The sequence below is a fragment of the Pinus tabuliformis genome, chromosome 5_2, assembly GCF_031772625.1.
Source record: "Pinus tabuliformis cultivar Carrire ecotype Pingquan chromosome 5_2, CPIR1, whole genome shotgun sequence".
Lineage (NCBI taxonomy): Eukaryota > Viridiplantae > Streptophyta > Pinopsida > Pinales > Pinaceae > Pinus > Pinus tabuliformis.
The window spans coordinates 355,791,281-356,079,638 of record NC_142306.1 but is presented as its reverse complement, the minus strand read 5'-3'; positions in this window follow the sequence as shown (position 1 = coordinate 356,079,638).

Here is a 288,358-nt window from a genome sequence, read left to right as displayed (position 1 = left end):
AATGGGATTTTTTTGCGAATTTTGAAACGTCACAGAAAAAAAGTTATAGCGAAAATGCCACGATGACCTGTTTGGAGCAGTGAAACCCTAGAATCGAAAGCTCTGATACCAAATGTTATGAAACCAGCTCAAGAAAAGATAGAAAAGATAGATCAACGCCTTAGAATTCAGCATCTTCGAGGGGGAAACCTCCTTTATATTACATAAATGAACAATTCTTCGATGATACAAATGAAAATACCTCCTTTCTATATATAGGAGTCTAAGGGGTCATAGCATAATCAGAGCCAACATAACAATAATAATGTAAGGGCACAATAATAACAATAGTGGGCTTCTATGGGGCACAAGAGTAACAATATGGGCACTACATGGGTACATCAATATAATAAGTGGGTTGTACTAATAACAATAAGGGGTTACACTAGTATTATAGGGGCCTAACATTCACCCCGAGAAATCTTGTTCAAATTGGAAGTAGGTTCTTAGCTCTGTTTGCAGTCATACACTTGATGTGGAAGGCAATATGTAGGAGCAGCTAGAAGACACTAATGACAATGAAGAGGTTGCACCTGATGAAACACCAAGTTCTAGACATATGGTGAATTCATATCAGTGCTCGCAAGTAATCTTAAAGACGAACACTGAGAAGCAGCGCCAAAAGCACAATGATCGTTACCATCTTAGGAGTAAAGGGGTGTTGAAATGTGGCAACAAGAATATTCCAATTTAATTTGTCCTTGAATTAAATTGAGAATTAAAATTGAATTTAGTCTTAACAGCTACTTGGAAATAATTAATTAATTTGTTTCAAATTAATTAGTTGGAGAAATTCAAGTTAGAAGTCTTTCTGAAGTCATGCAAGAGTTATCCATAAAATTTAGGGGATAAGAGAGTTATATTTGAGTTGTAATTAGTTGACTCAGTTTACTGAGTTAAGTCCAGTTAAATTAGTTCCAAACTGTTTGAGGAACTAATAGAGAGTTTACAGTCAGTTGATGCATGCATGCATTCAACTAGTGTACTCCAGTTAACTGAAGATTCCCTCATTAGAAACTCATGCATGTCTATTCTGAGAAAGACCCAATTAAGATTAAATTCAAGGAAAGTGTACTATCAGTTGCATGTGTTTTCTTATAAAGAAAACTTATGCATGCATTCAAGGCATAATTCCTTGAGGATTGCGCAGTTCTGACAGTGTGTGAGAGCAGTGTTCTACTTGGTGAGGTGAAGATCATCCACTAGGAACAACACAAGGCAATAGGAGCTTGGAGGGCAGAGAGGAAGGCTTGTGAGAGGCCAAGATTGCCTGTGAGAATCTATGAGGATTGTACTGAGAGCTAGCTAGCTATGAGAGCTAAGGATTTGTATAATTCCTATGTATTTCCACCTTGTATGATAATACAGATAGTGGGGTTTTTAGCTTAGGCTTTCCCCAAAGTATTTTCATGTGCATGATTCATTGATTCTTCTTCTTCTGGTTATATGTGCTCATCTCGATCTTTAAGATTCTACAAATTAATAGTAGAAGTAGGTTATAGTATTATTCTTTGGTTATATTGCATTATTGGGTTAATCTATAGTCAGATTTTCTACATGGTCTCAGAGGAGCAATATTTGTAGAGAATTTCTACATGGTATCGAAGTTGTGAACAATATACTGAGGATAATTCAAAGTTTGAAGTTTGGGGTTGCAGGTGGAAATTGAATTCATATCATACATCAAGGTTGGCCAATGGCGTTCTATGGCTTGAGACTCGAGTATGCCTTGGAAGGTAGCTCGATTTACATAGCATGGAAAGATAGAATGGAGGTTGTTTTAGAAGACAATGGCTTGAAGTATTTAATTGATCAAGAAATCCCAAAGCCAGCTTCAACTAATGCAAAAGAGTTGGCTGAGTGGAAGAAGTGTGTGGTGAAGGTGAGAGGGATCATCCTTGAAGGAGTTTGAGATCATATTGTCTCAAGTCTCCATGGGAAGGATACTCCATTTTCAATGTGGAAGATATTGAAGGACCTCTACCAAAACAGTAGTGACGAGAGGAAATTAGCACTCAAGGATAAGCTTCAGAGAATCAAGATGGAGAAGGGTGATACTATTTCCACATATCTGAACAAGCTCACCACTTGCAAAGATGAGCTTAGTAGTGTCGGAATAACTACTGTCGATGATGATATGGTGAGCCTCGCTCTCCTTGGCCTTCCAAAGAGTTGGAATAACTACCAGGACTCTGTGAATGGAAGGGAGAAACTACCGGATTGGGAACGACTATGGTTGGATCTCATGCAGGAGGAGATCAGGAGGAGCACATGGGATGGTTCTTCATCCAAGGATGATGATGAAGAAAATCCGGCCTTAGCAAGTAAGGCAAGGAAAGGGAAGGGGAAGGCTTCCCATTCCAAATCAAATTATTCTCATGGAGGGAATAAGGGTGACAAGTCTAAAGTAAGATGCTTTAATTGTCACGAGATGGGACATTATGTGACTAATTTCCCATCAAGGAAGTCCAAGAAGGGATCCTCAGAAGGATCGGAAGGTGAGGCATTAGCCTCTTAGTTCGAAATGGACTTTACCCTCATCACATGCATGGTGTCATCGATGATGGGTTGTGTCTGGTATCTTGACAATGGAGCCTCATTCCACATGACCGACGATAAAAGTTTATTTAGTACCTTGGAGGAGAAATGCCTCAAGATGTGCATAGAGATGGTTGATGACCGAAGGTAGAGTGTTTCAGGAGTGGGCATGGTTGCTTTTCAGAGGGAGAATGGAGCTCCTATCACCTTGATAGATGTGAAGTATGTGTCTGGACTGAAGAAGAACTTGGTATCGGTCGCAATGTTGGAGGACAAAGGCTATGATGTTGTCTTCACTAAAGCATAAGGAATTCCTAAGACACATAGCCATGGGTCAGACCAAGAGGATAGGGATTCGGGTGAAGAATCTCTATAAACTAGAGGTAGATGATTGTGCAATATTGAGTATGAAAGTAGAATTGGTGCAAATCCAAGACATTGGCAAGTTGTGGCACAGGTGGTTGGGCCATTTGCATCATGGGGCTTTGAAGATAATGCAACAGATATCTACAGGACTTCCCGAAGGTAAACTTGAGCAAGTTAACACATGCCAAGGCTGTACCTTGTGAAAGTACACCAAGTCTTCCTTTCATGATCGAGACAGTCGAGCAGAGGCTATCTTAGAGCAAGTTCATACTAATGTGTGTGGACCGTTCTTGACGGCACCTCATAACCCACAGTAGAATGGGATGGCCGAGAGGAAGAACTAAACTATTATAGGGGTAGCATGTGCAATGCTACATGACCAAGGCCTACCACTTCACTTGTGGGATGAGGCATGCAACACAACAATCTATTTGTAGAATAGAAGCCGGCATTGCATACTTGGGATGAAGACACCAGAGGAAGCTCTCTCTCGCAAGAGACTAGATGTCAGTCACTTCAGGATCTTTGGCTCATCAATATATTGCCATGTGACAAAGGATGCATAGAAGAAGCTTGAGCCAATAGTAGAGTTGGGGATACTTTTGGGGTACACTGATACACCTCACAACTATCGGGTGTACTTGCCTACCAGTTGGAGGACAGTGGTTCGCAGAGATCTCAAGTTTGATGAGATGAAGGCCATGCGAGTTTCCCTTGAGGGGGAGCTCCAACTATAGGCTGTGGAGGAACTATTGGTTCATAAGGAGGATGAGCCTCAGACTAATGCGGAGTATCCACATGAAAAGTTTCTAGGAGTGGAGACATCCACTCAAGCAGAGTCTTCCAAAGATGGATGGAAGCACACAAGAGAAGCTGACATATTGTTGAAGGATGTGAGAGAGAATGTGGGAGCACCATCTTCTCAGTGCAGACAGAGGAGGTCACCTGAGAGGTACACTAGATACATGGCCCTTGTTGGGGAATGTGTTGAGACCGAGCCGTCTTCCTTTGAGGAAGCAGTGCAACATCCGATTTGGGTTTATTCTATGGTGGAGGAGTATGATTCCATAGTTCATAACAGTGTTTGGGATGTGGTTCCAAGATCGGAGGACAAGTCAGTTGTGAGTCCCCATTGGCTTTACAAGGTAAATCAAGCTGCTGATGGAAGGGTGGAGAAGCATAAGGTAAGATTTTTTTCCCGTGGCTTTTCACAGATCGAGGAGGATCATGTTGTTGCAGTGTATATTTCAACATAGGAGCAAGATGCTAACATTTTGACAAAGGCATTGTCAAAGTGTAAATTCGAGTTCCATAGAGACAAGATTGGGGTGGCAGATAATCCCTTTCTTGTTGAGAGGGAGTGTTGAAATGTGGCAACAAGAATATTCGAATTTAATTTGTCCTTGAATTAAATTGAGAATTAAAATCGAATTTAGTTGTAACAACTACTTGGAAATAATTAATTAATTTGTTTCAAATTGATTAGTTGGAGAAATTCAAGTTAGAAGTCTTTCTGAAGTTATGCAAGAGTATCCCTAAAATTTAGGAGATAAGAGTGTGTTATATTTGAGCTGTAATTATTTGACTCAGTTTACTGAATTAAGTCTAGTTAAATTAGTTCCAAACTGTTTGAGGAACTTGTAGAAATTTTGAATAATATGACACATATTCACAAAGATTATCATGATTATACACTTACAAGTGGAACATGAATAATACATAACCTCCTCTACACTGATCATCAATTTACAGAAGCAGAAACATTCACAGGCGCACATAGAAACATCAATCAAACTCATTAACACAGTATGTATCCTGGGGAAAGCATCTCGCTAAAAACCCAAACTATCTGTATATTATAGTGATTGAATCATGTAACAATACAAAGTACAATGCTTATCACAAGAAATCTAGTACCAACTCCACCTGTTACACACAATACAGCTAAGATCTGATCTCCAAATCTATTCCACTGCTTGCCTGCCTCCACTGCTCAATAACTGCTCAAGAATGACTGAGAATTGTTTACCAAACTCGTATTTAACCTCCAAAGAATCACTCACACTAGGAAAGACGTGAGCAGAGGCTATAATACTTGGTATTGGCCAATTCTTTGGCATACTCAATCCCTTTGATTGTGCAAATCCTCATGCACAACTATAGTCACAACTGATAGCAATCTGATCCTCTAACACATGTCCCTGTTGAACTGAACATGCACTGACATGCAACTGAGTTAACTGATGTATTCTATAGTTGCATTATGAGTTAATAATTAGTTTAACAACTCATCATTATTCTATTTGCAGTTAGACTAATTACAACTAGTTTAACCAAGTCAAACTGAACACAACTCCATCAACTCTACAATCAACTCCACCACACTCAACTGATTGAGTTCTAACTGAAGTCATGCATGCAACAACTCAACTGACCCACAAAGAAAGCGTACTTCCTTCTGACAGCTGCATGTGCCACCTCTATAGCTCAAACTGAAGTGCTCCAAGAGAATAATATCAAGTTTATAGTCCAAATATTATTATGAGACAATAAAATTTGACTTTTCTATTTTTGACAGCCAGTCTAAAAATAGACTTTGATCACTCCTGCTGTGATCACTCCTGCTGTGATCACTTCTGATATGATCACTCCTGCTGTGGTCACTCCTGCTGTGATCATCCCTGCTGTGGTCACTCCTGCTGTGATCATCCCTGCTGTGGTCACTCCTGCTGTGATCATCCCTGCTGGGATCCAAAAATAGAACTTGCGCCATAATTTGCCTGCGGGACCACTTAGTGAAGGCGACTCTTTTCACTAAGATCCATCATCTTGTTGCATTCTCAACAAGCATTTCTTGTTGCACACTTTTCAAAAAACTAATAGAGAGTTTACAGTCAGTTGATCCATGCATGCACTCAACTAGTGTACTCCAGTTAACTGAAGATTCCCTCATTAGAAACTCATGCATGTCTATTTTGAGAAAGACCCAGTTGAGATTAAAGTCAAGGACAGTGTACTATCATTTGCATGTTTTTTCTTATAAATAAAACTCATGCATGCATTCAAGGCATAATTCCTTAAGGATTGCGCAGTTCTGACAGTGTGTGAGAGCAATGTTCCACTTGGTGAGGTGAAGGTCATCCACTAGGAACAACACAAGGAAATAGGAGCTTGGAGGGTAGAGAGGAAGGCTTGTGAGAGGCCAAGATTTCCTATGAGCATCTGTGAGGATTGTACTGAGAGCTGGCTAGCTGTGAGAGCTAAGGCTTTGTATAATTCCTATGTATTTCCACCTTGTATGATAATACATATAGTGGGGTTTTGAGCTGAGGTTTTCCCCAAACTATTTTCATGTGCATGGTTCATTGATTCTTCTTCTTCTGGTTATATGTGTTCAACTCAATCTTTAAGCTTCCACAAATTGATAGTAGAAGTAGGTTATAGTATTCCTTTTTGGTTATATTGCATTATCGGGTTAACCTACAGTTAGATTTTCTACATGGTCTCATAGGAGCGAGATTTGTAGAAAATTTCTACAAGGGACTCACACTAAACTTGGGGAAATGCAAGAGAACATAAGGTAGCTAATAAATAAGGTCAATCCACCAGCTGCCTCAAAGCAACAAACACAAAGCAAGTCCGAGAAGACAGTGGTGGACAAGAGTACAACCATGAGCAGCGAGTTGCAGAACACTCCACTTGAAAACACGAACATTCGTACCACCCTAGACACCTCAGTGAGTATACCACCTCTGGACTCCAACATAGTTGATGATATAAAGAAGACGTTAGCAAACATTAGTTTGTTTGAGTTAGCTAAAGTCTAGAATCAGTGAGATATCCTACTGCGTGTGTTGGGATAGACAGAAACAAACAACGTAGCCTATACCAACAAGGGAGAATGCACACCTCCCGGATCACTGTCCATAATGCTCAATACACTATGGATGGAAGAAGAAAACTCAAGTTGCTCCCCATTCCTGCGTTCATTTGAATTTTTCAACTACAATGTTCACAATTGCTCGGTTGATTCTAGTGCGGCAGCCAACGTCATGCCACGCTCCATTGCTAAGAAGATCAATGCATAATGGAGCGAAACATCCACAAGAATCATCCAAATTGACTGAACATTAGTACCGGCCATTAGTGAACTACCAGACGTGATCATCTGATTATCTCATTACAGTTGAGTCCATCAATGCATCAACATAGTTGTTGTGGACATACCAGAAGCATATGGCCTACTACTCAGCAGATACTGGTCCAACAAGCTAGATGGATGTTTTGCTACAGACTGATCTCACATGTGGCTTATGTACAAGGGAAAATGCAACCAAATCTAGGTGTTATCTGAGAGGTACATGAAACACAATGTCACTCCCCTTAATGGGGAGAATGAACTGTTGGCCTTCACAGAATTCATGTTTGGAAACTACCTCCTGGAAAAGACATTGGAGTGCTATCCTGCATGGCCAACTCCAACCTCATCAGACATGCAGTTAGGACTCCTTCCTTGCCCAACTGATGGTAATGAAACTTGTACAATTTATTTTGCCAATAGTAGCAGCAACAGTAGCAGCAGTAGTACTAGCATGCCAAACGGTCTGTGTATAGACGAGTTGTGGGCCATGAGTCTTGATGAATCAGAAATACATGATAGCTCAAGGACCGAGTGTACCTTAGTCATCCAAAACAAAAGACAATGCATGATTTCGAGTTGTGTGAAGTTTGAAGGCACAAAAAATGATTTTGAGTATGAAGCACTCATGTTAAATGCACAAAGAACCAACACTACAGAAAAGTGGAGGATCTTGGGAACTTATCATGATTCGGAGATGGCCAACCTCGGTGCAAACTACACACCACAGTAGCAACAAATATTTGGCCGCTTGACCAAACAATACCAAGATGGGTCTGCACGAGTAGATGATGACCTGAGTACGCACTACATGCGAGCAATCCAACATGAGATTCCAGGTAAAGGAGGAGACAAGCTATTACATCAAAGACCAGGTAACATATAAATGATGTTTGCACTCCTTTTACAGAAAAAATTGACTAACTTTTTAAGTGATTGGACTAGTTTCAAATTTTGTCACCATACTTGCTTTTCTAATTTAAATCTTTCACGTAAGAAATATGGGAAAATCTGCTTATGCATTGACTTTAGAAACTTGAACCCTTCCGAGAATAAAAACAACTATCTCGTGCCATCATTTGAGCCCATGTTGCACGCAGTACCTAAAACAATGATGTTGCCTTCAATTGAAGATCTTCTAGAATGCCACTAGGTTCTAGTAGTGGAACTCGGTGGACTGGCACTGGTCAACAAGAAGCTTGGCCCACTCACGTATCATTTGCAGTCACTTGGAAGGAGGATGGAGAACCTCCCTGCCAACAGCCAAGATCTCAAACATTGTTTTTACTAGGTTGGGCTACACCTGTGCCTTGTACATACTCTGCTTGTTGTTTGTTGTTTTCATCATGTTTGCTTTGCTTATTATCTTTGTTTTTGCTTTGTTTGATTCTTCCTAATATTTTTTTCACGTTTGTTTTGTTTGTTTGATATATTACTATTTTTATTTCTAGAAATAAGTTATGCCGACTACTACGTTTCGACTTTTGAATAGAGTATGTGGCTGAAATTGGAAGAAACTTGTGACACTACAACACTTGGCTTGTCTTGTGTCTACCTTCTCTTTGCTTGGTTGTAACCCATCGGCCAATGAAGTCTTGATGGAAAATACGAACCATCTCCAAGGGAAGTTTTGGTCCAGCCGTGAACCTATGTCCACACTAGGAAGCCCCATGCTTGTACTCAGCCTTCTGATCTGTGTGTTCAAGCTCATCCAACTAGTAGAAACGAAGAATGGGAAAATATAAACTAGAAAACCTATGTCAGAGGTCTTACATGCTTCTATGAAGGAACAACCTATTCTGATCTCAATAAGTCAGGATCCCTCTTTCGTCCCGAAAATAAATAAGTTCCTATGCATAGTTCTCTTGAAAAATACAAAGGTGAAAGAAGAGAAAGGTTTCCTGTGCAGAGAGGTGAAGCATGCAACTCCACCATGGTACTAACCAAGCTCGCTTGTAGTGGAGCAATGTGTGTGTTCCTACGTGACTCCACCAGGGTACTATCCAGGCCTACTCGCAGCAGAGCAACACCAAAGATGAAAACTTATACTCTAAACATCTTCAACTCGTGAGCTAAACTACCCTTACCGAATTTAAACACTGAGATCTAAGCTGAATTTTTGATTGTGTGTGACTGAGTTGGAAAAGGGTGAACCACATATGTCCATGGGGTAAGTGGGTAAACTGAAGTAACCTGCATAATGATTCAATATGCCCTGAAAGGCCAAGGCCTTGTGTTAAAAATGAGCCGAAATAGAGAAGCTAGAGTTCTACCAATGTGTCGCCAAGTGTTGTAGCGGCTACAACCACCCTCCAAAATTTTGGCCTGCACCAATTTCAGAGCTTACCTTGAGAGTTTCACTCGATGATTGCACACACTCGGGTTCACTCTGTGAGCTCGTGTGAGTCTTTGCATCCGCCTTGCTTGCTCTTTTCGTTCAAGTTTTTGCATGCTGGTGTCTAAGTCATGCTTGAAACCATGTTTTGCAAGCATCGTCTCGATCAAGGAACGGTCGATCACAAGTGTTTCACTTGTCACTTGCACCATCGGTCAGTCATGTTGAGCATGTGTGTCTAGATGGTTTGGGTCATTTTGTCGTCGAGTCATGTGAGTGTATGTTCATATAATCACCTATGCGTATTTCAATCATTCACACACTTAGTCATTTTTGCTAAAGTTCTGATGACCAGACTCCCCTCTAACAGCCGGACTATCACCCCGCTTTTGACTTGATCTACTGTCAACCTAGAAATTGATCGACTATTCATCCTAGAAATTGTGCAATTTTCATGAGCAGGCATTCCACTACCCATCAGTTAGCTCAACTTGGAAATTGTGCAGAGATGATCTGTAGGTTGGTCTCCTAGCCTCAGTGCATTTTTCCTTGCCAGCAGCCCCAGTAGCAGACTGCCAATTCCCTCCAGGAATTGCATAGTTTCTGCTGCCAGTGACTCCAGCAACCAATTGGCAGTTCCCTCTGGGAATTGTGCAATTTTGGCTGCCATTGACCCTAGCAGCCAACTGGAAATTCCCTTTGGGAATTGCACAGTTTTGGCTACCATTCTCTCGAGTAGTTCCCCCAAAAAACTATGCAATATTTGCCTACTGACCCTTCATGCAGCCCAACCCCTTCCTATAGAAAATTGCACAAATATGGCTGTCCAGCCCCCACTGCCTGTTCGTTCTGAAAAATACGTAGAGCATGTCTACCTTTCCTTCCAACAGCCTAGATTGTCCCTTTGAAAATTTCCGCAATTTTGCCTCCCAGCCGAGCCAAACCTCGCAGGTAGTCACCGTCAACTCATTTCCCATCTTCATCACTCAGTGACTCTTCCATAGTTTTCAATAGAAGTGCCTGGAGCCATCATCCCGCTTCACAACCTTGCTACCTCTCCCAGTCACCTGCATCTGAAATGATCATGCGTCATGGTAGACTAGGAGGTTTTGGATTTGATGTCATCTCGCCATGAGTGACTACAGGTATAGGTACACTAACAAACATGGTAAGGTGACGAACATGATGAACAAAGGGAGAACATGTATAAGGATAGGTTCACCAATGAACGAACGAATGATGCATGAAAATGGATGAATGCAACTAACATGCACCTTCGTGGACAAATGAGCCTATCAATCCTTCCAACATGCAAGCAAGGAATAACATGTTAAAGCTTCATCAAGTGAACCAAGGACCATCAAAGACTCTGTTCACTTCGCCATGCAGAGGTGAAGCTATGATACACCATGAAGACATCCATCACCCAACAACAACATGAATGTACCAGTATTGTCATGTCAAGTCATATCGAGTCACATCATGAGTCATGTCACCCACATCTCCATTATGGGCTTGTTGTCAATCAATGTGATGTAATGTGGAAGTCCAAGAGACCCACTTGTTGAAAAAAGAGTCATGTAAGTCAAAAATTCATTGAAGTCAAATGGTTATGAGGGTAGTTGAATAGCCACAAGGGTTAGTTTAACCCTTGACTATAAATACCCCCTCATTTGTACATGTAAATGACTTTTCACCTCAGCTCCTCCCACATAGCCAAGAGAGCTTGTAATATTTTCTTTGAGGAGTAAGTAGTGGCTCCAACGCCCCACACTCGGGGTTAGTGATGTATGGTATAACGATGTGTCTTGGAACTTTCGCTTAATTCAGAAGCCTGCTAACAGGCCAACACATTTTCACACATGTATTGTATCTATTGTAAGATTGATCTTTAACACTTGTAAAGCATGTTTCTTTAACCCGCGTTCTACATTTGAACTTCTTCATTTGTTGTAATGCATAATCTATTAATGGAAATGTGTTGTATATGTTGTTAATGTTGTCTCGCCCATGTAGACTACTCTCTTAGACATCAGACAGACCTTTCACATAAAGCTTGCTGTAATAATTGTTGCACTCGTTCGAACTGATCCTTTGAGTGTTGTACGTGTTATCGTACCTTGTATTTTGTGACTTCTACACCCATATGGAATCCTCCTTTAGAAGCTATGCATGTCCTGTCATGTTGTGTGTTCCTAGCAGTGTTGGGAATGCTCCCAATCGACCTAGAACTCACTCTCACCCTCTCCCTTGACAGTGAAAGAACCATTGACATAAGTGACACTTACACTCACCAGGCACATGAACCTCACTTCTTGAAGACAAAGCAAATCACTCTCCTATGCTGATAAGCAAGAGTTGAGGCAAATCCTTAAGAAAATGGCAATTGAGCCATCATACTAGATGGGACTCCCACACCAAACAGTGTGAGGTCTAGTTGGGACTTCATACCTGGGTGATCCCCTGAATGTTGGTGGGTCCAGCACCATCAGCAGAGCCATAACTCAAGTCTGTCATAAAACATGCTTATATCCAACAAATAACCAGAGAAATATTAATGATGAAACAACCATTCAAGCCACATAATGAAAAGCACATTTACTCATATAATACCAAAGGAAAAGGAACTTATATTAACATAAGAAATCCAACCAAGTCAAGGACTTGCACGTGTCACCTGAACATAGATTGGTCTAAAACAAATCTCTCTTTCAACCAATGACCCTCGTGCCATATTCCATGCATGAATGTGGGATCTCATGAAATAAACCAAGAAAACCAAACCAGGGCTTCCAAAGGAAAAACCACCTCAACCCTCAACCAATGATTCCACCTCACGATCGAACATCACTAACCATCACCAGGTCAGTCTCTACACAAGTTGTCCAGCGCTCCAGTGCATTTTTTCCAACCAAGGATTCTAAGACTAGTAACTCAACCCAAAACTTCTACCAGGATCCATAGCGTTTATCCAACTAGATCTTCTTGGATTAGTCACTCAACCCACCAAGGGCTCCAGATTAGTTTTCCATCCAAGTCTTCCAAGACTAATAACTCAACCCAGGCTATTATAGTTATTCTAGATAATTTGTCCAACCAAGGCTCCAACAACTAGTAACTCAACCCACAACTAAAGGAACATGAGCATCAACCAGAAAAAAAAAAGATAAAACCAACAACACCATGGCTATCTAAGGAATGTCAAGGCTAGCAAAAACCACTATCAGTCTAGGAAATCCTCCATGCCAATGACATATCATAACTAACAAACCACATGCATGTGACATGCATGCCAAAAATAACAAGGAAATCATACATTCAATTTGGTACCTGTTGGCTTGTGGGGGCCTGACCTAGGTTTAGAAGTGTTTTAGCCAAACAAATCTTGAAACTACCAGCCCTTTCAGCAACAGTCCATGGAGCGCGGACTGAGGTCTCACCCGAGGTAGTATGGGAGGGTGATGGAACTAGGTTTTCGCACCCTAGGGATGTTTTGATGAGGTTTGGAAAGGTCATGAACCAATCCTGCGCGCTTGTGCTGCTCTGTGTAGCTATTTGACCTTCACGTAGCTCTGTACAAAGCGCGAAGAGGCACTGCCTAGATCCTTTACCCTTACGGTGTTATTATTATATATCTTAAATTAATTTTGTGGGCCTAGTATTCTTATTAATCTTTCAATATTCATAACCAGTGCACACAATCATAAACTGTAAGGAGATGCATAAACATATAACAGAAGCATAAACATACAGATCTACGAATAGAAGCACAATAGTTCCAAATAAACTTAGCTTTTATTAAACTTCTATTCCATTACAATCCCAACTCCACCTTGTGCACTCAGCTGCAGGGGTCCGCGTACACAACTACGGACTCTACCAGGCCTCTGTGCACATAGCTGCAAAGCCTCTTCGTACTCCTACAACCCAAGACGCAGACTTACAGACTCAGAGCGAATATCACATTCAAAAACCCATATCACTTGAGATCAAGACTAACCAAAGCTACTTTCTACCCTTAGAGCCTCGCTCTATTTATACATTCCCATGGTTCATGGACCATGGGTAGGCCAACACACTCTATATTAAATTACAATATTTTAGGGTGGAAAACCCTAGACTCTCTTGCTCTGCACCCACATTTTGTGGGATCTTTACATTTCATTGACCAAACTCAGGCTCTAAGCCCCAAAAATCCGCTTATGGGGGGATCTGCTACCCAACAGGCCCCCAACACAATCAATGTGACTTGTCCCGAGTCACTCGACTGGTGTGGTGATCTTTGCATGAAGTCCATCTAGCTATGCCTATGCTACGCGAAGGTCCGCAATGCCCCATACTGCCGTCCTTTGGATCTGCTCCATCTCTTCCTCTGAATCATCTGCGTCTAACTTGATTCTCTACTTTGATGTTGGCTTCTAGTACCTGTGTTTATAGTCCCGCAACTCTGTTTGGCTCCTCGAGTCGCGAAGACTGTACTTTGGTTGGTTAGTCAGACAGCTGGCCCACCCATGTAGAGCTTTAGGCGACTACCATTTACTCTTCCTAGGAAAGGTTCTCCATTAAGTTTGACTAGTTGGACCGCACCCCCATCTATAACTTCTTTGACCACATATGGTCCTAACCAATGCATTTTGAGTTTCCCTAGAAATTTTCAAACTTTATGTCATACAGCAACACTAAATTGTTTACCTTGAATGTGCGCATCTTGATGTGGCACTCGTGCAGGCTTTCTCGCGTTGTTTCTGTACTTGCTAATGGAATCCCACCAGAAACCTTTCTTCCTCAAGTTCTTACAGCTGCACGAGCCTCTCTTCCAATTCTTTGCGGTCTAACATGCCTGTCATGGCTGCTATCTGCAAACTGGGTACGATATATTCCATTGGCATGACTGCTTCTGTGCCATAGACTAACCTGAAAGGAGCCTAACCCATCAATTTCTTGCATGTGGTTATCTATGCCCATAATACAGCAAGTATGCGCAAGTCCCAATCATTTTGTTGCATGTTACATACTTTGGTCAACGCAGTCTCCAGAATCTTGTTGAATGCTTCTACTGTCCCATTAGCTTGTAGATGGTACGACATACTTTGCTGATGATACACCTGGAACTCCTCAGTGAGTGCGCTGATAGTTTCATTTAGGAAGTGCATTCCATGGTTACTCATTAAAATTTTTGGGCAACCAAATCGTGTCAACACATGATTAATCAAAAATTTCGTAACTGTCGTAGCCATGCAGTCCATAATCAGTTGTGCTTCCGCCCATCAAGTCAGGTATTTTGTCACGATGATGATGTAGTGCGCACCCATCTTGCCCTAAGGTTTGATTGGTCCTGCAAAGTTGATGCCCATTTTTCGAATGGCTACAGTGTCATTTGTGGATTGAGTGTCATCTCGTCCCTTCGCGATGGTTTCCCAGTCCTTTGACATACGTCACAGGCCCGACAGTGTGCTTTCAAATCTTGATGTAGGGTTGGCCACCATAGCCCAGAGTGAAGAATCTTTTGTGTCGTCGCGCATCCTACATAATGTCCTCCTGCAGCCCCTCCATGTGCTTCCGCGAGGATCTATCGTCTTTCAAATTCAGGTACATATCTTCGTAATATCTCATTAATTCCCATTTTGTAGATGTGCCCCGCGATGAAAGAAAAATCTGTTGATGCATAGCACCAATTCCTTCTTCTGCTGGACTGAAGATCCCTGTGGCCCAGTTCCTATGGTTAAAAAATGAATTATATCTTTGAAGTGGCCGTCCACGACGTGCGCCGTAAAGAGTTGTGCATCAGGTAGTCCTCCTTCCAAATTTGTTGGCTCCTCTCCTGTCTCAATTCCTGATAAGTGATCTGGTCCTACATTTAGGTGTCCTGTCTTTACGATGACCTCAAAGTCATATTATTGAAACAGTAGCAGCGATCTGCATATGCACCCCCCCAACATAGGCTTGTTCACCAGGTATTTCAATGCAGAATGATTGGTATACATCTTGAAGTGCCCGCGAAGTAAATAGTGTCGATATTTCTGGAGCGTGTATACCATTTCCAACCCCTCACACTCAGCAGTAGAGTATTTCTTTTTCAGCTTTGGAAAGTCTTCGAATCACGAGCGCAATCGGGTGATCCACGCCTTCTGTGCCTTCTTGCATAAGCACAACTCCTAGTGCGATACACAACGCATCAACATGTACATGAAATTCTATGTCCCATTTTGGAATGACCAAGATGGGAGCGGATGCCATTTCCTCCTTGAGAACATCCAAACTTTTTGCACAATCATCATTCCAGCAATATGTAGCATCTTTTTTCAATAGCTTCTCCATCGGTGCCGTTATTTGTGCATAGCTCTTGATAAACTTCCTATAGTAACTAGTGTGCTCCAACATAGCGCATATTTGTTTGACACTTCGTGGTGCTTCTAGATTGAGAATCACAACAATCTTCACAGGGTCCACCATCAGACCTTGTTTACAGACCACGTGGCCGAGCAGGTTTCCAAAGGGGACGAGGAAGGTGCACTTTTTCAGATTCAACGCAATCTGGTGTTGTCGGCAAGTATCTAACATCAAGTGTAAGCTTGCTATATGGTGTTTAACTAACTCGAACATAGTCCAATTGTCCAGATAAACCTCCAAGAACTTGTGAATGTATTCCTTGAACGTAGCCACCACTACGCGCGAAAATATCGCTAGCGCGTTCTTTAGTCCAAAGGGCATAACAGTGTATTGAAAACAACCCCATTCGGTTGCGAAGGTTGTCTTGCTCCTATCTTCCGGTGCGATCTTAATTTGATGGTACCCTGAGAAACCATCCATGAATGAGTAATCTTCCTATCCACCAAAATTCTCCAATACTTCATCTGTAAACGGGGTCAAGAATGGATCGTGAACACACGCATCATTAAGCTTTCTGAGGTCCATGCAGATTCTAATTTCGCCCTTCTGTTTTTTCTCCTGTACTACCATAGGACTTACCTATTCTGATTCTTCCATTGGTTCAATAATTCTGGCTTCAAGCATTTTGTCTAATTCTTCGCAGATCTTTTCTTTATACTTCGGATTCAACTAATAAGGTCATTGTTTAACTAGCTTTGTGTCCGGTTTCAGAGTGATCTTCATCATCCCTAATTCGCCACTGATCCCCTTTAAGTCCGTGATTTTGGTTGGGAACAAATCTTGATATTCATGGAGTAGCTCGGCGATGTTATCCACCATAGCATCGTCCCAATAGTCCCCAAGTGTCGCGTACTTCGGCTCCACATCTGTACCAATGTTTACCTTCTTTGTCTTTAGCGGCACAATGATGTCGGGGTCCTCAATTGATGGTCATCAAACTTCGCGACACCCTTCAATTTCTAGAATATTAATATTTCGGGGGTCGTCATCATCCTCCTCTACTTGAATGTTATAACATTCTAGGGCACAGCTTAACTGGGTTTCCCATGCTGGAAGAACTTCTTCCTGTGGTTCCTGTGGTATTCTGAAGATGGCGGCTTTCACAACTTGCAGCGTGTCGTCACCAGTATCAGGCCACCGATCTTCAAATGTGAATGTTAACAAAAATCCCTCATGCAAAACATCCCACTCACCCATACCATGTCAGAGTTCTGTCTCGGTATACCAATTCGTGGGTATGACATCTAGGGTATGATAGAATAAGTGTACCCATTCAGGCTGAGGCTCTTCTCCATAGGCCTTGGTCCATTTTGCAAGGTGCATGTACGGGTCATCGCGTCCATTGTATTTATTTGTTAGCCATAGTTCTAGTCTCCCAAATCGTAGCCACATCATCCTCCTGCAGCCGCGCCAGTTCTCAAATTTCCTTGATGTGTTCCCCACCAATGTGTAGGTTTCGCATGCAACACCCACTTTAATGCATCGAACCGCTGTTGCTCCGGTACTGCACTTTCAAACTTGCTCAAGAATTAATCCACTGCTATTAATCCATCATATGTTGGTAGATCTTGGGTCTGGGATGTTACGCAACACAGTGATCTATTCATCATGTTGCAGCTCAGCATTGTCACTTCGTTCAATTGATTATGCTAGCATTCGTCTTCTTCGTCTGAATCTGAGGTGTAGGAACCTGCACGCTCCTATGGGATTCTTCCATCTGCAGTCAGATTCACCCAATCCTGATTTCGTGAAATTATCTTGTAGATACAATCCAACTCATCATCACTTCCATCATCACGTACAGGTTCATTGTAGCGTGCTCCTTCTGCTGGATCTAGCGGAACTACTATGCGTAACGACTTTTTTTCAAATATCATCTTCCACTTCTTCAGGTTGATGACTCCATTCATATCAATGGCCTAGTCTGTTCCTAGCAATGTGGCATAAGGGTTGTTGTCATCAACAATCTCTATTACTTCAAAGTCTGTCTGCGTGCTCATGCCTTCGATGTCCATTGTTACCCCTTATAACCTTCCCATGGGAAAGATCTTTTGTTGGTTCGCCATCCATAGTTGAATAGGGGACCACTGTAATGTGGGCTTGCCCATGTGTTCCCATGTCTACTTTGGTAACATATTCACGTTCGAACCTAGGTCTAGAATTACCTGATCCATTTCATATTCGCTAATCTGCGTCGTCAATCACATTTCCCTCCTAGTGCACAATGCATGCTTTCCCAATTTCTGGACCACGCACGATTCCCCGGATCTCGTGCACCTGGTGATCAACTCTTGTAGTCCTTTAACTACCCTATTATTGTGTAGCAGTTTCATTGTATGTCTCTAAAAGGGTAGTAAGCATAGAAGGATCCATTCCTGGCTCTGGTTGATCCTTACTACCTGAAGTAGAGGCCTTCATGAAGCTCTTCTTAGCTTCCATAAATATCTCCTTTGCACGTTCCAAGTCAAACTCAGGTTCCTTTATAGGAGCCTTGCAAACCCATGTATCTTCTTTAGGCTACTCCCCTTATCTTCCCCTGTGGTCGCACCTCTTCTGAGTACCATATTCACTTTGGGGTCTTCTTCGTGCGGTTCTTACCTCACCATTTGAATATTCTACATTAGAATAAGCTGAAGTACCCCTTTCTTGCACATCTGCGTGATCAACGTAGGACAATCTACCATTTCATGTTCAGACTGAGAACAATATGAACAAGATAGTTTCATTGGGTTGGTACAATCGTGAGAATAGTGCCCTGGTCCTTCATAATTGTAACAGATTAATTGTTCTCAGCCCCTTCCTGGTCCCATTCCTCCTCATCCTCGACCTCGCCCTTAAAATCCAGCGTGTGACATCCTCGCAGTTGGGTCAAGGCCTCGCATTTCTGTCTGCATTCTATAGGTGGGGGTCCACTCCATCATCAACTCGTAGCTGCGATAAGTACGCTCATCGTGGCCCACTGATTTACATAAATTACAAAACAACTACTACGGAGTCTGGGTATACTTCTGCAACAAATGACAGTTGTCCGTCATGTGCTTTCCTCCGACCTGACAGATCGTAGACCAGAGCACAGGTACCGCACTTGGCCCTGCCTGTGCCTCTAGTCTCAATGGCATTGGGCCCCCTCCTTCCAAGTAATTCGCGAATACCAGACAGTGATACTTATCGTGGCCCTGGCCTTTGCATTTTATACACCACACTTCCTCGCACGCCTCTGGCCGTGGTGCTCTATCCTGCTTCAAGCTTTGCATTTCCAAGCAGAGATTCTGTATATGTGCATGAATCTATTGAACTCCCAATCCCAGATCCTGTATTGGTGTTTAATGCAACCTCATCGCCATTTCTAGCGCTTCGGCCTGGGTTGAAAGCTTCTACTGCAAAAACGCCTTCCTCAGGTGAGGTGTTAAAGATGCCACGAACCACGCACGGTGCTGCGCATCTGTCAGCATCATATTAGCCTCACATATCATACTCTTTAGCCTCTGATCCAGATCCCAGGGTGTCTCGCATGGAAGCATCGCGATCTCCTTAAATCCAATGATTGACTGCGTCTCTGATTTTGGCCGACTGAATTCTTTGTTCAACACAATCTGGATCTCCGCTATTCCTGCATTTAGGTGATCATTTGAGTGCTTGATATACCACATCAACGTGAGATCTTGCAACGTGCTTACCAATGTAGCCTACTTAATGTTATCGTCTGTAACTGCTTGTGCTTCCCACACTGGTCTTACCAAAAATTGGAACTGATCTGGGTCCTCATTTCCTACTCCTCTGAATACGGGTAGCTTAATCACGCTCACCATGCTAAACTACTGGTTTGGTGGAGGTGGAGTGGGTGAAGATGGAGGTGAAGGAGGTGATGCGAGTGGTGGCGTAAGTGGAGATGGTAATTTCGGAATGCGCTGCCTTATTAAACTGACCGCACTTCTTGGAGAAACTAGAGCGCACTCTTCCTCTCTCTCTTGCGTAGGTGAAATTAAAGGACTATTTCCTAATCCCTCAGTGCCTTTGTAGATTCTTCTGCTCTGTGTCGTTCCAAACATCAATGTATTCGCATCACCTGTTTTTCACATAACAACATATTAATCCAAGTATTCAAAGATTTGATGTACTTACCTCACCGTCCCATGAGAAAACATCTTTCTGCCTCACTGTAGCTCACAGTTGTGTCTATCGGAAATTTAGTGATAAACCCTCCTATTACCTGGTCGAGCCAATGATCCATGGCCCGCGTGATTTTATCTTCTGATGCCTCTAGCCTACGAACTAACTTCGGAGTCCACACTATCAGTTGATCAAGCTTATACCTTCCCTGGCTGTCGGCTAACCTCGTGATCCAATCATACAGGTCTGAAGAGAAGGATGCGAAGAAGATCTTGTGAATTTCCATATATACGTAGTGATCCAGTCACCTCTTCTCGGATATCTACGAAGTTCTGTTTTCGTGTGTCACGAACTCGTGAAGCTTCTGAGAAAACCAATCTTCAATTTCCTTATTCGTAGGATTCTAGTGTTCTGACATCAGACATCCCTTAGGCAGATCCTAGTCTCGGCAACGGAACCATTTGTTGGTTTGTGGGGGTCTGACCTAGGTTCAGAAGTGTTTTAGCCAAACAAATCCCGAAACTACCAGCCCTTTCGGTAATAGTCCTAGGTTTCCACACCCTAGAGATGTCTTGATGACGTCTGGAAAGGTCACGACCCATTCTTGCGCGCTTACGCTGCTCTGTGCAGTTGTTTGACCTTTGCGTAGCTCTATACAAAGCGCAAAGAGGTGTTGCCTAGATCATTTACCCTTACGGTGTTATTATTATAGATCTTAACTTAATTTTGTGGGCCCAGTATTCTTATTAATCTTTCAATATTCATAACCAGTGCGCGCAATCATAAAATGTAAGGAGATGCATAAACATATAACAGAAGCATAAACATACAAATTTACGAACAGATGCACAATAGTTCCAAATCAACTTAGCTTTTATTAAACGTATGTTTAGTTACAATCCCAACCCCACTCTATGCACTCAGCTGCAGGGGTCTGCGCACACAACTGCAGACTCTACCAGGCCTCTGCACACACAGCTGCAGAGCCTCTTCCTACTCCTACAACTGAAGGCTCGGACTTATAGACTTAGAGTGAATATCACATTCAAAAACCCATATCACTTAAGATCAAGACTAACCAAAGCTACTTTCTACCCTTAGAGCCTTACTCTATTTATACATTCCCATGGTCTACGGACCATGGGTAGGCCAACACACTCTATATTAAATTACAATATTTTAGGGTAGACAACCCTAGACTCTCGTGCTCCACGCCCACATTTTGCGGGATCTTTACATTTCATTGACCACACTCGGGCTCTAAGCCCCAAAAATCTGCTTATGGGGGGATCCACTGCCCAACAGTACTTGCAAAGATAACATGTTGTATTTGTTGATCCTACTGTCCTCTTGCACTTTCCTTATTTTTCTTTGCCTTATTACTCCAAATCCCAAGTATGCCATACCCCTCCAAGAGTGCTCCAAGAAAAATCTGTGCCCAGGAGTATGCGTGAGAGAGAATAGAATGAGAGTGCCAAAGAATGAAATAAAAAAAGTTTTTGAACTAATCCTCAGAAGCCTTTTGATCATTGAGGCTTCTATTTTCTTCATTTTCCTCTATTTTTCCTTCAATTTCCTCATGCAAATATGCGACTCTACATTTTCCTTTTCTCCTATTTTCCTTTATTTTCATAAATAAAATGTCAATTAATGCCTCATGCTTTTCCAAAGCTTTTTCCATTTCCTTTTCCAATTTCCATATCCATTAATTAATCACAAGTGATCCCCATCACTATGTTTTTTCCCAACATTAAACTTGGAATACTGTCCCATGATATTGGTTATTATTTTTCCTTTATTAACTTTATTACATGGATTTTTGACCAGACCTGTTACATAACCCTCCCCCTTGGGGGAACATTGTCCTCGCCGTTCAATGCCACCTATAACTAGCAAGACCATTGAAAAGCGAAACATACTACCCATGGAGATTTATAATCTAGCTCATTGTAGTGTTTACAATGAACAACCTATTAAAAAACAAACCATCATGACAAACATAACAACATGACAACCATATCACTTATTGAACTTTATAACATAACTCATGGCAGTATTTACATCTTGTTGTACTACTCAACAACACCCCCATTATGGTTAATAATAGAACTAATAAAATATGGGGGACCCTTTTTAATTTAGGATAAAATCCTTTAAGTTCTAATAAAATAAGATAATTTTAGTTTCATTTTTCCAAAAACTTGACTAAAATGATAAATCTTCCTTATTGGAACCTTTATCGAATCTTAGGTCCATCACGCGTATTCACAAACATTGGATTTTGTTTTAAATCCCTTATCAACAAAACTTTATCGGGGTTTTTCAAATATGGTAACATGTCCTCTTTAAAAAATTTGCGAATTAAAATTTCTTCGAATGAGTTTTCAAATGTTTAAGCCTAAAAGTAATAAAAGCGCTCATTTGTGAATTTAATAACAAAAGCCCAACCCCACAACATTTCCATGTAGGATATCGGAGATTCCAATATTGGCATTTTAAAAACGATACTCATGTCATTGATCTCCAAAGCTTCGATCGCCGATCCCCGATATCCTCTGACTTTTGATCCCACCCATATGTCACTCCGCTGATATTGCGATATGTCAATCCCACATATTTTTCGATATCCTTAATGTCCTCCACTCATATATCTGGATTCGATATGTGTTTTAATGTTGATTAATAAGACTTTCACATCTGCCTGTCTAATCAAAACTTTTGAATGAAACCTCTGATATCACATCGCCAAAACAAAGCTCCGATATCCAGATCCGATATAGTTATTAAAACGAATTCAACAATGTAAACTTTGAAACGGGAACTGATATTGTTACCCGTTTCGTAGAGATAACAAAAAAGTGACCTGATTTTGAAAAGGGGTGACACAGAACACATGTTTTTTTTATAGCATAGTTTTTGGCACTTTATTTTTTTTTATGTATATTGCGTCTTAGAATGGTAGTGATTTTCATGCTGATTTAAAAAAGTGGTAATTTCGCATCAGACCTTTTTTTTAAAAGACCTATTTTTTGACATTAAATTTTCTAATGTACGAAATGTAAATAATTATTTTATAAATTTAATAATTTTTGAAGTGGTTGTTTTCTTCATATTTTCTTGTTTTTATTTTAATTTTAATTTTTTTGTAGCGAGGCTTTTATTGTTTTACATTTTTAAATTAGAAGGTTGATATTTTGAATTTTCGATATTCTACATATTTATACATCCTTAATTAATTTTTCAATCCACATGAAATAATTGTTTCTAAAAAACAATATTTTTTAACAATGGACATAAAAATAACCATTTTTAACATAAATATAACTAAAAAACTACACATTTTGATAATTTTTTCTAGAATTGACATGTCAAAATCACAATTTTTATAGAAAAATTTTAACTAAAAAATTTTAAATAAAATTATTTTTTATGAATTTCATGTCAAAATAATAATAATAATCATTTTTTTTCAAAAAATAATGATTAACTTAAAAATTAATGTGAAAATCACATATTACAAATATTGAACACATAACAGTATCAATCCCCGTAATCGGAATTGAATAACCACTGCCCGACTGCCCATGGGGGTGGCTATTTGATTCTCGGAATCGGATAGCCACCGCCCGACCATCCCCACGGGTCGCCGAATAGTGGCCATCTTCTCGGAATCAGATAGCCATCCCTCGGCCACCCCCACAGGTGGCTGGGCGGTGGCTATCTGATTCCGAGAATCGGATAGCCACCCCATGGGCAACCGAGTGATGGCTATTAGATTCCGAGAATTGGATAGCCACCCCCACATGCATCTGGGCGATGGCTATTCGATTTCGAGAATCGGATAGCCACCCCCACGGCCAGTCGAGCAATGGCTATTCGATTCCAAGAATTAGATAACTACCCCCACCAGCGGTCAGGCGGTGGTTATCCGATTCTCAGAATCAGATAACCACCCCCTGACTACCCTTGAGGTGGATATCCGATTCTCAGAACCAGATAACCATCGCTCGGCCATCCCCACAGGTGGCCAAGTGGTGGCTATCTGATTCTGAGAATCAGATAACCACCACCCGACCACCCCCACAATTCGCTGACTGGTGGTTATCCGATTCCAAGAATCGGATAGCCACTGCCCAACCGCCCGTGGGGGTCTCCAGGAAGTGGCTATTCGATTACGTGGGGGCGGTGGCCGATAAATTTGTTTTTTTAAATAAAAAATAAATTTTGTTTTATATATATATATATATATATATATATTAAATGTTTTTTTTTTAATTTTATATATATTTGTAAAATATATATATATATTTTAAATATTTTAAATGTTATTTTAAAAAATATCAAAAATATATTTAGCTTTCTTTAATTTTAATGTTTTTTTTGAAAATTATGTTTAATTTGAAAATATGTATTTTTTTTAAAATTTTAATTGTTTTTCGGGTTTTTATTTTATTTTTAATTTCAACATATTTTTGTTTTTTAGGGTTTTTTGAAAATGTTTTTAATCTTAATTTTTGTAGTTTTTATTTTTTATTTTTTCGTTTTTTTTTGTTATTTTTTTATTTTTATTTTTATTTTTTAATCTAGTTTGTTTTTAATTTAATTTAACATTTTTAGTCTTTCTTAATGCTTTTCTAAAATTTCCTATTTTTACTTAATTTTATAATTTTATTTTATTTTTTTCCAAATTTTTTATGGTTTACCACATTAATTTTTTTTTTTTTTTTTTAAATATGTTTTTCTTATTATTTATTTCTTTAAATTTTTTTAATTTTTTAATTCTTATATTTTACAGGTTATTTTTATTTTTTATTTTTTTTTACATTTTTATGATTGATTCTTTTTAAAATTTTATGTTTTGTTTTTAATATATATTTTTATTTACGTTTTGGTATTTTTTTAAAACTTTTTTCTTGTGTTTTTTTTCATTGTTTTTATTTTTGTTTTTACTTTTAATTTTATGTTTTCATTATTTTTTTGAAATTTTAATGTTTTTCATAGTCATAACAAAATATTTTACACCATTATTTCAAAATGTTGAAAATTTACCAAAAAAAAATAAGTGTTATTCAAGCATCAACACTTTTCATTTTGAGGGTGTTTTTTGCAATATTTTTGCACATAAAAATTCGGTTTTATTGGCATTTTTTTAAAATGTTGAAAATTAACCCTAAAAAAAATCCATCATTCCATTATTAGCACTTTTCATTTTTAGGCTTGTTTTTGCACAACTTTTGCACAAAAAATTCGTCCTCACTGCCATTTTTTAAACATGTTTAAAATTGACCCTAAAAAAAAAACCATCATTCTAGTATACACACTTTTCGTTTTTAGCACTGTTTTCATGTTTTTTCAAGGTTTTTTGGGTAGAGTTCTCATTTTGAGTTTATAGTTCCCGTTTCAAAGTTTACATTGTTATTCATTATGGTTTCACATCCACTCCATATTGGAGCTACCCAATATCACAAGTTTTTCATCTTGTCTCATTTTAAAAGTTTTAATGAGCCTTTCTCCATTACCATACATATATTTCCACTTGTCACTTCCATATGGTGCCACTATTACAATAATTAAAAAGTCTATTTTCAATGGTTGTGCGGGAAGTTTTTTTTGTTTAGTTTTTAATTTGGTTTTTGGTTAAGTTTAATAATATAACTAATAAGCTCTGTTTCGCTGAAACAGGGAAGAACCCAGGGTCGATAAGGAGGAAGTAACAGTTCGATGTGAGATTTCGAAATAATCCCTGCCACGTATCACTTCTGCTTTGGGAAACACTTGGGCTGAATCGAATAGATCATTTGATCAACAACCACTCAACCACGTGTCGAGATCCAAATCAAAATAGACAGAAGAAGTTAAAGAAAAAATAAAGAGTAATAACGTGAAGAATGTGATCTTGTCAGGAAATCTGCTTAGTGGTTATCAACATAAATTAAATTGAACTCAAGAGAAAGCTAAACTAGGGACTTTATCAAACAGAAGAAATCTACATTTGGCTTGTGATTCAACAAGAAACATATACCTAATTTAATTTATTTTATTATTATCTCAGTTGTTGAGAGATACATGGAGATGTTGTTATTTTCATGATTTCTCCTTAAGCTCTGTATAAATACAATCTCCTGGATAGGAACAAAGGATTTGAATCATGGAAAATACCTTCTCTACTCTGCAATTCATGATTTTAAAAGAAATACTGTAATATGGATTTAGGGTTGTAGAGGAGAGGAGAGTTTAATCTTAGATCTGAAGAATAAAGAGATTTATCTTTTACTATCTAAACTGTGTATGCTGAGAAGAGCTTGCACTATTGTAGCTCCTGTTTCATTAGAAGAGTTTATGAGTTGTAGAGGACTGTTGGAGATGAGAGCAAGAGAATTGGAATTAATAAATTGGTATTTAAGATATTATTGTTTTAATACAAGTTTTATTTTATAATAGCACAGACTTATGATTTTCAGTCATGTTTGTGCACTATTGTCTATGTAAGTGAGTTATTGCAATTATATGTTTTTTTATCTCTACTCTTATTGATGAACTCTGATTTCTGAGTAACTACTTACTTAGAGATCTGTTAGAGTCCTATAATAATAGGGTTCATAATTTTGAATTGAATATGGTTAGTCTTGTAATATTGTACATACTTTTGCTTTCTGCAAAATGTTTTCCCATATTAAAATAAAAATTGTAAAGAGGGTAAGTCTTAAAAGAAAAATCAAAAGAATAAAAGAAAATGATCAAAAAGAAAATAAAATATGAACCCCACCAAAAAGAGATAAAAACTAGATTCTGAAAGTGATGCAAATTCAAATGCCACTACCTTTTACTCTGCCTTGCCAAAATAAGATTGTGTGCAGCGTGTCAAAAATGCCACAATTCATGATGGTCAAATAGTTTAATCTTCATTTATTCATGCTTTAAATTTCATGCTGATAGATAGAGAATAATGATCTAGCCAAACTGTTTAATCTTGGCAGATCAGTAGTTAGGTAGAGAATAATAATGAGCTCAACGGTTAAACTGAGCCATTGGAAGTTATAAGATTAGAATTAGATATTTTTCTTATCAAAGAAAAAGAAATAAAGGGTTAGCAAGCTCAAATGCACCCAATTAATGAAGAGAAAATGCTAAGGTAAATAAAGGGTAGGTAAAAGAGGTTTTGGAATGCATAAGGTTGCTAGCTCAAATGCACCTTCACCATGCTTAATTCTGTATTTCATTTGCAAGAAGAATTATTAAAGAAAGAGGACATTCAAAAAACGTTGTATATTACTTTGGGAATTTACCCTAAAATTTCTATATAATTTTAGGCCTGAATACTAAATCTCATTCACTAATTTCCTCTCATTTCACTAAACCCCTTACATATCTAGTTTATTAATTTCCTTTCATTACCCCTTCATTACTTTTCATTCTTACGAGCACGGCACCAACCAATCCGATAAAGCAGGCACCTGCTTCACCGAGTCATGAATCTGTCTCCTTCGGACCAACACATTCAGAGGTCTGGCCCGCATTCAGAGGGGCAAGAGAAAGAGATAGGAAAGGAATCAAAAAGGAATAAGTTGGGTCGGAGATTCATGGTCCAAAGAATTGATTCATTTCCGTCCAGAAAGGAGATAGATGATCCTAATATTTTTCCCCTTCTTGATTCGACAGGAACCTTTCCTATTCTTTTCCCCTTGTGAAAATATATCTTCCCCTTCATTTTAACCCTTTTTTCCTTTATTTCACTCCTTTCCCTAGACATTTCACTTTAAAAATCATTCTCCCATGATCAATTTCCATTTCCATTTAAACCCAGTAAAGCCCCCTTATCCTAAGTTTAGATAATGCATCGGGCCCCATTAAAAAACCCTCCCCGATACCCTTTTAACTCATGTCCATAGTATATTTATTCTTGGGTCCCACATTTTATTAACATATCGCATATATTACTTGCCTTTACATTTTAATTAAAACCCAGCCCCACACCTTGACTTAGCCCTCGCAACTCTGCCACGCGATAACCCTTCGATCACCCACCTCTAGATCCAAGGGCCCATACCCATATTGCACGCTCTGATCATCTGATTTTTAATATCTCAAAAGCATGCAAGATTTGCGGTTTTTCACGATCATCTTTTTGCTATGTGGAGGCCCCACGTTATATCGTGTCCTCAGAAAAAATACTACCCTACACTGAAAAGAGGTGCGATAAGCCATAATACCGCCTCCACGCATGAGATGAAACCACCCATTGTTCAAACTAAACTCCGCGCCCAAAGGTTAACCACTGTTGGTTAAAAACCAAAAAATTTCCCTTTCTATCCTTTTCAATGTTATTCTGTTGCCAAGAACCTCTACCGACCAATTCTAAACCCCAGAAAACTTTCCTCAATTATTTTAAACCCATTTATGACCAGAAGATGTTGTAGACTCCAATTTGAAGTAGCATAAAGACTATTGAAGCCTCAGAAAGCCTCTGCTTCCCCCAGAGAACCTGTCTACATACCAAACCTTCGTTTTCTAGGCATTCCTAAAAGTACGAAAAAAACCATGCACTTAAAAGCTCTGCACAATATTTATAATAGGTTAAATCAATTGAACTAATTAAAAACCTCACCAAACTAAGGAAACCCACTGTGCATCCAAAAAACCATTTTCTGCACACTGTATTCACCATTCACACTATTCCAGAGGTCCTAATTGTATTCCTTAAGCCAGATAGGAATGGATTCAATAAAATAAACAAAATTATGGCTTCTGAGAGCATTTTGAATGCAAAACCACTACAAACTCCTAACCTAGACATTGACCACCTCCCATTGGTCAACAAAGATTTCCAAATCAAAGACACAGCTTCCCCTAGCCATCTATTGAAGCTCCACTGCTAGAGTAAAGACAAATTCCTCAACCACAGTGATGATATTCAGTTATGGGAGTCTAACTTAACCAAATACTTGTTCCCACAGGTATACCAGTTCCATGAAATCATCCACCTTTGCCAAATCTGCTATATCCCAAGTCAAAGAGCCATAGTCTCTCCTAACTAGCAGGTTTTATTCACAATCATTACAGAGTCAATAAATGAGATGTTACATGTCCAGCCAAAGCCAAACGAACCCCATTTTCTATTGAAAACCTACTTGAGTTGTACTTAAAGCTGGAACTTCCCATGAGATCTCAAATGTTTCAGACTTTCATTCTAGAAGAGGCTCATATTCCTACAGACAATCCTCCATACTCTGCCACCGTTTTCTCTGAGAGGGCCAGACAGATTGTAACCATGTTTTCTTTTATTCTAGGATATACCACTGATGAGCATGTAGATGCGCCTATACTTGCTTTCCTTTCTATTTTTTGCCTAGGGAAGCTCGCAACTACAGTTTTCAATATTGCCCAGTGCTTAGCAGATAGAATCTATGATCAATTGATCAGATTTCCAGATGAAAGAATATTCAAATACTCTTCAGTATTGTTCCATATGTTTCTATATTTCCAATCAGACAGGTTTCCAGTTAACATCCAAAAGTTGGACACTAAGGGAAATCCTAGGTCTATTATCTTTTGGACACCCTTAATCCAAAAATAATCCACTATTTTCAGCTACAAAGAGTTCTTTGATTCATTTTTTCACCCAGTGGTAAACATGCTAAGCAGTAGAAATCAACCCAGGATCAGTGATGAGATAAAGAAAGTTTTACAATTGTCCAAACACAGTAGAATAGAATACTAGTATTTATACCAGAACCACATTGAAATAAGGGTGTTTGGATGCTAGCTCACTCCCTATAAGCTGCCCAAATATCTCCCCATGAGGATATTTGCATTAGAGTATATCAGGAAGATTATAAATTTAGATGATGTGAATTTTATATAAGCTAGGAAGAAAGCACATTTCAAAATAAAAAACCAGTTTGGTCCTTTTATCTACAATAATAGGGAGGCTGGAGAAGAAGCAGAAAAATGTTTGCATGAAATGAAGTTTAGTAATAGTTTCAAACAGCAGTATGATCCTTTAGGAGTCATAAACAAACTAAGACTCAAGTTTAAATTGAGCCCTTTTATGCATGAGTCCAGGCCAGACATTGAAAAATATGCCAACCAGTCAGAGTGGTTGGAAAACACCTTGATAGCTATGGAGAAATAGATGGATACTAGTTCCATTCTACATACTCCAGCCCTACATGAAAGAAATGCAAAAAGGACTAGGGAAGAAGGTTCTTGCTCAAAAAAGGATACAACAGATGACATATTTGAAATCATGTGCAGGAAGAAGCCCAAGCTAAATCCTGTAAATGAGCAACAAGAGTCAATTGAGACAATTGAGATAGATCAAATCATTGATACAAATATAGTGGACAGAGAAAGTACAACTCCAGCATTTTCCGAGGAAACTCATTAGCCTTCAACTTCTAATACTCAAATTATTCACAAACAACTTAGTATTGAGGTCTCTTCATCCAACAAACCACTAGATAAAGAAAACGATATAAAGGAGAAGTATAAAGAAATCAAATTTAGATATGAAGCATTAAAAGATGAAACCTATGCCCAATATGTCAAAAAGACTCCTAATAATCAAAATAGGTTGCTTTTAGCTTTTGACATTAAAACAGGGAAAATGCAAATGACCTTTTTTAGCCTACAATACAACAGCCTAAGCCATCATCACATTACAATAAGACAGAATTTGAAGTTTGGCCAAGAATGTTCATCCTATATATTAGATTGAATTTCGTAAGCAAGAAGGAGAAATGATATACTCAACAATGACCAACAAAGCTATGAGTCTACAAAAACTTCAAAATTCTCTAGAGAATATTATAACACAGTTTAAGCTAGAAAAGGCATCCTCACAAGAAAAGGATAACAGAATTAAATCACTAGAAGAATTGGTTATTGAGATTGGATATAATCCAAATGACATCAAGGTAGCAGAAAAGCTCATAAAAAATAGAAATGAAGACATTGTTGCATTGAAGAAGCAGCTAAAATTGCCTCCTTTTGAACATCCACAGACCAAGGAGGTTCTAAAGAATCAAAGCTAGAAAGATGATATGATGGACCTCATTCTTCAGTTAAATGCTCAATTAAAAGAAATGGAAAATGAGATGGATAAGTTAGTATAGGAGAAACAAGTCAGCATTGAAGCATCTACTATGTTATAGCTCCAAATATTACTCTTATGGTTTGTGATGCTGCACTCATGGCCTAGGGCAACCCCTCCTTCCAAACCTGGTCCTAAAATTTAAAAAACACTGTTTTATCCCTTATACGCAACATTGCCTTGAGTTAAACACGTGTATACGTGGGTCTGTGTATACCCAACCTGCGTATATGTATTAAAGCACTTTAAAAAATATAAAACTCCTTATTTTCGGGCGAAGATCGCAGGTTTTACCTGTTGATCACCTGTTAGTGCCCGTGGACCAACTGTTTCCAACCAACTCCCAACTAAAAAACTACTTTGGGAGAGGTATAAAAAGACTTCAAAGGGAAGGCCTAAGGGAGGAGAGAAGAGAGAGAAAGGTTATTATGCTGAGATTTTTCCCCTGACCAGGTCTGAAGTCCCTTGTGCCTTCTGCACTTCCCCCATTTGTATAGGAAACCATTGTTTCCTTGTGTGTTGATGTTCATCCACCATTTATGACATCATGGAGTGAGTCATGGAAGGAGTTTGTTAAAGGCTTGAGGCTAGAACGGATCCGGAAGGAAGCTTTGCTTGGAGCCTACTGAAGGTGACTCAGGTGAAATTATTCCTTTTTATGTACTTTATTTGTCTATAATAAAAGAAACACATGTCTTGGTTCCCGATATAAATCTTCTTTATGTTTATGATATTCATGTTTAGAATTCATATGTAAATGGTTGTTTGGATTTCATAACTAACTACCTTTATTTATAACATGAAGATGGTTTCTTTATAAGGTTTTGTCCATATACTGCTATGTTCTTTGGAATTGGTTGTTTTGCAGGACAAAAGAGAAGAAGGGAACTCCAAGAAGGGTTTGGACCCTAAGGGCCTTCTCAAACGTAGGACCTAAGGTACGTCCCCTTTACAATAGAATTTGCTTATAATAGCATAATGGCTATGTGAATGTTTGTTCCTTTGAATAGATAACTTTCAGTCTACTAGGGTTTCAACCCAAAAAACCCTAGGGGAACATTTCCCTCCAACAAAATTGGCGACTCTGCTGGGGACAACACTCTTGTTGTTCCTAGTTTGGGTGTTTTCAAGCCAATCAGGGCTCAGCTGCCTTGTCTGCTTGCTGTTACTGTCTGGTTTGTTCTTGAATTTGAAGTTTTGACGGTTTCTTTAGTTTGTTTTTTATTTTTCTAGAAACCTTTTATATACGCTGTTTTTCTTAGTTACAGAGGCGTATGTACGCATGTTTCTTTAAGTGAACCCGGGTATACGCAGGTTTCCTTAGTTACAGTAGCATATACACGCAATCTGTACATAAGTACAGTCGCATATATCTTGCAATTTTCAAGACTTGTAAATCTTTTTGCCTCTGAAGGTCTGTCTGGTAGTTTGAGTCAGTCTGAAACAGTCACTTTGCAGTATCAGTTTTTGTTTTTACAGCAAGCATCTTGTTCCAAATTCTCTCTTATTATAAGGAGTATTAGTCTTGTTTTTGTTATTGCAAGCGTCATCTTTTCTTGTTCAAGCACACAAGATTTCTTGTTTGGAATCTTGGCTGCTCTGATTCATCAGGGTAGGGAGATTGATCTCAATCTTCGTGTCAAATTTTGCTTTTGGTGACTTTTTGTTTGCTTGACAAAACCGCTTTTGTGACCATCTGCTTCTTTGTTTCATGAAAGTTATTGATTGACACCTTCTTGAAATTTGTCTTTTTGATCTTTTTGGTTATTGTTGCCAAAGCTTTCATTGTTTCTTTTGATTGTTAAGAGCATCCTTAAACACATCTCTTTTTGTTGAGTTTTCATCCATTGTGTGGTGTCAATTTTCAAAAGTGTTTGTTGCCTATTCTTCAATCACAAGCTTCAGTGTTGTTGAGAGCAATTTTGAAAAGACTTTTTTGTTGTTGCGTTTGAAGAAAATCTTTTTGAAAAACATAGTTTTGCTTTCTTGAACTTGGTTTTCATTTGGTTTCCTTTTAGAGAATGAAAGTGCTTAATGTTTGTCTTAGAACTTGTTTTTAGTGTTTAGACGAAATGAATGGTAGCATCTCATATTCCATCTAGACATTTTAAGTGGCAAGATAAAGATTGATAAGCAAGAAACTTTCATTTTTTGTTTTTTGAGTAGTTTCGAATCTTGCATCGGCATATATTTGTTGCATTAGGATAGATTTGCATACCTTTTTAGGCATACATATCTTTGTTAACTTTTGTGGGTGTGAAGTGTGAATTAATGAAAAGAAAAGAAAAATTTGTTTTATTAGAAGTTCCTATGAACCCTATAGAAATTTCTCTTCATCGAAACACGAAAAAGTGCATGTGCATGTAGTTAAGTTTTTATTAATTTCTTTTGCATCAAAAAACACCACTAGTTTCACTTCCGTTACCTTGTGACTTAAAGAACAACCTATTTTAAAATCAAGCGCTAACTAAAATTCACTAGAACTTTTTGTTTAAGTCAGTTACACCAACAAGTTTAGGATTTTAGGGCCCTGGATTAGGCGAGTGGAGAGTTAACTCTCCAAGGCCATATAAACGTCAAACATAGGAGTCTGAATAGCGAGAGAAAATCCAATAGCGTTAGGAGACCAGGAAAGCTCTGGATCTGGGAGTTAAGCACGAGGGTCTGTGAAGATGGGGAAGAGAGATACCCCCCCACTACTTGTCCGAACTTACCTCACGACTGTTTCGCCTGGCTTCTGCGACGAGTTGGTATCCATATTTGCTACTCCTAGGGATCTACACAGGTGGATGCGGAGGGGAATCCCGTGGCACCTGAGGTCGACGTTGCATCAGTCTCGATAGTACTACTGGAGGGCACCCTTGCGAAGCTTGGGGGCTTGCACCGATGCAGGCTGTTAGGAGGTCAGCGTAACTTCCTCTAATACCTTCGCTAATAGGATTGGGACCTCATCATCCCAGACTATCTTCGGAAGGCCCCTTAATTCACTTTCTTGTATTTTGGTGTCCGGTCCTAATCACCCGGAGCGGAAATACTTGGAAGTTGTTTGACTGGCTGTTATCTTTAGGAACTTTATAGTGTGTGCTCTATGCTCTTAGTTGGCCTAGATTTCAATTTTTTGAGTCTTTAGTTAGATCATAACAAAAAATTCAAAGTGGCTGACCGATCTCCCAGACGGTCTCGAAGACTTCGTGGTCTTTCACCACTAAGTTTAGAGCCTTCTCCTAGAAGGCGCAGAGGTAATACTACTAGTGGGTTTCGTCCCACGGAAGTTTACGCATCCGGGATTGATCCTCCTCTCGGGGGCATTAGTGTTCAAGCAAGGCCTGGCACTTCCGAAAAAGAGAGGGACACTCCAGTCCTTTCTCGAGTTCTCTTTCAAGCAGAGAATAAAATAGAGGTAGAAGAACTCTCAGAGTCGTTAGCGGCTCCGAATTCTCCACTACCATCTAGTCATCCAGATGTATTACAATACGTTGGGACTCCGATGCATAGATCGTCAAGTCCAGGTTACGCTACGCGCGTACCATCGATGACCACTACTGGAAGCATGGATTCTACAAGTGCTACGACTATGCAAACTCCAACATCGGTGCAATGGGGAGGAACGATTTCCATCTCCTCTGCTTCCTTGTTTGGATCTTTTGCTAGCACATCTTTAGTTGGGTCTACCTCCATTCCGTCCACGAGTGGAAATGCCCAAACCAATGCTTTTGGTACTAGATTCTTCCCATTTCGCACCCACTCACAGGGTATTCCATCGGTTCCGTTTAGTGCCGCTATGTCCATGATGGGCGGATCGGCTTCATTCCAAGGTTTTCCTTTCAGAAGTGGTCATATACCACATTCCAACCTGACGATAGGATCCATGCCTTTTTCTTCTGTAGAACAAAGCAGTAATCCTTTCCAAGGTTGGACTAACCCTAGGGTTAGCGGCACGAGAACTGGGAATCCATTTATCAGCCAACAAGGGAATAGGCCGTACTCCACGGTTAGTTCGTTTCAAAGTATTCCTCCCTTAGCTTCGGCTTGGAATCCGTATCATGGGTTATCAACTCCTTATAATCCTTTAGGAGGAAACTTTGCTGGTTATGGAGGCTTTGCGGCCAGAGTTGGTCAAAATCTGAATTTTGTTGGATCACAAGGCTTGCCTTTTGGTTCAGCCGGTTCTATTGGTTACTTCGGGTAGCCTGGTGCCTTCCAAAATCCAGGCCAATCTTTTCAGAACTTTGGGAGTTCCGCCTAGTCTGGGTGGAATCCCCAAGGTCCTCCTAAGCTTCCGTTTCTGGCAACGTTGAACTTGCTAGATCTCACCAAGTTAACAAACGATCCAATCAAGTACAATCCAACCTGGCCTCTGGTCCCAACCAAACTCCCTTCGGACATTCCAAAATTCGAAGGGAAGAGTGGTGAGGACCCAGGCGACCATGTAACCACATTCCATTTGTGGTGCTCATCTAACTCCCTTATCGATGACTCGATCAGGTTGAGACTTTTTCAACGCACCTTGACTGGTAATGCGGCCAAATGGTATATAGAGTTGCCAGGGGGCAACTTTACATCTTTCGCTGACTTAGCCAATATTTTCTTAAATCATTTCCAGTTGCCTGTCCGTTATGATGCTGGAACTGAACTTCTGGCCACTTTTCGTCAGGATAAGGCAACTCACATTTCTGACCATATTCAGGAATGGAGATGGAGAAAGAGGCTCATTAAAGCCGAAATCCCTCCGGAGTACCGTCTCGAATGGTTTTTGAAATCTTTACAACCCGAGATCTCCAAGGATGTCTCCATGTCTGGAGTCTATTCTGAGGAGCAAGCCATTTTTAGGGCCCAACAATTAGAACTGATCTACTCTCAGTCTGGGATCCTACAAAAGTACTTGCCAGATGCTCCTGGGTCTAAGGTTGACATAGCTAAGTCGAAGCCAGGTCCCCAGGCGGATGGTATCGTTGGGTCGGTAGACATAACTACCGTGAACTTGTTAAACCAATTGCAGCAGTTGTCCTTACAAACTGCTTCTAACAACCAAGTCACATCGTCTAATCACCCGGCTTCCCAAACTTCTTCACTTAATTCCGTCCAATCTGATAACCCCAAAGGAAATAGAAATTCCAATGGGAAAAAGAAAGGATGAGGTAAGAAAAAGAACTAGGATGGGAAGCCTGATGCAAATAAGTCTGGCAACAATGCTGGTGGTGGTAGAAATGAGTCTAGAAAGAAAGTCAAGTTTCCATGCAAGTTGTGCAGTGGAGACCATTTAACTCATCTCTGCCCTAAGATTGAAGATGCTCAACGCTTGTTAGGACAGCAAGGGACTTCTAGTTCGCAGGCTGTGTTAACAAACCCTTTTCCCCAAGGGCAACAACTTCTTGCTGGCGCGAGTTCAAATCCTGGTACCTCCGCAGGGGGCAACCAGGAAGGGGAAAAATCATCGAATGTTTTCATGATGGGTTCTAACGTCCATGTGACTACTCGGTCACGTGATTATGGTGAAGCCGAAACTTCCAAGGACAAGACTGTTCCCGAAAATACCGACCTTCACATTGAGCGACCCCCTATTGAGACTATACCACGGATACCGAAAGGTTCCGCTAAACGCGTGACTATTAATCCTAATGCCAGGGCCACCCAGAATTACTCCATTTTGGAGGATCTGGCTCAGATTCCATGCGCCATGTCTGCTTTAGAGGTTCTCCTGTCGTGTCCAGCTCAGCGAAGTGCTTTACTTTCCGCGATTGGAGCAGTCGATCCAACTAATTCTTTAGTGCTCACTTTTGACATGTTAAATGTCAAAAAGCGACTACCTCATCATATGGATTTCCAAATAAAGTCTACATACGAGAAAATAAACATTTTTCGTATCGTTATAGATGAAGGAGCTTCCACGTGCGTCATGTCGATGTCATGCTGGAAGGCTATTGGATCGCCTTCGGCTGTTCCTTCACCCACCGTCTTGACTGCATTTGATGGTCATTCTCATAAGCCGCATGGGATTATCCTGGCCTTTCCTATATGTGTTGGGGGGAAGGTCGTCAATATTGAAGTTGAAGTAATAGATGCTAACCTAGACTATAATCTCCTATTAGGAAGGAACTGGGTATACGAAATGGATGCCGTTGTTTCGGCTCTGTTTCATGTCATTTGCTTTCCTCATGAGGGGAAAATCGTTAAGGTTGATCAAATGGATTATTGTCCAGTTGATCCTCAAGCAATCTCTGACTCTACTGTTCCTTTAGTGGATAACCCTCGCTCGGCTACTGAGAATTTAGGAGTGGGAATGTATTCCTCATTGATGGGTACCTTTGATATTCCCTCTCCTTTCGCTAAAATCAATGCCATTTCATCATCTAAGGAGTCTCCTCGAGAAGAGCTCTTCCGAACTCGTTATTTTTCAGACCCTTGGACCTTGCTTTCACCTACGACCACATTAGTTGAAGGACAAGTAAATGGAATGACATTCCCTATATCTGTAGCTGAGCTTAGATATCAGTCTATCGTAGACTCTGCAGACAACAACTCTGCTCCTTTTTCCGAAGAGGAGTTAGATGGTGATGTGGCCCCGGCTTGGAGCCTTGATTCTACCTCTGCCTTGGACTACTTAGATTCAGTTTTACCTTCTGAAGAAGCAATCCTCGAAGCAATGATGGGTATAGATCGACCTTGGGAAGACTTACACCATCGTTCATACTTTCTTCCTCCATTGCAGGAAGTAGAATCTAGATTCTCCGAGCTCTTCACTAGTGATGTTTGTACGGTGTCAAACCCTTTGGCTCCAGCACATGTTCGTGCCGAAGGTAATATGTTGGTGATTTCAAAAACGATACCTATAAACATCTCTAGAGACCCTAACGTGATCGAGAATCTCTTCATCAGAATTGAATGTTCCCCTGAAGAAATTCAAATTTACACCGACCTATTTAAGGAATTTCGAGATGTATTTGCTTGGTCTTATCAGGAAATGCCTGGAATTGATCCTTCTATAGTTCAACATGAGATCAAGACGTATGAGAACGCCAAACCGGTTCGTCAAAGGCTTCGGCTGGTTAACCCTAGGAAAGCAGCAGCTATCAAAGCTAAAGTTGAGAAGCTGCTAAAGGCGGGTTTCATATACCCTGTTCCTCTTACTGATTGGGTTTGTAATCCAGTCCCTGTGGATAAAAAGCAAGGAACAATCCGAGTATGCATCGATTTTAGGGACTTAAACAAGGCTTGTCCGAAAGATAATTACCCCACGCCATTCATTGATCAGATTATCGATGAGTGTGTGGGTAATGAGATTTTTTCCTTCATGGATGGTTTTTCGGGTTATAATCAAATTTCTATCCATCTTGAAGATCAACATAAGACAAATTTATATGTCCCTGGGGTACCTTTGCATATAGAAAGATTCCTTTTGGTCTTAAAAATGTTGGAGCCACTTTTCAGCGGGCCATGTCATATGCTTTCCACAACATCAAACATGTCATCGAGGCATACTTGGATGATCTCGCTGCTCGTTCTCGAAAGAGAACTGATCACCCTAGTCATCTTCGATTGGTTTTCGAGCGATGTCGTTTTTATAAAATCCGGTTGAATCCCAACAAATGCATTTTCGCGGTTACGTCCGGTCGGTTGTTAGGGTTCATCGTGTCCAATGAAGGGATTCGGGTTGATCCCTTCAAGGTTGAGGCAATAGTTCAGTTGCCTCCCCTGTCCTCGATTCGACAACTTCAAAGTCTTCAAGGGAAGGCTAATTTCTTAAGACGGTTTATAGCAAACTATGCCGAGATCACTAAAGGGTTCATGCGTTTGCTACGGAAAGGAGTTCCATTTGTATGGGATGACTTTGCATAGCGATCGTTTGATGCTTTGAAAAAGGCATTAGTCTCTACCCTGCTTTTGAGTCCACCAGATTATGGTAGAGACTTCCTTTTATATATCGCTGCAGCAGAATCAACCATTGGTATGGTTCTCGTTCAGGAGGATGATGCTCTCACCGAGCATGTGATTTATTATTTGAGCCAAGGCTTAATAGGTCCTGAACTTCGCTATTCTCCGGTTGAGAAGTTGGCCTTGGTAGCTATCCATGCTGTCCAGCGGCTTCGTCATTATATCCTGCTACGCAAAACTTTTGTCTTAGCGGCAGTCAATCCATTTCAATTTGTCCTCAGTAGGCGAGTTATTGGGGGAAAATATAATTGATGGATAGTCATCTTGCAAGAATTTGATCTCGAGTTCTTGTCTGCAACGTCTAAGAAATCCATGGTTTTCGCGGAGCTAATTTCTGAGCTACCTTGTGGAGAGGATACTGTTTATGAGGAAAGTTTTCCCGATGAACATTTATTCCTCATCTCTTCACTCTACCCTTAACATGGAGATATCATCGTCTATCTCCAGACTTCGAAGTTTTCCTCTACTTTCTCCAAGGATGAACGTCGAAAATTACGTCACCTGGATAAAAACTATGTTATCATTGGTGACACATTATACCGTCGAGGGGTTGATTCAATCCTTCGACGGTGTTTAACCTTAGAGGAAGCAGAGTCAGTGCTCAATGACTGCCACAGTGGAGCTTGTGGTGGTCATCTATCAGGGCTTGCTACAACCCAGTGCATCTTACGTGCCGGTTATTTTTGGCCTTCACTCTTTAAAGACTGTGTGGAAGTGGTCAAATGCTGTCACCCATGTCAAATTTTTACTCGCCTTCAGCGGCGAATCACAGGTACATTATCGTGGCTGTAGACTACTTTACGAAGTGGGCTAAGGCCATGCCTACTTATAAGAACGATAGTGACACGACAACATTGTTTCTTTTCAGTCAGGTTATCTCAAGATTCGGTATCCCGAGAGAGATTTTCACTGATCATGGCAGTCATTTCCAGAATCAACTGATGTCTGAATTGGCTCTCAAATTAGGTTTCAGGTAGGAGCATTCGTCTCCTTATTATCCTCAGGCCAATGGACAGGTCCAGGCATTCAATAAAACTCTTAAGACGATTCTCCAATGGACAATCGACAAAAATCGATCCAATTGGCACGTTATGTTGTATTCGGCTCTTTGGGCATACCGAACCTCCGTGAAAATGGCTACTAGTTTTACACCTTTTCAGTTAGTTTATGGGATGGAATTTATATTTCCGGTTGAATGTGAAATTCCATCTCTTAAATTAGCTGTTGAGCTCCTTCCAGAGACTTCGAGTCTTGAAGAGCGCCTACTTCACTTGGAACATCTCGATGAGCAGCGTCGAGATGCCGCCACGGTGAATGAGGCTCATAAGAAAAGGGTTAAAACGCAGTATGATAAATCTGTCCGTCCTCGAGTCTTTTCTGAAGGTGACCTTGTCCTGGTCTATGAACAAGATAAAGACACCTTAGGGGTAGGCAAGTTTAAGCCTATGTGGTACGGTCCTTTCATTATTAAATGAGTTTTAGAAAAAGGGTCGTATGAGTTAATCGATTTTGAGGGAAACAAGTTGGCGGAGCCCCGAAACGGGCTCTACTTAAAGAAGTACTTTGCTTAGTTTTGGCCAGGCAATGGCTTCTTTGTACTTTATGTATATTTGTACATATATCATCGAGAGTTTTTTGATATCAGCACTTTTTGGTCTGCTGTGGCAGGTGTTGATGGATGACTTGGTCTATTTTGGGTTCGTCGATGGTGCTAGTCAGCACACTCGGAATCTTGCTTCCGCAGCTTGGGTACTCTATTATCCAACTGGTCAATTGATGGTATCAAGAGGCGTATGCATCGGTCCTACTTCAAACAATATGGCTGAGTATACTGCCGTTATTAATTTATTATCTGAGGCAATCTCTCATGGGATCGACTCGTTGGTAGTGTATCTTGATTCTCAATTGATAGTGTCTCAATTAAATAACATTTATCGGGTAAGGGATCCATCTTTATATCGCCAGTATTTAAGGGTGAGGTTGTTGCAAAGATCATTTACTTATATTAATTATTTGCACATTCCAAGATCTCATAATTGGTTAGCTGATTCTATCGCTAATCAGGCATTAGACTGGCAGATCAATCATTCATCACAATAAAATCAAGCATCAAAAATTCAAACTGTATATATATATATATATATATATATATATATATATATATCATCTCGAGTGTACATATGTGTGTCCAAAATATAAAAAATTGGGACTCAAATGCCCATAATCATGTTCGGCATATCTAATGCCCCAGCTCAGGATGAGCGGCTAAGTATGTAACTATCGCATTGGCCACACGCCGAAAAGTGTGAACCTAGTCACGTGGCATGCCAACCACATGATGCTGCATATCCTCAGGAAGGTCCTCTATGGCAGCCATCGGTACTCGGCAACTCTGTCTCGCCAAGTGTCGCTGGACGTTGTTTAGAGTCCGTTCTATATCAGTAGTCGTCTCTTTGGCTCCTCGGCCACGCTGTCCATGCCACGGGAACCCATCTGGTCGTACCAGCCCAATGTCTGGAACACGATCTTCATATCAGTCATTTGAATCTCATCAAAAATATTTTTCAAAATTCATCATTATATTTGAAAAATCCAAAAAAAAAAAAAATCATAAAATTAAAAAATTCTTACCAATCTGACCCCATGCTGCGTTCGGTGGTAACGCTAGATCAGGATCTCCTCGAAAATCCAGCCCAAAATAGGGGTAGTCATCCACGGCGATGATCTGCTGATCCCACCAGGTGAAGAAGTCATCATCGAAGGCAGCCCTTGGGACTTCCCCACCCCCTAGACGTTTCATCATATCAACCCACCGGCCCATGCGTGGATCGTGTGGGGTGTTGATGGAAAATGCTACCCTGGGGCGGAGTGCGGGAACCTTCTCAAAAAACAAAGTGCACAGGATAGTCCCATATCCAAAGTTTTTGGTCTGTCCCCTCCTGATAGAAGTGAGCTGGCTCTTCATGTTGGCCAGAAGAGGAGTACACCAGTCGAACACAGTAGTGAGATAGTCAACTACCACGCTCATAGTCAGCCATGATGCCTGATGCAGAGAGGAAGATCCGTTCACTCGAGCTATGGTGAACAGGATTATCCTCAGCGATAAACTCGCCACATGTGTGATGGAAATCTGGCTCCCAAACTTCTTGGGATGTCCCGGGCAATATATCTGTACATAGTCCTCTATCGTGAGACTACTCCGTGTCTTGCCCCGGGAATTTACTACCTCTCCCCTTCGGGAAAGGCCCGTGATGAAATAGATATCCTCCACTTCTACCCCGAGTGGAATCTGATCAATCATAAAGGCTTCCTCCTCGACGTCCCAATAATCAATGAGCATCTCAAGCAGACGTGTGTTTGCTTTCATATTTGGCAATTTGAAGAATTTAAGCAAACCACATCCCTGTAGGGCATCTAAAGCTTATGGACTATTCATAACTTCATTATCCATCGCTGCGTGATCTCTTTCACGCCATGTGACAGGCATTCTGAGAAAAAAATGATTTGTAACCATCAGTTTTTGTTTAAAAATTGTTCGCGGCGTATACGCGGGTTCCTGTGCACACAATTGCTAATAGGGCCCGCATGTACGTGGGTTTCATATTACCAACCCGTGTATACGCCACAGAGAAATTTTGGGCAAAAAATTCAACGGTGAAACATTAATCAAAAATCTTAAAACCAGTCACAATCAATTGCAAGCTAAGTATAAGAGTTACCTAGAGGTTTTTGATGAATTTGAAAGTTTGAATCTGGCTATGGGAAGTTTGCTCCTTTTGCTCCAAATCCTTTGCTCTCAAACTCAAATGGTAAAAATGGTGAGTCCAAAATCTCTTTTATAAGTTTTGAAAATGCAAATTTTTTTCAAAAGTTTATTTTGTTTGGCCTCATGTCACTTTTAACCTGGGAGCTTGGAATGTCGAGATTGGTTTGTTTTTCAGGACATTTTGGACGATTTTCAGTTTTGAGATGGTTCCATGACTGCTGACCTGTCATGGCAGGTATCGTTTTCTCACTGGCATATAGGTTAGGGACACCATTTTTCCGTTGCATTATGCATACTAGCCTCCATTTGCTGATACATCTGCCATAGGGTCGACCCTATCGTGTTATGGTTCGTAAGCCATATTCACTTGCCGATTATTTAAATCATGACACGATGGTAGAGCCATCCTTTACATGGGCATCGTAGTTAGCACCTCACTGACATTTGTTGCCCATGCTGCTCCGATTTGAGTAGGCTCGGGAGTCCTCTGTAGTCCTGCCATGACTTATGCGTTGAAGACTCATTCGTCTTTGCTTCTTCACTTCGTTCTGGCCTTATACCCTAGAGGCTCCTTTGTGTTGAGTTGTACTACTGCATTATATGTTGACCACTTGCACCTTTTGGCCTAGAGCCGGCTTCACTTGGACTCGTGTTTAAGCCAAATTTTGACCATGACGACCGCAAAATCAACCTTGCATACCTTTGACTTCTGCAACTTGACACACCTTGACCCGTGGAAGGAACACACCTTTGAGTGTCACTGACCAGTTTTCACCTCCCTACATTGAGCATAGGAACGTTCCATTCCCAGGAACTAGATCATCTATTTCACCGACACTCGTTCTTTCCACTATACCATAGCATTCTTTTATTCCTTTTCAAGCTTAACAGAAAAAGACAAAAAAATTAAATATTCCGAAAAGAGTGGGAAAGGGACATTATTTCCATTTATTGTTGGCAGCTAGAGTCAGTCGTGTCGCCCTTGAACAAAGCACTCAAAACAAAGTCTCCTCCGTTTGGGCGGGATTTAGTTTGACTTAGGTACGCCTTAACCTTGTTATTGAGTCAGTTCTCCCCCGATTGGTTATCTCTTCCAATCATATGGAGGGTTCGTTCGTGCCTCCTGCATGACGAACTTATACAGAGTCATCATATGCTGCCACATAGTCACATTGAGTCGTGCTTTTGTTCAAGGGAAGTTAGCCTGAGTCGGCCTTTCTGTGGTGTCTATTGACTCATTTTTTAGTCGGCCATCCCTGGTTGTCAGTATCATGTCTATCATCACATCAGCTATATTGGTCCTTTACTCGTGCCGGTTTGAGAAGGTCCCCATTGATTTCTTGCTGGCAGGTCTTGTCCTTATCGACGACAACACCTTGCTCTGAGGACAGGCCTAGAGCTGCACCCTGGCTCTATTTTCATTATTGATAGGTCACCTTGTGCTCAGCATCGATCAGTATCATGGGTCTTTGACTGAGTGGTTTCCCTTGTGTTCGACATCATCTTACATTATCACACATTGGGATTCGTGCAGTACCTTGGTTTCCATTTGACCCTATTGGTGGATACCTTGCCTCTGTGTCAACTTTCATTATTGGTTGGTTCAGAGGGTTTCTGTCATGCGCTAGCCACATCTTGTGTACACCGGAAACGTACTTCGGTTTGGTTATTACATCTCTTTCGTCTGATTCCTTCCACATTATTGGCCTACAGGTTACACTCGCGCTAGATTGATGAAGGATGCCTTAATGCCTTCCTTCTAGTGGATCTTTCCCTATCGACTCCGACTCATTGCTCTGGGGCAAAGATCTAGAGTCCATTTGGCAGTACCTTGGGGTTTGCAGTCATTAGTAGCAGATCCTTTGCTATCGACAGTGGGAAACCATCATTGTCTCTTGATCGATAGATTCTCACAGGTGTTCGACTCCAGCTCATATATTCACACTTGTTAGATTGTACTGGGTACCTTGACGCTCATTATCATTATCGGTGAGTAGTCTCGCATTTGTTAATGGTATACATCAATGACCGGTAATCAAACGATTTCTCACATGGCCGACTTCAGATCATTTATTCCCATGGTGTAGAAATGTACCACGGTGGTCGGTGAAGACCTCAGGTTGTATCAGCATTCATTGGTTCACTTGATAGTTGCTTCTGTTGCTGCTAGTTGATACCAATCCACCTTATATGTTGTAGTCAGTCATGGTGACATTCTATATGTTGGCACCTGATTTTGCAGTGTAGTACCATCCTATTCCATCACGTTCAGTTGGTACCTTTTGGGATCAGTCTTTGATATCAGTGATCCGTTGCATCTTTCAGCATCATTGACAGTCTTATATGTGATATTCAGACATGTACTTGTTCATCATGATCAGATGATCCATTATGTATTTTCCAGTCATTTATACTTGTATACTTAGTGGATCCGCTTGTACTTTATATGCGGACATGCTTTACTTTTTCTGAGCATGGGTATGCCCGCCTTAGACAGTGTTTCTTTCTGATCTCCTTTGGTGGCTTGGCAGGCTGAATTCTGGTGAAGTCCTCCTCAGTTTTTGACAGATTTCCTTTCCATGTACTTGCATAATACATTTCGACCATCATGTACCCCTTCTGACCTCATATATTAGGGGGCATCTGTTATAGCTCCAAATCTCACTCTTATGGTTTGTGATGCTGCACTCATGGCCTAGGGCAACCCCTCCTTCCAGACCTGGTCCTAAAATTTAAAAAACAGTGTTTTATCCCTTATACGTGACATTGCCCTGAGTTAAACGTGTGTATACATGGGTCTGTGTATACCCAACTCGCGTATATGTATTAAAACACTTAAAAAAATATAAAACTCCTTATTTTCGGGCGGAGATCGTGGGTTTTACCTGCTGATCACCTGTTAGTGCCCGTGGCCCAACTGTTCCCAACCAAATCCCAACTAAAAAACTACTTTGGGAGAGGTATAAAAGGACCTCAAAGGGAAGGCCTAAGGGAGGAGAGAAGAGAGAGAAAGGTTATTACGTTGAGATTTTTCCCCTGACCAGGTCTGAAGTCCCTTGTGCCTTCTGTAGTTCCCCCATTTGTACAGGAAACCCTTGTTTCCTTGTGTGTTGATGTTCATCCACCATTTATGACATCATGGAGTGAGTCATGGAAGGAGTTTGTTAAAGGCTTGAGGCTGGAACGGATCCGGAAGGAAGCTTTGCTTGGAGCCTGCTAAAGGTGACTCAGAAGAAATTATTCCTTTTTATGTACTTTATTTGTCTATAATAAAAGAAACACATGTCTTGGTTCCCGATATAAATCTTCTTTATGTTTATGATATTCATGTTTAGAATTCATATGTAAATGGTTGTTTGGATTTCATAACTAACTACCTTTATTTATAACATGAAGATGGGTTCTTTATAAGGTTTTGTCCATATACTGCTATGTTCTTTGGAAATGGTTGTTTTGCAGGACAAAAGAGAAGAAGGGAACTCCAAGAAGGGTTTGGACCCTAAGGGCCTTCTCAAACGTAGGACCTAAGATATGTCCCCTTTACAATAAAATTTGCTTATAATAGCATAATGGCTGTGTGAATGTGTGTTCCTTTGAATAGATAACTTTCAGTCTGCTAGGGTTTCAACCCAAAAAGCCCTAGGGGAACATTTCCCTCCAACATACTGCCACTACTATTCCTATAATTACTACAACAGTTCCTTCTACTTTGGCAGCCTCACTAGCCACAATAGCTCCAGTAGCTACATCACTCCCTACTGCATCAACAACTACATTAGCAACAAGTTCAACAACAGCAGCAACTCATCCTAGTGATAAAGCAAGTAAACTAATCAAAGCCATGGAAGATATGTCCATCAAGACAAATGAAATAAATAGGATTAAAGAACAAATAAAAAGTCTAGCGGATGAAAAGAAATTGGCTCAAATCATGCATAAGAATAAAACACAAAAATAAAACAGGTTGAATGAAAGGATACATAAGTTAAAGAAGGAATTGACACTGAAAGAGCCACTAGCCCAAGCAAAACAACTTTTATGGGCCAATATCATTGACTTCATCAATGACATTTGGCCATCTATAAAGGTGATATTTGAACATAATGATTTGGTCAAAGAAGCTGTTGAGGCGATTTAAAGGGTTAGAGCCAAACTTCGGATTAAGCCAGAAGAAGCATCAAGAATAATCCAGTTCCTTAACTTAAAGAACAAGTATGAATTGCAGGATCTTGGAATAGCTAACAGAAATGAGACCATACTAGAGGTAAATAAGGTAATCAATAAGAGGAACCTGATGATACAACTTGAGGAGAAGTGCCAAACAGTGGAGCTAGAAATAGCTAGGTTTATGGTGAAATTTGATGCTTTGAGGCAGAAAGGTCTACGTAATCCATTGGTGATTAATGACAGGTTGATGCCGCATGAAGACTATGATAAGATAATCAAAGAAGTGGCAAAGGAACAAGCCAACAGTTCCTCCATGAAAGGGATCCCTATAAGAAAAGTGCTCTATCAAACTTTTGAGAACCTCTTTTACCTCCAGCATGGGTTAAAACATCTCTTTATAAACAAGCCTACCTTTGCATAATTCACAGAAACTAATGAAATCTACATAAGAATGGTAGATATTAAATTACCAAATGCAATATCTTGGGAAAAGTTGAATGATGTACTATGAAGATGAAAGGTAAAACAGAGTAATCAAGGGAAGCCAAGTTAAAATAGTAGATACTAACAGATCGGATAAGTCAAAGAGTATCAGGTAAAAGATAGAGTTTAAAAGTCAAAGGTAGAGTAAAGGGTCAACCAGTGTAGAGCAACAACCAAAGAGAGAAAGCAACAAAAGATCAAAACAACAAACAATAAAAGAGGGACAACTTGCATTAGTTATATATCTGTCTTTGTCTTCTTGCATGAAGATATTTATTTTTCCATGAATAGTTCCTAAAATATTTTAGGATGTTTTGTAATAATTTTTTTGTATAAATTCTTCATAATTTGAAGTATTAGAGTGTGAATTGTTGAACATTTCTATAGTTCTATTGATCTAAAGCTTGAGGGTTTATTGTAACATTTTCAAGTCAGCAGACTGGACTGAGTAATAAAGGCATTGCATTACAGGTTTCATGTGTTGGGCCGCTTCAGTGAAGTATCTTTCATTTGTTAAATTTTTATTTTCTTAAGTATTTCACATACATACATGTTTTCCAATTTGAATGAAATAACTAGAATGTTACTACAAAATTTGTTTTAAGTACACTCTGTCTTGAACAGTTATTCATTTTGATGTTTTCTTCTGATATCCAAAGTAGGGAATTCTTCATTGCTCCATAGTTTCAATTGACCTCTTTCATTTCCCTCATTATCCGGTTTGAAGAATACTTAACTGCTCCTTGACCCCAATTGAAAAACAACTTCACCATCCAGCCTAAAAGATCTAAATTTACTCAGCTACCTTGACCTGTGAACACTATCTTTAGAACTTGATTCAGTCCTGTTTTCTTGACATTTAGACTCCATGTCCCAATGGTAAAAAGACACTTATCTATCCATTTGAATAAGTGATTCCACCACCAAATCAAATCAAAACCCAATCAAGCTTAAATAACTAGCCTAAAATCAATTAACTCAACAAAGCTAAATAATTAAGAGAGAGCCCTCTCTGAGCATTAGGAAGGCTAGATCCTGATCTCAAAAGTAGGTTTGTGGTTACCTCTATCATTTTTTTAAACACAACATGACAACCCTAGGGAAATTTTAGAGTGATAACATAGTGGTGACCATACTGGGGAAATTAGTCCTTAGTTTAATAAACCTTAAAGGAAATCCTAAATCTCATCTTTGCACCTTAAGGCCATTTTAGGGTTGTCAAAGGTTTCATTAAAAAATTAAGAAAAATTAAAATTCTGGCTTCCAAAAGAACATATTATACCAGGGCACATCCAGATCCAAACCCTGCTATAATTGTTGATAATCCAGACAAAATCTTAAGAAAAAACAATAAAGTATAAAGTCAAGAAAGCATTAATCAATTAACCAAAGCAAATTCACTCCATAAAGAGTTATCAAACTTAGAGGATCTTCAATTTGATTTATCATTTGAGCATTCATTGTTTTGTACCAAATCTGAAACTTCAGTCGATGGTACTGTAATAGACCCTACTTTTACTCAATTTATTGAATCAAATAAGAATACTATACATCTTGATTTAGATCAACATTTTCTAGACACTTTTGACAAACTTGATGCTCTAACGTCAAATTTGATAAGACATATAGATGAAGCCTATTTTCAACAATCAGTTGAATTAGCTACCCTAATTGTTGCTACTACTAAGCCTTCTACCATTCCTTCAGAGTTTGTAAATTCATCTGTACTTAGTACCACCTCATCTATTATTTCCATTACACTTCATTCCATAGAATCATTCATCCCAAATCCTCCTCTTCAACCCATAGTTTTATTTCCATTTCCAAATACTTCATGTTCATCTTCTAGCACTTTAGTTACATTTTCTAGCACTTCAAGCTCATCTTTAAGCCCTTCAAGTTCATTTTCAAACACTACCACTCTACCTCCTAGCCAAGCTAGAATTTTAGCCATGGCTGCCAAATATGCTCCTTTGACCTTACCAGCTCAAGTACATCCCATGCCCCAAGACTACCAGAGTAAAATCTTTCAGTTTGATGGTACTGGTCAATATACTGCATAACAACATGTAAATAAAATGAATGATTATTTTGAATTACATGAAATTGATGAAGAAGATGTGTAGATGAGATTATTTGCACAAACACTAGCAGGAGATGTCAAGAAATGGTTTAAAGGTTTACTTGTTGGTCATATTGCTGATTTACCTGCTTTCCATAGATTGTTTATCAATAGATGGGAAAGGAAGAAAAATCCTTTACAAATATGTTTTGAATATGAAAACATTAGAAGAGCTCCTAATGAATATGTTCAGGACTATTGTACTAGGTTTAATAGTATTTATAATGCAATCCCTGCAAATATCAAAACTCCACCAGACTTAGCACTCATCAAATTTCCTGATGGTTTTGACATGGATATGTCTTACCAATTGAGAGAAATAAATCCTCCAACTTTAGAATCGATGCAAAGTGATGTAGTTAGTGTAGAAACTAACTTGTTGGCTAAAAGAGCTAGAATGAGAAATGAGAGGAGAGTTACCATTAAGGAAGAACCATCTACTTCAGATGTTAACATAGATACTTTGGCTAAAAGTTCATAAAATTTAGTGAATATATTAGAAATTATGGAAAGAAAACCACAATGGGATAATCAACAACAAGGTCCTCAAATAAGAAATCCACACTTTAGGAAGAATCCTAACACTGGTAAACCTAGAGAAGGGCCACTTGATCAATAGATTAGACCACCTTTCCAAGAAAACTATGCTGAAAGTTCTCACCAAAATGAAGAAGATGAAGACACTTAGATTAAACTAATGGGAATAAATGATGGTAATACTATTTTTCTTACCAAAGAAGAACAAGAATTATGCATGTTACAACAATTATAGTTGCAATCTGGAGAGTCCTTTGATAATAAACAAGGTTATGAATTTGCTATTAATGAAGTTCATAAGCGATATAACCTTAGGAGTAAGAAAAAAACAGAAGCACCTCCTAATAAAACTGTCCAAACTTAGACAAAGAAAATAGTGGGAGCTCCTCCAACCAAAGTGCTGCAAATTCTCTCTAGAGAAACCCAAAAAACTTTCACTCCAAAGATTGCAGCCAGTCCAAAAATTGTAGACATTATAGACACTGCTATTAAAACTTTAGCTGATATTCAAAAATCAACTTCTATTAAAACTTCAAAAGATGTCCAAAAATCAACTGATACTCAAGCTTCAAATGCTATTCAGATTTCAACTGCTTCCCAAACTATTCCAAATCAAAAAATTGAAAATAGTAAAATAGTGGATACCCAAACAGAAACTGAATTACCAACTGAAAATAAGAAAGAAAAGACTACACAAACTCCAATTGCCAAGGAGGAAATTATTTAGTTAGGTAAAACACAGACTCCATTTAATATCCAAACTAAAATTACCAAATTGAAAATATCAGTTCCTTTAACAGAATTGATAAGAAATGATTCCTACAAAGCCCAAATCACTGAAACATTGAATATAGATGAAGGAGAAGACTCTATTAATCTAAATGATGACCAACCAGAGCTAATATTTTGTGTTGAGGTAAATCGAAAACATGAACAAAGTGGTGTTCCTCCATTGTACATTAGCTTGACTATTCATGATCAAATCTTACACAATGCTATTTTAGATTCAGGAGCATCTCACAATTTAATGCCTAAAGCAATCATGGAAACATTGGATTTAGATATAACTAGACCATACAAAGATCTTTTCTCTTTTGATTCTAGTAAAGTTAAATGTCTGGGCCTAATAAAATACTTGTGTGTCACTCTAGTTCAATACCCAGGTAAGAGTATTATCATGGATATTGTAGTTGTTGATATCCCTCCAAAGTATGGAATGCTATTGTCTCACTCATGGGGATCAAAATTGCAGGGATCTATACAGTTAGACATGTCTTATGCCACAATTTCAGTATTTGGTCAGCCTAAAAAGCTTTATAGAGAAACTTTAATGAAGTACATGGTCAGTAGTACAGATAAACCATAGAACTATCCTATTTATTCTATACATTTTGATATGGATTCTTTCATTTTATGTAATTCAGACACTGAAAAAGACAATAACGCAGTTGTAAAACAAGAACATAAAGAACCTGATAGTGATAATATATTTCATGAATCTAGGTGGCACTTAGACTTTGATGGTTTGGTGATTATATTAGGAGTAGGTGCAAGAGTTTGGATTCATAATATGGAAAATAATCATTCTGAATGTCATGCCTTTAGATTAAACTTTAAATGCACAAATAACATGGCAGGGTATGAAGCTTTGATCTTAGGATTACAAATTGTAAGAAACCTTGGAGCCAAGAGAGCTTCTATCATGGGAGAATCAGAATTGATCATAAAACAAATTAAAGGAGAGTATTCTGTGAATAATCCTAGACTTAGCCAATACAGAGAAACTATTCTAGATTTGATTAAAGAACTTCTTGAAATTGATTTTGATGTTATTCCTAGGATACAGAACATGCAAGCTCACAGTTTGGCTACTTTTTCTAGCACTTGCAGATTACCTTTTTAGCCCAATCACCAGTACACTGCAAAGGTAAGGCACAGACCTGTCATACTTGATAATCTAAAGTATTGGCAGATTTTTTCACAAGATTCTCAAATCTATGATTTTATGAATACTGAGGGAGAATTCCAAAACTATAACATAGATACTGATTGTAAGGTAAATGACATCATAGATAGTGAGATAGATATAAATGTTGTAGATATAAATAAACCCACTAAATGCACTAAAGTGGAAGTAGATAACTTAGAAAAAGTAGAAACAGGAGAAATAGTCAATGATGATTCTGAGATTTTAAACCTTAAAAATAACTTTTTGCCTAAGGGATTAGTCCCATTAGAAGATTTGTTTGATTCAAATGATGTAGCTAGAAAACCAAAAATGGAACCTTTGAGATCAGACATAGAAGAATGTAACCTAGGAACAGAAGAAAAACCTAAGCTTATTAAGTTATCCAAAGCATTACCTCCAGCTAAAAAGCTGAAATACATAAGTCCGTTTAAATAATTTCAAGATGTCTCTGCCTGGAGTTATGAAGACCTCAAGACTTATGACACCAACATTATTCAACACAAAATACCCATCAAATAAGATTAGAAACCCTTCAAACAAAAACTTAGGATGATTAATCCAGTTCTTATGCCATTGATAGAAAAAGAATTAAAAAGGATATATCAGGCACAAATCATAACACCTAGTAGATATTTAGATTGGGTCTCTAATTTAGTCACCACTAGAAAGAAAACATGAGAAATCAGACTCTGTGTTGATTTTAGAAACTTGAACAAAGTATCATTGAAGGATAACTATCCCCTCCCTAAAATGGACCACATTCTCCAGAGGGTAATAGGGTCATCCATAATTTCATTACTTGATGAATTATCTAGATACAACCAAATCTTAGTTCAACTAGAGGATCAATCAAACACTGCATTTACTACTCCCTGGGGTACTTTCATGTATTTGAAAATTCCTTTTGGATGGATGAATGCTGGAGCAACATTCCAAAGAGAAATGGACATAGCCTTTGCAAAATAAATCCATGACCTTTTAGTTGTTTACCAAGATGATATCACAATGTTTTCCAAATCAGATAATGAACATCTAGATCATTTGAGAAGAGTTTTTATCAAATGTAGAAAACTTGGCATTTCTTTGAATCCCAAAAAGACACTCCTTGGGCTAGAAGAAGGTAAACTCTTAGGACACATAATTTCAAAAGAGGGCATTAGAATTGATCCAGCTAGAATAGAGGCAATCCTAAATATCAGTCACCCTAGGAACATTAAATAATTGCAATCATTCTTAAGTAAAATATTTTTTCTTAGAAGATTCATTTCTAACTTAGCAGAACTAATTAGAGAATTGAATAACATGTTAAAAAAATATTCAACACTTAAGTGGACAGTAGAGGCTAAGAAGTCTTTTGAGGCAATCAAAGAAGCCCTCACTAAAACACTTGTCCTCATAAGTCCTAATTTCAAATTTTATAATTTTTTCTTTTGCTTCAGAACACACTATTGCAGTAGCCTTGTTGCAAAGGAATGATCAGAGTTATGAGCAGCCTATTGCATTTTTCAGCAAATCTTTGAGAGATGCTACACTAAAGTACAACATAATGGAAAAATAGGAACTTGCTTTAGTGAAGGCTATTAAAGATTTAAGAGTCTACATTTTATACTCACACATCATTGCATATGTTCCAAATTCAATAGTAAAGGACATTCTAACATAGAATGGGCCTGAAGGAAATAGAGGTAAATGGATTTCCACTATTTTGGAATATGATATTGAAATAAAACCCACAAAACTAATCAAAGGCCAAGGTTTAGATAAACTCATGGCTGAATCAAACTGTCAGGCCTTAGATATAAATTTCATTAGTGCTCTAGATGATTAGGAAGAGATGGAAACTCCACAGATCAGTGAAATGTTTTTAGATTCACCTTGGTATATGTTACACTAAAAAATGTCACCATGACTATTTACAGTTAGGATGGCTCTATCAACAGTCATGCTACCCTCTTAGGCAAGTCTTATGCCTCTGCTCTCCATGTCAAACTCCAAAAAAGAGAGAAAGTCTTTCTAAATGTATTTATCTCTCGGGACGCAGGTTCTCTAAACCTTGCCTGCGGGTACGCACCCAATGTTCACAAAAGCTGCGTCTTTGGACGCTCTGTATGTAAAGGGGCAGGTGCGTCCCCCTGTAAAGGTTAAAATGCACAAGTTTCATCTTTAAAAAGTCACTTGTGGTCATTTCTAGAGCATTCTAGAAGGTTGTTCGACGTGTATTGAGCGCCTCCAGATGGTTCATGCACTCCTACCAAAGAGGAACTTATCCCATCAATAAGGGAGCTATCCCATCCAAAGAGGGGATTATCCCATTGATGGTGGACCTGATTAACTTCCTCTTGAGCACTATAAATATAGCCATTGGGCCAGAAGGAGAGGAGGTTGAAAGCTATACATTTCTAAGGGTAAATGCTGCAGGAATTAGGACTCCCATTTAGAAGCTTGTGAGGAGAGATTGCCATCTTTGCTTGTTCTATTTGGAAGTGGGTGAGCTTTGTCAAAGTAAAAGAGAACTCTTGATGGACCCTGGGAGGGACTTGCACAACACCAAGGCTCAGGTTGTATTTGTTCCTTTTGTTACCTATTAATGCAAATGAGTCCATTCTTCTCAATAACTTGTTATTTATGAGTTGTTTCATGTACTCCTTGGTCTATGTGTTAAATATGTTTTATTCTATGAGATTATCAAGTGCTATTTAATCATTTGATTGTTAGTGTGTGAAGGTTTCAAAGTGAAGGAGGAGCTCATCCGGATCAGTGGAGTTGGACTGCTACAACAGCGTTGGATTACAGGTAGGATCTAAACACTTGATTTCCCGTATAGTAAATGCATGTTTAGAGAAGGATTGCTCTTGTTTGTCTTGTTTGTCACTAGAGAGTCTTAGGCTCCTAGGGAGGTTGGTTGTGTCCGCATAATCGACTCTTTCCGCCTGACAAATTGGCGACTCCACTGGGGACTCCATTGATGTGAAAAGTCTTTTCCTTTGTATGAACTTTGCTCTGAGAAAATTGGTTTATTTTTCTGGTTTTGGCTCTGTGACTTTGTCTTTGGGTGGGTTAGCTTAGGGTTAGATTCATTTTGATTTTTCTTGAGTTTTTCAGTAGGACGCACCCTCTGAGTGTTGCACAGTGCGTCCCTGGACGCACTGTCGCTGTGTGCACAAAGCGGGCCCGCACCTGTTCTAACGGGTCGCCTGCGTCCCCTGCTAAAATTTGAGAAAATTCCATTTTTTGCATTTTTGCTCTTAGATTTTGCTTTTTCTTAGTTTTTACTGCCCAGATTCATTAGTCCCTTGTCAAAGATCTTCACCTGAACTTGTTTCGATAGCATTGAGTGTTTTAGTGGATTTCATGGAAGTTTAAGCCCTAGGGCTTGATTTTTTGAGTAGGTCTTGTAGTGACTTTGGCGGTAGAAGTTTTCAAGCCTTAGATCTCTCTGGTTTTGTCAGCATTCTAAGAAGTCAGACCTGTCATAAAGTCTATCTGTGAGAGCAACTTACCATTGAGTTGCCTCTTTGGGCAAATTTCGAAGTGCTTGTTGATTAAGTCTTGAATTCCATTTTACAAAAAGAACAAAAAGATTTGAGTTTTGTTTTGACTAGTCTTTTGATTCTGCATTAGCTGGTCCTTGATTTGATTTTGGTCAAGTAAAACAACCTAGAATCATCTTTGTGAGCTTTTGCCTTGTTAGGTTTGCTTAGAGTAATTTCCCTTTTGATTTGCTTGTGAGTCAAGTTTTCATAGATTTTATAGCTTTTGAGATTGTTTTTTGTTAAGATAGGTTTATATGCTTAATTAAAAAGAGAAAATACAAAAACATCTCCTTTGAAAAGTTTTGTTTCAAGTAGCTTTGAAAAGTTTTGAAAGAAAAAGAGTTTTTTCGTGCACGTAAGGAGTGGTCATGTTTCTATGCTTGAAAAGATAAAGAGAATTGTTTCTTTGATTGTCTTTTCTAAGGAAGTGGTTTTCTATAAAATTTGCATCTCTCAACTCTCTTAGTTAAGAATTTCATTGAAAAAGGAAAGTAGCGTAAATCATCTTAGGTGCATCTTTGTAGTGGTTTGAGTCGAGTCTACACACCATTGGTTTCACTTCCGCTACCTTTTGTCTTTAAGAAAAACCATAAAATTAACGCTTAAAGTAAAATTGACGTAGTAACTTTTATTTACTAGGGCTCTGAAACACCAATTTAGATCAGGCTAGTGTCTTGGAGTAGGTGAGTAATTAACTCTCCAAGACAACAAAACCAAACAAGTAGCTTATCTTGTGATAGAATAAATCCAATTGTCTCATTTGTACTCTGGGAAAGCTCCTCTTAAAGGAGAAGCACGAGCTCGTGTCCGAACCAGTGAGGGGATCAATCCCCCCTCGTTGGGAACGACGCCAGACACGCACGTATTACAAACGGTAAACCTCGGATTAACCATTGTCGAGGAGCCAGGGGTCACTTGTCGGTAAACCTTGGATTATTGTCAAGGAGCCGGCAAGGGGATTGAGCTTGCTACTCTGCCCTTGCGTGCTGTCGGAGTTTAGACTGTTCCCCCAGGTGCATTTGTTACGATTGGTAACCTTAGTGACCATTATATTTAGGATTCTACCGAGGTGACGGTGGAGGGAAGGTCCCACTGTACCTGGAGCAGACGTCGGCTAGACTCACTTGGATTTTCTGGGGGGTTCACTTCACTCGAGACGGTTAAAGTGGAGGAACTTGGTCCAGTCTATGCATTAAGCAGGTTGTCGGGGTAACTGTTCCACCCGCCACTTCTGTATTGAATCCAGCGATGTTGGGCTTCATCACCAACTAGCGCTTTCGGTCTGGAAGGCTACTGTTTGTGCTTGGTTTGACGCCCTAGATTCTTTAGGCGTGTGATTCAAATTTGTTTGGTTCTTTAGAGGCTTTAGGTGGTTTGATTTGAAATTTTATTTTGTTTTCGTGTGTAGTAGTTAAAAGTTTTTAGCTGTGGCGGAATTACCGAGACAGTCCCGTAGACTTCGGGGCCAGTCTCCTGAAGTTGTTTCTGTGGCCGAATTGTTGAGAAGATCCTGTAGGCTTAGGGGATCGCCTCCTCGAGACGACCCGGGTAATCTAGAAGGTTTAAAGGTCCTTGTAACTCCTCCTAGTGGCAGTAGAGTAGGTTCACCTGAAGAAGGAGAATCTTCCTTGGTAGTCCATTCAGATTACCAAGGCTTAGAGACAGGGTATAATCCCGAAGCTGTTACAGTTTCTGAGCTTGTTGGTAGTTTTTCGTCTGCTAGTGATACAGGCAAAGAACCAGAAATATCTGAACCTGTTACTCCGACTTCTAGTGTTCCTGATTCACCGAGAATAGAAAGAATTATCACCGAAAATCTTCCTACTGGTTTGATTGCTATTGAAGAACTTGCTCCAGAGGAAGAAATAGGCGTCTCTAATCTTGAAGATCAACTTACTATTGATCTGAGGGAGCGTGAATCTATCTTTTACAGTCCTCCTAGAAGTACTACTTGGTACCTTTTGTTAACCAATTATTTAGACAACTTTGGGGTAGGTTTTTCTACACCTCGTACTCCTTTTCCACCTGGAGGTATTCATACTCCTGTCAATATGGCTGGTCCGTCGTCCGTGTTTACTCAAAGTCCTGAATCTTTCTTACATGGCGGTCCTTCTGTTCCCACTGGGTATCAATCTCTTTCTGGTACCTTTGCGGGGGCATCTCCTCAACCCGTTGATCATGGGTTATTAGTTGGAAACAGTGGGAATATACCATTGGGTGTAGGAGACATTTACATGATGTCAGGTTCAGTTCCCGTTTCCCAACCTCAAGGTGGCCAATTACCGCCTGGGGGGCAGCCTCAGTTAACGCCTGGGGGGCAACCTCAAGGTACATCATTTGTGTCTGGGGGGCAACCTCAAGGTCATTACGCACCTATGGTGCAATACATACCTCAAGGTCAACCCCAGCCTCAATATGTACCCCAGGGTCAACCTCAGTATCAATATCAACCTCAAGGATGGCAACCCCAAGGGTATCAACCTCAAGGGTATCAACCTCAAGGGTACCAACCTCAAGGTCAAGGTCAACCCCAGTATCCGTATTTACCTCAAGGTCAATACTCAGGTCAAGGTTATCAACCACCTCAAGGTCAATCATATGGTCAAAATATGGGAACTACACCTTACAATTATCAATCCTATCCTCAATCCAGTTATGGATCTCAGTATCCTCAACCTATTACGGGTCAATACCCTGGAATGTTAGTGTGGGATCCGTCACAGGGTCAACAGGTGTTGCAGCCAAGTATACAGTTGGTACCTCAAGCTGGACAACCCGTAGTTTCTGGTCCACCCCAGCAACCGCAACCTGTCCAGTCAAATGTTCAAACTTCTGTAACTTCGGTAGTTACTCAACCGCCAATTGCACCTAGTACTCCATCTCAAACGGCTGCTGCAACTACCGCCACATCTACCATACTTACTTCTGGAGTATCGACGGCTCCGGTTTCTACTGTCTCTGTAACCACTCCTCAGACATCTTTACCGTTGTCTGGATCTACGATTCAAACCACGGTCCAGATGCCTGCAGGTCAGCCTGGTATAAGTACGGTTGTCACTACTCAACCTCAATTTGTTCACCAACCGTACCAGGGATAGTACCAACCTGGGCAAGCTGTCCAACAACCGGTTTACCAGTATCAACCGTATCCTGGGTACACTTATCAACAACCTCAACAACCCCAGTACGGTTCGGTTAATCCTGGTTTTCCAGGAGGATATAATATCCCAAATGCGACTCCTGTTCCTAGTTATCCTGGATATCCTCCTCCTGGGGCTGGTATTGTGACCCAGAGTTTTAGAGATCCTAACCGGCAGTTACCATTTATCGCAACTTTGGATTTACCAGACTTGACGCACCTAACGAACGATCCAATTCAATATCTTCCGTTCTGGCCGTCAATGCCAAATAAGTTGCCCAGCGATATACCCAAGTTCGAAGGTAAGTCTGGAGAAGATCCGTCCAATCACGTGATGACTTACCACCTCTGGTGTGCTTCAAATTCTATCTCGGATGATTCGATCCGCTTACGTCTTTTCCAGCGTACTCTCATTGGTCTCGCGGCCAAGTGGTACATTGAGTTACCACGGGCCTCTTTTTACAATTTTAGCCAGTTAGCTACCTCGTTCTTAACTCACTTTCAGTTGCCGGTCAGATACGATAACGGCACGGAGTTATTAACTTCACTAAAACAATCAACGTCCACGTATATTTCTGATCACATTCATGAGTGGAGACGTCGAAGAAGGCTAGTGAAAGTTTTTATCCCGGACCAAATCTTAGCTGAATGGTTTGTTAAATCATTATTACCAAAGATTACTGAAGATGTAGCTAAGGCCGGAGTAGTCATTGAGGAGCAAGTCATTGCTCAGGCGCAATACCTTGACTTAGTTTACACTCAGTCGGGTACGTTACACGAGAAGATTCCGGATCTTCCAAAGTCGAATCAAATCGCTGCTGCTCCTTCGGGATCTCATGCCGCTGACGGTATGATTGGTATCGTGAATACAAAGAGCAAGAAGAAGTCTTCCAAGGCTTCAACTACTCCTATTATCACTTTGCCTGATTCCCCGACAGGAGAGTCTTCTCCTGAACTTACTGCCGATATTCACGCTGTAGAGTCATCTACGGCCAAATCAAAAAACGACGGAAAGAAGAAAGGAAAGAAGAAGGCTAAAGCAGACAAGACTCCGAAGGAGAAAACAGAAAAGTCGGAAACCAATGACAAAAAGCGCAAACCTCGATATCCTTGTCTTATTTGTGAAGAGAATCATTTTACGAGAGATTGCCCTCATCGGGCCGAGGTTGTGAAAATAGTCAAAGGTTCTCCCACTCCTGCTGTGTTAAAAAATCCATTTCCGGAGCAGGAGAATAAGATGATAGGTTCTTCCTCGAATGCCAGTGAAGAACCCATTTTGATGATGTCTCATGTGAGGATTGCGACTCGATCGCAAGATTATGGTAGTAAGAATCCTGTTGATGGTAAGGAAGCAGAATATTCTCACTCTAACCCATCAACCTCAGCTCCTGGTTCCGATCCACTACAGATCGAGAAACCTAACCCGGACTTAGTAATTAAACCGCCTGCCAAGGGTGTACTTCGAAGGTCTGCTTTCAATCCACATGCGAGAGCAGCCCAGAATTACAACATTGTTGAGGACTTAGCTGTTTCACCCTCAGCAATGTCGGCGTTAGAAGTGCTGCAATCATGCCCAGCACAACGAAAATTACTTTTGTCGGCTATCGGAGCTGTTGATATTCAGGACCCGAATCTAATAATCTTCGATCTAGAAAATAGTACACCGCGTCTCCCCCATCAAATGGCTTTCCAAATTCCAGTGATAGTAAAAAACAGGCCTATTCATAGGACTGTGATTGATGAGGGAGCTTCTACGTGTATTATGTCGATTCAATGTTGGAGATCCCTTGGTTCTCCTTCGTTGAACCAATCCCCCACCATCCTTAAGGCCTTTGATGGCCGTGGGTTCCATCCGTTTGGTATTCTACAGGAATTGCCTATAGGGGTAGAAGGTAAAACTGTTAGTCTGGATGTGGAAGTGGTTGATGCCCCTCTAGACTACAACCTTCTTTTGGGTCGAAGTTGGTCATATGCTATGACGGCGGTCGTTTCATCGGTCTTCAGAGTAATTAAGTTTCCACATAACGGTAAGATCGTGACTATTGATCAGCTGACATACTTTTCATCCGACCCAGCCTCTTCAGAGAGTATCTAGCATGTCGGTAAGACGACAATCCCTTATAGGGACGTTGGTGTAGGTTTAGTTAAGGATTCCGGTTTACTTGGAACTTTTCCTCTCCCTCCACTCAACGTAGAACCTTCATTTGCAACAATTCATATGATTACATCAGAAAACATTATTTATGATGATCCTTGGATTGTCCCATCTGACTCTGAGATAGACTCATTCGGTGATGCTATGCCTTTGAGTCCATATGAAATTGCTTATGAAGCTGTCATGTCTTTTACCGACTCTCGTTCAACCGAGATCGACCAAATGAATGTGGTCAGTGAAGAATCACTTTTCACCTCAACCTTAGAACGGATAGCGTTTCCCGAAGTCGTGTCATCTGACGAACAACTTCGCGAAATCCTAAGTGTAGACGATCTACCATGGGAAGATCTTCATCACAGATCTTCGTTTTTACCTAAGGATGATGTATTTGAAAATGATTTTTCATCTATCTTTACCGCTGAATATGTCAAAGACGCTCAGGATCCAACGAAACATTCTGATTCAGAGTTGAAATTAGGGAATATTTCTCGTACTATTCCCATTGATATTTCAGTGAAGCCCGGAATTGAGGAGAACATTCATATAGGTGCCGCATGTACAGAAGATGAAATCCACACTTACAAGGCCCTATTCCAAGAATTCCACGATGTGTTTGCCTGGTCTTACGAGGAAATGCCGGGAATCGATCCTGCCATTGTTGTTCATGAAATAAAGACCTACCCAGATGCTAAACCCGTCCGGCAACGGTTGCGTCAGATTCACCCTCGAAAAGCGGCTGCCATTAAAGCAGAAGTCGAAAAACTGTTGAAAGCAGGTTTCATTTATCCGATCCCGTTAACGGATTGGGTATCGAATATTGTTCCGGTCAACAAGAAACAAGGAACAATAAGAATCTGTATCGACTATAGGGATATCAATCGAGCTTGTCCAAAAGACAACTATCCTACGCCTTATATCGATCAAATTATTGATGATTGTGCCGGAAGTGAAATGTTTTCCTTCATGGATGGTTTTTCGGGCTATAATCAAATCAATATTCTACCTGCCGACCAACCAAAAACGTCATTCATTTGTCCATGGGGGACATTTGCTTATTGCAAATTACCTTTTGGGCTTAAGAATGTCGGGGCCACTTTTCAACGGGCAATGTCTTACGCATTTCATGATATCAAGCACATTGTGCAACCGTATCTCGATGATTTGCCTGCTCATTCATTCCATCGAGCTGATCACCTTGTCCACTTACGAGCAATCTTTATGAGGTGTAGGCATTATCGAATTCGGTTGAATCCCCACAAATGTGTTTTCTGTATAGAAACAGGTCGATTGCTGGGATTTGTTGTTTCAAAAGCCGGCATTCGCGTCGATCCCTCGAAAGTCGAAGCTATCATCAAATTGCCTCCTCCTTCGAGTTTGCACCAACTCCAAAGTTTGCAAGGGAAAGCGAACTTTTTACGCCGATTCATCCCAAACTACGCCGAGGTCACTAAAGGTTTTACACGGTTGTTGAAACAGAACGCTCAATTCTTTTGGGACGAGATTGCCCAACAATCTTTTGATGCATTTAAACACGCGTTGACCCATGCACCGTTGTTGCATCCTCCCAACTACAACCAGGACTACTTCTTATACCTCGCAGCTTCGCATTCCACCATTGGAATGGTGTTAGTTCAAGAAGATGAATTCGGAGCGGAACATGTGATATATTATCTCAGTAGGACCTTAAATCCCACTGAGCTAAAATATTCGCATGTGGAGAAATTGGCCCTGGCAGCCGTTCAAGCTGTCCAGCGTTTTCGTCACTACATTCTTCTCCGTAAAACTACAGTTATTTCGGATTGCAACCCTATGATTTACATTTTGACAAAACAACTGCTAGGGGGCAAGTACTCTAAATGGATCGTTATCCTGCAAGAGTTCGACTTGGAGTTCGAGAAGTCCAAGTCTAAGAAATCCTTAGTTTTTGCGGAATTGATGTGTGATTTCCCGCGTGCTGACACAGAGACTGTGGCAGAGGAGTCCATTGCGGATGAATCTTTGTTTCTTATCAGTACTTTAGATCCGTGGTACGGGGATATAATCATCTATCTCCAAACCCAAACCTTTCGGCCTGAAGTTTCAAAGGCGGAACGTCGAAAAATTCGGTTTCAATCCCAGCAATACAAAATTATTGGAGATACACTTTATCGCCGGGGGGCAGACTTAGTTTTTCGACGTTGTTTAACTCACGAAGAGGCTGAGAGGGTTTTGAATGATTGTCACTCTAGAGCATGTGGCGGTCATATGTCTGGGTATGCCACAGCTCAGAAGGTGTTGCGCGCTGGTTACTTCTGGCCATCTATGTTTAAAGATTGTATCATTGCAGTCCGGAAGTGCCACAACTGCCAAGTGTTTGATCGAAAGATGCGCGCACCACCTGCTCCTCTCCACCCTATAATTGCCGTTGGTCCATTCGCCAAATGGGGTATCGACTTTATTACTTGTAACCCTCACTCGGCCGGGGGGCATGCGTATATCATCCTCGCGGTTGATTATTTCACTAAATGGGCCGAGGCGATGCCTACATTCGACGCAAGCGGCAAAACAGCTGCAGTTTTCGTATTCAATCATATTATAACTAGGTTTGGTGTCCCACAAGCAATCATTACTGACCATGGGAGCCATTTTCAAAACATCATGATGACTGAGCTTACAAGCCAGCTTGGTTTGCGCCACGATAGCTCTACTCCTTATTATCCGCAAGCCAACGGTTTGGTTGAGTCTATCAACAAAGTTCTGGTTATCATGATCCGACGAACCATTGGTATTCATCAGTCGAATTGGCACAACATGTTATTTTCAGCGCTATGGGCATACCGAACCTCAGTGAAAACTTCAACAGGGTTCACTCCTTTCCAGCTAGTTTATGGCTTGGAAGCTGTGTTACCCATTGAATGCGAAATCCCATCACTTCAAATGGCTGTCGAATTACTCCCAGCTACTTCTGAAGAGGAGAAACATTTATTGTACTTAGCTAAATTAGATGAGACTCAACGTGACGCTGCATTGGCAATCGAGACTCACGCGAAGCGAATGAAAGCTCAGTATGATAGAAATGTGCCCCCTCGAAGTTTTTCGGAGGGAGACCTAGTGCTATTATATGATCAAGCTAACGATAAGCTAGGTGCTGGAAAATTCGTTCCTATATGGCATGGACCCTATATTGTAAAGCGAAAGCTAGCAAAAGGGGCTTATGAGCTGGTAGATTTTGATGGGGACTCTTTGGGTAAACCCAGAAATGGACTTTACCTAAAGAGGTATTATGCTTAAATGGTGGGTATGGAGAATTTTTTAGTTAGGTTAGGTTTTCTTTCTAGCTAGTATGTTTGTTAGTTAGTCAGTGTGCTTAGCTTAGCGAGTGTGTTTTTCGTCGTTATTCTGGCTTATCTTGGTTTTACTCTTGATATTGCAGATGTCGACGCCTCTCCAAACATACATTGGATTTGCTGATGGTGCTTGTCGTAGTACACAGAATATCTCTTCCGCAGCTTGGGTTATCTATTCACCCTCTGACGAGTTAGTTTCTATGCATGGGGTAAGCCTCGGTCAAACAACGAACAACATTGCAGAATACAGTGCAGTGGTTGAATTATTATCCGAATCTATTTCATTTGGAATTCGACGTTTGATAGTGAGGTTAGATTCTGAACTTGTTGTATTACGGCTTAATAGAGTTTATGCCATTAGAAATCCTGTGTTATTAAGGTTGTTTTTGAGAGTGCGTCTCTTGGAACGTGAATTTGATTACATTGAATATCAGCATATTCCAAGGTCTTTAAATACATTAGCAGATGCAATTGCTTCTCGAGTGTTGGACAGACATTTACGATAAATCATGCAAGTAAATTTAAAAACATTTCATCACATATGTTAAACAAGATAAGCCGGTAATAGTGATATATATATAGATAGGAGTGTGTCAAAAAATATACATCGTCTTCGATCATAGGTTGAAAAACACCTTATGATCGGCAAAAATGATAAAGTACAAAAAGTCAAAAATGTCACATGTGTCTACAAAGTGACTAGCCAATCACTGGTGGTGCTCCCTATACGACACCACTGCACGGGCTACCTTACGCAAAAATCTCCTAAACGGTCCAGGGACTGCGACTACATAGCGCTGAAGTCTGATAGGAATATCATCCATGGTAGTCTCAGGCATATCTGCCGTCAGACGCTCTAGATCATGCTCCAACTCAGCTAGTGTCTCTGCAGCCGCGTCCTGTGGGGCCGGTACCGGTGCAACTGGATGTCTCCTCTCAAAAGGCCGGAGGTTGGCTGGGCGCTGTGGACCAACATCTGCATTTTGAAAATTTTTACTGTCAGTTTTGAGACGATATATATAAAAAACAAAAAAATACATAATTTGAAAACTTGTGAAAAATAAAGTACCTCTGTCATCCCATTGTTCTCCCTGTGGAAGAACCGTGTCCGGATCACCTCGAAAATCTACTCCGGCGTACGGAAAGTCCTGGATCGAAAAAACCTGGTCCTCTAACCAGTGAAAATAACTATCAGTGAATCGAACAACCACCGCGCCCTCGTTAGGATGCTGGGCCATCACCGCAACCCATCGTACCAGCTTTGGCTCCCGAGGACCCAAGATATCAACAGTGAGTTGCTGAGGGATCAGCATCGGAACTCTCTCTAAGGCAAAGCTCACGACTAAAGGCCCATATCCAAAGGTTTTCAGTCGTCCGTTCTTTGCCTTAGTCAGTTGGCTCTTCATATTAGCCGACACAGCATCACACCAGTTGAAAATGGTGCCTTGGTAACAGTCAATCGCCATCCGCATTTGGGACCCGGAAGCGATATGTAAAGCGGCTGCGCCGCAAATTCTGGTAACCGTGAAAGCTATAACTTTGAGTTCACGCAGAGAGATGTGTTTGATTTCCACGCCTTTCGCATGGTGTGCATTGGGTGTGCACCAATCTGCCCGGAGACTAGCAAGGGGTTGGCCGCCCGGCCTAGTCCCGGCTAGATTGAGTTGCTCGCCTCTATTTGGCAAGCCAGTGAGAAAGTATACATCAGAGGGATCTATCTCGAGCTGGTGCCCTCCTATGTAAAAGCATTGCTCTTGAACGTTCCGTCTCTCAACCAGCAATTCTAAGAATCTTTCCTGAGACCTCATGCCAGGTATGGCCCAGTATTTATATAGCCCGCATGCTTTTAGGGCATCAATGGAAGGTTGATGTTCAATTGCAGCTAAATCAACGTCCTCGTGCTCTCTTTCTCTCCAATCCAACATGGTGAGTGCCCTACACACCAAGAAACAATGATTAGAATTAATTTGGGGAAATTTGAATGGTTGTTTGTGAGGATTGGGGTTTCAAATTCCGCATTCCACGGAGGATGCACCCCGCGTTTAGAACACAGGGCGTCGGGACGCAGCTGGCCTGAAGGTGGGCTGCGTCCCCCGACCATTTTCCTATATAGGAAAAAGTCGGGGGACGCAGGTCACCTGAAGGGCACCTGCGTCCACCGCAGAGCGCATTTTGAAACCTAAACCCCCCCAAAAAACAAAACTAAAACCTAAAATACAATTTTAATTGGATGAAATTGAAGAGTAGGATGTTGTAAAATACCTGGAAGAGACGGCGTTCGATTCTGACGGTCGGATTTTCCGCAGCGACCACGGGAATTTTCTTGCCAAAAGCCCTTTTTTCAACCTCAACAGTAAAATGGTAAAAATGACATGGTAAAAAGTCTTTTTATAGGTTTTTTGGATGAATTTGTTCATTTTTCACCATGGAAGGATGTTTTCGATGTATTTTTGCCTATCTTAAATAGGTATGAGTAATGTGTTGTTTTTGTGCAGGACAAAAGGGCTTAGAGGGAAAATTGTCATTTTTCACGAACCAAAATATCAGAGTCATCTTTTAAGCCCTTTTCTGACTCCTAAAAAATGAAAAGATTGCCGAGCGTTTCTTTTACACTCGTTAAAACGGAATTAAAAGACGGTCCCCTTATAGCTCTTTTCTGACCGTAGAATCAAGAAAAGATTGCCGGGTTTTTGTCGTTTCAAACTCGATACGGAAATAAAACGACGTGTCCTTGATCGCTTTTTACTTTTCAGGTCAGTGACACTAATTATGAAAGTACTCCTTGGTCGCAAGATCAAGCAGTTCCCCCAGGTATTATTTTATACTTTTTCGGGCTTGAGGGACACAAATCTACGAAAAAGTTCAACTTGGAGTCTTCTTAAGTTTTTCAGACTCTCTAAAATTGAAAAACGCCGAGTTTCTCCTATACTGGGCTCGTTAAACATTTCACAGTAAAGGACCTGTTCAATTACAAACAGGAACGAACCACTCCTTCCTAGGGTTCGAATCAAAACTAGGTTGGACTCATCCGAAGGATGAGCTTATAATCAAGCATATGTTATCCTCCTCAAGCTTGTTAAAAATAAAGAGGTACTTGCCAGAAATGGTGGGGGAAAAGAGAGAAGAATGAGCCTATTTGTTACCTTTTGTCTCAGAAGAAACTTTATTACCACTCTTGAACACGACACTTTTTCATTCACCTGGGTTGGGAAATCCTTTACCTCACAGTTGATCAAACCACTTTGAAAGTCTTCAGCCGGGTTCCGGGGATTAACTTTGAGTCGTTTATCACCAAGCCATCTGTCGTGTCGTTATGTGTTCAAGAAGTCTGTAAGCAAAACTTTCATCTGCAAAATACTTGTCATCCATTTGACCATCCCTGAGTCAGTCCTTACAGCAACATTTCTTCAACTTGAACAATGATTTCGTGTTGTGGGCTTGCCTGCAACGGGTCACTTTCTATCGACATCAACACATTATCTAGAGAGATGACTTAGAAATCGTCAGTACCTTGAAGTCTGTATGCATCAATGGCAGGTTTCTCGCCTTTGACGTCAGTTTACATCATTGACTTTCGATCGAAGGATTCCGTGAAATGTTCGACATCAACTCATTCATTCACATCTCATGGATTGTACTGGGTACTTTGAGAACCATTGACATTACTGGTGGTCTCTCTCACGCTTGTTAACAGTTTACATCATCGACTGGTAATCAAGTGGTTTCTACCATGTTCGACATCAACTCATTTATTCGCATGGCTAGAATCGTACCAATTCGGGAAGTAGAAATGAAGACCCTGGATCTAGTTTCCACCATCCAGGCTGCGAGGAGTTTTGTATTCATTATCTAAGTAGACTAATCATAAACAGATGGCTGCGCCCATACTGTGTCTACAAAAGTCTATGATTATGATGTACTGCAAGATCATTCCTGTATCAGAGTAGTTAGTCTGTTAGTTAAAGTTTTAATCTGAGTATGGGAATGCCTACCTCAGTGATGATATAATCTTATACATGTATTTTGTGTTGAAAATTGCAGGTTCTGACCAGGCTCTCCACGAGATAATCCTTGAAATGATAAAGCGCTTCACCCTTCCTAGATAATACAAAACCCTAATCTATTTCAGGCTTTGCACTTTAGGGGGCAATCTGTTACACTAAAAAATGTCACCATGACTATTTACAGTTAGGATGGCTCTATCAACAGTCATGCTACCCTCTTAGGCAAGTCTTATGCCTCTGCTCTCCATGTCAAACTCCAAAAAAGAGAGAAAGTCTTTCTAAATGTATTTATCTCTGGGGACGCAGGTTCTCTCAACCTTACCTGCGGGTACGCACCCAATGTTCACAAAAGCTGCGTCTTTGGACGCTCTGTATGTAAAGGGGCAGGTGCGTCCCCCTGTAAAGGTTAAAATGCGCAAGTTTCATCTTTAAAAAGTCACTTGTGGTCATTTCTAGAGCATTCTAGAAGGTTGTTCGACGTGTATTGAGCGCCTCCAGATGGTTCATGCACTCCTACCAAAGAGGAACTTATCCCACCAATAAGGGAGCTATCCCATCCAAAGAGGGGATTATCCCATTGATGGTGGACCTGATTAACTTCCTCTTGAGCACTATAAATACAGCCATTGGGCCAGAAGGAGAGGAGGTTGAAAGCTATACATTTCTAAGGGTAAATGCTGCAGGAATTAGGACTCCCATTTAGAAGCTTGTGAGGAGAGATTGCCATCTTTGCTTGTTCTATTTGGAAGTGGGTGAGCTTTGTCAAAGTAAAGGAGAACTCTTGATGGACCCTGGGAGGGACTTGCACAACACCAAGGCTCAGGTTGTATTTGTTCCTTTTGTTACCTATTAATGCAAATGAGTCCATTCTTCTCAATAACTTGTTATTTATGAGTTGTTTCATGTACTCCTTGGTCTATGTGTTAAATATGTTTTATTCTATGAGATTATCAAGTGCTATTTAATCGTTTGATTGTTAGTGTGTGCAGGTTTCAAAGTGAAGGAGGAGCTCATCCGGATCAGTGGAGCTGGACTGCTACAACAACGTTGGATTACATGTAGGATCTAAACACTTGATTTCCCGTATAGTAAATGCATGTTTAGAGAAGGATTGCTCTTGTTTGTCTTGTTTGTCACTAGAGAGTCTTAGGCTCCTAGGGAGGTTGGTTGTGTCCGCATAATCGACTCTTTCCGCCTGACAGTATATAGATATCATATTTGTTTTCCTAAACTTACAAGCTCCTCCTCCTTTATATAGAGATAAAGGTAGATTTTTGAAAATGAAATCAATGAAATATTGTATCATAGACAATGCTTTATTTTGGAAATATAATGGTGGCATTTCATTAAATTGTTTATTAAAAGATGAAGTTGACAAAGTCATGCAAAAATTTCATGCAGGAGATTGTGGAGGACACCTATATTGGAAAAAAACTATTGATAAGATTTTAAGGGCAGGTTTTTACTGGCCCACCCTTTTTGCAGATGTCAGAAAATATGTGACCTCCTATCATAAGTGCCAAATATTTGAAGGCAAAAAGAAACTCTTACCATTGCCCCTCAAACCCATCTCCATAGAAATTCCATTTCAGCAATGGGGTGTAGAATTCATTGGTGAAATTCACCCATCCTCCTCAGCCCAACATAAATGGATTTTGACAGCCGCTGATTACATTACTAAATGGATAGAAGCTATCCCTTCTAGACAAGCCACAGATTCTGTCATCATTTCATTCCTTGAAAACAACATCCTTTTTAGATTTGGATGCCCAAAAAAGCTCATCACTGATAATGTTGTTTCCATCAAATCCAAGAAAATGGTAGAATTTTGTAATAGATATCACATTACCCTTGGCCATTCCACTGCCTATTACCCTCAAGGAAATGGGATTGCAGAAGCCTCAAACAAAAGCCTTGTTAATATCATCAAGAAACTATTGGAAGACAATAAGAAGACCTGGAACAAAAAGTTGGTTAATGCCTTATGGGCAGAGAGACTCACTACAAAAAATTCCATTGGTACATCTCCTTATCAACAAGTATATGGAATGGATGTTGTTTTTCCATCCTCTTTAGGAGTACTAGTTATGAAGATGATCCAGAAACTGTAGGTAGAATCCAATGATATCCAAAGGAGTATAAATTAGACAATACATTTGTAGCAAACCAGAGAAGAAGTTTATGTCAAATCCCAAGTGATCCAAGATAAAATCAAAAAGATTTTTGATAATAAAACCAAATCTAATGATTTTTACATAGGTGACAAAGTAATCAAATGGGATTCCAAAAGAGAAGAAAAGGGTAAGCATGGAAAATTTGATTTCCTATGGCAAGGCCCTTACATCATTTATGGTTACAGAGGTAACAATGCATTTTTCTTGAAGCGGGTAGATGGAATAGATATATCAGGTGGACTAGCCAATGGTAGAATGTTGAAGCATTACTTGTCCCCAGATTAACATTATTTCATTTGTTTACTTTTTTCATTGTACGTAACATTGCAAAGTTTAGATTGGATTGGATGATTACCTTTTGAGGTTGAAGCTCGAAGAGAAGGCCCTAAGCTCTGAAACGTGCACCATCATATGTATGAATAAAGCAGATCATAGAGAAGCAGTTACAAGGTAGGCACAGTCAAAGTTTCAAAGGCTACTAATCTGAAAGTTCTTGACATTTCACCAAGAAATGCCATCCCCATGTGGAGCCACTGTTAGAGTCATATAATAATAGGATTCATCATTTTGAATTGACTATGATTAGTCTTGTAATATTTTACATACTTTTTCTTTCTGCAAAATGTTTTCGCATATTAAAATAAAAAATGTAAAGAGGGTAAGTCCTAAAAGAACAACCAAAGGACTAAAAGAAAAGGATCAAAAGCAAAATAAAATATGAACCCCACAAAAAAGAGATAGAAAATATATTCTGAAAGTGATGCAAATTCAAATACCACTACTTTTTACTTTTCCTTGCAAAAATAAGATTGTGTGCATCTTGTCAAAAATGGCACAATCCATGATGGTCAAATAGTTTAATCTTCATTCATTCATGCTTTAAATTTCATGCTGATAGATAGAGAATAATGATCCAACCAAACTGTTTAATCTTGGCAGATTAGTAGTTAGGTAGAGAATAATAATGATCACAATAGTTTAAACTGAGCCATTGGAAGTTATAAGATTAGAATTAGCTAGTTTTCTTATAAAAAAAAAGAAATAAAGGGTCATCAAGCTCAAATTCACCCAATTAATGAAGAGAAAATGCTAGGGTAAATAAAGGGTAGCTAAAAGAGGTTTTGGAATGCATAAGGTTGCTAGCTTAAATGCACCTTCACCATGCTTAATTTTGTGTTTCATGTGCAGGAAGAATTATCAAAGAAAGAGGGCATTCACAAAAGGTTATATATTACTTTGGGAATTTACCCTAAAAGTTATATATAATTTTAGGCCTGAATACTAAAGCTCATTCACTAATTTCCTCTCATTTCACTAAACCCCTTACATATCTAGTTTATTAATTTCCATTCATTACCCCTTCATTACTTTTCATTCCCTGATATTTTTCCCCTTCTTGATTCCACAAGACCCTTCCCTATTCTTTTCCCCTTGTAAAAATATCTCTTCCCCTTCATTTTAACCCTTTTATCCTTTATTTCACTCCTTTCCCTAGACATTTCCCTTTAAAAATCATTCTCCCCTTATCAATCTCCCTTTTCCATTTAAACCCACTAAAGGCCCCTTATATTGAGTTTAAATATTGCATCAAGCCCCATTAGAAAACCCTCCCCGATACCCTTTTAACTCATATCCCTAGTATATTTCTTCCCTTGGTCCCGCATTTTATTAACCCATCGCATATATTACTTCCCTTTAAATTTTAATTAAAACCTGACCCCACACCCTGAATCAGCCCTCGCAACTCTGCTAGACGATAACCCTTTGATCACCCACCTCTGGATCCAACGGCCCATACCCATATCGCACGCTCCAATCGTCTAACTGTTAATATCTCAAAAGCATGTAAGATTCGAGGTTTTTCCAGATCACCTTTTTGCTACATGGCAGCCCCATGTTATATCGCATCCTTAGAAAAATACCACCCTACGCTCAAAAGCGATGCGATAAGCCATAATACTGCCTCCCCATGTGATATGAAACCACTCACTATTCAAACTAAACCCCACACCCAAAGGTTAACCATTGTTGGTTAAAAACCACAAAACCACCTTCTCTATCCTTTTCACTGTTATTCTATTGTCAAGAATCTTTGTTGGCCAATTCGAAACCCCACAAAGCTTTGCTCAACTATTTTAACCCCATTTATGACCAGAAGACACTGCAGACTCCAATTTGAAGTAGCATAAAGACTATTGAAGCCTCAGAAAGCCTCTGTTGCCCCAGAGAACCTGTTTACATACCAAACCTTCGTTTTCTAGGTATTCCTGAAAGTACCATAAAAACCCTATACTTAAAAGCTCTGTACAATATTTATAATAGGTTAATCAATTGAACTAATTAAAAACCTTGCCAAACTAAAGAAACCCACTATGCATCCAAAAAACCCTTTTCTGCAGACTGTATTCACCTTTCACACTATTCCAGAGGTCCTAAGCTTACTCCTTAAGCCAGATAGTAATTAATTCAATAAAATAAAAAAAAATATGGTTTCCAAGAGCATTTTGAATGCAAAACTCCTACAAACCCCTTGCCTGGACATTGACCACCTCCCATTGGCCGATAGAGATTTCCAAATCAAAGACACAGCCTCCCCTAGCCTATTGAACTCCACTGTTGGATTAAAGACAAATTCCTCAACCACAGTGATGATATTCAGTTATCGGAGTCTAATTTACCCAAATACGTGTTCCCACAGGTATACCAGTTCCCTGAAATCATCCACCTATGCCAACTCTGCTAGATCCCAAGTCAAAGAGCCATAGTCTCTCCTAACCAGCAGATTTTGTTCACAATCACTGATCCAGCCAAAGCCAAATGAAACCCCATTTTCTATTGAAAACCTACTTGAGCTGTACTTAAAGCTGGACCTTCCAAAGAGATCTCACATTTTTCAAACTTTCATCCTAGAAGATGCTCATATTCTGACAGACGGTCCTCCATACTCTGCCATCATTTTCTCTGAGAGGGCCAGATAGATTGTAACCATTATTTCTTGTATTCTAGGATATAACACTGATGAGCATGCAGATAAGCCTATACTTTCTTTCATTTCTATTTTTTGCTCGAGCAAGCCTCCATCTGTAGTTTTTGATTTTGCCCAGTTCTTAGCAGATAGAAGCCATGATCAATTGATTAGATTGCTAGATGAAAGAGCATTCAAACACTCTTTAGTATTGTTCCATATGTTTCTATATTTCCAATTAGACAGGTTTCTAGTTAACATCCAAAAGTTGGACACTAAGGGAAATCCTAGGTCTATTATCTTTTGGACACCCTTAATCCAAAAATATTCCACTATTTTCAGCTACAAGGAGTTCATTGATTCATTTTTTCACCCAGTGGTTAACATGCTAAGCAGTAGCAATCAACCCAGGATCAGTGATGAGATAAAGAAAGTTTTATAGTTGTCCAAACACAGTAGAATAGGAGATTGGTATTTATACTAGAACCACACTGAAATAAGGGTGTATGGATGCCAACTCACTCCCTATAAGCTTCCCAAATATCTCCCCATGAGGATATTTGCATTAAAGTATATCAAGTAGATTATAAATTCAGATGATGTGAATTTCTATCAGCTAGGAAGAAAACACAATTCAAAATAAAAAACCAGCTTGGTCCTTTTATCTGCAATAATAGGGAGGCTGGAGAAGAAGCAAAAAAATGTTTACAGGAATTGAAGTTCAGTAATAGTTTCAAATGGTAGTATGATCCTTTAGGAGTCATAAACAAACTAAGAATCAAGTTTAAATTGAGCCCTTTTATGCATGAGTCTAGGTTATACATTGAAAAATATGCCAATGAGTTAGAGTGGTTCGAAAACACCTTCATAGATATGGAGAAACAGATGGATAGTAGTTCCATTATGCATACTCTAGCCGGACAAGACAGAAATGAAAAAAGGACTAGGGAAGAATGTTCTTGCTCAAACAGGATACAACATATGACAAATTTGAAATCATGTACGGGAAGAAGCCGAAGCTAAATCTTGTAAATGAGCAACAAGAGACAATTGAGACAGTTCAAATCATTGATACAGATATAATGGTTAGAGAAAGTACAACTCCAACATTTTCTGAGGAAACTCATCAGCCTTCAACTTCTAATAGTCAGATTATTCACAAACAACTTAGTATTGAAGTCTCTTCATCCAACAAACCAGTTGATAAAGAAAAAGATATAAAGGAGAAGTATAAAGAAGTCAAATTGAGAAATGAAGCATTAAAAGTTGAAACCTATGCCCAATATTTCAAACAGACTCCCAGTATCAGAATATGTTGCTTTCAGCTTTTGACATTAAAACAGGAAAAATGTAAATGACCTTTTTGCAACCTATAGTACAACAACCTAAGTCATTATCCGATTAAAACAACACATAATTTGAAGTTTTGGCGAAGAATGTTCATCCTATATATCAGATTGAATTTCATAAGCAAGCAGGAGAAATGATATACTCAACAATGAAGAACAAAGCTATGAGTCTACAAAAACTTCAAATTTCTCTAGAGAATATTACAACACAACTTAAACTAGAGAAGGCATCCTCACAAGCAAAGGATAAAATAATTAAATCACTAGAAGAATTGGTTATTGAGATTGGATATAATCCAAATGACATCAAGGCAACAAAAAAGCTCATAAAAAAGAAAAATGAAGACATTGTTGCATTGAAGAAGCAGCTAAAATTGCCTCCTTTTGAACATCCACAAACCAAGGAAGTTTTGAGAATCAAAGGCAGAAAGATGAGATGATGGACCTCATTCTTCAGTTAAATTCTCAATTAAAAGAAATGGAGAATGAGATGGATAAGTTAGTATAGGAGAAACAGTCCAGCATTGAAGTAGCTACTGCCACTACTATTCCTACAGTTACTACAGTAGTTCCTTCTACATTGGTAGCCTCACTGGCCACAACAGCTCCAGTAGCTATATCACTTCCCACTGCATTAGCAACTACATCAGCAATAGGTTCAACAACAATAGTAGCTCATCCTAGTGATGAAGCAAGTAAACTGATCAGATCCATGGAAGGTATGTCCATCGAGACAAATGAAATAAATAGACTTAAAGAACAAATAAAAGGTCTAAAGGATGAAAAGAAATTGGCTCAAATCATGCATAAGAATGAAACACAAAAATCAAACAGGTTGAATGAAAGGATACAAAAGTTAGAGAAGAAAATGACATTGAACAAGCCACTAGCCCAAGAAAAACAACTTTTATGGGCCAATATCATTGACTCAGTCAATGCCATTTGGCCATCTATATAGGTGATACTTGAACAGAATTATTTGGTCAAAGAGGCTGGTGAGGTAATTCAAAGGGTTAGAGCCGAACTTGGGAATAAGACAAAAGAAGCCTCAAGAATAATCCAATTCCTTAATTCAAAGAACAAGTATGAATTGTCGAAGCTTGGAATAGTTGACAAAAATGAGACCATACTAGAGGTAAAGAAGTTAATCACCAAGAGGAACCTGATGATATAGCTTGAGGAGAAGTTCCAAACAATGGAGCTAGCAGTAGCTAGGTTTATGGTGAAATTTGATGCTTTGAGGCGGAAAGGTCTACCTAATCCATTGGTGATTAATGACAGGTTGATGCCGCATGAAGGCTATGATAAGAGAATCAGATAAGTGGTAAAGGAAAAAGCCATCAATTCCTCCATGAAAGGGATTCCTACAGGAAAAGTTCTCTATCAGACTTTTGAGAACCTATTTTACCTCGAGCATGAGGTAAAACATCTCTTTATAAACAAACCTACCTTTACAAAATACACAAAAAATGCTGAAATCTACAGAAGAATGGTAAATATTAAATTACTAGATGTAGCGTCTTGGGAAAAGTTGAATGATTTACTATGAAGACGAAAGGTAAAATAGAGCAATCAAGGGAAGCCAAGGTAAAACAACAGAGACTAATAGATCAGCTAAGTCAAAGAGTATCAGGTAAAAGACAGAGTTTAAAAGGCAAAGTCAGAGTAAAGGGATAACTAGCATAAAGAAACAACCAAAGAGAGAAAGCAACAAAAGATCAAAACAGAAAATAATAAAAGAGGGACAACTTGCATCAGTTACAAATCTGTCTCTATCTTCTTGCATGATGATATTTCTTTTTCCTTGAATAATTCCTAAAAAAGTTTAGGATATTTTGTAATAAGTTTTTTGTATAAATACTTCATAATTTGAAGTATTAAAGTGTGGATTGTTGAACATTTCTATAGTTATATTGATCTAAAACCTGAGGGTTTATTGTAACATTTTCAAGTCAGCAGACTGGACTGAGTAATAAAGGCATTGCATTACAGGATTCATGTGTTGGGCCACTTCAGTGAAGTATCTTTCATTTGTTAAATTGTTATTTTCTTAAGTATTTCACATACATACATGTTTTCCAATTTGAATGAAATAACTGGAATGTTACTACAAAATTTGTTTAAGTACAATCCATCTTGAACAATTATTCATTTTCATTTTTTCTTCTGATATCCAGAGTAGGAATTCTTTGTTGCTACCTAGTTTTGATTGACCTCTTTCATTTCCCTCATTATTTGGTTTAAGGAATCCTTAACTGGTCCTTGACCCTAATTGAAAAACCACTTCACCATCCAGCCTAAAAGATCTAAATTTACTCAGCTACCTTTCCCTGTGAACACTATCTTTAGAACTTGATTCAGTCCTGTTTTCTTGACATTTGGACTCCATGGCCCTATGGTAAAAAGACACTTATCTATCCATCTGAATCAATGATTCCACCACCAAATCAAATAAAAACCCAATCAAGCCTAAATAACTAGCCTAAAATAAATTAACTCAACGAAGTTAAATCATTAAGAGAGAACGCTCTCTGAGCATTAGGAAGGCTAGGTCCTGATCTCAAAAGTAGGTTTGTGGTTACCTCTATCATTTCTTTAAACACAACATGACAAACCTAGGGAAATTTTAGAGTGATAACAAGATCAACCTTTTAATTCTGCCTTAACAAACAATAATATTATGTGAATTATTTGCTTATATTATTGTTTAATCATTTGAGTTATTGATTTAATGATCATCATCATTTTGTGAACTAGTTCCTAAATGTTGTCGATTAATTATATCATTTAATAAATCTATGAACATAATGTGTTTTGGTATTCATAACATTAGCTAATCATACTACTTCATTAGCTTGATATTCATTATAAGCCAGACATATTTAAATCTCAATCATTTAATTACTTTTCTCTTGGTTGGGTTAGATATGCATCTTTCTAATCAAGATAGGCTTAGGATATTTTCCTTTTCCTTGCATTTAATTAACATTTATATTTAATTCTACATTTGTAGAAGTCCTCTTATCAAAGAGGCAAACTTTAGTTGTGGTTTGGTTGAGCCCTAGATTAGCTTACGGATCACTTTCTTGCGTGATCAACAAGTGGGATGATTTGATGTCTCTTATCTATTGATAGGTGAAAGTCCTATTTTAAGCATGTGGAGATAGAGATAAGGTAACTTGACCTAGCTTAAACGGTCGAAACCACCATTTGAACGGAAAAGAAGTTGCTCTAAGTTCCAGATCGGGTGGTCTCCCTTATAACGTTGTAGGCATATATTTTCGAGCCTTCAACATTTTTGGTGCTAAGGAGGGTGATATATCGTAGTTCGTAGATTAGCAGAGTGATATGTCGGCATATTGGAGCAGAGGCCTTGATGGATATTAGTGATCAGAGGGAAGTAACATATCACATATTGGAGATCGAAGGTTTTGAGTGATGACACATAACAAAGCTCCGATAGGGGATTCTCTGATATAAGGGAGCAGAGTAAGGTTACGAGATATGTGGGTATTCCTTCCAATAAACTACAACCACGTTTATAATGATTGAACTTTGGTTGTATGATATGTTTGAATTACCACTTCGAAGTCTTATAAAATGGTTTGCCACATTATTATGAATTAGGGTTTTGACATCGGGGAATTATAAAAAGGTTCCTATGATGTCAAAGCTCTGATATCTCTTGTATACAATAGGCACTTGTTTAATGATTAAGGCCTAAAGCCTATGCACACTTCTTGGTCTCGGGGGCTATGTTCTAATATTTTTAAGACAAAAACTTATTTACAAAGTTTATTAACAAACAAAATTTAATCAAACTTAGGAAAACTATAAAAATAAAAAAAGTGTAAATAAAAGGTAAATTAGACTTGAAATGAAGTAAACACACTCAAATCCTACATGCAATGCAAAAAGGGTCCCCATAATTTTATTATATGACTAAAATAAAAATTTAAATGGGGGTTTGTTGAGTACTACAACAATTGGCGACACACTGGGCGAAGTAGTTATCTTTGGGAAAATACTAAGGAATTTCAAAGAAAAAGGAATAAAGATAAGATGCTAGGACTCAACTATTCCTTTTAAAAACATCTCTCCAAAAACCATTTAGAATTCAACATCTGCATAAAATATCTTTTATTAGATATAAGAGTATAATCATATTTTAGACAACTATGTATATATGTTAACTTGAACTAAAAGAAAACAAAGTTATTTATGGGTTTAGCTTAAATATATACTCAAATGTCATAGGTGGTGCCACTGCTGCCAACATGCAACCATAACCTTGACAGGGTCACCTTTTAACTGTTGGAAGTATCAGTATCCCATCCATTGGTTTCTATTTTAAAGGAACAAGTAATAGTTATTTTATTTCTTTATAGTTACTTTGAAAGCCACTATCCTGGCTTGGTGACCAGATATTGACAATGCCATACACCAATATTAATAATAGTGAACATGCCAGCTTGTGATGAGACCTCCTGCCTTATAACTATTTAGCTACATGACATTATCCTGGCTTTGTAACCAATTGTGATAATGTGACCACTATTAATGCCTGTGATCATGGTAGGCTAGCTCTTGGTGAGACCCCCTATATTTCAAGTCTTTTATTATTTTTGAATTACACTCTAAAAATATTTTATTAATGGATGGAGAGACAAATCCAATCCTTAAGAGATGGGGATGACAAGAAGAGTCACAAGATGCTAAACTTTTATTGATGAACTTTTCTACTTAAGCAGCTAAATATGTTATAGATTATCATATGATAGAATTAACCCTTAAAGTGTTAAGTTCAGAGATCATTTAGCAGAATGATGATTAAGTAGTCAGAGATTATAGTGAAGTGAAAATCTGAAAGATAGCATAATGATGTTTCTTTTAATAATCTTCCTTTTGGAATGAACTTCATTGGATCACACAGATGGAAATATAGCCCAAGTATAAAACCAAAATAAATGGTACTTCAACAAACAAAAAACACTCTGGTATATACATATGATTATGTGAAAATGAAATAAAAAGGCAAGCAACAAATGTTAGCAAATCAACAGGGAAGCCAATAGGGAGAATGAGCTCTGCATAAATATTTTACAAGATCTAAAATGTATGTCAACATTAGAGATTTTATCTTATAAATAAATTTGCTAATTGAGGCTAATTAAATGATAACTCATTGATTTACATTTATGGGGACTTTCTCCTTTTACAAATCCTCTTCTAGAAATTTAAATTGCAAGTCTTTAAATATTGTTCTATTTTAAGAAAAAAAAACATCAATCATAATGAAAATTAGAAACAAGAAAGGGAAAAGGAAACTTCCTTAAACTCCTTGATTTTTCATCCTATATGATTTTACTAAAAGAAAAATGAACCCTCAAACCAATGTAAACCTGCAAAATAGAGGAGACAAGGATAAGGGAATATAACTAGAAGAGAAAATAGAAGCAAGGAAAAAGGAAAAAATGCAGAAAATAAAAGGATGAAAATGGGCATATGAAACTTACCACTGGAGAATTTTGTTTGATCTTACCTGAGATTTTTTTTTTTTTTTTTCCATCCAAATTAACCTCTTATTTTAATTGGAAGTAAGAGCATGAAGAAGTGACTTTGAATGTAATTTTCATTGGCCCAAAATCATAATTTATTCAATTTAAAATGCTGAATAATGAACTATTAATCATATCCACTTCAAATTTCCATTGGAGGATCAAAGTGATAAAATAAGCCTTTAGAGATACTTGTGAATCCAATATTTCCAAGTCATAATAATTCTTTGAAACTTCTTGATACATGTTTTCATTACAAAAATAATGCAATGAATTTTTGCAAAAGTCATGCAATTAAGCACATCAAAAGTGTGTATGATTTGAATATATAAGAAATCTGACATGTTCCAAGACATTTTGCTAAAAAATTGAAAGGAGATTCCAATAAAAACTTGGATTCATTACTTTATTATTGAAAATCTAAAATAATGAAATAAATGAAAACATAAAAGGAATCTAATCTGAATTAATCTATTCCTATTGCTAAGTGAATGGAAGGAAAATGTTACTAGGTATTGTCATACTTCCAATGTAACCATTTTCTCATTTTAATTCCTGCATGTATGTACAGGTCAAACAAGATGAGTAAAACTGAAACTAAATTATAAAAATAAAATTTCAACCTATTGTGCAAAATTAATAAATTTGGTGAAATAAATTTATTTACAAAATTCTTACCTTGAAATTCTTCCAACCAAATGTTTACATGATCATAAAAAATAGCATGAATTTTAGTGAATGATTGGAAGAAGTTCGAAGGAAGAGTAAACATCATGCCAGGCTTGAATGGTACATTTTTAATTATTGAATCCTTCCGAACACTAGCAAAGTCAGAAATATTCCTGCGCATTAGGACTTCTAGATATTTTTCAAATGGGTGAGTGTTTAATGATGACAGTGACATATTTAGTTTTCTAACATCTGAAGGGTCTTACTCTTATTAGATTATCAATGAAGATGAACATGTCAAATAGTTGAATAAATCTTCTGAGGAAAATTATTTACCTAAACCTCTAGTTAAACTGGAATATTTGTACCATCTGAAATATAGATTCAAAAGGGTAACTAATTGCAAGCTTCAAAGTTCGACTCAGAGATTTGAATTGGTTAACTTAGGATCTTATCATAAGCCTCGGAACATAAATTTGGGCCTTAGGCTTTCACCAAATGAAAGATCTGCTTTCATTCATTTGTTGAAAAGATACAAGGATATATTTGCATGGAATTATGATGATATGAAAACCTATGACAAATCCATCATTCAAGACACTATTCATATGCTTTCAAATGTCAATCCAATCCCAAAAGCTTAGGAAAATCCACCCTAACTTGGACACTTAGATTAAAACTAAACTGAATGAGATTCTTAAAGCTAAAATCACTTTCCAGTCAGACATTCCAAGTGGGTCTCAAATCTTGTTCCTGTTAGAAAGAAAAATGGGTATTTGTATTTGTATAGATTTTAGAAATTTGAACAAAGCTCGTGAAAACGATAACTTTCCTTTGCCCACAATAGAACAAATTTTACAATCTGTTGCTGGTTTTGAACTAATTTCTATTTTATATGGATTTTCAGGTTTCAATCAGGTTCTTGTACATCTAGATGATAGACTGAAAACCACATTCAGGACTAAGTGGGAGACCTACACTTATCAAAAAAATCCTTTTAGATCGATTAATGTTGGAGCTACTTTCCAAAGAGCTACGGATATCACTTTCATAGGTTTGATCAATAAGATAGTTGTTGTGTATCTAGATGAAATTACAAAATATTCCAAACAAAGAGGTAATCATTTACATGATTTAAAACAGATCTTTGAATGATGTAGAAAGTTTGGAATCTTCCTAAATCCTAAAATGTCATTTTTTTCTCTTGACGAAGGAAAAATTCTAGGCTTCATAGTGTCTAAATAAGGAATCTGCATAGATCTAGATAGAATTCAAGCGATATTTGAAATCCCCTTACCACACAACAAAACATCCATGCAATCCTTCCTTGGAAAAATCAATTTTGTTAAAATATTTTATCCATACTTCTCTCAAATTGTACTTCCTTTGCAGGCGATGATAAAGAAGAAGTCATTCTTCAAATGGGGATTGATCGAAAGAAAAGCATTCGAATCAATAAAACAAGAAATCATTGATGCCCCTTCATAATCAACCCCTAATTTTGCCAAACAATTCATTATTTATACTTTTTCTTCTAAAAAACCCTATGCAGCAGTCTTGTCTCAACCTAATGTGTAGGAAATTGAAGCTCTAATTTCTTTCTTTAGTTTCAATTGACAGGAAGTCGAGCTAAATTATTCAGAGGTTGAAAAGAAGTATTTTACAGTCTTCAAATACATTAAAAATTTTAGGCCTTTTCTCCTAAAAACACTTACAAAAGTAATTCTTTCTTTCCTTGCTGTCAGATAATACTTATCTAGAAAGAATTGGGAGAGAAAAGGAAAAGTTGTGTTATTTTCCTGCAAGAATATGACCTAGACATCAAACCAGATAAAATAGTAAGGGGTCAACTTTTTTGCAGGCTAATTACAGGAGCTTATGACAATTCAATTGATGAGGATTCAAGTAATAATGTCCAAATCATAGAGGTATGTCCCATCGATATTGAGTCTCAATATGCTGATCTTATATTTTACTTGAAAATTGGTTATGCTCCATTAGAACTCAATTACAAGAAGAAAATACATCTTAGAATTAAATCTAATCAATATCATCTTGTCAATGATGTCTTATTTTAAATGAATTATGATTCTGTTTTGCTAGCATGTCTAGAAAAGTATGAAGCTGAAAAGGTCTTGCAGGAGCTACATGTGGATCAGTTGGTAGACATTATGGCTGAGACACCACTTGTTATGAAACCAGCTCACAAAAAGATAGAAACGATAGATCAACGCCTTATAAGTAAGCCTCTTCAAGGGGGAAACCTCCTTTACATTACACAAATGAACAATTCTTGGATGATACAAATGACACGACCTCCTTTCTATATATAGGAGTCTAAGGGGCCATAATATAATCAGAGCTGACATAACAATAATAATGTAAGGGCACAAAAATAAGAATATTGAGTTTCTATGGGGCACAATAATAACAATATGGGAACTACATGGGCACAACAATATAATAAGGGGGTTGTACTAATAACAATAATGGATTACATTAGTAGCATAGGGACCTAACATGCCCCTCCCATTCAAAAAGTGTTGTCCTCAACGCTTGAGTAGTTCTTGATGCTTCTGTATAAAATTCTTGTCCTCCCATGTGGAACCTTTAGTGGGTAAGTTCTTCCACTTGATGAGATACTTTGAAATTGATCGATTTCGTAGATGTTGGGTTCTTGTTTCTATGATTGCTCTAGGTTCCAATATGATTTTTCCCTCCTCGTCAAGTTCTTGCAATATTGTTTGAACTGGGATCTTATGCAACTATTGAATGAGTGGCCACACTTCTTCATCCTTCTTCCATTCATCGCTTGCTTCGTTTATCCAATTTGGTTGAATAATAGAAATAGCATAAAAAAATGCTTCCACATCCTCATCCTTTCTGAGAGTGCATTTGCAACAACATTTTGCTTCCCTTTTTTGTAGATGATTTCAAAGTCATAACCCAACATATTTGTGACCCATTTTTTCTATTCTTCTAAAGATAATCTTTGTTCTAAGAAGTATTTAAGACTATCATGATCCATTTTTACCTTGAAGTGTCTTCCCATTATGTAAGGTCACCGTTTCTTAAGTTCATGTAGTTTTGCCAACATTTCCTTCTTATAAATAGCTTTCTTGAGATGTAGCCATAAAAATAACCAATTGCCTACATCAAAACTTCTTTCACTGCAATTTTGATATGCTTGTTGTTTCATTTGATTCTGCACCAAACTGGCATTATCCTTTAAAATTTGGAGAACTTGTTGTTGATGCTCGATGTGATCTTTCACTGCTTGAATATTTTTCTTCTTGATATGTCCTTCTATCTTGAGAGTTTGAGGAGTTGTAATTTCTTCCAATGCATTACAAGATATGTCCATATTCATTTCTTGTTGCTCGATGTGATGCTTCAATTCTCGAACATTTTTCTTCTTGATATGTCCTTCTATCTTGAGAGTTTGAGGAGTGGTAATTTCTTCCAATGCATTACAAGATATGGTCGGATTCATTTCTTGATGCTCGATGTGATCTTTCCACTTCTTGAACATTTTCCTTCTTGATATGTCCTTCTATCTTGATAGTTTGAGGAGTGGTAATTTTGGCCAATGCATTACAAGATATGGTAGGATTCATTTCTTCTTTCTCGATGTGATCTTTCACTTCTTGAACCGTTTTCTTCTTGATATGTCCTTCTATATTGAGAGTTTGAGGAGTGGTAATTCTTGCCAATGCTTTACAAGATATGGTCGGATTCATTTATTCTTTCTCTAGGGTTGGTTCCTAGTGTATATCCTCTTCTTTTGACATTTCTTGATCCTTTTCTTCCTCCTCTTCACAATCAATGTAAAATAATTTCTTCTCAGCACACTTATGACCTTTAACGTATTTGTTATTACAATTTTAACAAAGTCCTTTTGCTCTTTTTTCTTTCAATTGTTGTGTTGTCAACCTTGTAGGTTGTGGAAGAATAGGAGAAACAACACTTCCATCTTTATAGTTGTGAGGGGTAGACTTCCTTGTTGCCATAATTATTCTTTCCACTTTTCTTTCCAACTTGAATTCCTTTTCCAATGAATTAGGTTCCCAAAGATGAAGCTCATGTTGAATGTTATCCTTTAAAGTCCTTATGGAGAAATCAATCCTCTACTTCTCCAGAATATCATTTTCCCTTATATTCAATTTTTGAAATTCCTCAATGTGCTCTGCCATTGAAAAATTTTGTTTGAGATTTTTAAATTGGCTAAAGAAGGTGCTTCTCTCTGTATCCTCATAATGTGCTATCATTTCCTCTATGAAAATTGACCACGTAACAAGTGGTTTATGAGAACAAAGCCCTTTATACCATAAAAATTGATCTGGTTCTAAATATGAAGATGCAATACATACCTTTTGTAATAATTTCACCTCATGTAGATCAAAATATTGCTCCATCTGTAGTATCCAATTTACCGGATCCTTACCATCAAACTTCCTCATGTCACCTTTTCTTGATTTTAGGAGCTTGATCTTGAAACGACTGTAACTCTGTAATTTTGGGTCTTCCAATTCTGAAATTGCGACCTACAGTAGCCCTCTGCGTCCTCTTTCCAATGCCACCAGTCTAATCGAAATTGGATTCTCCAAGAAATCATTATGCACAATCTTCCAAGATGAACTGATTATATACATTTTTAGAAGAGCGAACTTGTATGAAGTACCACGTGTCACTATTTTGACCTTTGGATATGAAAAATATATAAAAAACTATAGTCTGTCCTATTTCTTTAACTTCTTATGAAATTTCAATCTGATGCTCAGAGAGACAGTTATGACAATTTTCCTCAGGTCACCTGTTTGGGATGTAATTCAGGAGCCTGCAGAAACCCTAAATGTCTTGGGCTGTATCTCCAAAAATATAGAAAAACAAGATCTGAAATTCAGGCCCAGGATTCCCCACTATTTCGGTTCAAATGGGTTTTCATTGTATAGTCTGAGTCTTCGTATAAAACAAATTAATGTGAAAATTCCAGGATGACCTGTTTGAGATGAAATTATGGATCTTGCAAAAACCCTAACGTCCTCAGATCATATCTCCAAAAATATAGTGAGAAAATATCTGAATTCAGACCTGACATGTAGACCGATTGATTCTCAAATGGGTTTTTTTTTTTAGCTTTTGAAAATTCGTAGGAAAAAAGTTATAGTGAAAATTCCACGATAACTTGTTTGGAGCAGCGAAACCTTAGAGTCCAAAGCTCTGATACCAAATGTTATGAAACCAGCTCACAAAAATACAAAAAAGATATATCAACACCTTAGAAATAAGCCTCTTCGAGGGGAAACCTCATTTACATTATACAAATGAACAATTCTTGGATGATACTAATGACAAGGCCTCCTTTCTATATATAGGAGTCCAAGGGGTCATAATATAATCAGAGCCAACATAACAATAATAATGTAAGGGCACAATAATAACAATAGTGGGACTACGTGGGCACAATAATATAATAAGGGGGTTGTACTAATAACAATAAGGGGTTACACTAGTAGTATAGGGACCTAACACCACTGCTAATAAAATTCTGCATGTTGGATACTATTGGCCAAGTTTATTTAGGGACACTCATGCATATGTCAGAAAATTTGAAGTCTTTCAGAATGCTTTAGGAAGACAAAAGAAACCAGCCTTACCTTTTTAACCTGTTAACATTGAACAACCTTTTGAACAATGGGGACTCGACATAATAGGTGAGATTGTTTCTAACTCTTCCAAGCAACATAAATACATCTTAATTGCTATGAACTACTTCACCAAATGGGTGGAAGAAATACCCCTCAAGGTGGCCAATCCTGAAAACATTATTGAATTTATTGATCAATTCATCGTTACAAAGGAAAATTTTAAGGATTGAATTTTATCTTAAAGTTTAGAAACTTTGGCGAATCTTAATAGTCTGTAATATATGAATTTTAAATTGTTTGATGATAATTGTATTAAAAAAATTATATTTATAACTCTTTCATATTTTTCTACGTAAATTTTGGCGATTTCTAACATAAGATAATTTTAGACTATAAAATTTGGGCAAATCATCTTTAGAAAAAATGGAAATTGACGAATATTTTTTTTAGAAAAAACATTGAAAATTAACCCACCTGCAAATATTAGCCCCTAAAATTTTCCCTAAGATTTATTACCAGGTTTCGTTTTCCCCATGCCCTTGTTTTTCATAATGCATCTTATTTTTCAAGAAATTCCATCTCTGAATTTGCTCTTAAAATTGTTTTTAAACTTAAGTATTCTACAAATTATTACCCTCAAGGAAACGACTTAGAATAATCTACTAATAAAAATCTCATCAGAATAATCAAAAGAATAGTTGACTAAAATCAAAGAAATTGGCACAAAACTCTAGTTTTTTGCTTTATGGGCTGATAGAATCACTCACAAGGTCTCTATAGGTACTTCTCCTTTTCAATTAGTGTATGGAAAGGAATTTATTCTACCTCCTAATCTAGCTATTCCATCACTAGCCCTAGTCCAATCAATTGCAGAAAAACCTTCCTGTGATTTACAACTAAGAATGTCCCAAACTTTTAAGCTAGAGGAAGAAAGGGATAAAGAAAGACAATTTCATACCCATAATCAATTGTTGGCATTATGATATAGGTGTTGTCCTTGATGGAAACTCACTCACTGGTTAGTTTAGATTTGATAAAGGGAAACTCACATTGTAACAAGTCAATTCAGAGGTAAAAAGGTAATGGTACAAAAGAAAAGGAATTTAGAACAAAGGACTACTGATTAGAATAAAGAAGCTGAAGAAAAAGGATGTTTTAAGTTAGTTTAAGCTATATACGTAGGTTCACCTTGTCAAAGCAGCTTATACACACAGGGTCACATAACAAAATGGGCATATACGTATGCACGCACTTTCACAAGAGGAAAAGCACATATGGGATGGAAAATTAAGTAAATTAAGTTGAAAGAAGACCAAGGGTCCATACCATGGTATTAGCCCACAATATTGAGTGGAGTAATGGTTATTTGACCCCGTCCAAGAATACCACAGGTTCTAAGTGTTGTTTTGGTCTGAGGTATTGAAAAAACCTAAAAACTATATAAGGAGGAGAAGATTGAAGGGCCAAGTGTTCAAGTGAAAAGGTTTCTTAGGAATACTTCTATCTGAAGTATGTTTTATGTTGCAGGGGCTATGATTATGATATGATCTGAAATATTTTGTGCACCTTGGATACAATGTTGGATTAGGATCACGAGACCTGAAATGACTTATCATTGTATGATCTGATATTGGTTGGGCTAGATCTGATTGCTTACACATGTTTTATTCTTTAAATTTTATGACTTGGGTATGTCTGAAGTATGGAATAACATCGAAGTTGTAAGTTAGTATTTGCAGATCTATATGCTGGTTCGCCTTGGTGAAGGCGTGTATACATGCAGGTTCAACTCTTCCAAGTAGCATATTCAAAAGAAAAGCCTGCTGTTTAGAAATGACTGATCTATTTGATCGTTGCTGTTGTTTTACTATTGTCTGTCAATGATGTCTTCTTAGATATGAAAGTAGAACTAAATGCATAAGGAGATTGAGTTTGATTGATTGATTGATTAAGTGAGAAGGGTGATCTTTGTTTCTATTTGTTTATATCTCTATAATTTGATAGTAGATCTTCAGAATGTTATTGGTTGATACAGTTTTCATTCAGAGGTTTTTATGATTTAGTAACTTTGGAGGTATATGCAGGTTTGGTTAAAGGAAGTAGCGTATACACAGAGTTTGGCTTCACTAAAGTAGCGTATACATTTTGACATATGATTTTTTAGGTTACAGTTGGTTTTGGTTGATGATGCAAGTTTTTGGGTTTAGCATAGCATTTTGGTGACAATGATCTAACTATTCAGATTGAATAATTGTTGGTAGATGCAGTTATTGCAGTGGTGATTAATTTGTATTGATGCGTACCAGGAGTATCCAGTCTGAAAATTTATGAAGCGTGGTCCCTGGAGGAAGAGAGAAGGTCATAGTCTTCTATAGGCAGGTGCCTAGGTACTGGTAAAAATATCGACTAGTACACAAGCTAGGGGGTTGTAGCTCCCTTCCAATAGAAGCTGGAGAATAGGAGAAGGTTGTAGCCTTTTGTAGGTGGGTGCCTGCGTATTGGTATGAGTCTGCACCAGTACAAGATTGTAAACAAATTTTCTTTATATTAAAAGAAGATAGAGATGACATCATCAGATGGTTCTTCTCCCGCATTGGTTTTCCACCTTAAGTCTTGGTGTTCATGTGTGATGATTTATTTATGTTATTACTACACATAGATACTATTTAATAAAGTACTGATGCACTAATTAAAGATCAACACATGATTAACTAATTGAATCATAAGTTCGCTGGATATATGTTGGCTTCCTTAACAATAGTTTCATGCACATGCGAATTCAATTGACTGAAGTGGCATATATAAGTATAATTATGAAATGAAAAGTTATTGAATTGTAAATACTAATTCATCCCCCCCTCTCAGTGTTATTTCCAACAATTGGTTTTAAAGCAACTCCTTCAAAAGAATCTTGATCGCTTAAAGGGATATCTTCCAAGATGAACAATCACGAAGGCATGGGATCTATTAGACCACCAATCTTCAATGGAAACAACTTAGTATATTGGAAGATAAAAACCAGAGCATATATTCAATCACTTGGAGTTGATGTTTGGGAAATTGTGGAAGGAGGATACCAATTTAGAGCAGCAATACCCATGGATATGATAGGAAAGAAGCAACATGAAACCAATGCCAAAGCCATCAATACTTTATTGGGAAGTCTATAAGAATTAGAATTCATCAAAGTCATGCAGCTCAAGATAGCCAAAGAAACATGGGACAAAATCATTCAGAGCTATGAAGGAGACTCCCAGGCAAAACGTGTTAACCTCCAAACTCTCAAAATTCAGTATGAAACTCTTAAGATGCATAGTGATGAAAGTATTGCTAGTTAATTTTTACGTGTAGATGAGATTGTTAATTTTATGAAGAATATGGGTGAAGAAATAAAGGATGCTACTTTAGTAGAGAAAATTTTGAGATCTTTGTCTTCTAAATTTGAGTCAAAAGTATCTGCCATAGAATAAAAGCAAGATCTTCAATCTATTATTGTTGTTCAATTTCATGGAATTCTAACTGCCTTTGAAATGAGGAAAGGAGGTCCATCAGATATTAGAGAAGCCGCTTTTAAAGCTTCAAAAAAGGGAAAATAAAAGGAAGATCTCAAGGAATCAGGATATATTTTAGAAGAAGATGAGGTAAACTTTGTAAAGAAGCTTCAACGGGAATCTGAAAGATTCAGAGGTAAGATACAATTCAAATGTTTTTCTTGTGGTAGAATTGGACATTATGTTGCTAAATGTCCTCATAAATATAATCATGAAAAGGGAAAGGAGTCTACAAAGGGTAATAGAAAATGGTTTATCCATAGAAAAAATTATTATACTCATGAACATATTGATGGCATGCCTAATAGTGATGAAGATGAATTTGAACAAGATTTTAAACTGCTCATGGCTTATGATAATGATGATTTTATGGATGCTTTATAAGAGGAAGATTTTATTGAAGAAATCACTCAACTTAAAATCTGTTTGGAAGAAAAGAATATGTTCACAGACACTTTGACACATCAACTCATTGAAAGAGAAAAGCACAATGAAAAAATAGAATTTGAAGTAGTGGGTCTAAGAAAAGAACTTGAGAAGACAAAGTCTCTTAATATTAGATTTGCTAACAGATCAGAAATTTTAGATGAAATCATCAACGTTCATTGTTCCCCTCTTATAAAGATCGGTCTTGGATATACTGGAGAAACATCCTAATCACAAAGTCTATCATCCATCACCAGAATCTATCTTGATGAAGCAAAGACTAGTGAATAGTGCGTCAATCTTTAGCAAAAGACTAAAAGTACTCCTTAGGTAAATCATGCTCATTTTACTCCAAGGGTGAACATCAATAGAAGCATCAACCAAAAGGTAAACAATACCAAAAGATCTTATGATCAAAAAAACTTCTTTAATGGACAATGTTTTTCATGCCATAACTTTGGTCATAAGGCTACTCAATGTGTTGCATACAAAACTATCATGATTAGAGAAGCACGAAAACAAAGGAGCATGACAGGAATCAAGAAAAGTTCTTATAATAAATTTTATCCTCTTGAAGATGAAATTGAATTTTCATTTTGCAATAACTTTGGTCATGAAGAATCTGAATGCAAGAGAAAATTTCAGCCAACAATTCAAAAGGAGAAAACATCATCAAATTCCAAGGTATGGAGAAAGAAAGACTTTCAATTAGAAATATGTGGCATAGCTCTGTTTGTAGAAGGACAAGAAAATTAGTGGTACATTGATAGCGGATGCTCTAAACACATGACAGGTGATACAAATAAACTCCTTTCATATAATGCTCTAGAAAAAGAAAAGAATGTATCTATTGGAAATGACACGCCAACTATCATTAAGGGTAAAGGTTATATTTATTTGAAAGAAAAGGTTAAAGCTGGAAATATTATGTATGTTGATGGTTTAAAGCATAACTGGTTGAGTGTCAGTCAAATGTGTGATCAAGGAAATGAAGTTGTGTTTCGATCAAACAAATGTGTGGTTGGTGAGCTTGATACAGGAAAGACAATAATCAAGGTACAAGAACTCCAAGCAATCTATATATAGTAAAAGGAGGTCAAGACCAATGCTATCTAAGAAAAATAGAAGAGAACTAGTTATGGCATAGAAGATTGAGGCATCTAAAATTTTCTCAAATAAGAAAAGCATGCAGACTCAAGGCAATTTGTGATCTTCCAGATATCAGCATCCTAGAAAATACCATCTATAAACCATGTCAATTCAGTAAGAAAACCAGAGTTAATTTCAATGAGAAAGAAGGATAAAAAAGTAAGCCTCTTGAACTCAGTCATACTGATCTATGTGGGCCAATAAGGAAAAAGTCACCTCATGGAGAAGAATACTTCATTTTATTCAATGATGATTTTTCTAGAATGTGTTGGATTGGTTTACTAAAGCATAAATACGAAGAATTTAAAAATTTTAAAGCATTCAAAGCTTTAGTTGAAAATGAATCATATCGAGAAATCAAATGTCTTAGATTTGTTCAAGGAGGAGAATTCATATCAGATGAATTCTTTGAATTTTGTGAACAACATGGAATAAAAAGGCAGTTCTCTGTTGCCAGAACTCCTCGACAAAATGACATGGTGGAAAGAATGAATAGAATAGTTCAACAAAGGGCTCAAGCTATGCTTGATGAATCTAGAATTCCTGCCACCTTCTGGGGTGAAGCTACATATAATGCCATGAATTTTCTCAACAAAGCTAATGTTCAGGTAAATAGTGATCAAACTCCCTATGAACTTTGGTATGGTAAGCCTCCTACTATAAAACACTTCAGAGTTTTTGGAAGCAATTGTTTCATCAAAAGGACTGATGAAAAAATTGGTAAGTTTGAACCCAGATTAGATGAAGGAATTATTCTTGGTTATTCATATAGAAGTAAAGGATACAAATAATATAATAAGAGACCTTGAAAAATTGTTGAATGCATTGATGTCGTAATTAATGAATCATGCAGAAATCATGAACAAATGAAATCAACAAAGGAAGATGACAATGAGAAAGACAGTGAATGCTTTCCCATATCAAATCGAAATGATATAGAAGAAGAAACCAATGAAGCATTAGAATAAGATACAACTAACAGGGAAAAGACTCCATCCAGGTATGTTCAAAAGAATCATCCAGAATCTCAAATTCTAGGAGAAAAAGGGTCTAGAGTACAGACAAGAAGAACTCTTGCAGGAACTTCCAGTTATCTAGCATTACTATCCTCCATAGAACCACATAATGTTAATGAAGCTAGCAAAGATGAATGTTGGGTTAAGGACATGGATGAATAAGTTGACCAAATTGAAAATAATGATACTTGGCAATTAGTTCCCAGACTGCATGATAAAAATGTTATAGGAACAAAATGGACATTCAAGAATAAGTTGAATGAAAATGGAGAGGTTATTAGAAACAAAGAAAGAATTTGTTTTAAAGGGTATGCTCAACAAGAAGGTGTTAGGTCCCTATAATACTATTGATTTCCCCATTACTATTGTCATTATATCCCTTATTGTTATTATTGTGCCCCATAGAATCCCACTATTGTTATTTTTGTGCCTTTATATTATTATTGTTAGGTCAGCTTGGTTATATTGTGACCCCTTAGACTCCTATATATAGTAAGGAGGTTTTTTCATTTGTATCATCCAAGAATTGTTCATTTTTGTAATGTAAAGGAGGTTTCCCCCTCGAAGAGGCTGAATTCTAGGGTATTGATCTATCTTTCCTATCCTTTTGTGAGTTGGTTTCATAACATTTGGTATCAAAGCTTTGGATTCTAGGGCTTCGCTGCTCCAAATAGGACATCATGGAATTTTCACTATAACTTTTTTTCCGCGACATTTCAGAAGCGTAAAAAAAAAAAATTTTGAGACGAAATATTTCTGAACCTCGGGCCAAAATATCATATCTTGTCTCGCTATATTTTCGGAGATATGATATGAAGAAGATAGGGTTTTTGCAAGCTTCATAATTTCATCTAAAACAAGTCATCATGGAATTTTCACTATAACGCTTTCTCTATGAAGTTTCAGAAGCTAAAAACAAAACCCATTTGAGAAGAAATCGGTCTAAACCTCAGCTCAAAATTTCAGATCCTGTCTCGCTATATGTTTGGAGATATAATCTAAGGAAGTTAGGGTTTTTGCAAACCTCCGAATTACATTCCAAACTGGTCACCTTGGGAAAATCATCATAACTTTCTCTCTGAGCATCAGATTGAATTTTCGTAAGAATTTACAGAAAGAGGACAGACTATAGTTGTTTGGGTACCATTTTCAGAACCTAAGGTTGAAACAGTGACCCACGGCACATCATACAAGTGCTCTCTATTGAACAAGTCTATACTCAGGTCATCGTGGGAGATTTGGCATAATTCTTCATTGGAGAATCCAATCTTGATCAGACTTGCAGAGTTAGAAATATTACTTAGAGGGTTACCACAGGAAGAAATTTTAGACCTTGGAGATCCAAAATTACAGAAATACATTAGATTAAATATCAAGCTCCTATAAAGTGAAAAAAAAGGTGTGTAGTTTTTTTAAAATTTTTGCATAAGCTTGGTTTGAAAAATTAGTTTGAAGGAATTCAAAGTGCATAGTGAAGCATTATTATCGGTAATTGATGTGCTGAAGAAAGAAAATGGAAACACCTAGTAAGAAACCTGAAATCTCTAGCATGACTCATGAAGAAGAGGAAGAAATGCAACATGATATATCAAAATTACGAGACCAAGTGCAACAAATGTCACTTGCACAAAAAGTAACAGAATCTAAGGTGGATGGTTTAAAGAAAGATGTAGAAGCTAAGATGTATGGCATGGAAGCTAAGATGAATGGCTTAAAGAAAGGCGTAGAAGTGAAGATGAATGACGTGGAAGATAAGATGGATGGCGTGGAAGCTAAGATGGACGATTTGAGGACATATTTGAAGACATATTTGAAGTCAAGCATGGAAGATTTGAAGACAGATTTGAATATAGATTTGACAAAGTTTCTACAAGAAATGCTTAATAATGACGAAAGGGTAGTAAAGGAAACTCATGATGAGAACAAAATAATTGTAGATCATGATTTCATAGACTCTAACGTTGGATCAAAAAACCACCATGTTCCAAAGATCGATATGAGGAAGTTTGATGGCAAGGATCCTAGGACATGGATACTACAAATGGAGCAATTTTTCGATCTCCATAATGTGCAAAACACACAAAAGGTACGCATTGCAACTTTATATTTGGAACCAAATTAGTTTGTATGGTATCGATGGCTTTGCTCTCACAAACAAATTGTCACTTGGGCTATTTTTACAGATGAAATGATAGCACATTATGAGGATACAAAAAGAAACACTTTTTTTAGCCAATTGATCAATCTCAAACAAAAGGGTTCAATGATGGAGCACATTGAGGACTTCCAAAAATTGAATATAAGGATTAAATATATTCCAGAGGAGCATAGGATTGATGTGTTCATAGGGACTTTAAAAGATAACATCCAACATGAGGTTCGCTTTTGGGACCAGATTCATTGGAGAATGCATTCAAGTTGGCAAGAAAAATGGAAAGAAGAATTATGGCAATAAGGAAGCCTACCACTCACAATCATAAAGATGGAAGTGTTGCTGCCCCTAGCTATCCACAACCTACAAGGTTGACACCACAACGATTGGAAGAAAAAATAGAAAAATGGCTTTGTTACAGTTGTGATAGCAGATACACTAAAGGTCATAAGTGTGCCGAGAAAAAATTATTTTACATGGATTGTGAAGAGGAGGAAGAAAAAGAACAAGAAATGTTGAAAGAAGAGGATATACACCAGAAAAAACCCTTAGAAAAAGAAGAAATGAATCTGACCATATCTTGTAATGCATTGGCTAGAATTACCACTCCTCAAACTATCAAGATAGAAGAGCATATCAAGAAGAAAAAGGTAAGAGTGTTGATTTATTCGAGAAGTACCCATAATTTTATTCATTGTAAGATAGCCAAGGAATTGAATTTCTTGGTATATCCAGCACCAAAGTGTCAAGTGATGGTTGCAAGTGGAGGAACCATAAATTGCTCAGGAAAGTGCCATAATATCAATCTATCCATGGGAGAATTTGTATTGAATAGCCAAATGCTTTCCTTTCCAATGGATGGTGCTGATGTTGTACTAGGAGTTTAATGGCTACAATCCTTGGATACAATAGCTTTTAATTTTCAAGAAATTTTCATGAAATTCTCTACAGAAGGAAAGGAAGTTGAATTAATGGGGATCGCAGGGAAACCAAGAAAGATAATCAACTCTAACGAAATGAAAAAGCTTCTAAAGAGAGAACAACGAGGCATAATTGCAAAATTATGTTCACTAGAGGTTCCCACATCAAAATCATCCATTTCTCCAGATCTCCAAAAAGTCTTGGACAATCGTTCCAAGGTATTTAAGACTCCCAAAGGCCTCCCACCTATTCGTGATCATGATCATGCTATCAATTTGATTCCAGGAAGTGTTCCTCCAAACATCAGGCCTTACAGATATCCCTATGTCCAAAAGAGTGAAATTGAATGCATGGTTGCAGAATGATAGAGGCTAGTACAATTCAACCTAGTCAAAGTTCTTTCTCTGCTCTAGTAGTATTGGTTCACAAGAAGGATGGATCATGGTGCATGTGTCCAGATTATAGGGAGCTCAACAAGCTCACTATTAAAGATAAATTTCCCATTCCTGTCATTGATGAATTATTGGATGAATTTCATGGATGAATTTACTTCACCAAGTTGGATCTTCGTTGAGGATATCATCAAATCCGAATGAAGACTGAATACATTCCAAAAATAGCATTTAGAACTCATGAGGTTCATTATGAATTTTTGGTCATGCCTTTTGGCCTTACTAATCCACCTTCTACATTTCAAGGTTTGATTAATTCCATTTTCAAACCCTTGCTTAGAAAATTTTTGTTAGTATTTTTTGATGATATACTAATCTACAACAAGTATTGGAAGGGTCATGTCCAACATGTTGACATCGTGTTCAAACTATTAGAGGAGAAACAATTATATGCAAAAATCTCCAAATGTTTCTTTGGAGTGCAAGAGGTGGAATATCTGGGTCATATTGTATCTCATGAAGGTGTTAAGGTAGACCCTAGCAAAATTAAAACCATTAGGGAATGGAAAATCCCCACATTCATAAAGCATCTACAAGGATTTCTCGGGTTGATAGGGTATTATCGCAAGTTTGTTAAGAATTATGGGAGAATAACAGTACCTCTAACAACATTATTGAAGAAAGATGCATTCTCATGGACTCCAGAAGCAACAAAGGCCTTTGAACATCTTAAAGAGGCAATGGGCCAAGCACCAGTCTTAGCTACACTGGAATTCACAAAAACCTTCATTTTGGAATATGATGCCTTAGGAAACAGAATTGGTGTTATTTTAATGCAAGAAGAAAGACCCATTGCTTTCAAAAGTCCTCCAATCAAAGGAAAGTATTTACACAAAGCTATTTATAAGAAGGAAATGCTGGCAATACTACATGCACTTAAGAAATGGCGACCCTACCTAATGGGAAGACACCTCAAGGTAAAAACAGATCATGATAGTCTTAAATACTTTTTAGAACAGAGATGATCTTCAGAAGATAAGAAAAAATGGGTCACAAAGATGTTGGGCTATGACTTTGAAATCATATACAAAAAAGGGAAGCAAAATGTTGTGGCAGATGCACTGTTGAGAAAGGATGAGGATGTGGAAGCATTTCTTTGTGCCATTTCTATTATCCAACCAGATTGGATAAACGAAGCAAGGGATGAATGGAAGAATGGTGAGCAAGTGTGGGAACTCATTCAAAAGATACAACAACATCCCAGTACATCTGATACATTTAGCTAGAAAAATGATTCGTTATGGTACAAGGATCAGTTATACCTATGTAAGAATTCCCAACTCAAACAAAAGATTCTTAGGGAATTGCACACCTCTCCCTTAGGAGGGAACTCAGGAATTCTAAAAACCTACCATAGGGTTAATAAGGATTTTTTTTGGGATGGCCTTAAATCGGATATTTAAAAGTTTGTGGCAGAATGTTTGGTTTGCCAACAAAATAAAGTTGAAACAATTAAGACTCCAGGATTATTCAACCTTTATTGATTCCAAGCCAACATTGGGAGGAGGTTTCAATGGATTTTATCACAGGTTTACCCAAGTTCAAAGGAAAGAGTGTTATCATGGTGGTAGTTAAAAGAATTACCAAGTATGCACACTTTTGTGCATTATCTCATCCATTTAATGTGAGTACAGTTTCTATTGCATTTATCGAAACAATTCAAAAGCTACATGGAAACCCAAAGATTATTGTAAGTGACAGAGATCCCATTTTCACTAGAAATTTTTGGACATAATTATTTTCTTGTATTGGTACTCAGTCAACTCATAGCTCATCTTATCATCCTCAATCTGATGGGAAAACTGAGATAATAAACAAATGTTTGGAAGGATATCTTCGTTTCTTCGTATATGATAAATAGACATAATGGGTCAAATGGTTTCCTCTGGATGAATGGTGGTATAACACTTCCTTCCATACTACAACAAAAATGACCCCATTTATGGAACTTTATGCATATCATCCACCATCTATCACGTCATCTTTAAGAGAAAATTCTAAGGTTCAAGCAGTGGAAGATCACATCGAGCATCAACAAGAAGTTCTTCAACTCTTAAAGGATAACCTCACCTTGGCGCAAAATATAATAAAATAGCAGGCAGATCAACATCGTAGTGAAAGAAGTTTTGATGTAGGTGATTGGGTATTCCTACGGCTACAACCATATAAAAAAATTTCCCTCAAGAAAGCTAAGAAGGATAGTAAATTATCACCAAATTATTATGGTTCGTACAAGGTGTTGCAAAAGATAGGTACTATGGCATACAAATTGAAGCTTCCTGCAGCTTCCTCAGTGCACTTAGTTTTCCATGTTTCATGATTAAAGAAGGTTATAGATGAAAATATTCTAGTTTAAACAATATTTCCAGAACTTGATGAGGAAGGAAAAATCATATTGGAACCTGAAGCAGTCAAAGAAAAAGGAACTTAGCAGCTACGAAATTGATCAACTTCAGAGTATCTCATCAAGTGGAAGAACTTACTTGTTGAAGATTCCACATTGGAGGATGAGAATTTATATAGAAGCATCCAAAACTACTCAAGCATTAATGACAACACTTTTTTGAAGGAGAGGGGCATGTTAGGTCCCTATAATACTAGTGATTCCCCCATTATTATTGTCTTTGTATCCTTTATTGTTATTATTGTGCCCCATATAATCCCACTATTGTTATTTTTGTGCCTTTATATTATTATGGTTAGGTCGGCTTGGTTATATTGTGACCCCTTAGACTACTATATATAGTAAGCAGGTTTTTTCATTTGTATCATCCAAGAATTTTTCATTTGTGTAATGTAAAGGAGGTTGCCCCCTCGAAGAGACTAAATTCTAAGGCGTTGATCTATCTTTTCTATCTTTTTGTGAGTTGGTTTCATAACAAAAAGTATAACTTTGAAGAAACTTTTTCACCTGTTGCCAGACTTGAAGCCATAAGAATTTTTGTTGCTCTTTCAAGTTTTCGAAAATTGAAGGTGTATCAAATGGATGTAAAATCTTCATTTCTTAGTGGAGATTTAGAAGAAGAAGTTTATATTGAAAAACCAGAAGGATTCATTCTATGAAATGATGCAAAACTTGTATGCAATCTCAAAAAGGATCTATATGGATTGAAACAAGCTCCAAGGGCCTACTATTATTGTCTTGAAAAACATCAACAAAAAAAAGGTTTCAAAAAAGGATATGTAGACAACAACTTATACACAAAGATTGAGAATGATAAACTGCTAATTATTGTTGTTTATGTTGATGATATCATCTTTGGTAGAAATGAAGCATCTATGAGTCAGAACTTTGCTTTGGTTATGCAGAAAGAATTTGAAATGTCCTTACATGGTGAACTAACTTATTTTCTTGGTCTACAAGTACAATAAACAAAATATGGTATTTTTCTTTCACAAAATAAATATCTCAAGCAGATTCTAAAGAAGTACAGAGTGGAAGATTGTAAACCAGTATGTACTCCAATGGTAATGGGATGTAGTCTTAGTTCTAATGATGAATCACCTACAGTAAATCAAGCATCATACAAATCCATGATTGGAAGTATACTTTATCTAATGGGTACTAAACCTGATATCATGCATGCAGTAGGAATTGTTTGAAGGTTCCAAGCAAATCCAAAGAAATCACGTCTCTAGGCTGTAAAAAGAATATTCAAATATCTCCAAGGAACTCAAGACTTTGGTGTATGGTATCCTAAAGATGCATATCTCACTCTTCATGCATATACAGATGTGGATTGGGCAGGAAATGTGGATGATCGAAAAAGCACTAGTGGAGGTTCATTCTATATGGGGTCACGGATAGTGTCTTGGTTCAGCAAGAAACAAAGTTTGGTTGGCTTATCTACAGCTAAAGAAGAGTATGTGGCTACTGCATCTTGCCGAACACAACTACTTTGGATGATGCAAACACTATAAGACATTCAAATAAGATGTTCTCCTCCCATCTCCATTCTATGTGATAATACAAGTGCCATTAGTATTTTGCAAAATCCTATCATGCACTCCAAAGAACAGGTTGTTGATATATTTACCAAGCCTCTTCCCATAGAAACATTTGAATATCTCAGACAAAATTTCGGAGTAGTTTTTGCATCATCCTATTGTTAAATACAATTCTTAGAAGAATGTTTCGTATACGTGGGTTTCATGAAGATGAATAGTGTATATACATGAGTTTTTATGTCCATAGGAGCATATGTGTTTTTTTGATAGAAAAAAGTGGGTCAGACTCAAAATATGTTTCTCACATCGGTGTTGAGTCTGATATTGATGATTATAGTATGTTGATATGCTTTGTTCATTGTTGTTTATTTGACTAATAAAGATGCATTGATGAATGAATTTTTGACAATGCACAGGTAGCACAGGTTCAGGGGGAGAATTAGCCTTCAAAATAATTATGCATTGTTGGCATCATGGTTGTTCAATTCAGCTATGGTTTCAGATATTCATATCATTTGTTGTAAAGGGCATGTAAAGGCCTATGATGTAATAATATGTCCCCTTCTGTCATAGTCTATTAATGAGTCCTTTTGGACATATGATGTAATTTGTACTCCCACTATTCATGGGAAGGATGATGTAATAATTGCAATTATTCAGTCATGTATGAACTTTTGGTATATCCCCACTTGGTTGGGTGATTGACGTATGTATGAGTCATTGGTGATAGCGAGGTCATACTCACTTAATTGAGTTATAGAGTCATTTTATTCCTTTGAAAAATATCTCTATAGACTCTGCATGTACTCAGGGGGAGAATATCTTGGTCCGCCCTTTGCCTTTGATGTCAAAGGGGGAGAGTATTTTGGTGTTGCGATGTTGCTTGATATCTCTAATAGTTTCTATAGCTTGAAGTAATCAACACCAATATGGTTGCCATGAAGTCCAAAAGGGGATATTGTTGGCATTATGATACAGGTGTTGTCCTTGATGGTAACTCACTCAAAGGTCAGTTCATATTTGATAAAGGGAAACTCACATTGTAACAGGTCAATTCAGAGGTAACAGGGAAATAGTACATAAGAACAGGAAGTTGGAACAAAGGAATATTGATCAGAATCAAGAAGTTGAATAAAAGGGATGTTTTAAGTTAGTTTAAGCTATATACGTAGGTTCACCTTGTCAAAGCAGTGTATACACATGGGTTCACAGAACAAAAAGGGCATATACGTATACATGCACTTTCATAAGAGGAAAAGTGCATATGGGATGGAAAATTAAGGAAATTAAGGTGAAAGAATACCAAGGGTCCATACCATGGTATTAACCCACAATATTGAGCAGAGTAATGGTTATTTGATCCCGTCCAAGAATAACATAGGTTCTAAGTGTTTTTTTGGTCTGAGGTATTGAGAAAGGCCAAAAACTCTATAAGGAGGAGAAGATCAAAGGGTCAAGTGTGCAAGTGAAAGGGTTTCTCAAGAATACTTCTATCTAAAGTATGTTTTATGTTGCAAGGGCTATGATTATGATATGATCTGAAATATTTTGTGCACCTTGGATACAATGTTGGATCAGGATCAAGAGACCTGAAATGAATTATCATTGTATGATCTGATATTGGTTGGGCTAGATCTGACTTCTTACTCATGTTTTATTCTTTAAATGTTATGATCTGGGTATGTCTGAAGTCTGGATTAACAATGAAGTTGTAAGTTAGTATTTGCAGATTCGTTGGTTCACCTTGGTGAAGGCGCGTATACACGTAGGTTCGACACTTCCAAGTACTGTATAGAAAAGAAAATCCTGTTGTTCAGAAATGATTGATCTATCTGATTGTTGTTGATGTTTTATTGTTGTTTGTCAATGATGTCTTCTTAGATCTGAAAGTAGAACTGAATGCATAAGGAGATTGAGTTTGATTGATTGATTGATTAAGTGAGAAGGGTGATATTTGTTGCTATTTGTTTATATCTCTGTAATTTGATAGTAGATATTCAGAATTTTACTAGTTGATACAAATTTGATTCAGAATTTTTTATGATTCAATAATTTGGAGGTATACACAGGTTTTGTTAAAGGAAGCAGCATATACACGTAGGTTGGTTTCATTGAAGTAGCGTATACATTATGATATATTATTTTTGAGGTTAGAGTTGGTTCTAGTTGATGATGCAAGTTTCTAGGTTCAACACAGTGTTCTGGTGACAGTGATCTGACTATTCAGATTGATTAATTGTTAGTAGATTTAGTTATTGTAGTGGTGATTAATTGTATTGATGTGTACCAGAAGTATCCAGTCTGAAAATTTATGAAACGTGGTCCCTGGAGGAAGAGAGAAGGTCGTAGACTTCTATAGGCATGCACCTATGTATTGGTAAACATATTGGCTAGTACAAGAACTAGGGGGTTGTAGCTCCCTTCTAGTAGAATATGGAGAATGAGAGAAGGTTGTAGCCTTCTGTAGGTGGGTGCCTACATACTGGTATGAGTCTACACAAGTACAAGATTGTACACATATTTTATTTATATTAAAAGAAGACAGAGACGACAACAACAGGTGGTTTTTCTCCTGCATTGGGTTTCCACCTTAAAGCTTGGTGTTCATGTGTGTTGCTTATGTGTGATGGTTTATTTCTGTTATTATTGCACATAGCTAATGTTTAATAAAGTACTAATGCAATGATTAAATATAAACACATGTTGAACTCACTGAATCATAAGTTCACAGGATATACATTGGTTTTCTTAACAACAATTGCGTGCACACGCGAGTTCAATTCACTAAAGTAGCGTATATAAATCAGATTATGAAATGAAAAATTATTGAATTGTAAATAATGATTCAGCCCCCTCTCAGTATTATTTCCAACATGGTTAAATATTCTTTTGATACAAGTTCAGTTAACAATAATTTTTTTGAAATTAGCGATCTAGTTCTGAAATGTGACAAAGTTCATGAGGAAAAGGTAAACACACTAAGTTTCAGAAATTATGGCTAGGTCCATTTCAGACCATTGAAAAAATTGCCCCAACAGCCTTCATCTTCCAATGACTACATGGAAAGAGGTATGATCTTCCTGTTAATGGGCTAGTTTTAAAAAATAATTTTCTTGAGGATACCTATCCTTCTGTAAATATGTAAATAAACACTTGTATATACCAATGTATTTAGTCCTAGTTATGTTAGGTAAAACACTTTTGTCTTAAAATTGGGGTCTCTCATTATTTACATGAAATTTTAATAATTAGAGAAGAGATATTAGCAAGAATGACTATAAATTTGAAATTTTGCATCTATTACAAAACTCTGAAATCTTTATATCCATTAAATTGTGAATGTTTCATAACTTGAAAACTTCATAAACTCTGGTTATCCTATGATCTGTCATGAAAATGTTTTTATTTAAAATGTAAGGGCTATTTTGAAGTTTTAGCATCTTTCGGCTTCAATTGTCATCCATTACTCTTAAGGAGTGAATATACCTCCCCATCCACAAATTTTTAAATTTTTAGGGTGTAATTCAAAAATATATAAAACTTGAAAGATAGGAGGTCTCGTCATGAACCGGCTTACCATGCTCATGGGAAACCAATGTTAATAACATTATCAATATTGGCCACCAAACCAGGATAATGGATTATGGTTATATAACCATAAGACAAGAGGTCTCATCACGAGACAGCTTGTTCAATGTCATTATAAATTGTGAATGGCATTGTCATAATCTGGTTACCAAGCCATGACAATGGATTTCAAGCAAACTTTAAAACAAAATTTTAAAAGAAAAGAATAAAAAATAAAAAGTCCTAAGAATTTTACTATAAGTGGATGGGATACTGGTATATCCGTGGTTAAATGGTAACCCTGCCGAGGCTATGGATGCCTACTGGTAGAAATGGCTCTACCAATGACAAATGGTCTATCTTAAAAGATAAGCTTCCATAGTTCTTAACTTTATCTTTATAACTAATTAAATGACGAGCATGGATAATACAAATTTTCATCAATAAACAAGTTATGAGATAATTCACAATATTATGAGTTCTTTTATTCAGAGTAATTTTATCAATCAAAACTTCAAGATTTTTACCTTTCTAAGTCTTCTTGTTTAGTTTTTTAAAGCTTCATTTATTTTAAAGAGAGATAACTGTTTCATCTAGTATGTCGTCTATTATTGTACTACTCAACAACCCCCCCATTATGGTTAATAATATAATTAATAAAATATGGGGGACCCTTTTTAATTTAGGATAAACTCCTAAAAGTTCCAATAAAATAAGATAATTTTAGTTTCATTTTTCCAAAAACTTGACTAAAATGATAAATCTACCTTATCGGAACCTTTATCAAAGCTTAGGTCCATCATGTGTACTCGCAAACATTGTATTTTGTTTTAAACCCCTTATTGACAAAACTTTATTGGGGTTTTTCAAATATGGTAGCATGTCCTCTTTAAAAAAGTTGCGAATTAAACTTTCTTCGAATGAGTTTTCAAACATTTAAGCCTGAAAGTAATAAAATCACTCATTTGTGAATTTAATAACAAAAGTGCGACCCCACAGGATTGCCACGTAGGATAACAGAGATTCCAATATCGAAATTTTTAAAATGATGCTCATGTCACTTGTCTCCAAAGCTTTGATCGTCGATCTCCGATATCCTCTGACTTTCGATCTCGTTCATATGTCACTCCACCGATATTGCGACATGCCAAACCCGCAGATTTTCTAATATACTTAAAGTCCTCCACTCCAGTATCTGGATGCAATATCTTTTTTGATGTTGATTAATAAGAATTTGATGTCCGCCTGTCTCATAGAAACTTTTAAATGAAACCTTCGATATTACATCGCCGAAACAAAGCTATTATATCCAGATCTAATATAGTTATTAAAACAAATTCATTATGGTTTCACATCCGCTCCATATCAGAGTTACCCAATATCACAAGTTTTTAATGTTGTCTCATTTTAAAAGTTGTCATGATCCTTTCTCAATACCATACGATTCTTTCCATTTGTCACTTCCATATGGGGCCATTGTTATAATAATTAAAAATGATATTTTCAATGGTTTTGCTTGAATTTTGTTTTGTTTAGTTTTTAATTTAGTTTTCAATGAAGTTTGCTAATAGAATTAATTAGCTTTGTTTGGATGAAATAGGGATGAAGCCAAGGTCGATAAGGAGGAAGTAACAGTTTGATCTAGGATTTCCAAACACTCCCTTCCACGTATCACTCTTTCTCTGGGAAACTCTTGGGACAAATCAAATAGATCATTCAATCAATAGCTACTCAACCATGTGTAGAGGTCCAAATAAAAATAGACAGAAGAAGTTAAAGAAAAATGAAGATTAAGGTCGTGAAGAATGTGATCTTGTTGGGTAATCTGCTTAGTGGTTATAAACAGAAAATAAATCGAACTCAAGAGAAAGATAAACTGGACACTTGAACAAACAGAGGCGATCTACATTTGGCTTGTGATTCAACAAGAAGAAAACACCTAATTTAATTTTTTTATTATTATCTTGGTTGTTGAGAGATACATGGAGCTGCTATTATTTTCATGATTTCACCTTAAGTTCTGTATAAATACAATCTCCCAAATAGGAAGAAAGGATCGTATCATGGAAAAATACTTTCTCTACTCTGCAATTCATGATTCTAAAAAAACTACTGTAATATGGATTTAGGGTTGTAGAGGAGAGGAGAGGAGAGTTTAATCTCATATCTGAGGAATAGAGGAAGATAGCCTTAGGATATTTTCCTTTTGCTTGCATTATAGGATTAATTAACATTTATATTTATTTTTACATTCGTATAAGTCCTCTTATCAAAGAGGAAAACTTTAGTTGTGGTTTGGATGAGCCCTTTATTAGCTTAATAATTACTTTATTGCCTGATCAGTAAGATGGCTGATCTAACGTCTCTTCTCTATTGGTAGGTGAAAGTCTTATTTTAAGCCAGTGGAGATAGAGAGAAGGTAACCGGACCTAGTTTAATCAGTCAGAACCACCATTTCATTGGAAAAGGAGTTTCTCTAAGTTCTTGACCCGGTGGTCTCCCTTCTAATGTTGTAGGCAGATATTTTCAAGCCTTTAGCACATCCATATACATATATACATATACCAAAATTGTGTTTCCTTAACTGACAAAAAATGAAGGATACATAGCCCACATATAATCAACCATCTCCCATGTATCTTCATCGGCCTCAAAGTTCTTCCACTACACTTTAACCTATTGTTGACGGTGCTGGACCCACCAACATGTCAGGGGATCTCCCCGGTAGGAAGTCCCAACTAGACCTCAGACTGTTTGGAGTAGGAGTCCCAGTAGTGGGTAGTAAATCTATGCCTTGACTGTGATAACGCGTAGAGGTAAGTAAGAAATCCTTGTTGGAAGAAAGTGTGCGACCTTGTAGCAAGTCAAGGGAGATGCATGGGGAGGTGCTAAAACATGGAAGGAGAAAATAAGTGTGTCCCTTAGAGCTTGTAATAGTACTAAGCCTGAAAGGAACACGCGAGATGAATGAAACCACAAATTGGAGAGAAGAATAGTCGACAATCCAAAGTGATGAGTTAAACCAACAACACACTTCAATAAGATTCATACAATCACATATGGAATAGTCCATACATTAATGCATAAGTAAAACTAAATACATTTCTAAAGTAACCAGAATAGTTGAAATACAATAACAACATATGCATGAAATGTGTTTTCTCTGTTATATTATATAAAGTGAAAGTTCCATCCATACATACAACCATGATAGCCATTAGCCCCAATTATGGAATGTTACAGTCAACACCACCTGCTCCTCCAAAGACATGTTCTCACTCTGCACTGTGGAGAAGCCAAAGCTCGTCACAATACTCTCCAAGCCCTCTCTAAGAAATTCCTAGCAAAAGCTTGGCTGCCAAAAGACCCTTCTATGAGTTATGAGGTTCTATTTATAACAAAGGGTGGGGTGACCCTTGACATTCCCCTTTGTGAATCTTGGACTACCCTCATGACGCTTTACATTAAAAATGACACTTCTTTGTTGGAAATAATACTGAGAGGGGGGTGAATCAATATTATCAGATCAATAATTTTTATTTTTCACAATCAGATTTATATATGCTACTTAGAGAGGGGAACTAGCGTGTACACACAAATGTCTTTAAGGAAACCAGTGTTTATGCAATAAACTTATGATTCAGTTAATTCATCATATGTTGATCTTTAATCAGTGCATCAGTACTTCATCAATCATTAAACAATAACTATGTGCAGTATAAACATAATAAAAAATTACACATAAGCAACACACATGAACATCGAGATTTAAGGTGGAAACTCAATGTGGGTGAAAACCACCTGCTCCTATCTTCTCTGTCTTCTTTTAATAATAAGAAAATCTATTTACAATCTTGTACTGGTGCAGACTCATACTAGTATGCAAGCTTTTACCTGCAGAAGGTTACAACCTTCTCTCATTCTCCAGCTTCTACTGGAAGGAAGATACAACCCCCTAGCCCTTGTACTAGCCACTGTGTTTACTAGTATGTAGGTGCCAGCCTACAGAAAACTCCACTCTTCCACCAGGGACCACGTTTCATGAATTTTCAGACTAGATGATCCTAGCACATATCAAGACATATGAAGACCTTCACCCATCAATAACCCATTAGAAATTTATAAACTCAAAATTCATCAACCAACATGTAGTTAATCTAAAACAATCAGATCACTATCATTAGAACATTGTGTTGAACCCAGAAACGTGTATCAACATTTAGAACCAACTAAAACCTCAAAAATTCATGTGTCAGACTGTATACGCTACTTCAATGAAGAAAACCTGCGTGTATACGCTACCTCATTTAGCCCAACCTGCGTATACCTCTAAATATTCTGAATCATAAAAACTCTGAATCACAAACTATACCAACCAGCAGTGTATTGAACATCTACTATCAACTTACAAAAATTTACACAGGCAGGCAATAGAAAACACTTATTCTGACACTTGTACAATCAATCAAATATCAACCTCCTTATGCATTCAGATTTACATTAAGATCTAATAAGGCTTCATTAACAGACAATAGTAAAATAACAGCAGCAATAAATTAGCAATACTGATTTGATAGATCAGTCATCTCTAAACATGAAGCCTTTCTTTTGTATACGCTACTTGAAAGAACAAAAGCTGCATGTATATGCTCTTTTGCCAAGATGAACCTGTGTATAGATCTGCAAATATTGACTTAGAACTTTTATGCAATTCCAGACTTTAGACAAACCCAAATCATGATAAATAACGAATAAAACAGATGAAAAACAACAGATCTAGCCTCAACCAATATCAGATCTTTCAAGAATAATTCATTTAAGGTCTCATGATCTTGATCCAATATCAAACTAAAGGTGCACATAAATATTTTAGATCTAGTCCCAAACATAACCTTGCAACATAAAATATACTTCAGATAGAAGTATTCCTTAGAATCTTATTCACTTGCACATATGGCCTTATGATCCTCTCTTCTTTATATAGTTTTTTGCCTTTCTCAATACCATGGACCGAATCCCCTTAGGACCAATACCTTGGATCAAATACCGCGGACCAAATACCTTGGACTAAATACCTAGGGTCAATATCATGGTCCAAAGATACCTTGGACCAAATACTGCAGACCAAAACCATGGTTCTGAACATGTACGCACTTTTCCTTCTGTGGGAGTGCGTGTGTTCATTATACGCTATTTCTGTTCTGAGTACCTGCGTGTATACGATCTCTGGACTAAGTGAACCCACACGTATTTCTTAAACTGCTCTTACATCATCTTCTTCCTTCAACTTCTTTATTCTGATCAATATACCTTAGTTCTATCTTCCTGATCCTCTATACCACTGCCCTATTGCCTCTAAATATTCCTGTTAGCCTCTTATCAAAACTGATTTGACCTGTAGAGTTGCCATCAAGGACAATACTTGTATCATAATGCCAACAATCTCCCCCTTTGGACTTGATGGCAACCATGATGGTGTTGACTACTACAAACTATAAAGACTATTAGAGATACCATACAACACCAAAATACCAAGATACTCTCCCCTTTTGACATCAAGGGCAAAGGGCAGACCACTCTACTCTCCTCCTTTGCATGATGCTATCCATACTCCCCCTGAGTACATGCCGAGTCTGTAGAGAGATGATTCAATATAATAACATGACACTATAACTCAACAAAGTGAGTATGACCTTCCTATTACCATGAACTCATACATACATCAATCACCCAACCAAGAGGGGATACACCATATTTGACTCATCTACCCAACCAAGTGGGGATATACCAAAGTTTATACATGATAAAAATACACCAATTATTACATCATCCATCCCAAGGATATTGGGGAAATAAATTACATCATATGACCAATAGAACTCATTGAAGTATAAACCATGATAGAAGAAGATATATCACACTAATGACTAATGCAACTAAGAAATAGTTGAGTCCAACAACCATAATGCCAACAATGTGGAATGTGAACGCTCCCCCTGAACCTATGCGACCATTGTTTTTTTTTGTTAGAAAAACATATATGCGTTTTCAACCAAGGAAACCCACTTGTACCCGTGCATATACTACATGAAACCAGCGTGTAGTAAACTTCCTCTAAAAAACTGGATTTAATAGTAGGATGATGCAACAACAACTCCTATCTTTTGTCTGAGATATTCAAATGTTTCTCTGGGAAGTGGTTTAGTGAATATATCAACAATCTGTTCTTTGGAGGGGACATACTCCAATTTGACCTTTTGTTCAAGCACTTGTTCTCGTAGAAAATGGTACTTGATGGGTATGTGCTTGGTCTTGGAGTGCATGTCTGGATTCTTTGAAATACTGATGGCACTTGTATTATCACATAGAATGGAGATGGGTGGAGTACATGTGATCTGAATGTCTTGAAAAGTTTGCATCATCCAAAGTAGTTGTGTGTAGCAAGATGCATCGGCTACATATTCTTCTTCAGCTGTAGATAAAGCAATTGAACTTTGTTTCTTGCTGAACCGAGACACTAACCTGGAACCCATATAGAATGCATCACCACTAGTGCTTTTTCTATCATCTTCCTGTCCAATCTGCATCTGTATATGCATGAAGAGTAAGATCTGCATCTCTAGGATACCATAGTCCAAAGTCCTGAGTTCCTTGAAGATATTTGAAAATTCTTTTGACTGCTTGAAGGTGTGATTCCTTTGGATTTGCTTGGAATCTTCCAAATATTCCTACTGCATGCATGATGTGAGGTTGAGTACCTGTCAGAAAGTAGACTGCCAATCATGGATCTGTAAGTTGGTTGATGTACTGTTGCTGATTCATCATTTGAGCTGAGACTGCATCCATCTTTAGTTTGTTGAACTTGTAGACAAAGAAAATAGGTAAGTTCACCAAGCAAGGACATTTCAAATTCTTGTTGCATTACTGAAGCAAAATTCTGACTCATGGATTCTTCATTGCTACCAAAAATTATATCATCAACATAAACAATAATAATTAGAAATTTATCATTTTCAATATTTGTATATAAATTGCTATCTGCAAAACCTTTTGTAAAACCTTGTTGGTGTAGATATTTGTCAAGGCGGTAATACTAAGCCCTCGGAGCCTGTTTCAGACCATAGAGAGCCTTTTTGAGTCTGCATGTAAGTTTTCCATCATTTCCAAGAATGAATCCTTCTGGTTGTTCAATATAAACTTCTTCTTCTAAATATCCATTAAGGAAGGCTGATTTTACATCCATTTGGTATACTTTGAATTTCTGAAAACTAGAAAGAGCAAGAAACATTCTTATGGCTTCAAGTCTGGCAACAGGTGCAAAAATTTCTTCAAAATCTATACCTTCTTATTGGGCATACCCTTTACAAACAAGTCTGGCCTTGTTTCTAATGACTTCTCCATTTTCATTCGGCTTGTTCTTGAATATCCATTTAGTTCCTATAATATTTTTATCATGAGGTCTAGGAACTAATTCCCAAGTGTCATTCTTTTCAATTTGCTCAAGTTCTTCATCCATGGCCTTGAACCAACATTCATATTTGCATGCTTCATTTACATTTTGAGGTTCAGTGGAGGATAATAATGCTAGATAGCTTGAGGTCCCTATAATAGTTCTTCTTGTCTGTACACCAACCTCCCTTTCTCCTAAAATTTGAGTTTCTGGATGATTTTTCTAAACATTCTTCTACCGTTATATCTTCTTTTGGTGCTTCATTGGTTTCTTCTTCAATATAATTTTAATGTGATGTGGGAAATTAATCCCCATGTTCCTCATTGTCATAATCTTCTGTTGATGATATCTATTTTGGATTTCTGCATGTTTCATCAACTACAACATCAATGCTTTCAACAATTTTCCCAAGTCTTTTATTATAACATTTATATCCTTTACTTCTAGAAGAATAACCAAGAAGATTCCCTTCGTCTGCTTTGGGTTCAAACTTACCAAGTTTTTCATTAGTCCTTTTGATAAAACATTTTCTTCGAAAAACTTTAAAGTATTTTACAGTAGGAGTCTTACCATACCAAAGTTCATGTGGAGTTTGAGTTCTATTTACCCAAACATTTGCTTTGTTGAGAATATTCATGATAGAAAATGCAGGTTCACGCGAGAAGGTTGCAGGAGTTCCAAATTCATCTAGCATGGCTTGAGCCATTTGTTGAACTATTTTGTTCATCATTTCTACTACACCATTTTGCTGAGGTGTTCTTGCAGTGGGGAATTCCCTTTTAATTCCATGTTGTTCACAATAGTCAAAGAATTCATCCTATATAAATTCCCCTCCTCGATCAGATCTGAGGCATTTGATTTTTTGATCTGATTCATTTTCAACCAAAGCTTTGAAGGCTTGGAACTTTTCAAATGCTTCATCTTAATGCCTTAGAAAACCTATCCAACACATTTTGGAAAAATCATCAATGAAAAAAATAAAGTATTCTTCTTGATGAGGTGACGTTTACCTTGTTGGTCCACATAAATTAGTATGGACAAGTTCAAGAGGCTTACTAGCTGACACTTATTTTTCCAGAAGTGAAATCTGGTTTGCTTACTGATTTGACATGGTTTGCATATTGTATTTTCTGGGATGATGATATCTAGAAGGTCATGAACATCCTTGAGTTTGCATGCTTTTCTTATTTGAGAAAAGCTTAGATGTCCCAATCTTCTATGCCACAATCATTTTTCATCATTTTTGCTTAGATAGCACTGTTCTTGTCCTCCTTGAGTATGCATAAGTTGTTTGGAGTTCTTGTACCTTTGATCATGGTCTCTCCTATATCAAGCTCACAAACAACACATCCCTTTGATTGAAACACCACTTCATTTCCTTGATCACACATTTGACTGACACTCAACAGGTTATGCTTTAAACCATCTACATGCATAACATTTCCAGCTTTAACCTTTTCTTTCAAGAAAATAGAACCTTTACCTTTTATGACAGCTGGAGTGTCATTTCCAAATGAGACATTCTTTTCCTTTTCTAAGGCATTATTTGAGTGAAGTTTCTCTTTGTCACCTATCATATGTTTGGAACATCCACTGTCGATGTACCACTGATTTTCTTGTCCTTCTACATACAAGGCTATACCACATGTTTCCGTTTGAGATTATTTCCTTCTCCATATCTTTGGATTTAATGGAGTTTGATCCTTTTCAGGTGTTTGTCGAAATTTGCTCCTGCATTCAGATTCTTCATGACCAATGTTGTTACAAATTGAGCATTCTATTTCATTTTCAAGAGGAGAAAATTTATTATAGGAATCTCTCTTGATCCATGTTATATTCCTTTGATTTCATGCTTCTCTAGTCATGATGGTTTTTTAAGTAATGCATTGAGTAGCTTTGTGCCTAAAATTATGACATGAAAAGCATTTCCCATTAAAGAAGTTTCAACAACTATTGAATCTATTTACCTGTTGATTGTAGTTTCTATTGATATTCATCTTTGGAGCAAATTGAGTATGATGTTCCTGAGGTTGGTTATGGCTTCTATTGATATTCATCCTTGGAGAAAATTGAGTATGATTTACCTAGTGATCAACTTTATGCCTTTGCTGATGATTGTCGTACTATTCACTGGTATTTTCTGCATCAAGATATGTTTTGGTGGAGGTTGATGACTTATGTGATTGAGATGCTTCTTCAATATATCCAATACCTGTCTTTATTAGAGGAGAATGTTGAACTTTGATAATTTAATTTAAAGTTTCTGATCCTTTAGCAAATCTAAAATTGAGAGATTTTGTTTTATCAAGATCTTTTCTTAGACCCACAATTTCACATTCTAGTTTTTCATTGTGTTTTTCTTTTTCAGCAAGTTGGTATGTCAAGGTATCTATGTCAAGGTATATTCTTTTCTTCTAAACATATTTTATTTTAGAGATTTCTTCATGAAATTTTTTCTCTTCTAAAGCATCCCAAAAATCATCATTGTCATAAGCCATGAGAAGTTTATAATCATCACTATGAGATAAACCATCACTATCCTCTTCTAAACTATCTCAAAAATCATCGCTATCATAAGCCATGAGAAGTCTGTAATCTTGACCAGTTTCATCTTCGTCACTATTAGATAAACCATCGCTATCTTCATGAGTATAGTAACTCCTTCTATTCACATCTTGTTTCGTATTCCCTTTTGCATATTCCTTTCCTTTTTCATATTTATCTTTATGAGGAAATCTAGTAGCATAATGACCGACTCTACCACAAGCAAAGCATTTGAAAGGTAGCTTACCTCTGAACCTTCCAGAACCCCGTTGAAGCTTCTTAACAAAATTTATTTCATATTCTTCTTCTAAAATGTGTCCTGATTCATTGTGTTATTCGTTTTCTTTTCCTTTTGCTGAAGCTTTAAATGTAGCTTCTCTCATATCTGATGGACCTCGTTTTCTCTTCTCAAAAGTAGTTAGGATTCTGTGAAGCTATGTCATAGTGATATTCTGCAGATCCTCTTTTTCTTCTATGGTAGACACTTTTGATTCAAATTTATCAGACAAGGATCTCAAAATTTTCTCAACTAAGGTAACTTCCTTTATTTCTTCACCCATATTCTTCATACAATTAACAACCTCATCTATATGTAAGAAGTAACTAGCTATATTCTCATCATTATGCATCTTAAGAGTTTCATACTAAATTCTAAGAGTTTGAAGCTTAGCACGTTTTACCTGAGAGTCTCCTTCATAGCTCTGAATGATTTTTTCCCATATCCTTTTGGCTAATTTGAGCTGCATGACTTTGACAAACTATGATTGTGACAAAATTCATAATAAAGTATTGACAACTTTGACATTGGTTTCATATTTCTTTTTACTTGCTGTGTCTTTAGGAATTGCTGTTGGAAATTTATATCCTCCTTCTACAATTTCCCAGAAATCTGTTCCAATAGATTTTAGATAGGCTGTGGTTCTTATTTTCCAATAAAAAAAGTTGCGCCCATCGAAGATTGGCGGTCTAATGGATCCCATGCTTTCGTAATTATTCATCTTGATGGATCTTCCTTCAAGCGATCAAGATTATTCTGAAGAACTTGGCTATGATACCAATTGTTGGAAATAATACTGAGAGGGGGGGTGAATCATTATTATCAGATCAAGAATTTTTCTTTTTCATAACTAGATTTATATATGCTACTTTAGAGAGGGGAACTAGCATGTACACACATCTGTCTTTAAGGCATCCAATGTTTATGCAGTAAACTTATGATTCAGTTAATTCATCATATGTTGATATTTAATTAGTGCATCAGTACTTCATTAATCATTAAATAGTAACCATGTGAAGTATAAACATAATAAACCATTACACATAATCAACACACATGAACACCAAGATTTAAGGTGGAAACCCAATGTGGGTGAAAACCACCTACTGCTGTCATCTTTGTCTTCTTTTAATAATAAGAAAATCTGTTTACAATCTTGTACTAGTGCAGACTCATACCAGTACGTAGGCTTCTACCTGTAGAAGGTTACAACCTTCTCTCATTCTCCAGCTTCTACTGGAAGGGAGCTACAACCCCGTAGCTCTTGTACTAGCTAATATGTTTACTAGTATGTAGGTGCTAGCCTACAGAAAACTCCACTCTTCCACCAGGGACCACATTTCATGAATTTTCAGACTGGACGCTCTTGGCACATATCAAGACATTTGAAGACCTTGAATCATCAATAACCCATCAGAAATTTAGAAACTCAAACTTCATCAACCAACATGCAGTTAATCTGAAACAATCAGTTCACTATCATTAGAACATTGTGTTGAACCCAAAAACATGTATCAACATTCAGAACCAACTGAAACCTCAAAAATTCATGTGTCAGACTGTATACGGTACCTCAATGAAGAAAACCTACATTTATACGCTACTTCCTTCAGCCCAACTTGCATATACCTCTAAAGATTCTGAATCATAAAATCTCTGAATCACAAATTGTACCAACGAGCAATGTAATGAACATCTACTATCAAATTATATAACTTTACATAGGCAGGCAACAGAAAACACTTCTTCTCACTTATACAACCAATCAAATATAAACCTCCTTATGCATTCAAATTTACATTCATATCTAAGAAGACTTCATTGACAGACAACAGTAAAATAGCAGCAGCAATAAATCAGCAATACGGATCTGATAGATCAGTCATCTCTAAACATCAAGCCTTTCTTTTGTATATGCTACTTGAAAGAACAAAACCTCCGTGTATACACTTTTTTTGCTGAGACAAACCTGTGTACAGATCTACAAATATTGACTCAGAACTTTACTGCAATTCCAAACTTTAGAAAAACCCAGATCATGATAGATAACAAATAAAATTGATGCAAAACATTAGATCTAGCCTAAACCAATATCAGGTCATTTAAGAATAAGTCATTTCAGGTTTCATGATCCTGATCCAATATTGAACTCAAGGTGCATAAATATTTCATATCTAGTCACAAACATAACCCTGCAACATAAAATATACTTTAGATAGAAGTATTCCTTAGAATCTCATTCACTTGCACATATGGCCTTATGATCCTATCTTCTTTATATAGTTTTTGGCCTTTCTCAATACCATGGACTAAATCCACTTAGAACCAATACCTTGGATCAAATACCACAGACTGAATACCCCGAACTAAATACCTAGGGTCAATATCATGGTCCAAAGATACCTTGGACCAAAACCATTGTTTTCAACATGTACATGCTTTTCCTTCTGTGGGAGTGCGTGTGTACCTTTTGAGTACCTGCATGTATGCGCTGCTTGGACTAAGTGAACCTATGTGTATCTCTTAAACTGCTCTTACATCATCTTCTTCCTTCAACTTCTTTATTCTAATCAATATACCTTATTTCCATCTCCCTAATCCTCTGTACCACTGCCCTTTTGCCTCTGAATATTCTTGTTAGGCTCTTATTAAAACTGATATGACTTGTAGAGTTTCCATCAAGGACAATACTTGTATCATAATGCCAACATTCGTATGCCACTAGTGACACTTGGAATTTGACTTTACATCACGTTTACAAAAATGATACATTTTCCACATATACCCAATGGGACAAAATTGGCTTGAGTTAGCCAGACAAGACAACACTAGGACTGATATGGTTGTGGAAAAACCAGATCATTAACCTTCTCTTCGTGATCCTCAGTGACGAACTGATGCCATGATTGATAATGTGAAATTGTGTCTACGTCCTCTTTGATGATATCCTTATGGAAATGAACTCTTGCCTCCAATACTTCCAAGTACATAGATTTGGAACCTTTCTCCAACTCAACATGTAACATGTGTAGCTTAGTGCTGAGCAAGGTCAGATCGACGTTGTACATCCACATATTATCTATGTTGACTTGAAAATCTATGCTAGTGGCCATGAGCATCAATTGATCAAAGTATGCATCGAGCTCCAGGTCTGATTTGGTTCTTCTCTTTGGCCTCGATGAGCGTACCAATTGACGGGATGTCATAATTTCTCACCATAACATCCAAACTGTTGTATAACCATACATATGAAACCTCCACACTGGTGATGAGCAACGAGTTCCTCGTAGCTCTAGATCTGACTTTGGATGCGTTTTTTGTCCAAATCCACTTATGGCTTCATCATCTTGTGCAAGTGAAGCGGGGCTCCCTTTTACCTCATTGTTCATGTATGTACATGATAAACTGCGGCATTTATCTTTGTTAGTGTTCATGCTATCTTGATGTAGTGCTGCTGATGACCATGTAGGTGGACCACTGCTTTGTGCACAGTGACGAACCTATCATATAGTCTCCGCATGACTGTCTTAAGAGCTGATACTTCACCAAGTATGGCCATATTCATCTTTTCTCTAGCGGATCTTGTTTATTGTTCCTCTCTCTGCTTGGCTACTTGCAACTCCTTAGCCATGCATTCATTTTTTGCTGTCAAGAACCTAACACTCAAGCTCATTGCTTCGGAATAAGCCTTTGTAGCATCGGCCAAGGTGGTTGGACGTCTCCGTACATCTAACACAATCACCTATTCTTCCAAGTGCGTAGTCGATGTATGCTCATCTGAGGTGCATTCTCTACATGCTTGTACAACCCTATGATGTGACACATCAAAAGCTATGTTGTCCACCTCTATTCCCGTATGGTCCCCAAGGAGAATGGTATCGCCTTGGTCACTCGGGATTTACTCTACTGTTGGAGCTAGTGAAGCTTGTGGAGTGACCTCGGTTTTTTTTGGCATGAGGTCGGTATCCTTATCTTGTTTCGGTTGCTCCATCTCCATATCGATCTGTTCTACTATCTGTTCATCTTGAAAAGAAAGTTCTTGTTCCTAAGACTGCTCACCTTGTTCCTCATCTGCTACTGGTTTAGATTCTTCAACCTGTATTGGTGTAGTTTGATCTATCTGTGTGCCTTGCACTTGTTCTTGTTCCTATTCCTTAAACTTTGAGCTTTTCTCCATCTTTGTGCTTTCAGAAATCTTCCTCTTGCCTTTGTCTTGCATAGGTTTGTTGCTTGCTACTATTGTTGTTGCTTCTCCCTATGGTGCTGCGACCTTGAGTGTTGCTAGCCACTCCACTGTAATGCTGACCAATTCATTGAGCCTAGAGGATCTATAAAATTATCTCCATGGGTCTTCCTCTAGCCAATGACATGCCCCGTGGATCCATGGATAGTATACTCTCACAATGATCCCTGCATAAACCATGTGGGTCATACAGGTTGAAACTCATGGTGCTAAACTTAAAATTCTTGAAATCTACCACCTCGGAATCTGCTTCATTCAAACTCTTGGTCCCGTACAACCCAATTCGTGGCCATGGTACCTTCCTCTTCCCATGCAATCCAGCTGACAACCTTGTCGAGATGTTGTATGAAACCTTCTGCATGACCAACTTGTCTGTGGCAAACCTTGGTAACACATGAAAAGCTTTCTTCGCATTGTACATCCTGATGAAGGTTCCCTTGAGTGAGGTGTACCAATCTACAAATTCTACCAGTGCCTCCATTGCTTCCTGGGACATGCAGGTCAGATCTTGTTCAAAGATCATCGTGTACGGGGGGGGCGATGAAATGGTCACATATTCTAGCCATGACTCCTTGGTAGTTGTAATTTGAGAGAAACTTGCAATATACGTTCACAACACTCTCTAAAGGTGTCCATGCCCAACCCATGGTAGGAAACTATTGACGGGTACAAATTGCATCGAGTAAGTATGCAAACATGAAGAACTTTTCTTGCTGATCCTTGGGTGGACTTCGAGCATTAGATAGATGCACTTTCAATTAGAGATCTAACTTGTCGGGCTAGTTGAATTGTTTTCCTTCACCTTCTAGCTGATCCAACATAGCAACCCAACTCTGCAGGAAGGTTTCTATACTCCCTTTTCCATACAAGCGACATGTGAAGATAACCAAGAACTTATATGCCTCCCTGAGTGTCTTCATCATGTATATCTGGTTGAGTGCCATCCTGAACTTTGTTGGCTCCTTTACCCAATGCTTCAACATGTCTCTTGTGTTCGTGTTGTCATTGGGGGTGTAGAATGGTGCATCCATTGAGTCACTTGGAATGGAAAATGATATATCTCTTGATAATCCTCTATCCTAAAGGAAGAAAACCTTGCTCCACTGACACTGCTCAGTATCATTGTCTTGGGATTGATGTGTGACACAATCCAATGGATCACATATGCGCAAGGGAACATGGGAAACCTACATGCAACCTTGTATAATCTTGACTTATGGGTGTTCACATAAACCTGTCGATCCTCTAGATTCTCCTCGAAGCTACCTGGGACAGTAGTGTTGATGTCATTCCATGTGATCTTGATGTCCTTCTTGATGAACAAGTGTGTGTCTATGTACATGGGAAAGCTCATAGACCCCTACTCAACCACGTCCCCAGTACTTCTTTCAACTATGTATTTTGATCCAGCTCTCTTGGAGGCCATGATACCTATACTGCTGAGAAGATGCTCAAAGACCCATGGTACCTAGAAATAGAGAATACACTCATGGCAAGGCAATGTCAGCTAAAAACATCAAACAATTTGAGAAACATTACGGGAACAAACTGGTGATTGCTGGGAAAGATTGCGTAGCACTAACCTTGGGAAGCTAGGAGATTGTCAACTGGAACTCCACATTGCACAGGCCCAGATACCAGTGAGGCTGACTACTGGCTAGATCTACATAATGCACAGTCTAGAGAGGTAAACTGCTGACTAAAACTGCGCAATCTGCATAACAATTAGGTCGGGCTGCTAGCTGGAACTGCGTATTGTGCAGTTCTAGTGGGAAGGGCTAGCCACTACCTCCTAGGATTGCGTAAATCATAGGCTGGTGATAGTGTGGGCAGCCTCTGCACAATTCTTGGAGGCAAGGTAGAGTCTTGACTGCCACGAATGCACATATTTTGGTTGGAGGCATAAGATCGGGGCCGAGACAATGCGGATTTGCCTAATGGCAACCCGAAAACATGGAGTGAATGTGTCTATGAAGCTAGTGTAGATCTAAGTGAAATTAACATGCATGCAATTCAAACGAGTGTAGCAATCACTTAAAAGACAAAATCAAGAAGCTCATGAAGCGAGTTGCTGAAACGATGACTGTGAGTGCAGAAACAATGTTATGCGTAAGACACTAAGGAAAGGTAATGAAAAAATTGAAATAGAACTTATACAATCTAAAATACATTGAAACATCAGTGACCATTTAATAAAACCAAGGAAACAATACTCATACAAGCTGAAAACTAAAAAGTGACAGAAAAAGCGGCAAACGAAATGAAAATAAAAAATTACTTGGAAAAGTTGCGCTGACTGTGTTGAAGGTTCCTAGATGCCTCGGGAATGAAAAATATCCAACATCGAATGTGAAGAATGAAATATGATGCATTGTTTAAATAGATTTGGTGAAATTATGGTTTATGATGCGCATGCAACAAATCTAGGAAAAAGCAACACTTGGGGGGGAAGTTTCTAAAAAGGGTTTTGCATGTAACTCATGCTACTAAAAATAGATCCTTAAAATCTAGGGATTCCTTTTCTCTTTTTCTTCTTTTTTTTTCTTTTTCAAGAAATTCTGCCTAGAAAGCAAGGAAGGATTGCATAGTTCTGGAGGGAACTAGAAATTCCTATCAGTACATGTCAATGAAGGATAACTACTACACTATTTCTAGATTGAGAGGCCCTGGCTAAGTGGCCAGCTCTACGCACTTTTCCAGAGCAATGATGTTGGGCTACTCTGTGCATTTCTCAAGAGTAGTGTAGCTGGGCCAATTTCTACACAATTTCGAAGAACAGTGTAGCTGAGCTAGGCTGCTTTGTACATTTCTGGATGTGAGTGCAACTAGTCTAGTTTCTACACAATTCTGGATGACAATACAACTGGCTAAAACTACAGAATTTTATAGAGTAGTTCCAGCTAGCCTACTCTGCGTAATTTCCAAAGCAAGGCTACCTAACCTACTCTGTGAAATTTCTGAGCGCAGGGTAGCTGCTGGGTTGCTCTGCGCATTTCTGGAGGGGAAGACAAGCTACCCTCTAGAGTTGTGCAATTGTTCTTGATAGTCAGTTGATTGGATGTGAACCAAGTGGTAGATGTGCTTGTGGTTGACCGACGGGACAAGTGAGTAGAACAAAAGCTGTGAAATTATAGATGAAATCTAATAAACACAATTACCTAATCAGTGCAGCATATCAGCGATGATTTCAAGGAGAGAAGCTCCAAAATGAAGCGAAGGAAAAATTTTGAAGGGTGGTTGTAACCACTACAACATTGGCGACACACTAGTAGATCATCATGGTTTTAGCACTAAGCTTGAGTTAAAGATATAGTCCCTTACCCTTGTCTTGATCAATCAACACACATTCCAAGCCAAGTCAGTTAAAGATATAGTCCCTTACCCTTGTCTTGATCAATCAACACACATTCCAAGCCAAGTCAAGTCAGTTATTTTGATTCGGGATCAGGGTTATATTGGTACACAAGTAATAAAGATGTCAGAGTCTTATTTTCATCTCTGGTGTTGCTCTGCTGCTAGTAGGTCTGGACAGTACCCCGATGGAGTCACGCAGGAACAAAAGCATCTCTCCACTACTAGTGAGCCTGGTCAGTACCTTGATGGAGTTACTTGCATCACATCTTTGCGTAGGAAGCCTTTCTCTTCTTTCGCCTTATTTATTTTTCATTTTCATTTTATATTTTTCAAAGAACTATGCATAGGCACTTATTTATTTCAGAGGAAAAAGAGCGATCCCGAATTATTGAGAGTAGAAGAGGTTGTCCCTTTAGAGAATTATTTATGTATACCTTTGACACTACTTGTTAATGTTTTCCCCCTCACCTTACTCTACTTGATTGAGTTGACAAGGGTTAACCCAAAAGGACAAATTAGATTAGGTGGTACTAGTTAAAGTGAAAGATTTGTGTTTTCACCAAGACTCACTCTAAATAGAACATATTTTCTATCAAGGTATCATCGAATGAAGAAAACAAGCTCTTTCATAAATAGAGAGGACAACAGATAACTAGGTGTTGATAGTTTTACAAGTCCTCATGTAATTTACCTCACTTGTATCGAGAGCCACACACAGTTTCATGTGAAACTAAACCTATGGGTGAAAAACAAGGAAACAAATAGAAGCAAAGGATGTAAGCAAAACAAGACGACAAAGTAAGAAAACAAGAAATGAAAACAATGTAAACAAAGAAATCATGCAAACAAAGAAAAACAAGAAAGAAAACACTACTCCTACTCTTAAGCTAAACAGTGCATGAGCCAGCTGACATGAAGTGATATTTCCAATGCATCTATTGGCGCATTGGTTGACCCATGTTGGTGAAGGCATGGTTTACAAGAATGATAAACATGTAAACCAACAAACATGAAAGATATAACAGTGAAGACCAACATGCTCTGAGTTCAAAAATATCCACAGAAAAGAAAAGAATAAAGGCACAAGACAAGCATTTTGCAAACATATCATGGTAATGCTTCACACTGTGTGTGGATGACAAACATGTACACTCTTTTGATCATGACAAACAAGTAAATATGAGAAAGAAATACAACTTATGCTTAGCAAGAGTGCCCGTTTTCTATGATTCCTCCAATGCCTGAGCGATGGGATCGTGTGATTCAGGTGGAGGATGTGAATTTTGTAAACTAGATTGATCTTCAATGTAAAGAGGAGAGTGATGAGAATCCTTGGGAGTTTCAGCAGATTTTTGATTTGGAGTGGAATCAGCCTCAAGACAGTGAGGACCTGACATAACCATCAACTCGAGTTGAAGTGCCTCGACAGCTTGAGGGGTTTCCCCTTCATCAATAGGTAGATCATCAAAGACAGGTGGCCTAGAGAGATCAACAGTGAATGGATCATTATCGTGATCGAATGATGGAGAAAAGAGGTCATGAAAACCATGATCAGAAAATTCTATATGTTCATTAGCAACCTTATGGTCTAATGAATCGTACAGAGGGGTTTATGAGAAACAAGATGCTCACCCTCTACATTTTTGGAAAAGATAGATGCAATATTGAGTGGATTTTCCAACACAGACGTGTCCTCTCCACTATGCAATGATAGACTTACATTCACTGTATTTTGTGAATGATCAGAAATAGATGCATCCGAGAATGTATTCTCACACGAAGCATGCGCAATGGAAGAATCATCAAAGATGTTAGGGAAAAGTAGATGAGGTGCAGACAAAAGGAGGTTATCCTTGACCACGGGTTCTTCTTCAAATTCCCAGACACACTCATCATAAATGATAGCGCATGTTGGCTGCTCAACACCAACTCCGTCGACAACTTGATCCTTGTGAACAACAAGTGTGGAGTATGGAATAGGAGAAATAAACATAATACAATCTGGAGGATCAACAGAATGCGGGGATGGACGTTGAGGAAACAAGTCCACGTGACAACCAACAGTCTTGCTGGAAAAATTTGCATAGAGATCAAGTGTAGGTGGGGTGGGAGGATGTGGGAGTTCAATATATAGATCTACACCTTCTCCCACCTCACACTGCGAGGCCAGAGCTATTTGATGAGATGAGGATGGATAGTCACTTGTGACAGTGACCGTGTCCACCTTGGATTTAGCAGCTCTAACACGGAGATAAGCTAGGGTCATTTTGAATGATTCCAAGATATGCAGATTCACAGATACATTAAGAAGATACTAAAATATTTCATTGAGAAATTCCCAATCAATTTCACCCTTCGGGAATTGAAATGCAAGATTACGAAAGTGATACCACAATTGTGCTAAGGATTCATCAGGGGATTTTTATAATTCTAGAATTTTTTTATTAAGTTTCGATGGTCAACATTATGGAAAGCATGACATACCTCTAAAACAAAGTTACCAAATGGGTGAATAGATTTTTTGGGCAGTGTGACAAGCCATTGCAATGGGTGCCCACAAAGCGCGAATGCGAACAACATACAGATCACATAATCCTCATGAGATTCAATGTTTTCACATAGATTGGAAAAAACAAGACTATGCCTCTCCTAAGTTGTTCCGCCTTCACCTTCATATGTTTTATGTGACAAGAGATTCCAGAAATCCTCTGAGATTTCAAAGTCATCTCCATAAGACAAACATCTCATAGGACAAAGAGTAACATAATACATGCTAGATGTGTGAAGGATAGATTTTGAGGAATTTACTTGTCATCTGGACCTCCTTCTAGAGCCAAAAATGTTGATAGTATTGGACCCACCAACATGTTAGGGGATCTCCCCAGTAAGAAGTCCCAACCAGACCTCAGATCGTTTGGAGTAGGATTCCCAGCAGTGGGTAGTAAAGTTATGCCTTGATTGCGATAATGCGCAAAGGTAAGTAAGATAGCCTTGTCAGAAGCAAGTGTTTGACCTTGCAACAAGTCAAGGGAGATGCATGGGGAGGTTATAACACATAGCAGGGGAAAAGAAGTGTGTCCCTTAGAATCCTAAATAGTACACAGCCTGAAAGGAACACATGATCTGAATGACATGACAAACTAGAGAGCATAATAGTCGACAATCGAAAGTGATGAGTTAAACAAACAACATGCTTCAATAAGATTCATACAATCACATATAGAATAGTCCATACACTAATGTGTAAGTAAAAATAAATACATTGCAAAAGTAACCAGAATAGTCAAGCTATAATAACAACATATGCATGAAATGTGTCGGCTTTGTTATATATAAAGTGAAAGTTCCATCCATACATACAACCAAGACATCCACTAGCCCCAATAGTGGAATGTTACAGTCAACACCAAATGCTCCTCCAAAGAGATGTGCTCATTCTGCATTTTGGATAAGTCAAGGCTCATCACAATACTCTCCAATTCCTCTCTAAGAAATGCCTAGCCAAATCTTGGCTCCTAAAAGCCCCTTCTATGAGTTATGAGGTTCTATTTATAAGAAAGGGTGGGGTGACCCTTGACATTTCCGTTTGTGACTCTTAGACTACCCTCATGACTCTTTACATTACATATTATTGTTCGTATCCCACTAATGACACTTGGAATTTTAATTTACATCATGTTTACAAAAATGATACATGTTCCACATATACCCATGTGCGACAAAATTGGCTTGACCCAACCATACAAGACAACACTAGGAATCAAACGGTTGTGGAAAGACCAGCTCATCAACCTTCTCTCCATGATCATCGGTGGCAAAATGATTCCATGCTCAATAGTGTGCAATGGTGTTTGCGTACTCTTTGATGATGTCCTAATGGAAATGAACTCTTGCCTCCATTACTTCTGGGAACACTGATTTGGAACCTCAGTCCAACTCATCATGTAACATGTGAAAATTAGTCCTAAGAAAGGTCGGACCAGTGATGTACATCCGCATGTTATCTACACTGACTTGCAAATCTGCGTTGGTGGCCATGAGCATCAACTAATCAAAGTATGCATCGACACATCAAGCTCGAGTCTGACTTGGTTCTTCTCTTTGGCCTCGGTGAGTGTACCAATTGACGGGGTGCCATAATTTCTCACCACGATATCCAAACTCCTTTACAACCGTGCATACGAAATCTCCACATTGGTGATGAGCAACAGGAGTTCCTCATAGTTCTGGATCTCACTCCGGATGTGTGCTTTGTCCAACTCCACATGCAACTTCATAATATTGTGCAAGTGAAGTAGGGTTCCCTTATACCTCATTGTCCATATCTATACATGATCAACTATGACATGTATGTCTACGAGTGTTCATGCTATCTTGGTGCACCGCTACTGATGACCATGTAGGTGGACAACTACCTTTTGCACGATGACGAACCTATCATAAATTTTCCGCATGAGCGTCTCAAGAGGTGACATTTCAGAAAGCATAACCATCTTCATCTCTTCTCTGGTGTATCTTATTGATTGTTCCTCTCTCTACTTGGCTACTTGCAACTGCTTATCCATGCGCTTGTTCTCTACTATTAATAACCAACACTCAAGCCTGTGGCTTCAAAATAAGCCTTTGTAGCATCAGCCAAGGTGGTTGGATGTCTTTGTACATCTGACATAATCACCCATTCTTCCATGTCCGTAGGTGATGCATGCTCATCATGGGGGCGTGCTCGACATGTTTGTACAACCTTGTGTTGTGACTCATCAAAGGCTATGTTGTACACCTCTGTTACCAGATGGTCCCTAAGGGAAATGGTATCCCATTGTTCACTCGGGACTTGCTCTGATGTTGGAGCTAGTGAAGCCTGTGGAGTGACCTTGGTTGCTTTTGGCATGAGGTCAGTAGCCTAATCCTGTTCTGGCTGCTCCATCTCCCAATCCATCTGTTCTACTATCTATTCATCATGCAGAGCAAGTTCTTATTCCTGTGACTACTCACCATGTACCTCATCTGCTGATAGTTCTGAGTCTTCAACCTGTATTAGTGGAGTTTGTGTAGTTTGTGTGCCTGGCACCTCTTCTTGTTTCTATTCTTGTTCATCCTCATGCTATGGTTCCTTCTCTCTTTTGCACAACTCTTGTTCTTCCTTGAGATTCTGTTGGATTTCCTACAACATCCTCTCTGTATCTTCCAACCTCTGCTTCTCTCTCTCTTTCTTTGCGCTATCCTCCTGTTGTGTTGTTGTCTCTTCATATCTATCTCCAAATCTACCTTTTCCACAAGTGGGTCTTCCTTAAACTTGTAGCTTTGCTTCATCTCTGTGCTTTCAACAATATTCCTCTTGCCTTTATCTTGCAAAGGTTTGTTGCTTGCAGTTGTTGTTCTTGCCACTCCTTGCAATGTTGCTACCTTGAGTGCTTCTAGCCACTCCACTATAATGTTGATCGGTTCATTGAGCCTAGAGGAGCTATAATAATATCTCCATGGGTCTTCCTCTAGCCAATGACATGCCCCGTGGATCCAAGGATAGTACACTCTCGCACAGTGGTCCCTGCATAAACCATGTGGGTGATATGGGTTGAAACTCCTACTGCCGAACTTAAACTTCTTGAAATCTACCACCTCGGCATCCACTTCTTTCAAAGTCCCAATCATGTACAACCTAATTCGTATAAGAAGCATGGGTCATGGTGCCTTCTTCTTCCTGTACAATCCAACTGACAACCATATTGAGATGTGGTATGTAACCTCCTGCATGACCAACTTGTCCGTGGAAAACCTCAGTAACACATGTAGAGCTTTCTCTGCATTGTACATCCTGATGGAGGTTCCCTCGAGTGAGGCATACCAATCTATAATGTTTACTAGCGCCTCCATTGCTTCCTTGGACATGTAGGGCAGATCTTGTTCAAATATCATCGTGTACAAGGGGGTGATGAAATGGTCAAATATTCTAGCCATGACTCCTCGGTAGCTCCAATCTAAGAGAAACTTGCAATATACATTTACAACACTCTCTAAAGGTGTCCATGCCCAACCTGTGCCAGGAAACTATTGACAGGCATAGATTGCATCAAGTAACTAAGCAAAAATGAGGAATTTTTCTTGTTGATCCTTGGGCAGACTCTGAGCATTGGATAAACGCACTTTCAACTTGAGAGCCAACATGTCGGACCAATTGAATGGTTTTCCTTCACTTTCTAGTTGATCCAACATAGAAACTCAACTCTAAGGGAAGGTTTTTGTACTCCCTTGGCCATACAAGTGACATGAAAAGATGACCAAGAACTTATATGCATTCCTGAGTGCTTTCGTCTTGTATATCTAGTTGGGTGTCATCTTGAACTTTGCTGGATCCTTTACCTAATGCTTCAAGAGGTCTCTTGTATTCATGTTGCTGTTGGGAGTGTAGAATGGTGCATCCATCCTGCTCATTGGGAATGGAAAATGATATATCTCCTAATAATCCTCCATCCTAAAGGAAGCAAGCCTTACTCCACTGACCCTGATCAATATCATTGTCTCAGGATTAGTGTGTGATACAATCCAGTGGATCACATCTGTGCAAGGCAACACGGGAAACATACATGCAAACTTGTACAATCCTGACTTATGGATGTTCACATAGACTTGTTGATCCTCCAGATTATCCTTGAAGCTTCCTCAAAAAGTCATATTTATGTCTTTCCATGTGATATTGATTTCCTTCTTGATAAACAGGTGTGTGTTTGTGTACAAGTGAAATCTCATAGACCCCTGTTCAACCACGTCCCCAGTAGTGCTTTCAACTCTGTCTTTTGAGCCAAATCTCTTCAAGACCATGATACTTGTACTAATGAGAAGCTGCTCAAAGACCTGTGTTACCTGGAGATAGAGAAGACACTAATGGATTGACAATGTCAGCTAAAAACCTCAAACAACTTTGAGAAATATTCTGACAACAAACTAGTGATTTCTATACAAGATTGCACATCACTAACCTTGGGAAGCTATGAGACTGTCAACTGGAACTATGCATTGCACAGTCCCAACTACTAATGAGGTTGATTGTTGGCTGGATCTATGCAATGCACAATCTATAGAGGCATCTTGTTGACAAAAACTGCGCAATGCGTAGAACAGTCAAGTCAGGTTGCTAGCTGGAACTGCGCACTCCGCAGTTCTAGTGGGCAAAACTAGGCACTGCCCCCTAGGATTGTGTAGATGCTAGATTGGGGACAATGTGGGTAGCCTATGTGCAATTCTTGGAGGTAAGGCAGAGCCCTGACCTCTAGGAATGTGTAGAACTTGCTGGGAGGCACATGATCAGGACTGAGACAGCCTAGATCTACCCAATGGCAACCCAAAAACATGAAGGAGTGAATGTGTTAGAAAATATGGTGTAGATATAAGTGAAATAAAAATGCATGCAATTCAAGTGAGTGCATAAATTATTTAAAAGAAAAAAATAATAATCTCATGAAGCAAGTCGCCGAAACTGTGACTATGAGTGAAAAAACAATGTTATGCATGCGACACTAAGGAAAGGTAATGCAAAACTTGAAACAATAGTTCTACAAGATAAAATAAATTTAAATTCCAGTGGCCATTCAATAAAACTAAGGAAAGAACAAGCATACAAGAATAAATCTAAAAATCGATAGAAAAAGTGCCAAAATGCATAAAACACAAAACTTACCCAGAAAAGTTGCACTGAGTATGCCGAAGGTTCCTAGATAGCTTAAAAATGCCAGAGTTGCAAGACCAAATGTGAAGAATATGCTTTGCGGTGTCATTTAAATATATTTTACGAAACTAGTGTTTATAATATGCCACAAATATAGGAAAAAATTGAAACTTGGCATGAAGTTTCTGAAAACAGTTTTGCATGTAACTTATGCTGCTAAAAATAGATCCCTAAAATCTAGGGATGTTTTTTTCACTTTTTTTTCTTTTTTCTTTTTCAGGAAAATATGCCTGGCATTCAAGGAAGGATTGCATAGTTCTGAAGGGAATCATTCAGCCTACCATCACATATGAAAGACAGTCAGTGAGGGAGAACTTATGCGCTATTTCTGGACTGAGAGGCCTTGGTTGACTGGCCAGCTTTGGGAAATTTTCCAGAGCTGTGATGCTGAGCTTCTCTACATATTTCTCAAGAGAAGTGTGTTGATGGTGTTGGAACTGCCAACATTTAAGGGATCACCCTAGTATGAAGTCCCAACTAGACCTCACACCGTTTGGTGTGGGAGTCCCATCTGATACCATTATCTTAAAGATCTGTCGCGACTCTTACTTGTTAGCACAGGAGAGTGGTATTCTGTGTCTTTTGAGAAATGACGTTTGCATGCCTGGTGATTGTAAGTGTCACTTGTGTCAATGGTTCTTTCACTGTAGAAGGAGAGGGTGGAAGTGAGACCCAAGTCAGTTTGGAGTAGTCCCAACTCTACTAGGAACACACAGCACAATAGGACATGCACAAATTTCGGCGGAACAATCCACATGGATGCGTCAGTCACAACACACAAGGTAAGATAACACATATAACACTCTGCGGATTAGTCCTTGCAAGTGCAATAGTTGTTATAGCAAAGTTTTCTTTGAAAGGTCTATCTAATGTCTGAGAGAGTAATCAACATAGACGAGACAACATTAATAGCATATACAACACATTTTCATTAACATACATGTATTACAACAAGTGAATTAGTTCAAGTGTTAAACATAGGTTAAAGCAACATGCATTAAAAGTGCTTAATATTAGTCTTATAATAGCTACAATACATGTGTGAAAACGTGTTGGCCTGATAACAGGCTTCTGAATTAAGTGAAAGTTCCAAGACACATCATTACACCATACATCACTAACGCCACATGTGGGGCATTGTAGCCACTACTTACTCCTCAAATAAAATATTACAGACTCTCAAGGATATGTGGGAGGAGATGTGGTGAAAAGTCCTTTGCATGTATAAATGAGTGGGTATTTATAGCCAAGGGTGAAACTGACCCTTGTGGCTATTCGACTACCCTCATGACTATTTGAGTTCCATGACCTTTTGACTTTACATGACTCTCCATACAACAAGTGGGTCTCTTGGAATTCCATGTTACATTACATTGATTGACAGTATGGCCCAAGTAGAGATGTGGATGACATGACTCATGACACGACTCAACATGATAGTGCTGGTACATTCATGCTATTGTTGGTGTGAATGTCGAGCTATAGTGCTGTTCGGTGATGGATTTCCTCATGGTGTGTCATAGCTTCACCTATGCATGGAAAAGTGCGTGGAATCTTCAATGGTAATTCGTTCACTTGATGTTGCATTCACACATTTCTCCTTGCTTGTATGTTGGTAAGCTTGACAGGTTCGCCTGTTCACGAAAGGTGCATCTTTGCCCGTCCGTCCGTCCGTGAGAACATATTGCATGTTTGCTCATTCATCCATACGTGAACACGTCTTTGCATGATCATCCATTCGTGAGCATTGCATGCATCATCAATTCATCCGTTGGTGAACTTGTCCTTCTGCATGTGCTCCCTTCGTTCATGCCATCCTTCGTTGTGCCATGTTCATTTGTGTACCTGTATCTGTAATCACTCATGATGAGATGACATCAAATCCAAAAACCTCATAGTCTACCATGATGCAAGATCATTTTGGATGTAGGTGACTGGGAGAGGTGACAAGGTTGCGAGCAGGATGGAGGCTCAGGCACTATTGATGAAAACTACGCAAGAGTCACTGGGTGATGAAGATGGGTAGTTCGGGTCAATAGTGGCTGTCTATTGGGTCTAGCTTAGATGGAGGATAAAACTGCACAATTTTTTTGGAGGAATAGTTCGGGCTGTAGGAAGGCTAGGCAGGCAAAATTTGCGCAATTTCCAGAATGAGCGGGTAATGGGAGTTTGGCAGCAAAAACTGCGCAATTCCTGGAGGAAAATGGTAGTTGGCTGCCGGGACATTGGAAGCAAAAAATGTACAATTCCTAGAGGGAACTGGTAGTCAACTACTGGGTCACTAGCAGTAAAAACTACACAATTCATGATGGGAATTGGCAGTCAGCTATTGGAGCTTGGCAGCAAAAATTGCAGAATTCCTAGAGGGAACTGGAAGTTAGTTGTCGGGAGTTGCTAGTGGGAAAAACTGCACTGATGTTGAGAGGCTGGCCTACTGATCACCTCTGCACATATTTTGAGCTGAGCAGACTGCTGGGTAGCAAAGGAATTGCTCATGAAAACTGTGCAATTTTCTTGGTGAGCAACTGGTCGACTATTTGGAGGACTCACTGGAAAAACTGCACATTTTTTTGAGGGAGACAGGGACATGCACTGAGTGTCTGCCAGGCATGTCTACACAATTTTCTCAGCCAGTGAAGCAAGCAAGGTCTGTAGCCTTTATACAATTTTTAAGGGGAGTCGATCTCAAGGTGGCTACTGGGTCAAACTCTCTGGTTGACTAGCATGAAGGCCGATTGACTTGCTTGCAGGCAATGCAACTTGAAATGACATGGTTGGTGCTTCTACGCTGTTCTAGTTGAAAATCAATCGAGTTGATGGCAAAGTGATGGTCTAGCTGTCAGAGGGGAGTTCGTTCGTCAAAACTTCAGCAAAATGACTAAGTGTGTGAAGAAGTGAAAGATGCATATGTGATCCTACAAATACACACCTACATGACTTGACAACGAGATGACTCAAACCATCCAGACACACATGCTCAACATGACTAACCAACAGTGTGAGAGACAAGAGTGAAAGTTGTGATTGATCATTGGTCGATCGCGATGACACTTGCGCGATAGTGAATGTCACTCTATGTGTGAGTGCGACAGATGTTTACATAGCGAACACAACAAGTACACACGAAGCGAATACGTTAAGTATTACCAAAACATGGTCGCAAGCATGACATTGACATCAACATGCAAAAGCTTGGGTGAAATGATCAAGCAAGGTGGGTGTGAAGACTCACACGAGCTCATAGAGTGAACACGAATGTGTGTGGTCATCTAGTGAAACTCTCAAGGGAAGCTCTGAAATTGGGTGTAGGCCAAAATTTTGAAGGGTGGTTGTAGCCGCTACAACATAGTGCAATTGGGCTAGTTTCTGTGCAATTCCGGAGAATAGTCCAACTATCCTAGGATGCTTTGTGCATTTCTAGATGGCAGTGCAGTTGGGCCAGTTTCTGCGCAATTCTGGATGGTAGTACAACTGTCTGAAATTGTGCAATTTTCGAGAGCAGTGTCGGTTGACCTGCTCTATACAATTTCTAGAGCAAGGCTGCATGGCCTGCTCTACGCAATTTCTAAGTGCAGGGAATCTGGTAGGTTGTTTTGCACATTTTTTGAGGGGAAGACAAGCTTCCCTCCATATTTTCACTATTTTTATTGACAGTCGGTTGATCGGATGTGAACCAAGTGATGGGTGTGCTTGTGGTTGACCAATAGGACAAGTGAGTTGAACATGAGTTGTGAAACGATATATGAACTCTAATAAATACAAGTAGCTGATCAATGCAGGATAAATGTGATTATTTCGAGGGGGGAGGCTCCAAAATGAAGCAAAGGAAAAATTTTGGAGGGTGGTTTAGCTGCTACAACACCTGCTCGATTTCGCGGTTCTAGAGCATGAGCATCTTTCTCTGCAAAATTCACTAAGGTTCTGGATGGAATTCTCCTTTTGGCTCCACCTACAATACAAACTAGTCAATCAAATGATAAACATATTTAACATACTTCTTAAGAAATGACACATGACAAACATCTTGGAATTTCATTGTCAGAGGTAGTGCAAGTCGGTAGGCTATTGGTCCAATCCTCTCAATAATATTGAAAGGTCCACAATACCAAAGTTCCAACTTGGCACATGATCCAATCCTCAAGGATCTCTTCTTGGGATTAATGCGCAAGTACACCTATTCCCCAACCTGGAACTCCTTAAACATCATGTTCTGATATGAATAAATCTTCTGTGTATTTGGGGTTTCCTTTAGATTCTTCTTGATTACCTACATTTCTTCTTCCATCTCTGCCAACATGTCCAGTCCAATCAACACCCTATTCATCGGATCACACTAACTAATGGGAGTATTAAAACTCCACCCATAGAGTGCCTCAAGCAAACTCATCCTCAAAGACTCTTGATACCCATTTTTGTAAGTGAATTGAACTAGTGGAAGATACTCTTCCCACTTTCGCTATTGATTCATGATGTACATTCTCAACATGTCCTCCAAAATCCCGTTCAACCTCATTTTTTGTCCATTGGTCTGTGGATGATAAGTTATACTGAAGGCCAAATCTATACCCAAACCTACAAATAACTCTTTCTAGAACCTAAAGCTTAACGTGGCATCCTAGTATGACACAATCTTATTCAAAAAACCATGCAATCTTACTACATGTATGATGAAGACCTAAGCTACATCATTAGTTGATTAAGTAGACTTCACTAGCATGAAGTGTGCTACATTTGTCAACCTATCCACCACATCCATGATAGAATCATGCTATCTAGATGTCCTTGGTAAACCTGTAATGAAATCCATGGAAATGACCTCCCATTTCCATTATGGAATTAGAATTGGCTGTAGTAATCTACCTGGATTCTTACACTCTGCTTTTAATTTTTGGAAATCCAAGCACCTAGCCACAAATTCTACCACTTCCTTCTTCAAATTCAGCTAATAGTAGAACTTCTTCACTGTTTTTAGTGTCTTCTAATATCTTGGGTGACCTAAATATTGCTTAGCATGAAATTACCTCAAGATAAGATTCTTGAGCTCATTGTTGTCTAACACATAGATCATGTCCCTAAATCTAACCAAACCATATACTGTGAGACTATAGTCCACATCCTAATCACCTGTATCCTGCTGTAGCCTATGCCTAAGATCCCTGTACCTATCATAATTTTGACCTTCCTGTAAGATCTGATCCTGTAAATCTATCCCATAAGAACTCATAGTTGTTATAACACCATTTATCACCCTTGATATTCGTGATGCTTGGTTTATGGCCTAGGGCAACCCCTCCTTCCAGACTTGGTCCAAATATTTAAAAAAACCGTGTTTTATTCTTGACTAAGATATAGTTATTATACTAAGATTATCCCTGACTAAGTCTGATGTATCCCTGTGCCTCATGTAGTTCCCCAAGCTTCAGGAAACCCTTGTTTCCTTGATTATAGATATTCTCCCTCTTGCTTGAGATATCATGGTGTTGGTTATGGAAGAAGATTGTTGAAGGCTGGGATAGTACAGATCCGGAAGATGGTTCCTCTTGGACCCAGAAGAAGAAGACTTAGGTGAATTCTCTCCATGTTATTTATAGCTTACTGCAATAAAATAAATGTTTTCTTGTTTCTGAAAATAACTTTGTTTATGCATCAAATCATTGTAATTCATGTATGAATATTATTTTTATGTATAACTTATCATTAATTTATATGATCTAAAGTTAAATTTCATGAATATGATTTACCTCTATACTACTATGTATGTTCGAATTGAATGATTTTCAGGTCTGAAGAACATTGGGAGTTGCATAGGGTCTAAACCCTGCGGGACCTACTCAAACGAAGGAAATCTGGGTATGGTCACTCTTGCATAGTTTGTTTATGTAAGAATTTTTCCTGAGTTGTATGAGTTTTCTTGTTGTAGTGTGCTTCTGCTCTGTTGGGGTCTTACCATAGAAGTCTCTTTATACTTCTCCCAATTAGTTTTTTAGTTGGGAAATAGTTGGGCCATGGGAAATAGGAGGTAATCAAAAGGTAAAAACCGTGAACACCACCCATAATTAAGGAAATTTATTTTTTTTAAGTGTTTTAACACATATACGCAGGTTGGGTATTGACTAACCCACATGTACACACTTTTATCTCAGGGCAAAGTAGTGTACAAGGAACAAAACACTATTTTTTAAAATATTTGGACCAAGTTTGGAAGGAGGGGTTGCCCTAGGCCATAAACCAAGCATCACAAATATCAATGGTGATAAATGGTGCTATAACAATAGTTGCAATGTGATTTACTTGTACTCTCCTACTAAGAGAATCTGCAACCCTCTTCTTTTTACCTTTAATGTACCTAATCTCAAATTTGAACTCACTAATCATGGCCAACCATCTAGATTATATGACATTCAGGTTCTGTTGGTCAAATAGATATCTCAATTCACTATGATCGATCATCAATAAAAACCTCCTACCAAGAAGATAATGTCTCCACTTCTTCAATGCATAGACGATCACTGGCAACTCAAGACCTCATGTCACATAATTTTTCTCCTGCTCAATCAATTTCCTTGATTCATAACATACCACCTGTCCTTGTTGTATCAATAATCCACCAAGTCCTCGCTTGAAATAATTTATACACCATACAAACTCTTTATCTTAATCTGTAATCTTTAGAAATGGAGCATTTGTTACTAATTGCTTCAACTACTCAAAACTAGCTACACATTCCTCTATCCATTCAAATTTCTTACCTTTCCTCTACAATGACGTAATGGGATAGGAAATCTAAGAGAATTTCTTGATGAACCTCCTAAAATAACTTGCTAGCCCCATGAATGATCTTACCTCATCCACATTTCTAGGAGTTTCCCATTCCATGTTAGCTCTTATCCTTTCTAGATCCACTCTTATACCTTCCTTGGAAACCACATGTCCCAAATAATGTACCTATGTTTGAAAGAAACTACATTTGCTAAGCTTGGCATACAACTTATAATCTCTTAGCGATCTCAACATTGCTGCTAAATGTTCGGAAAGTTATTCCTCATTCTTATAATATATCAATAAACAAAATAAAAAACTTGTCCAAATAAGGATGCAACACACTATTCATCAAGCACATAAAAGTAGCTAAACAATTAGTTAAACCAAATGGAACTACACAAACTCATAATGCCCATATTGTATGGAAAGAAGTCTTGTAGATGTCCTCTTCATTAATGTGTACCTGATCGTATCCTGATCTTAGATCAATCTTCTAGAATACTGCTGCTCCCTTGAACTAGTCAAACAAATCATCATTCCTTGGCAATGGATACCATTTCTTGATAGTTACCTTATTCAATTGTCTGTAGTAAATGCATAATATGATAGAAACATCCTTCTTCTTCACAAACAACACTAGTGCACCCCAAGGTGATACACTTGGTATGATGTATCCCTTGTCAAGCATTTCCTTCAACTGCAACTTCAATTCCACTAACTATGGTGTCCTCATCCTATATGGTGCCTTTGATGCCGGTGTTTCCCTTGGTACCAACTCAATAGAAAAGTCCACTTCCTTGTGAGGTGATAAATCTGGAATATCTACGTGAAGTACATCCTAAAACTGTTGTATAAATAAGCATCTCTTCAAAAATTATACATCCTCAACATCCTTACCTTTATCACTAGAAATATGTATTGCAAATAACACACACCCTTTCGTACAACTGCGCTTTTCTTGCATAGTTTTCACCATTCTAATTGATGTTTCCTTCTTCTTACCCTGCAAGATCCTATGTTCTACATTGTCATCGAATCACTTGATAACCTTGTCATAACAATTCACCTTCGTCCAATGAAGATTCAACCAACCCATACCCAACAACATACTATATGATCCCATTGCAAGCACATTCAAATGCGTTGATGTAGGCATACCATTCAAGTAAAATACACAAGCTCTTACCTAGTAATGAACTCTCTTCTTTGTACCTGTAGCCAACTACACTAACTAAGATTCTTCTTGTACTTCTTTATTCAAACCACACTTATCCACCAAGTTAGGATTAACATAACTATAATTAGATCCAGGTGCTGGTGTTCATATATGAATTATAGAATTCACCCTTCCCCACATTAATTGTCAATTCGAGGCTCGTTTGGTTATTTCAAGGCTATTGCGCATAGTCTATGCATGCCACAATTTCCCTAGCCATCATTGAGCATACAATCAACAATATAACAACGTATAACAAAAAGCAATAATAGTAACAATAATTAGAGTAACAACAAATTAGGATTCACAGAAACACAAACTTAATGAACCATTACAACGATAGAGAAATAATCATAAAATAAATAAATCTACACGCACCACTAATCCAATAACACCTTATCAAGAGAGTGGGCCCAACTCTCCGATCAAGGATGTGGTGAAATATCGAATATGGTTAATACTCAGAAGATCAAGATTGCATTAATTAAAAAGGAAAATACAAAAGTCTGTTATTACATGCTCAGGACTCTCGTGTCTCTCCCTAGCTCCCTTTTCTACCTCCGTAACCTTACTTATACATTTCAATATTACAAGAATTGTATCAGTGGTTTCTAGAGATTATGGCAGGTGTCTTCCTCAAAATACATAATGATTATTTGAGACAGAAACAAAATATGAAAATAGAAAATGCATTGGTCCAACAAACTCTCATTGGTTGAACATTGTTACAGCCAACATCCTGAGATTAGTGTTGCCAACTCATTGATAAGCATACACTGAATTGTATCTTGATGATCATCATCCTTTCAAATATGCAAAGAAACCTAGGTTAGAAGGTCACATAAGCAATGTTCCCCTAGGAATACGCTTCAAAGATTAATATTTCACAAAGAAATGATGAATATATATACCTATGTTCTCGAGATATAAATTAACCTCGTAAAGACATGAAATAGGTGAAGGAAAGGGATAAAAAGGAGGGTAAAAGGTAGGAAAATTTAGGAACCGACATCTCCCCCTAACTGGCTTTCCTGCATGTCTTCATGAAAAACAATTTATGTGCAAGTCTAGGTTGGAACCTCTGTGATTGGCATGAAGTTGTGAAATGTCGTATCTCACAGCCATATCTCTCCTGGAGAGTTTGAAACCATCGCTACAAATGATGTCCTTCCACCAGTCTTATGTTGTCACATAGGCTAGTGTGTACTGCTTAGAAGGAAACCAAATAAAGGGAAACTAAAATTTCAAACCTATCCACTAGGTTCCATAGTGTCGGATGTACACAATATATCGCGGGATTCACTCCAAAGCCCAAGCAAAATTAGGGGCCCCAAAAGGTTCATGCACTTGCACTGTTGATGGTGACAACAACGATATTTCTGACATGTGTCCTGGGCTTCCTCCTCACAAGTAAGGATCTACCTCATACACATGTCAACACACCATTTCTGTGGTTTCAACATTTGTTCCTTTCATTCTTCCAGCTACAGAAATGTTTGATGTTTGTTATAAATATCCATTGATTGATAATGTTCCATTCTGATCACAAGTGGTTGATTTGCTTGATTCTCTTCGAACATGTCAAATTCTTTCTTCTATTTAACTTGATTAATCATGAAGGAAGTAAACGCTATCAGCTGAATGCATCCCACATATGGTACTGGATGGATTGAATGGTGATTCTAAAGGATGTAATTATGCATATAAAGTTCACACATCAAGTGTTGTTTTAGTAGATTGTGAGCTCTTAGGATACGCATGAACTGCATAGGGTCTTCTATATCATGGCTAATTTCTCGGTTGATACTTTACAAACATAGAAACAAATAATTCTCATGAAGAAACAAAGAATAGTAGTTACAAGAAGGTCAGAATTCCATTACCTATTTTGTTAGGGTGAACATTTCATCCTTGTCAGCCTTCAGTAGTTAAACTTGCCCTTATAATTATTCAATCTTTTTCTATTCTTTTTCTTGTTTCTCCTTAGCTTTTTCTATCTGGGTGACATTATCAACCACCACTTTTTCTTATTGTTCTCAAATTCCTTTCTCTTCTTACCGGTGATCTTCCAAAGAGATAGATCCCTCCTTAAGACGAGAAACAGTGGTTTTCCATTTATGAATTTCTGCGGTCCACAGAAACTCTCGAGACTCAATCAAATGAAAACATGACTCGGTCTATGTAGCTGTCAAGGTGGTCTGCCTATCTTTAGTCTTTACTGCTTCCAAAGTTGTTTCAGCTTTGGGAGTCACGGTAGCTTGACCGACGTTCCTATTTTTCCTTCTCACTCATCCCACAAGCGTAATACTTGTCTCTTCAACTTACTAATTTCCATTTTTAATTGCATGTTATCCCTAAACATTGATCAGTACTGGTCCTAGATAGGGGCCTTCCATTTTTCACATTGTTCAATGAGTTATTGTTTAATAATGACATCCTCCATTGGTCTCACAGCAGTGTTGCGTTTGGCGAATTGACATCAGTGAACTCTTCAACCAGTTCCTCTTTTACTCTTATTTCTTCCACTTATTCAACAAATCGGGGGGGCAGCTAAAGTGCCTGCTTTTGAAGGTCCTAGTATCTCCACATTTCCTCCAAATGGCTCAAGAGCCACTATAGGTTCCTGAAGATTAGTATCATCAACATTTTCTTCATGTGATTGTTCTGTTGCCCTATTTTCTCCTTCCACTTGCTCAGGAATTGATTCTGGTTCTTGCGGGTGAGTACCAATAGCCATGCCTCTTTCCAACTACTCGAGGGTTGACACTAGTTCTTGTGGAGTAGTTTCAAAAATACCCCTTTCTTCCATTCGCTCACCAGTCAACGCTGGTCCTTGTGTAACAGTGTCAAAAAAAATTCTTCAATTTTCTCACTAGTCCACACTGGTTCTTATGTGACAGTGTTGACATTACTTTCTTCAATTTTCTCACCAGTCAACATTGATTCTTGTGTAGTAGTGTCAAGGGTAGCTTCCTCTCCCATTGGCTCAACAATTGACACTATTTCTTATGGAGTAGTGTCAACAATGGTGCTTTCTCCTATAATTACTCCTACAAACTTTAATACTGGAGGAGAGATTCTTTCTCTTACTGTGTGGGTAGGAGAGCGGAATTTCGTTGCCTATTTTGGTAGGGAAGCGGGGAGCAGAGAACAAGGAGTAACCTCCTCAATTCCCATTCTTCCAATCCCTTCTGCCTCAGTTTCTCCAATTCCATCTCTATCCCCGGTATTAGCTGGATATTATGTCATTTTTTCCTCCCTTCCTTCCTTTGCTTCTTCTGTTTCCTATTCCCCCATTTCCCCCAATTGGTCGGTAGTTGACGATGGTTCTTGTGGAACAGTGTCAACTGCAGCTCCTTCCTCTACCAAAAATTCTTCCTCAACCCTTGTTGGCATCATAGTCGCAAACTCTTCTTCTGCTAGTTCAACAAATTGTGGCCAAGTTACAGGGGTCTGTAACAGGTCATGCACCACCAACAACCTGACAAGTCCATGTTTTTTGAGGACTACCAATGCTTGGTGTGACTACCGTGCAGACCATGCCATTATTTGAATATTGTTCCAAAGGAAAAATGGAATATCTAGAGAATGTAATCAATGAAACCAAAGACATGCTAGAAGCTTAAAATGATATTTAAACATAGTAGAAAATCAACCTTCACATGTAATGCATTGCATGACGAAGTATGGAACCTCATCCCATGGATGTGGAAATTATTTTCGGTCATATTCTCTCCCCTTCTGAACCACAGTTTCTCTTGCTTGCAAGAACAATTCTAGAAATTCTAGCAAGGGTGTTTTTCGGGGAATCCATTTCTTCCCTCCTTCTGGCAATCCGCTAAGAGTTGAGACAATCTCTTATGTTAAAGGAATTTCTAGTCCACCAACTTTGGAATAATTCCATTCCAAATTCAATGCAAACTCGATTGTTATGCCTTCGTCAAACCCCTACAACCTCTCAAAGAATATGTTCCATTCAACACCCTCAAAAATCTGTCATACATTCGGGTGACACCGAACCTACACTATATCTTCCAGCTCATGTCTAATAGCTTGAACACCCATTCTGCTAGTTGTATTGTAGCAACAGTTAGAGTATAAGAAAATAGTTGAGTGGGTTGTTAGCTGGTAAAGTTTGTGGTGATAGGGATTGTGATAACAAGGAATGTGGTGACGGGGAAATCCAGAGAAGGATTATGGGAAAATTGATGGTAAATTCATGATAATTATAGTAATTAATTCTATGCATTTGAAAAGTCCAAAAATTAATGTCGTCATACATGATTCAAGTTTCAATGTGCATGGATAAGTGTTCATGGTATGGTGGGGATTAAGGATTGATACAGATTACGGTGGTAATAATCATGGGATGTATCAGTTGACGCGAGGTTTAATAACAATAATGGCATGATGTCAATGCTATTAAATACAATAACTTTGCTATTAAATGCGATACCTCCCCCCAAGTAAGGTATGATTGTCCTCAGTCATGGTTGGTCATGTCATAAGTGAAATACCAATCAAAACCACGAAGTCGGTCGAGGACGTACCTGGCGACTTACCTTGGTGGAGTATCAACATGGGTGGAGTAACAACACGAGTGAAGTAATAGCATCAATGAAGTATCAACACCAATGGACTAACAACATCGGCGGAGTAACAACACCTGCAAGAAAAGGAGTACTGATAGAGTAGAAACAACATTTTATTATATATATATATATATATATATATATATATATATATATATATATATATATATATATATATATATAATGTTTTTTTTTTTAAATAAGAGGTATAGAGGAAGAGTTCTCTGCACAAACAATTTCAAAACCAGATTTATCAGAGAATTGCTTAATAAAGGAGTCCCTAGAAGCTTGACAATGATACATTCTGAGGCGATGTCCGTTTACAAACAAAGGAGTATGTGCCTCATTGATTGTACAAGTTTAACAGTCCCATTATCAAACACTGTGTCAACTTCATATGGTCCCATACATCTAGAACAGAGACTTCCCTTAAAGTTCTTGAACTGAGAGTCATAGGGTAACGCCCAATCTTCTTTTTGAAACACCTTTTTATAGATGAATTTATCGTGCCACTTGGTTCATTGTTTCTGAATTGTAGAAATATTATATACAACTACCAAATGAATTTCATCTAACTCATTTATCTGTTCCATTCAGTGTTTTTGGACTGTAGAAATATTCAAACCTACTTCAAGAGTTGTCCTGAGCATTGCTATTTCGAATTCCACCAAAAACAAAGGAGATTTTCCATACACAAGCTCATATGGTGAAAATCCTGTTGTATTCTACCATATCGTTCTATATGCCCAAAGTGCTTTAGGAAGTTTTTTGGCCCAGTTTTGGTGATGGCTCACTATAGTATTTGTGAGGATATTCTCCAATTCCTTAATTGTGCACTCGAATTGACCATTCGCCTAGGGATGATATGGATAAGTCACCCTATGTTTGATTCCATACTTTTTCATGAGTGTTGTTATGTGATGTAAAATGCGCCCCTCCATTTGAAACTACCTCTCTAGGAGCTCCATACTATATGATGATTTATTCAAATAAAAACTCTGATACAACCTGTTCAGTGGCATTTGCAAAAAAAAAATTCTTTTACCCATTTTGTCACGTAGTCTGTGCAGACAAGAATATGAACTTTCTAATGTTAAGGAGGATTGAATGACCCAACGAAATCGATAGCCCATTTCTCAAATGGCTCAAGAACTAATTGAGGCTATAAAGTCATCAAATCTAACTGACCAGGCTGACCCATCCATTGAAAACTATCGCACCCTTGAACATATTTCCTAGCATCACAAAAAATAGAGGGCCAATAGTATCCCATCTACAACACCTTATGACTTTTCTTCTTGTCCGCAAAATGCCCTCCACAAGGGCCATACTGGGAATTTTTTAGAACATAATAGATTTCATTCTCACCTACATAGTGCCATATTTGTTGATCAAGTCCTATATAGAAGAGGTATCCCTCTATCCATGAGTAATGGGCACTTTGATGGATGATTTTCCATTATTCCCTATATGGAAAATAATGAGGTACTTTTCCTGTAGTAGGATAGTTAGAAATATACACGTACCATGGGGTGTGAGTAGAAATTGAAAAAATATGTTCATCTGGAAAGCTATCCTCTATAGGTGTATCTTCATCATTAGTATTAGGCCTAGACAAATATCTTCTACCACATTATCTTTTCTTGGTTTATCTACAATGGTAATATCAAATTATTGTATCAACGATAACCATCTTGTAACTCATCTAGGTGTTAGGGTTTGTTCATTAGATACCTAATGGTTAAATGACTGACGCGAAAGAAGGTGGGATACCCTATAATATCATGCATAAATTTATTAATAGCATAAATAACAACCAAAAACTATTTTTCAGTTACCATATAATTAAGTTCAGCAGGAGTTAAGTTCTTGATGACATAGTAAATCACATATAGTTTCCTGTCCTCCTGTTGTCCCAAGACTGCCCCCACTACTATATGAGAAGCATCTGTGGAGATGTTGTTGGCATTATGATACATATGTTGTACTTGATGGAAACCCACTCATCTCAGATAATAAATTATATTGTAGAGAAAAGTTCACGCACTTATATGCAGAGAAAATTTTATTTCATGTAGAGAAACGTTCACGCACTTTTATGCAGAGAAAAGTTTATTTCATGTGGAGAAAAGTTCACGCACTTTTATGCAGAGAAAAGTTTATTTCATGTAGAGAAAAATTTCACGCACTTTCATGCAAGGAAAAGCACGTATATGTTGGAGAACTTACCTTTGGTCCATGGTAGTTAGTCCTTGGTATTTGAACCTATGAGGAAAAGCGCGTATATGTTGGAGAACTTACCTTTGGTCCATGGTAGTTAGTCCTTGGAATTTGAACCTATGCTTTTGGACCATGGTACTTCGTCAAAAGTGTTGATCTCACGTACTTTCATGGTTGGTTCATGGTATTAGTCCAACATTTTTTTGATCCTATGGTTTTGGCCCGTGGTATTGTGAAAGGCCTAAGCCTATATAAAGCAAAGGAGATCACTTGGCTAATTTATTCTTGCAAATCGAATATCTTAAGATCTGAAATATTGGGTTATTGTTTTAAAAGTTTGATCTATGAAAGGGAAGTTGAAAGCGAATCTACGAAGGGTGATCTCTCGAGCGCTGCAGCTGCGGAAGTGCGGAGGCGCCACAGAAGGTGCAGTGCGGAGATGCCACAGAGGCGCCACAGAAGGCGCAGTGCGGAGGCGCCATAGAAGGCGTAGTGCGGAGACACCACAGAGGCACCACAGAAGGCGCAGTGCGGAGGTGCCACAGAAGGCGCAGTGCGGAGGCGCCACAGAAGGCGCAGTGCGGAGGCGCCACAGAAGGCGTAGTGCGGAGGTGCCACAGAAGGCGCAGTGCGGAGACGCCACAGAGGTGCCACAAAAGGCGTAGTGTGGAGGCGCCACAGAAGGTGCAGTGCGGAGGCGCCACAGAAGGCGTAGTGCGGAGACGCCACAGAGGCGCCACAGAAGGCACAGTGCGGAGGCACCACAGAAGGCGCAATGCAGACGTGCCACAGAAGGCGCAGTGCGGAGGCGCCACAGAAGGCGCAGGTGCGGTGGTCGGGGCGCCACAGAAGGCGCAGTTTGAAAATTTATGAAAAGTGGTCCTTCAAAGAAAAGAAGTAGGGGGTTGTAGCTCCCTTCCAGGAGAGACTGGAAAACAAGAGAGAGAGTTGTAGCTCTCTGCAGGTTGCAGCCTGCGTACTGGTAAAGGACTGCACCTGTACAAAACCATTGTAAAAGGAGTTTCTAATTTGAAAGAAGATAGAGACATATTGCAGCAGGTGGTTTTCACCCACATTGAGTTTCCACCTTACATCTTGTGTTCTTTGGTGTGACTATCTGTTTTCTTTGTTCATGCTCATTATTTTATGGTACTGACATGCAAAAATAATTCAAAGAATAAATAAGGAAGATTTATTAAAAGAACTTGATAATACTGATTCACCCCCCCTCTCAGTATTATTTCCAACAATTGGTATCAGAGCAGGTCCTTTGATAGAAGCTTGATCGCTTGAAGGAGATTCGTGGAATAATGGGAAAGAAGCTTAAGAAGAAAGCACCTAAGAAAAAGAAGTCATCTCAGAAGAACTATGACAGTGGGAGAATCGATTGGGGATTAGGTATAAGAAGCTCTTCAGATTCAGAATCATTATCAGGTATGAATATGTTATCCTCTGATGTTCCAGCTATCTTTCCTTTTGGAAGAGATGAAAGTGATAGCGCAACTACTGAATTTGCTCTTATGGGTGAACAAGAAAAATATCAAATAGAGGCAGAATTTAAAAGGCTGACAGAAAAAATTAGAGATCAACAAGATCTATTGAACAAAAGGGAATGTGATTTCAAAGAAGAAGCTACCAAACTAAAGGCCCAACTAGAAGAAGGAAATAAGGTAAGAAAGCTACTCAAGGACAAGGAAGACCAATGTCAAAAATTGCAGCATGAAGTGACATCATTAATTAAAGAAGTCAACGAAAGAAGCACAACCATCAAGAAACTCAAAGATAGATCCAGCTACTATGAAAATCTTGAAGCTACAATCCTCTCACTAAAAGGAGATCTTGAAGAATCAAAGAAGCAGAATACAGATCTACTCCAAGCTATTGCAAAACAAGAAAACGAAGTCACCAGCTTAAAATCTCAACTAGAATGTGCCTTCCGAGTTCGTCAAATGCAGCAGGATTTGAATGAAGAACAAGAAAAGGAGATTCTCAAACTAAGGGAACAAATGGAAGAAGGAAGGAAAGCTAAAGAAGATTTGAAAAAGCAATCTCTTGAAAAGGAAGAACAGCTTCAGGTTGAGGTAAATATCTTGAAAGGTAAACTAGAAGAAAAGGATAAGCTTTTACGATTTCAAGATAGTTCTAAAGTCTTGGATGATATTCTTAGTAGTCAAAGTTCTCCTGCTATAAAGACTGGTCTTGGTTTCCATGAATCTGTTGAAGGTGAATCTAGTTCACAAGGTGAGGCAAGGAACTCTAAAGAGAAATCTAAAGTGATCAACGAAGAAATGAAAGATCAATCTCATCATCAACCAAGAAAAGAGATTCCTCGAAGAAAATCCTTTACTCCTCCTATGAATAATGTTGAATGTTATGTATGTCATAATCTTGGACATGTTGCAGCTAGATGTAGAAGAAGAAGGGTTAAAGACCATTATGCAGAAAGATCATCACATTCAAGGTACTTTTATGGATATTTCTTTGCTTGCAATATGTTTGGTCACAAAGCTGCTGATTGTTACAGGAGGAATATGAAACATGTAAGATGTTATGCATGTAACAAGCTTGGACATATAGCTAAGGAATGCAGGAACAAAGTGTGGGCACCATATCAAAAGGAGAAAATGTCATCATCACCCTTGAAGATATGGAGGAAAAAGGAAGTACAGTCAGAAAAAGGCGCACTGCACAACGTACAGACATACCAGAATCAGAGGGAGCTGAAAGTACAAAACTTCAGTGTCCTGAATCTCATATGCAAACTCCATAAAGGAAAGTTGCATATATACGTGAGTTAGTTACTGCACAGTCGCGTATATGATTGTTTGAAGAAAGGCAGTAGGGACAGATTCAAGAGAAGGATCAGTTTTGCTCTAGTTAATAATAATGATGTGTGGATATGATGGTTAGAAGTGTTTTGGTTCTAGCTTGATATTGATGATGTCTTGATACTTCTTATTGATATGCATGATCAGACAGATGGCACAGGTTTAGAGGGAGCATATGGACTTAATGCATTATTGGCATTATCGTTAATAGTCCTTGGTGATGATACTTATATGGATAAATGATTCATCTTGCTATGGTTATGAGTTGTTCACATGGTTCTTGGATCAGATTTATGGTTGATTCTCTAATGATGCTTGCATGGGAAGCACTTAGCTTGAATTCACATCTTCTTGATGTTGAGTCACTCATATGCTGCTGTTGTCATATGCATAAAGATCATATATTACAGTTATGATTCCTTTCATTCTTGGCACAAATGGATGAGGATTGTTGGCTGGATACAGGGATGATTATTCAAAGTTGCATTGTTGGAAACATGATGATAATGAGCTATTATCTATATGATGATAGGATTGTTTCATACATATGTTGATTAATGCATATATTCCCAATTGATGATACTTGATTCATGTAGATCTGGATGGCTATGATATTTCTCACATAGAATGTGAAATTCTGTTGATGCAGACATACCTTGATGATTCATGCACTAATACAAGTTGCTGGTCTAGTTGCTGTCGACAGATACTATGGAGCAGATCATAAAGTGTTGTTGCTGATGTTCATCTTATTTAGACCTTGCTTACAGTTAGGGGGAGCCTGAGCATGAACAACACTATATAGCAGAGCAGACATTTCAGATTGTTCTCAGAAAGAGCATGATCAGATTGGTGCACCATGAGATATACAAAGGGGGAGCTCATTCAGAGATTTCAACAGGTACTCACGGGGAGCTTATAATCAATTGTTGGCATTATGGAGGACGTATAGAAGGAGATCTTGGATGCTGGTCTGATTATTGCTGCAATCTATCTCTTTCATGGTCATTTATGGTGTTTGGTGGATTATGTTTCTTCTTTACAGATCTGGTTCATATTCAGGGGGAGCATGCTCTTAGGGGGAGCATAACCCTTTGCCCTTGATGTCAAAGGGGGAGAGTGATTGGTTGTTGTTGCCATCAAGTCCAAAGGGGGAGATTGTTGGCATTATGATACATATGTTGTACTTGATGGCAACCCACTCATCTCAGATAATAAATTATAGTGTAGAGAAAAGTTCACGCACTTATATGCAGAGAAAAGTTTATTTCATGTAGAGAAAAGTTCAAGCACTTTTATGCAGAGAAAAGTTTATTTCATGTAGAGAAAAGTTCACGCACTTTTATGAAGAGAAAAGTTTATTTCATGTAGAGAAAAAATTCACGCACTTTCATGCAAGGAAAAGCGCGTATATGTTGGAGAACTTACCTTTGGTCCATGGTAGTTAGTCCTTAGTATTTGAACCTATGAGGAAAAGCGCGTATATGTTGGGGAACTTACCTTTGGTCCATGGTAGTTAGTCCTTGGTATTTGAACCTATGAGGAAAAGCGCGTATATGTTGGAGAACCTACCTTTGATCCATGGTAGTTAGTCCTTGGTATTTGAACCTATGGTTTTGGACCATGGTACTTCGTCAAAAGTGTTGATCTCACATACTTTCATGGTTGGTTCATGGTATTAGTCCAACAGTTTTTTGATCCTATGGTTTTGGTCCATGGTATTGTGAAAGGCCTAAGCCTATATAAAGCAAAGGAGATCACTTAGCTAATTTATTCTTGCAAATCGAATATCTTAAGACCTGAAATATTGGGTTATTGTTTTAAAAGTTTGATCTATGAAAGGGAAGTTGAAAGAGAATCTGTGAAGGGTGATCTCTCGAGCGCTGCAGCTGCGAAAGTGCAGAGGCGCCACAGAAGGCGCAGTGCGGAGACGCCACAGAGGCGCCACAGAAGGCGCAGTGCGGAGGCTCCATAGAAGGCGCAGTGCGGAGACGCCACAGAGGCGCCACAGAAGGCGCAGTGCGGAGGTGCCACAGAAGGCGCAGTGCGGAGGCGCCACAGAAGGCGCAGTGCGTAAGCGCCACAGAAGGCGCAGTGCGGAGACGCCGCAAAGGCGCCACAGAAGGCGCAGTGCGGAGACGCCACAGAAGGCGCAGTGCGGAGGCGCCACAGAAGGCGCAGTGCAGAGGCGCCACAGAAGGCGCAGTGCGGAGACGCCACAGAAGGCGCAGTGTGGAGGCGCCACAGAAGGCGCAGTGCGGAGGCACCACAGAAGGCGCAGTGCGGAGACGCCACAGAGGCGCCACAGAAGGCACAGTGCGGAGGCGCCACAGAAGGCGCAGGTGCGGTGGTCGGGGCACCACAGAAGGCGCAGTTTGAAAATTTATGAAAAGTGGTCCTTGAAAGAAAAGAAGTAGGGGGTTGTAGCTCCCTTCCAGGAGAGACTGGAAAACGAGAGAGAGAGTTGTAGCTCTCTGCAGGTTGCAACCTGCGTACTGGTAAAGGACTGCACCAGTACAAAACCATTGTAAAAGGAGTTTCTAATTTGAAAGAAGATAGAGACATATTGCAGCAGGTGGTTTTCACCCACATTGAGTTTCCACCTTACATCTTGTGTTCTTTGGTGTGACTATCTGTTTTCTTTGTTCATGCTCATTATTTTATGGTACTGACATGCAAAAATAATTCAAAGAATAAATAAGGAAGATTTATTAAAAGAACTTGATAATACTGATTCACCCCCCCTCTAAGTATTATTTCCAACAGATGTTGGGAGCGGGATCCCCCAAGGACAGTTTTGGGGCTAAAAGCCATGTTTGAGTTAAATTTTGTAATAAAATGGTAAAGTCTCTGCATTTTGTCATCACGGACCGCAAAGGTCTTATGTGTCATAAAGGGTAGTCCACCCTTAGTTTTGTAAAGTAAAGTCGGCTGTAAGAGACCTACCCATGGTCCACAGACCATGGGATTGTATAAAAAGAGCTAAGCTCTAATTAGTTTTAGAGACATAGAATGATGAATAATGTAAGAGATTCGTAGCACTGAATTAAGAATTTTGAGTCTTGGGTCATAGCGTAGGTAGAGGCTCTGCAGCTGGGTGTGCAGAGGCCTAGGGTAGAAGTCCACAGCTGAGTGCGCGGACCCCTGCAAGTGTGTACGCGGGGTGGAAAGAGTTTGTAAACACTTGGAAGATATTAATAAAGAAATATATTTTGCAATTTCTGTGTCTTTATTCTGTTGATGCATCTAGATATTTTATGTATGAATTTCCTTTATTGTGATTATATGATGCGCGAATGACCGCAATTACATTGAATAATTGAACGTAATTATGAATATCTTTTTACGCAGTGTTAACTATAATTGTTTGATAATATAAGAAAGACACTTAGATTAATTGTGGAATTTGTACGGCTCACTGCCATAGCAGCGAGAAAGTACTTGACCAGTAGGCTAAGGTTGTGCGAAGGTTGATTGTACCCTTTTGCGGAGGTACTAAAGGCTGGAATAGAGGGCTCGTCTCGCAAGCCCTAGAGTGAAGCAACCTACACGATGGTAGGAATAGAGGGAATTAAACAACATCACAACCATCTCAGGGTCTAGAAATGTGGTTCCAGCATCACCCCATACTTCATCGGGTGAGTCTTCGATTCGAGCTCCACAAGCTGATTCTGAAAGGGCTAGTAGTGTAGGGATTTGTTTGGCTATTTAATGCTGAACCTGGGTTAGGCCCCCACAAGCCAAAAATTGGTTTTGTTTCCGGGTTCACAAAGCTCCAGCAAAGGAGGCTGAGCTCGATTTGGAGCGCTCATGTGGAACCTTCATGGAAACTAAGAAGAGCTTCATTGAGGCCTCCACCTCAGGAAACAAGGATAAGCCTGAGTAGGAGATGGACCCCTCTATGCTCACAAATTTCCTGGAGACCTGTATGAAGTTACTACACAATAGTAAGGCTATGAAAGGGTTACAAGAGCTCATCAATATATGTGCTGGAACCACACTAGGTGAGCCGCGCGTAGTATGAAATATTGACAAGCATAAAACAAGGATGGGATGGGAGATGAGACTGACCGCGCAGATAGAAGAGTATGAGATGGATCAGGTTATTTTGGACTTGGGGTCAGACACGAACATCCTACTGAGGCAAACTTAGGAATGAATGGGGAGACACACGCTACAATGGCCTCTGATTAAGCTAAGGATGACCAATCAGCAAAAGATCATCCCCATGGGGCAGCTGCAGGGGGTGTCCATGGATATTGAGAGAGCGAGCACACTGGCTGATCTTGAAGTAATAGAGATAGTGGATGACAATAATCCTTATCATGTGCTCCTAGGAATTGATTGGGCCACCGGTATAAAAGGGGTAATCAATATGAAGAAGCGGAAGATGATCTTTAAGAAGAAATCGCTATACGTAATAGTACCTCTAGACCCTACTGAGGGATCCTGTTATACGGAGTTAGTCCACGATTATGAGAGTGATGACGATTTGGACTGTATCTATAAGATAATGGTGCGAAATAAATATTGGGTGAATCCCACTATAGATGGACAAATTACATGGGATCGTGAGAGTTCCTACACTTCGGACTCGAATGAAGAGTTAGAACGCTGGTAGAACCAGTTACATGAAGTGACTATGATGAATTGCAACATGATGACCTGATCGTTGCATTGTGTGTCCTCGGAGGTAAAAAGTTTGCCTACTTATGATGGCTTGAATGAGGTAGATATCTTTTTGGATGCATTTGAAAGGGAGGTACTAGAAAAGCAGTTCTTCCAGGCGTTCGACTGGGCACTGTGTGCTATGCCCTCAAGATGGTGGGGTGCACAAAAGGGAAGCTTTGATGATTGGTGTTGTTAGAGTCGGTCTGGTCAGTCCTCCGTCAGAGATCAAAACTCTTTATGCATTTCATTTTTAGGTGTCCCGCTCCATTCACTCAGCTGCATTCCGCTAGGAGCATGCCATTATCTGACGGAGAAGGTCATGCTAGTCATTTCCCATCATGTCTGGTTCCTGCTAGCTTGGGTCTTTTGTAAATAATCACTAAAGTCCATGACAGTCAAGGTCTGGTCCTTTACCGGACAAAAGTCATTTTTGGTCATTAGGTCTACGGATTGATCAATTTGATCTTTAAATATGTCCAGTAAAGCCATGTAGGCCAGAGTGATGTTCTTGCAAAGTAATGATCCACAGAGTTTCATCATCATATTGATAAACTTCGACTGTTTTTCAAAACTCTGTTTTGAAGAAAAGTCAAATAGTGTCATTTGTGACAAAATTTTCAAAATGGGTCTACAGTTGATTTCTTCAAGTGCAGTCATGGTTTCCGTGGCCAAATGCTCTGTCATGCAATCCCTGCAAAAAGTGTCGAAAATTTCATCGTTTGAGCCAAAATTTCAGAGGAAAAGTGAAAGTCAGGGTTGTTTTAAAGTCAGTGAAAAAGTGCCAAACATGACATTAGAAAGGTGGGTTTTTTGAAAAAGTAAATTTAAAACATGACCTCCAAGCCTATATACATAAGTTTCCATCATAAATCCAAGTTATTGTGGAATCAAAGAGCTTAGAGAAGCATTGCAAGGTCGTGGAGTGTGAAATCGCGCAAATTGGAGTAGTTGGAGGAAGTTTCAGGGTGCGCGGCGCACACAGACAAGGGCACGGCGCACACACAGGGCACGACGCACACAGAGCCCACTCGCAGTGTTAATTTCTAACCAACACGGTGCACACACATCACGCATCACACTGGGCTTTGCGCGCGGTGCATAGAGACAAAGCGCCCAGAACGTGCCAAAACTCCCTCAAATCTTTGGTGAAGCCCCTCTAATTGCAAGGTAGGCTCTCAAACTCACTTTTTCATCAAATTGGATAAAGATATGGTGGTTTTTATGCCCATGGTTGAAATGAAACAAAACTCTTAAAGAAACCATAAAAAGACACCAAGAAACCATCGTGCTAGGGTTGTGTAACAATGTTATTGCTGCCAAGGCTTATTTTTCCTACCCTACCCCTGTTCCTTATTCCCCTATGCCATTTTCCTACTATCACTACCCTAACACTACCAAACTCATATTCCCTTACCTCTCCTCCCATTACTCAATACAAACCCTAAAACCCTACCTTGCCAAAAACCCAAACCCTACCCTATCAAAAATACCCAAACCCCCTACATGTCCCTAAACAAAATTCGCCCTATAACCCCTGTTCCCATTATATTATTCCCCTCCTAATATTCCTCTGTTTCATTGTCCCCTTGGTGGCAGATTATCAAAACAACCTAGCTTTTACCATCATCAAAAGGGCAGCCTACATACAGTTTATAAACAGCAGCCATCGCATCCGAGGTTTCATCAGAGTATGAGGTGGAGATCCACAGTGATACAGCTTCAGGAGAACAGGCCCCCAGGAGACATCACCGGAGTAGCAAACATGTTAGAGATGAGCCAAACACCCTTACTGAGTTGCAGGCATGCCCTCTTCCTATGTCATGTTTCCATCACCTATTATGTTTTGAATATCGTCAAAGGGTGGCAAATGCCGGAGTTCCTCATGAGTTGGCCCGTCTTCTTGCACTTCACCTACATGGAGGTCAGTCTATCTTGGCTGGGGTTGTTATATACCTAGGGGGGATAATATAGGGTACCAAAGGAGGTACCCAAGGTAATAATGTAATAGTGAGATGGGCCATAGTAATAAATAAGGTGGTTAACCCATGTCATGTAAGGGACCACAAGTAGTTAATAATAATGTAATGGGCCCATGGTATTAGTTGATGGTATGAGGAAACCATGGTAATGATCCATGGTATTGTATGTATGAGGCCTATATAGAGGCTAGAGACTCCACATGGAGAGTGTCAAGAAATAGTGAAGGATTATTGTATGAACAGGCATATGGCTTGTGGAGTGTTCTCCTTCCTTAAGGAGTGAATGTATGGTGTTGCCCTACCTTAAGGGTTTTGAGATTAATAAAGAAGAATTTATCTATATTTGATCTTGTTATTCTTGGGTTTATTTATATTATCATATATGTCTGGGTTAGATCTACAACAGGGGTCACTTTCACATTGACACCCAAAACCATATGTCCTGGTGCAATATCTACAAAATCTAATTATATATCTGGATTATTTGCGAAAAAATACCCAAATTCAAAAAAACAATCAGTCGAATCGGAGTCCGGATGAGGGAGATATCGCTGATTTAAAATCAGCTCTTTTTTGCAGAAATTTTGATGACGGCGGGAGAGTTGCAGCACAGATATGAAATTCTAGTGTCTGGATCAACATTTCTATCGTATGGGAAGATGCAGAATGATTTTTCCATTTCTGGAAACAGGTTATAATAGGGATTCTGAGCAATATTGACGGAATTGTGACCATTTCAAATTTTCGCCAATTTTTTTGTGATGGTGCGCCTAGATCTGAATTTGAGGGACTTGTATCCATTTGATGGTTGTCATCCAGCCAAATGGATAGCACAAATGGAAAAATGTTTTAGATTGAATTACATCATGGATGATGAGACTCAGCTGAGTGTGGGAACAATGTACTTGGACATTGAAAGATTGCAATGGTGGCAAGGGCATCAACGTTGCTATCGAAGGCCCTTGACTTGGGACAAATTCACAAAAGCTCTTATGGACTACTTTGACCGTAAAGATAATCTTGTGGCTACGCTCACACAGACAGACACACAGCCTAGCAAAGATTTCCTTTTTACAGGAAAGAAGGAAACCAAGGAACCTAAAGGGTTATTTTTTCTGGTATCTCCTTATTGCAGGTTCATGGATTGATTCAGAAGGAGAAAATCATTAGTAGAGTTTAGGCTTCTGTGATCCATATCAAGTTTACAAAAAATATTTTTCGGCGAAGATCACATGAGACATCATTTGTTGACGCGTTTCGAACCAACCAGTATGGTTCATCGTCAGGACAAGTTGAAGAAACAGATCTAGCTTAGCATGTTAAATAGACCGAGCAGAGCCTCCAATGGCTAATTTGACCAACCGCTAATATTGACTATTGGACCGGGATCAAAACTTTTTTAATAATAAAAAAAAAGAGATAAGTTATACAGGGGACCAATCCCTTAATAAATAAATAAAATAATTTAAATTAGTGATAATAGTTAGTTAAAAGTTATTAAAAATAGTTAAAAATTATAGGTTAATTATTATTTAAAATGAAATTAGTTGTAAAGGACCTCGCCTATGAATAAATTAATTGTGAATACAAGTTAATATATATATATATCTATCTATCTATATATATATATATATATATATATATATATATATATATATATATATATATATATATATATATATATATATAAATAAAAATAAAAATAAATAATAATAATAATAATAATAAAAATAATAATAAATAAATAAATAAATAAATAAAATAATAATAATAATAATAATAATAAATAAATAATAAACAATAAACAATAAATAAATAAATAAATAAATAAATTATTATTATTATTTTTATTATTATTATTTATTTATTTATTTATATTGTTATTTAATTTATTTTAATTATTATTATTATTATTAAAAATGAGTAAAAAAATTTTAAATGAATTAAAAAAAAAAAAAAAAAACGAGGATTAGGACGAGAGTGCTGGGACCCAACATCGACTGATTTTCCAGCCATCATCTCTATTGAGATTACACGGCCTCTTTTCAATCTCAAGCGCCTCCCTAAATTTCCGATGATGGAAGTGCGAAACTTTAGCAATAACACTAGCTTCCTCAATACAAACACGATGATTGGTTTTCTTGGCGTGCTCAGCCAAAGCGGAAGACTTAGTACGCCTATGCTTAAGATCAGCAACATGCTCACTAATCCTCTGGTTAATGGAGCGACTAGTTTCCCCAATGTAGGGGGTCCCACAAGAACAGGGGATCAAGTACACACCTTTCATATCTTTAGGGTCAATAGGATCCTTTGCTAATCTGAGGGACATGCGAATGGTGTTCAGGGGCCTAAAGGTCACAGGAACATCATGCGACCTGAGAAAATCATTGTTTCTATAAATCCTAGTTGCAAGCATAATTTCATCAATGTTAATTTGGCAAACAAATTGCAAGTTCTAGCAAAACAAATTGAAAATACACAGGTTGATGCTGAGGATGTTAAAATTTATAAGGATTTGAAGCTTTCTATGGATAAGTATGTGTTGCATGGTGATTTTTATACTTCAGAGATGGATAATATGGATGTTGTTTTGGGATATCCTTGGATGGAATATGCGGGTACTATCAATATTAATGTGCAGAAGAAATTCCTGAAGCTCTGGTATAAAAAGAAGAAAATTACATTACAGGATATTTCCATTAATAAATAGGTAGAGTCCAAGGACACTGAAGGAGAAGATGTCCCAGGGTCTAACATATTAGATGATGAGCCAGTGATGATAGACAATCAAACACAAACAGAGGCTGAAGCAGAAAAGGTTAGAGGTGCTGATACATCAGAGGAGGGCTCAGTGGTTGAAGTCATATTGGAAAAGAAGACACCACAACAGGCACCACAGCAGGGTGAATTAAAGAAAAAGACACCGTGGGTTAAAACTTCAACATATCATCACCCACATCACCCCGCAAGAAAACAACCAACAAGATGGCAACCAATTAGCCACAAGGACAACAACCCCTGTATGACGGATAGCGAGGAGCGAAGATCCACCTACTACACATCAACACAGAAGAGCTGCCATGGTCAACTTCCATCTCAAGCGAGCGAGGCACCAGCGAGATCGAGGGTTCACCTTTCTCTTGGATGGCTAGATGCACGTGCATGGTACCAGTGGACTACTCTTTTGAGTAGATCTTATTATTTTTGTTCTTCCCATGTTTCAGGGACGAAACATGCTAAGGGGGGTGGAGTGTTATATACCTAGGGGGGGATAATATGGGGTACCAAGGGAGGTACCCAAGGTAATAATGTAATAATGGGATGGGCCATAGTAATAAATAAGGTGGTTAACCCATATCATGTAAGGGACCACAAGTAGTTAATAATAATGTAATGGGCCCATGGTATTAGTTGATGGTATGAGGGAACCATGGTAATGACCCATGGTATTGTATGTATGAGGCCTATATAGAGGCTAGAGACTCAACATGGAGAGAGTCAAGGAAAAGTGAAGGATTATTGTATGAACAGGCATATGGCTTGTGGAGTGTTCTCCTTCCTTAAGGAGTGAATGTATGGTGTTGCCCTACCTTAAGGGTTTTGAGATTAATAAAGAAGAATTTATCTATATTTGATCTTGTTATTCTTGGGTTTATTTATATTATCATATATGTCTGGGTTAGATCTACAACAGGGGTCACTTTCACATTGACACCCAAAACCATATCAGTGGCAACAGGCATACCAAATGTTGGAGAATAGTGGCATAAGAAGAAGAAGGTGGAGAGGCATCATTATGAGCCTTACATTAAGGCCAGTTGTTTGAGTCAGCTCACGAGAGTTTTCCCATTCAGATTTTTGAGAGAGGAGTATGCTTCTTTCATGAAATTGATCATGAAGTACTTCAGGTGTGAGGGGAGGTTTTCTCACCTTTATGCCTATCACATTAGGTTGCTCATGCACTTTACCAGGGTGTGGATGATGAACCTCCCATTTTTCATTTGCGAGAACATAGAGAGGATGAAAAATTTCATGCAGCATAAGACCCCTCAGCAGTAGCTAAACTATGTTTATCACTTTTCTCTCGTCCACATTTTGGTGGATGATCAGTTGGGATTGCAGGGTATTGCTTGGGAGGACTTCATCTCCCGTGACTTCTTTAGCACTCCACAGGTAGTGTGAAAGGAAGAGCATGAGATAGGTGGTCCTTCACATCAGTATGAGCACCACGAGACTGCTACTATGCTAGTATTCATCACCTATCACAGAGGCAGTAGACATTTGTTTGTAGCAGCAAAGCGAGTGTTATCTCCACCCGGGGTGGAAGGGGCCTCGCTTCCGACATCAGCATCACAGGAGCAGGGAAAGGGTAAGGATCCAGTGTAGGACGAAGGGCCATTAGGTGAACGAGAGACCGAATTCATTCTCCTCCATGATGATGAGACAGATACAGAACCAACAAATGCAGAGCTTACAGAGATCATCCAGGAGTAGCAATCAGTGATTGAGGCCTTATCCCTTGACTTGGAGAGGGCCAAGTGGAACATGAAGTACCTGGAGTAGAGAAACAAATAGCTAGAGGATTGGCAGGTGATCATGGAGCTGCAAAACATTCGTGAGCATCGCCAAGCTACTCAAAGGACAAGAGTTGAGCTCACATCATTGGAGCAAGAAATCAATGAGGATCGGGAGGCCCATCTCGATAGCGTGAACATGCACTTGGAGAGGCTTCTGGACAAGGCTAATCAGGACCTTGCCTTGCTGAGACACTTGGATTATCATTACAGGACACGAAATATGAGTGCAAGGGCCCAGATAAGGAGTTTGAAGGCGAAATTGAGGAAAGCAACAAGAAAGGAAAAAGAGGCAAAAGAGCAAGATCAGCTTCAAATCTTGGCTGAGGCTTCCTTGGTCCATAATAGCACCCCATAGAGAACCTCCAGCCCAAATTTCAAGAAATTTGGGGAATTTTTGGTCACATGACAAATTTTTGGGCAAAACACAGGGGTTTTCTCCGACGCTAAAAATATAGAGCTCCAAATGAGGAATGGTTTGTATTTTTGGATTCAACATGGAAATTCATGAGTACTGGTGCCCAGACAAGAAATTTGGGCAAGATCTGAGTCTCCAAAAGGTCAAAAAACACCCAAAAATGGCCTCTTTGCCCCTTTTTTGACACACAGGAAGCAGTCTTGGGAGAATGGATATTTGGAGGGGAAAATGAGCACCAAATTCAAAAACTTTAGTGGGGTTAGAAAGTACATAGGACAGGCTTTCCAACAAGCCCACTTGGGCACATTTTGGACACCTTCAAGTGCCCCAAAACAGGCCCCAAATAGCGCGGCGCATAGAGAAAATGGTGTGGTGCACAAAGGAAAAATTGCCAAATTTGCTTCCGTTTCGTGAATTTTCGATTCGCGACTTCTCCAAGTGGGCCCGCTCATCTACACTTCGGTTTTTTGGCACGAAAGGTGGCATTTAAAGCATTTTCTTTCCATATGGACTTCTATCCAAGTGGCGAAGGAAGGCAAACGGTCACCCAAGCCAAATGTCATGTTTGTAGCGCTGCACCTGTAGCTGATGGTTGGCTCTTCATCTCCATTTTGTAATGATTCGAGTAACTCCCCAACCCTTGGGCGTTCTATCTCTTCATGGCACATTCTATATATTGTATGTAAGCTATTTGCAAAGGGTTGGTTAGTTTGTAACTTCTGGGAGACTGTGGGAAAGAAACTCTGTTTCTTCACTGTGTATTTTTGATAGAGAATTAATGAAAGGTAGTGACTCTGTTTCATGAGATTCTTGTGGTTGCGAGTGTAGAAAATGTGTCTCTTATGTTTTCATATGTATTTCGTTATGTTTCATAATTCAATTCATGTTCATTTCCAGTGAAATTTTCTGAGTGAGATTAGGTAGAATTCAATTTTATTGCTCTACCTGTGGGAAAATTTCATGTTCAGTGTTCTTCTTCTGTTGAAAAGGATTCATGTTCCCATGCCCTTTTCACACTCCTCAGCAATCTCTCCATTCCACGTTATTCCAAACTAAATTGCTACACTTTCTGCCTGCCTTGCCTCATGAAGTAATCTGTGCCTCTGTATTAAATTCTCTGTTCTTTGCTGACTGTTGGTACCATACCATCCCAGAAGCTCAGTAATTCATAAAAATTGTTTCTTGTATCCATTTTCACTTACTAGCCTAAGATCAATATTTCATTGTAAGTCATCTCAGACCATTTTTTGCTTATCTATTCACTGAGCGTGACTCGGAGAGAGCCCTCTCCTGTTCTGGTAGGGCTAGCTACCAGACTGAGCGTGGTTTGTGGTTACCCTAAATTTTGCCTTCCTTCAGCCTAGGGCAGATTTAGGTGCTAACATAGTGGCGACTCCACTGGGGAACAAAACTGAAATCAAATCCCCTTGTTTCATAATAATTATGAGCTTCTAGATGATGAGCTTAGGATTGGATAGGCTGAGTAAGTTGGTTGTGTCCTGTGATTTTCCTCAATAGCATGTTGGCTTCGGGACGATATACCAGAGGCAATCCATACCTGGATCCTCCTCATATCTACGAAAATCCCAATTTGATTCCCAAACTCCTTCGTCAAGAAAGCACCATAACTCTCGTGTTCAAGTTTCATTCATGTCCTGATATTTTTGAGTATCTTGAAGAGCTTGAGTTTGACGAGCGGTTTGAAATATCGTTGTTTGAGTCTAAATCCGAAAGGGCTGTGGATTATACTATCCTCAATCCTCAATTTCTTGTGACTTAGATATCGAAAGAGCTAATCATTTAATTGATAATTATATTTCAACACAGCCCCAAACTCCAATTTCCAGCCCCTTACAAACTGCACACTCCTCCAACACCTCCAAGGCCGAATCCACTAAGAGCGATGGCTGCCCGTTTTTCACCCCTGGTTCTACCTCAAGTTCTAGATGACATGCCCATAGATTATCAAAGAAAAATCCCATTTTTTGATGGCACTCCTAACAGCATTACTGCCCAGCAACATGTGGACAAAATGGCAGACTTCTATGAACTTCATGAGATCGATGCGGATAACGTGGCAATGAGACTCTTTGTACAAACAGTTGTAGGTGATGTGAGGAAATGGTTCAGAGGTTTGCCCGCAGCAAGTATCACTACCTTGCCCGAACTACAAAGACAATTTTTAAATCGATGGGAAGTGAAAAAGAATCCCCTTCAAATTCTAGCTGAATATGAACAAATCAAATGAAACGCTGGTGAGTCAGTCCAAGATTATTGTGTTAGATTCAATACAGTTTATAACGAGATTCCAGATCATATAAAGCCACCTGTGGGACTGGCTATGATGAAATTTCCGGATGGTTTTGACATTGATACGGCCTACCAATTAAGAGAGAGAGAACCAGCCACAATGGAAGACATGCAGAAAATTGCGGTCAGCGTTGAAGCAAATCTGCTGTCCAAGAGAGCTAGAGTGAAAGCAGAAAAGAAAGTCACGGTTAAGGAAGAGTCTTCTTCAATGGATCAATTACTCAAAAAGGTAGAGCAGATGCTTGAAAGGGTGAAGCTCGATAAGCCCGAGTCACAAGTTAGGAATCTTAACTTTCGTGGCTAGCAGCAGCCACAATATAGAATATAAGAGAGAGATCAGTAAACCTAAAAGCAGGCAACACAACAGCCAGTACAGACACCTTTGCAGCAAAATTTTGTGCATGGACTGGATTCAAATGAGGACGGGAATGTAATAGGTGAAGAGAACCACCTATTTACTCCAGATGAGCTGCCTACTTACATTACCGAAGAAGAGGAGTGTGCGGTGAGTTCAGCTGCACAGAAAGACACGGATTTCATTCTGGCTAGTGACACTGTTTTAGAAGAAGAATCAGAGGAATATCAAAGGGGATATATGAATGCTCTGTCTGCACAGCAGCAACGATATTCACTTAGAAACAGAGATGTGCCGGCCAAGCCAATTTAGAAAAAGAAGGAGGTTGAAGCAGCAAAGAATGGTTCATCAGCTACACAAAAAAAAGGAAAGGAGGCAGTTGGTCTAGAGAGCAGCAAATCAAAATCAGCAGAACAATCACAGCAGCAAGCTGCATCAAAATAAAAACAAAGGAAAGAGATCCCAGTCAAAGAGGTAGAAAAGACTCCCGCTTTTAGCTTAGAGAATGAGATTTCTAAGTTAAAAGTATCCATCCCCTTGACTGAAATAATGAAGAACAACAACTATAGAGGACAAGTATCTAAGATGTTGAATTTGGACCCAATGTCCGACATGGTGAATGTTGAAGACGATAAACCTGAAATGATTTTTGGACCAACATTGAATGGTGAGTCTCCTGATAGTGATGTGCTTCCCTTTTATATCAGTTTAAGATTGCATGATTTTGTGTTACATAATGCCATGTTCGATTCTGGAGCCTCTCACAATCTCTTGCCCAAGGCTATCATGGATAAGCTTGGTTTGGACATCACTCGGCAATACCATGATCTCTATTCATTTGATTCTAGTAGAGTGAGATGTATAGGACTCATGAAAGACTTGGTTGTGAGTCTGGATTAGCTCCCAATGAAAAATGTTTTGATGGATGTGGTGGTAGCAGATATTCCTCCAAGGTTTGGCATGCTTCTTTCCAGGTCTTGGGTAGCGAAATTGAAAGGGACACTACAACTAGATTTCTCCTATGCAACGATTCTGGTGTTTGGACAAATGAGGAAATTATATCGGGAACAAAAAATGAAATATATGATCACCAGCAAGGAGAAACCAATAGATCATCCAATTAACTATGTACATACAGATTTAGAGTCTTTTGTTCTGTATTCAGATAGTTTAAATGATATAGATAGTCAGGTAGTAGAAGCAGATGATATTCCAGAAATAACAGAAAATTTCAGAGAAATTTTAAAGAAAGAAGTACAAGAACAGCATAACAATGTTGGGCAATCAGCTGAAAGTAATGGACAACAAGCAGACAAGGCACAACAAACAGATTTCCAGCACTTACAACAGGAGGAATAAGGTTTGTGGACCATGGATTTTGATGGAGCAGTGGGAAATGATGGCATTGGAATTGGAATTTGGGTACGCAGTCCTTTCTCCGCCCCAAACAAAGTGCCTTGTAACGTGAGGGTTTTCTCTTACAAGTTGGTTTTTGAGTGTTTAAACAATGAAGCTGAGTATGAAGCTCTAATTGCTGGCCTAAAGATCCTAAGGAAGCTTAATGCTAAGAGGATTTCGGTATATGGCGACTCTGAATTGGTAATAAAGCAGGTCAGAGGCGAGTATCAAGCAAAGCATCCTAGGATGCAGGCCTATCGTAATGCAGTTTTAGACATCTTAAAATTATTTTCAGAATACACCTTGACATGTGTACCTCGTATACAAAATAGCATTGCTGACGCTCTTGCCAAGGCAGCAAGTAGTTTGAAAATCCCAATGAATTCTAGCAATAAATTTGAAATTCATGTCAAGCGTCATCCAACCATTCCAGACAATCAGAGATATTGGCAAGTGTTTCAAGATGATGAGGAGATTAATTATTTTCTGCAAAATAAAGGCAAGTTCAAAGAAACCTCAATTGATGTAGAAAACGACGATGGTAAAGGGAATGGTACAGATGAAGCACAGATCAATGAAATGGACGTGTTGCAGCTGAAGAATAACATTATTCCTAAAGGCCTGATACCTCTAGAAGAACTTTTTGATCAAGATGATGTAGCCCGCAAGCCAACATTGCAGCCAATAGAGAAGGGTGTAGAAGAGGTCAACATAGGAACAACTGCCAATCCTAAGTTGGTAAAATTGTCCAAAGCATTGTCACCAAAGATCAAGGACAAATATATCAGTTTGATGGTTTCATTTGCAGATGTGTTTGCTTGGGATTATTCTGACTTAAAGACCTATGATACCAATATAATTCAGCACACTATACCCATCAAGCCCAATCAAAAACCATTTAGACAGAAGCTGAGAAGGATAAATCCAAAGTTGCTGCCATCTATTGAAAAGGAGGTAAACAGGTTGTACAAGTCAAGTATCATTGTGCCCATCAGATTTTCAGATTGGATCTCTAACTTGGTGCCTGTACGAAAGAAGACAGGTGAGATCCACTTACGCATTGATTTCAGAAATCTCAATAAAGTTTCATTGAAGGACAACTATCCACTGCCCAAGATGGACCATATACTTCAGCAAGTAGTGGGGGCTCATATGTCACTACTTGATGGTTATTCTGGATATAACCAAATTTCTATCCATGAGGATGACTGAGACAAGACAATATTCACCACTCCATGGGGAACCTTTCATTACGCCAAAATGCCTTTCGGTTTAAAGAATGCAGGCGCCACATTTCAGTGTGCAATGGACTTGGCTTTTGCAAATGAGAAGGATTTGTTTTTGGTGGTGTACCTGGATGATTTGACAGTGTTTTCTAGATCTGATGAAGAACACATGCACCATCTAAAAACTGTCTTTCAAAAGTTCAGAAAATATGGTTTATTGCTGAATCCTAAGAAGAGGCGTGATACCTCTAGAAGAACTTTTTGATCAAGATGATGTAGCCTGCAAGCCAACATTGCAGCCAAAAGAGAAGGGTGTAGAAGAGGTCAACATAGGAACAGCTGCCAATCCTAAGTTGGTAAAACTGTCTAAAGCATTGCCGCCAAAGATCAAGGACAAATATATCAGTTTGATGGTTTCATTTGCAGATGTGTTTGCTTGGGATTATTCTGACTTAAAGACCTATGATACCAATATAATTCAGCACACTATACCCATCAAGCCCAATCAAAAACCATTCAGACAAAAGCTGAGAAGGATAAATCCAAAGTTGCTGCCATCTATTGAAAAGGAGGTAAATAGGTTGTACAAGTCAAGTATCATTGCGCCCATCAGATTTTCAGATTGGATCTCTAACTTGGTGCCCGTACGAAAGAAGACAGGTGAGATCCGTTTATGCCTTGATTTCAGAAATCTCAATAAAGTTTCATGAAGGACAACTATCCACTGCCCAAGATGGACCATATACTTCAGCGAGTAGTGGGGGCATCTTGTATGTCACTACTTGATGGTTATTCCGGATATAACCAAATTTCTATCCATGAGGATGACCGAGACAAGACAGCATTCACCACTCCATGGGGAACCTTTCATTACGCCAAAATGCCTTTTGGTTTAAAGAATGCAGGCGCCACATTTCAACGTGCAATGGACTTGGCTTTTGCAAATGAGAAGGATGTTCTTTTGGTGGTGTACCTGGATGATTTGACAGTGTTTTCTAGATCTGATGAAGAACACATGCACCATCTAAAAACTGTCTTTCAAAAGTGCAGAAAATATGGTTTATCGCCGAATCCTAAGAAGATCTTGTTCACCATGGAGGAAGGAAAATTGCTCGGGCACATTATTTAAAAGGATGGAATTTGTATTGACCCAATATGTGTGCAAGCAATTCAGTGAATCAATCTACCCCGGAATAAAAAAGAGATACAATCGTTCAATGGTAAGATGAATTTTTTGCGTTGCTTTGTGCCTAATCTTGATGAACACTTAAGAGAGATGACCAACATGCTCAAGAAGGATAGCCAAGTGAAATGGACAGAGGAGGCTGTAAAATATTTCAATTTGGTTAAATTGGCCCTTTCTTCAGCTCTAGTTCTAGTCAGCCTGAACTGCACTCAGGATTTCATATTGTTTTCATTTGCTTTGAAGCACACTATGGCAACATTATTATTGCAGAAAAGAGATGATCATGAAAGACCCATTGCATTCTTCAGCAGATCCATAAGAGATGCAGCTTTAAAGTACAAGATCATTGAGAAGCAAGCCCTGGCACTGGTGAAGGCATTAAAGGATTTCCGGGTATATATTCTACATTCTCATATTTTGGCCTACGTTCCTAACGCTGCTATAAAATATGTTTTAGTGCAGACCGATCCGGAAGGAAGAAGAGGCAAATGGATTGTAGCCTTTCTGGAATATGATGTGGAAATAAAGCTCACAAAGCTGGTCAAAGGACAGGGGTTGGCGAAGTTAATGGCCGAATCAAACTTGCATGCCTTGGACATAAATCTGATCGCTGCTATGTCTGATGAGAACGAGGAAATATCATCCATTCAGGTATCTAAAATGTTTGCTCTATCCCCATGGTATTCAGATATAATATATGTGCTAAAAAATCTATCACCACCGCCCGGCATGACTATAAATAAAGAGAGAACACTCAAGTTGAAGGCTGCCAAGTTTTTCATTCTAAATTTTGCGCTGTATTGGAAGGATCCCGGTGGCGTTTTGTTGAATTGTTTGGTGGAAGAGGAGGCAAAGAAAGTCATGGAGGATTTCCACAGAGGATAGTGTGGTGGTCACCTTTTTTGGAAGTCAACAACAAATAAAATTTTGAGAGTAGGGTACTATTGGCCTACATTGTTTGCTGATGTGTACAAGATGGTCAATCGCTATCATAAATGTCAGATTTTCGAAGGAAAACAACAATTACAGCCTTTGCCACTTAATCCCATTGAGGTGAGCGCTCCTTTCCAACAGTGGGGGTTGGATTTCATTGGGGAAATTCATCCTGCTTCTTCCGGTCAGCATAGATGGATCCTCACAGCGACAAATTATTTCCCAAAATGGATTGAGGCAACTCCCACTAGACAAGCTACAGATACAGTAATCATTCATTTCTCAAAAATAACATCTTGTCTCGCTTTGGTTGTCTGAATAAGTTAATCACCGATAATGCAACAGCTTTCAAATCAAAGAGGATGGTATATTTTTTTCATAAATATCACATCATTTTGGGTCACTCAACTGCCTATCATCCGTAAGGCAATGGATTGGTGGAATATTCAAATAAATCATTGGTCAACATCATCAAGAAGCTGCTGGAAATAAATAAAAAGAGCTGGAATAAGAGGTTGGTCCATGCACTTTGGGCAGATCAGATCAATTAGAAAAAATCCATTGATATGTCACCGTTTGAGCTTGTTTATGGAGTTGACACAGTATTTCCCACCTCTCTTGCTGCCCCGGTAGTTAGACTTCTTCAGGAGGTAGGAAGTGAAGAAGATCCCATGTAGAGAAGGTTGAATGAAATGGTCCACTTGTAGTAGACAAGAGAAAAAGTTTTCAAGAACACATCCAAATTGCAGGAGAAAATAAAGAAAATCTATGACAGAAAAGCAAAGGCCGATAGATTTAAGTTGGACGATGTGGTACTGAAGTGGGATGCAAGGAATGAAGAGAAAGGTAAGCACAGAAAGTTCATGAATCTTTGGAAAGGTCCTTTCATGATTGCAGCATATAGGGGTCAGAATGCCTTTCTTCTGAAGGAAGTGAACGGGGAATATTGTCCAGGTGGGTCGATCAATGGTCGGCTGCTCAAGTGGTACAATTGCTGATTTATTAACGCTGCTTCCACTGTCATTGTAAATACCATTTTTATTTTAGTTTGGTTTCAGTCTGTCAAGTTAGTTTTTGAGTCATTTCAATGTCAAGTTTGAGTCAATTTCTTGGTCATTTCAGTTTCATAAATAAGTCAGAGTCCTGTGTTGTAGTCGAAATGATGACTCCATAGCCTAATGGACAAAGGGCACTGTCTAGCTCCTCCAGAGATCTACTGTTCTTGGCACCTACAAGGAGATACCATCCCCCATTGGAGCCAATGTTAGAGTCAGTCTGGTCAGTCCTCTGTCAGAGATCAAAACTCTTTATGCATTTCATTTCTAGGTGTCCCACTCCATTCGCTCAGCTGCATTCCACTAGAGGCATGCCATAATCTGACAGAGAAGGTCATGCTAGTCATTTCCCATCATGTCTGGTTCCTGCTGGCTTGGGTCTTTTGTAAATAATCACTAAAGTCCATGACAGTCAAGGTCTGATCCTTTAATGGACAAATGTCATTTTTGGTCATTAGGTCTAGGGATTGATCAATTTGATCTTTAAATATGTCCAGTAAAGCCATGCAGGCCAGAGTGATGTTCTTGCAAAGTAATGATCCACAGAGTTTCATCATCATATTGATAAACTTCGACTGTTCTTCAAAACTCTGTTTTGAAGAAAAGTCAAATAGTGTCATTTGTGACAAAATTTTCAAAAGGGGTATACAGTTGATTTCTTCAGGTGTAGTCATGGTTTCCATGGCCAAATGCTATGTCATGCAATCCCTGCAAAAAGTGTCGAAAATTTCATCGTTTGAGCCAAAATTTCAGAGGAAAAGTGAAAATCAGGGTTGTTTTAAAGTCAGTGAAAAAGTGCCAAACATGACATTAGAAAGGTGGGTTTTTTGAAAAAGTAAATTTGAAACATGACGTCCAAGCCTATATACATAAGTTTCCATCATAAATCCAAGTCATTTTGCAATCAAAGAGCTTAGAGAAGCATTGCAAGGTCGTGGAGTGTGAAATCGCGCGATTTGGAGCAGTTGGAGGAAGTTTCAGGGTGCACCCCGCACACAAGCAAGGGCACGGTGCACACACAGGGCACGGCGCACACAGAGCCCGCTTGCAGTGTTAATTTCTAACCAGCATGACGCACACACAGCGTGCGGCACACTGGGCTTTGCGTGCAACGCATAGAGACAAAGCGCCCAGAACGTGCCAAAACTCCCTCAAATCTTTGGTGAAGCCCCTCTAATTGCAAGGTACACTCTCAAACTCACTTGTTCATCAAATTGGATAAAGATATGGTGGTTTTTATGCCCATGGTTGAAATGAAACAAAACTCTTAAAGCAACCATAAAAAGACACCAGGAAACCATCTTGCTAGGGTTGTGTAACAGTGTTATTGCTGCCAAGGCTTATTTTTCCTACCCTACCCCTGTTCCTTATTCCCCTATGCCATTTTTCCTACTATCACTACCCTAACACTACCAAACTTATATTCCCTTACCCCTCCTCCCAGTACTCAATACAAACCCTGAAACCCTACCTTGCCAAAAACCCAAACCATACCCTATCAAAAATACCCAAACCCCCTACATGTCCCTAAACAAAATTTTCCCTATAATCCCTGTTCCCATTATATTATTCCCCTCCTAATATTCCCCCGTTTCATTGTCCCGTTGGTGGCAGATTATCAAAACAACCTAGCTTTCACCATCATCAAAAGGGCAGCCTACATAGAGTTTATAAACAGCAGCCATGGCATCCAATCTTTTATCAGAGTATGAGGTGGGGACCCACAGTGATACAGCTTTAGGAGAACAGGCCCCCAGGAGACATCACCGGAGTGGAAAAAATGTTAGAGATGAGCCAAAAACCCTCACTGAGTTGCAGGCATGCCCTCTTGCTATGTCATGTTTCTAGCACCTAGCATGTTTTGAATTTTTTCAAAGGGTGGCAAATGTCAGAGTTCATCATGAGTTGCCCCGTCTTTTTGCACTTCACCTACATGGAGGTCAGTCTATCTTGGTTGGGGTCAATTTCACATTGACGCCCGAAACCATATCAGTGGCAACAGGCATACCAAATGTTGGAGAACAGTGGCATAAGAAGAAGAAGGTGGAGAGCCATCATTATGAGCCTTACATTAAGGCCAGTTGTTTGAGTCAGCTCACAAGAGTTTTCCCATTCAGATTTATGAGAGAGGAGTATGCTCCACTCATGAAATTGATCATGAAGTACTTCAGTTGTGAGGGGAGGTTTTCTCGCCTTTATGCCTATCACATTAGGTTTCTCATGAAATTTACCAGGGTGTGGATGATGAACCTCCCATTTGTCATTTTCGGGAACATAGAGAGGATGAAAAATTTCATGCAGCATAAGACTGCTCGACAGCAGCTCAACAGTGTTTATCACTTTGCTCTCATCCAGATTTTGGTGGATGATCAGTTGGGATTGCAGGGTATTGCTTGGGAGGACTTCATCTCCCGTGACTTCTTCAGCACTCCACAGGTAGTATCAGAGGCAGAGGATGAGATAGGTGGTCCTTCACATCAGTATGAGCACCACGAGACTGCTACCGTGCTAGTATTCATCACCCATCAAAGAGGCAGTAGACATTTGTTTGCAGCGGCAAAGCGAGTGTTATCTCCACCCGGGGTGGAAGGGGCCTCGCTTCTGACATCAGCATCACAGGAGAAGGGCAAGGGTAAGGAGCCAGTGTAGGAGGAAGGGCCATCAGGTGAACGAGAGACCAAATTCGTTCTCCTCCATGATGATGAGACATATACAGAACCAACAAATGCAGAGCTTACAGAGATCATCCAGGAGCAGCAATCAGTGATTGAGGCCTTATCACTTGACTTGGAGAGGGCCAAGTGGAACATGAAGTACCTGGAGCAGAGAAACAAACAGCTAGAGGATCAGCAGGCGATTATGGAGCTACAAAACATTCGTGAGCATCGCCAAGCTGCTCAAAGGAGAAGAGTTGAGCTCACATCATTGGAGAAAGAAATCAATGAGGATCGGGAGGCCCATCTCGATAGCGTGAAAATGTACTTGGAGAGGCTGTTGGACAAGGCCAATCAGGACCTTGCCTTGCTAAGACACATGGCTTATCATTACAGGACACGAAATATGAGTGCAAGGGCCCGGATAAGGAGTTTGAAGGAGAAATTGAGGAAAGCAACAAGAAAGGAAAAAGAGGAAAAAGAGAAAGATTGGCTTTGGATCTTGGCTGAAGCTTCCTTGGCCCATCATAAGACCGCATAGAGAACCTCCAGCCAAATTTCAAGAAATTTGGGGAATTTTTGGTCACACGACAAATTTTTGGGCAAAACACAGGGTTTTTCTCCCTGTGGCACGACGCTAAAAATCTAGAGCTCCAAATGAGGAATGGTTTGCATTTTTGGATTCAGCATGGAAAATCACAACTACTGGTGCCCGAAAAAGAAATTTGGGCAAGATCTGAGTCTCCAAAAGGTCAAAAAACACCCAAAAATGGCCTCTTTGCCCCTTTTTTGACACACGGGAAGCAGTCTTGGGAGAATGGAGATTTGGAGGGGCAAATGAACACCAAATTTAAAAATTCCAGTGGGGTTAGAAAGTAGACAGGACAGCATTTCCAAAAATCCCACTTGGGCACATTTTGGACACCTACAAGTGCCCCAAAATAGGCCCCAGAGTAGCACGACACATAGAGAAAATGGCGCAGCGCACAGAGGAAAAATTGCCAAATTTTCTTCCGTTTCGCGAATTTTCGATTCGCGACTTCTCCAAGTGGGCCCGCTCATCTACACTTCGGTTTTTTGGCACCAAAGGTGGCATTTAAAGCATTTTCTTTCCAGATGGACTTCTATCCAAGTGGCAAAGGTAGGCAAACGGTCACCCAAGCCAAATGTCATGTTTGTAGCGCTGCACCTGTAGCTAATGGTTGGCTCTTCATCTCCATTTTGTAATGATTCGAGTAACTCCCCAACCCTTGGGTGTTTTATCTCTTCATGGCACATTCTATATATTGTATGTAAGCTATTTGCAAAGGGTTGGCTAGTTTTTAACTTCTGGGAGACTGTGGGAAAGAAACTATGTTTCTTCACTGTGTATTTTTGACAGAGAATTAATGAAAGGCAGCGACTCTGTTTCATGAGAATCTTGTGGTTGTGAGTGTAGCAAATGTGTCTCTTATGTTTTCATATGTATTTCGTTATGTTTCATAATTCAATTCATGTTCATTTCCAGTGAAATTTTCTGTGTGAGATTAGGTAGAATTCAATTTTATTGCTCCGCCTGTGGGAAAATTTAATGTTCAGTGTTCTTCTTCTGTTGAAAAGGATTCATGTTCCCATGCCCTTTTCACACTCCTCAACAATCTCTCTGTTCTGCGTTATTCCAAACTAAATTGCTACACTTTCCGCCTGCCTTGCCTCATGAAGTAATCTGTGCCTTTGTATTAAATTCTCTGTTCTTTGCTGACCATTGGTCCCATACCATCCCAGAAGCTCGGTCATTCATATTTTTTTTTTCTTGTATCCATTTTCACTTACTAGCCTAAGATCAATATTTCATTGTAAGTCATCTCAGACCGTTTTTTGCTTATCTATTTATTGAGCATGACTCGGAGAGAGCCCTCTCCTGTTCTGGTAGGGCTAGCTACCAGACTGAGTGTGGTTTGTGGTTACCTGTTGTGGGGAAAAATGCCTATGCAGGACGATCCTATCCACCTAAGGTGTGACAGTGCCTTAGCAACAAATAGAGACAGCTATTCTAGTATTCTTCCTTTATGAATTAAGAATGAAGAGAGATGGATGGACTAACCGGTGTCTTCCGTTTGTCCCTCGATCCGGTTTCTCTTCTCTTTGAGAGTTCCCAGCTACTTGTCTTCTCGCTCGCCCAGCTTCAAGAGGTTTTTGCAATATCACAAGAAGAGAACACTACACAAAGACATGGATTCATATTCATAACTAGTTCAGGATTAGAAATAAACTAAACATACTAATGAAATCATACATCAAAGATACACCAGTATATAGGAGAAACCAAGATAGCTTTATTGATGAATAACAAGGTTCAGGAAGAGATACAACCCAGAGGGCTCCAATCCAGCATCTCCTTCCCAGCAAATGAAATTCCTATCTTCACCTTCCTTCAAAGCACTAAGCACCCAATGATTACAATCTCAAACCAACAACAATTCTTTGCAATAACAAAATTCCAGCCTCTAGATCTCATGGAGGAGAGATCCATATATAGATGTTTGGAGAGAGGATGAGTCAGCTTGAGATCTGACTAGTGTCCTCTCCCTCTGTCAGTTCTTGCTTCCACTTGGAGGTTCTTGCTTCCACTTGGAGATTGAGAACCTCTTACTCATCACTAGTCGAATTCACTGAGGCAAGTGTCATTGAGGAAGATTCTGGAAGCTTCCAGGGTCTTGACACCTTGTTGAATGAACTTGCCATTTGTCAATTCCCACTCAGCGCACCCTGGTAGTGCTTCTACCTGCGTTGCAGTGCAGGTAGCCAGTGCAGACTTTGCATTTAAGCGCAGACAGCTAGTGGAGCCTCTGAATTGATCCTGAATTGACTTGTTTTTGAGCAGTTTCTGGTGGAGAACTTCTGTGAATTGCTGTGGTTTGTTAGCCTTGTTCCTCTAGGGGTAGGAACAACATGTTTAGGGACTTTGGATCCCTTAGATTATGGACATTTCATGCTCAATGCTGTAAGGCAGAAAAATGTCTATAACAGTTGCCCCCTAAAGTATGAGGTCGTTTATCGGGTGAAATGCTTTATCAGGAGGATCCGAAGTTCATTCATCGCTGGGAGGAGACCTGTAATAAGATACAATACAATACATTATTTTTCATACTGCTTTCATGATATAGCTGAGGCGGGCATTCCCATGCTCAGCTTTATAAATTCATTTTTCTGTACATAGAACAGACAATCGTCTGATGGTAGACTGATAATTTTGATGAAATTATCATCCTTTGTGTAGGATGATTATCTGCTGCAATGATGTATATGTCTTTATTTTTCCTGAATATATATCACAGCCCGGATGGATGAAACTAGATCCGGGGTCTTCAAACTCATTCGATCTTCACTCTAAGTACAAGTCGATCCATGTGAGAATTGTTCTGAAGTCGAACATGGAAAGACATCGCTTGATTACCGGTCAATGAGGTAAACCGTTAACAAGCGCGAGAGGAATCACCGATAATGACAATGACCCTCAAGGTACTGCAGTACAATTCGCGTGGTGTGAATAAAGGACTTGGCGTCGAACACCATGCAAAATATTTCGGTCGAAGGTCATTGATGTATACCTGTCGCCGGAAGTGAGAAACTTGCCATTGAGGCATGCAAGCTTCAAAGTACTGAAGGGGTTGTTCCTAGATCAACTTCTTGGATAATGAGCTGATGTCGACAAGAAGCGATCCGTCAAAGGAGGGCCTTAATGAATCCCACATCACTGACACAGAATGGAGCAAATGATTTTGATGGAGGTGAAAACGATCTGATGACATATGATTCAGGGTGGCGGTCATGAAAGGATGAAGGATAATGTATGGCAGTGGATGGGACACGGTTGACTTATCTGAACAACTTCTCTTGAACATATGGCGACACTTATGTGATGGATCGGTAGCATTACCCCAAATATGGATTGTATGGCGAGACCATGGTGATGTGACCGGTGAATGAAACAACCCAACCCGATTGTGGTACGGAGGAAAAGTGTCATGTTCAAGAGCGACTTGCTACCATCAAAGTTTTCTCGAGGTTCTCCCAATTTTTCCCCAGTCATTGCTGACCAGTACCTCTTTATTTTTGTCAAGCTTGAGGAGGATAACATATGCTTGTTCTATAACTTGTCCTTCGGGCAAGCCCATCGATATGTTTTAACGAGCCTAGCGATAGTGAAACTCGTTCTCGTCTAAAGACAAGTTTGTCGCTATTTAATGCATTTAACGAGTCTAACGACAAGGATAACTCGGTCCTTTTCATTTTTAGAGAGTCTGAAAAGGTACGTAAAGTCAACTCCGGAAGTCCTTTTTCGTCATCTAATCCCTTAAGTCCGAAAAAGTATAAAACAATACAGAAGGGATGAGTTTTCGGTAGTTTTAACGAGCCGAACAAAACAAGCGCTCGATCTTTTTGTGCAATAATCCCTCAGGTCCAAAAGGATTAAAATCTAGAGGAGGGATAGCACTTCCGGTCACTTTAACAAGCTGGAAGGCCAAAACTCGGCAATCTTTTCATATTTTACGAGTCAGATGAAAAGAGCTTAAAGAAGACTCGTCTTTTGAGGAACGAGTGATAAAACGGGTTAGCAGCTGATTCCAGGTACGGGTTGGAATTTCCAATCACGACAGTGTCACAAGGATGGCTAGGTGAAATCACTCTTCGCAGCTGTTCCTCAAAATGGGTAAACAATCAAATGGAGGTGAATGATCGGCCAAATGAAAAGTGGAGGTGACTGTGCAAACACGACCAAGGCTTTAATGGCTGATAATTTACGTTCGCAGTGGTTATTTACCGGGTAGTTCATTTTTTAACGAGCTTAAACGCGGATTGAAACACTTGCTCGATCTTATGTTTATTTTTTAACGAGCATGAACTATGTGCTAAAACTGCTCGGATCTTGCATTTATTTTTTAACGAGCATGAACTGTGTGCTAAAACTGCTCGATTAACCCAGTCATATGATAAGAATGTCTCATTAAGATTCTATTTTTTATGGAGCTTCATCTTACAAAGCTTTGCTCCGGATCCTTTCGTTATGCAAGTTCGGAAACGACTAATCCTACGAGTTTAAAGGGTTAGACCTACAAGTTTAAAGGGAGGACCTAAAAATTTAAAAAATAAATAGCCGCCCCTTGCTTGCATTCCAAAAGCTTTGCATGCCCCCAGGCATAAAGTATGATTTCAAGGTTACCCTTACTTTGTCCGCCAAAACATTTGTTTAAGCAGGAAAGGCCTACCTCTTTCAGGTTACCCAAAGATTGTTCTATTAATCTTTCAAACAAAACACTTCTTCGGCGGTGTCTACCGAGATAGACAAAGGTGAATGACCTCAGTGCCAAACACGTAAATTTGACAAGAGAATCTTATTCTAGAATAACCCCTCTCCAGCAAGGGTGGGGTACAGACTAGTCACATTCTCCCGCGGAAACCTTCTCTATACCCAAAGTTTTCCTGCCGAAGCAGACCAGGACGCATGCCCCCTGGGTTCCAGTCATATCCTCCCAGATTACTCGCGCTCATCAGGAGGACAGACCGTGGGTTGAGACATTTCTTGCGTGAAGAGACCATTTAGGGATGGTATATGACTATTTGCGATGCGTGATCCAGGAAATGAAAGCTGGTCTATGAGCTTGAGCACTCTTCCTTCGTGCGGAAAACACATTACTCTAAAGAGTGAGGAGACGATGGCTCCCATGCAATATATATAGTCTCGTCCAAGGAGTAGGTTATAATCCAAGGGTCCTTGAACGACCATCACGTTCATTTGAATGGTCTTCCCTTTCAATGTGATAGGCACATTGGGGAGGATCCCTAAAGGTCGACTGGTTCCTTTATCAAAGCCTGTCAGATTTCTCATTTCAGGCAAAAGCACTGGTGAACCAAGCGCTTTCCAAGCAATAGAGGAAAGGATACTCACAAATGCCCCTTCATCAATGATGGTGCCATCCATTACCATCCTGTATATTTGAACGATAATCCTGAATGGTATGCTTGTTGGTAAACGGGGTCTGCCTAGTTGGTTCCAGTTGAACGAGACAACTAGGTTGCTTGGTGGTGGGACCGAATAGACGGCCGGGTATGACTCTGACGAAGTTCCTTCCTGCGATAAAGGAATGGGCAAATTGCCCCCTTGTTCGTCGGAGTCTGTGTTGATGAAGAGAATTTGGACGGTGTCGTCTTTATTCTCCTCTGTGATGGTATCATTTGAAGATAGAGCCTCTGAAGGCAAAACCGAGTCAACTGCCGCCTCAACCTTTTGACTTTCGTCAGGTATGGATTCAGACGGTTCATCATCAATGATAGGTGCTTCGGCTGACCACCTGAGCGGGCCAGCCGGGTTCTCAACTCGTGAAGGACTTGGCAGTAGTTTTTGATATCCAGGAGGAAGTTGTGCTCGTAAAATCGGGCGATCTTCCAAAACTCTTTTAGCCTCGTCTAAGAAGGGACAACGGTGGATGGCATGGTCGCCTTCACACAGTTTGCAGGGAAATCTAGCTTTCCCTCTCTGTCCTGTGACTTCACTTTCACTAGTTGACGGTGAGCTATCAACATGGCTATTAGAGGTTGACGCCACCGAATTGTGCAAACGGGGAGACCAGTCCCTTAGTATCCGAGGGATGCAGGTACAATCTCTGTGGAAGTGGTCTCCCTTGCATATGACACATGGTGATTTAGGCCTAGTCAGTGCGGTGTGTGGATTTCTGTCAGACGACACTTGTTTGCCCCCAGTCGCTTTTGGCTCCTTCTTCTTCTTCTCTTTCTTCTTCTTTTCCTTCTTCTCCTTAGGAACTTGGTTTTTTGTTTTACCAGCTCCGTCAAGCGAAGAGGAAGGAGGAGAGGAAGAATTAGATGAAGTAGAAGGCTGGTGGGCAACTCTGGTCTGGTCTAACTGTTGATTCGACTGTTCAGGAATAGTGGTGTTCTCAATGACATTGGTTGAGAAGAGCCAGACCGGCAAGCCAATCGTCAGTCCTGGAAGCGACAATGTGGCCATATGGGGCGCACCAACATCTCCCCGAGAGGAGAAGGGACTAGGATTTCCACCAAGGAGAATTCCTTGGTTGGTGTGCTCCATTTTCTCAACCTAAAGATCAACGCAGGAAGAAGGGGTGATTGTTCCGTTTAAAATAAATTTTAACGACGCTTTAGACACAACTTGCTTTTTCAATTTTAAAGAGTCGAGAAAAAGCTAAAGATGACTCTAGTCTCCTTCGATGTTTTAACGAGCCCGAAGTGACAAATGCTCGGATGGAATTTTTCCGTTATAGAGTCTGAAAAAGGCCAAAAGGAACTGCTCTGGAGTTCTAGGTAGAGGGTGTGCCAAACTTTTCGCAAAACCGCAGAATACTTTTTAAGGTACGGGCGGTCGATCTTCCTGAATGCTGTGTTCAGTGCATTGCGATCAGTAGGGCGGCCGACACGGCTTCCTAAGGATAAAGTTTTTATGCCTATAGGGGTCTCCCAATATATACTCGACGGTACGTGGGAGCACAATCCATACTGGCGCTATCGTCCCTGAGGAGGAATCACCCACCATTAGCGAGATCGACAGTCACCAGGCTTTACGACGCCGGAACACGTCTCTAGCCTAGACCTCTATGTTGTGCGTTAAGTTACAAAGCGTTGTTAAGTTAATTCAATTTATTTTAGGTTGATCTTTTTAGAAGTTTGCCTTTTGAGGTTCACCACGAGATGTATGATACAATTCCTAAATGCAGTCTAAAGATGATAAGCAAGCTTTTTATATCTTTTCAACTATGAAAATCCTAGCTACAAAGGGAAAAGAAAGACACCATCTTTTCTCAAAGAGCAATCAGCACACTCTAATGCACTTTTCCTAAATCAAGCATGCAAACTATCAAGATGCAAATGCATAATGCAGGTGTTTGTTTTCCACTTTCTTAATATTGATGCCTACAAAGAAAGCTTTTTGTACAACTTTGAATTTGCTTTTAATTGACAAATACAAACAAGTTTACTTTTTCGAAACCAGAAAGGGTAGAAGAGATTACAACACTTAATGATTTTCGAAATGAACACTTGTTTCGACACTTAAAAGAGACAAACTCAAACCAAAAGCAAAAATGAATGTATAACCAACTGTGAACAGCCAATGAACTCTCTCCTAAGATCACAATCAACAGATCTGAATCAAGGGCTACAGGATGACTATTTCACTCTTGCAAAGGAAAACTGTAAATGACGCCACAAACACATAAAAACACTCACAGCCTTTTTGTACAAAAGGAGGCGGAATTTAAGTAGAGAAAAGGAGTTATCAGACAGGTACCTATGTTGGTTACAGGCTGCAAAAAACAGAGATCAAAACAAGGCAAAACAGAGCAGAGAACCCCAGCTGCACAAGGCTTAACTGGATCAGCGCACCCTCAACACAGAGGTTTTGACATTCAGTGCAGGTAGCCTTCACGGGACCTGTGTTGAAATGCAGAACCTCTTCACAGTGTCTACGCTGAAGGAGAAACGAGAGTTCGTCACTGGGTTCTGGGTCACAGTTTGCTATTTAATCTACAGTTTCAGGCCAAATCAAATCAACAAGCAAGGTACAATCAAAGGGATGCTTTGAGGAAGGGCTAAGATCTATCACAAAGGATCATCAAATCATTTGTGAGTCCATTGTTCAGATCACGGACAAATCCAGTGATTGGATCAAAGCAACAGCTGTCTACTTTGCATCTGAGAATAGCAGATGCAGTTCGATTGTTGCTATTGAGTCTATGAAACAAACAATGATAGAAACACAAATAAAATGACTAAACAGATTTCCCCAGAGGAGTCACCAATTTGTTGTGGGGAAAAATGCCTATGCAGGACGATCCTATCCACCTAAGGTGTGACAGTGCCTTAGCAACAAACGGAGACAGCTATTCTAGTATTCTTCCTTTATGAATTAAGAGTGAAGAGAGATGGATGGACTAACCGATGTCTTCCGTTTGTCGCTCGATCCGGTTTCTCTTCTCTTTGAGAGTTCCCAGCTACTTGTCTTCTCGCTCGCCCAGCTTCAAGAGGTTTCTGCAAGATCACAAGAAGAGAACACTACACAAAGACATGGATTCATATTCATAACTAGTTCAGGATTAGAAATAAACTAAACATACTAATGCAATCATACATCAAAGATACACCAGTATATAGGAGAAACCAAGATAGCTTTATTGATGAATAACAAGGTTCAGGAAGAGATACAACCCAGAGGGCTCCAATCCAGCATCTCCTTCCCAGCAAATGAAATTCCTATCTTCACCTTCCTTCAAAGCATTAAGCACCCAATGATTACAATCTCAAACCAACATCAATTCTTTGCAATAACAAAATTCCAGCCTCTAGATCTCATGGAGGAGAGATCCATATATAGATTTTTGGAGAGAGGATGAGTCAGCTTGAGATCTGACTAATGTCCTCTCCCTCTGTCAGTTTTTGCTTCCACTTGGAGTTTCTTGCTTCCACTTGGAGATTGAGAACCTCTTACTCATCACTAGTCGAATTCACTGAGGCAAGTGTCATTGAGGAAGATTCTAGAAGCTTCCAGGGTCTTGACACCTTGTTGAATGAACTTGCCATTTGTCAATTCCCGCTCAGCGCACCCTGGTAGTGCTTCTACCTGCGTTGCAGTGCAGACTTTGCATTTCAGCGTAGACAGCTAGTGGAGCCTCTGAATTGATCCTGAATTGACTTGTTTTTGAGCAATTTCTGGTGGAGAACTTCTGTGAATTGCTGTGGTTTGTTAGCCTTGTTCCTCTAGGGGTAGGAACAACATGTTTAGGGACTTTAGATCCCTTAGATTATGGACATTTCATGCTCAATGCTGTAAGGCACAAAAATGTCTATAACATTACCCTGAATTTTGCCTTCCTTCAGCCTAGGGCAGATTTAGGTGCTAATAGGTGTGAATGCAGGAGAATGATTAAAACTCACTTTAGGAAGCTGAAAGTGTGAATGGCAGACAAGTATGATGGGTAGGATGATCTGCGTGCGCATTTGGCCAAATGGACCTAGGCTTATCTGGAAAAGCCCCAACCTGAGTGGGCGCACTTATTCTGTCATACCCAGGATGTTGCCCAATGAATTTGTACATAGAAACAAAGCTCCACTATGGTACAGGTGAATGGGATGTTCTGCGTGAGAGCATTGTGATGACCTTCAGTTTTGAAGATGGATTTGACTGCATTTATGAGGCACTATAAGAAGTGAAAGCAGCTATCTTCTGGATACCAAAAGATCATTTGGACCTAGTTAAGCCTGAATGGGATACTCAACTAAGTCACGCGCTGGAATGCTATAATGCAATCGTTGAAGAAGAAGATGAGGATCCATGGAAAATTAACATTTCGAAAACATAAGGTCGTCATGAGGTTAAAGGACCACAGATTGAGAACCTTGATATAACCACACTGTTGAAAATGAAACAAGTGAACATTGGTACGGAGGAAAAACCCGAATTCGCAAACATTGGAGACTACTGGGATGACGCGATGGTGGATAAGGTCACTGAATTGTTCTGTGAATATCAAGATTTATTGGCTACCAATTTTACAGATCTAAAGGGGATAATTGGGGACCTAGGAATGATGAAGATTACATTGAAACCTAATGCAAAGCCAATTAAGCAAAGGCCTTACCATCTCAATTTGAAATATAAGGAAAATGTCTGCTTAGAGCTGGACAAGATGCTCGCGCTAGGCATCATTGAGCTTGTGGAAGAATCTGATTGGGTAAGTCCAATGGTGGTACATGAAAATAAGCATAAGGATGAAATAAGTATGTTTGTGGATCTTAGAAAGTTGAATGACGCTTGTGTACATGATCCTTTCCCGACTCCATTCACTGATGAAGTGTTGGACAATGTGGGTGGCCAAGAAGCATACTCCTTCACTTATGGGTTCTATGGGTACCTCTAGATCAAAATTGAGCTAGAGGATAGGAGCAAGAAAACCTTCGCAACTGAGTGGGGTTGTTTTGAGTACACTTCGATTGAAGAATGCGCCTGCGATCTTCTCATGCGTAGTTGTTGATATGTTCAAGGAATTTATTCATCAGTTCCTGGAGGTATATTTTGATGACTGGGCTATGTTTGGGCTGGTTAAATGCCATGTAGCAAGCTTGCGCCTAATGCTAGATACCTATCGAAAATACTAGATCGCACTCAATCTCAAGAAGTCTTTGTTTTGTGTTCCTTTTGGGAACTTGTTGGGGCATGTGCTTTGCAGACAGGTACTGATGGTCGACCCCGCAAAGATAGCAGTGATATTGAATTTGGAAGCACCAAGGAGTGTGAAACAACTACGCACTACTATGGGACATACGAGATATTACAGAAAGTTTATCAAATGTTATGCCTAGATCACTGCGCCTATGGGGAAATTTTTGAAGAAGGATGTCACATTCTATTTTAACGATGATTATAAGAAGATCTTGGATATATTGAAAGAAAATATGGTCACCGCACTCATTCTAGTCTTCCTGAATTGGAAGAAAGAGTTTCATATGTACATATCGACATGTCATGTATAGCACTGGGAGCAGTACTGACATAGGCTGGCGGAGAAGGCTTAGATCATCCTATCATGTTTGCAAGCCGAAGATTATCCAAAGCGGAGAAGAACTATTCCACCACTGAGTGTGAAGGGCTAGCCATGGTGTATGCACTCCAGATGTATAGGCACTACTTGTTGGGAGGCCATTTTAAGATTATACAGATCACTCCGTGCTGAAGTACTTGGTCAATAAGCCTGTGTTGGGGGAGAGAATCTATAGGTGGCTCTTATTGTTCTAGGAGTATGATTTTGAAATTTTTATGAAGCTTGGACGATTGAATGCGGGATCAGACCATCTATCACGCATCGAAACAGGGGAGGAACCCATTAACTTGGAAGAAGGATTGCCTGACGCGCAGCTATTTGTAGTGCATTTTGCGGATGGTCATTTTGTGGATATAGTACATTTACTAATGATTGGAATTGCACCGGAAGTATACACAGTCCAATAGGATAAGGAATTAGTGGTGCATGTGGCTGATTTCTTTATAATTGCTGGGCATCTATACAAGATGGGGACTGATGAGATATTACGATGGTATGTACCTGAGTTTGAAAGAAGCAACATCCTTATGGATGCTCATGGGGGTGCCGCGGGAGGACATTATGCAGGGAGAGAAACTGTGTAGAGGATTCTATGTGCAGGGTTGTGTTGGCCAACCCTCCAATAGGACACAAAAGCATATTGCAAGGCATGTGATGTGTGTCAAAGGACTAGTAGGCCATCGTGAAGCGATGAAATGCCTTTGAATCCACAAATGATGTTGCAACCCTTTGAGAAGTGGGCGATAGATTTTATAGGACCCATTCAGCCACAAGGAAAGACAAGAGCAAGGTAAATTATCACCGCGATGGAGTATTTGACTCGTTGGGTAGAGGTGCAGCCAGTGAAGGATTACATGGGCGCGATTGCCACAAAGTTCCTATTTGAGCATGCACTGACACGATTTGGTTGTCTAAATATCTTGATGAGTGATCGTGGTACACACATCCTGAATGAGAAAATCAAAGCGCTAACAGAGGAATTTTAGGTATATCACCAGAAGAGTATGCCTTATCACCTACAGGCTAATGGGACAGTGGAAGCGTTCAACAAAGTGCTCGAAAATGTGTTGACCAAAGTTTGCAATTCTCAGCGCAGTGATTGGGACCTATGCATACATGCAGTCTTATGGGCTTATCAAATGACATGCAAGAATTTGATTAGAAGAACCCCCTTTAGACTCGTCTATGGGGTTGAAGCGGTAATGCCTATGGAGTATATTGTGCCTAGTCTGTGCATAACAGCACTCATAGGTATGATAGATCGCAGAGCCCTAGAGGAAAGGCTCGAACAACTAGATGAACTAAAGGGAAGAGAGGTTTTTAGCTGGATTTAACCAACAGGTCCAAAAGCATCATGAAAAGGTATGGCATAATCGACACATTAAGCTACACTCATTTAAGGTAAATGACCTGGTTTTGTTATATGATAGTAATTTTGATAAATTTCTAGGGAAGTTCAAGATGCACTGGTTAGGGCCTTATGTTATTAAGGAGATTACCGAAAGAGGAGCAGTATAGCTGGTCAACTTGAATGGAGAACCCTTCCCCGGAAAGGTGAATGGCAGTCACTTGAAGCCATACACCGGTGGTCTAGCCATGTGACTAAATGAAGGTAGCATAGTATTAGCACTCTAGGAAACTGAAAGGAGGCACAGGACTATGAACTACATTGCTTGGGTTGGGGAGTTGGTGTGAAGCAAGGGAGTATCGTTGGGTCCACAACAGCATGGAGGGAGTTGCACTACCCAGGGAGAAATCATGCAGGATGGCCAAAAAGTGACTATTACAGTCATTGTTTATGAAAATACAGCAGAAGTCAGGCGAAATGGAGCAGGCAACCAACATTTAATATGAAATTTATGGCTTAGATCCTTGAAAATCTGACGCAAATCCAGCATTAATGAAACGATTTTGGGGGGAACGGTCAAATTTGAATTCAAAATGCCCTATAAATTACAAATGGTCATCCAACAAGAAACACTTGGCATTTTGAGTATTGAGTTGTTGAGCTCTCAGGCACCTATGGACCTAGAGTTTATCGAGGCTCTCAAATAGACTCCTACCTTTGCGAACTTGCCCAAGACATCGAGAGGAATAATAGAGAGTGTTATGTCAACACACCCAGGAATTATCAATATAGAGAAAGTTGTAGAAGAGTCGGCACAAGAAATGGAAACACAGGAAGAAGTAGCTGCCCTTGACGTAGCTACTCCAGAAGTAGCTGAGGTATTGGCAGAGGTCCCTAAGTCACATAGAATGCCAAGAACAAAGCCAACCTGAACCAAAGAGACTGTGAAGGAAAAGAAGGGCAAGCAGCTTTCCATACTGGTGCGTGCCTCACCAAGGAGAAACCCACCAAAGCCCATTGCACAGGAGAAAGGAAAGGCTGTAAACCTAGAAGCAGAGGAGGAGGATATTGAAGACATCTCGATGGATGATGAGGATGTGGGAATGGAAGTAAAGGAGGTTGAAACCTAGGGTGTGAACCCTATTATGTGGTTGCCGGAGTATGTCCCTCCACGCAAGCCTAAATCCAAGGTCCCAAAGGACATTGATGAGAGTAAGGATCCCCTACAAACCCCTCTGCTTCTAGATGAGATTTCTTTCAACAGTCTGCGTTTGGCATGGGTGTCGATACTAAAGCTTGAAGGCTAGGACTTGGCGGACTACGAGAAGTTCCCACACCTGGTGACCGAGCAGTTGATGTGCTGAATCATAGACACAAATACAGGAATGACCGCGTTGGAGCCGCGGAGGTGGTTCAAGGGAGTAGAGAAGGCAGGATTGCTCAACCTGCTCTGGGTGCCGCACTATAACTGCACCCTAGTGATAGTTTTGGTAATCAAGTAGCTGTTGTGCTTGGTGCATGATGGGTATCCATGGCTGGAGGAGCAGATACCCATCATAGATATGTTAATTCACCGAATAACGTGCCTACTGTATACAGGTGAGAATCTAGTGATGATCTTCTGCATAAGGGTAGTGAGCAAGCTCTCGCAGAGTCAACGAAGGAAAAATTCAAGCTGGTGAAGAAGTCGCACGGGTATGCTATCTGTAGAATCTGTGACCTCACTATGAAGGTAGCAACGCAGATCCTTGTAGGGAAGGTGATGCAAAAGTGTCGCGTCGATGAGGTGCCGACGCCTATCGTTGCACTTGCACAGCAGGCAAGAAAGGAGGAAGGAAAATAGACAGGTGGCATAGAGCAGGGCTCTAACAAAGTCGCTCAGTCTCCTTCACCTGATACCAAAGAGGAAGACATAGAACAACATGGCGCAGACCCTCAGGAGACGTTTTCCTACATTAAGTGCCCAAGAGAGCTGGAGAAGGGAGTGTCCAGAAAGAAATCCAAGGCGACCAAGACCTCACTAGATGCTATCACATTGACAGAGGGTGACTTACATAATATAGTGACACAATCAAAGATGTCACCGCGGAGGCCCTACAACAATTTGAACATTAGCAATAGATCATACTAGGGGCTATCGAGAACGGGTTGCAGAAGTTGCAGACCAGTGCATCGCAGGCTAGTACGGTGTCTACCAGCTTCGCCATCGGCAATTCAAAGGCTGCTGATATGCTGTACACGAAGCCTTCTAGTCTGATAGTGATGCCAGATGGTGCACTGACGGCAGATAATGAGGCTAGCAGGCCCACTGTCATCACCTTGAAGGGAGTCAGACTGAACCTAGCAACGCTTCTGTGTGAAGCACTCCACCTCTTGCAGGATGCAGTAATTGCATAAATGAGGGCTTGAGAGCACTGCGCCATCCAGGTGGTCAGCGAACAACGGATCAATAATGAACAGATGACCCTGCAGAGAAATGTTGTCATCGCCGTTGAGACCAGGTTGACCAACCAGAGCAAGAAAATCATGCAGGTCGTTGAGGAGGCATGCAGAATGGTCCCATAGTTGGCCATTCTGGAGGAAGAGCCAGTCGAGGTACACATCCGTAAGTTAGCCACAGGGGTGCGTGACACGTGGACTGAGATTGCACGGGTTCACCTGGAGTTGAACCTGTAAATTACCAAGTTACAGTTGATGGCCTAGCCCTCCACACTGCCATAAGTAAAGGAACACTAGGTGACCGTTGTCACAAAGGCAGTCACAATGGTGGAAATTGCAGTAGCAGACTGCACATAGTTGTTCGAGCAATCATTTGAGGACCTGCCAAGCTTGCAAGAGGACCCAAATGTACAGAGGTTGGAGATAGAAGCGCATGAGCTACAAAAATGCTACGATGAAGTTAAGGTCATAGTGCGAACCGTCATGTTGACACAGAGGCTATCTAAGCTATAGGAGGCCAAGCAACTGAAGGAAATGGTGGATGTGGGTGCACAAGGAATTAGTGCTAAAGGCGCAACTAAAGCCCTGGCTAGGGGAATCTTATGTAGTCACAGGAAATATTGAAGAAAAGCTTACAACTCTGCAAGCGATGCAACAAAAGCTTTAGGCTAACAATGTAGGAGCAGTGACTGAGAAGATAGTGGAAGATGCAAAGCAGGCGGCCGCTCAGTGAATGGCTGAGGTAGCGGTCATACGGGTTGAGCTGCATGGGCTTTGTGCAAAGATCTTCGTGCCTACCAAGTGACTCGAAGGTGAGTGATGATGTTTGTGTTGGGGGCCTTTTGGGACTGGGATCCCCCAAGGATAGTTTTGGGGCTACAAGCCCATGTTTGAGTTAAATTTTGTAATAAAAAGGTAAAGTCACCACATTTTGTGGTCACATAGCGCAAAGGTGTTATGTGTCATAAAGGGTAGTCTACCCTTAGTTTTGTAAAGTAAAGTCGACTATAAGAGATCTACCCATCGTCCACGAACCATGGAATTGTATAAAAAGAGTTAAGCTCTAAGTAGTTTTAGAGACATAAAATGATGAATAATGTAAGAGAGTCATAGCTCTAAAGTAAGAACTCTGAGTCTTTGGTCGTAGCGTAGGTAGAGGCTCTCCAGCTCAGTGCACAGAGGCTTAGGGTAGAAGTCCGCAGCTAAGTGCGTGGACCCCTGCAGCTATGTGCGCAGGGTGGATAGAGTTTGTAAACACTTGGAAGATAGTAATAAAGAAAGATATTCTGCAATTTCTGTGTCTTTTTTTCTGTTGATGCATCTAGATATTTTATGTATGAATTTCCTTTATTGTGATTATATGATGCACGAATGACTGCAATTACATTGAATAATTAAACACAATTACAAATATTTGTTTGCGTAGTGTTAACTATAATTGTTTGATAAGATAAGAAAGACACTTAGATTAATTGGGGAATTTGTACAGTTTTCTACCATAGCAGCGTGAAAATACCTAAGCAGTAAGCTAGGGTTGTGCAAAGGTTGATCGTACCCTTTTGTGGAGGTATTGAAGGCTAGAATAGAGGGCTCATCTCGCAAGCCCTAGAGTGAAACAACCTGTGCGATGATAGGAATAGAGGGAATTAAATGACATCACAACCATCTCAGGGTGCGGAAACTTGGTTCCAACATCCCCCCATATTGCTTCAAATGATACTTCAGTCTGCGCTCCGTGGGCTGATACCGAAAGGGCGAGTAGTGTAGGGATTTGTTTGGTTATTTAACGTTAAACCTAGGCCAGGCCCCCACAAGCCAACATGAGATATGAAATGGGAGTTTCCATCCAGGACCATGTAATATCAGAGATTTACAAACTAGTTCTTTGATTTCCGAGAAAGTTGCCTCACATGCATCTGCCCACACAAATTCTGCATATCTAGGTAATAATTGGAAAAGTGGAAATGCTATTTTAGAAAAATTGTCTATAAAATGTTGATAACATCCAGTGTAACCAATAAGTCTAAGTACCTCCATTGGTGTCTTTGGTGTAGGAAAATTTTATATTACCTCAATCTTGGTAGGATTAACCTGTATTCCTGCAGTTGAAAGTATGTGTCCCAAAATTCCTTCTTCCATCATCATATGACATTTTATTATACTAAGAGAAGCATGTGTCTATTGCATCGTTTAAATTATTTCTCTGAATTCTCCAGAACTTCTTTGAAAGGATCCCCATATGGGGTAAATTCATCGATGTATATTTCAATGTTGTCATTAACTAGATCTGAAAAATTCCCAATATTGCTGTTCAAAGGTAGAGGGCACATTATAGAGGCCATATGGAAGGAATAGGTATGAAAATGTTCCCCAAGGGAAAGTAAAAGAAGTTTTATCCTCATCCTCAAGAGTTATTTGGATCTAGTTATATCCACTAAATCTATCCAGAAAGGAGAAGAACTTCTTCTCGACTAATGTGTCGAGGACCTGGTCAATAAAAGGTAAGGGAAAGTAGCCTTTTTTAGTTGCTTTATTCAATTCCTTTTAATCAACAAAGATCCACCACTTTCCATTTTTATTTGGAACAATGACTAGTGGGGATACCCATTGACTATCTGAGATTGGATAAATAAACCAAACATCTAGTAGCTTTTGCAATTCTTCTTTGACAATGTTCTTCAAGGCAGGATTCATCCTTCTTTTTGGTTGTCTAACAAGTCGAAATTCATATTTTATGTATATATGATGGGTACATATATCAGAAGGGATCCCTTTCATATCTATATATTCCCAAGCAAATACTTCCTTATGATCGCGAAGGACTTTAAGAAATTGTTGAACCTGGGAAGGTGAAGGATTAGGATTAACTTTCAGCATTTTCCCTGGATTTATTTCTACATGAATACTATTATAGCGTACAATGAAAATAATGTTTTCAACTTCGATTTCTGGTTCAATGGTTTCTTGGGTGGTGCAACTCATAATAAAATAGATTCTAATAACTGGCAGGTTGAATTAGAAATAAAGTTGGGACCACTGATAAATGTGTTAATAACATCATCTTCCATTCCATCCTTAAAACAGTGAGCTTCACTGATAGTAAGAATTGGTCTAATATCTTCATTTCCAAGTTTAGGCCCATCTGAGGGTGGAAGTTTTTGTGTTAAGGTATACCCTGGTTTTATTGATAGGCTTGGTTTTGTTGGTGGGTAAAGAACAAGGTTCTTTGTGATTTTCCAATTGGATATCACCATATTTATTGATCAACACCCAATGTAAGCATCTACTAGCAAGCCAAGGCCTACACAAAATCAAAGGATGCCCCCCGACTGGAGATTTAGTATGCAACACCAGAAGATTGACAGGGTAGTGCCATTAGTCTATAGAAATAGTCACATCTTCCAATTTCCCTACTAGTCTTACAGTGGATTGGTTTTCAATTTCTAGGACTGTAGGAGTTGGTTTAAGATCAATCAGGCACAAGGTGAGTACAATTTCAAAAGTTATAATGTTAATTGTAGCTCCTAGGTCTACTAGCACATTTGGGATGTCAACTCCATTAATTTGTACTGTAGAAGCAAGTTTCCTGGATCACCATATTTGATGGTTGTAGTTTTTCCCAAAATTATGTTTGATAATTTTCCCATGACATGAATAGTGGGTGGGTCTTTCAGTTCTCTTCCAGGATTTTTGAAGAAAAATTCCTTAATTGTTTTAGCATATATCAGCGCATCTTTCATAGCTTATAGTAATGGGATTTTGACAAATAAGTTTTGCAATTCCCCCAAGTGATCAAATTTAGGTTGGGGAATTTGCTTTCTCAAGGATAACCTCTCAAGGTATGGTGGGCCTGTTAGAGTAAGGAGTTACTCCTAGACTGCAAAAGGAGTAAGCCTTACACATCATGATTTCATTTCAAAATTTACAAGGTTTTTTTGAGTGGTGGGATGGGTTCTGAAGGAGTTTTGAAATGATTGTGTTCCTCTTTAAATTTTGTACATTTGGCAAGCATAAATTATATGGTTAAGTGAGTAGTATAGGGGAGAAGAGGAAGGAGAAAATGTAGCTGATACTTATCCTAAGAAAACTGAGTATCCTAAAACAGTCACCTCAACTACATAAATCCTTATAACAAACTCCATTTTTCCATAATGAGAATAACAGATAGAAAGTAGGAAAAAGTATAAAGTATTTCACAAGTCCTTTGTGAAACCTTCACTAACAATTTGTACTTAAACTGATATTATGATTTACAGCAAACTGGATAGTAGATAAGTCATCAGTAGATCCTCTTAATGATTCTCACTCATACTATACTAACTGCTGTAATTTACCATTTAAAATATTAAAACAGGCTTGACAAGGAAAACAACAATTAGGAAGTAAAATTAGGTATAAAATATCTCAAAAATCCTTTGTGAAACCTTCACTAGCAAGTTCTACTTGAACACTTATTATAATTTACAGAAAACTGGATAGTAGATAAGTCATCATTAGATCCTCTTAATGATTATCACTCATACTATACTAGCTACTGCAAATTTATAATTCAGAAAGCTGAAAATAGGAGATAGACAAACCACACATTAGATATGAATTGAATCACAAAATCCTCCAGCATGAAGTGTAGAAAAAGCTATTTTATTAAGCCGAGTCTTTAGGTGAACCAAAATCCATCCTTGAAGTGATATTTACAAAAGCTATATATAGGGAGAGAGGCACCAACTCCAACTCTCCTAAATTGTTGGTTCCACTCTATTCTTTTTACATGAGTGTATTTTAGACATTAAGATCATCTCCCATGGAATTAGAATATAAAGTATAGGTGTATATGACAAGAATGGGAAGAATGACACTTTGCTGCTAGAAAACTAACTTGCTGCCCCTTTTTCTACTGAATTTTCTCGTTATGGTCTTGCCTATTGAATGGCCATATGTCTTCATTAAACATAACCTTCAACAACCTCACAATTGTCTCATATCCATCATCTTTCTTATCCCTATCATTATGAGTTGTTGTCTTCCAAAACTATCCCAGAGGTTTGCTGCTGACAGCTGTATATTTCTATTGTGACAGGTGCTACCTGAAATTCCAGTAATACTTGTAATGGCGAAAAAACTAGAAACAGTTCAAAACTTTCGGTAGGATAATGTTTCCACTTAAAAATTTCAACAAAAAAGCTTCAAAATACCCTTTCATCCCATGTGAGCTACAACCTCTGCAAGCTTATCCAAGTTGGTTTTAATTCTAGAAAATTTAGACCTTGTGATTTTTGTTGTGTCTTCTTTGATGATGGCCTCTCTCTTTTCTGCTTCTTTTTGGATCTTCTTTCTTTTGGAATAATCTAATGGCTGGTCAATGGGAGCTTTGTCTCTTTGTTTCTTCAAGAATATTCTGATTTCTATAATTGAGGGATCCTCATTCTGCAGCTCTGTAGGTTGTTCTTCTATAACTATTACTTTAGTTAGAAAACTAGGGTTATTTAGGGCCTTTGATTTCAGTCTGTATTTGTTATTTTCCCTCGTATGGCTCCTCCTAGTTATAGCAACTAGTTTTAGCTCTTCCCTATTGTTTTTATTGGTTCTTGTATACCCTGCTTCCTTCAATATTTCCTCATTAGAATCAAGAGGTTGGACTTCTTGTTGCTGTTCATGTGCTTTTGGGATTTCAAGAAAGACTTGCGCTTTAGATTGCTCTTCAACTACAAGTTTCCTTCTCCTATTTCTTATGTAAACCTTAGGAAAAGGTCTAATAGGAGGAACCATTTTTGAGCTTTCAATCTTCTAGGTAGAAGAGCTTTCTCCTTGCTCCATTTTCTTTTCAGTTTTAGTAGCAGAAGGCTTATTTTTGCTACTTTTGGAACCTTTGCTCACACCATCCCTTCTTGTCTTTCTTTTGGAGTTCCCTTCAGTTGATGCAGTTGTTTTCCTCCTTGTCTGAACCCGTGTTGAAGAAGGCTTATCAGTTTCTCAGGGTTTTGGTGCAGGTTGGCCTGCTCTATAAAACAAGAAATGGTCCCAAGTTTGGTTCCTCTTTTTCAATTCTTCTTCAACCATAACCTTGATAATTGCCTGATGATATAGGTTGTACTCTGATGCTTCCTGATGTGTTTGAATATTGGCTGCCATTTTGGTTAGGCTCTTCAATATAAAATAAAGTATATTAAGAGCCCTCATACCTGCAAAATGAAAGAGAAACCTCATATGGTAAAGAGAAACTACTGTATATCTTCTCTCACATGTGAGGAAGATCTTAACTAGTTGGACTGTTTCTTCCCATTACTTATTCAGATAACTGTTGGGAATTCTTTTGGCCCATTCGGGATCTCGGTATTCATTTCTGATAAACGAATTGAGATCTCCTCCTGTGATAAGCTGTCCTTTGAACCACTTTTATCCTTATTGGGGAAGGTTAAAAGCCTCCGCAATAGATTGTTTTGAAACTTGCAATTGAAAACCAAAAATGATAACTTCCTGTCCATTGAAAGTCTGAGTAAATTCATGGGCTATCCGTGATGTGAGTCTCCTAACCTCATGCAGAGTGGATACCAGCTTGCCTAAATGAACAACCTTCTTACCTTTGGATTAGCATCGACTAACTTAGCTCCTTGGGGTTCAATTCTCTTGAGCTTTCCACCTTTCCTAGAATTTGGTGCCATAGAATATCTGCTTGTTGATTATGAAGAATAGGTGTCAAAGTGTTTGAATCCTTACCCAACAGCTGTTGCAACTATCTTGAGTTAGGCTACCTGGAAATTTGGGATATGTTCTTTAACTCCTTCATCAGTGTCTCCTTAGTTGCTCTTTAGAAATTCGAAATGGTGACATTTCTTTCACTTTTGAATATTTGAGATGAAGCCATGGTTCAATCTCCCATGCATATAATCCTTCCTGATTACACAAGATTTCATGTCATGATAGACAACATGTTGTTGTAATGATGAAGTCAAGTTTCCTTGGAGAGTCCAGTTGATATACTATAGGTGGTTGTACGAGAATATTACAAATCTGGCTATTTTCCTACATTAATTCACACTAGCCAGAAATTTCGATCATGCATTACGTGAAATAGAAAGAATGCCCATTCAAACAACTGGCTGAGACTGACGCTACAGACACGCTTAAAATTTTTGGAAACATGAGTTATTTAAGATGGGTGGGGTAGGCAATGGCTATGACTGACACCTAGCAAACACAATCAACCCAAATGATTGACCACTACCACTTGACTTGACTTGGAGTTTGATACCTATCCAATCACAAAACCTCATGATTTGGATTAGATTTTTTGCCAATATGACATGTGGACAATCGAAAACGGTTGCGTTTTTAGATTTATTTTAAAAACGGAAAACACTACCTTAAATTCTAGTAGCGCATCAATTTGTTTTTTGAAATTTACAAAATTAATCCTAAAAAATAAAAATTCCAAAACCTACTCATGACTTAGCCTAGAACTGTGCTAACAGGGGCAGTTTGGCATCCTCGAGTGGCCATTTTTTCAGTAGGGGGGTGTTTTTCCATGGTAATCCATGTAAAATCACCCACGGTCCTTCTAGAGGAGTTCCTATGTTCTAGTGCTGAGGCTTCATCGTCAGTAACTTCAACAATTATCGGTGAAGTCTTAGTATTTACCACCTGACCGAACCGAAGGTTCAATTCATTTCATTCTGCAAAGGAAATACTATATGAAGGAAGGTTGAGTGTCTCAACCTGTTGGGCTCCCATATTATTTAGGTTCAGGTTGGATTGAACAGGCAATTTTGGATGAAGAGGAGGATTTTTGGTGGAGTCATTAGAGGGAAGTTGGAACTGTTGTTGCGGCATAGGCTGAGAGAATTGACCTATAGGAAGAGGAGGTACACATCAGATCTGGGACCATGAAGGGGTTGGACCAGGTTGGGGAGGCCATGATTGCTAGGTGTTGATAGTTCTAGACCTGCCAAAATGTCAGGGGATCTCCCCGTTAAGAAGTCCTAACTAGACCTTAGACCATTTGGTGTAGGAGTCCCAACAGTGGGTCATGTAATATCACCTTGACCGCGATGGTACAAAGAGGCAAATGAGATGTCCCTGTTGGTAATAAGGGTGTTCCATATGCAATAAGTGAAGGAAGGTGCATGAGAAGTTATAACACATGGGGGGTGATGTGAGTGTGCCCCTTAGAAACCTGTGAAAGGACAAAGTTAAGAAGGGAACACACGAAAAAAGATGCATCAAAAACTAGAAATCAAGTGAGCCAGCAATCCAAAGTGATGGTTAAACCAGCAAAACATTTAAGTAAGATTCATACATACTTATATAGAAAAGCCATACATGCATGCATAAGAAAACATATACATATATTATTAGAGTAGACAAGTTCGCTGACATAGAATAACAACATATGCATGAAATGTGTTGGCTCCGTTATATTAAGAAGTGAAAGTTCTAGTCATACAATACAACCATGACCAACCACTAGTTCCGATAGTGGAACATTACAGTCACTGTCACCTACTCCTCCAAAGAGATATACTAGCTCTATAGAATGGAGAAGCCAAGGCTCATTACAATATTATCCAAGCTTTCTCTAAGATACTCCTATTGGAGGCTTGGCTGAACAAAAGCCTCTATAATGAGTTATGAGGGACTATTTATAGCAAAGTGTGGGGTGACCCTTGACATTCCCATTTGTGACCACTCATCTATCCTCATGACTCTTCAACTACTCTATGACTGCTACATTCAACTATCGAAACTTGAACTTACACTTGACAAGACGTTACATACAATATGCACATGTACCCATGTGAGAAAAAATGGCTTGAGCAAGCCATGCTCGGACCGTTGTGGTGAGGCCAGATCTTTGACATCCTTGTGATGGTTGATGGTGGTGAACTGATGCCAAGATTGGTCATCTGTGATGGTGTCTGTGCGCTCAATGGTGACATCCTACTGAAAGCGAACTCTTGCCTCCGTTGCATACAGGTACACTGATATGGTCCCTCTATCCAACTCATTCGATAGCATGCGCATCATCATCTTGAGTGTGGCTGGACCAGAAACATAGTGATGCATAATGTCTGTGTTGATCTCCAAGTGTTTGCTGGTGACCATGCGTATCAACTTGTCAAAGTACATGTTCAGTTCCAGTCGGACTTTCTTCTTGTCTTCACCTTAGTGAGTGTGCGAAATGGGTGGTATCACATGCGTGTGCATAATGACATGCATGCTATTGAATTCCCTTGCATGCAATCAACAATAGTACTCACCTTGTCTGCTCAGTGCCAACTGCTGGGATGGATCTATAGCTTGTGCAGGCACAGTTTCATCAGTCTGTGCATGTTGTGCCCCCTGCTGTACCTGTTCTTGCTGCAAATCATTCTATTGTCTGTGTAGCTCATGTTTTTCCTTGAGTTTTCACTTCAGAACATGCAACTCCTTCTCTATTTCTTTCTCTACGTTCATGGGATCTTTGTCTCATGCCATCACCTCATAGCCTCAGTATCCAAAGTTGCTTTCATCACAAGTGGATCTACTTGAGCTTGGAACTTTGTTATGCCTCTATGTTTTCAAAAACCTTCCTCTTACATTCGCTGCATGCAAGTGTGTTGCCTTCTGCTACTGCTGATGGTGATTCTTGATGTGATTCTGCTGCCATATTATCTTGATGTACTTGTCTACGAACAACTTGATGTCTTCATAGGTAGGAAATCTCATAGACACTTGCTTGGTTTCAAACCCCATTGTCCTCTCAACAGTGTCCTTTGACTCAGCTCTCCTGAAGACCATTATACTTGTGCTGCTGAGAGACAGATGAACACCTGTGATGCCTGGAGTCATAGAAACACTTAGACAAAGAAATCTATTAGTCAAAAACCAAAATAAACTCAAGGACTGACTTGCAACATACCTGTGTGATTGATCTTGAAGGTTGCGTAGTTTCCACCAGGAGGTCAGGAGACTAACTGCCAAAACTGCACAAGGCATAGTCTAGGATGTTAGGAGGCTGAATGACTACTGGAACTATGCAACGCATAGTCCATCCTGACATGTTGATGTAATGTTCCAATTTTGTTTTCAATAAATTGAACATTAAATTTTGTCTAAACTCATTTAGGAGATGAATAATTGGGAAAGGATGCCCAAAGATAATAAAAACATAAATAAAATCCCTCTAGTATGAAAAGGGATCAGCGATGGAACTATATTCCACGCCCTCATGTGTGAAACGAGATACTTGCAAATAGGTTTGACCAAGTCAACCAGCGCAGGGTATGAGTTGGAAAGCACTACATGACAACATAGGAGGGAAGCTTCTAGAGGAAGGGCCTATTAGGAGTCTCCAATTGCTATATAAATGGAGGGTGGGAGAGCTATTTCCATTCATGCATATGTTTATGATATTGAGTTGGTCATTTCGACTTCTTGAGCACGCTGGTTGTTTAACTAGTCTGCAGCACTGTTTAGTGCACCGAGTGTCTCCATTCAGAGATCTCACCCTCAGCCCTGGGGGACTTCGAGTGCCTGCTTGGGTGAGGTTGTCCCATCATTATTTTGGCTCGAGATGGAAGCATCATCCTCCAGGATAGCGTTATTGCTGCAACAGCATAATACTGTGTTGTAGGGTGTTGACGTGGAGACTCCACAACACCACTTCCATTGCATGTTTTTCAGAGGGAGAGTCTTTCTTTCCTTTGGAGGATCAGAGTGGAAGAAATTGGATCTGATTTGTAGATCTTGGCATCAGGCCAATGTGTCCTTCATGGTATATTGCATAGTTCTTTCCCCAGATCTGCGTTATTTCTAAAGGAGCAGCATTCTAGGATTTTTGGCATCATTTTGGAGCTAGATCTTTGATGTGAAGGAAGCCTCCTTGCATCAAGGGTGATCCTTGGATTGGCCAACCAATCCAAGTATATTTCTGATCTGATACATTTACTGAAGTTTTTGCTTCAGAAATTCTAAATCATTCTATAGATCTGTTGTAGTAAAACTCAGATCTGCTCCGACATTTTCATGTATTGCTAAAACCCCCAAGGGGAATGTAATAAAGAGCCCTTTGGGAATTTGGTTTCATTATAGATCTCCGTTTTCATGTATTTATCAGTTGAATATCTATAATATAATAAAAATGAGCTCCAGGCTCCTGGAAATAACGTTGAAGGGTTTCTGGGTCATTCTCTTGTCTTGCAACACCTCAATCTTGACGGATTTTCTATGTAAAACTGTTGTTTAACCTTTCTTAATGCCTATTCCATGTTCCTAAACTCATTCTATGATTTTTCATACTATTTTACATCTTATCCCTTTAGAAAATACACTTCCCTTGCTTCAGTAAATTTCTGCATACTCAAAGTCATGGGAAATCAGGGTTTTTCTTGACTAGTCGGGAAGGAGGAACTGTTTAACTTAGTAAAACGCCTTTTTTTATGCTTAAATTCAACATGCATTTCCCTCTTGACCTAATATAACATATTCCATAACCTTGACCCTTCATTTTACGCATATTTTCTTATACAGTCATTTTAGGGCCAAAATCCTCACTTTTCCCCACCTTTTTGCCCATAAAAGCTGAGTAAAGGTTGATGTAGTGTTTGGAGTGGGTTTATGAGTGTTTTTAAACACTTTTTATGATATATGAAGCCAACTTTCCTAAAAAATTCGTTTTTCAGGCATGATTTGCTGAGAAATCCATTTTCGGGATATTACAGTGGTATCAGAGCATAGTTCTGGCTCAGCCTATGGAGCTAGTTATCTACAAAAAATATGGGGATCTCAAAATAGTGTGAAAAGAATGCACTAGCCTTCATTAGGCCAACCAAGATCACAATGCATTCTTACTAACAGTACTGAATGAGGAAGGGAGGCAGCATGATCATATACCCTTTGGAGACTATTTCCGTAAATGGCAGTCCATGGGGGAAGAATTCAGAGAAAATTTTCCTTTCAAAGATTACTGTCAGCTCAGGAGGATGAAATTCAATGGAACAATGGGGGATCTAGCATGCAGAGTTCAAAGTTGCAGCATACCACTGGGAGGTCACCTTTTCACATGTATGAGGGATCCACTGATCCCTGTGAGTCTAAGCCAAAGAAGATCAGAACATTGAAAAATATGAGTTTATTCTCATCTATTTTCATATCCAGAGAAGATGCATCCACCTTTGAGGAGGTCAAGAAGATTGAAGAAAAAGAAGAGGGAGTACCATGCACTTCCTATTCTCATCCAGAAGAAGATATTGAGCATGGATGATATTTGGATCATGAGATTCTCAGTGATTACCTTTTTGAGTATAGATCTCAACTTAGAGACTTCAGGGAGACTCTAGATTTTCCTCATTTCATCCAGCTGAAGGAAGAGAAGAGGCCATGCTGCAGAAAAGAAATCAAAGGCAATAGAATTTTGTTGTCTACCTTTGATGGGTCATCTAATGCAAGAACTTGGGTGAGAAAGTTGGAGGCATTTTTCCTACTACATCCTGTAGTAGGGAAAGAAGCTGTTGAAATCTCAGTACTACACTTGGAGGGTGAAGCCTATGATTGGTGGTGCAGCCACTTGAGCCATGCAAGGGTGAAGACTTTTGCAGAGTTCACTCAAATTTTGATCCAAACCTTTGATGGAGAAAGAACAAAGAAAGAAGAGATCACATCACCTCTTGAGGAGGCTTGTGATAACGCTGTCACACTCAGGGAAGAGCAGCCACATGCATCAACAGTTGGGGCAGCCAACACTTTTGAGGAAGGGACTCTTGTAGCCCTACAAGAAGTTCCAAATGCACATCAAGGTATGAAAAGATTTCCACATTCCATTGTTGCAACAAATTCTTTTGGAGATTTACTTTTGCATGACCAAGAGTCAAATCTCATTGCTACTATAGAGCAGCTTGGTTGCACTGCATTGTGCAACATGGAAACACTCAAGAAGGAATCAAGCCATCATTCTCATGAGCCATTGTTGGATTGTACATCACATTGGAGGTTGGGGTTTGAAGCCTTGAAGATTGATGGTAGACATCTTGGAGTAAGAAACCTTTTCTCCCTTCAAGATGACACTTTCTCAATGAGCTCTTCTCAGCTCAAAGAGGAACTTCCACTTTCATATCCAAGACCTCATTGGTTTTGGAAGACTATGGTTGAAAGGGAGGTCTCAAGGAGAGATCTCATTGGAGATGCACTTTGACACACCATGGAATGCAATGCTTTTCTTCCCTTCTCACAAGAGCAGATAGAAGATGGAGGACATCTTAGGATGGATAAGATATCTCATGCTTGTGTTGGACATCCCTTGAGCCATACACATCATTATGGGAGGTTTTTGCCTACCAGCTATTTGATTCTTGATAGGGTCTCATTGATCCTTGATAAGCTTACATTTCAAACTCCCATAAAGTGCAAAGACACAAATTTGATTTGGGAGGATGGTAACCCTCATGGGAGGAGTACCAGGATAAGGAGAAGAAGGAGGCATCCACAGGTGATTGAGTGGATGTGGTTGATGAGCAAGGAACTAGGAGGCTACTTACAAATCTATGATATAGGGCAGCAGGAGGCTTGGCTACGTTGGTTACTCTTGAAAGAGTTTGGCCATCACTTGGAAAACACTCTTCCTAAGAATGGGAGGATGGAGAAAAGATGGTAGGATAATTGCATCATTGAGCAGCATAGAGAATGGATGCATGATGTTGATGTGTCTTCATCACATGAGATGTATGATGGAAGTATGAGGAGGCAGCAAAATACTTTGTTTCTTTGCTTGGGAGAGCGAGGGAAAGTTTGCTAGCACACTTTGTATGATGTTGCAGGAGTAGGGGATGGAACTATCTCCTTAATCTTTGATGATGATTGGGAAGCACTTACATCTTGGGAAGTATTCCACATTTGTTGCACCATTATTGGAAGAATCCTTGACAAGGAGCATGTCAAAGAACATAGTTGTATATTGACAGGAGCTTATTTTCATAAGCTCATAGCGTTGTCACCTTGGAGTAAAGACTTATGGATGAAGTGTGACCAACAGAGATATGGTGGATCCATAACCCATAGGTCCCAGGATCACTTCATATTTGTTGCACTTGATGAACAAAGACGAGGTAATGATGATAGAGACATCTATGACATATTCTTCTTGACTTGGGTTTTCAAGCATAAGGAGGATTATATTTTTGCAGCAAATGGTTCATTCTTCTTCATAGCATGCCAAAACACTATGAAGGACTCATGTATGGACCCATGTACCATCTTACTTCCAGCATATGGTGAGAAGCTTGTTTATACGTTCATTGATTTGCACACTCTTACCATTCTTATGCAGTGCATTGCTTCACAAGAGGGCAAGCTCATCAAATTGCTCCATGAATTGTATTGGGCCAATCTACATGATGGAGGCAACCATATCTTTTTCAGCCTTGGGAAAATGTTTTATCACCACACATATGTTCATTTGCTGACATGCATGATTAACCATGTAAAAAGAAACATTTTTCCATGTACTTTTATCAAGCAACAACTTGCAAAACTGCGCTGTCACTATGGGGAAAGCTATTGGTACCTTCTTGCATCACTTGTAACCTTCAGAATTTTCTTTATTTTGTTGTTGATCATGTCTTCATTTGCTGATATAGATCAGATTTGTATGGGAGACTTGATTATGAGGGAGACACATGAGCTGGATGTGTCCGTGAGTGGGAAAAATTCTCACAATTTCTGCACTACATGTTCTAATGGGAGCATGAGAGGAGATATGGCTAGCACAACCAAATGTTTGTTCTCTTTTGAGGTGGGCCATAAGAGTGATATTCATACATTATGTAGCCATGGGAAAGCGCTTGATCATGTATTATTGTTGTTACACTCAGCCATTTACTATCCTTTAGTAGATGTGATGAATCATGGACATTGCTTTCCATGTAATTTTTTGAAGTTGTAGAGGATGAGACTGTGTTGTATCCTTGTGAGAAATTGTTTGCATCATGTATCATCATGTAAAAACTTCAGCAAACCTCTCATTAGGATGTCCCATGATGACCCTATCCTATTCTTTATGGAGGGATTGTTTTGGGCCAGCTTGTTCTTCATTGTTGGAGGAGCCTTCTTTGGAGGATTGTTCTTCACTTTGCCATTGGAGGGCAATAATTTTGCAGCCCAGGATCAACATACACTCTACACTTGTCATGAGTGGAGATAAGGACAACATGGGGTAATATATGATGCTTTCCAAGTTTATATTTTCATCCCACCTTCATTACCGGAGCTTGAGGTGGAAGGAGATTTTTAGGAGTTGCCTTGTTGGGAGGTGGCTAATTTTGTTTGGATGATTGCTTGGGGATGGAGGATCCACATAAGGGAGATGTTCCTCATTATATTCCAGACTCCATGCCTTGAGTGGTGATTCTTCAGTTCTATCCTTGCAGTTGCTTGGGGAAAAGCAACATTTGGGAGGGGAGGACTCTAATGTTCCAAATTTTTCTTCAATAAATTGAAACATTAAATTTTGTCTAAACTCATTTAAGAGATGAATAATTGGGTAAGGAGGCCCAAAGATAATAAAAACATAAATAAAATCCCTCTAGTATGAAAAGGGATCAGCCATGGAACCAGATTTCACACCCTCATGTGTGAAAGGAGATATTTGCAAAGAGGTTTGACCAAGTCAACCAACGTAGGGTATGAGTTGGAAAGCACTACATGACAATATAGGAGGGAAGCTTCTAGAGGAAGGGCCCATGAGGAGTCTCCAATTGCTATATAAATGGAGGGGAGGAGAGATATTGCCATTCATGCATATGTTTATGATATTGAGTTGGTCATTTTGACTTCTTGAGCATACTGGTTGTTTAACTAGTCTACAACATTGTTTAGTGCACCGAGTGTCTCCATTCGAAGATCTCACCCTCAGCTCCGGGGGACTTTGAGTGCCTACTCAGGTGAGGTTGTCCCATCGTTATTTTGGCTCGAGATGGAAGAATCCTCCAGGATAGTGTTATTGCTGCAATAGCATAATACTGTGTTGTAGGGTGTTGCCGTGGAGATTCCACAAAACCATTTCCATTGCTTGTTTTTCAGAGGGAGAGTCTTTCTTTCCTTTGGAGGATCAGAGTGGAAGACATTGGATCTGATTTGTAGATCTTGGCATCAGGCCAATGTGTCCTTCATGGTATATTGCGCAGTTCTTTCCCCAGATCTGCGTTATTTCTGAAGGAGCAACGTTCCAAGGTTTTTGGCATCATTTTGGAGCTAGATCTCTGATGTGAAGGAAACCTCTTTGCATCAAGGGTGATCCTTGGATTTGCCAACCAATCCAAGTATATTTCTGATATGATACATTTACTGAAGTTTTTACTTCAGAAATTCTAAATCATTCTATAGATCTACTGTAGTAAAACTCAGATCTGCTCCGACATTTTCATGTATTGCTAAAACCCCTAAGGGGAATGTAATAAAGAGCCCTTTGGGCATTTGGTTTCATTATAGATCTTTGTTTTCATGTATTTATCAGTTGCAGATCTGTAATATAATAAAAATAAGCTTCAGCCTCCTGGAAATAACACTGAAGGGTTTCTGGGTCATTCTCTTGTCTTGCAGCACCTCAATCTTGAGGGATTTTCTATGTAAAACTATTGTTTAACCTTGCTTAATGCCTATTCCATGTTCCTAAACTCATTCTATGATTTTTAATACTTTTTTACATCTTATACCTTTAGAAAATACGCTTCCCTTGCTTCAGTAAATTTCTGCATACTCAAAGTCATGGGAAATCAGGGTTTTTCTTGGTTAGTCGGCAAGGACGAACTGTTTAACTTAGTAAAATGCCTTTTTTTTTGCCTAAATTCGACATGAATATCCCTCTTGACCTGATATAACATATTATAAAACCTTGATCCTTCATTTTACGCATATTTTCTTATACACTCATTTTAGGGCCAAAATCCTCACTTTTCCCCACTTTTTTGCCCATACAAGCTAAGTAAAGGTTTTTGCAGTATTCGGAGTGGGTTTATGAGTGTTTTTAAACAATTTCTATGATAGCTGAAGCCCACTTTCCTAAAAAATTCATTTTTCAGGCATGACTTGCTGAGAAATCCATTTTCGGGATATTATAGTTGAGGACTGAAACTATGTAATTTCAGTCAGCAGTGACATGCAACCAGAAAACTGCATTGTGTACTTTCTGTGGCTAGCATAACATTGCCTCCAAGAATTTCAGAATGCAAGTCTAGAGGTTACTGCTGGGCTAGACTTGCGCAATTTCTAAAGGGGAGGCAAAGCCTTCGCTTCCAGGAATGTGCAATGCTAGCCAGGAAAGGCACGATCTAGCCAAGGTAGCCTAGATCAGTTGATGGTTGACTAAAAACATGAGAAATTTGAATGCATGATGAGATGAGTGCGAACAAGAGCGAATGATCATACATGCAAACAACAAGTGTAGGATTCAGAAAACAAGAAAGCATGCATGTGTGTGAAGCGAGTCGCCAGAACAACAACTGCCCAGGAAAAAATAATGTCATGCATGCGAGAGTAGTGAGATGCGAACGAAAACTGAAATGGTTCTTCTACAAGATAACATACATCGAAATGACAACAAACGCTCATTGAAATCAAGCAAACAACACTCACACGAAGAAAAACACAAAAAGCGACAGAAACGTAGCATGAGAAATGAAAAGTAGGCTTACCCTGAAACAACTGAGATGAATGTGCTAACTACTCCTAGATGTAATGTGGGATGTCAGAGTTACAAGGTTGAGGTGAGGAATGAGTTCTACAGTGTCTGCTTGATGACATTTGATAAGATCATGTTTGTGACGTGCATGCCACAAATCTAGGAAAAGCGACACTTGGTAGGATGTTTTTGAAATGACCCTTGCATGTAACCTCCAAATACTAAAATGGGATCCCTAAATCAAGGTATTCCTTTGCATGCTACCTTGGGAGAAGTAGTCCATGCATGCAAATCTATTTTTCTCGGTCTCGAGGCGAACCAGTCAACTTGAAGGCACATGCAATGGTCTGCAAGCCTGGGATGAAAATCTGCACAGTTTTTTGGCTGAGAAGAGATGGTTGTCCCAGAGGGATTGTGTAATTTCTTGGAGGAACAGGTGACTGTCTCCAACGATTATGCAATTTCTGGGTTGAGAATCTGTCCTAGGTTGAAATATCCTCTATTATATTGTTCTCCGCTTTGATCACCTTTGCTCTAATACCATGTCGAACATTTTCTACAAAACCTCGCTCTGATACCGTGTAGAAATTCCCACTATAGATCACTTGATAATGCAATATACTAAAGTAAAATACTAGATCTACTTCTACAATCAAACTTTGCGGAAGCTTAATCAATTTGAGCTAGATCAATTAGAACACATATAACAGAGAAGAAGAAATCATACACATAAAACATAGAAGAATACTCTGGGGAAAGCCTCAGCTAAAAACCTTGATCTCTGTATTATTATACAAGTGGAAATATGTTCAAATTACACAAAGCATTAACTCACAAGCTATCCTGCTCTCAGTACAATCCTTCTGTTGCTCATAGACAGTCAAAGGCTTCTCATAAACCTTCTCCTCTACCCTCCAAGCCTCGTATTTCCTTGCGCATTTTTCCTTGGGGTCCAGTGCTTCCACCTGTGTGAATTGGCCTCTTCACACACTCACTAACCTCTAATCTAACTGCGCAATCCTAAAGGAGATGATTCCTTCTGCATGGATGAGTTTCCTATATAGGAAAAATCCTCCAAGTGATAGTACATTGTCCCTTCCTTTGATCTCAACTGGGTCTCTGACTGAACTGATATGCATGAGTTATTTATGAGAGAATATTTAGTTATCTGGAAAGCAACAGTTACATGCATGCAAGCATTAACTAACTGAACTCACAATTAATTCAACAAACTATTTGAACTAATCTAACTAGACTTAACTCAGTTAACTGAGCTAATTAATTACAACTCAAATTACAACTCATCCTTATCTCTTTAACTAATGGATAAATTCCTCAATCAATGGGGAAATTGTTTCATGTCCCCACATAGACTTCATGTTTGATTTTCTCCACCTAAATAAGTCAAGACGAATTAATTAATTATTTTACAAATAGCTTCTAAGATTAAATTCGAATTTTACTTCTTAATTTTAGTTCAAGGACTAACTAAAATAGGAATCCATCACGAAACACTATTTATAGCAATGTTATTTTTAACACTTCCATTCTTCATTCCTTGTTGCTATGTCCAACACTGGTACCTGAAATGCTATTTATAACATTTCTAGTTTTAGCATTTCTTGTTGCTATTTTCAACACTCCCTCTCAGCAAGAAAGGCATTCAACTCGAACCTGATCCTGAACCTTTGGAATGTTCTACATGCAATGCTTCTCCCAAGTGTTGTTGCTCCAGCAACTCTAGAAACAAAAAATCTCCCAATTGACCTCCCTGTTGGGCTAGAAACACCCTCTAATGTTGAAGCTCCCTGTACCGCTGAAAATTGCTCCCTCTGTGACCTTTGAGTTGCTACAACACTCCATGCATCTCACATTGTTACACACCTCTATGTGCCATCCCACACTAGTGCAACACTCATGTGCCTCTCACATTGTTGCAGCCTGCTAGCTCTGCACTATCTTGGGATTCCTACACTGTAGCTCTCTCTGCCACTCCATTCACATCTATCTCTACCCACTCATCCAATCCTACTACTCCTCATTAGGGCTCGCGTAGCAAGGCCTAATCAAAGAGGTTGGGTACCTCAATGATCCTGCCCCTATTCTAGCCTTTTTGGGACTATCACGTCACATCGCCCCACCTCACACTGGAGGTATGGATGCATGTGATCCCTCTACCCACTTGGCCCGAAATTTCCCCCTACTGGAGGTCTCTGCATGAGGGGATGCCTCCACTCAATCTCCTCTTGGCTTCTCCAGTTGTGGCTGCTCCACAACCTCTTGAAGCTGCTTCACCAATTGTGGCTCCACAATTTTTTGAGACTTCTTCTGGCACTGCATGTTGAGAGGTAATTTACTCTCCCTCTCAACCACCAAGCATCTAACATTTTCCTTGCTCCTCAAGGATTTGCATGCATCTTGTACCTCAAGTGCATACAGGTTCTTGGCTAGCACACCAATGTATTTCATCTTTCCCGCCATCATGAAATTTTCTAGAAAAAGAGCCGATTTTAAATCAGTGACATCTCCCTCATCCGAACTCTGATTCAGGCGATTTTTTTTTTGAATTTGGGTATTTTTCCTCAAGGAATCCATACCTATTTTTTCTGAAAATATTGCACAAAAATTTTCAGATCTTATCTGAAAACTCGTGGCCCAAAACTCAAAACTTCAAAATCTCCTCTAGTATATTGTTCTCTGCTTTGATCACCTTTGCTCTGATACCATGTAGAAATTTTTCTACAAAACCTTGCTCTGATACCATGTAGAAATTCCCACTGTAGATCACTTGATAATGCAATATACTAAAGAAAAATACTAGATCTACTTCTACAATCAAACTTTGCGAAAGCTTAATCAATTTGAGCTAGATCAATCAGAACCCATATAACGGAGAAGAAGAAATCATACACATGAAACGTAGAAGAATACTCCGGGGAAAGCCTCAGCTAAAAACCATGATCTCTGTATTATCATACAAGAGAAAATATGTCCAGATTACACAAAGCATTATCTCACAAGCTATCCTGCTCTCAGTACAATCCCTCTGCTACTCATAGACAGTCAAAGGCTTCTAGAAAACCTTCTCCTCTGCCCTCCAAACCTCCTATTTCCTTTGTAGTTTTCCTTTGGGTCCAGTGCTACCACCTATGTGAATTGACCTCTTCACACACTCACTAACCTCTAATCTAACTATGCAAAGGAGATAATTCCTTCTGCATGGATGAGTTTCTTATATAGGAAAAATCCTCCAACTAATAGTACACTGTCCCTTCCTCTGATCTCAACTAGGTCTCTGACTGAACTGACATGCATGAGTTATTTATGAGAGAATATTCAGCTATCTGGAGAGTAGCAGTTACATGAATGAAAGCATTAACTAACTAAACTCACAATTAGTTCAACAAACTATTTGAACTAATCTAATTGGACTTAACTCAGTTAACCGAGCTAACTAATTACAACTCAAATTACAACTCATCATTATCTCTTTAACTAATGGATAAATTCCTCAATCAATGGAGAAACTGTTGCATATCCCCACATATACTTCATGTTTGATTTTCTCCAACTAATTAACTCAAGATGAATTACTTAATTATTTTACAAACAACTGCTAAGAACAAATTTGAATTTTACTTCTCAATTTTAGTTCAGGGACTAACTAAATTTGGAATCTATCCCGAAATGCTATTTTTAGTACTTCCATTTTTCATTCCTTGTTGCTATTTATAACATTTCTATTTTTAGAATTTCTTGTTGCTATTTTCAACATTGAGACAGAAAAAAAATATGAAGATAAGAAATGTATTGATCCAACAGACTCTCATTGGTTGAACAACGTTACAACTAGCATCCTGAGATTAGCATTGCCAACTCATCGATAACCATATGCTCAATTGTAGCCTCCTGATCATCATCCTTTCGAATATGCAAAGAAACTTGGGTTAGCATGTCACGTAAGTAACTTTCCCCTAGGACTACACTTCATATATTAGAATTTCACAAAGACATGATGAATAGATATACCTTTGTTGCTCAAGATAAAAATTAACGTCGCAAATACATGAAATAGGTGAAGGAAAGGGATAAAAATGTGGTTAGAAAGTATGCTAATTTAGCAACCAAACACCAGGGTCAATCAAAATAGAAACAACTTGATCACAAAGCTTACCTTCCATCTCGATAATAGGTTCCTAGTGATATGCCTACCTGTTATCAAATATGTGGAATACTCTGTCCAACATTCCCCACTATTTGTGCCTCCTGAGCATTGTAAATTTGCAGTCTTCCACCATGATGCTATCGACAATCTCTCCTATGATGATCCTTGCCACAAGTCCAACATTATAAATGCTTCTTTCCCTCACCCTTTTTCTTCTCCTCAAATTGTAATACCTTCCCTCTGTCATATGCATTGAACTTCTTAGGCAGTGCAACATTCTATTTGTTACCTATGTACTGCATCCTTGTTTGCTTCTTATCCCATTTCCCTTTATTCCTCTCATTACCTTTCCAATCATGCTTAGTCACAGTTATGTGCTTCAATTGCTCATAACAATGATTTAGCTTTCTGATGGCTTCATCTAGCAATCTAGGCTTATCAAACTCGATTTTGTCCTTGAATGCTACCAATAACCCACTGATAAATATTTGAATATTCTCTTTCTCCTCCTTCATATAAGGCATATACCTCAGCAACTCCAAGAATATTTGTTAGGTCCCTATACTACTAGTGTAACCCCTTATTGTTATTAGTACAACCCCCTTATTATATTGTTGTGCCCATGTAGTTCACATATTTTTATTATTTTGCCCCATAGAAGCCCACTATTGTTATTGTTGTGCCCTTACATTATTATTGTTATGTCAGCTTTGATTATATTATGACCCCTCAAACTCCTATATATAGAAAGGAGGTCTTGTCATTTGTATCATCCAAGAATTGTTCATTTTTGTAATGTAAAGGAGGATGCCCCCTCGAAGAGGCTTATTTCTAAGGCGTTCATCTATCTTTTCTATCCTTTTGTTAGCTGATTTCATACAATTTGGTATTAGAGCTTTGGATTCTAGGGTTTCGCTGCTCCAAATAGGTCATCGTGGAATTTTCGCTATAAATTTTTCTCTAAGAAGTTTCAGAAGCTAAAAAAAAAAACATATTTGAGAAGAAATTAGTTTAAACCTTTGGTCTGAATGTTAGATCTTGCATCGCTATATTTTCAAAGATATTAACTAAGGAAGTTAAGGTTTGTGCAAGCTCCAGAATTTCATCTCGAACAAGTCATCATGGAATTGTCGCTATAATATTTGTTCTACGCAGTTTCAAACTCTGAAATTAACACCCATTTGAGCTAAACTCTTGGTGAAGCTTGGGTCCGAATTTCAGATCTCACTACAATTTTGGAGATATAATCTGAGGAAGTTAGGGTTTTTCAAACTCCTGAATTACATTCTAAATAGTTGACTTGGGGAAAATCATCATAGCTATCTCTTTGAGAATCAGATTGAAATTGCATAAGAAGTTACAGAAAGAGGACGGACTGTAGTTTTCTGTGTATCTTTTACAAATCTGATGGTTGAAACAATGACACGTGGCACTTCGTACAAGTTTTCTATTCTGAAAAGTACTATAATCAAGTCATCGTTGGAGATTTCACCTAATATTTGACCTAACTCTTCCTTGCAAAATCCAATCTTGATCAGATTTCCAGGGTTAGAAAGAGGACTCAGAAGGCTATTGCAAGACACAATTTTAGAACTTTAAGATTTGAAATTACAAAGTTATAGTAGTTTCAAGATCGAGATTCTAAAATGAAGAAAAGACGATATGAGGAAGTTTGATGGCAAGCATATGGTAAATTAGATATTATAGATGGAGCAATATTTTGATCTACATGAGGTGCAACTGTTACAAAAAGCATGTATTGCATCTTCATATTTAGAACCAGATTAATTTTTACGGTATAAAGGGCTTTGTTCTTGTAAACCACTTGTTACATGGTCAATTTTCATGGAGGAAATGACAACACATTATGAGGATACAAAGAGCAACACCTTCTTTAGCCAATTGATAAATCTCAAACAAAAGTGTTTAATGGTGAAGCACATTGAGGACTTTCAAAAAATAAATATAAGGGAAAATGATATTCCCGAGAAGCAGAGGATTGATGTCTCCATAGGGAATTTAAAGGATAACATTCATCATGAGGTTTGTCTTTGGGAACCTGACTCATTGGAGAAGGCATTCAGGTTGGCAAGAAAAGTAGAAAGCAAAATTATGGAAACAAGGAAGTATACCCCTCACAACTATAAAGATTAAAGTGTTTTTGTCCTAGCCTTCCACGACCTACAAGGTTGACATGACAACAATTGGAAGAAAAAGGAGAAAAAGGGATTTGTTACAATTGTGATAGAAAATACACTAAAGGTCATAAGTGTGCTAAGAAGAAATTATTTTACATAGATAATGAAGAGGAGGAAGAAAAGGATCAAGAAACATCAAAAGAGGAGGATATACACTAGGAACCAACCCTTGAGAAAGAAGAAATGAATCCTACCATATCTTGTAATGCATTGGCTGAAATTACCACTCCTCAAACTCTCAAGATAGAAGGACATATCAAGAAGAAAAATGTTCAAGAAGTGAAAGATCACATCGAGAAAGAAGAAATGAATGTCACCATATCTTGTAATGCATTGGCCAGAATTACCACTCAAACTATTAAGATAGAAGGACATATCAAGAAGAAAAATGTTCAAGAAGTGAAAGATCACATCGAGCATCAAGAAATGAATCCAACCATATCTTGTAATGCATTGGAAGAAATTACCACTCCTCAAAATCTCACGATATAAGTACATATCAAGAATAAAAATATTCAAGCAGTGAAAGATCACATCGAGCATCAACAACAAGTTCTCCAACTTTTAAAGGATAACGCCACTTTGGTGCAGAATTGAATGAAACAATAGGCAGATCAACATCGCAGCGAAAGAAGTTTTGATGTAGGCTATTGGGTATTTTTATGGCTACATCTCAAGCAAGTGATTTATGAGAAAGAAATGTTGTCAATACTACATGCACTTAAGAGATGGTGACCTTACTTAATGGGAAGACACTTCAAGGTAAAAACGGATCATGATAGTATTAAATACTTTTGAGAACAAAGATTATCTTTAGAATAATAGAAAAAGTGAGTCGCAAATATGTTGGGTTATGACTTTGAAATCATCTACAAAAAAGGAAAGAAAAATGTTGTTGTAGATGCACTCTCAAGAAAGGGTGAGGACATGGAAGCATGGTTTTGTGCTATTTCTATTATCTAGCCAGATTGGATAAACGATGTAAAGGATGAATGGAAGAAGGATGAAGAAGTGTGGCCACTCATTCAAAAGTTGCAGAAGATCCCAGTTCAAACAATATTTCCAGAACTTGACGAGGAAGGAAAAATCATATTGGAACCTGGAGCAATCATAGAAACAAGAGCCTGATAGCTACGAAATCGATCAATTTCAGAGTATCTCATCAAGTGGAAGAACTTACTTGCTGAAGTTTCCACATGGGAGGATGAGAATTTTATACAAAATCATCTAGAACTACTCAAGCGTTGAGGACAACACTTTTTGAAGGAGAGGGGCATGTTAGGTCCCTATACTACTAGTGTAACCCCTTATTATATTGTTGTGTCCATGTAGTCCCCATATTGTTATTATTGTGCCCCATAGAAGCCCACTATTGTTATTGTTGTGCCCTTACATTATTATTGTTATGTCGGCGATGATTATATTATGACCCCTTAGACTCCTATATATAGAAAGGAGGTCTTGTCATTTGTATCATCCAAGAGTTGTTCATTTTTGTGATGTAAAGGAGGATGCCCCCTCGAAGAGGATTATTTCTAAGGTGTTCATCTATCTTTTCTATGTTTTTGTGAGCTGGTTTCATAAAAATATTCTAGTGTACTCCTCATTGGTCATGGATCCCATATTCAACTCATAAAATTATTTTTCCCTTTCATCATAGTATATCTCATATAGATACTTCTTCCTGGAAAGTCTCTCGAACTCACTCCAAGTCATCTCTTCTTCATGAATACATCTGACATTCTTTACATATTTCCATCAAATTTATGCATTACCTTTAATATTGAACATAACTATTTTTTCCTTCATGTTCTTTGAGTAATCATGCAATCTGAAGATCTTATTCATCCCAAGAAACCATGCTTCTACATCTTATGACTTCTTCATTTATCCATCAAATGTAGGTTGTTTTTCTTTCTTGAACTCATCCAGAAAATATCCCATATCACTCTTCTTGTAGGAATGAGAATCATTATGAACATGGTACTTATCTAAACTAAAACTAGATTAAATTCCATGTTCACTGCCTTATCTATCTGGTGTATCCAAGAACCTGCCATCTCTAACCATGCTATCTCGATCTAACCTATGCCCGCCATGATACCTTCTACCATATGCTCCATTAATCTTGTCCTCCTATCTATGAATGATCCTAAGTGGTCCTTGTCTCCGTAAGTCTAAAAACCTATCAAGGATGACTAAATTAACATCTGCTTGTTTCTCCTGCACCCTGGCAAGTCTCTCTTTTGATTGAATGATTCAATCCTTATCTTATTTGCAACTCCTTATCCCTACCTTCAAAATTCTCAGAGTGTCTTCTATATGAGGGGAGTACACATCACCATGCTACTCATATGATCTATAGGGAGAATCTAGTGAACTATAGTCTACCATCTTGCTAGTCATTTTTTATATTCTCTTCCTCTAAGGCATATCATGTCATCTAAACCAAATTATAAACAAAGCAATGTACCTCAGTATAGTTCAAGAGATGATATCTCATCTGCAAGATCAACTAGATTAGCACAATGCATGTATAATCATAATCATAACAGTGTATAGACATCATCTCAATAATTATCCTATTTACCATGCATAATGCCACAATTATAACATTTACTAGGTACTATGCATAAAAAACATATGGATGACACATATGTATAAATGATACATATAAACACTGACATACATTCATAGAAAACACATCCCAACTACTGTACCTTAAGAAACCAATTTCCTGGATGTATAGAAATTGTGCTTAAGACATTAATTATTACAAAGATTGTCACTTCTTTGTCACTCAATTATATATTGTGTTCTCAAAGGAAGGACCTGGGAAATTTGGTTCTTGATCCTCAATACTTACGTGACATGATAACATCAGAATGCCATTTGATTATTCAATATAAATGATGAATGAGGAAATATTGAATAAGTCATAGACAATATGTTGTTTAACACAGGATCTACTATCTATGACACTAGGAGAAGTTATAGATAATATGCTATTTTATACAGAAACTACTATCTATAACTTAGAAGAATTGCAGAGATTGGAACTTCAAGTATAGGAGCGCTCTTTAAGGAATTTAACTTTATTTACATAGGTAAATAAAGACTTGTAGCTTCAATTACTATACTCAAAGGAAGAAAACATAAGATGACACATAATAGAGAAGACACAAAATCATACCCAAAAACATATGGAAAAATTTTGATTCTTCATTAATCAACTATTATATCAGGAATTTAGTAGCTTAGTCTCCAGGTTCTCAAAAATTCGAACCCCTTATTTCTAAATTTACCTCTTTTTATACATTACAAGACATTTGGTGATCGCCAAAACTGTGAAACAACTTAATTATTTTCCTAACTGTCTAGAGTAAAAACTATTACAAAACATTACACAAAGGGTAAAAGGCACCTCCTTCTAAATAATATAGAATAATAGGAAGTAATGGAAGTTAGACAATAATGATAACTGCTAGCTTTTTGGCTCTGTTGTTTAGCTGTTGAGTTTCTCTATAGAATCTTTAATAATGATTAAACCATTTTAATTATAATAAACTTTGACAAAACCCCATGCGTGAACCTGGGCTTACGTATGTATCGGTCACATTTTGATTGGCCAAAACATAAGAAAACCCCCACCAATCACCTTCCTTTGAGGTTTTAGTCATCCACCACTAATTCTAATTGTCTCACTTAAACAATGGAATTGGCTATTTTACGCGAAACATTAATTTGCCATGGAACTGAAAAGATTTAACAATTTGATCTACAAACCCGTCAGGTCCACCTCAGCTGTGCGTGAGTTGTTCGATCATTCGTTCAATTAACAGTTTGATCCTCTGAAACCCATAAGATTTTAAACTCGTTTGAAATAAATATTATCAAGTCTGCATGTTCAACGCACTGTTGACTCCCATACAGACCTGATGGGAAATATATATCACCAGTTAATAATCTATTGGGCCCGAATTTAGCGCTAAAACCCGATCATTTCTTCAGCCAATATCCGTTCTATCCTGTCTTTTTGGATGGATGGCTGAGATTAACCTGGACTTCAGCAAGCTTGAACTACATTTGATATATTTTCGCATCCGATAAGTTGTCACCCGATTTCCATTGGATCTGTGGCTTGTCAATTAACAACCCAGATCTTCTTTCAAGCATACCATCACATCGAATTTCTGAAACAAAACCATTCTAGCTAACTTGTGCGATTGCCATTGGATTTGTGGCTTGTCGATCAGTAGCCCAGATCTTCTCATAGGTACACCATCACATTGGATTTCCGAAACAAAACCCGTTCAAGTTAACTTGTATGAAATCAGACAAAATACTTCAATTGTCTTAGACATTGCGAGGGTAAAGCATATAAGGGAACTACATTGATAACGAGCCCCTGCAATGATTCTATGCCACACGTTGTGGTCAACCATGCTCATGTCGCGGTCAATTGTGGGGTTGAGCCTTAATTAACCTTTAGACTTATTTTTTCCTGCAAAACACCTAATCATACTCATCAAGCTGTTGCTTGATCACACCTCTTAAACCTGCATGGCCTTTAAACAAAGGTTTGATTTTTCTTCTCTTTTGATTTTTATTTCTTTTTGTGGTAAAACTGAAAATAAGAAAAAAATAACAATGGAAGCTACAACATCTGGCTCCACCTGGGGATAGTGCTTTTGCCGCAGAAGCACTAAGAACCACATATCAATGCCTTCACCTTGACCATGGAGTCATATATTGCAACCAATTCAACTTCTATGGCATTTGTACACTGAATGCACTTTGAAATTTATAATGCTAAAATGCTTATGATTTAGAACTGGAAGAAATGCTTGAGGTATTTCCCATTGATAGGCAGCTATAGAGTTTGTCCATCAAGATTCTCATGAAGGAAAGTGTTATTGGACCTTGCTTCAACAATTCTAAAAGGACCATACCAGAGAGGATCAAACTTTCCATGCTTACCTTTATCTTCTCTTCTGGTATCCCATCTTAGTACTAGATCTGCAACTTTAAAATCAATCTCCTTGGATTTTCTATCAAAAATACTTTTCATCTTCGATTGATACATAATCAAGTTGTCTCTTACCTTGTCTTTATTCTCACTTAGCTCCATTACTTTATTCATTCTTCTTATCAAAGCATTGGGTTATTCTTTCACCTCCTGAATCATTACAATCAAAGGCTTCACAAGTTGACTTGGAAATAGAGCCTGAGTTGCATATACTAATCCAAAAGGTCATTTGCCTGTAAATATTCTTGCAGTCACTGTATCAGCCCATAGAGAAAACTTTAACTTAGAATCCCAGTCTTTTTGGTTCTCTGCAATAGTTTTATTAAGGATCTTCATCAAAGTTTTGTTAGTGGATTTAGCTAATCCATTTCCCCATGGATGATAAGATGTTGAATGAGACCAAATAACATTATACTTTTGAAAAAAAGAAATAAAATTACTTGAATTAAAGGCTTGAGAATTATTTGTTATGATTTTGATGGGGCATCCAAATCTGCTGAAAATGTTCTCCTCTAAGAATTTCATCACCACCTGATCATTTTCCATCTTAGTAGGCATAGCTTCTACCAACTTAGTGAAGTAATCAGTAGTTGTGAGAACCCACTTGTGTTGTCCACTTGAAGGTGGGTTAATCTCTCCAAAAAAGTCCAATCCCCATTGTTTGAATGGTTCCTCTATGAATATTGGGATTAGAGGCAAGGGAGCTAACCTCTTCTTCTCAGTACAAAGCCAAAACTTTTGATAGCTTCTGACAAACTTGAATGTATCACTGAATAAAGTAGGCCAATAAAATCCCGCCTGAAGGATTTTATGTGTAGTAACTTTTCAACTGTAATGTCCTCCACATAGCCCTTCATGATGATCTTTGATTTCCTCTGTAAACTCATCCTCTATTAAACATAGCAACAACATTCCTACAGGATCCTTCCTGTATAATCTGCCTTCCACAATCACATATGGTTGTTCTTTGATCTTTAATGCTATATACTTTGTTCTATCCAAGGATTGGGGATAGGAGAGATAACACAAATAATGAATTATATGCTTGTACCATTCTAAACATAAAAATTTATATATGATCTTCATACCTAGATCTGGCTTTTCTTCATTTTCTTCAGTTGTTCCTTCAACCACAGGTGTTAGCAAGTTGATACCCAATGCCTAAAAGTTCAACTTTGTCATCATTTTTTCCAATCCTTGCCCTTTCACCAACTTTGTGGGTTTTATGTCCAAGTCATACTCTTGGATCTTGGCTATCCACTTTCCTCTTTTGCCTTCTACATCTCCCTGTACTAGTACATCTTTTACTATAGCATTTGGCACATAGGTAAGGATCTGTGACTGCACCACATAAGTTCTAAATAATTTTAGGGATTTTACCAAAGCGTACACCTACTTCTCAAGAATATTATACTTTAGCTCAGCATCCCTAAGAATCTTACTAAAGAATGCAATAGGCTGCTCCTTCTCTTCATCATTCTTCTGCAGTAAGACAACAACTATTGAAGTCGGTGATGTGAATGAAAAAACTTGGAAAGGCTTTTGATAATTAAGACTAATTAGGACTGGAGCTGCCTGTAATGCTTCTTTAATCCTGGAAAATGATTCTCTAGCCTCCTTGGTCCAATGCACTTCATTCTCTTTCTTGAACATATTAGTAATTTCTTTTACAATTTCTGTATAATTGGAAACAAATCTCCTTAAGAAGTTTATTTTTCCCAGGAACTTTTGAATATCCTTTTTACTCCTTGGTAGTGGTATTTTTTGCACAGCTTGTACTCTTGCTGGGTCTATCTTCACTCCATCTCTAGAAACAATATGCCCCAATAGTTTTCCCTCTTCTAGAGCAAAGATGGATTTCTTGGGATTTAAGGAAAGCCCAAATCTTCTACATTTTTCAAAATTCTTTTTCAGATGGTCCAAATGTTCTTCATCAGACTTTGAGAAAATAGTAATATCATCCAAATATATTACTACAAACTTATCTCCCACAAAAGCAATGTCCATAGCCCTCTGAAATGTAGCACCTGCGTTCATCAACCCAAAAGGCATTTTGGCATACATAAAGGTCCCCCAGGGAGTTGTGAATGTTGTCTTCTTCTGATCTTCTCTATCCACAACCACCTGATTATACCCAGAGAATCCATCCAGCATTGACATTCTAAAAGATATTGTTACCTTCTGTAGCACATGATCCATCTTAGGCAATGGATAATTATCCTTTAAGGAAGCCCTGTTGAGATTTCTTAAGTCCACACATAACCTTACCTCTCCATTTTTATTTCTTAAAGGCACTAAATTAGCCACCCAATTAGTGTACCTGAGTGGAACTATTATTTTGGCATCAAGAAATTTTTTTACCTCTTTTTCAATTGATGGTAGAAGCATGGGATTTATCTGTCTAAACTTAGTTCTAAAGGGATTAATTCCATCCTTTAAGGGGATCTTGTGATGAATAATATTTACATCATATGTTTTGAGATCCTCATAGGACCATGAAAAGACATCAACATAGTCCTTGAAAAGTTTAATATATCTCTCCTGATAATTAGGTGAAACTCCACTGAATAATTTCACTAACCTAGGTTTCTCCTGAGTTCCAATATTATGATCCTGAATGTGTTCATCCTATGAAATTTTTCTTGACTCAACAGCCACATCATTAGGGTTATAAAGCCTTTCAAGAGGGACAAGCCCCTTTGGCAGAATATTATCTTTCAATTGAAAAACTTGTCGATTAGCTATTGAATATTTTAAACCACTAACTTCTGCAACTTCTGCTATTTCATTTTCATCTCGATCAATTTCTATGCCCTGAAACTCCTCAACCATAGTCAAAAATTCTTTTATCTGCTGATCATCTTCAAAAACTTGCCAATGTTTAATATTATCATGAACAGAAGGTCTGTGCCTCATTTCTACCTCATATCTTAGTTTTGGATTAATAGGAGGCCTGAAAGTACTAGCAACCATGACCAATGAATCTGCTAATATGTTCCCATCCCTTGGAATGAATTGAATATTAAAAGCTTTGAAAAAAATTCTCAACCAAATCCCAGACTTCATTCTTGTATAGCCTAAGCCTAGGGTGTTTTGTTTGACAATGATTTTTTATTTGTTTGATAATCAGCTCCGAATATCCAATAGCAGAAATTGACTTAATTCCCATATGTTTAGCTATTTGTAGAGAAATAATCAAGGACTTATATTCTACCACATTGTTTGTTTCTTCGAACTCTAGTTTAAAGGGAAAAGGGAACATATTACCTCTAGGTGCAATTAGAAGAAAACCAACACCTATTCCTTCATTGGAATAGGCTCCATCAAAGAAGCATTTCCACATTCCTTTAGTTTGTAGCTCTATATTTACACAGGCTGAACTAAGTTGCCTCTATTTATTTTCAGCCAACTCTGCATTATCATGCAGCATGAAGCAAGCAAAGTCATCTTTCTCTTGGCTATATACAGGTAAATTACTTTCTCCATTTTTTGTAATTGTTTCTACAAATCCAGTTTCTCTTTACAATCTCCTCTCATCCCCACCAAAAGTCGGTATAAAAACATATGTAAAATCTAGTTTCAGGACACCACCCAATTTAGCCCCCCATGACCTAGATAGTAGCATTCCAAATCTAGTAGGGATATCTACTACTACTACATCCATGACCAAGCTTCTATCTATAATGTGGGCTAGTGACACTACCAAATCCTCAATAACCCCCAGACACTTGACTTTGTTTGAATCAAAAGAGTATAGGTCTCTATAGGGTTTGGTAACTTGTAGATTTAGTTGCTTCATCACTCACAATGGCATAAGATTGTGTGAAGCTCCTGAATCAAACATACAATTATGTAGGAGGAAATCATGGATCAATAAAGAAATATAAAAAGGGGGTGTTGAAGAATCTACTTCCTCCACATGTGGGCCAAAAACCATTATTGGTTTATCTTCTTGAAAATTTACACTGTCATTAATATTCAAATATTCTTTTAAGTTAATAAACTCGGTAATCTCCTTCTGATAAGCTGGTGTTTTTGCTAATTCAGTAAGGGGAACTTGAATTCTTACCTTCTCCAACTCTTTAGTAAGACTGAACAAATGACCCTGTTTAGCATTCTTTTCATTTTCATCTTCTCCTTTCTTCATGACTGAAATTACTTAGCGAATTGAAGCAAGCTTCTCCAAAGGAATTTTTTCACTTTAGTATTGAGAAGACTCACCTTGAATTATTTGTGTCTTACCATTTGGATTTTGCTGTTGCTTTCCTTTATTTACTGGTTTTGCAGGCTAGGATTCTTGTGGAGTCACCTTTGGTGAGAAAGCTGGAACTTTCTACTCACCTTCATTTTCTTGACTTCTTGATCTTTTCCTTGATCTCATGTCATATTTATTGTGTAGTTCTACTTGCATAAAATCAGAGAATTTCTTCCAATATTCATCAATTTCATTTTCATCATAAATAGCATCTGTTCAACATATTCATGCTTTTCTCCTTGAACACCAAGCTCATCTTCATCTACTGCATATAACGTAGAAATTTGATCTTCGTGGTCCCTAGGGTGCTTAAGTACTTCACCATTATCTTACTCTATATACAATGGTTCTTGAATCCGATCCTGATCTTTTCTCTCCTTTTGCAAGATTTGCAAAGGATGTCTTCTATATTGGGGATTAATGTTCTTATTATACTATGTTTGTCTCTGAGAATTATTATTTTCCAACTTTAACTTATTCAATTTATCTGACAAAGTTTTAATTAAATTACTCATATCCTCTAGTGTTTGACTTTGAGAGGATTCTATCTTTGCCTTTCCCTTGTCTTGGATAGGCTGTGTCTCCTGTGTTTTGCCTACAGCCACCAGATTTGCTTCGATATCTAATGCATCTGTTTGGATCTGATCAAGGGATGGGGATCTCCTTTCTCTCAATGTAAATCCAAAACCTAACTCAAAATCCTGTGCAAAAGTTATTTTGGCAACAGTAGGAGGGGGCTTAATCTCCACTAGAAGACTATTGTACAATTTATTAAATCTTTTGATAAATTCAACTACAGTTTCATCAGACTTCTTCTTTATAGCATTAAACTATGTTAATGAATACCCATGGTCTCTTTTTTCTCCCCATCTTTGGGTGAATAGGTGCTCCATCTCTTCCCAAGAAGGAATAGAGTTATTAGGAAGCCCTTTAAACCATTTTCTCACTTCTCCATCCAAGGATTGAACAAAAAGTCTTAGAACAACATCCAAATGTTCAACATTTAGGTTTTCTGCAAAGTTACAAAATACTGATACATAATTCTTCATTGTTTGTTCATCTTCCCCTGTAAAGTGGGAAGAATCTTGAGGTATTCTTGTGGCATTTGATTCAATGGTTGTGGCTGTTCAAGAGATGCATATCTATTCATCAAGAATGCAGGAGTTTCCATGTTTTCTCCCAAATTTACTGAACCTTGATTACCAGCAGATGTGGAAACTGACTGAGGAGTAAATGGAGTGTGCAAAGGTGGTAATGCAATTATAGGTTCAGGTTGAATAACTATAGCAGATACTGAAAAAGAAACAGACTCTAAAGACTGTTCTTGACAGTTGGGCTCTTGAAATGAATTGGATGTAAAAGGTGACTCTTGGTCAATAAAAAGACGAATATCAAAGATGTGATGAACCACTGCCTGGTGAAGACAGTGTAGGACTTGGTGTAAGTGGAGTTTTAGGCCTTCTAACCCTCTTGGAAGCTAGCCTTTCAGGGTTTGAAAGGGCTTTAACTTTCTGCTGTGAGGTATTTGACCTTGTAGGGGGCCTCCTTGGAGCAAGAGTTATTTATTTTGTTCAAGACAATCAAAGGAAAATATTGAAAACCCAAGGAAAATTACTCTTGTCCTCTCTCCCAAGCAATGGCGCGAATTAATGTTGTACCTTAAGAAACCAATTTCCTAGCTGTATAGAAATTGTGCTTAAGGCCACTTGTTTGTCACTTGTTTGTCACTCAATTATATATTATGTTCTCAAAGGAAGGACCCGGGAAATTTGGTTCTTGATCCTCAATACTTAGGTGACATGATAACATCAGAATGACATTTGATTGTTGAATATAAATGATGAATGAAGAAAGATTGAATAAGTCATAGACAATATACTATTTAACATAGGATCTACTATCTGTGACACTAGGAGAAGTTATAGATAATATGCTATTTTATATAGAAAGTACTATCTTCAACTTAGAAGAATTGAAGAGATGGGAACTTAAAGTATAAGAGCGCTCTTTAAGGAATTTAACTTTATTTACATAGGAAAATAAAGACCTGCAACTTCAATTACTATACTCAAAGGAAGAAAACATAAGATGAAACATAACAAAGAAAACACAAAATCATACCCAACAACATATGGAAAAATTTTGATTCTTCATTAATCACTATTGTATCAGGAATTCAGTAGCTTAGTCTCCACGTTCTCCAAAATTTGAACCCCTTCTTTCTAAATTTACCTCTTTTTATACATACAAGACAGTTGGTGATCACCAAAACTGTCAAACTGCTTAATTATTTTCCTAACTATCCAGAGTAAAAATTATTACAAAACATTACACAGAGGGTAAAAGACACCTCCTTCTAATGAATATAGAATAACAGGAAGTAACGGAAGTTAGACAATAATGATAACTGCTAACTTTTTTGGATCTGTTGTTCGGCTGCTGAGTTTCTTTATAAAAGCTTTAATAATGATTAAACCATTTTAATTATAATAAACTTTAAGAAAACCCCGTTCGTGAACCTAGGATTATGTATGTATCGGGTGCATTTTGATTGGCCAAAACACAAGAAAACCAACCAATCACCTTCCTTTGAAGTTTTAGCAATCCACCGCTAATTCAGATTATCTCACTTAAACAATGGAATTGGCTATTTTATGCGAAACATTAGTTTGCCACAGAACTGAAAATATTTAACAGTTTGATTCATAAACCCGTCAGGTCTGCCTTAGTTGTGCATGAGTCATCCAATCATTCGTTCAATCAACGGTCTAATCCTCTGGTACCCACGAGATTTTAAACTCGTTTGAAATAAATCCTATCGAGTCTGCCTGTTCAACGCTCCATAGACTCCCATATGGACCCGATGGGAAATATATATTACCAGTTAATAATCTATCGGGTTCGACTTTAGCACTAAAACTCGATCATTTCTTTGCCCGATATCCATTAGATCCCGTCTTTTCGGATGGATGGCTGAGATTAACCTAGACTTCAACAAGCTTGAACTGCATTTGATATATCGTCGCGTCTGATAAGTTGTTGCTCGATTGCCATTGGATCTGTGGCTTGTCAATCAATGGCCCAGATCTTCTCGCAAGCATACCATTGTATCGAATTTCTGAAACAAAACCATTCTAACTAACTTGTATGATTACCGTTGGATCTGTGGCTTGTCGATCAACAACCTAAATCTTCTCGTAGGTACACCGTCGCATCGGATTTCCAAAACAAAACCCATTCAAGTTAACTTGTGCGAAATCAAACAAAATACTTCAATTCTCTTAGACTTTGCAGGGGTAAAGCATATAAGGGAACTACATTGAGAACAAACCCCCACAATGATTCTAGGCCACACGTTGTGGTCAACCATGCTCACGTTGCGGTCAACTGCAGGGTTGAGCCTTAATTAATCTTCAGAATTATTGTTTTCCTATAGCACACCTAATCATACTCATCAAGCTATCACTTGATCACACCTCTTAAACCTGCATGGCCTTTAAACAAAGGTTTGATTTTTCTTCTCTTTTCACTTTTATATCTTTTTGTGTTAAAACTGAAAATAAGGAGAAAATAACAATGGAAGCTACAACACCAACAACAACCTCATCAACTTATGCATGACAATACAACAACAATAATGTCCCTTACCATGCATACATGATAAACACATAGACCACAAGCATAATGAACTTATATGCAACTGACATGTACACATGATAACATATGCATCCAAAGAGAAAATGGAAACCGGACATCACCCAAGGAGAACATAACCATGCTCTAGTACCACTCTATAACACCCTCCTCCCACATTCACCTAATCTAACTAATCCACCAGGGTAAACATATGAAGAAGAGTTACTATGATATGATTCAACTCCCCATGTATAGTTAAGGAAGTGGAACCTACAAGACAATACCAATATAGCCTTCCTTAGGAGCTACAAAATCTTCAAAAGACAACCAACCCTTCTAGGTGCCCAACCCCTAAGACAACTTCATGTTTTTCTGAACTAGACCCCTAATCACTGCCATGACAAACCTTCCATGTGACTAAGACCCTTCATTTTGTCCAACAAGAAGGCATCCATGCGACTGTGGCATTTTTCAGGTAATTTTATGCTAGCGACCTTGAATTCTGAGCCACTTTTTGAGGGATATCACTTAGGCCTCTACCCAAAACTTCATGAAACTTCTAGAAATGATAAATAACATTAACACAAGGCTACTAGTACAAAAACTTGAACAAGGACTTGACCTGACCCCTACTAGCCACAATAGGCATTCCGTCAAACATATCATGAACATGTAATCTACAGGTCATAAGAGCATATATGAACATAGGGACCTTATACTTATCTGAGAATCATCATACTTATCTGAGAATCATCAAGAAGGAATGATGCCTCCTCATAATAGCTAAAATATAATCTATTAGGTCACACATTCATGAACATTTCATCTACTAATAAAAACATGATGAGAGCCATAACTCAAGTCTATCATAAAACATGCTTATAACCAGCAAATAACCTGAGAAATATTAATGATGAAACAACCATTCAAGCCACATAATTAGAAGCACATTTACTCATATAATACCAAAGGGAAATAAGCTTATATTAACATATGAAATCCAACCAAGTAAGGGACTTCCACATACCACCTGACCATAAATTGGGTTGAACCAAATCTCTCTTTCAACCAATCACCCCAACATCATATTCCAAACATGAATGTGGATCACATGGAATAAACCAAGAACACCAAACGAGGTCTTCCAGAGGCCAAACCACCTTAAACCTCAACTAGTGATTCCACCTCATGGTCAGACATCACTAACTATCACCAGATTGGTCTTTACCCAAGTTTTCCAGAGCTCCAAAGTGTTTTTTCCAACGAAGGCTTCTAGTACTAGTAACTCAACCCACAACAACTATCGTGATCCAGAGAATTTGTCCAACTAGAGCTTCTATGCAGGGTGTTATATGGGGCGAGGTAGGTAGGTGTTTTAGCACTTAAAATTGAGTGAGATGGTAGGTCTAGGGCTAGTGAGGAGCTGAGGGGGGATTCAAAACTCATGAGTCCTCTTCAAATAGTGGAAAACATCAAAAACTAAATGGATTCCCAAGGCAGAGCACTGTAACCAATGTATTCTACCTATCTATCTTGATTTCATTTAGTTAGAAGAATGAATAATATTGTGGCACACATAACACATGAGAAAAGCTAATAACAGAAGAAGAAACTATGCATAAACACTTTACCACAAGTATCCCACAAAAATAGCTACAAATCTTGGTTTATTTCCTCTCCAAACTATAGTAAAGATGTACAATGTAGCTCAGAGCATCCAAGAGAGTCCAACCTTTTATAATGATTGAAAATGTACATAATACAGTCAATCAAACCACCTATGCTAGCCATTAGGGGTCGAATCCAAGAGACAAGGAACTGTTACAACCAATTCCAAACAAGGAACATGAATATAGGCAGTGGAACAACTTGCCTCTAAAACCATGGAAACTGATTCATTTACCCCCAAAGCACCTCAAAATGATGAATCTACCTTCTAAGGTCATTTTACAATTAAATTTACATAGAATAACAACTTTTAAAATCATAAATTCATCCATGATCAGAGAAAAAGTTAGCTTGTAGAAAAACTAGGCAGAAACTGGATTATTGAGCAAACTGGCTCTATGCGTAGCGCCACTAGCCAGGTGCATAGTGCCACTTCACAGCTACTTTTGGAGGACTTCCCCTTAGCCAAATTGAGCCCAAGATAGCTTATTGGAAAGGCCTTCCTATCTATCATTTGTAACATCATGAATTTTTGCATTTAGAGGTCAGTTGCCCCCTAAAAAGTGAAATATCCCAAGGCTGCTTCTATGTGTTGAAAAAGAGGCAGAGAGGTCGTTTTTTTTTTTTTTTATAGTTTTTTGACCTTTTGGTGACAAAAGTTTGCTCCAAAATTGTTGAGATTTTCTGGGTTTGATGCTCTCATCATGCTGAATCCAAATATACAAGACATTTCTTCAAAAATTCCTCCAGTGATAAGCATAGCATCGGTGGCGCTACGCACCTAGGGAAAATTTCTGTGTTGCAAAATTTCAAAAATTGAAAATGACCAAAATTTGTCAAAACTTGCCCAGATTTGGCATAAGGAACTATCATTAATTGCTTTGATGGGTTAGTGAGGCTTTAGCCAAGATTTTCAACTTGTATTGATCCTTTTTTCTCCTTAAGGCCTTCCTCAACCTCACCATAAGCTTCATCATTCTTATGTTGTAGATTTTGTTCCGGGTCATGTAGTGGTAGGCCATGTGGTGAAGCATTTTCTTGTCTCTATTGGCCTTCTCAATTAGCCCCTCAAGGTGTATATTAACCCTCTCAAGCCAAGTTTCCTGTTCATTCTCAATCTCTTGCTCAATGGTGGTAAACTTGACCTTTGCCTTCTTAGCCTTTTGCCTGTTCTCCATGATCATTTACAACTCCATGAGGACTTTCTTGTCGATCAATTGTTTGTCTTCTTGCTCTAGATATTTGATGACCCACATAGCCCTCTCTAAATTGACTGACAAAGATTGTATCTCAACCTCTTGTTCTTTTATGATCATGTCTTTGATAGTCCTCAGATCTTGAGCATCTAAGTCAATGACATCAACTCCTTGTGCCTCCTCATGATCAACAAGGACAAAATCTCTCTCTTGCCCATCACTAGGATCATTCTAATGCATATTTTTCTTGCCTTTACCTTTACCCTTGTGTTGCTGCCCAACCTATACCTATTTAGTTGAAGAAGAAGGTAAAGCTCCTTCCACTCCTTATGGAGATAGAATTTGCCTATGGCCTGAAGATGAAGGCGAGACGCCTTCCACTCCTTGTGGAGATAATACTTGCCTGATAGCTGCAAAAATTTTCCTAGTGCCCCTCGCATATGTCACAAATACTGGCACTCCACAGTTTCAGTCTCTTGGACCTTTTCATGACCTGAAGGTCCACCTTCTTCATGTGGAACTGATGAAAAGACTTAAGGGCCTTTCAACATTTCATGAGAAATGAAAGTTTCCCATGGCATGTTGAGAAGGTTCAGCTGATGTAAAACAATGATTTTAATCAAAGAGTAGTGGTAGATGCTAGTTAACTGCTGGGGGTATGATTTCTTCTTTACAGTGAGTGCCATTTTCTCAATGTTTCTAAACATGAAGTAGGGTATATTCATCATTCTCACCCTAGTGAAATGCATCAGTAGTCTAATGTGGTAGGCATACAAGCAGGATAACCTACCTTCACAAGTAAAGTACTTGATGATGATATTCATCAATGAAGTAAACCTGTCCTCCAAGAATTTAAAGGGAAATATTCTCTTGAGTTTGTTATGGTATTTAGCCTTGATGTAAGGCTCATAGTACTCCCTGTCAATGCCCTGACCTTTGTTCCACTTTTCACGAACATTTGGAATACCTGTAGCCTCTAAAATAATAGCTGGTGACAAAGTGAATGTAACTCTAGCAAGGTTTATTTCATTTTTGTCCAAATGTGTCACAAACAACCTTGCTAATTCTTGATGAGATTTAACCCTTTCCACCATTTCATAGAAACTGAAACATGACTGATGTCTAAAACAAGAAATGGCAAAAGGGCAGGCTTGTAGCTCCCTCAAACCGGTGGGCTCCTCTTTGATATGTTTTCATCCCTTATGAGGCTTCATACCTTGTGTGTCTCTCTCCCTGGAACTGTCACTAAGGGTTTCATCTTCTAATTCATACTCACTATCCTTCTCCATTGTTGTATAGTTGTTTCTCTTGTGGTGAATGAAGTGTGGTGAATGAAGAGATAGGGTGAAGGGATATAATATGGGTATGAAGAGATTTTATAGGTAAATAGGTGAGGGTGAACAGGAGTGGGAATTGGATTTAGGGAGTGAGTAGGGTTTGGGAATAGTGTAGGGTTTGGGGTATATGTATATGGTTTGGGGATTGGGGAAAAGTTTAGGGAGTGATGTCTAGGGAATTATATATGAGGGGATGGATTTTAGGGAACCACAAATAGATGATATAGGACAATAGTAATGAATGAGCTTTTTTTTTTAAATATATGAGACAATTTAGTGACAATTAGGCTTTGAGTTTTTTAGAGTCAAAACCACCCAAGACTGATGCAATGACTTCTTTTCAACAGGAATGATGGCGTTACATACTTGCAAAATGAAATGGAGACGTTTTGAAGTGATTTGAGGCAATTTGGAATGATCTGGAACTTCACTGATAGGTGCGTAGTGCACTCACCTAGGTGCGTAGCACCAGTTTGGTGCATAGTGCTAGTTCAGTTTTACACTGCAAAAAAAACCCAGGTGCGTAGCACCGGACTTTGGTATGTAGCGCCAGGCAAATTTTTCCACAAACACAGTGATTTCACCCCCTTTGCTCAATAACACTTCAAAATCGTGTTTTTAGCTCAGCTCATGGACTTCAACTAAAAAAATGAAATGACTTAAGAGAGGGATGACCTTTATATGGCTTGGCAACTTTTGATTTTTTAATTTTCAAAACCCACTTTATAATGTCTATTTGCTTTTCAAATACTCTATTTTTTGGATGCTTGATCTTTTGCTTGAATAGCAAAACTGATGCTTTGATTTGTTTGACTTTTGTAGTGGCATGTTCTTGGAAATATCAATAGGTGATCGGGAGTAGCATGAAACTATTAATTACATATGAGAAATAATAAAATTACATGAAATTTACAAATAATATACCAATGCTCTGTTTTCACCTCAAACTGGTTTTGAGGTGAAAACTTTATGAAGTTTACAAATTATGAGATTAAAAATTTTCTGATGATTATTGTCATCCTCATGTGTCTGCTGACCATTATTAATCAATAGTTACTGAAAATTTGACCATGGTAAAAACCTAATACCGAATGAAATTGAAACCCTAAGACCTAATACCAAATTGATGAAATGAACTGAAAATAAACATGAATCATGGACATAAAAGTATGAAAGGAGGTCAGCAGATATATGTCATGAGGGAAAAAACTGAAATGAACCCTACCATAAGTTGATCCATGACCTAATGGAATGAAACTCATCGGAATGGGACACCTAGTATGAAATGTAAAAGAGTGAATTTTGATCACTGATGGTAGTGTGAAGACACTGACACTAACACACAGCTTAATGTGTCAATCATGCCATGCCGTTTTGTGCTACTTTTGGACTTGTTGGTGAAACCCAACTAAAAATATTTCTTCCTCCATCTCATCCAGTTGTACGAGCATCTCCGCCAAGGCTCCACAGTCCATCATACCTATGAGCGTTGTTATGCGCAGGCTAGGCACAATATATTCCATGGCCATCACCGCTTCAACCCCATAAACAAGCCTAAAGGGGGTTTGTCCAGTCAACTTCTTACATGTCGTTTAATAAGCCCATAATACTGCAGGTATGCATAGGTCCCAATCACTTCATTTAGCATTGCAAACCTTGGTTAGCACATTTTCAAGCACTTTGTTGAACGCTTCCACCATCGTGTTAGCCTGCAGTTGATAGGGCGTACCCTTTTGGTGGTATACCTGAAATTCCTCCAGTAGTGCACTGATCATCTCATTCAGGAAGTGTTTACCATGATCACTCATCAAGATCTTTGGCCAGCCAAATCAAGTTAGTACATGCTCAAATAGGAACTTCACGGGAGTCGCACCCATGCAATCCTTCACTGGCTACGCTTCTGCCCAACGAGTCAAATACTCCGTTGCGGTGATAATGTACCTTGCTCCTGTCTTTCCTTGTGGTTGAATGGGTCCTACAAAATCTATCACCCACTTCTTGAAGGGTTGCAACGTCATTTATGGATTCAAAGCCATCTCATCCCTCCGCAATGGTCTGCCAGTCCTTTGACACACATCACATGCCTTGCAATATGCTTTTGAGTCTTGATGAAGGGTTGGCCACCACAACCCTACGCGTATAATCTTCTGTACAGTTGCTCTCCCTGCATAATGGCCTCCCGTGGTGCCCCCATGAGCATCCATGAGGATGCTGCTTCTTTCAAACTTAGGTACATACTGTCACAATATCTCGTCAGTCCCCATCTTGTACAGATGCCCAGTAATGACAGAGAAATCCGCCACATGCACCACTAATTCCTTCTTTTGCTAGATAGTGTATCCTTCCAGTGCAGTTCCTATTGTTAGGAAGTGTATTATATCCTCGAAATGACCATCCGCAATGCACACTACAAATAGCTATGCATCAGGCAATCCTTCTTCCAAGTTAGTAGGCTCCTCCCTATTTCAATGCATGACAAATGGTCTGGTCCCGCGTTCAATCGTCTATGTTTCACAACAACTTCAAAATCATACTCTTGGAACAATAAGAGCCACCTACAAATTCTCCCCCCCAACATAGGCTTATTGACTAGGTACTTTAGCACGGAGTGATCCATACACATCTTAAAATGGCCTCCCAACAAGTAGTGCCTATAATTCTAGAGCACATACACCATAGCTAGCCCCTCGCGCTTGGTGGTGGAATAGTTCTTCTCCTCTTTGGCCAAATGCATGCGTAGATTGCCTTGCCCATCATACTTGTCTATCATTTGCATTTTAGGCTTTCCAAATCATCTTCTCATCATCCTCTTACATTCGCGCCAGTCATCAATGCTTCCTTTATGCGTACCCCACCATATTGTGGGAGTAGCGTGCAGTGCCCAGTCCAATGCCTGGAAGCGTTGCATTTCTGGTACCTTCCTTTCAAATGCATTCAAAAAGATATCTACCTCATTTAGGCCATCATAAGTAGGTAGGTTTCTTACCTCTGAGGACACATAGTGCAGCAATCAGGTCAATTGCAATTTAGCGTAGTTACTTCAGGTAACCATTTTTTCCAGCATTCTATCTCTTCATTGGAGTCCAAAGTGTAGGAACTCTGATGATCCCATCTAATCCGTCCATCCACGGTGGGGTTCACCCAATCTTGGTCTCATGCTATTATCTTATAGATACAGTCTAGATCATCATCACTCTCATAACCGCGGACTTTTTTAGTATAGCGTGATCCTTTAGCAGGTTAAAGGGGTACTATTATGCACAATGATTTCTTCTCAAAGATCATCTTTCGATTCTTTAGATTGATTACTCCGTTCATATCAGTATCCCAGTCAATTCCTAGGAGTGTAGGATAGGGATTGTTATCATCCACTATCTCTATTACTTCAAAATTATCCAGCGCGCCTATTCCCTCAATATCCATGATTACCTCCTGCAGCCATCCCATCGAAATGATCTTCTACTGATCCACCATCCTTAGCTGAATTGGAGACCATTGCAACGTGGGTCTCCCCATTCATTCCAAATTCTACTTTGGTAGGATGTTCATGTCTGGCCCTAGGTCCAAAATAACCTAATCCATTTCATACTCTCTTATCTTCGCGGTCAGTCTCATCTCCGTCGCATCATTGTTTTATGCTTGCTAATATTTCGTACTATGCGTGGCTCACCCGACACGGTTCTAGTGCATCTATTGATGAGCTCTTGTAACCCTTTCACAACCGTACTATCACATAGTAACTTCATACAGGTCTCCAAGAAAGTTGTGAGCATAGAGGGGTCCATCTCATACTCAAGATTATCCTTGATTCATGATGTGGAGGCCTCATCGAAGCTCTTCTTAACTTCCATGAAGGTTTCATGTGCGTGCTCCAAATCAAACTCAGCCTCTTTCGCTGGAGCTTTTCAAACCCACTTATTGTCTTCTGGTTTTTTCCCCTTGTCATCTCCTGTCGTGATTCCACTTCTGAGCACTATATTTACATTTGGATCCTCTTCGCATGGCTTAGACCTCATCATTTGTAGGTTCTGAGTCAGCGAAGGTGGTAGCACCCCTTTGTCATGTATCCTAGCTATCAGCATAGGACAGTATTCTGTTTCATGATCAAACAATGTGCAATACTTACATGACAAACATGTTGGATTAGTGCAATCATAGGCATAGTGTCCTGGCCCTCCGCAATTGTAGCAAATCAATTGTCCTCGACCTCGTCCGCGCCCCTGAATCCTATCCACACCATCCCTGTGCTCTAGTCAAGGGGGTGCGTTTCAGCCTGAACCCTATAGGCGAGAGTTCTATCCATCATCAATTCATAGCTCTTGCAAGTACACTCATCATGCCATACAAACCTACAAAAGTTGTAGAACAGTTGTTGTGGTGTTTGTTCAAACTTCTATAGCAAGTGATAGTTATCTGTGGCATTTTTTCCTGCTACCTGACAGATAGTGCACCATAATGCAGGCCCCGTGCCAAGTCCTGCTTGAGCTTCTAGCCTTAAATGCACTGGTCCTCCTCTTACAATATAGTTCACAAAGACTAGGAAATGGTCTTTGTCATGACCCTGACTCTTGCATTTCAAACACCATACCTCCTCGCACACCTCTAGTCGAACCATCCTGTCCTGCTTCAGACTTTGCATCTCAAGGCATAGATTCTTCAACTATGCATGGATTTGCTAAACTCCTAGATTTGGATCTTGCATCGGAGTTTCATGTAGTCTCATGGAAATCTCCAAGACCTTCGCCTAAGTGTTTATCTTCTGTTGCGACAATGCAACCCTTTAATGTGGTAGTACCGAAGCCACAAACCACTTACGATGTTGTCCATCTGTCAAATTCATGTTGGCTTTGCGTATTGTACACTTCAACCTTTGATCTAGTTCCCCAGGCATCTCACTTGGTTGCATCCCAATTTCTTTGAATCCCATAATCGACTGTGCCTCATATTTAGGCCTACTGGATTCTCTATTCAGTGGTGCCTGGATGTCTGCCACTCTAGCATTCGGGTTATCATTAGAGTACTTAATATACGAGGTTAGTGCATGATCTTGCAGAGCACTAACTAGCATTGCCTTCTATATATGATCATCTGTAACACCTTGAGCTTCCCATACAGCCCTAACAATGAACTAGAATTGGCCCAGGTGTTCATTTCCCAAGCCTTTGAACAAAGGAAACTTCACTATATTTGCCATATTGAATTACGGTGGAGGTGGAGGTGTTACGGGTGAAGCTGGAGGTGATGTGGGTGGAGGTGGTATTCGCAGGAATCCTTGTCTTATTAACTGAATAACACTTTGTAGAGAGACCTTCACTTTCCCTTCCTCGTCACCTTGTGGAGGTGAAATCAATGGACTGTACTCCAAGCCCTCTTTTCCTTCATTCCTGTAAGTTTTTCTGCTTCACGTAGTTTCGAACATCAAGGTAGCTGCATAACCCATTTTTTGCACAATAGAATTTTAGTCCAGGTATTCAAAGATTTCACATACTTACCTCACGATCCTTTGAAAAAGTGTCACTTCGCCTCACTATAGCTGACTAAGGTGTCGACTGTGAATTCAGTCACAAATCCTCCTATGATGTGATTGAGCCAATGATCGACAATGCAAGTGATCTTGTCCTCAGATGCTTCCAATTTTTGTATTAGCTTCGGAATCCACACAATAGGACCGTCAAGTTTCCACCTTCCTTGGCTATTTGCTAGCTTCGTAATCCATTCATATAGCTCAATTGGGAAGGAGAAGAAAAATATCTCATGGATTTCTATATACAAGTATCTGTCCAACCACTATTCCTTTGTCAGTCGCGGGTTCATGTTCTCCCGTGATGAAAATTCGTGGATCTTCCTATCCAACCAGTCTCTAATCTCCTTCTTAGTTGGATTCTAGTGATATGACATCACACATCTCTTATGCAGATTCTAGTCCTAGTAACATAACCATTTGTTGGCTTGAGGGGGCCTAACCTAGGTTCAAAACTAATTAGCCAAACAAATCCCTACACTACTAGCCCTTTCGGCATTAGCTCGCAGAGTGTGGACCAAAGTCTCAACCGAAGTAGTATGGGGGGATGCCGGAACCAGGTTTCTGCACCTTGAGATGGTTGTGATGTCATTTGATTCCTTCTATCCCTGCCTTCGTGCAGGTTTCTTATTTCTAGGGCTTGCAAGACAAACCCTCTATTCTGACATTTAATACCTTTGCAAAAGTATACGACCAACCTTCCCGTAGCCCTAGCCTATTGCTTAGGTACTCTCGCATTGCTATGGCAGTGTGCCATGTAGATTCCCCAATTAGCTTATGTGATTTTCTTATCTCATCAAATACATAAAGTTAACACCATGTAAGTAGATATTCGTGATTGCGTTTAATTATTCAATGTAATTGTATTCATTCACGCATCATACAAGAATAATAAAGGAAATTCACACATAAAATATCCAAATGCATCAACAGAACAAAGACACAAAAATTGCAAAATATATCCTTTTATTAATATCTTCCAAGTGTTACAACTTTTGTCTTCCCTACACACACAACTACAGGGGTCCATGCACTCAGTTGTGGACTTCTACCCTAGGCTTCTGCCCACTCAGCTGCAGAGCCTCTACCTATGCTATAACTCAATACTTAGACTTCTTGCTCCAAAGCTATGACTCTCTTACATCATGTGTCATTCTATGTCTTTTTTTAACTACTTAGATCTTATCTCATTTTATACAATCCCATGGTCCACAGACCATGGATAGATCTCTTACAACTGACTTTACTTTACAAAACTAAGGGTAGACTACCCTTTATGACACATAACACCATCGCGCTCGGTGACCACAAAATGTTGAGTCTTTAGAATTATATTACAAAAATTGACTTAAACATAGGCTTTTAGCCCCAAAACTTCCCTTGGGGGATCCCACTCCCAACACACGGTAAGTTTCAAGTTCCGATGGAAAACAAGATTTTCTAACATGGTTGTTTTCTACAATTCTAGGTTTCGTTGAAATATCGATAGAAATGGTTTCTTCAATATTCGATAAGTTTCATTTGGACTTGACTGTGTCTATAAATATAGAATTTGAAAGGAAATCAATAACTGAAGGGAGATTTAGTTCATTTGGAATATCTTCTATGTGATCTGGAAGATGGGATCGATGATGATAATCTGCCCGTGGTTCTTCTTCTGTTATCATGGAGTGGATGATTCCTTCATTAGTAGAAAATGTAAGTGAAGAAGGATCAGAGGAAGTACCATATTCTAATGAACGATAAACCCATACAATTGGTGATGATGGATTTGGATTTGTTGTGCAATCCAAAAAGATTGATTGCTATGTGAGCTCAATTGGGCTTAACGGTATTGTTTCATTATGCATACCAACTTTGGAATTATTGGAAATCTTCCATGAGTCAGATGAAGTGGAAGATATCATGTTACATGTCTCAAATTTTGCAACTTCCACCATTTTTTATGGTGACGATAGTGAAAGGGTGCCCATTAGGGAAGAATCTTTGAAGAGACTTACTCTAATGTTCTGAAGAGATAGCGGAGGTTTGTGAACTAACAGAATGCTTCCAGTTACATGTGAACTAGAGGTGAAGAAGGCTATTTGATCAAATACTATGATTCTGCCTTTATGAGGGAAAGTGATCATACGAAAGCAGGTTGAAATCACAACAGTCGTAGAATAAACCCGCGGTCTTCCTAGTAAAATACTGTAGTCAAGGGGTCTGTCAATGACCTCAACTTCAATAGTTAAAGTTTTTCCCCCTAGTTGTATCTGCAGGTTACTTAAAATTCCACAAGGTGTATGAGTGTGACCATCAAAAGCTTTTAATGTCGTAGGTGGTCATGAAAAAGGTGGTGAGCCAAGTGTTTTCCAGCACTTCATTGGCATGGTACAAGTAGATGCACCTTCGTCAACAATGTTTCGGTGAATGAGGTGATTCAAAGAATTTACTTGGATCAAGAATTCTAACTGTGCTGGTAATTGTGGTGTATAACCCCATGGTTAAAAACTATGAGATTGGAATCCGTTGGATCAATTCCACCAATTGCTAACAATAAATCATGCTTTTGGGAGGGAAAATTTTGAAGTACCTCAAGCGCCGACATAGAAGAAGGTGATTGAGCCAAATCTTCTACTATGTTATAATTTTGCACTACTCAAGCTCGAGGGTTGAATGTAAATTTATGAAAAACTCCCTTAGGTGGTTTTATTGTTAACTCTGGTGCAATGGGTGGTGGAATGGAGTCAGATGAACTCAAATTCGAAGTATTGGGTTGATCTATAGCCTGGTTATTAGAAGACGACAGTGGATTACCATAATATTTACTTCATGTAGTCACCAAAACATCAGTGTTAGGATTAGTGGCAGATAGCATAAGCACTTGTGAAGTGGAAGCATGATCTGTAGCAACCAAATGAGTCTTTGGGTTTGGAAAAGGGTCTATCAGCATAGTGGATGTACTAGAAGTCTTAAGAAGTTTTGAGTCTTTAGAGAAATGAGGACAATCTCATGTAAAGTGCTCCTCATTACAAATTAAAAACGGGTAACGAGGTTTCCTATCCAGAGAAGAGGAATCAGATGATTTCTCTTGAGGGGGAGAATTTTGTTTCTTTTTGGCTTTCCCCTTTTTATTGCTTCCAAGTTTCTTTTCATTTTTACCTTTTTTAGATGACAAGACATTTATTTCATAAGAAAGTGTATTATCAGGTGTATTAGAGGTTTGATTTGGAATAGCAAGTGTTTCACTAGATGGTCTACTTGTTGTTTGGGTGCTTGAAGAACCTATCACACCCTCACCGACATAAGAGTCCTTACTAGATGGAGTTTTTGGAACAGTAAAACATGGTCGAGGTGCCTTTGGAATCTTATCATAGAGTGTGTCAGACTGGGTGTAAATCAAGTCTAAGTATTGGGCATGAGAAATTACTAGCTCTTCAGTAACAACTCCTCCTTTAGCCACATCCTAGGTGATAGATGGAAACAACGATTTAATAAACCACTTGGCTAAAAGTTGATCAGGAACAAAAGTTTTGACCATTTGACGACGACGACGCCACTCCTGAATATGATCAGAAATGTGAGTAGTAGTGGTCTGTTTAAAGTTGGTCAACAATGCTGTTCCAGTTTCATATCTAATGGGTAGCTGGAAATGGGTTAAAAATGTAGTGGCTAAGGCTGTGAAGTTGTCAAATGAAGCTTGTGGTAATTCAATATACCACTTTGCAGCCAGACCTGTGAGCGTTTGGTGGAAAAGACGTAGTCTTACTGAATCATCATTTAGGGAGTTGGATGAATAACATAAAAGAAAAGTCATAACGTGATTGGATAGATCTTCTCCAGGGTTTCCATTGAACTTAGGAATATCAAAAGGAAATTTGTGTGTAATCACTGGCCACCAAGCTAAATAAAGAATGGGATCATTGGTAAGCCGATTTAAATCTAGTAATTCAAGTGTTGCGATAAAGGAAACTGTCGGTTTAGGTTAGGTTGAGCGTAACCAGGGTAAGATGGAATTGCCTGGGAAATAGGCGTTTGCATACCAGCATAAGGAATCTATTGCTGGTAACCTTGATAGGGGTAGGTTTGTGAGCATATCTAGTATAAGGTTGTTGTTGGGAACCAAGATAAATTTGTTGTTGACCAAAACTAGCATAGGCTTGTTAACTAGAACTTGGGTAAGCTTGCTATTGACTAAACCCAGCATAGGCGTATTGACCAAGTCCAGGATATGTTTGTTACTGTTGGAATTGTTGTTGTTGGTATTGTGGCTAGCATAGTTGTTGCTACAACGGTTGTTGCCCACCAGTATAAGTTTGACTAGGTTGTGGATAAATTGCACCAATATAAGTCTGAGTCATCCTAGTTAGTGGTAAACTAGCCTGAGGTTGTTGGATTCTAGACACAAAAGGTTGTTGTAAAATGGCCTGAGAAGACTGAGTCTGTAGACCTGAAACTTGAGAGTAAGAGGTTAAAGGATCAGCTTGCAAAGGTTGAGATACAATCAACTCAGCTTGCGACTTTACTAAAGTCGTAATGACAGGCATAGTAGGTATGGATGAAACAGGTTGTATTGGTTGTGATGAATACAAAAGCCTTGGTTGAATAGGAATTGTAGGTTGCCATTGACAAACAATCATTCCAAATTAATTTGGACCTAAAGATGATGATATACTTCCATATGGTGGCCCCCGAGAGTATGGAGAATAAGAATATTGGGCATATTGTTCTCCATATGGAGGTAATCCAGTGTTAAGTAGATACATTGGACAGTAACCAGATGGACCAGCTTGATATTGAGTTGATGGATCAAATTGTTCAGTATCTGTAAGTGAAGAACCAGGTAAAATTCCTATGGATGACATGGGTGAAGAACATGGACTAGAAGAAACACCAGAGTGAGTTCTAGATAATGATTGGTAACCCAGTGGGACAGATGGACCACCATACAGATGTGACTAAGGTGTTGCGGTAAACATTGAAGAAGTAGGGACAATAGATGCTGTCACAGCTATAACAAATGATATAGTTTGGGATGTTGTTTCAGCCATAGTCAAATGACCCAATAAATGTCCTAATGAATCTATGGGAGTTTGAAAGTAAACAGGATCAAGAGGAGTAGTATAAGTTAACTGAGGAAAACAGGGATAAAGATAAAGCCTTGCTCCAAAATGAGTTAGAGTTCTAAGTGAAGTTTCTTCTTGAAAATCCTATTCAATAGTAATAAAACTGGGTGGAAGGATTTCACCATCAGGTCCATAATAAATTTCCGATGTTTGACTCTGTGGTAAAGGAGAAGTCTCAATAGTTACATATGTTTGATGATAAACCGGTCGATCTTATTTTGGTACGGGAACAACTTCTAGTCATTAAACTTTGAGATACAAGTGTTTTGGTAAAAGAACAACGGGTTTAGGATGAATTTTTTGAACAACTTCTAGTTAAGGATCAACTTCTTGTTGGACAACTTCAGTTACCATTTCACTAAGTTCACTTTCAGTGTCCTCAGGTAAAGGTTCCACTTCAGTAGCAGATAAACCAGTAATATTAGGAGTAATTGGAATCGCAATATGTATCAGTATAGGTGACTCTAGTAAATCAGATGAAGAACCATAAGTTTTTGATGTACTGGACTCAGTTAAACGAGATCGCTTTCGTCGACTAGGTGTAGCTTCAGGCAATAAAGGCAGTTTACTCGCTATCCTACGTGAACGACGAGATAAAGGTTGATTTTCTTCCACGATTGCTGATTGATTTTATTATAAAAATAAATAAACAAAAAGAGGGTAATTTAGGCAAAATAATTACCAAGTAACTATGAACTGCAATATATCGCATCGGAGGAGCCAAGGACTTAACATACATGCAGGTAATATCCCTGAATGTTGTTTTCAGTGTATCACAATATACAAAGCGACTGAATCATTTACCTATGGATGGATATAAATATACCCAAAAGTACATGGAGGCCCAATCCATCTTAGCGTTTTCGAATGCAAAACTGCATTGAGAGCATTCCCTTATACTTTTCATACTATAACACCACCCAATATACCAAAAAGTATGTACACGAGCTATGATGTACTTATGTGCATGGAATGAGGTATCACACTCGGAATGTATCGCAAATTGTTAGTGAAAGCCACTATGTTTAACGACGACAGAATGCGTCTCTAGCTTAGACCTCTAAATGTTATGTGTTAAGTTACAATTCTCCATTACCAGGTTAATTGAGATAAATTTTAGTTGATATTGGTTAAAAATTTTCCTTTTAGGTTCACTATGTGTTGTTTCTGAAACTCCTAGAATGCAACTAAGATGGGAAAAATTCTTTTCATTTTATTTAAACAATGAAAACCGTAAGGGCATATCACGAACATCTCTGACATTTATCTTTCCATCTTTGCTAGGTTGTGTACCTGGATGGTAGAATTATCGAATATCATGAATATAAATTTTTCACAACGGTATATCACGAACATGCCTAATGTATATCTTTCCATCTTTGCTAGGCTGCATACCTGGCCGACAAAATTGTCGAATATAGTCCCTCACTAATTCAGCCCCATGGGCAGAACCTGAAAGAGAAATGGGGGAAGCACGTCTCGACAATCCTGTGAGAAAGTAAATATCATCAATCAATATAGGGAGAACTTTGTCTCCTATGTGAAAAACTTGTTCCGTTGGATCCCATGAATGAACCAAGAACTGCAATAGTTCTAACTATTGCCTCATCCCGGATAACCTGAAATATTTGAGTAACCCACAATCTCTGAGGGCCTCAACAATACCAGGATCATTTAGGGAATCCATACCCTATTCTTCACGTTCTCTTTCATGCCATGAGATAGCCATTCTTATCTGATCAAAGTCTGAAATCACACGATAGGCTTAGTTAGGATCCATTTCATGCAAAAAACTGAAGATATTTTGGGTAGAAACGATGAATCAAATTTCTAAATTATGCCCAATGCACACATGATATTTAGACAGTGTGATGCATAGCAGTTTACCTTTTTCTTGACTGCTCTGCAACATAATTTTAGATGCATAAGGGTGTGTTGATCCTAGGGCGTGATATATTTACCCTAGGGACCCCAAAACCCTAAAAGAATTTCCTGAAATTGAAAAATAATGACCTTAAATGAAAGTGAAGAGGTAGATCTCGTACCTGGTAATGACAGGAAGAATTATCCACATAATCTCCTACAATCAACTATTGAAGTCTGAGGTAAAAAACTGGTTCAGAGCACAAAACTGAATGGTAAATGTCAAATGGTAAAATGACTTGGTCAACTCTTGTTTTATGGATATTTCATGTTCATTAAATGAATAAAATATAGTTTTTACCTATTTTTACCAATGAAACATGTATATTTAATCTGTTTGATGGTTCTTTGAGTAGGTTTCCAGCTGACATAGTGAATTTGACGTGCATGATCATAAAATGTATTTTTGACCATAGAGCACACTTTTATCTCTTTTTCGAGGTCTATTAAACATCGAAAAAGGAACCCCCCTAAAGTCCTCTTTCAGCTCTTTTCAGACTCTCAAGATATGAAAAGATTATTGGGCGCTTGTCCTTTTTAGCTCGTAAACAGATTGGAAACGACATCTACTCAGTATATGTTTAACCCTTTTCCGAATAGAGATATATTACTTATGAAAAAGGAATATGTTGATCGAACATGGTCAATAGGTTCTCTCTTGTATTATTTTATGATTTTTCAGACTTGAGAGAAAAGTTACGAAAAATAACTTGTATAGTTTTCTTTTCATCCTTTTTCAAACTCTCTAAACATGAAAACGACCGAGTTCTCATTGTTGTTAAACTTGTTAAAGCATCAAATAGCGACAAACTTGTCCATCATGACAAGACCGAGTTTCACCTTCGCTAGACTTGTTAAAACATCACATAGCGATGGATTCACACAAAGGGTAGAATTATACATCAAGCATATGTTATCCTTCTCAATATTGTTAAAAAATAAATAGGTATTGGTCAGTAATGACTGGGAAAAATGGGAAAAGGGATAAATTACTTCATGGTAGCAAGTCGCTCTTGAACATGACATTTTCACTTCATCTCTGTGGCTATTTGGGTTGGGTTATTTGCTTGATTTATATCATACCTATGGTCTATCACACCATCAATCACTTTGGTTTTGGATCAATTTTTCCAATTCATTCAGTGTCATCAACATGTTCAAGAGAAGTCACTTAATAAACTTCATCCTTTGCAATACTCATAAACCTTCATTTTCAAGACCACCATCCCTAAACATTGTGTCATCAGTCACATTCTGTCTTCAAAATAATTACACTCATTTCGCATCGTTGATGGGGGATACATCAAGGCCCTCCTGCAATGAGTTGCTTCTTGTCGACATCAACACATTATCCAGGAAGTTGACTTAGAAACACCCTTCCAGTACCTTGACCCTTGCATACATCAGTGGCAAGTTTCTCGCTTCCGGTGATAGGTTGACATCACAAGCCTTCGACCGAAAGAATTTGTATGGTGTTAGACATCAAAACATCTATTCACACCATGCAGAATGTATTGTAGTACCCTAAGAATCATTATTACTATTGGTGATTTCTCTCGGATAAGTATAACAACTTACATCATTGGCTAGTAATCAGATGGTGTCTTCCCATGTTCGACTTCAGATCACATTTTCACATGGATAGACTTGTACCTGAGCAAACGATTGGATGAGATAGAGGACCCCAGATCTAGTTTCATCCATTCGGGCTGCGATTTCAACAGAGTACTAAATCATTTGTACGATGGCTTTACACAGATGGTCATCTTATCATGGGTCTATAACTGTAGACAACTATCTGATTTATGTACATGTAATGAAAAGTTTATATGTTGAGCATGGGTATGCCTTCCCTCAGCAATTCATGAAAATTCAAAGATATCATGATATTATGTGTTCTAATTGATGCAGGTCACCATCTGCTTCAGATCCTCCTCATCACATCATAAAGCATATCACTCAACATTATCATTTTTGACTTCATGCTTTAAGGTGTAGCTATTATAGGTATATTTGGGAACATCACTCCCGATGATCAGATCAGTGTAAATAGGGTCTGTCAAACCATAATTCAGTTGTTATGTGCCCTAGACATGCCACCTCATTGAGTGATTTCATCCATGAGAGTTTCCTGACTTCAAACCTTGTTGAAGTGCTTCCTTGGGTCACCAACACACCTCTGGTCAGGAGTAAGTGCTCTGCAGAGTAGGTAGTCCCATTCAAGTTTGTGTTGTAGAGCATCTATCCCACTCAAGCCTGCGCTAGGCAAGAATCCTCGAAATGTTGATTGGATCCTGAGTATATTCCTCCTTTCTAGAGCCTTCTATAAGGAACCCAGCTCCTATCCTATCAAGCTGAGCTCAACTTAGGATAGCCTTGGATCATCTAATCCTCTATCCTCTCATCCCTTTGAACATGGAAACTAATCATCCAATTATGGTAAACCATTCAATGCCATATTAATGATAAAACCACTTGCATTCATCTATAAATTGGCCTCCCATCATAGAGCCAAGGAGCTTTGATAATATAGAGAAATATTGTTGGTTTAGAGACTTGAAATCATTGTCAAAGTAATGTTATTCTGGTGGATTGATGTTTTTATTGGAGTGATGAGGGCTTGGACTAAGTTGGATGAGTGACATGAGATCGAACCACATTGGGTGTAACTTCCTTCTATCAATCAATAAATTAGTTTGTTCCTTTTCCAATACTTTTTTCTATATTTATGATGAATGTATGTTCAAATGTTGTCAATTCCATTTGTTTACAATAAATAGATCATATACTTTGATTGTTGTCATCTTCTGTTTATGTTCGCAGGTACCAATTGAGCGAATTTGGTTTGAGTGGGAGTGACGGGAGAATCTCAAAGGAGACCAAAGGAAGCGAAGGATCACAAGTAGGTTCCTTTATCTTATCTATTTATTGTAGGAAAAGGTTAAACATCTTTACTTCAGTTGTTCTAAGTGTAACTACCCACCTAGGGAAGATATAATTATCCGTAGGTATAAATTCCGTATAACAATAACCGACCCTGTGGTTAAGGTTGCCACCCAGATTTTGGCTAGGAAAATAATGAGGATGTGTCGTTCACATGAAGTGTCGGCACCTATTGTATCATTAGTGGCCCAGTGCACATAGGGCGTACAATTTAATTGGGCGCACTACCTCTGTGGTGAGTTCCTCACAAACTGTAGAGAAGCACAAGATGAGAGTAAGGCCTTCCATTACGCCTGGCTCTTACTCTCAATTGTTCTGGTTGCATGGGAATTACTAGAGGTTGGCCAGTTTCCTCCTGCCACATCAGATCTACCTAACGTAGCAAAATTAGCTTCTCTCTGGACCACCAAGGATGTAGCAAGGGTCAAGGATGCTAAAATATTTTGGGTGCTAATGGAGGCAAGCATCTGTGTCAAGATAAACTACAAACTGAGGTTATCCCCAACTGTCTTTGAGTAGTTTTTAGGATATGTGGAGTTCAAAGCGAATTTCCACTGTGTCTCCATCTAGGTGTGGAAGGAACCCAAGAAAAAATGGTATGATATTCCATACCTAGAAATGGATGATGTAATCACAGCACCTTGGAGAGTTGGCCATCCGAGTGGTGCACAACTTCAGACTTGCCAGCTAGGTCTAGTAAGTATGCCACAAAGAAGAAGAAGGAAGAGGCATGGCTGAAGATGCAATAGTTAGCTAATAGGAGGAAAAGGGAAGCTGAAGAAAAAGCTAAGGCAGAGTGCATTGTTGAGAAGCAAGCTCAAGAGGAGGAAGAAGAGAAAGAGCGTGACTCTAACAGAAGTCAAAAGTATCCTTCAACACATATGAAGGAAGAAGAGCAACAATGCGGATAGGGAGGTGCAGACCCAGAGACTACTCCAGTCTGGGTTAAGCACACTAGGGAGCAGGAAAACGTTGGGCCACAGAAGAAGTCCAAGGCCAACCAATCATCACTTGACCTAATCACTTTTACTAAAGGTGATCTAAATGATATCAGGGACACACTGAGGGACACAACCTCAGAATTGTTGCAATAGTTCAAACAACACCAAAAGAAAGCCTTGGTTGCCATTCAGACAGGTCTGCATGAGCTGTAGATCCAGGCCACTCAATTGCATACTAGTGTGGGACAGCGCAGCGCGATGTCAACTAGCTTGGTGCCTGGGACCTATGAAGAAGTGGAGCTGGTCCACACCTTGGATCCCCGAGATGTCGTGCTACCAGACGTAGCATTGACTACGGAAGTGGAAGCTGAAAAGGCCACCGTTAGTACTCTCAAGAAGGATGGGTTGAACTTGGCCACGTTTCCAAGTGAAGCCCTTCACACCCTGCAAGATGGTGTGATTGTGGAATTTCGAGCCAAAGAGCAACACACGTCGAATTTGATAAGCAAGAAGAAGGTCAAAATGACCAAATATTTGTTGAGAAGAAATCCATGATTAATCTCCTTAAGAAGATCACAGAGAGGAGTGAACACACCACAACCATAGTAGTTGAGGCATGCCAAACTATTCCAGAGCTTAATATCCTAGAAGATGCGTCGGTCGATGCAAGAATTCAGAAGCTCACTGTAGGTGTGCGCAACGTAAGGACGAAGCTGGCTAAGGTTCAGTTTGAGCTAAACCTTAAGATCATGGAGCTCAAGTTGAGGGCCCAACCTTCGACTCCACTAGAAGTCAGAGAGCAGCGCAAGGGAGTTGTCAAGGATGCAATTGCCACAGTAGATGTCACAGTGAAGGAGTGCACTTCGCTCTTCAAGTAGTCGCTTGAAGTAGTTACCATCCTATAAGAAGATACCAACATGAAATGGCTATAAACATAGGCAAGGGAATTGTAGCAGAAGTATGACGAGGTCAAAGCGACAGTGCGCACCGTCGCCATCACGTAGAGGTTGGTGAAGTTGTAGGAAGTGACGGCACTGAAGGAACAAGTGGACACATCACAGCGCACGAAGGCAGTATTGAAGGCTAGATTGGAGCCTTGGCTAGATGAAGCCCATGAGCTCATTGTCTCCATTAAAGGAAAATTTGCTAGTCTACAAGCAACATAACAAAAAATACAGGCAGATACTGCAGGACCAAAGACAAAGTAGCTAGTCGAGTAGGTTAAGCAGGTGAGGATGCAGTGTACCATCGAGGTTGCAATAGTACAGGTGGAGCTGGGAGGTCTTCATGACAAGATATCCATACCAATAGAGTGACTTGGGGGTGAGTCACCAGATTTGTGTTGGGGGCTTTTTGGGAATAAGTCCCCTAGGGTTAGTTTTGGGGTTAAAGGCCCAATTTTTGTCTAAAGAATGTAAATTATCTACATTTTGCGTTCATGGAGAATGAATATGTAAAGAGCCATCAAGGGTTTCCACCCTTAGTTTATGTAACTTGTGTTGGCTTTATGAGATCCACCCCTGGTCCACGGACCGTGGGTATGTATAAAAAGGGAAGGCTTAGAAGAGTCTAAGGCAGTTTTAGTTGAGTTCAGATATGTTTTGTGGAATAATTGATGTAATGGGTCTATGAGAGTGTCATGCAAAAAGAGTCAATTTTGCAGACAAAACCGACCTCCCTAGAAGCTAAGGCTTTCTAGTGACAAACAAGACAAGTAAACACTACCTTTCTCTAAATATGCATTTAGAATACAAGTAATCAGGTGTTTATAACATACCTTTAGTCCAACGCTTTGTAGTAGTCCAGCCTCGCCGATCCGGATGAGCTCCTCCTTCTCTTCAAAACCTGCATTCACTAACAAGCCAAAAGATTACATAGCACCTGATAAACTTATAAAATAACACATATTCATCATACAGACCAAGGAGTATATGAAACAAATCATGTATAACAATCTGTTGAGAAAAGTGAGTTCATTTGTATTAAGTGGAAACAAAAGAAACCATTACAACCTGAGCCTTGGTGTTGTGCAGGTCCCTCCCAGGGTTCAGCAAGAGTTTTCCTTTACTTTGATCAGCTCACCCACTTCCAAATAAGGCTAGGAAAGGATGGGAATCTCTCCTCTCAAGCTCTATAAGGGAGTCCTAATTCCAGCAGCATCTACCCTTAGGAATGTTTAGCTTTCAACCTCCTCTCCTTCTGGCCCAATGCCTGTATTTATAGTGCTCTAGAGGAAGTTAATCAGGTCCACCATCAATGGGATAAGCCCCTCTTTGAATGGGATAGCTCCCCTCTTGATGGGATAAGTTCCTCTTTCATAGGGATACATGAACCATCTGGAGGCGCTCAATACACGTCAAACAAGCTTCTAGAATGCTCTAGAAATGACCACAAGTAACTTTTTTGAAGTGAAACTTGCGCCTTTTGACCTTTACAGGAGTACGCACCCACCCCTTTACAGACAGAGCATACAAGTACGCAGGTATTGTGAACTTGGGGTGCATACACGCAGGTAAGGCTAAGAGAAACTACGTACCCAGAGATATATAGATGTTTAAAGACTTTCTCTCTTTCTTGGAGTTTGACATGAGGAGTAGAGGTATGAGACTTGCCAAGGAGGATAGTATGACAGTTGATGGAGCCATACTAACTACAAATAGTCATGGTGAAAAATTTTAGTGTAACAGATTGCCCCCTAAAGTGCGAAGCCTGTAGTAGATTAGGGTTTCATATCATCTAGGAAGGGTGAAGTACTTTATCATTTCAAGGATTATCTTGTGGAGAGCCCAGTCGGAACCTGCAAATATTCAACACAAAATACATATATAAGATCATATCATCGCTGAGGTAGGCATTCCCATACTCAGATCAAAAGCTTTAACTAACAAACTAACTACTGCTCTGATACAGGAATGATTTTGCAGTACATCATAATCATAGACTTGTGTAGACACAGTATGGACGCAGCCATCTGTTTATAGTTGGTCTACTATACAATGAATACAAAACTCCTCGCAGCCTGGATGGTGGAAACTAGATCCAGGGTCTTCATTTCTACTTCCTGAAATAGTACGATTCTATCCATGCGAATAGATGAGTTGATGTCGAACATGGTAGAAACCACTTGATTACCAGTCAATGATGTAAACTGTTAACAAGTGTGAGAGAGACCACCAGTGATCTCAATGGTTCTCAAAGTACCCAGTACAATCCATGAGATGTGAATGAATGAGTTGATGTCGAACATTTCACGGAATCCTTCGATCGAAAGTCAATGATGTAAACTGTCGTCAAAGGCGAGAAACCTGCCATTGATGCATGCAGATTTCAAGGTACTGACGATTTCTAGGTCATCTTTCTAGATAATCTGCTGATGTCGATAGAAAGCGACCCGTTGCAGGCAAGCCCACAACACGAAATCATAGATCAAGATAAAGAAATGTAGCTGTAAGGACTGACTCAGGGATGGTCGAGATGGATGACGGGTATTTTGCAGATGAATGGTTTATTTGCAGTGACCTCTTGAACACATAACGACACAACAGATGGCTTGGTGACATTTGACCCAAAGTTAATACCCGGCTGAAGACTTTCAATGTGGTTTGATCAACTGTGAGGCAAAGGATTTCCCAACCCAGGTGAATGAAAAGTGTCGTGTTCAAGAGTGGTGATAAGGCTTCTTCTGAGACAAAGGATAACGAATAGGTTCATTTTTCTCTCTTTTCCCCCACCATTTCTGGCAAGTACCTCTTTATTTTTTACAAGCTTGAGGAGGATAACATATGCTTGATTATAAGCTCATCCTTCCTATTTGTAATCGAACAGGTCCTTTACTGTGAAATTTAAACGAGTCCAGTATAGGAGAAACTCGGCATTTTTCAATTTTAGAGAGTCTGAAAAAACTTAAGAAGACTCCAGGGTTGAACTTTTTCGTAAATTTGTGTCTCCCAAACCCGAAAAAGTATAAAATAATACTTGAGAGAACCGCTTGATCTTGCGACCAAGGAGTACTTTCATGATTAGTGTCTTTGACCTGAAAAGTAAAAAGTGATCAAGGACACGTCGTTTTATTTCCAGTATTGAATTTGAAACGACAAAAATCCGGCAATCTTTTCCTGTTTTTACGGTTAGAAAAGGGCTATAAGGGGACCGTCTTTTAATTCCATTTTAACGAGTGTAAAAGAAACGCTCGACAATCTTTTCATGTTTTAGGAGTCAGAAAAGGGCTTAAAAGATGACTCTGATGTTTTTGTTTGTGAAAAATGACAATTTTCCCTGAAAATCCTTTTACCCTCCACAAAAACCAACACATTACTCATACCTGTTTAAAGAAAGATAAAAATAATTTGAAGAATACCTTTTCACAGTGGAAAATAAACAAATTTGACATTTATTTACTCAAAAAACCTATAAAAAGGGCTTTTACCATTTTACTGTTGAGAAGAGAAAAAGGGCTTTTGGCAAGAAACTTCCCGTGGACATTGCGGAGAATCCGACCGTCGAAACCGAACGCTGTCTCATCAGGTATTCTACAACATCCTCCCTTGCATTTCCATCCATTTAGAATTTGTTTTTAAGCTTTAGTTTCATTTTTTGGAGGCCTTGGGGGTTTCAAGATCCATTTTTCGGGGTACGCAGGTGCTCCATGGGTGACCTGCGTACCCTGACATTTTCTCAGTTGGGAAAATGTCGGGCGAACGCAGCTTGCCTTAAGAGAACCTGCATACATACGCCCTGTCTCTAAAGGCGGGCTGCGTACACCGCGGAGAGGATTTTCAAACCCCCATTTCTCCAAAATGAACCAAAAAAATTTAATTTTATGGACTCTAACAGATGTTTTATGGTGTGTAGATTGCCCACCATGCTTGATTGGCGCGAGAGAGAACACGAAGATGTTGATTTGGCCGCCATTAATCACCATCCTTCCATTGATGCTTTGAAGGCATGCGGTCTTTACAAATACTGGGCCATACTTGGCATGAGGGCCCAGGTGGACTTTCTAGAGTGGCTGGTTGAAAGGTGGAACGTTCAGGATCAGTGCTTTTACATTGGAGGGCACCAGCTCGAGATAGAGCCCTCAGATATTTACTTTCTCACTGGTTTGCCCAAGAGGGGCGAACAAATGACTCTGTCCGGGACTAGGCCGGGTGGCCAGTCCATTGCTAGTCTCCGACTAGAGTGGTGTAATAACCAAAACTAGGATAAGGGGATAGAAATCAAAAAGATATCCTGACCTGAACTTATGGTAATTGCCTTTACAGTTACCAGACTTTGTGGGGCTGCCGCTTTGCACATTGCCACTGGATCCCAGATGCGGATGGCGATTGATTGCTATCGAGGCACCATTTTCAACTGGTGCGATGCTGTGTTGGCCAACTTAAAGGGCCAACTGACTAGGACCAAAAACGGATAGCTGAAGACTTTTGGTTATGGGCCTTTAGTTGTGAGTTTTTCCCTAGAGAGGGTTCCGATGCTGATCCCACAGCAGCTCACTGTTGAGGTTGGGCCTCCTCGAGAGCCTAAGTTGATGCAATGGGTTGCGGTGATGGCCCATCATCCTGACGAGGGCACGGAGGTTGTCCGATTTAGACCAGAGTATTTTCACTGGTTGGAGAACCAGGTCTTCTCGATACAGGATTTTCCTTATGCTGGAGTTGATTTTCGTGGAGATCTGAACATGATTCTTCCACCGGGAGAACAGTGGGACGACACAGGTACTTCATTTTTCACAGGTCTTTAAATTATCTATTTTTTTGTTTTTATATCGTCTCAAAGCTGACAGTGACAAGTTTCAAAATGCAGATGTAGGTCCATAGCGTCCAGCCAATCTCCGGCCTTTCGAGAGGAGAGTACCAGTTGCACCAGCACCAGCCCCACAGGACGCGGCCGCAGAGACCTTAGCTGAGTTGGAACAAGACCTAGAGCGTCTTACGGCAGACATACCAGAGATGACTATAGATGATATTCCTATCAGACTTCAGCGCTATGTGGTCGCAGTCCCAGGACCTTTTAGGAGGTTCTTGTGTAGGGTAGCCCATGCAGTGGTGTCGTATAGAGAGCATCACCAGTGATTGGATGGTCACTTTTGTAGACACATGTGACATTTTGGTTTTTGTACTTATCATTTTTGCCGATCATAAGGTGTTTTTCAACCTATGATCGAAGACGATGTATTTTTTGACACACTCCTATCTATATATATCATTATTACCGGCTTATCTTGTTAAACATGTGTGATGAAATGTTTTTTAAATTTACATTATCGCAAATGTCTGTCTAACATTCGAGAAGCAATTGCATCTGTTAATGTATTTAAAGACCTTGGAATATGCTGATATTCAATGTAATCAAATTCACGTTCCAAGAGACGCACTCTCAAAAATAACCTTAATAACACTGGATTTCTAATGGCATATACTCTATTAAGCTGTAATACAACGAGTTCAAAATCTAACCTCACTATCAAACTCCGAATCCCAAACGAAATAGATTCAGACAATAATTCAATCACTGCACTGTATTCTGCAATGTTGTTTGTTGTTTGACCGAGGCTCACCCCATGCATAGAAACTAACTCGTCAGAGGGTGAATAGATAACCCAAGCTGCGGAAGAGATATTCCGTGTACTACGACAAGCACCATCAGCGAATCCAATGTACGTTTGGAGAGGCGTCGACATCTGCAATATCAAGAGTAAAACCAAGATAAGCTAGAATAATGACGAAAAACACAATCTCTAAGCTAAGCACACTGTCTATACTAACAAACACACTAGCTAGAAAGAAAAATCTAACCTAACTAAATCTCCATACCCATCATTTAAGCATAATACCTCTTTAGGTAAAGTCCATTTCTGGGTTTACCCAAAGAGTCCCCATCAAAATCTACCAGCTCATAGGCCCCTTTTGCTAACTTATGCTTGACAATGTAGGGCCCATGCCACATAGGAACGAATTTTCCAGCACCTAATTTATCGTTAGCCTGATCATATAATAGTACTAGGTCTCCTTCCGAAAAAATTCGAGGGGTCACATTTCGATCATACTGAGCTTTCATACGTTTTGCGTGAGTCTCGATTGCCAATGCAGTGTCACGTCGAGTCTCATCTAATTGAGCTAAGTATAATAAATGCTTTTCCTCTTCGGAAGTAGCTGGAAGTAATTCGACAGCCATTTGAAGTGACGAGATTTCGCATTCAATGGGCAGCACAGCTTCCAAACCATAAACTAGTTGGAAAGGAGTGAACCCTGTTGATGTTTTCACTGAGATTCGGTACGCCCAAAGCGCGGAAAATAACATGTTGTGCTAATTCAACCGATGAATACCAATGATTCGTCGGATCATGATAACTAAAACTTTGTTGATGGACTCAACCAGGCCATTCGCTTGTGGATAATAAGGAGTTGAGCTATCGTGACGCAAACCAAGCTGGCCTGTAAGTTCTGTCATCATAACGTTTCGAAAATGGCACCCATGGTCAGTGATTATCGCTTGTGGGACACCAAACCTAGCAATAATGTGATTGAATACGAAAATCGCAGCTGTCTTGCCGTCTGCCTCGAATGTAGCCATCGCCTCGGCCCACTTAGTAAAATAATCAATCGCAAGGATGATATACGCATGCCCCCCGGCCGAGTGAGGGTTACATGTAATAAAATCAATACCCCATTTGGAAAAAGGACCAACGGAAATTATAGGGTGGAGAGGAGCAGGTGGTGCGCGCATCTTGCGATCAAACACTTGACAGTTGTGGCATTTCCGGACCGCAATAATACAGTCTTTAAACAAGGATGGCCAGAAGTAGCCAACGCGCAATATCTTTTGGGTTGTGGCATACCCAGACATATGACCGCCACACACTCTAGAGTGACAGTCATTCAAAACCCTTTCAGCTTCCTCGTGAGTTAAGCAACGGTGAAAAACCAAGTCCGCCCCACGGCGATAAAGAGTATCTCCAATAATTTTGTACTGTTGGGACTGGAATCGAATTTTTCGACGTTCCGACTTTGAAACTTCGGGCCGAAAGGATTGGGTCTGGAGATAGACGATTATATCCCCATACCACGGATCTAAAATGCTGATGAGAAACAAAGATTTGTCCGCAATGGGTTCCTCTGCCACAGTTTCCGTGTCAGCACGCGGGAAATCACACATTAACTCTGCAAAAACTAAAGATTTCTTAGACTTAGATTTTTCAAATTCCAAGTTGAACTCTTGCAGGATAACGATCCATTTAGAGTACTTTCCCCCAAGCAATTGTTTAGTCAAAATTTAGATCATAGGGTTGCAATCCGAAATGACTGTAGTTTTACGGAGAAGAATGTAGTGACGAAAACGTTGGACAGCTTGAACGGCTGCCAAGGCCAATTTCTCCACATGTGAATATTTGAGCTCAGTGGGATTTAACGTCCGACTAAGGTAATAGATCACATGTTACGTGCTGAATTCATCTTCCTGTACTAAGACCATTCCAATGGTGGAATGAGCGGCGGCGAGGTACAAAAAGTAATCCTGGTTGTAGTTGGGAGGATGCAGCAACGGTGCATGGGTTAACGCGTGCTTGAGCGCATCAAAAGATTTCTGAGCTATCTCATCCCAAGAGAATTGAGCGTTCTGTTTCAACAACCGGGTAAAACCCTTGGTAATCTCGGCGTAGTTAGGAATGAATCGGCGTAAAAAGTTTGCTTTCCCCTGCAAACTTTGGAGTTGGCGAGGACTCGAAGGAGGAGGCAATTTGATGATAGCTTCTACCTTCGAGGGATTGACGCAGATGCCGGCTTTTGAAACTACAAATCCCAGCAATTGTCCCACTTCTATACAGAAGACACATTTGTGTGGGTTCAACCGTATACGATAATGCCTACACCTCATAAAAATTTCTCGTAAATGGACAAGGTGATCAGCTCGATGTAAGGAGTGAGCGGGCAAATCATCGAGATACGGTTGCACAATGTGTTTGATGTCATGAAATGCATAAGACATCGCCCTTTGAAAAGTGGCTCCGGCATTCTTCAGCCGAAAAGGTAATTTGCAATAGGCAAATGTCCCCCATGGACAAATGAAAGCCGTTTTTGGTTGATCGGCAGGTAGAATATTGATTTGGTTGTAACCGGAAAAACCGTCCATAAAGGAAAATATTTCACTGTTGGCACAATCATCAATTATTTGATCGATATAGGGTGTTGGGTAGTTGTCCTTGGGACAAGCATGATTAATATCCCTATAGTCGATACATATTCTTATTGTTCCCTATTTTTTGTTAACCGGAACAATATTCGATACCCAATTCGTTAACGGGATCGGATAAATGAAACCTGCTTTCAACAGCTTCTCAACTTCTGCTTTAATTGCAGCCGCTTTTCGTGGGTGAATCTGACGCAAATGTTGCTGGACGGGTTTAGCGTCCGGGTAAGTCTTGATCTCATAGACAACAATCGTGGGATCAAGTCCTGGCATTTCCTCATAGGACCAGGCAAACACGTCGCGGAATTCTTGAAATAGGGCCTTGTATGTCTGAATTTCGTCATCTGAACACGAGGTACCTATATGAATGTGCTCAACAATTCCGGGCTTGACTGAAATGTCAATGGGAATAGTGCGAGAAATGTTCCCCAAATTCAGCTTTGAATCAGGATGTTTCATTGGATTCTGAGATTCTTTGACATATTCAGCTGTAAAGATTGATGAGAAATTGTTTTCAAAACGATCATCCTCAGGTAAAAACAAAGATCTATGATGGAGATCTTCCCATGGTAAATTGTCTACGCACAGGACTTCACAAAGTTGTTCGTCAGATGACACAACTTCGGGAAACATTATTAACTCCGAGGTTGAGGTGAAAAGTGATTCCTCATGGACCACATTCATTTGGTCGATTTTGGTTGAACTCGGGTCGGTAAAAGACTGTACGGCTTCAAAGGCAATTTCATATGGACTCAAAGGCATTGTGTCACCAAATGAGTCTATCTCAGATTCAGAAGGAACGATCCAAGGATCGTCATAAACAATGGTGTCTGAAGTAATCATATGACTAGATGCAAACGAAGACATAGCATTGATTGGAGGAAAAGGAAAAGTTCCCAGTAAACCAGCATCTTTAACTAATCCTACGCCAACATCCTTGTAAGGGATAGTCGTTTTACCGACATGCTGGATACTCTTTGAAGAGGCTGGGTCGGATGAAAAGTAAGCCAGCTGGTCTATGGTTACGATCTTTCCATTATGTGGAAATTTTATTACTCTGAAGACCGATGAAACGACTGCTGTCATAGCGTAAGACCAACTTCGACCCAAGAGAAGGTTGTAGTCTAGAGGGGCATCAACCACCTCCACATCTAGACTAACGGTTTTTCCTTCAACCCCTATAGGAAAATCCTGTAGAATGCCAAACGGTTGGAACCCACGGCCATCAAAGGCCTTAAGAATTGTCGGGGATTGATTTAGTGAAGGAGAACCAAGCGATCTCCAGCACTGTATCGACATAATACACGTGGAAGCTCCCTCATCAATTATAGTCCGATGAATAGGTCTGTTTTTGACTATCACTGGGATCTGGAAAGCCATCTGATGAGGCAAACGCGGTGTACTATTTTCTAGATCAAAGATTATTAGGTTCGGGTCCTGAACATCAACAACTCCTATAGCCGACAAAAGTAATTTTCGTTGTGCTGAGCATGATTGCAGCACTTCTAAAGCCGACATTGCTGAGGGTGAAACAGCTAAATCCTCAACAATGTTGTAATTCTGGGCCGCTCTCGCATGTGGATTGAAAGCAGACCTTCGAAGTACACCCTTGGCGGGCGGTTTGATTACTAAGTCAAGGTTAGGTTTCTCGATCTGTAGTGGATCGGAACCGGGAGCTGAGGTTGATGGATTTGAATGAGAAGATTCTGCTTATTTCGATCCATCAATAGGACTTTTACTACCATAATCTTGCGATCGAGTCGCAATCCTTACATGAGACATCATCAATATGGGTTCTTCACTGGCACTCGAGGAAGAACCTATCATCTTACTCTCCTGCTTTGGAAATGGATCTTTCAAAACAGCAGGAGTTGGGGAACCCTTGACGATTTTCACAACCTCGGCCTGATGAGGGCAATCTCTTGTAAAATGATCCTCTTCACAAATAAGACAAGGATATCGAGGTTTGCGCTTTTCGTCATTGGTTTCCGACTTTTCTGTTTTCTCCTTTGGAGTCTTGTCTGCTTTATTCTTCTTCTTACCTTTCTTCTTCCCACCGTTTTTTGATTTAGCCGTATATGACTCTACAGCGTGAATATCAGCGGAAACTTCAACAGAAGATTCTCCTGTCGGGGAGTCTGGTAAGGTTATAATGGGCGAAGAATTCTTTGAAGACTTCTTCTTGCTTTTAGTATTCACCGTACCAATCATGCCATCAGCAGCATGAGATCCCGAAGGAGCAGCAACGATTTGATTTGACTTTGGAAGATCTGGGATCTTTTCGTGTAACGTACCTGACTGAGTGTAAACTAAGTCAAGGTACTGCGCTTGAGCAATCACTTGCTCCTCAGTAACTACTCCGGCCTTAGCTACGTCTTCAGTAATCTTCGGTAATAATGATTTAACAAACCATTCAGCTAAGATTTGGTCCGGGATAAAAACTTTCACTAATCGCCTTCGACGTCTCCATTCATGTATATGATCGGAAATATAAGTGGACGTCGACTGTTTTAATGAAGTTAGTAACTCCGTGCCATTATCATACCTGACCGACAACTGAAAATGAGTTAGGAACGAGGTAGCTAACTGACTAAAATTATAAAAAGAGGCTTGTGGTAACTCAATGTACCACTTGGCCGCGAGACCAATGAGAGTACGCTGGAAAAGACGTAAGCGGATCGAATCATCCGAGATGGAATTTGAAGCACACCAGAGGTGGTAAGTCATCACATGATTTGACGGATCCTCTCCAGACTTACCCTCAAACTTGGGAATGTCACTGGGCAACTTATTCGGCATTGGCGGCCAAAACGGAAGATAATTGATCGGATCATTCGTTAGGCGCGACAAGTCTGGTAAATCCAAAGTTGCGATAAATGGTAATTGCCGATTAGGATCCCTAAAACTCTGGGTCACAAGACCAGTCCCAGGAGGAGGATATCCAGGATAACTTGGAATAGGAATCGCATTCGGGATATTATATCCTCCTGGAAAACTAGGATTAACCAAACCGTACTGGGGTTGCTGAGGTTGTTGATAAGTGTACCCAGGATACGGTTGATACTGGTAAACTGGCTGCTGGATAGCAGGCCCGTATTGGTACTGTCCCTGGTACGGTTGATAAGTGAATTGTGTTTGACTAGTGACAACCATACTTAAACCAGGCTGTCCTACAGGAATCTGAACCGTAGTTTCAATCGTCGATCCAGACAATGGTAAAGATGTCTGAGGAGTAGTTACAGATACAGTAGAAACTGGAGCTGTCGATACTCCAGAAGTAAGTGTGGTGGATGGAACAGATGTTGCGGTAGTTGCAGCAGTCGTTTGAGATGGAGTACTAGGTGCAATGGGCGACTGAGTAACTACCGAAGGTACAGAAGTTTGAACATTAGACTGGACTGGTTGCTGGGGTGAACCAGAAACTAAGGGTTGTCCAGCTTGAGATGACAACTGTACACTTGGCTGCAATACCTGTTGAACTTGCGATGGATCCCACACTATGTTCATTCCGGGGTATTGACCCATGACAGGTTGAGGATATTGAGATCCATAACCGGATTGAGGGTAGGATTGATAATTGAAAGGTACATTTCCCGTACCTTGAACATAAGATTGACCTTGGGGTGGTTGATAACCTTGACTCGAGTACTGACCTTGAGGTAGATACCCTTGAGGTAAATACTAATACTGGGGTTGACCTTGAGGGATAAATTGATACTGAGGTTGACTTTGGGGTACATATTGAGGCTGGGGTTGACCTTGAGGAATGTATTGTACTATGGGTACATACTGTCCTTGAGGTTGCCCCCCAGACGCAATTTGTGTACCTTGAGGTTGCCCCCCAGGCGTTAATTGAGGCTGCCCCCTAGGCGGTAACTGGCCACCTTGAGGTTGAGAACCGGGAGTTGAGCCTGACATCATGTAAATGTCTCCTACACCCAACGGTTTATTACCATTGTTTCCAGTTAATAACCCATGTTCAATGGGTTGAGGAGATGCTCCCGCAAAAGTACCAGAAAGTGACTGATACCCAGAGGGAACAGAAGGACCGCTGTATAAGAAAGATTCAGGAGATTGAGTGAACACGGACGACTAACCAGACATATTTACAGGAGTATAAATACCTCCAGGTGGATAAGGAGTACGAGGTGGAGAAAAACTTGACCCTGAGTTGTCCAAATAATTGGTTAACGAAAGATACCAAGTAGTACTTCTAGGATGACTGTAAAAAATGGATTCACGCTCCCTTAGATCAATAGTAGGTTGATCTTCAAGGATAGAGACGCCTATTTCTTCTTCTGGAGCAAGTTCTTCAATAGCTATCAAACCAGAAGGAAGATTTTCGGTGATGACTCTTTCTACCCTAGGTGAATCAGGAACACTAGAAGTTGGAGTAACAGGTTCAGATATTTCAGGTTCTTTGCCTATATCACTGGTAGATGAAAAACTACCAGCAAGCTCGGAAACTGCAACAGCTTCGGGATTATAACCTGTTTCTAGACCTTGGTAATCTGGATGGACTACCAACGACAACTCTCCTTCTTCAGGTGAACCTACTTTACTGCCACTAGGAGTTACAAGGACTTTCAAACCTTCGTAATGACCCGGGACGTCTTCAGGAGGTTCGCCCCGAAGTCTACGGGACTTCCTCAACAAATCGGCCACGGTAACAATCTCAGGAGACTGGCCCCGAAGTCTACGGGACTGTCTCGGTAATTCAGCCACAATTAAAAACTTTTAACTACTGCACATGCAAACAAAGTAAAATCTCAAAGAAAACCGCCTAAAGTCTCTAAAGAACCAAACAAATTCGAATCACACGCCTAAAGAATCTAGGGCGTCAAACCATACACAAACAGTAGCCTTCCGGACCGAAAACACTAGTTGGAGATGAAACCCAACATCGCCGAATTCAGTACAGAAGTGGTGGGTGGAACAGTTACCCCAGCAACCTGCTTAATGAATAGACCAGCACAAGTTCCTCCACTTTAACCGTCTCGAGTGAAGTGAACCCCCCGGAAAATCCAAGTGAGTCTAGCCGACGTCTGCTCCAGGTATAGTGGGATCTTCCCTCCACCGTCACCTCGGGTAGAATCCTAAAGATAATGGTCACTAAGGTTACCAACAGCAACAAATATACCTGGGGGAACAGTCTACGACCCGATAGCACACCAGGGCAGAGTAACAAGCTCAATCCCCTTGCCGGCTCCTTGACAATTTTCCAAGGTTTACCGACAAGTGACCCCAGGCTCCTCGACAATAATCCGAGGTTTACCGTTTGTAGTATGTGCGTATCTGGCATCTTTCCCAATGAAGGAGGATTGATCCCCTCACTGGTTCAGACACGGTCTCGTGCTTCTCCTTTAAGAGGAGCTTTCCCAGAGTACAAATGAAACAGTTGGATTTATCCTACCACAAGATGAGCTACTTGTTTGGTTTTACTGTCTTGGAGAGTTAATTACTCTCCTACTCCAAGACACTAGCCTGATCTATATTGGTGTTTCAGAGCCCTAGTAAATAAAAAGTTACTAAGTTGATTTTACTTTAAGCATTAATTTTTTTTGGCTTTTCTTTAGGACAAAAGGTAGTGGAGATGAAACTGATGGTGTGTAGACTCGACTCAAATCCACTAAAAAGATGCACTTAGGATGACTTATACTAATTTTCTTTTTCAATGAATTCCCTAGCTAAGAGAGTTGGAGAATGCAAAATTGATATAAAGACAACTTTCTTGGCAATGAAAATCAAAGAAACAAACTCTTTATCTTTTCCAAAGCATACAACACATGACCACTAATTACTTCACGAAAATTCCTTTTCTTTTCAAAGACTCAAATGCTACTAAAGCAAACTTTTCTTCAAAAGAGTTTTTTTTTTGGATTTTTCCCTATATTAACAAAGCATGTAAAACTTACTTTAACAGAAATCAAAGTTAAAAAATCTATGGCAATCAAATCAACTCAATTTCACCCAAAAGAAAATCTAAGAGAAATTCACCTAAAAGTAAATCTAATGAGGCAAAAAGCCTACCAAGTATGATTCCAGGATGTTTTACTCAGTCAAAATTTAACTAAGGACTAGTTAATGCAGAATCAAAAACCAGTCAAAAACAAAAATCAAAATCTTTTGTTCTTTTTCTTAAGAATAAAATTCAAAGTTCAATCAAAAAACTTTTTCGAGATTCGGCAAAGAGACAACACAAAGGTAGGTTTCTCACAAGGGTGGATTCTATGAAAGGTCCGACTCCTAAGAAGACTGAAAAGACCAAGGAGATCCAAGGTTTTACAACTTCTAAAGCCAAAGTCACTACAGGACCAGTGCAAAAATCAAACCCTAGGGAAAAATCTCTATGAATTTCACTAAAACTCTTGACACTGATGAAACAAGCTTAGGTGAAGATTTATGACAGGTAACCAGTGGATCTGGGAAGTAAAAACAAATTAAAAACAAAATCTAAGAGGCAAAAAGGAAAAAATTGAAATTTTCTCAATTTTGACAGGGTACGCAGGCAACCTGTTTACACAGGTGCGTGTACGCTCTGTGCACAAAGCTGCAGTGCGTACAAGTACGCACTGTGCTTAACTCAGAGGGTGCGTACTGCTAGCAAAACCAAGAAAAACTAAAATCTAATTTAACCCTAAGCTATCCCACCCAAATACACAGTCAAACAGCCAAAAACCAGAAAACAAATGACTTTTCTCAGATCAAAGTTTCACACAAAGGAAAAATCATTCACATCAATGGAGTTCCCCAGTATGGTCGCCATTTTGTCATGCGGAAAGAGTCAATTTTGCGGACAAAACCGACCTCCCTAGAAGCTAAGGCTTTCTAGTGACAAACAAGACAAGTAAACACTACCTTTCTCTAAATATGCATTTAGAATACAAGTAATCAGGTGTTTATAACATACCTTTAGTCCAACGCTTTGTAGTAGTCCAGCCTCGTCGATCCGGATGAGCTCCTCCTTCTCTTCGAAACCTGCATTCACTAACAAGCCAAAAGATTACATAGCACCTGATAAACTTATAAAATAACACATATTCATCATACAAACCAAGGAGTATATGAAACAAATCATGTATAACAATCTGTTGAGAAAAGTGAGTTTATTTGTATTAAGTGGAAACAAAAGAAACCATTACAACCTGAGCCTTGGTGTTGTGCAGGTCCCTCCCAGGGTCCAGCAAGAGTTTTCCTTTACTTTGATCAGCTCACCCACTTCCAAATAAGGCTAGGAAAGGATGGGAATCTCTCCTCTCAAGCTCTATAATGGAGTCCTAATTCCAGCAGCATCTACCCTTAGGAATGTTCAACTTTCAACCTCCTTTCCTTCTGGCCCAATGCCTGTATTTATAGTGCTCTAGAGGAAGTTAATCAGGTCCACCATCAATGTGATAAGCCCCTCTTTGAATGGGATAGCTCCCCTCTTGATGGGATAAGTTCCTCTTTCATAGGGATACATGAACCATCTGGAGGCGCTTAATACACGTCAAACAAGCTTCTAGAATGCTCTAGAAATGACCACAAGTAACTTTTTTGAAGTGAAACTTGCGCCTTTTGACCTTTATAGGAGTACGCACCCACCCCTTTACAGACAGAGCGTACAAGTACGCAAGTATTGTGAACTTGGGGTGCGTACACGCAGGTAAGGCTAAGAGAAACTGCGTACCCAAAGATATATAGATTTTTAAAGACTTTCTCTCTTTCTTGGAGTTTGACATGAGGAGTAGAGGTATGAGACTTGCCAAGGAGGATAGTATGATAGTTGATGGAGCCATACTAACTGCAAATAGTCATGGTGACAAATTTTAGTGTAACAGAGAGCTAAGGGAGAAGAGTCTTAGCATAGGAAAGATGCTTTGCAGCTGTGTGTGCAGGGGCCTAGGGTAGAAATCTGTAGTTGAGTGCATAGACCCCTACAGCTGTGTGCGCAGGGTAGTTAGAGTCTGTAAAGGAGATTTGAACATCAATAAAGAGAATTGTTCTAGAATTACCTGTGTATGAGCTATTTTACTTTTGTTATGGATGCATGCAATTATGTTATGTTGAATACCAAGTTTATGATTTAATTTTGTATTGATGCATGAATCTATGTGTTTTAATTTGTTATATAAACGCAAGTAGGAATATCTTTTTACGTGAAGATAATCATAATACATGTTGAAGTTATCCATTACTTAATATAATATAGGTAAATACAACTGTAAGAGTAATTACAGAGGCATGTAAGTGTCTGAATCACCTATTTAGGGCCGATTAAGCCAAGAGGGGAGCTGGTAGCAAGATGCGAGATGCTGCTGGAAAAAATTGTGCAAAGATGGGAGGTTGGCCTATTGGACATCCCTGTGCAGTTTCTGAGCTGAGCAGGATGTTGGGTAGCTTGGAGACTACTCATGAAAATTGCACAGTTTTCTGGGTGAGCAACAGGTCGGTTGATTGGGTGACTGGATAGAAAAACGGTGCAATGTTTGAGGGTTGTGCAGTGATGGACAGAGGGTGTCTATTTGACATGTCTATGTAGTTTATTCAATCAGCATAATCATGCATGCTTGGTAGATTCTACACAAATTTTTGGAGGAGTGAGGCCCGGGGTCACTGCCGAGTCAAAATCTTCGATTGACGAGCTAGAGGATTGGTTGATGTGCTTAGGAGAAACGCAGTTTGGGATGACTTGCTAAGTGACCTATGTGTTGTCCTAGGTAATGGTCAATCGGGTCGATTCCAAGATTGCGCAGTGCAGACTGCTTGGGAGGCAGTCTCAAGATCTACACAATTTTGGGCAATAGTACATGATCACTGAGAGCTAAAACCACACAATGCAGCTCAGCGAATGTCCAGTTATTGGAGGGTGGTCAGATCGAAAGGGCTTTTACAAAATGACTAACTATGTGAATGAGTGACTTCGTACATGTATGACCTTACGAGCACACACTTAACATGACTGGACAACTAGACACCTCGAACCATCAAGACAACATGGACTCAATGTGACTGACGGATGGGTGCGAGCGACAAGCGCGACACTTGTGATAGACGTTCGGATGACCGCAAAGATGCTTGCATGATAGTACTTACAACATTGTGTGTGAGTGTGATAGATGTTACATAGCCAACACAACTCAAACACAACCTTCAACACGACCAGAATGTTGTCGCAAGCATGACATAAAAATCAACATGTCGAAGACGAAAATTGGTCGAACAAGTGAAAAGGAAGCTAGACATGTAGAAGAAACACATAAAATAACTTTTTGTGTTTGCACACATGCATGTTACCAAGGACATGATGATATGAAAATGAAAATCAGTCCTGCAAAATCAACTAAGAAGTCTACTTCAAAAGGTGTTCTTTACTTACCATACTTACCCTCAAGCTGATCATGCATCCGACAGAGTTTTCATGCGGTCTTGATCTTTTCCATTCCTTGGTTCCTTGGTCCTTTTCCTCAACTCCTTGGAATCGATTTCAACATGTCACCTTTTCTTGTAGTCACTGAGAGGTAGATATGTACAATTTCAACAGATAGTGATTGCTTTTGGGATGAGGCCCTAGGAGGTTTGTCTGCACAGTTTCTGCATGCAAGATAGATAGGGCATCTTGGAAAACCTTTCATAGTTTTGAGGCTAAGGGCACTGCTGCGGGATAGGGGTCCTAGGTGGACACCGTTAATAAATTCCTAAGTGTAGTGTAGCTAGACTACTCTGTACATTTTTGGAGAGAAGTTCTGGATGCCTAACTGCTCTACTCATTTTAGGATACCAATGTTGGCTGGGGTCTCTACGGGTTGCGGCCTTTCAGCAAGAAAGGGAGGTTGACGTCTCTGTGGGATGTGGGGTTTCAGCAGGTAAGGGAGGTTGGTGTCTCTATGCACAATGGGGTTTCAGAAGGAAAGGGAGGAACCTTGATGGTTGCAGAAGCAAAGCACGCAGTTCTAAGAAGTTGGATGAGGCTAGGTTGCTTAGGAAAATGGCTAAGTTTGAGATCAATGAAACATATTTAAACATCTATAGGACTTGATTGTGATTGCACACTGACACTTAGTGACACAATGTACACCATCTAGAATGCATAAGACATACTTTTCTTGATGTAACAACCTTCGTGAAAAGGGTACATGAAGTGAGTGTGAAACATGTCTATGTGATGAAAACCATTCATGTGCACACTCTTTCCCTTGAAGAAAAACAACATTCCCTTTGCATGACAAACAAAAACCCCTATGCCCGAAAATGACACATGATGCATAAATATGAGAATGTGCAAAACTCTTAGGGTCAAGGAAGGGAGCTTGAAATCATTAGCTTCCCAATAAGTGACCAAGGATGATCGATCGTAGGATCCAAGGTAGGGTCTAAAATTTACATGTGAGACAAAATTTTGGAGGGTGGTTATAGTTGATACAACAAGACTCTAGAGCTAGTGAGGCACCTCGAAGGTTTAGAAAATAAGATTGCGAGGGTTTTGGATTATTGGATCGATAGTATTTTAGGTGGATTCATTACTGAGTTCATGATCGATACATCTATCAGTTATAGCAAAGATGAACACTAGTTTTTCAAAGGACCAATAGGTAGGTATCTGAAGTCCCTAAATACTTGGATTAAAATCCTATTATGTGAGAAATGGGTTATGCCATTGAATTGATGTTTAGTTGAGATTTGACGAGAGCTACACGAAGTGGAAATCCATTTAGAAGAAATTTAGATTCAGGTGCTGAATATAGTCTTCTGTTGGGAGTGTCTGATAGTGAAAAAAAAGTAGTAGTCTAAAGACACCTCAAGGTGCACTGCAGATGGTAAATTATGGTATCACGGGAATACCACATCCATCTAATCCACCTACGCCTTCACCTCCACCTCACACACATACACCTCCACCTCCACCTCCACCTCCAATATTCAATATGGTGAATGCTATGAAGATTCCCATATTCAAGGGTTTGAGGATAGAAGACCATGAACAATTTTGGTTTGTAGCAGATATTGTGTGGAAATCAAATAGATAACAGATGATGAACTAAAGGAAGTGCAACTAGTCACAACGTTGTAAGATAGAGCACTGAGTTGGTATATTAAGTATAATACAACTGATCCAAATGTGACATAGAAGGATACGAAGGATGCACTAAATAATGAATTCAAGAAGCCTAAGTCATAAGACCAGTTTGTAACAGAGGTCAAAGAGATCCAGTAGAAGGTGAATGAGTCTGCATGGGACTTTGATCAATGACTAAAATGTCTACTGCAGTAGGATAATCTGTAGATCACATCTAAACAACAAAGGATTGGTATATTACTTTGCTATTACCTCATTTGAGATTACCATTGTCACAGCAGAAGATTGGAATGTAGTCTAAGGCACTAAAGATAGTTATGAAGTTGGAGGCCTCACCTATTCAAGATACGAATCTGGGAGTGTAGCAGATTCAGTCAAAATTGGCTAGCCTGCATATGGAGTTACAAAGCCTCAAAAAGGGAAAAGAAGCCCAAAATGAGGTCCACACATAAGTATGGTTTTTAAAATTTAAAGGCCATGGTCACGACAAGGATCATTGCCCGGTGTACCAGAATTATCTAGTTGGGGGAGTTTATGTCCCCTTGAAGCCAGAAAATACCGTTGGGATGAGTAAGGGTGTGGTACCTTCATGTGATATTTTCCATATCACAGGAAAACATACGATGGAAGATTTTCATTTGTTACAAAAGTTTTTTCATACTCCCCAGCAACTGTTTTGCAATTTCTATAAATCTATAGGTCATGATGAGTGTTTTCGCTTCCAAAGATAGCCTTGGATTGCTTACAAGACTAGTTCCTGGTAACATCTAGATTTTATGTGTCTCATATAATCTTCAAGAAACCAGAGACATCATATACATTCTATACACATATGTAAATACATAAAATAAACAAAATGGTTTTGTTGCTTCATCCAAGGACATAAGCCATGTATTTATGGTGCTCTTTTAGATATACAACTCACAGGGATATATGCATGTACTAGTGGAGGCCGAGTAGTTCTAGGACCTACAACTTAATCAACTTTAGCAGAGAAATGGAAGAAGAAAGCGAGATATAATAACTCATCCTATAGAGCTTGGAGCTTCAAGAGTTCTACACTTATCTGAATTACAGGTAGACATAATTGATAAAGGAGAAATGGATGCTATGATTCATGGAGCACAATTTAAAGGTATAATCTCATAGCCACATACAGGCATGTGCATTAACAAGTCAATGCAAATGAATATGTAAAAGAATATGAAACATTTCTAGCATCTACAATTACATGAAATCAAAGAGGAAAAATAAACATAATGGAATTTAACAGAGGGAAAACATAGTATAGTACCTTAATGTAGAATCACCACCATTTCATTAATATTCTACAAGATGCAAATCTTGAAGTAATATAGTCATAGAAATAACATGTATTTTTTCGTCAAAATTCAAAACCATTTCTAAGTGTTTCTTCCTCCATTTTATAAGGAAAGGGGCAACAAGGAAATCAGTCACAAAAATATCTCCTGGCTAGATTTTACAGTTGTCTATATGACTAGCTATCTTAGCGTGAAACCTCTAATTATTACAACAGTAAGATAGCTTTCTTGAAAACAAAACAGAATAACAACACAATGATAAAAAAAAAATAGAACATAACTAATCTAACGAAACTGAAATGATGGTCCTGAAAATATCTCCATGCCACTCTTCTTTGCTGGCCTCTAGTCTAGGCGTATTTCTACTAAATCATGGCTAATTCTCTCTCAGTCGGTTTGTTGTCACTTTAAATATTTAATAGTCTTGTTCCTTCTCTATCACGAAGCGGGAGCGGTTACCCATCATGGTGATATTAGACTCTGAACGCGGCTGCCAACTCATCCACCCTCCCAAAATCCCTATAAAACATTGTCAGCGCCATGATATGCCTGGTGATGCAATTATGGTGTAATATAGATTATTTTCTGATGCTGGCACTTATCACTAAAAGCATTACAAAAGAGACGAGTTTTGATCCCTTTTAGGCCCTTTTTCTTCACCCCCTTTCTGTAATTCTCTTCATATGACAAGGATCTAAAACTAGGTGCTTAGCCCTAAAGCATTAGAGCCTTTAGACTTTTGTCTGGGGGCCTTTTTCCTTTCATACATAGAATCCTACACATCGACGATTTTAATGATCGCCATTAGTATCTCCCCTTGACACTTGTGATCACTGATCTATGGGATTGGGCCCACACAGGATATTGCAATTGCAATATAGGAGAGAGGGCCTTTTTACCATTTTTCACAGTGTTTTTTGATTGCTTGAATGCGATGGTTTATAGAATGCATCACATAAAATATCGCATCCGAGAGGGGTCTCGCATATCGCAATCACAAGTTGGAAGGGACTTCAGTGGAGGAGGGACTTTGACTTGTGTGATCACCAATTTGTGGGATTGGTGATGTCACCAGTGCGACGTGTCGCTTCCTGAGTGGTGACACGTGTTGCTCAGATATGCCTCCATAGGACCCCTAAAACCACCAAATTTGCATGCCACATGTTCTCTATACCACCACATCATATTGATATCATTTTCCACATGGGTTTATTAGGACCAATAGGATTCTGCCACGTGGCCCCCTAGAGGAGAGAGAAAAGGGCCCATCCACCCTTCATTTTTATTTGAATTTTTTTGTTAAATGAAATCATCCCCTCCCAGCACTTTAACAGTAAAGGCCCAAATTTTGGTGATTTTAATGTTATTGGCATTCGGTGATTTTCATGACACTGTATTTGTGTGCACCCTTTTTCACCTGTGATCACTGACATGCGATATCGGTGCTTTGCATTGTGAAATATCGATATTCTATACACCATGATCTGACTGTCAATATATGATATCAACAATTGCTGATCGCAATATTTTCTCTGACCTCCCCTGTTGCTACTTTAGAAAAATGTCAAAATGTGATTGCAATGAGCCTCCCCTTGGTCCTTTTTCTTTTGTTTCCTAGCTTTCAAGGGGTATATTCATTATGCTCTAACTTCTGATCCAGAAGTCCATTTTTGGACTTCCACATGTTGTGTGAAATCTTATTTCGAGAAATATCCAATGGAGAGGGTCGTATTTAGCCTTGAGAGCCCTATGGCTAAATAAATAGATTCAAAGTTCTATATTATTTGGTCGTCATTGTAAAATTGGAGGTTTGTTTTCAAAAGGTGACAACATTGGCTCCACCTGGGGACAATGCCTTGTTGGCAAGGTGTTGAGAACCTACAAACCAGTAGCCTTCTTTCCATTGGGCATGGATTCATCATAAAAGCTAAAAAATTAACCGACTGAGTTCAAAGTAAATAAATGACTGTAAGATTTACTAACTGACTGATTTACATACGTGAAAACTTAAAAAAAAAAATTAAAAAATTTGACAGCGCATCACCAAAGTCTTAGGGCGTTCTCCTTGGGCTTCAAACTTAAATGACATTTGTTCACACCTACTAAAATTATATATACTAGGTGATCTCTTCTCTCTAATGCAGCCAATTAAGCAAATGGCTACTTGACTGAGTTCTGCTCATACCTCTTATGAACATGCAGAAGAAGGGAGTGGAAACTAAAAATTCAACTGATTCTCAAAACCAACCTTCCAATGACACCATCTCAACATCAGGGTACTAGACCTTATTCCATTGTTCCTTAGAAATTCAAAAATTGAAACCATCATGTACCTCATAAAATATTTGGACAGAAATTTTAATATGTGTCCCCAACTTGGTAATTTATGCTCAACTCTTTTAATCTCCTCCATGAACCTTGTAATTGAGTTAGTGAAGTCCCTACTTACTTATATAAATTGTTCGATCTTCTTTATAATTAGCTCGGAGTCTCCATGCACAGTTAAGCATTCGATATTCACATTCCTTGATGTTTCGAGCCCAAGGAGTGATGCTTCATGCTCTTCCACATTGTTGGTTGCCTCAAACTCTGGCTTGGATGAGAGGGGTATCAAGCTTCCATCGAGAGGTACCCAAAATACTCATGCTCCATTTCCCCCTTTCGAATTCACTTCATTAACGTATAAATTCCACACTTGGTTTTCATCTATGTGTTGGTGGTCTAACTGCACTGTTATATGTACTTCTATTTCTTCTAAGATGGTCTCATCTTCTTCCAGGAACAGGAAGGAGAGGTTGCTTTCTTTTCGATATGCTGGAGAATTTTTAGAACCTTCAGCTGGGGTCACAGTTTTTACAAATCTAGACTCTCTATACAACCTCCTTTCTTTGCCTCCAAAAGTGGTAATAGTTGCATAAGTTAGATCTAATTTGATAGATCCCCCCACCTTGGAACCCGAAGACCTAGATAGGAGCATGCCGAATCAAGGGGGAATATCTGCCACTACTATATCCATCACTACACCCTTCATAGGGATCTAACCCAGGTTTACCACCGGATATTTTATCATTCCCATGTATTTGACCCTCTTAGAGTCAAAGGAGTATAGTCCTTGTAGGGTCTAGTGATCTATAAGCTAGTTTATTCCATCAAAACTAAGTGCATGAGGTTATGTGAGGCTCCAGAGTCTAACATATGGTTGTGCAATAAAAGTTAATGAATTACAAGGTTCATATAGAAGGGTGCAGTAGAAGGATTAATTTCTTCAACATGAGGCCCAAAAACAACCATTGGTATTTCTTATTGAATGTTTATACAATCATGAGTTGGTGCTGAGGTAGATGGAAGCATGAATTGAGAGATTTGGGCTTTATAAGTGGAATGTGTTAGGATTTCAATTAGAGGAACGAGAATATTTAACTTTTTGAGCTCCTTCTGAAGATTGAAAGCAAACTCGCCCTTTTCTATGCCTCCTAGCTCTACATCTCTTTCTTTATCACCAGTAGGTTTTATCATAACGTGTGCCTTCTCTTCTTTGTGTTCCTGAGAGCTATTGCATTCCCTATTTAAGGATACTTTTACATTGGATGAGTCAGGGTTAAGTTTCTCTTTCCCTATATTTAACATTAGGGGGATATCTTGGGAAGCAATTTCCTCTTGTTTTTCAGGTTCCCTCGACCTATTTTTTGAAGATGTGAGATCATACCTTCGATGTATTTGTGATTGTATAAAATATACAATTTTTTTATAGTAATATCCTATGTCTTCCATATTTACTGTTGCTTCTCTACCATGACACATCTCATGGTGAGCCATGTTTTCCTGTTCCTCTTCAGAGAAGGAGGAATACAAGTTTCCCTACATCTCATGTGTATCGGGTGGTTATTCATTAGGATCATCTTCTAAATATAGAGGAGGAGGGATCTGATCGAGTTGAAATTTTCTTTCCCTTTGAAGCATTTGCAATGGTGGCCTTTTGTACTGTGGGTTATAACCTCAATTGTTACCTTGAGCATTCTATTGCAAGAGACTCTTATTCTCAAGCTCAAGCTTCACCACCTTTTGTGATACAAACTTAATGAGCTTATCCATTTCTTCCCACTTCAGATCTGGTAATTCTTTACCTTGACCAGAGGAGAATGCTTCTTCTTTCCCCCTTTTATTCTCATGAGGTTCATTCTTTCCTCTTGACTTTCCTACCAAGGTGAAACTTTCTTCCACCTCAAGGGCTCCAAAAAATGCTACATGAGCAACAGCTTGAGGAGGATTTATCTCGAGAGGCAGGTTATTATACTGCTTATTGGATATTTTTATGAATTCGGAAATGTCCTCTTCTCGTTTCTTCCTTATAGCATTGAAATTTGTGAAGACATACTCATGATCTCTCTGTTGACCCCACTTTTGTGTGAAATAGTTTTTGACTTCTTCCCAGGTGGTGATGGATGCATTGGGTAGGGATTTAAACCACTTCCTGGATTCTCCATCAAGGCATTTCACATAGACTCTCGGGACCACATCTATTTGTTCTACATTTAGATTCTCAGCAAAAGCATAGAAGGTTTCAATATGTCTCTGTGAAATGTTTTTGTCTTCCCCATTGAACCTAGGAAAAAGCTTTAGGTATTCCTGAGGCATAACACTTAGGGGTTGAGGTAAATCAAGAGGGGCATATTTATTCAGTAAGAAGCCCAAAACAACCATCTCGATTAATGGGTGAGGATTAATATTTACAGGAGGAACTTAGGCCAAAACCACAATGGTTGGAGTAACTAGGCTGAGAGTAGTGTGATTGAGAGTATAGTGGATATTGCTATTATTGAGGATAGATTTACCTTTTTCAATATTAGGAGGAGGAGGAAATGAAATGAAAGGAGTCATAACTAAGATTTATTTCTCTTTGAGCTCTAATTTGGGGGCACAATTCTCTAGCTCATCTTCTACAGGGTATGTAAGGACCTTAGGAGTAAAATCTTAGCAATGTATGGCAACGTGTTGGGGGTTTGAGGAGGGAGATTCAAATTATGATGAGATAGTAGCAAAAGTAGTAGGATTTTTCTCCTTCCAGACTCTCCTAAAAATTAATTTCTCTAGGTCAGATACAGAGGGGGTTTTCTGCTAAGAGGTATCTAAGCGAGTGTGGGGCTTTCTAAAATTGAGGATGATAAATGACAATGAGATTTGTGGAGTCACCAAGATGATGAGGATGAAATCAGAATGACTTTTCTCAACTACAGAAAGAGTTCTTAACTTTTCATATCCCAGGGGAAAAATGCTTCAATATGTTCCCTGGAAATGGTGCCAAAAGATGTTGTCGCTTCTAGAGACAACATTGGATTGCTTAGAAGAGTAGTGGCTAGTAACATCTAGATTTTATGTGCCTCATATAATCTTCAAGAAACTGGAGACGTCATATACATTTTATACACATATGTAAATACATACAACAAACAACATGGGTTGGTTCCTTCATCCAAGGACATAAGCCATGTGTTTCTGGTGCCCTTTCACATATACAACTCAAAGGGATATATATATGTACTAGTGGAGGCCGAGTAGTTTGAGGACCTACAACTTAATCAACTTTAGCAGAGAAATGGAAAAAAGGGAGGTAGAATAACTCATCATATAGAGCTTCAAACCTCAAGAATTCTCTATTTATCACATAGAGCTTGGAGCTTCAAGAGTTCTACACTTATCTTAATTACAGGTAGACATAATGGATAAAGGAGAAATGGATGTTATTATTCATGGAGCACAATTTAATGATATAATCTCAAAGCCACATACATGCATGTGCATTAACAAGTCAACACAAATGAATTTGTAAAATCATATGAAACATTTCTGGCAGCTACAATTACATGAAATCAAAGAGGAATCATAAACATAATGGGATTTATCAGAGGGAAAACATATTGTAGTACCTAAAAGTAGGAACCACCACCATTTCATTAATATTTTGGAAGATGAAAATCTTGAAGTAATACAGTCACAAAAATAACATGTCTTTTTTTCTTCAGAATTTAGAACCATTTCTAAGTGTTTCTTCCTCCCTTTTATAAGGAAAGGGGGAGCAAGGAAATCAGTTACAAAAATATCTCTTGGCTAGAGTTTACAGCTGTCTGTATGACTAGTTGTCTCAGCATGCAATCTCTAATTATTACAACAGTAAGATATATTTCTTGAAAAAAAAACATAATAAAAACACAATGATAAAAAACAACAAAACAAAACTAATACAGTGAAACTGAAATGATGGTCCTAAAAATATCTCCATGCCACTCTTCTTTGATGGCCTCTCCTGCAGGTGTGTTTCTACGACATCAAAACTACTCCTCTCTCAACCCATTCCTTGTCACTTTCAATCATTAATAGTATTGTTTCTTTTCTTTCACGAAGCGGGAGCAGTCAACCATCATGGCAATAATAGATTTTGAACGTGGTTACCAACTCATCCTCCCTCCTAGAATCCCCATAAAACACTATCAGTGCCCTGATATGATTGGTGATGCAATTATGGCTTAATATGGAGGATTTTCCAATGCTAACACTTATCATCAAAAACATTACAAAACAGGCGAGTTCCACTCCCCTTTAGGCCCCTTTGCTTCATCCCCTTTCTGTAATTATCTTCATATGACCCGGGTCTAAAACTAGGTGCTTATTCCTAAGGCACTAGAGGCTTTAGACTCTAATCCAATGGCCTTTTTCCTTTTATACATAGAATCCTACACATTGGAAATTTTTGATGCTCGCCTTCAGTATCTCCCCTTGACAGTTGCAATCGTCGATCTGCAGGATTGGGCCCACATAGGATATTGCAATTGCAATATAGGAGGGAGGGTATTTTTACCATTTTTCACGGTGTTTTCTGATTGTCCAGACATGATGGTTTATATAATGCATCACATAAAATATCTCATCCAGGAGGGGTCTCACATATAGCAATCGCAAGTTGGAATCACAAGTTGGAAGGGACATCGGCGGAGGAGGGACTTTCACTTGTGTGATCGCCGATTTGTGGGATTAATGACATCACAATTATGCATGTCACTTCCTAAGTGTTGACACGTGTCGCCCGGATATGCTTCCATAGGACCCCTGAAAATGCCAAATCTGCATGCCACATGTTCTCTGTACCACCACGTCATTCTAATGTCAGTCACCATGTTGGTTTATTAGGACCAATAGTATTCTTCCACATGCCCCCCCTAGAGCAGAGTGAAAAGGGCCCATCTGCCCTTGATTTTTCTTTGAATTTCTTTGTTAAATGAAGTCGGACCCTCCTAGCACTTTAACACTAAAGGCCTAAATTTCGATGATTTTAATGTTATCGGTGTTTGGCGATTTTCATGACACTATATTTGTGTGCACCCTTTTTCACCTGCGATCCCCGACATGTGATATCGACACTTTTCATCGTGAAACGCCGATATGCTATACTCCATGGGCCTCCAACCATCAATATGTGATATCAGAGATTGTTGATCATGATATTTTCTCTAACTTTCCCTGTTTCTAATTTAGAAAAAATGTTGAAATGTGATTGCGATGAGCCTCCCCTTGGTCCTTTTCCTTTTGTTTTCTAGTTTTCAAGGGGTATCTTCATTCTTCTCTAACTTCTGATCCAGAAGTCCATTTTTAGACTTCCACATACCATTGGAAAGCTTATTCCGAGCACTATCTAATGGAGATGGTATGATTTATCCTTGAGAGCCCCATGTGGCTTAGGAAATGGCTTCAAAATATTTTGTTCTTTTGTCCTCATTATACAATTAGAACTTTGTTTTCAGAAGGTGACAACAATGAGCATAACTAAAGAAGTTACGAATTAATGATGGAAAAAAAACCAACATATAGACTATAGACGGAGGTGCATCCTTAGTAGGATTAAGGCACAACTACAGTGCATGAACGATTCTAGGGAAGTGGAAGAGGACAAGGGGGAGGAGCCGGAAGAGGCCGAGGCTAGGTCATTTGTTACAAATGTGGAGAACCAAGTCACTTTGCGCGAGATTATCAGAATCCAACGCACCCCTATTTTCAATATTGTTGACATTTTGATGATGTCATAGAATATTGTCTTGTGCTAATTGTGAATATTCAAGAGAAGAAGACCCAGACCCAAAAACCTACTCAAAATATCAAGACTATAATATTGGAACCGCGCGAAGATGAACCTAGTGTTAATATTGTTACGCGGAGTGGTATAGCTATGGGGGAGGATAAAGGGAAACAACTAGAGGAAAATGTATGGGTATGTAAGGCTATTGTCAAGGATGTTGGATTCAATTTGAATAAGGTGAAGTAAAATTTTATGGAGGCAAAGAGGAGCTCTCCAGATGCAAGAGCTTCTATATCAAAGGCTTAGAGTACAAAAACAAAGAAGCCTAAAACAATAAGTACTTCACAAGATGTAGATCCATCATTGTTAATATCTTTCTTACAGACCTACATGAAGCTCCTAAGGGACCAAAAAGTAGTAGAGGGAATGCAAGAGTTGATAGATAACTACACTGGCAAGGATAAGCCATTGCCAGAACAGCATGCAGTGCATAAAGTGGACAAAGGTAAGAAAAGGACTGGTCACGAGATGAGATTGACTACCAAAATTGGAGATTTTGAAATGGACCAAGTGATCCTTTATTTGGGATCTGATGTAAATGTTTTTCCAAAGCAAACCTGGGAAAGAATGGAAAGACCAACACTATTGTGGTTTCTAATCCAGCTGAGAATGGCGAATCAACAAAATATTATTCCTATGGGGTGCCTACATGGGGTAATGGTGGATATGGAAGGGGTGCACACTATAGCTGATTTTGAAGTGATCAAAATAGTGGATGACAGTAATCCATACCCGACATTACTTGGTATTGATTGGGCATTTGATATGAACGTAGTTATAAACCTCAAGAAGCGTAGCATGACATTTGAGAAGAAGGAACTCAGGGTTATTGTTCCATTAGATCTAGTTGACGGTGCACAATATACTGAAACAGTCTGAGATTATTATGATGAGGATGATATTGATCAAATCTATAATATAATTGCATGGGACTAAGATTGAATCAACCCTATGGTGGATGGGAGAATTACTTGGGAGAAGGACAACTCCTACAACTTAGATTCAGACGAGGAGCTTGAGCATTAGCAAAACATATTGCATGAGGTATCATCATTGTGATGCAATAGGCTTACTAAGTCACTCTGATGTATAGCCAATGAGGTACACAACTTACCGTATTATGATGGTTTAGAAGATGTAAATTTATTTATGGATAAATTTGAAAGGGATGTGAAGGAGGAACATCGGTTCCAAGAATTAGACATCACACTGAGAGCTATTCCTACCAAATGGTGGGTACACATAAGAACAACTTTTCATATTGGAAGGAATATTGAAGGATGATGAAGTTGTGGTTTGGATATGTCAATACCTGCATTATAAAGAAATATACGGGAAAGGATGATCTGCGAGAACATCTAGCTCGATGGACAAAAGCATGGGGAGAGGACCCCCAGCTAGAATGGGTTCATATATTCTGCCACACTTTGGATACTATCCCAATGAACTGGTATCTAGAAACGGACATGCGACACAGAATCATGGAGTGGGATGTTTTGAAGGAGATTTTTCTTTTAACATTTAGTTTTGAACATGGATTTCAGTGTATTGACAAATCCTTACAAGAGATCAAAGCTACAATATTTCTATTCCTAACAAACCTATCACGTTGGTACAACCAGACTAGAGTACACAGCTACGCCATGCTCTAGAATGCAAAAATGTGACCACAGAAGAAGGTGAGGAAGATCCTAGGAATATTAGTATTCCTGAGTCATAAGGTTAGTGCGAGGTTGCAGGGCCTAAGGCAGAAGTCCTTAACATCATAAAGCCATTGAAGACTAAGTAGGTGAATATTGGGTTAGAAGTGCATCCGAAGTTCTCAAACATAGGTTACTATTGGGATGAGGACACAATGGACAAAGTCGCGAAGTTATTGCGGGAGTATTAGGACCTGTTTCCCACCAAGTTCTCTGATCTGAAGGGGATAGTAGGTGACCTAGGTGTCATGAAGATCACTTTGAAGCCAGATGCAGAGCTAGTGAAGAAGTGCTCATACCAGTTGAATCTTAGGTACAAGAAAAAAGTGCGCGAAGAATTAGATAAGATGCTTGCAGCTGGAATTATAGAGCCTATCGAGGAATCAGACTGGGTTAGTGCTATGGTGGTTCAGGAAAAGAAGACAAAGGGACAAATTCATATCTACATATATTTAAGAAAGTTTAATGATGCTTGTGTCCATGATCCATTCGCTATGCCATTCACATATGAAGTTTTAGACAATGCTAGAGGTCAGGAAGCCTATTCGTCTATCGATGGGTTCTCAGGGTATCATCAAATTAAGATCTCACCAGATGATCAAAGTAAGACTACCTTCACTATGGAATGGGGTTGTTTTAGTATACACTTATGCCCTTTGGACTTAATAATGTTCTTGTAATCATTTCTAGGGTGGTAGTTGCAACTTTCAAACAATTTATTCATAAATTTTTGGAGGCTTGATGATTGGACAGTGTTTGGGTTAGTAAAGAAGCATCTTGCAAGTCTTCGCCTCATGTTGGATACTTGTCAAAAGTATTATATATCCCTTAATCTGAAGAAGTGCATATTTTGCATACCATATGGGATGCTTTTGGACCATGTTGTCTGTAAACAGGGGTTGATGATAGACCCTACCAAAATTGTAGTTATTATCAATTTGGAGCCTCCGAGGAATGTCAAACAGTTGCGTGTGACACTGGGCCACATAGGATATTATAGGAATTTCTTTAAGGCATATGTGCAAATCATTGTACCCATGAGAGATTACTAAAGACAGATGCAATGTTTTTCTAGGACGATGATTTCCAAAAGAGTTTGGATTTATTGAAGGAAAAAATTGTCACAAAGCCTATTCTAGTGTTCCTCGACTAGAAGAAGGAATTCCACATACATGTAGGTGCATATTGCATAGCCTTAGGAGTTGTGATAACCTAGCCACATACAGGTGATATTGACCATCTCATAGTGTTTACGAGTAGGAATTTATCTAAGGCAGAAAAGAATTATTCAACAACAGAGCGTGAAGAATTGGAAATGGTGTATGCACTCTAGAAATTTAGGCACTATTTGTTGGGTGTGTACTTCAAAATGTACATAGACCATTTTTCTATGAAGTACCTGGTCACAAGACTATGTTGGGGGTGGGGCGGGGGCCAGGGGGGGGGGAATTTGTAGATGGTTGTTGCTCTTTCAATAATATGACTTTGACGTAGTTGTGAAGCCAAGCTGATTAAATGCTGGACCAAATCACCTCTCCCTGATTGAGAATGGTGACGAACATACAACTTTGGATGAAGGATTGCCTGATGCATAGCTCTTTTGTGTGCGCATCGCAGACGTACATTTTGCAGACATAATCCAGTTCTTTTCTGCATGAACAAATCTTAAAGGGCATACAACGCAACAAAACAAAGAATTGGTGGTCAGGGCTGCGGATTTTTCTGTTATTGTAGGGCACTTATATAAAATGAGATCAGAAGAAGTGCTGAGTAGGTATGTCCCAGATTATGAAGGACAAAGTATCCTCACTAAAGCACATGGAGGGGTTGAGGGAGGACACTATGCAGGAAGAGAAATTGCACAAAATATCTTATGAGGAGGACTATTGTGGCCAACTGTGCACAGGGATTCCAAGGAGTATTGTAAGGCATGCGATGTATGTCAGAGAATGGGGTGGCCATCACGAAGGGATGAATTTCCTTTGAACCCGCAAGTGTCACTATAGGCATTCAATAAGTGGGCAATAGACTTTGCGCGACCAATTAATCCACTAGGAAACATGACATGATCAAGGTACATTATTACGATGACCAAATACTTGACCAGGTGGGCTGAGGCGCAGCTCGTGAAGGATTGTAGCACAACCATAGCTGCGAAGTTCATTTTTGAATACTTTTTGTCTCTATTTTGCCACCCTAAATTTTTTATGAGGGATAGGGGTTCACACTTCTTGAATGAAACAATTACTTCCTTCCTGAAAGAATTCCAAATGTATCATCAGAAAGGTACGCCATATCACCCTCAAGCAAGTGGAATAGTGGAAGCCTTTAATAAAATCCTAGAGAATGCATTAATGAATATTTAAAATGCAAAACGAAATGATCAGGATGTGCGCATACTAGCTATTCTATGGGCATATAAAACTACCTATAAAATGTTGACTAGACAGACATCGTTTAGACTAGGTTATGGACAACAAGTCATGATGCCGATGGAGTACGTCATGCCGAGTTTACAGATTGTTGCATTTATAGACATGGCCGTTCAGAATACCATGAAAGAATGCCTCGCACAGATAGTTGAGTTGGAAGAAGATTGCTTCTTGGACGGTTTTCATCAGCAGGTGTAGAAGGATCGCGAAAAGGCATGGCATGATCACCACATTAAGAAGTGCACCTTTAATATTGGAGATTTAGTGTTGTTTTATGATAGTAAGTTCACGAAGTTTCCACGGAAGTTCCAGATGCATTGGCTGGGGCTGTATATTTTCAAAGAGATTATGGATGGAGGCACAGTTTAACTCACAAAGCTAAGAAGGGAGTTGTCTCTAGGAAAGGTCAATGGGATCCGATTAAATTTGTATAGGGGTGATCTCACCCCTACATAATGACTATATGGATGCAAGATAGTCTTAGTACTCCAAGTAGTTACAAGGGAGTGCAGGACTATTAAATACACTGGCAAAAGGATAGATTGGCAAAGTGAATGGGTTGTGCAACTAATCAAGGGAAGGCACAGAGGAGAGCTACAACGAAGGATATATGCTAGAATGATGGGTCTCACGCAACCTAGCCAAAAGGTGATTGTTGGAAGCAATGTAGATGATTGGATGGTGATGTTTCGATTAAAGGGAGCGAGGGGAGAGCATTTAAGGAGCATATATTTGGAAATATTCCACTATAAGCACATTAATGACAAGAATCTGGAGGGAATAAATGGATTTGAATTCAAATTGGGCTATAAATACAACATCCCGCTCCACATTCGAACACTTTGCTTCCTGAGAAATTGCTATGAGCTTTTGTGCTTTAGTTTGTGCTAAGAGAATTGTTGTATGTCTGCAGAGGATTGGGAAAAACTTCGAGAGAAGATTTCACAGCTAGGATTCATGTATTTAAATGATTGGAAGCATGAAGGATTCCTAGAGAGAGTGACTGCAACCCGACCTTAGCCGACCCAACCTGTGCCTACAAGTTTGCCTACTACAGCACCTAGGTCATTGAGACCTAAACCATCTGCCTCTGCAGCCGAAGAAAAGAAGGAAAAAAACCCCAGCAAGAGCTGATGTGGAAATCGCCACACAAAAATCCAATAGAGATCAGACAAAAGGGAAAGATGTATAGAGCCTAGCAGCCGACAGAACCCCTGGACTTAGATGAAGAAGAGATCACCAAGGAGATTGAAGAGATTGATTATGATGAATTCAAGTCGATAACTTGGCTATCGCCTTATATACCATCGAGGAAATCTATAGCCAAGGTCCCTAAATACCTAGATTCGGAGAAATTCATGATCTCCACACCATTGATACCAGAGAAGGTACCTTTTGATGGAAATATGTTGGCCCGAATAATGTATTTGAAGATGGAGGATTGGGACCTTGGGGATCACATGAAGTTCTGGTAGTTGGAACCGAGAAAATACCTAAAGAAGGCATACTATAAAGAATCATATGTTACGTGGCTTGAGCCAATGAAATGGGTGGTCAGAGTTGAGTGCGCGAGGCTTCTCAATATGTTGTGAGTGTTGTATTTTAGTCACAACACCATTAATATTGTTTGTGTGTGTCAATTATTGGCATCAGTTCATGATGGGTGCCTTTGGCTGGGAGGGCCTATCCCAATCACTGATATGTTAATCCACTTAATCACATTGTTGCCATATCAAAGAGTGGACCCTGCAGATGCCTTTGTGGGGAAATTGCAGGAGAAGAAGTTGGCCGACCAGAAGAAGGGAGAGTTTGGGATGGTGAAGAAGACACACAGATATGTGATTAGTTCCATATTAGATGGAGCAGTGTAGCTCACTAGACAATTATTGGATGGTAAGATCATGCGGAAGTGTCACTCCAATGTAGTGCCGACACTAGTAGTATATTTAGCTGTGCAGTGTGCCAAAGGAGTCCAATATAATTGGGTTTAGTACATATGTCATGAGTTCCTAAAGGATTGTAAAGAGGCCTAGGACAAGGGAAAAGCATTCCACTACGCGTGGTTGCTTATGTTGATCTCACTGGTGGCATGAAGGACACTGGAGGAAAGCCAATTTTCGCAGCATGATCCAAACCCATGCGAGGCCACCAAATTCACCTTGCTATGGGCGATGAAGGACCCTGAGCACATTATGGAGATGAAAATATTTTGGGTCTTGTTTGAATTGGAGTTGAGGGTGGTGATTAACCAATGACCATGGTTATCACCAATATTGTATGCCCAGTATGCAAATGTCACTGATTTCAAGGGAGATTTTCATAATTTGTTTATCCGAGTGAACAAATATTCCATGGGCACATGGCACAAGTTTCCATACTTGGTCGCTAAAGATGAAATTATGGGGGTCGTCAGTAAATGATTGAGCAACTGGCTCAACCCCATATGATGAAGGCGTATGAAGCAGTAAGGCTATCGAAGGTGAAGCAGAGAAAACCACAATTGCAATGACAATAATGAAAGAGAAAAAGAAGGAAGCAAAAAAGTCTTTCGTGAAGGAAAAGGTCACAAAAAAAGAAATTTTTGTGCAATAGAAAGAGGCTTCTGCAAAGGAGAGAGAAGCACCAAAAGAGAAGGTCTCGCCCAAAGAGATAGAAGTGCCAAAAAAAGAAAAAAACAACAACGTCATGCGCCACTATTGACCTCAGCTAATCTAAATTAGAGCACACCAATGAAGAGGTTGAGATAGATGGTTAAGAGGAAGAGGGTCCAGTCTTGGAGTCCCCCTTCATTGTCAAAAATATGCAGAAGTTGAGCTCCATAGAGCTACGCAAGAGGTAGAAGTATGACAAGTCTGCGAGCATGACACCTTTGGTCCTCATGGAGGGGAACCTCGACGAGGTCAGTGATGTGGTCCATGATGCAACGAAGAATATTTGGAGCCACATTAAGGACCAGTACCATGAAACACTAGAAAAGGCACAACAGGGCCTGAGGGAATTACAAGTCCAAACAATGATTATTCAAGCGAGCATTGGACAGGTGAGCCTAAAGCAAGAGAGTGGGACAGCATTAGCAACAAAGCTCACCATGGACCTCCGCACCATGTAGTTACCAGAGAGATCACTGGACATTGAGACTTCATAAGACAGGGCACACCTCTTGCACATGAATGATTTGAGTCTAAACCTTGTGGTGCTCCCTATTCAGACACTGCATGAGCTACATCAAGGAGTATCAGATGATCTCCAGGTTTGGGAAAAATGTGCACTAATGGTCATCAATGAAGTAAAAACCAACAACCAACAAATTTTCTAGGAAAAGGAAGAGGCCCTTAAGGAGTAGGAAGAATTCATTGCGCATAGTCAGTAGTTGGAAGAAGCAATAACGCAATCCTGTAGTGAGCTTCCTGAACTTCAAATCCCAATAGAAGCGGCCTCCACAAAAAAGATCTAGAAGTTAGCAACCATGGTAAAAGAATAAAAGGAGGAGATTGGAAAAGTTTGATTTGAGCTATAGTTGCAGATATCTGAGCTCCAACTTATGTTGTAGCCAACCACTCCTCCGGATGTCAGGGAGTAGTGCGAGGCTACTATTTAAAAAGAGATGGCTACACTAGAGGTTGTAGTCAAGGACTACACCTAGTTGTTTGAACGAGCCATGGAATTGTGGACCTCACTATAGGAGGATCCAACTTTGCAGAAAATTGAAGCAGATATCCTAGAAAAGAAAAGGTAGTTCAACGAGATTAGGGCTAAAAATTGGACCTTAGCACCAGTGCAAAGGTTTACTTGACTGCAGGAGGGTAAGTTCATCCAAACTGAGATTGATGAAGGCATCCATAATATCCTCAAGGATGCAACCCTGGGAAAATGAGGCCAGCCATTTTACACAGATAGCGTAGAGAAAGAAGAAGGCTATGTAGCAGACACAGAGAACCATGGGCCTTGTAGTCAAAGGTCCAACTATAGAGAAGTTGGTTGAGGAATTTTGTCAGGATGTTGTGTAGGGAATGAAAAATATTCAAGCATTGAAGATAGAGTTCAACAGTCTGTAGGCAAAGATCGAGGCAACACCATCAGAGTGACTCAGGACGAGTCAGAATGTTGTGTTGGGGGCCTATTGGGACAGGGTTCCCTAGGGTAAATTTTGTAAAAGTTTTTTATTATTTTAAAGTCTCCGCATTTTGAGGACCAGAGCGAGAAGGTTGAGAGTAGTCAAAGTGGATTTAGGAAGGGTAAAGCCCCTTAGTTTGTTAGGAGTTAATTTGTTTTGTGACCCACCCATTTTTCCTAGACCATGGTATTGTAATAGAACATGATATAAAAAGGATTGATAGAGAGTAATAAGAGATAAGGCTATGTATGGGGAATTGATATAAGTAAGAGAGGTCTTTTTTATGTAGTTAGGCAATCGGCAAGGCTCCTGCAGCTGTGTGCGAAGATACCTTGGTAAGTCTGCGGCTGAGCCCACGGGCTCTTGCAGCTATGTTTGCAGGGTTGAAAGAGTCTGTAATAGAAGATCTAACCATAATAAAGCTTCTTTCAGAGCATTAACTATGTATATGTGTATTAGTGTTTACTTTTGAATTTACTGTATATTCACTTTGTTTTCTGCACTTTATCATGAAAAGTACTTAATCAATGTGTGGAACTGACATATCTGATTCATTACATGATGTTATGAATGTTTAGAGAAATTGGCGAAGGGTTTGAATCTATTATCTATTAGTTATTGTAATTTTCGGGTTTTAAGGGTTAGGGTTTGTGAAGGTCGAAATAAAGCCCTAGAAGTAAAAGGAACACATCACATAGTCCTTTGGATGCAGAAACCTGGTTCTATCATCCGCCAATACTACCTTAGGTGAGACTGTAGTCTGTGCTACATGGGTTGTTACCGAAAGGGCCAGTAGTGTAGGGTTTTTTTGGTTAGCACAGCTAATGCTGAAACTGGGTCCAAGCACCCTCAAGCCAACATGCATAAATTTATGATGTTCCATAACCTTGAAGTCTACAGTAAGGGGTTTTTTTTTGAATTTTTTCCTATGTATTTGGTCTTCGACATTGATTGAATAAGAACCTACCAAAACAGCGAAAAAGGACCCAAGTCTGGCATACAAGAAAATAGAATCCTCGAGCTAGTCGGGCCTATGAGAATGTTTGGGGTTGAGGCAAAGGTAGGCACATAGGTAGGTATAGCAGGCCAACTCACAACCTCCCAACCAACATTGAAATATGTGCCCATGACTTAATTTTTTGATGCCTTTCAAGGTTAAGGAGTTTTCAAGCATCCATGTCTAGTCGTGAAGTTTTCAAGAATCCTCAAGCTAGTCAGGCCTATGAGAATGTTTGGGGTTGAGGCAAAGGTAGGCACATAGGTAGGTATAGCAGGCCAACTCACAACCTCCCAAAAAACATTGAAATATGTGCCCATGACTTAGTTTTTTGATGCTTTTCAAGGTTAAGGAGTTTTCAAGCATCCATGTCTAGTCGTGAAGTCGAGGCATATTCAGATGCATAACAAGTGAAGTGGGTCGACCCACGACCTTCTGACCTCCTGAACAACATTGAAAGGATTTCCCAATAATTAGTTTCACATGGTATTCCTATGTTATTGATAACTTCATTAACTATGGTAGAGGATCAAAGTTGGTGCCAATATTAATGGTGATTATAGAGAACATAGAAAAGGCGGTGGGGACCTTGTGTTGTCTTGTTGGGGCTTGATCCAGGTTTAGAGGTAATTTAGCCAGAAAAATCCCAATACTATTGGCCCTTTCAGCAACATTCCACGGATCATGGACTAAGGTCTCACCCAAATTAGTATGGGGGGGTGCTAGAACTAGGTTTCCAGACCCTGGAGATGTTTGATGGTTTCAAGTGGTCTGTGGTCTGACCCAATGCACACATTGCTACGTGCACTTACCTGTTCCTTGTAGCATAAGATGCTACCTTCACATAGCCCTACTCAGGGGCCGAACAATGTTATTACCCAAGTCCTTACTAGTAATCCAACATTAGTTGATTAACTTAGCTTATTTGTATGCTTTTATTTATACTTAATATTCAAAATTCATACAAGTGTGCACAGTGAAGAAACAATATATTTGAAAATGATATCAAACATATAATAACTTAGAATAGATACACAGAATTGGTAACAAAACCTTTCTTTATTAATCTCTTCTCCGATTACAAAATTGACTCCACCCTGCACACTCAGTTGTAGGGGTTGTTGATTAAATTAGCTTATTTGTATGCTTTTAGTTATACTTAATATTCAAAATTCATACAAGTGCGCACAGTGAAGAAACAATATATTTGCAAATGATATCAAACATATAATAACTCAGAACAGATACACATAATTGGTAACGAAACCTTTCTTTATTAATCTCTTCTTCGATTACAAAATTGACTCCACGTTGTGCACTCAGTTGCAGGGGTTCGCGCACTTAGCTGCGGACTCTACTAGGCCTTTGTGCACTCAGCTGCAGAGCCTTCTCCTACTCTATGACCCAAAGACACACTTCGCACTGTGATTCAATCACTTAGACTTTTTATTCTTCTCTTTTATTATCTATCTCCTCTCTACACTTAGAGCCTCGCTCTATTTATACAATCCCATGGTCCACGGACCATGGGTAGGTCTATCTAGCCGACATTACATTACAAAACTAGGGCAGACAACCCTATGACTCTATTATACTTTTGTGCCTCACGCCTGCAATTCGTGGAGCTTTACAACATGATCAACTCAAAACTTGGGCCTTGAGCCTAAGAACATTCCATGGGGCAATTCCATGCCCAATAGGCCCCCAACACAAACATCGTGACTCACCTCAAGTCACTCTATCAGCGCGGCGATCTTGGTGCGGAGTCCCTCCAACTGTTCTCGAACGGTACTAATATCTGCAGCACAATGAGCTGCTAATTGCTAAACCTGCTGCATTTTTCCTTCTAAGACCTCTGTGTTTGAATTGTTTCCCTAGATTTTCACCAGCATGTGCTACGTATGTTTATAGTCTCGTGCCTTTGTTTGGCTCCTCGGAGTGCGAAGACTTTGCTTCGACAGGCTAGTCAGCTAGTCGACCCACCCGTGCAGGGCTTCAAGCGGCTACCATTTACTTTGCCTAGGAAGGGTTCTCCATTTATTTTGTCTTGCTGGACCGCGCCTTCGTCTATGACCTCCTTAACCATGTATGGGCCTAGCCAATGCATTCTAAATTTTCCTGGAAATTTTTCAAACTTACTATCATACAACAGTACTAAGTCATTTACCTTGAAGGTACACAACTTGATATGGCAGTTGTGCCAGGCTTTTTCATGCTTCTTTTGTACCTGCTGATGAAACCCAACCAAGAACCATTCTTCCTCAAGTAATTCCAATTGTGCAAGCCTTTTTTCTAGAGCTTCACGATCCGTCATCCCTGTGAGCATCGCTATGCGTAGACTAGGTATGATATATTTGATCGGCATGACAAATTCTAATCCATAAACTAACCAGAAAGGTGTGTGTCCCGTCAGTTTATTACACGTTTTTCTTTAAGCCCATAGCATTGCAGGTACACACAAGTCCCAACTGCATTACTGCGCATTGCACACTTTGGTTAGCATAGTCTCCAGTATTTTTTTGAAGGTTTCTACAGTCCCATTGGCTTGTGGGTGGTATAGTGTACTTTTCTGATGTCACATCTGGAATTCTTCTGTGAGTGCGTTGATGGTTTCATTCAGGAAATGTGTTCCACGATCACTCATTTAGATTTTTGAACAAAAAATTCATAGTTGTAGCGAACGTGCAATCTTTTACCGGCTGTGCTTCCGTCCATCGTATTAGATATTCCATTGCAGTGATGATGTAGTGTGCACTCGCCTTTCCCTAAGGTTTGATTGGTCCTACAAATTCAATAGCCCATTTCTCAAATGGCTGCAGTGTCATTTGTGTATTTAATGGCATCTCCTCCCTTCGCGATGGTTTACGAGTCCTTTGACATATATCGTAGGCCTTATAATGCACTTTCGAATCCTGGTGCAGGGTTGGCCACCACAACCCTGCGCGGAGATTCTTTTGTGCAGTTTCTCATCTTGCATAGTGTCCTCCTGCAGCACCCCCATGTGCTTCCGCGAGGATCTGACTTCGTTCAAATTCATGTACATATCTTCACAATATCTCATCATTGCCAATTTTGTATAGGTGCTCTATGATGACAGGAAAATCCATCACGTGCACCACCAATTCCTTCTTCTGTTGGACACAGTATTCCTTCAGCGTAGTCCTTGTTGTCAAAAAGTGGATTATATCTTTGAAGTGTCCATCCGCGATGGGCACAACAAAGAGCTATGCATCAGGTAATCCTTCCTCCAAACTAGTAGGTTCCTCGCCCGTCTTAATATGTGACAAGTGATCCGGGCCTGAATTTAAGTGTCTAGGTTTGACCACGACCTCAAAATCATATTCTTGAAATAATAAGAGCCACTTGCATATGCGCCCCCCCAACACAGGCTTATTGACCAAGTATTTCAATGCGGAATGGTCTGTATACATCTTGAAATGTCCTTCTAGCAAATAGTGTCAGTATTTTTGGAGCGCATACACCATCGCTAACCCCTCGCGCTTGGTTGTGGAATAGTTCTTCTCGGCTCTAGACAATCTATGATTGGTAAACACAATAGGGTGGTCCAAGCCCTCACCGCCCTCTTGTGTGAGCACTGCTCCCAGCGCGATACATGGCGCATCAACATGGAAATGAAACTCCACATCCCATTTTGGGAAGACTAGGATTGGAGCGGAGGCCAATTTCCCTTTTCGGACATCCAAACTCTTCATGCAATCACCATTCCAACAAAATGTGACATCTTATCTTTTTTCAATAGTTTCTCCATCAGCGCGGTGATTAGGGCATAGCTTTTGATGAACTTCCTGTAGTATCTTGTATGTCCCAAGGTAGCATGCAGCTATTTAACACTTCGCAGTGCTTCCAAATTTAGAATTACTACAATCTTCATAGGGTCCACCCTCAGTCCCTGTTTGCAGACCACGTGTCTCAACAAGTTCCCAAAGGGAACTAGGAATGTGAACTTCTTAAGGTTTAGAACAATCTGGTGTCGTCAGCAAGTATCTAGCATCAAGTGTAAGCTTGCTACGTGGTGCTTAACCAATCCAAATACCGTCCAATCTTCTAGATAGACCTCCAGGAACTTGTGGATGTATTCTATGAATGCAGAAACAACGATGCGCAAAAAGATGGCTGGCATGTTCTTCAATCCAAACAGCATAACGGTGTATTGAAAGTATCCCCATTATATTGTGAAGGTCATTTTTCTCCTATCTTCCGGCATGATCTTGATATAGTGGTACCTCGAGAACCCATTCATGAACGACTATGCTTCTTGTCCGCGAACATTTTCCAATACTTCATCTGTGAACAGTGTCAGGAATGGGTCATGTACACAGGCATCGTTCAACTTCCTGAGGTCCATGCATATTCTTATTTCTCCCTTCTGTTTTTCTCTTGTACTACCATAGCACTCACCCAGTTAGATTCTTCCACTGGCTCAATAATTCCAATTGCGAGAATTTTGTCTAGTTCTACCAGACCTTTTCCTTATATTTCAAATTCAAGTGGTGAGGCCTCTACTTAACCAGCTTCGCGCTGGGTTTCAAGGTGATCTTCATTATCCCTAGGTCGCCAGTGATCCCTTTTAAATTCGTAATTTTGGTTGGGAATAAGTCTCAGTATTCATGAAGTAACCCAACAACCTTATCCACCATGGCATCATCCCAATAATCTCCAAGCATTGCATATTTTGGTTCCGCCTCTAGTCCACTGTTTACCTGCTTCATTTTGAGCAGTGTGGTGATGTCGAGATCCTCAATCAATGGTCCTTGAACCTTGCGACAACCTTCCATTTCTAGAATGTTAATACTTCATGGATCCTCTTCATCCTGCTCGAAATTTACACTGTAACACTCCAGCGTGCAGCTTAGATGTGTCACCCATTCTGACTGAAGCACTTCCATTGGCTCCTGGGGTATTTTGAAGATAACTACTTTTACTACTTGTAGCGCATCATCAACAATATTCTACCAACGATCTTCAAATGTGAAGGTTAGCAGGAATCCTTTGCACAAGATATCCCATTCGTTTGTGCCATGGCGGAGCTCTCTCTCAGTATACCAATTCATGGGTATGACATCCAGAGTATGACATAACAAATGCACCCATTCAGGTTGTGGCTCTTCCTCGTAGACCTTGGTCCATTTCGCGAGGTGTGTACGTGGATCATGCCGCCTGTCATACTTGTCTGCTAGCCACATCTACGGTTTCCCAAATCATAGGCACATCATCCTTTTGCATCCGCACCAATCCTCAAAGCTTCTCTGATGCGTACCCCACCACTTCGCAGGTGTAGCATGCGGTGACCATTTCAGAGCGTCAAAACGCTGCTGTTCTGGCGCCTCTCTTTCAAATTTTTTTAGGAATTCATCCACCGCTGTCAACCCATCATACATAGGTAGAACCCTTACCTCTGTTGTCACGCAACGTAGTGATCTTACCATCATTTTGCAATTGATTGTGGTTACCTTGTGTAACCAGTTCTGCCATCATTCTATTTCCTCATCTGAATCCGATGTGTAGGAGATTTTACGCTCCCATGAAATCCTACCATCCATAGTTGGATTCACCCAATCCTATTCTCAGGTGGTTATCTTGTAGATACATTATAGATCGTCATCTCTCTCATCATTGCACACTAGCTCTATGTAGCATGATCCTTCTGCAAGGTCTAAAGGTACCACTACGCGCAGTGACTTTTTCTCAAAAATCATTTTGCGCTTCTTTAGATTTATCACTCTGTTCATGTCAGTGGCCCAATCTATTCCCACTAGCATGGGATAGGGATTGCTTTCATCAACAATCTCTATCACTTCTATATTTGCAAGTTCACTCACACCTTCGATGTCTACCATTATTCCTTGCAATATTCCCATCGGTAGGATCTTCTGCTAGTTTTCCATTCATAATTGAATAGGGGACCACTGCAACGCAGGCCTACAAATGTGTTCCCATGTCTATTTTGGCAGTACATTCACCTCCAATCCTAGATCCAGAATTACATGATCCATTTCATACTCCCTGATTTGTGCAGTCAATCTCATTTCCCTTCTTGTTCGTGATGTGTGCTTTCTGAGCTTCTAGACTATGTGTCGTTCCCATGATCCAACACACCTAGTGATGAGTTCTTGTAGTCCTTTCACTGCTTTTCTGTCGCGCAACAGTTTCATGCATGTCTCCAGAAAGGTAATGAGCATTGAAGGATCCATCTCTAGTTCCAGTTGATCCTTACTACCTGAAGTGGAGGCCTCCATGAAGCTCTTCTTGGCTTCCATGAATGTCTCTGTCACACACTCCAAATCAAATTCAGGTTCCTTTCTTGGAGCCTTGCGAACCCATGCACTTTCTTTAGGCTACTTTCCCTTGTCCTCTCCTATTGTGATACTACTTTGGAGCATGATGTTTATGTTCCAGTCCTCTTCGCAGCTCAGAGCTCATCATTTGTAGGTTCTGAGTCGGGGTAGGCTGGAGTGTTCCTTTAATGCATAACCACGCTATCAGTGTAGGGCAGTCCTCTGCCTCAAGATCAAACTGGGTACAATATAAACATGATTCCCTTGTCGAATTCATACAATCATGGGCATAATGCCCTAGCCCTCTGCAATTGTAACAAATCAGCTATCTGCGACCCCTTTCTCATCCCATTCTACCTCGACCTCATCCACGCACCTGGAATCCAGTGTGCGCCATTCCTTCATTTTGATTGAGGGATTGTGTTTTAGTCTGAACTCTATAGGCAAGAGTCTGATCCATCATAAGTTCATAACTTATATAAGTGCATTTGTCATGGCCTACTAATCTACAGAAATTACAAA